The sequence below is a fragment of the Pseudonaja textilis genome, chromosome 1 (assembly GCF_049901715.1).
Source record: "Pseudonaja textilis isolate UNSWEBS1 chromosome 1, rPseTex1.2, whole genome shotgun sequence".
Lineage (NCBI taxonomy): Eukaryota > Metazoa > Chordata > Lepidosauria > Squamata > Elapidae > Pseudonaja > Pseudonaja textilis.
In genome coordinates this window covers 182,134,007-182,367,374 of record NC_141990.1, presented here as the reverse complement: position 1 = coordinate 182,367,374, position 233,368 = coordinate 182,134,007, and the positions used below count along the sequence as shown (strand labels likewise).

The window sequence follows — 233,368 nt, the reverse complement described above, 5'->3', positions numbered from 1 at the left end:
TGGGCAGTCATATAAATTTTATCAATGCACAAATGAATAAAATGAGGAGTTGACACCAACTTAACAGCACATTTGATGTGGTTAAGGTGCTAGCCTTGAAACCAGGAGACTGTGAGTTATGCATAGACCCACATTAGGCCCGAAAGCCAGATTGGTGACTTTGGACCAATTAGTCTCTCTCTCTCTCTCTCCCCAACTCGTTTTACAGTGTATAATAAAAGTGGGATGAAAACATAACAAATTAATTAATAAATCATTTAAATATGCACATACATGTGTCTATAGAATATGCATGTGCCTTATCTGCCATATTAGGCTTTTCTTTTTATTTGTAGGAACTTTCCATACAATTCTTTGAAATTTGTAAAAGAAAGCAGAGATGTGCATGAAAAGTACTGTAGATATAAGGCTACATATTTATGCTACAAATTTAAGGCAATTTTCTCATATTGTTCCCTCTTCCAGAGTCCTTAGATACTAATGAGAGCTGGGATGGAGTAAGCGGATGTAGAACCTTGATATTGTCCCAAATGTGCCTTTTCAAGAAACAGTTGAACTTTCTGGTTTTTCTTTGATGATATTTTGCTTCTCACCCAAGAAGCTTCTTCAGCTCTGAAGAAGCTGCTTGGATGAGAAGGGAAACATCTTCAAAGAAAAACCAGAAAGTCCAGTTGCCTCTTGAAAAAGCACATTTCGGACAACCATGACCTGGATGATTGAGAATCTCCATAGACATTTAGCTACGAACCCCAGATTGCTAATTTACATTCAAATGTCATCTTGATAAGAAATGAGAAATGGGAAGGCAGATACATTCAATCTTCCCTTTTTGGTGACTGAATTCTTTTCACTTTCTTTGCTAAGTCCAAGGAAAATATGGTAAGGTACTTCTTTTCTGTTTGCCAAGAACCATATATGTGACATTTAGTCAGTCTTGATTCCAAGCAACTACTGTATATAGACAAGTCCAAGTAGTTACTGGGACAGAAATGAGTTTGATCTTAGATTGTGTTTACCATCTGCAGTGAAAATAAAAGAAGAAAATCTGAAATAGCTAAATTAGGCAACTGGAATATTTAACTTGTTTCTGCAACTTACTTTATTCTGGTTTTTATTTGTTTTATTTATGCCTACAGAACTGGAAATCTTCAGTGTCTGAAGATTTTGCTTTTGCTTTCATTAAGTTTGTCTTAAATATTTCAGATGTGCATGGAGAACAACGTATTTACCTCATCACAAATCTAGAAGAAGCGGCTGCCAAAAACAATCAATTTCCATTGCCAGTTGGGCTAGATCTTCAGAAATGATTGTAACATACTCCAACCTCCTCTGTTCTCCATACTTCCAAACATGTGTGTGCTTGTGTTCTTGCAATCTGGTGAGCAGTCAGATGAGGAGACCCAAAGAGAATGGTAGCCTCACATTGCAATGAATAAGGACATACGTTCAATTTCTTAGTTACTAAAATTGTTGGCTGAACAAATACAAAAATAGCCAGGAAAATGGTTGAAGCCTGGGAAACAGGCCCCTTATCAGGAGTGCTAATTTATCACCAGCTTGTCAAGTATTTAGGAACTAAGAACTTGGCAACATAAGGAAATAACAGCCAACAACTGAATAACTGGCCATCAACTTCCCAATCAGCAATGGAATAGCCCAAAGCACACATTCTGGTGAGAGAGAAGTTCCCTGAGGAGGGGCTCCAGCATGAGTCTGAAAGCTTGGAAGACACAACCTCTGGTCCCCATGACCGACCCAGATTGGATCCTGCAACATTATCCTGGGACGTATATACTTGTCTTCATTTGTAATAATGACTTTACCATTTTATCAAATTTGCCTTCTGTATATTATTACTGCTCTTTTCTCATGTTTTCACTCATGTAATACTGTACTAAAATAATGAGTTTGATTCAAAGCTCCCATAAGTCATAATCTCAGGTGAGGAACTATGATCTTGCTTTGGCATTCATTAATTATAATCCTATGTTCCATCAGTAGCTAAAACAAATGTACAAGATATAGAACAACTAGAAATGAAGTACAACATCGATGGCACCATCAACCTGCTGTCAATGTGCATTTTTATTGTATACCAATCAAAGTCACTTATGTAAGATGGGCAGCTATATAAATGTGATGAATAAACAATTAAAGGTTGATGCCTCCACATTCACTGTGCATAAAAGGCTCCAAGCAACATGCAGTAATAATAGGAATAAAACAGCAGCAAATTTCTAGAACAGAGTATTTGGGGAAGAGCAAGTTGAATGGTTTAAAATAAAATTTTTAGATCTTAACTAAGGATGACATAGACTTGCCCACCAGATGTATAGGCTAAACATAAAGAATAGATGCCAGACCCAATTCAACATACCACAAATAGGCAACCCAGGACATTATTAGAACCATTTGCTACACTGGTGGGAGTAGTGTTTAAATGGAGGAAAAAATACCACATTTAGTTGGCTTTCCTTATGCACTATCCATCCCATTTAAATCACAGTTCTTTTTTCCCATCATTATCCTTGCTCACTCCTGTAATTTGCATAGCATATGTTGTTTGTGTTCACACTAGGTGCTTAACCAGTTCAAATAAAGATTTAGCAGATAAAATGATGCAGTTTAATGATACAGTCCTTTGTGGGCTAAGCATATTGTGCAAACTCAACCCATTTGGTCGTTTTAAAGTTCAATGGATTGTCCAAACCCAGAAGATGGGCTTATTCATTAACCAGGTTGTGTGGAAACAGAGAACACACAATATAAAAAGTAGACATGTAATTTAAGATCAAGTAGACCTTGCCTGTTCATCTGGAAGAGAAAAATGTGATGTTTTCTCAAATAGATGCTTATGTTTTTGGGGGGACCTTTGCTGGTCCTGCAAAACAACAACAACAACTAGACAATACAATACAATCAGCTTTGAAGTGGGAAGAATGGCTATATTTGTATAGAAAACAACAAAAGGGTATGTGGAATTCACAAACCACACAGTGCTTTGCTATCAAATCCCAGCAATATTCATGATTATTATGAAATGGTTTCTCAGAAGAAAGCTTAAAATGGACATAGACACAATAAGTCTACACAATAGTGTTCATAAGTATGCAGATGATGTGTATGCATGTGTAAGCACAGCAAACTAGCATTTTATAATAAAAATTAAAAAGAAGGTTACGGATAACAAGCACGGAAGGCATCATATGGTAGGTTTTTTTAAGGAAACTCACTACATAGAGTCTGGAGGTTTGAACTACTGTTGAAAGATGGAAGTGAGTGTGGCTTCCATAAGTGGAACCCAGCCTTTTATGTAGTTTCTTGATAATAACAGTAATCTGTGATTGCACAGTTTTATTATGCCAGCTGATGCAAGGAGACATTTCTTCAGTTCTAGTCTGCCTTAGTGATTGAAACATGGATACAAGAAGCCTATAAATTACTTTGTGCAAGTCAATATACTTTTATAACAACTTTCCATTTACAATTTGAGGATACTTAAATTTGATGAAGTCAATATGGCTTGAATTTTTGGAAGATAATGATAGGTCACATTATTTGTCTGTCTAACTCAATATACAGTCTAATATAGAGAGAGTCTTCGTGGGTTATCAATGTTATTTGGATTCTTTTCAACTGGAGCTATAACAGGGAGCTCCTTCATGAAAATTATGTGGTCTACAAAGATTCCCATCCCTTCCCTTCATTGGGATAATGAAATTATTCTCTAATTAATATTTAGAGACATCAGTGCTATCAATGTCCCATGGGCATCACTTTATCTAATTTAAATCCCTGAAAGTCAGAAAAAATTAAAAGCTCTTGATTTGTAAAGTCCTATTCAAGCACAGATTTATGAATGAGACCCAACTAGTTTTGTCCTCTTGATGTTGTCCAGTGCAATAATATTACTCTCAAGCTAATACATTTGACTGGGATACACATCCCTCTATTGTAATGCCTACTTTTGAGAAACCATCTCTTCACTCACATACTATTTTGCAAGCATTATTGATATGCATGTCATCATCAAAGAGAAGAAATTAATTCCAAACATCTTTGTAGAGGATTATTCATATTAGTGTATTCCAAGTGATACCCACTTGGTTTGGAGAAAATGGAACTAGTGTTGAAACTGAGTGAAGAACATGTTAGTTCCAGAACACCTGGGAAGTCATACTTTACTCAGATCTGTACTTTTTAAAATCTTATTCTTATTTTCCTATAATTTTTTTTCAGTTGGAAAGATCTTCACTTTGGTATCAATAATTATTTTACACCCAGTGTTGCAAGAAACGTCTATTAATCATTATTTCTGCACATAAGTTGGAGCAACAGCCCTATGACTTCTTGTCAATGTATCTGTACAATGTTGATGTCATTTACAAGAGTGGAACTGAACATTATCTGTTCCAGAGAGGAGGGTTAACCAACCCTTACTTCAGTTTAGTTTGAGATGCATGAGAGTATCCTTTTAAGCCTTGTGAAGTCATTCATAACAATTGCTAAGAAGATAAACCTTTTCCTTACCCTTTAATTTTTAACTCCTCTTCATTTTGCTTTGGGGTCATGAAGAATGCTTCCAAGACATTTTCAGCTTCAACTACAATGGGCATCTCCATAATTTGATCACTGAAGATTCATCCCTTGTTGCTTGAATGTACACTGAGAACTTATGCGCTGGAGACTAATTCCTTATGTGTCCAATCATAAATAATAAAGGATTATGTTTTGTTCTGTTCTATATTATTCACCAATTTGTCTTCTCACCCTACTACTGCCTGTATATTGCATTTTATTACTGGAGAGCTGTCAACTATGCAGGCCCTGAGATGATTCAGCAGCCTGCCTTTTTCATACTTTACTAGAATGGAGCTGAAAACATGTTTCTGCTGAAGCCTCCATTTCGGATAGTCTTTTTGTAGTTTTGTAGCTTCTGCTGATTTACTGGATCGCACCTCAGGATTTTTTTTCAAACCTCATTTTATTGTACAAATATTGAATGTTGCATCTTTTAATAACTATTACAATAATCCCATAGGAATTGTGGGAGGGGAAGGGAATGGAGCAAGGGACTTAGGGGGAAATGCAACATTTGACCAATGGCTCTTCACTACTTCATCACCCAGGTTTTTTTTTTTTTAACATTCCAAATGTGCATTACGCTGTCACATACAGGATTACAAACAAAATTACAGTACAGGTTGATTTCGGATGAACCAGCATTACACTTCAGACAGCACTTATTCTGGGTTGCATTATGCATGCATTACTATCTTGTTCTAATTACAAAGTCAAATGGTTTGCATTGGTTTGAAAACTGCTAACTACAATTGGCATATAATATAACCCAACGATCATAAACCTTCTTACTTTTTTCCACCTGGACAGAAATAAAAAAAATATATAACAATGTATTTTTAAAAATCATGCATTTAACGTTGCATGGAAACAATATTTCTTTATCTGTGGTTTCTTCAAAATCTGAAAGAAATTAGGGTGGACTCCAAAGAGCTTTAAAAAAACATTGCAGGTTGAATGTGATCCTAAAGCAGTTGCTTTTTGTGGATAAGTGCAGGATATTTGCTTATGAGAACATCAGTTCATGCACGCTCTCATGCATGTATGCACACACACACACACGCACACACGCACAATTTTTCAGAACTTTTGGAATAATAATAATAATATAATTAATGGGAAATAAATATTTTCCTTCTATTCATTCAAGCATTTTCATAAATGAAGATCACATACAGGTTTTCTTACATCACACACACAACTAAAATTTTTTGTAGGGGTGTGTGTGTGTGCGTGTGTGTGTGTGTGTGTGAAGATTTAGAAGGAAATTGGGGGAGATGCTAAGGCAACAAGCAGCTTTTTTCTCCCTTGTTCTTCTAAGTATTTTTCTGCTGGTTTAAATTACTTAAATTATTCTATATAAATTAGATATTATTCTACTTTGTTTCTGATAGGTATAAAAATTGATGAAGCCGCATGGTTCAAAATAGTTTATCAAAAGTTCTTAAAAATTCTGTACAAAAAAATCACAACAAAATAAGCCAACACGGGAAAGGTAACAAGTAGGAAAAAAATGTTGATTGAAAAATATAAATTTTATATATACTTTCAATTTCTTTCATTTCTTTCTTCTTCTTTTTGTAACTGACCGATTTAGTGTTCGTTTTCTTTCTTTCTTTCTTTCTTTCTTTCTTTCTTTCTTTCTTTCTTTCTTTCTTTCTTTCTTTCTTTTTTTAAAAAATTGCATAGATCCTAATTATTGCTTGCGATTCGTTGTGCCGATCAAACCAACTTCATCTGATCAACACAACCAGGATTCGGAGTGACGGGAGGAAGGGGCGAGAGAAAGACCGGCGGGCCCAAGAGATCGCGTGCCTCTCTCCGTTGCTTCTGAAGGCGAGGACCCTAAGGCGGGTCCAAAGTGTCTCTGAAGCCAGGAAGGGGGTTCCTTTTTTTTTCTTTTCTTTCCCTCCGCTCCTTCCCTCTTTGCGCCCTTCCTTGCGCGGCACGTCTTGAGTAAGCCCTGGAGTCCCGTGGCCGCCGCGAGCCTCCCGCGGTTCCACCTAAAGCGGCTTGGAAGATCTTTCAGTCGTGAAAGATGGCGTTGAGCTGGGCGCTCAGGACCCGCTCGTGGTGGACCTGGCTCTCGTAGGGCAGGAGGCTGTCGAGGGGGAGATCGCAGCGCGAAGCCGAGCAGGCGAAGATGGAGCCGTGGGCCGGAGCTCCGGCCAGGCCGGCGGTCGGGTAGTGCATGGCGAAGGCGTAGTTCTTCTCGAACTCGTTGGACGGTTCGTGCTTGAAGGCGAAGTTCCCGTTGACGCTGAGCGGCGGACTGAGGGGCCCGTCGAAAGCCGGGCTCTCGCCTTCGGCCAGGGCGCTCTCGAAGAAGGGCTCCAGCGCCGCCGCGTAGGCGGGCGGTGCCTTGAGGTGGAAGAGATGAGAGCTGTCCGCGGTGCCGTAGGGCGGGCTCGGAAGGCCGGGCGACTGGTAAGGGAAGGGATGGCCCGGGAAGGAAGCGCCGGGAGGCTGGATGTGGGTCAGCAGCTCCGGGCTCTGCTCAGGCAGGAAGGTCCGCGGGTTGAGCTGGAGGCAGCCGGCCACCAGGTTGGTGGTGGGCTGAGATAAGCCTTTGCAAAGACTCTGCACGAAAGACACCAAGTCGGGGCTCTTGCCCGAACGCAAGATCTCGGAGAGGGCCCCGATATAGTTTTTGGCCAGGCGCAGCGTCTCGATCTTGGACAGCTTCTGCGTTTTGGAGTAGCAGGGCACGACTTTCCGCAGGTTGTCCAGCGCGGCGTTGAGACCGTGCATGCGATTCCGCTCGCGGGCGTTGGCCTTCATCCGCCGCAGCTTGAATCTCTCCAGCCGCGCTTTGGTCATCTTCTTCTTCTTGGGGCCACGTCTCTTGGGTTTTTGGTCGTCCTCGTCGCCTTCTTCCTCCTCCTCCTCCGCCTCCTCCTCGTCTTCCTCCGCCTCCTCCTCCTCCTCTAGGTCATCCTCTTCTTCATCCTCCTCTTCTTCCCCGTTTCTCAGAGATTCGACATCAGCCTCTGCCTGAAAGGTTTCCAAGTCCTCCTCTTTCTTGTCCATTTCATGGTCGTCGTCCTGGGAGCTGAGGCAGTCGTCAGTCCAGCTGGGGGGGCCGTGAGGCTGAGGCTCTCTCATCAGTGGGTGCTCACTGTATGATTTAGTCATCCTGAATATCCTAGGCCAAGAAGAATTAAACACATTTCAAAATATGGACGCTGCATATGTGGACACATAATAGTCTGTAAGCAAGCCTGCTTACTGGAAAGTAAGTATTACTGGACTTCCTGAAATGACTTTTTGTGGGTGACCCTCAAAGATTGTACTCTTTTATTCAGGGAGCATTGTCTAAGAAACTGTCTTTGGCTTCAATTGGATCTCATTACAGCTCCCGTTACATCTGCAACTTCAGGGATACCGTGATGGTTCAATTAAAAAAAAAAATCTAAACTAACTGTGGGACAACTTCCCAGAAATAAAACTTACTTACTTTTGATGCCTTTCCCCAACAAACTTTTAAATCTCGTAGTTCTCTTCCGGATGACGCCTCTTGTCTCAAAGACCGTTATGTAATGGTTTATAGGGATTTATAGGCGAGGGCTCTAACCAAGGAGGGGGGTCGAATTGCATTTTAAACCCACCCACGCTGTGGATCCAGTGAGTAAATTGCCAATAATAATTTATCCAGGGCAGCAGGAGGAGGATTTATTCTTTTATTTGGCTCGCCTTTTCATTGCTTTCGCCTGTCCACAATAGCAGCCGATGCCATCCTGCACAAAAGCTTTACAGACTTCCCAACTGTTCAGAGTCGAGGAAAACCCTGCCACCGAGACGGGGATCAGGTGCACTGACCGCCTAATAATTCCCCCTGTCCCCCCCTTTTTTTTTGTCTGAGGAACCTCAATGTTCTGGGGAAACGTTTGCTAATGAGGAAATGGAGAGAACGGTGCGGGGGGGGCCGGGGGGGCAGGCGAGGACGGGCGGGTATGGAATGAAACCTACCAGTCAGGGCAAAGCATCAAAATGCAACAGTTGAGCCCGTTGACTTTGTTGAAGCTCTTTGCTCATCCAGATTGTCAGTCGAGCCCTGTCCCAAACGCATTGATTGGCAGGAGAACTTACGAAATCTATTCGCTCTAGCCCTCTCTATTCTAAACTGCGTCATATCATCATCATCATCATCATCACCCCCAATCTCGATTTAAATGACAACAGTACTATTAATACTTTAATTCCCTCCTCCCTCCCTCATTCTCCCCACCTGGCTCATCCCATCACCTTCAAAACGCGGAGCCTGTCTTTGGAATGAGCAGCCCTTTCCGTCCAGCCTGAGGGGGATCCATCTGCTTCGTTTCGCACCCCCAAATCGGTGTCAGCCAGCTTCTGAGTCACAGAGCAGATGCTATGGGGCCGTATCTATTTAACCTCCCCCCCGCCCCCCCACTTTCAAGGCTTACTTCGGTAATCGGAAGGGACGGGGGGGGGGGACGAACGGGGGGGGGGGCAGAGGGAAAGGTTAAGTCTAGAAGCTTTTGCAACGTTTTCTAGGAAACGAGCCTCACTGGGCATCAGTGTAACTTCCACTCCGAAGTAAAACCTCTTGGAGCCGGCTGGAAGCTACCACGGAAAGCCAAGAGCCGATCAATGGTTCAATGGCTCATCTTCTTGGTTTAATGCATATTTGATCGAAATCCGGGCTCAAAAGGGCGAAGGGTCGCCTGCATCCGAGCTATCGCTTCTCCCACCTAAGCCGGACATCAAGGACAAACATTACCTCTCCTCTTTTTTGTGTGTTTGGTTTTTTTTCTTGCTTTCTTTTTCAGCGTGTCCTCCGCAGCGCCGGTTTCATCACCTTCTTGCTCCCGGGACGCTTTTTCTCGGGCGCCGGGGGGGATGGGTGACTTTTGATTTACTTCATCGATCCGGTACGACGACGGTGACTTTTTTCTTCGAAGCATAGCGGCTTCAAGAGACTCAAGGTTATATAGGCAGACTGGGCTGCTTGGGAAGGGGAGGGGCGGAGAACGGCCGGCCCCGCCTGGTCGCTCCCTCCCCGCCCACTTCTTCGGGAGACCGCGTCGGCCTTCCCCCGGCACGCGCCATCTGGTCCTCCCCCCGCCCCCCCCCAGCCCCCACGTCAGGCTCCGAAGCGGCGGGCGCGGGGGGGGGGCGGTAAGGGGGGGGGGAGAAGGTTTGGCGGTGTCACGTGAGCTGCCCATTTGTATGCCTCCCTGCTCTCCCCTCCATCCTTTTGTGGCCCGAAGAAAGTGGCCATCTGTCGCCAGCCGGAGACTCTACGGACCTGTTTGTACCCGCAGGAGAGATTAACCCGTTTCTCCTGCGCCGGGCTCCGGGTTGTTGGGGAGGGGAAGGGGAAGGGGGAGGGAAGGTAGGGGCTTTTGCCACTTGCACTTTGCCACTCTACGACAGACTGGCTTCTGTAGAGAGAATGGAAAGAGGAACAGATTTCTCTCCCCCCCGCCTTTGACCTCCCCCTTCCCCCCCCTCCCCAAATGCGAACACACCTCCGAATATCAATTTGTTTTGCCCCCGGGGAGGTGGGAAGCAAGGGGGAGAGGCAATTTGCCCAGGTGAGAGGCAAAGGTCCTTCTTCTTCTTCTTCTTCTTCTTCTTCTTCTTCTTCTTCTTCTTCTTCTTCTTCTTCTTCTTCTTCTTCTTCTTCTTCTTCTTCTTCTTCTTCTTCTTCTTCTTCTTCTTCTTCTTCTTCTTCTCCATCGCTCATCTCCCGAGAGGCGGTCCTGAGACGCCCCCTGCGCCCTCACCTCTACAGAACTCCAGAGGAACCAGGCCTCGGAGGCAACCCTCCTCCTTCGGTCCTCCAGTCGGATTATGGCTCAACTCCGAAAACAGACGGAAGGTTCCTTCCCGTGTCCCTTCTGTCTCGAAGATTATCCAACGCCAGCGGGGACTAATCTTTGGGGTCCGGCCCGCTTTCCCTCCCTCCCTCCCTCCCGCCGCCTTTCCTACCGCATTGCTTGGGTGTGGGGAAGCGTTGTCTCCCTCCGGAAAAGAAACCGAAATAAGCCATTTTTGCGATCGAGCAGTTCGACAGTCTTCACCCCCAAAGTTAAGCCCCAAAGAAGGAGCAAACCAGGAAACATAAGACGAAGCAAAATGTTTTTGAACAAGTAGGAGACATAAGATTTCCACTTCAGGAGATTTATTTAGGGGACAGTTTTGCAGAAAATGAGGGGGGGGGGGGTTTCAGAAAAACAAAATAACCTATTTTTAAAAGTACAATTAGTTTTATAACTATCAAGGGACAAAGTTGCGAAGTACAAAGTCCTTGTTCAATATGTTTTTGTTTTTAATAGAAAGACTGCTTCTTTTAAGAACAAAAACATACTGAACAAGAACATTAGTAAACTATATTCGGGATGCTTGTCGACGTTAGGAAAGAAGGAAGGAAGGAAGGAAGGAAGGAAGGAAGGAAGGAAGGAAGGAAGGAAGGAAGACCACTGGATTCTTCCATAGTGTGTACTTTCTCCAAAGAAAGGTTAATTAAGGGGGTTTGCTCCATTGTCCACTCAGCTACTCTGTGGTACTTTACAAGGCCAGAATGGCTGCTTTCCTGTGGCTGCAGGCAAACCAATGCCAGTCAGTCCAGGTCTTGCTGTGGGTCAGCCAATAAAACTACATAGACCCCATGAAAAGTGCCACTTTCGTATGTATGCAGGCGGAGATGCAAACGACCCCTCATTCCTCCGCCCTCCCTTAATGCTCTCACACCACACAGCCACCAGTTCCACTCTAACTGTGGCCAAGGTGGCCGTCCGAAGGTGGCCCTCTGAATACAGTCCTTCATGCCCACCCCGTCCCCCTGAGAAAGAGGGGAGATAGAGAAAATCGACGTCCACCAAATCCACTTCAGGACAAGGCAAGGAGTTGCTAAGGGAGCTTTTCCTGCCCTTTAGACAAAGGTTTCCAGCTTCCAGATGTTTTGTATTCCAACCCCTGACCTAGTCACAATTTGGCAGGGGGTGAACGTATAGGAAGCTCTACACATTCGCGCAGTCATCTCCGAGCCCCACCAGAGACTGACATCTGGATTCTTGCCTTTACTGTACATCAGGTTTCAGATCGTTTAATTCTGGGGGCTTTTTTTGGGGGGGGGGGGAACACTTCACTAACAGTCTTGCAAAAGATACGGACATCATTACTTAAAGGGGCTGTTTACAATCCGCACCTCACCCCACGCTGATACCGATAAGGAGAAGAAGCTGATGGGAGGGCTCTAATCCTCCCTTATTCTTCTGCCTTATTCATTCCCCAAATCACAAGAAAATCAACCCTAGTCCGTCGGTTTTTAATCCCATTTCCATTTGTATCTCTCGAGTATGTTTTGTAAAATAACACCAGATTGTACAGCAGCCCTCAACAACTTGCTGCCCACGTTTATATCATCGCGCTGAAGGTTAAATGACGCCAAGAATAGCCAGCGTGAAAATGCACTCCTGCAATCAGCTTTTCATTCACTAGCTTCAAATGGCTCTCCCCTCTCCCGAGCCTAGCTTTTAAACTCAAGATTTTCTTAGAAGAAAGTTTGGGGGAGGGGGGAGCTGTCAATCAATCAGCTTATTACAGTCATAGACCAGAGACGAGGGGGACGGGACGACCAGACTAATTTCTAAGTAAACTACCTGGAGGGCGGGCCAGGCACACCAGTATCCCGCAGCCCCTTTCCCTGGGAACCTTCTGTGCCTGCCTCCTCCCCCTCCCTCCTTCCCGAGACCATTCTTGCATATATAACAGGCACCCCAGACTTTTCCCGCAGCCATTCCCCCCTCCCTCCGCCCGTTTCCTTTCCAGGACGCGCGCCCACCGAGCGCCACGCGAGCTACACGCGTCCTCAACAAAAGCCTCTTTCACGGCTCACCGCCCCTTCTGCCGCGTCCCAAATCCGCTCTCCCTTCGACTGCCCGCTTGCAGCTCATCTGCCGCGTACAGCTCTTTGCCCCATGCGAGAAGCAACGGCCAGAGGGACGGGGGAAGCTTCGGGAGGCCGGGAGGGACTGGCAAAGCGAGTCCCTCCCGGCCTCAGGTAATTGCTAAAGCCTCGGGATCCCCACAGACAGACACGCGTTTGTTCCATTTTAGCAGAAGGGCGCTTCCTCATCCCTTCGCCCACCTGCTTTTCGGTGACTTTTAACCGCCTCCCTGAGGGCAAGTCCAACGCCTGTAGTAGTTCGAAGTCCGAATAGGAATCTGCGCGGAATAGTTAAAAGCTCGAGCGGCGCCTAATAAACGCTGTAGGTAAAAGGACGAAAGCAGAATTTGTATACGTATTTTCCTTTACAAATTCTGTCCGGCGGAAGGCAGCGGAGGCTAGCTGCGCGCGAAGCTTTGGTTTGCTCTTAAGGAACTGGGGATAGCTAAATATTTGGTGCCCGAACATCAAATCACTCCTTCGTAGGAATCAAGCAAAAAGGCGGGGCGGGAAGCGTTAGAGAGGCGATTAAAATGCCTTGCGGTTGTCCGGAGTGCAAAATCCATCCCAAGGAAATCTCTTGGGTTTGCGGCATTATCTTAATTAAGATAATTGATTCATATTGCACCTGCGAGAATGAACGAGCGAAAGGGGGAGAGAGAGAAAGAGAGAGAGAGAGAAGTGGGGATTCTCCTTCTCCTCTCCCTTCCTATAATAGCTTACAGCTATTGGAAAGAGGGAGTCTGTCTTATATCTAGTGATTTACGATCCGCAGCAGACAAGAAGAACCGTATCTCTCCAACCTTTTGTGAAAAGTTAATTTGGTTCGAAAAAAATAGGACATGCTCTCTTTTTTTCCAAACTAGGAAACAAATAAACAAAACTCTTTGACACAACACTATAATGTAATAGCAGTATAGGAAAATATACACAGAAGACTCATATTTTGCTCCAAAAAGTGCACGGTTCACTGAAAAGTGAGTCAAATGTATGGGCCTTGAGTGCCAAAGCGAGTTACGGAGGCAACCAGTTTGAAAGAAAAGTCTGGTGGTACCTGTTTGCCAAGCTGGAACCAGGTAACAGCCAAAAGCCCTGACGAACAAAGGTGATTTTATCGATTTGGCTGGGTTTAATCAGGCAGGCTAAATTGAGTAGGGTGGTGGGTGAGAAAATATCCTCTGGCGAAACCCACTTCGTGGATAAGCAACTGCCAATTAGTCATTTTCGAAAAAGGAAGAGAAAGCGGGAAATCAGGACCCTGGACAGCTCATGGGCTCAGCTTTGTCCAGCTGGCAAAGGGCGTATCCCCCAGAGTCCCAAAATCCAAGTTGGCCTCTATTAGCAGGAGTTCTTTAAAAGAAAAAGAAAGTACATGTTAGTTCCTGCCGATGTACATTTGTTTGAGAAAGCTAACAAATACATTAGAAGAGGTAATGGTCAAAATCTAAGCAATACCTACCTTAAATGGTTTTTCTGCCCTTTTAATTCCCCAAGGTTCTCTTGAATTTCCAATTCAACCCCAAAGGAACAAAACAAAAACACAGCAGTATGTTGCTTTTAGATACTCTTCCTATCTGGGGAAAGTTCTCGAAGGCGAATCAAAAGAATTGGATGAACCCTCAAGTGAGGATTTTATTTGAAATCGCACACATAGCATGCTAAAGTGAATTAGAAAGAATACCTGCTGTCTTTTTAATAAATCAGACTGATGTTCTGAAATTTGTTCAGATTCATATTTAGACTTTACTATTCTGAAATTATCAAATCGGGATAAGTTTTTTAAACAAGATTAATGTGTATGTTGTATGCACTGACCTACAGGAAGTACATTTCACATTTATCTATGAACGTTTAGATTTTATTATAGTTGCCCCTGTATTATGAAGTGGCAAAAATATTGAGTTCTGATCTGAAAAACAATTATCAGCAATTATGGATATGTCTTATTTAGGAAAAGAAACCATCATAGAAACTGATATGGCTGTTATAGACATGAGTCCATAACATGAGTCTTTCCTGAATTTACCATCATCCTATTTTAAACAACAGAAACAACAAAATTTTGTGAAGATTTCCCCTATGCCTGTAATTCTTTATTTTAATGGATAATTCCTCTCCCCCCCCTTGTTAAATTATATTGTTTAAAGGTTTTAATTATTGGTATGCTAAAGCAGCCCTTTAGTCACTGATGTACAATTACAAAATCGCAGCAGATTTTTAGAAAGCAACAACTTATATTTGATTTTAAAAGGGGATGATGATAAATCATCTCCTAAAATGGGAACTCTGATTACACACCCACACACCCACACACCCACATACATATACATATATATATATATATATATATATGAATATGTATGTATATGTATATATATGTGTGTGTGTGTGTATGTGTACATATGTGTGTGTGTGTGTGTGTGTGTGTATACATACATATGGATAGATAGATAGATAGATAGATAGATAGATAGATAGATAGATTCTTAAGTTTTCGTGGGTACTTTCATGTATGGTATTCAGCTTTGTTCGGGTATTTTCCCACGTCATTATAGTTGTGCTTTTAAAGTTGTAGCAACGTTTCAGCAGAATCTCATCTGCCATCATCAGGCTTCTGTATAGTGTTCATCTGTATATGTAGAGGTATAGGTATAAATAAATAAATAAAAGAATGTAAGGCAAACAATTGTCTTACCAGAACCAAACAGACCTCTTTTCTTCTATATCTTCCTACTGTTCTTTTGCTAGGTTTGTAATACCATCAGACAAGATTTATAGTTGGACCATGTCATTATTTTTGATACAGTTATTTACTTTACTTTCTTTAAATAAATAAAAGTATTGTGTAGGATGTGTCTCCCCCCTCAACCTTTCTGGCACTTCCTCTTTAATAAACTCATTGCCATTTGCATTAAATATTGATAATCTGACCTTTATATTTCTGTAACTAATGAAAAGAAGGATACTCCAAATGTGGCTAGGCCTCACTCTTGCCCTAGTGGGCTTTTCCGCTTGAATAGTTGCTGAGATTAAACAACCCAACTTCCTTCCTCCCCCCCTCCCACTGCACCTTCTCCTTGCGCTAATTGCTTCTGCAAAAATGCAGATTTGTATTAATTAATAACTCTGCTGATTAGTTCAGTGGTGGTTCCAAATAAATAAATCATTCTACAGGCATGCACGTTTTGGCAATTCACCAGAAATGCTCAGATGATGATGATACGTCTGTAAGACTCAACCACTTTTTACTGCAGGTAAAGCAACGTTCCACCTATTTTTAGTATGCTATGGATAGTTGCTGTCTGTCCTAGTTAGACTTTCTTTCCTAATCTTAAAATTCACAGCACCCGAGTCTGAATCATGCTGCAGAAAGCAAACAGTTATATTGGAAAGTGATGTTGATTTATCCTTTGACAAACTACCATGAAGAGAGAGAGAGAGAGACAGGGAGGGAGGGGGAGAGAGAGAGAATTGAAAGAATCCAAGAGGACAGGAAACTTTGAATTATATATAATAAGAATGTTATCATTCATTCATTCATTTATATATTTATATATCATACAATACATCTCTTTTACTATTTTGTATCTTAATTAACATATTAGAATTATTTTAATACAACTCCAGCCCTATTTGAAGCAATCATCTTACTGCTTCAGTAATTATTAAATGGCTTAGTCATCCAGCCCACTCCTGCCCCATTGTGACCCAAAGGATATTTTGCCAAGGTTATCTGTGAATAACTGCTCTTGTGAGTTCTTTTAAACCAATGCTCTCATTATAAGCGTGATGGTTTATCCACCTTGTCTTCTGCCAGCTTCATTTTCAATTTTTCAAGCATTAAGGGCTTCTCCAACAATTCTTGCCTATGCATAATATGTTCCAAATAAGCTTTAGCTTTATTATTAATACTTTCAGTGAGCCATCTGGTTTTTCTGCCTAGTCTTGAGTTCTTGTGTTCTAAAGCAGCGGCCCCCAGGAACCTTTTGGGCACCAGGGATCCAAAGAGAGTTTATTCCGTGGACCAGAGGGGGTGTGGTTTCGCATGCTACCTGCATCCTGTAGATAACAGATAATCAGAGTTGGAAGGGACCTTAGGGGCCGTGCTTGTTTGTGCGGCCTGGTTTCTGACATGCCACGGCCTGGTGCCAGTCCACAGACTGAGGGTTCGGGACCCCTGTTCTAAAGTGTCCAAAGTTTCCTCGACCATTTTGAGCAGTACCACAGTTCAAAGGAATTAATTATTCTTTATTCAACTTTTCTGAAGGCTAGTTTTCGTCGCCGTATGTAATAGGTAGGAAAATCATAGCTTTGACAATATCTGCCTTCTTTGTCAAAATGTTTCTGCACCAGACATCTTTTTACTCCATGACTACAGTCCTCCCCATGTATTTTTTGATCCAGAAAAATAGTCTTTTGCTACATTATTTCAATTTTTTGTCTGCCTATTTACGTTGGACGTACATGTACATTATATTGTTGGGGTTTACAGTATTTTCATATGTTGAGCAGGAAGTAGGACTTTGTCCTTTTTTCTGCTTTAAAAGGCATTTCTTTCTTGATCACTTTGCTATCAAATCATTATCTGAAGTTGTGGATACTTCTCTCAACAGATTTAATTCCAGTTTCTATTTCTTCTACCCCAACCTTTCTCATGTGATAGAAACGCTTTAAAATCTTCAGATAAATGCTCAGCTTCAGATGTAGGACTCATAAAATTATAAACATGTGAATATTTATGGTAATAACTTCATTTTAAGAAGTTTAGTTATAAACCTTGCTAAGACGTTTAATTACTGGAAATGGACTCTAGTACTATTGAGGGCATTCAGTTTTTTGTACTTAAACAGATACGGTTAATGTAAATTGTTTCTCTGCAAGCACGAAGAATACGTTTTTACTTTCTAAACAAAATCATTCACAGCTCTTTCCCCTATGGTTATCTGAAATATGGTTCGTCCAAGTAACCCAATTTTGTAGATTCATATGACACATTGAACCCTTAACTAACAACACAGGCAAAATACATTCAATATGCTGGGCTAAAATATGGTTGACTAGTTTGTCATTGTAGTGTGCTGTGCAAATAAAGTTGGTGAATAGAAACCCACAGGTATCATGGGAATGTTTCATACTTAAATTTCTTGAAGGGTGGGAGAAATCCCATGGGTTTCTGCGAAGCTAATGTGCACTATGAAGTTTGTAAATCTTCAATTTGTCTTTTCTGTTGGATTTTTGAATTTAATTGCTATGATTAGGGATCCCCCATAAGGTGAACAGTAGAGGAAGAAAGAGGGAGGCAGTCAGAGCAGGAAACAGATTGTGTGGTAAGCTTGTCAGGTCAGATTGGCATGTGCAAAAGAAAAGAGAAGTTCTAGTGAAGTCATGAGCGAAGAAGAGAGGCACATGTCTTTTATGAGGGCTGGAAGAATAAGAGAGGATATGCTCCTAAGGCACGCCAATTTTTTTCAACTTTCCATTTCTCAACCCCTTAGAGGGGCTCCAACGTTGTGACATGCCTTGGGGATTGTAAAGATACTTTGATTACTTTAATAAACTTAGTTTGTGTTTGGTAACACAATAACTACATAAATGTATAACTTTTTAACATTTTGTTTATTTCATTTAAGACAAGTATGTTACAGGTTCCATGAACTGAGTCTGAGATAAGACTACCATGTGACTAACTATCCCCATTTTGGCCATTCTACATTAGATCACTTTCTTTTTTGAAAGCTCCATTTACTGGCAAAATCTACTTGGATTACATTAGACTGCACACTAGATATACCCTGTTTCTCCAACAATATGGCCTCCCCCAATAGGAAGTCCCAGCTTGTTTTATAGGCATGAAAGGAAATTAAGCCCCTCCCCCAAATTAAGGCCTATATTAAAACATGCAAAATGGGGGGGGGAATGGTGGGGGGGGCTTGCCGTTAGGAAGTACTTTTGTTGCACACCCGGATATGGTGCTGCCTGCGTTGACCCCGATATGAAGTGCCCCACCAACGCCGAGGTCAACATCCAAGTTGTCGCCGCCCGCCCGCCCAAAGATGCAAGGGGGGGGGGAATTAAGTCACCCCTGAAAAGACGGCCTAGCCATTTTTTCAGGGCTCTAAAAAAAATAAGACCCGGCCTTATTATATGAGAAACACGGTATATCTGGATGCATGACCCTTTGAGGTAGGTCAGATTAGGAAACCAAAGTCATGCTGGCTAATACTACTTTTATTTGTAAGGTTACTAGAACAGAATCTCTATCAAATCTGAATGCCCTTTTCATCTCCCATCCTTTACCTGTGTGAGCACTAGGGAGGGTCTTTCCTGAGAGGGAATCTCAAGTTACAGTTCTGTCCTGCACTCAGATTTCTTTTACTTTGTCTTGATAGTGAATCTTCCTCTTCTTCCTCAAGGTCATTCCTTCTACCCATTACAATGTGTTGCAAAACAGGGCAGTGCATCCTTACACCACCACCACCACCATCAACATTCTAGCCAGTGTCTATCCACTGCAGGATGAAGGCCTCTTCCACATGTTTCCACCCGATATGGTCCTGAGCTTTTTTCCCCCAATTGGGCCCACAACATTTGCTGATGTCATCAATCGACTTGTTTTAGGTCTCTTTCGTGGATGCTTTTCATGAAATGGGATCCCTCCTATGACTGCCCTCAGCCATCAGTACTTCTTTCTATGTGACCAGCCCTTTTCCATTTCAATTCTTTTAATTTCTTGATGGTATCGTATACCGATCCAGATAGATCTTGACAGACTAGGACATTGGGCCAAATCTAACAAAATGAAATTCAATGTAGAGAAAAGTAAAGTCCTACACTTAGGCAAGAAAAACCAAAAGTACACATATAGACTGGGTGAAACCAGGCTCAATAGCAGTAACTGTGAGAGGGATCTTGGAGTCTTAGTGGACAACCAGCTAAATATGAGCCAGCAGTGTGCAGCAGCAGCCAAAAAAGCTAATGCAATCCTAAATTGTATTAACAGAGGGATACAGTCAAGATCAAGGGAAGTACTTAGTAAGACCACACCTAGAGTACTGCATCCACTTTTGTTCACCACATTATAAAAAAGATGTTGAGACTCTAGAAAAAGTACAGAGAAGAGCAAGCAGGATGATTAGGGGACTGGAGGCTAAAACATACAACGAACGGTTGCAGGAACTGGGCTTGGCTCGTCTAGTAAAGAGAAGGACCAAGGGAGACATGATAGCAGACTTCCAATATTTGAGGGGCTGCCACAGGGAGGAAGGGGTCAAGCTATTTTCTAAAGCACCTGTAGGCCAGACAAGGAATAATGGATAGAAACTGAACAAGGGGAGATTTAACCTGAAAATAAGGAGAAACTTTCCGACAGTGAGAACAATCAACCAATGGAACAGCTTGCCCTCAGAAGTTGTGGGAGCGCCATCACTTGAGACTTTCAAGAAGAGGTTGGACTGCCATTTGTCAGAAATGGTGTATGGTCTCCCGCTTGGGCGGGGGGTTGGGCTAGATGACCTACAAGGTCCCTTCCAACTCTGATTATCTGTTAACAGATCTGTTAACTGTTAACCTTTGTTTGTTCTCTAATCCTCGTGCAGAATTTTCTACCTTGTCTTGTGATGCTGAGCATGTATCTTCCCATGGCTTGTAGCAATTGTGAGGTCAGTATTCATGTTTCACCAGCATAAGTTAGAGCAGGTGGCACATGTTTGTAGCATTCCTACATCTCTGAATATATCTCTTTATGAGCTCTCTTCTCTGTTGCTGGGTTTTGTTTTTAAAAAGTACAGGATACACTTGGTCTAAGTGGTGCATTTCAGACCATTTTTAAAAAGGAAAGTGGAAGACCAGGACTGTCACCCCACCCCTAACTTTGATTTCAATCTGAATACATTTGAAATTCTTCTATGAGCTGTGTATATTTGATATAACTGTTCTACCTGTATTTACTATTTCCCCTTCTTCTATCATATTAAGCATTCCAGTTCAGCATCGTTTTTGGAGGGTGCTGGTGTTTCCCTTTCCTTTCAGTTGTTTCTATTCCTTCATCAGTAAGAAAATATTAAAGTGGGGTGCACAGACTGTGGCATCCAAGGGGAACCGCAGTCCGTGCACCCCACCTTAATATTTCCTTACTGATGAAGGAATAGAAACAACTGAAAGGAAAGGGCAACACCATCCCTTTGCAAATGTAAATACCAAACGTAGACAAGATCACACCAAGTCAAATATCTGTATAGTTCTCTACCGATCCAATGTGTAGGACCCATCCGCATCTGAAATCTTAAGATGAGCAGAAGAGAATCGTAGTCCATAGCTCTGGATTTCAGACCTTGCGTGGTTTAAATTCCTCCCTATGTCAACTAAAAAGATACTCCTTTGGTCTTATAGTTCTACTTTGGTCTTATAGTTATCTCATAAAGTATGAATGAATAAAATTATAGTCAAATGATTTTCTAATAGTGATACTAGGATATATAAGTTTGGATTGATAATATGAGTTATTGTGTAATGTAACTGTAATTGAGACTACGAAATGAATGCACAAAACTGATGAACCAACCGACACACTGTTTGTATATATGTATGGAAGAGAGCTGATGTTTTTATGTTTCGTTTGTTTCGTTTGTTTTTTAAAAAATCAATAAAATTGTTTTCAAAAAAATAAATAAAAAGATAGTCCTTTGGTCTTTTTAGCTGCCAGAAAAAGAGAGTGGGAGAAAACAGTGCATTCCTTAAGTACCTAGATAATTACCATGGCAGCCCAAAGTTGTCAGAGTGCAAGAATATTACTGGAGAGCGCATGTCAGCCTTCAAGATTTCTTTCCTTTGCTTTGCATCTTTTGGCTGCCATAGTAACGGGGGAGAGGAGGGGTAAAGAATTGTGGGAAATGAGCTGGAGGCTTTGAGAATAAACTGTATAACTTGAGGGGAGGGGAGTTTCTTGTTTATGCTTCTTTGCTGTGCTATGTGCAAGTGCAACTCTTTATCAAAATAGGCCAAGGTCAACAGACAGATGCCTGCTTCACCTCCTGAAGATGCCCACATGACGTTATATACAACTTTTTATTGGATGGACAGATCGAACTATTGTGGGCGGGATCATTACCATCACTTTGTAGATGTGATTTTCACGCTCATTTCCTCAGATTCAGAATTCCTTTGATGCTACCACTTGATTTCCAGTAAAAGGTATCTTTTCTCTAATTAATGGAGTCTAAGTGTTTCTTTCTTGGATTTTGAATGGAACACCAGCTGACAGCGTGATTGATGACTCTTGGGGATGGATGTGTCCCATTGGAGAATATACATCCAGTGGGTGGGGGGCAGACCAGGGTCAAGGAGGAAACGAATGGTGTATTTAGTATCGGCTGCATCCAGCTAACACCGACATGGCCACTTCTAATAAATCAATTATATTTTCTCTGAGAGATGCGGTTAGAGACTTATGATTTGAATGGGGGTGGATTTGTTGGAGTCCTCACACCTTATCTCACAACTCCGCTAGCAGAAGGCAAGTCACAACAACCTTTAAATTGTTTTGCACCACCAGTCAGGCCAAGGTTTGTTTAAACAGGAAGGTTACGTGACTATCTAAGTGATTATTATGAGCTGGAGTGAACCAAAGCAGCTTTCAAAGTTTGTTTCAAAGGCCAGCTTGCTTTTCTCTAGGGACTGGCGCTCTTCAAATAATCAGAATTTCACAAGGTAAAATGTCAGGTTGCCTTTCAATATCTCCATTTTCATCCAACACCATCACTGTTTAAAAGCTTAAGAGAAATCTTCCATTCAGAGGTAGGGCTCCCAGATTACCACTCAGTGACTAGACAAAATAAAGCTTCTCTGTTCTAAAGCCTACTATGAGACCTGCCCTTGGTGGTATCTGAAACACACACACACACACACACACACTTCCCAGAGAATGTCTTGATATAGCTTGGGAACTTTTCAGAAAACACATCCTTCTGATGGCTTTTTCTATCAGCAGCTTCCAGTGACATAAGTAGTCCTTGACTTACAACCATTTTTAAGCAACAGCTGCAAGTTACAACAGCACTGAAAAAAGGGACTCATGACCAGTCCTCACACTTATGACCATCATGGCATCCCACCCCACCCCACCCCGTCAGGCACTTGGCAATTGATATAGATTTATGATGGTTACAGGGCCCAAGGATCATGGAATCGTCACTTACAGCCTTCCCAGATGGCTTCCAACGAGCCAAGTCAATAGAAGAAGCTGGATTCGCTCAACAACCATGTGATTCACTGAACGACTGCAGTGATTCACTTAACAATTGGGTCAGAAGAGGTCATAAAACCAAGTGCAGAAAAGGTCATAAAACCAGGTGCAAAAAAAGGTTGTAAAATCAGGTGTGATTCACTTAACAGCTGCAAAGGAAATTCTGGTCACCACTGTGTTCCTAAGTTGAAGACTATTTGTATTACCTTTGGAAATTGATTGTTTCATTTTTCTAGGCTGCCTTGAGATTTAAATAAACAAGAAAAGATTTTTTTCCATACCTAATATTTACAATGATGTATATTTGGTTATAGCCCTTTATTGGCTGGGGACCACTGAAAACTTGATCTGCAGAGGGCAAGTAATCTCTGTTATGTCAATTGCTCATTGTTGGTTATTCCACCAAGCAACATGTTATGCACCAACCATTGTCCCCAAATTTCTCTTAGGCCAGGAGCCCTCAATCCCTGGTCCATGGCCCAATTCTGAGCCACAGAACCATTCAGAACTGGGCCTCGAAAGGGCTGGGTAAACGCATGCATGTGCATAGTGGTGTATTAACCATTATGCAGACTAAGCATGCGCTTAGGGCACCAGGCCCAAAGGGGTCGCCCCAAAGTTGAGAATATGGCTTCATTTGTTGTTCTGACCCAAACCCTTTTCCAATAAAACAAACATGAACCAAAGGGCACAGAAACCTTTTAATGATTCTTACGAATCCCCAGTGAAAAGGCTGCTGCAAACTAATTAACTTTGATAAGCACAAGCCTCACCAAAACTGTACGAGGTTGCCAAGAATAACAGATAAGGTTACCTAGAGTCTTCAAATACCAACTAAGATACTGCAATGTCCACGATGTCTTTGCTTCCTACAAAGAACGTCCGATTCACAGCTGGCTTTTATCTTCTTGAAGTGGGGGGGCATTACTTTGCAGACTTACTCCCAAGTTGCCCATGCTGCTGCAGCTTCTCTTTCCTGCAAGCAGCCCTGTGCGCACGCAGACTTGGCACAGGCTCCCTGGGAACCTCCTCATCGCTGCTGCCAGCCCCCACAATCTCTGAAGGCAGCAGTCCACTCCCTGATAGTCCTGGCCCCTCATCTGAGTCCTCACTCTCCTCAGACGTCTGCACCTGCTGCTGGCTAACCACAACATTTGTACAGTATGTACAAAGGAGAGTGGCACCAAGATTTGTCAGTGCTTAGGGCACCAGTGAGCCTTAATCCACTACTGTTGTACATGCACATGTAGCCGCACTTGTGAAAACAGCACATGTGTGAAACCATCCCCATCCCACCCCCACGCTGCTGCCATTGCTGCTTCTGCTCAACTGGAAAGGTTGGAGACCATTGCCTTAGATCAGAGTTCCCCAACCTTTCTGGTTTGGCAGCCAGGAGGGGAGCCGGGAGGGGGTGGGGAGAGGGAATGGTTTTGTTGGAGGGGCAGGCGTATGCATGTGAGCATGCTTGTGCACGAATGCTTGCTGCCTTAAGCGCCCATGACAACACTTGGGGGTCACAGCCTACAGGTTGGGGACCCCTGCCTTAGGTTATCTGTTTGCAAGCAAATTTGCAGTCTCTCTCTCTCCCCCCCCTCTCCCTCTCTCTTTCTCTCTGTGTGTCTCTGTCTCCGTCCCTCCTCCCTCTCTCTCTCTCTCCCCCTCTGTCTCTTTCTCTGTCTCTCTCTCTCCCCCTCCCTCCCTCTCCCCCCTCTCTTTCCCTCTACCTTTCTCTCTCCCTCTCTGACTCTTTCTCTCTGTGTTTCTCTGTCTCCGTCCCTCCCCTCCCTCTCCCCCCTCTCTCCCTCTCTGTCTCTTTCTCTCTCTGTTTCCCTCCCCTCCCTCTTTCATCCTCCCTCTCCCTCTCTCTCCTCTCCCTCTCTCTCCTCTGTCTCTTTCTCTCTGTGTGCGTCTGTCTCGGTCCCTCCCCTCCCTCTCCCTCTCAGTCTCTTTCTCTGTCTCCCTCCCCTCCCTCTCTCATTCTCCCTCTCCCTCTCTCCCCCCTCTCTCCCCTCTCTTTCTTTCTGTGTGTCTCTGTCTCCATCTCTCCCCTCCCTTTCTGTCTCTTTCTCTGTCTGTCTCCCTCCCCTCCCTCTCCCTCTCCCCTCTCTCTCCCTTTCTCTGTGTCTCTGCCTCCGTCCCTCCCCCCTCCCCTCTCTCTCTTTCTGTCTTGGTCTCCCTCCCTCTCTCCCCCTCTCTCCCTCTCCCTTTCTCTCTCCCCCTCTCTCTTTCTCTCTGTGTGTCTCTCTCCGTCCCCTCTCTCTCCTGTCTTTCTCTCTCTCTCTCTCTCTCCCTCCCTCTTTCAGCCTCCCTCCCCCTCTCCCTCTCTCTCCCCCCCTCTCTGTCTTTTTCTCTCTGTGTGTCTCTGTCTCGGTCCCTACTCCCTCTCCCTCTCTCTCCCTCTCTGTCTCTGTCTCCCTCTCTCTTTTTCTCTGTGTGTCTCTGTCTCCGTCCCTCCTGTCCCCCCCCTCTCTCTCCCTCTCTGTCTCTTTCTTTGTCTCTGTCTCCCCCTCATCCTCCCTCTACCTCTCTGTCTCCCTCTCTCCCCCTCCCTCTCTGTGTCTCTGTCTCCATCCCTCCCCTCCCTCTCCCTCTCTGTCTCTTTCTCTATGTCTCTGTCTCCCTCCCTCTCTCCCTCTCTTTCTCCCTCTCTCCTCTCCCCCTCTTTCTCCCCCTCTCTCTTTCTCTCTGTGTGTCTGTCTCCATCCCTCCCCTCCCTCTCCCTCTTTCTCTATCTCTCTCCCACCCCCTCTCTCCCTCCCCTCCCTCTCTCCCTCTCCCCCTCCTCTCCCCTCCTCTCTCTCTCTCCCTCTTTGTCTCTTTCTGTGTCTCTGTCTGTCTCCCTCCCCTCCCTCTTTCATCCTCCCTCTCCCTCTCCCTCTCTCCTCTGTCTCTTTCTCTCTGTGTGTGTCTGTCTCGGTCCCTCCCCTCCCCCCTCCCTATCTGTCTCTTTCTCTTTCTCTGTCTCCTTCCCCCTCCCTCTCTCATCCTCCCTCTCCCTCTCCCTCCCTCTCCCCCTCTCCCTTTCTCTCTGTGTCTTTCTGTCTCCATCCCTCCCCCCCCCTCTCTCTCTCTCCCCCCTCTCTCTTTCTCTCTCTGCCTCTGCCTCTGTCTCCCTCCCTCTCCCTCTCTCCCTCTCTCTCCCTCTGTCTCTTTCTCTCTGTGTGTCTCTGTCTCCATCCCTCCCCTCCCTCTGTCTCTTTCTCTCTGTCTCTCTCCCTCCCCCTCTCTCCCCCTCTCCCCCTCTTTCCCTCCCCCTCTCTCCCTGTCTCTTTCTCTCTGTGTGTCTCTATCTCTGTCCCTCCCCTCCCTCTCCCTCTCTCTCCCCTCCTCTCTCTCTCCCTCCCTCTTTCTCTCTGTGTCTCTGTCTCAGTCCCTCCCCCTCTCCCTCTTTCTCTCTGTCTTGGTCTCTCTCCCCCCTCTCCTCTCTCTCTCTCCCTCCTCTCTCTCTCCCCCTCTCTCCCTCTCTCCCTTTCTCTCTGTGTGTCTCTCTCTCCATTCCTCCCCTCCCCCTCTCTCCTTCTCTGTCTTTCTCTCTCTCTCCCTCTCTCCCTCTCTCTTTCTCTCTCTGTGTCTCCCTCCCTCCCTCTCTCTCCCCGCTCTCTCCCTCTCCCTTTCTCTCTGTGTCTTTCTGTCTCCATCCCTCCCCTCCCTCTCTCTCCCTCTCTGTCTCTTTCTCTCTCTGCCTCTGCCTCCCTCCCCCTCCCTCTCTCCCTCTCTCTCTCTGTTTGTCTCTGTCTCCATCCCTCCCCTCCCACTCCCTCTGTCTCTTTCTATCTGTCTCCCTCCCTCTCTCCCTCTCTTCCTCTGTCTCTTTCTCTCCGTGTGTCTATGTCTCTCTCCCTCCTCCTCCCTCTCTCCCTCTTCCCCTCTCTCTTTCCCTCTCCCTCTCTGTCTCTTTCTCTCTCTGACTCTGTCTCCGTCCCTCCCCTCCCTCCCCCCTCTCCCTCTGTCTCTTTCTCTGTCTCTGTCTCCCTCCCCTCTCATCCTCCTCCTCTCTCTCTCTCTCTCTCTCTCTCTCCCTTCCCTGCTCCTACTAGTGGCAGGATGTGCATATGGCAGTGTTGTGTTCTGGCTCCATTCTGAAAGGTTATTCAGAAGCCGGTCTATCCTCTGCTATTTTACACATTAACACTTGCTCTACATATATTACTCACTTTCACAATATTGAAAGCACAAGCCATACTGCTTGTACCTTTTCACTACTCCCCCCCGCCCCATTAAATACCACGAGTGAGGAGATCTTGAAATGTAGAATTGATTCAACAGCAGTAATGCTGGTGTTTTTCCAAATCTGATAAATCTCACTAATACCTAGGTTTTTACATGAAGTGGTACTTCTGTCTAAACTTCTTGTTTATATTAGCATCCAAAATGAGCAGAAAGTACATGTAGAAGATGTCCATCATCCCTTTGTTCACGTGGCCGTGGAAAGCTGTTTGTTTTTCATATGTGAAAAAAAATAAAGGAAAGCAAAAATGAAAGCAAAACCCATCCACAATTCTAAACAAGAACTCTCTTCATATACATGTGATGGAAATTATAATTTGGGTTGTTTGGTGTGCATGTGTATGTATTTCTTTCCATTATTTTAATATAATTACAGAGTAGCATAGTAGCCTAGAAGTGAAGACTCTTGCCTCTCACTCAGAAAGTTGAGAGTTCAACCCCAGGCAGCGGCAGATGTTTCTCTATCAGGGCAGAAAGAGAAAATAATTGCTGTGAACTCTGCGTAGGTGTGAGGAAGGGCACCTGGCCAGTAAATGCTCAGCTTCTTTCAATCACTCTGATTCCATCCCAAAACAAGGTCATAAAAATAAAAAAAAAGATTTCATATCATCACAATTGCATGTCTCTAGGTGGCTGTAGTTTACTCAATAAACCATTTTTAAGCTAATATATTTTACTGCAGTGTGCAAGCTTGGTTAACATGTGAGATAGCCTCACTGCAATCCACAGTTTCTCCTTCCATCTGCCCACCAGAATCAGCATTTTACTATTATTCAAATGATAATACACCTGCTGCCTCATACATTTTCACTAAAACTGAGTTACAATTCATATTGTGTGTATATATATATATATTCTTCCTTCCATCTAAAGTTTAATCATAATAAACAGGGAAAGAAATCATCTAGGATTTATTAAACCATTCACCAAGATTAGCGTTCAGATTAACATTTTTCATTATGTGGCCAAGTTAATAAGTTTGATTCTCAGCCAGTATTTACTACAAATCTTCTCGGAGCCCCATTAGTCAGGGCTTTTCCCAAATAATGAGGAATGAGGCCATAAAATAGCTAAGCAAGGAGCTCCACCTACAGGGTAGCTTTAAAAAAAAATCTCACTGAATTAATAAACTGATTTTCTAGGATTTATATCAAAATATCTCATCAGTTTGTGAAATATTTCTTTCTCTACTTTCTCAAGAGGACAAGATTTTTTTTTAAAAAAAATGATATCTCTTATAGGTCAAGAAATTGATCTTAGGCTTATTATTATTATCAAGAGTGTTCTCTAAAGCCACAAAGAAGCCAAGAACCTCAGTCTGTATTACAGGTTCCAAACCAACCTCATGATGCTAACAGAATGGGCCTTTCAATTTCAATTACCCAATCTTGTGTTTATATGATACGTTCACCCACAGTTAACACCATCAGGGTTTACTTATTAACCCAACTGATTAATCTAACATATTGAGCTACAAAGGAGTTAACCTATTGCCCTCAAGTAGTCTTTCTTACCTGGGGCTCCATGGCAGCACAAGGATGGTAAGGATTCCATAAGATATCTTGACTGGAAAAAAAAAATAAGCATCATTTTTTAAATGTTAGCACCACGCAATAATAGCACTTGCAATGATGGAATTTTTACTTCGTTTCCAGCCTGCTGCTTTGCTGTTGTAAAAATAAAATGTCGATTGTGTAGATTAGAAATGAATGGAAATTGTGAATGGGGTTTTTATTGTTATCGCTGTTGTTTTGCCATTTTTATGCAGGGTTTTCCCAAGAACAGAACATTATTTCAAAGATTTGCCTTCAAGGTAAAATGTTGAGATGAGAAAGCCTGCACTAAGGCCATGATATAGTCTGTTTATATTTGGCTTAATGTAAGGTGTAGATTAGTAATGTAAATCACTGGTTGAATTATGGTTTGCAACCAGGGCAGGGCAGTAATTATCTTATTGGATTGGACCTAGAAAGGCCATGCTTTAGGTTTGTCTTCAACTTGTAGTAATTTATTGGATGACTTGAGGTTGATTACTCTCAGCCTAGCCCACTTCATTGATTTTTAATTTTGGAGATAAATGAGTTTAAATTCCCATGTGAGTTTCCTGGACCTCCTGAAGAAAAGGGCCCAGTCAGAGGTGGGATTTGCCTGTTCTCCCAACTACTCAAAATTTCTGCTATTGGTTCTCCAGAACTGGTCAGAACCTGCTGAATAACATGTCTGCTGCCATCTGCGGCAACTTATAACATCAGAGGTATTACTTTTCCTCTAACCCTTGTATTCCTGATCAGATGCTTTATTTGCCTCTTGAAATTCTTAAAACAGAGCTGTCAGATGCGTCACGTGCTGGCCATGCTCATGTCTGGTTTAGCGAAGGGGAAAAAAGTCATAATACGTCATGTGACGATGCTGTGATGATTCAAGTTTGACACCCCTGCCTGCAAGGGAAATAAATCCGCAGTTTCATTTACTAAAAGCTTATAATAAGCAGTTTTGGTAACCCTTAAACCTTTTAACACACCTCCCTTTTTAAAGGGAAAAGGCAGGGGTTGTACCATGCTGGCCCTCTGTTCTCCCTTTCCATTTGACTGCTTGGGAACTATACTTACCTATGACAATGGGATAATGAAAAGTCCAGCCTCTGAACAGATGCTTGCCAGATATGTCAGCATCTGGATAAAGAACAGAACTCTCATCAAGATGGAAAATATAACAGGGGTCTAAGTGGAAGGAATGCTTTATAAAATGTAACTAACATAAATATTATAGTAAATTAATAACCTGGCGTTCTAAATTATAAATCCAAATGTCCAATTTTTCCTGGTCAAAAAATGTGCCTTGAAATCATCTCACCTTTGTCCCCAAACAGGCAATATACAGATTTGTGAAAGGAAATTAAATATCTCTTATTAATTTTTCAGCCTCCCTCCCTATTTGCATGTTCTTCTTATGTCCTCAGATGATGCTTTTAACTACTCAGATTAGCATCATTTTGTTTTGGTTGACAAAAGCCTCAAAGAAAATGATAGAATGCCAGAATATCAATGTCACCATCTTAACCTTGACTGTTAAAAATAAAATCAAATGAAAATGTTTATTTGCAAAATAAAATGTTGCAAATTGAGAAGACAATTTTTATTTTTAAAAAAATTCAAACTTGGGTTAGGGCAGTGGTAACTAACCTTTTTGGGCTCCTGTGCCAAAAATGGTGTGCGCGTTTGCACGCTCGTGCTCACATGCCAGCACCCAGAAGGTAATGCGTGTGCCCCCATGCCCCCTACGCATGCGCGTGCAATCCCCCCCACCATCACCCTGCACTGCACTGCGCCTCACAGCTGATTTTCAGCTGGTTTGAGGCCCTTTTTTGGCCTCCCAAAAGCTTGAGGAAGGCTTCTTCAGGCTTCTGCAAGCTTTGTAGGCCAAAAACTAGCCCTGTTTCGTCACTTCTTGTTTTTCCGTAATAAATGATAAATACACAAATGAAATAAATAAATACATCCGATTCATTTTAAAATGAATATACTTCATTGATGCTTCAATAACCCAGCTGAGTGAAATCCTGTCTTTTAAAAAAGAATTATTCAGCTGAACATGCTTCTATTCTCTCTTTTCCAACTTGTTTCCAACATCTGCACATGATGTTTTAAAATGCAGTCACTTGGTGGTGCTGTAATAAATATGTTTGTGTTTGACCTTAGTATTTTTTTCCCTTCCTTTTTCTTATCTGTTGGTCACCGCTAATCTAAAATGGTTCATGTCTCCTTATTTCATGTTTAAAGTAGAGGCACATGGGAATGGTTTTGGATGTTCTTGATACTATCTCAACAACTTTTCATTAAACAAACATTCAAAAGAATGATCACTTGGGAATATTGTCAGTTTAGCAGATTGGATTAATGTTGGGGACTTTCTTGCTAGCCACAAAGAAGGCATCTTTGATAAGCATTTATTACAATACGCAAAATTCAAAACTCAAACCCATGTAAAAAAACATTTGCCAAGGACAATTGCTTGCAATTGCAAAGCAAGATTAATAGCTTCTAATAGATTTTGATTTTCCTTTTTGGGAAGGAGGATATATTCCTATTACAGCTGAATTAGAACATGTATTTATGAAAACAATTGCACAATCTAATTTCTGAATATTTTTGTTTCCTAACATAAACCTGACATGCCTTACCAGAGTACTCATGACATACCAGTTGACCTTGACTTACGACAATTTGTTTAGTGACCATTTGAAGTTAGAACAGCGCAGAAAGAAGTGACTTATGACAATTTTTTACACTTACGACCATTGCAGCATCCCCATGGTCACGAGATCAAAATTCAGATGCTTGGCAACTGACTCATATTTATGACGGTTCAGTGTCCCAAAGACATGAGATTCAGTGTCCCAAAGACATGAGATTCCCTTTTGTGACCTTCTGATAAAGTCAATGGACTTTCAATGCAGGAATTTTTTTTCTCTTTGTTGTGACACAACAATCATTTATTTTCTAGAAAACACAGAAAATAAGCTTGGAATTGAAGTGCATTTCTCAGCAGCAGAACGCTATAGCGGTTAGCAAACCAGACCTCCACCAGGTTTTAAGCTAGTTGGAACCTATTTGATACAGGACATCAGCTCCTTAAAAAGTGTTATTGAGTAGTCTATGCTGATTTATATGAACTAGAGCTGTGATGGAAAACCTATGGCATGTGTGCCACAGGTGGCACGCAGAGCCATTTGTGCGGGCATGCGAGCCCCAGCCAAACTTACCTGTACTGCGCATGCACACACCTCCCAGCTGATTTTTGCCCCATTTGACGCCTTTTTCACCCTCCCGGAGGCTCGAGGGAAACCTCTGTGGCCTTGGGAGGCTGAAAAACAAGCCTTCTGGAAATACTGGAAGTGCTGAAATGAGCCTGTTTTTCGGCCTCCCAAGGCTGCAGAGGCTTCCCTCGAGCCTCTGGGAGGGTGAAAATGCTTCAAAGGGGCTCCAGAGGCCCACTGGAGGCTGAAAAAGGGCACTTCCGGTATTTCTGGAAGGCCCATTTTTCAGCCTCCCAAAGCTGCAGAGGCTTCCCTTGAGCCTCCGGGAGGGCAAAAACGGCCTCAAATGACCCGAAAATCAGCTGCGCAGGTAAGGGTGTGGGCAGGGGTGTTGCATGTGCATGCACAGAGTGGGGCAGGGCATATTGCATTGTGGGTGCCAGCACATGTCTGCGCTATCGCAGGCCCACACACTTTCGGCACACCACAACAAAAAGGTTCGCCCTCACTGAACTAGAGCAATTTTTTAAAAAACTTGTGCAGCTAATTATTTATAGATGTTTTGGGTTTTCATTGTTTGCAATTTACCTCATTTCCTGGCCAGCTGTTACCAAATCTAAATGTTTCTAAGCTTTATCTCTTATTCCTTAGAAAAACCCCTGGAGAGGATATGATACCTCTTGAGGAGAGATTGCAGTTGGATTCCTATCTTGACCAGACCTTTCTTGGAAATAGTTAAAATATGTGTTATACCTACTTATGAGATAGAAAGTATTGTATACCCAATCTTTAGAAAGGGCAATAAGACTGCTAATTACTTCCCAATTCGAATTCTAGTTATTTAGTAGAGTAAAGCAAAGAATGAAGTTGTGGAACCTGACAGACACCTAGAAAGCTAAAGTAGGTAATATCTGTATTTCAAATGGATTTCTCCTCAGGAATATTTTCATTGGATACCATGTTCTTGATAATTATATTTATTAGAATGATACAATATTTTCATTTATATTTCCTACTTCTTAACTGCTCATCTCCCTCAGAGTACATTTTTCATGAACTGTGTACTTTGGGCCTAGCATGAGGTTGCTATTAAAGTACTATAGTAAGGATGCCTTTTTCTTCTTTTTCTATATTGCATACTGTGAACATGTGAATGATGAAGACAAGGACTATTAGAGATTAAAGTGTAACTGATAGCTACATGTTGCCAGCTGTTCCCACAGCAATGTTGAAAGATCTAAATTGATCTCTGTGATTTATCTCCTCCCATTCATCGCAAAGCATGTTGTTTGCTAGCCAGTAGTGCCATGTGGTAAAAGCCTCTGCCATATGGTCCAATAATTTTTGTTTGGAGATGTGAGCTCTTAATGCTGTTGGATGTTTGATCTTCGCATTTCCCTGGCCTCAGTGGATGCAGGGATCCATTTGCAACCTTTCAGTCATTCAAAGTTTTGATTTTAGTTTTAGTTTTAAAAAGCCCTAATCTTTCAGCTTCTGTTTCACACTATATGTAGTCCTCAGTTAATGCCAGTCAAAGTTATGGCAATGCTAAACAAATGGATTTAGAGAAGTGTGTGCAGTTTGAAGAAAGGCAAGCACTATCATTTCATGAGCTTTCGGAAGGCTTCAGGAACCTTTCACGAAAGGGCTACATGTAATTTGGAGAATGGCAGGCATTCTTGGGAAGAAAATCCGGCCCAGCTTAACACGCTCCCCTAGAGTCAGGCTAGGTGTGCCTTATCAGCAGAAGAAAAAGAACATGGCAAAGGTCAGCTTGAAGCAGCAGGGCACAAAAAGAACAGGCAATGTCTAGGGCTTTGCTCTATGGTGCTGAGGAAGTTGATTGGGGTGCAGGAGAAGCAGCACTAGCCAGCTGAGATCACTGAAGGCCACAGGCCACTAATTCAGCCCCAGCGCTACTGGCACCGCCACCTCCACTTGGGAGAGCCGTTGTACAGGGCAGCCAAAAAGGTAGAGAAGCAGGGTGGGGGGAGAGATAAGCAGATGGGGGAGTCAAACAGGAGACAGTCTCTCATCTTACCTCTTCACTTTCAATTGTTATTTTTTGACATTTCAATTCCTTGCAGCAATCATGAGCTTGATCTTTTTAAGGTTTCCTAAGAGGCCAAATTTCTCACTTTCTTCTTTAATCCTTGAAGAGGCCAAATTTGTAAAACCTTCTTTTGTAATCCTTTTGATCAGATGTTTCAGGCCTTCTTTGATTTCCGAGAAGAGAGTTAGTTGTGTCATCTGCATATTGAAGATTGTTGACGTTTCTTCCTCCATTCTTTACTATGAACTTTGATTCTTCAAATTCCAGCTTCCTCCTTCAGCATACAGCTTGAACAGGAAAGATGAAAGAATGTTCCACACTCCTTTCTCTTCTTGAACCCATCAGTGTCTCCATACCATGTACACACAGCGGCTTCCAGTACAGTGGCTGCAGCAACTTTACCAGATATGTTGGCACCCCAGGTCTTCTAGGCCTATCTACATCTTGTCATGATCAACACAATCAAAGGCTTTCTTACAATCAATAAAGCAGATGTGGATATTTTTTTGATATTCTAAGATAATTTTTTCATGATCCTGTATAGATTTGCAATATGAGTTCAATGCCTCTGAATATCTGATAATTCCTGATGGTAAGTTATAAATATGTTTAACATAGCAACAGAGTGAATATCTATGCAAACACTGTTATAAATTAAAGTTTTACCCATCAGTTCATCTTCCATCAAATTTCAACATTTTCTTTCACAGAGATGGGGGAAAACATGCTCAGGATTTCAAAATTTCCAGGAACTTTACATCTCTTACCCCCTCTTACATATTCCAATACTGGTATGTGACCAAAAAGAGACAAATAAACTGAACAGCTGAGCTCTAGAATCTATAGGACAGGAGGACCAATTTCAAATGAATATGTCCCCAGGTTCATAGTTTGTGAGGTCTTGGTGAAGATAATTTACCTTATACTCATCTTTATGAATGTCATGGTGCTATTATGAGAGGGAGAGTCTCATGAAGTCCAGGATTTCTATCTCCAAACACCAGCCTTAGAAGACAGCTTGTGTCTTGAATCTGAATGAAGTCTCCCAATGCCAAGATATTTCCTTAACTTTTTTACGCCTGCACTGCCAATGTACCAGACTGGAGACCCATATAAAAATTAGTTAGGACATTTGTCTTCTTTCAATTGATTAGCTAGTAGAGGGTGCTGTGGTGGCTCATGTGGTTAGGATGCTGAGTCAAAAGACCATTGAGAGGTCGACTGCTCAGCAGTTCAAACCTGAGAATGAGCTATGTGACGGAATGAGCTCCCATCAATTTGCCTTAGTTTCTGCCTACTTACTAGTTCAAAAGCATGTAGATGCAAGTAGATTAATAGGTATCACTTTTGTGGGAATGTAACAGGGACATGAATCCTCCTCAGGCATTTCCTGGGCAATAGTGATATCACCGGGTAATCCTTTCAACCTGGAAGCCTCTTGGTAGGTGTTTCTGGCACGAATGTAGTAGTAGTAGCCGGTAGAGATCTCGAACAATTAAGAGATCCCTTTATAATTTTTACTGGAGCAGAAAATGAACCACACTTGGAGGGTATGATCAGCAGATGATCAGCCCATGAGGCAGTCATAATCTTTCCAACACCTGTCAGAAAAAAAGGATATTTATAGTGCATTGAGGAAAATAATTAATGGAGGAAATGTGGAAGAAGGCTTCTCTCTACCTAAGCTTTGAAATAGTAATTTTGATATTTTATTTGTCAACATTTTTATAGCAAAAATACGGCTGAATTCCCCAATTTATATTGCTTATAGGACCTAGACTAGCGGTCCCCAACCTGTGGGCCGTGGCTTACTACCAAGCCGTGGCCTATTCACAAGGGGCGGGTGCCGGTGCTTGCAGACCCACTCACGGGAGCAGTGGGCATCAGCACTCACAGCCCTGCTCACACAAATGAAGCTGTATGCAACCGCACACACGTGCACATGCCCCTTGCACAAAACCATGCCCTCTTCCTCCAATCCCACCCACGACAGATCACAAACCCAGAAAGTTTGGGGAACGCTTGCTTAGACTATAAAAGACTGTTTGTTTCTAGTGCCTGAATTTAATTGTGCAGAGTTAAATACTCTACTACCAATCAAAAATATTCTTGATCCTGTTTTCTTCTCCTTTCAAGAGAAAACTTATGCAATTAATCCTAAATAATACTTAAATAAATGTATTAGTTGCAATCAACCATTGAAATGGTAGCATTAATTTAAAGTAAAGGCATTTAAATGTATAGTACTGTACGTTAACATTGCTTTGAAAGTTGTTAGCAAAAAGGGTGTATTTTTGTGTTTATGAAGAAACCCAAAATGCAACAATTCCAATAATTAATGTTTTAAATGAAATTTATGTTCTGTTTTTCTTTTTTAAAAGCAACCCCACGATGGGTTAGAACTACAATTTTTTTTTAGTTAAGTAAGTGGGTAGATCTGGGATGTCAAACTCAAGGCCCTCAGGGTACTTAGATCTAGCCCATGGGGCCGCCCTGGAAACAGTGAAGGACAAGTCTGCGGTGTTTCTGCCAGCAAAAACAGGCTCCCAAGCTCCGTTTTCAGCTGCCACAGCCTCCTGCAACCCTCTGTCAATGAAAACGGCATGCAGCCCTCCCACCCACGGCCCTCCTGAGTTCAGTTGTCATTGGCAGAGGGTTGCAAGGAGGCTGTGGCAGCCAAAACAGATCTCAGGAGCCCATTTTCTCTGGCAGAGCACTTGGCCACAACAGGCGCCCCCGACATGAGTGACATTGAGCTGTCAATGCCCCCCTGCCCCCTTTCCCCCCTGAGGTCAAACACAACCCTGATGTGGCCCTTAATGAAATCGAGTTTGATATCCCTGGGGTAGATTTTAAAAATGATAAAATGGTTACTTGTGAGTGTATTTATTCAGTTGTTAGAAATGTCTTTGAAATATAGAAGTTTGTAATAAATTAATAAAATCACAGTACACTAAAATAACTCTCAGAATAATAACAGTATTTATTTGTTTGTTCATTATATGCATGTGGTACCCATCTCATCCCTGCAAAAAGACCCTGGACTTTGAAGAATTATACTTTTATAACCTCCAGCTTCATTAAATTTCATCTCACATATTAATCAATCAAAACCTCAACTGTTCAATCTAACTATGTGAGCTTATCACCCTTAATTCAGCCTTTCTAAGACTGACTGTGATAATTGGGGAATTAAAACAATTAAAATCTCACTTCTCTGAAGAGCCCCTCATTGAAAACATGTGCCCTTACTGTAATCCTTATTATTCCACCTATCAAATGAACCTAAAACTTTAGTTGATTAATCTACCAATTAAATAAATTACAATGTGTCCCCCTAGTTCTTATATAATGGGAACATCAATTCTGACAATTTAATTGCAAGGTTTGATCCTTACCTTATTAACCTGATAAACCCCATTCTCATCACAAGGCAGAACGATTCTGGGAATATTCTTGTAATATTTCCCTTGAGGCCCACCTTCTTTTATTGGAATAACCATAGCTGTACTTTTCTGCAATTCTGCCTCATATTTACCCCCGGGGAAAAACTCAAGTACCCATACATGAGTTATATAGAGAACCATATCCCTGTCCACTACCCTTGTACTTTGAAATGGATACCATTGGCAAATCTGTGCAATTGTTTTTCCTAAGTTTTTTTTTAATGAAATACAAAAACAAAAATGAATGCAAAATAAATATAAAGGGGAAACAGCTAAAAAAGAAACAAATATACCAAATGTGCATTTACAGGCATACATGTATCAGTTAATTGAAGCCATGATACATTACTAACATCTATAAGGGATCTTTATATTTAAGCATTTTTAAAAGACATTGTAGTTTATTTTGATGTTCAAGGCACAGACTCTAATTTTTTTTTTTAAAAAAAGAGGCCAGTGGATGGCCATTCAATCTCACAAATGAATAGGAGGAAAAGGTGGTGTACAAAGAATATCCTGTCTCAATATCTCTAGCAGCTTTGCCACACCAGACTCTGGGTTGTACATAAGCAAACATCATAGAATGATTTCAGATTAGTTCTCCAGCCAAACATGTTTGAATCCATAAACTGATATTTATTCTTCAGCTGCCGGAAGAGTATTGAAACAAAGCACAAGGGTGAATGATGACGTATCTTAATACAGCAAACATATTTAGGGTTAGGCCTGAATCTTATTTCCTGCCATGATTTTAAGGGCTTTTAATCTCTGTTTTTACACTTAGATGTGCTCTTTGTCCAGCCTGATTTCTTTCCCTCCTACAAACATGATACAGTTCAGGTCTGTATCATGGATTTCTGCCCTCATCATGTTGTTACTAGGAGTTCTAGGACAAATATGTAACCTGCATTTTCGGAAGGTGAAATGCAGTATTTTTTTAAAAAAAAAAGTTTTATTGATTTTAACAACAAACAAAAGCACATAAAACATAAAAACGTCATCCTCCTTCATGAATTTACAGACAGTGTATCGGTTGGTTTACCACTTTTTTTTGTGCATCCATTTCATAGTCTCCATTGTAGTTATATTACATAATAGCTCATATTATCAATCAACGATTATATAGCCTGATATCATTATTAAACAATCATTTGACTATAATTTTATTAATGAAATGCAGTATTGTTGGGGGCAATATGCTGACTCTGTAAACCGCTTAGAGAGGGCTGTAAAGTGGTACATAAGTCTAAGTGCTATTGCTATTATAATTAGCATTGTCATAATTAAGAGGAAGATACATGAACTTAATGCTGTGAGAGCAAACAGCTAACAAAAAGAACAATTTTGTCCCTCAGAAAACTACCTAGCTTTTCTCCACTTCCCAACTTGCAGCTGCCACATAGATTATGCACCTGTGCAACTTTACCCAGTTATATTTTAGGACTTTGGAAAATGGTAATAGTACAGCATAATCCCTTAACAGAAAACCAGGAACCTCTTTTCCTTTTTTTAAAAAAATAAATTTTATTAAGTTTACAAATTTTAAAAACATAAAATAAAACTTTATACATTATCAATATCATAGAAATAAAAAGAAGATAAAATGGCAATTAGGGAAAGAATGAGGGAATATGTAAATATCCCATGGAGAAGATTGATGTGTAAGGATAAACTATATTGATTTATAGCAAGAGTAAGATGTAATGGTAAAGGAATAAGTAAATACATATACTGAAAAAGGTAAGGAGATGCAAAAAATGTCTTGATGTTGATAATAGGAACCTCTTTTCCTATTGTGGGCCATGTTCCCACAAGAGTGAAATGGGCGGCAAACAAGTGCAATAAATAAATACCAGTAAATATCACTCATAATGTGGTGTAATGCAGGGTGGGATTCAAAATTTTTAACAACTGGTTCTGTGGGCGTGACTTAGGTGGTGGGTGTGGCTTGGTAGTCATGTGATTGGGTGGACATGGCTTCGTGGTCATGTTATTGGCTGGTTGTGGCCAACTCAATATCACTCACATTGAGGCACGCATCTCCTCCCCTGGGCTCTCATGACTATGGGGATGCTGCAACAGTTGTAAGTGTGAAAAATGGTCATAAGTCACTTTTTTCAGTGCTATTGTAACTTTGAATGGTCATTCCACACAAGCAAAGTACCAGCAAAGGAGGGGGGAAAAACTCCAGAGACGTTCCTGAGATAGGAAGTCTAGTCCTGCCAAGAATTTAATAAGAGTTAACGGAGAGGCAGTTTCTGTAAGCAACACCAGAATGTTTCCTTCCTGCCTTCCTTACAGAATTAGGCCAGTAATTTCTTCTAACAACCGGTTCTCTGAACTGCTTAGAATGTTAACAACCAGTTCTAGCGAATAGGTGTGAAGTGGTAGAATCCCACCCCTGGTGTAATGGTATGTGTGAAGGACGTTGGGACACAGGAGGAAGAGTTGCAAACTAGACAACTGTCATGCAAAGAATATCTCAGCCCACAGAAGGAAGAGTGGTGTGGGAAGCAACTCAGAAGAGAGCCTCCCTAGAGTTAACATCTCTTTAAGTATCTTCACATAATACTTTGATACCATTCTCGGACTAGTGCCAATCCTGTATGTTCTCATATTGACATTGTGCATGGGTAGATGAACTGACTGAGAGATGATACAACACACAGCAATTCCAGTTTGACTGCATGCGGATTTGCATAAGAAGACATGTGCCCACATAATCTGTTTTATATAACTTCCCACTGGTATAAAACATCAGATTTTCAAATCCAAGCATTGGTTTGGAAGGCTAAATATAAAATCTCTCCAGAAGTACTTAATATCCACAGCTGGATTTCTTTTTAAAAGAAGTGATCGACATTTAAACCAAACATGCTTTCATAATTCTGTTGAGGTTGTCTCTCACAGAACTTGGAAATAAAAGAAGAAAAACCTTAGGATAATACAAGCCTGAATTCACTTTGCTGGTTATTCTACCAATATAAAGTGTTCCTATCTTTCCCCACTTACAACTCCCCATGTTGAAAAAAAAAAAAAAGAACAGATGAAAAGAGCAGCAAAATGTAAAAATACTAGTAGAAGGAAATAAAGGACATGTATGATGGATATCCTTGATTAGATGCATAGAAGGTGTCTAAAATTGCTGGGCTATGGACTGACCTTGTGAACAATAGCTATGCCACCTATTTTTAGGAATGCCATCTACTTTACCAACCTTTCATACAAACTCATCTACCTGTTTGCTAACATCCAGCCTTCCTTTCTGTTCTTTCTCTTTCTTCCGTTTCTTACTCTGTTCTGTCTTTTAATTGCTGGCTGAATGACAGACAGACAGACAAACTTTGCAAAGGCTTCCATACGAAGTTTCTTTATTGGGTAACAAGGCATCCTCAAATATAACTCACGGTTATGTCGAGATTCATCACAGTGATCTTTCATCCCATAACAATGGAGTAAAGGGTAAGACACCAGCACGCTGCTAGGGTCCAAGCAGGAGGAAACTCCCCCAACCCAACCAAGGGTCAATTCAGTGACCAATCAGGATTACAGATGTGACCACATGACATGAACTATATTTCCTGTGATGCATTAACTACATTTACCATGAGGCATTCCCTTAAGGGGACAGCTCCCAATTCTAACTTAACTATCTCAATTCCCAATTACCTATATACCATCTGGACAGCACATACTCGCTTTCCCTTTTCTTCCCTTTTTCTCTCTTCCTTTCTTTTCCTCAATCTGTATCCCTCCTCATCTGTATCTGCATCCCTCCACACTTCTCTGCAGCATCAAGGCCTTGATTATTTGACAACTACCGATGTTAGACAATGCTGAACTAGATGCACCACTTGAAAGAGAATTGAGGGCTACAAAAATGGCTCTTGGAGTGACATATGACTGAGGATAGCTAACAGCTGGATACTTTCTTGAAAATGGCCAGATGAGATAAATGCTATACAATCGTAGATTTCCACATAAAAATATACCACCACCTCAAATTGGGGCCAATTTGCAGCAAATAACTTAGAATCTTCTTTGTGATCTGCTTCTCTACCTTGGAAGGAAAGAAGAGATACCATTTCTTGTCTCAATCTATGAATTAACTTACATATATTTCATGTTTTTCTCGGTGAAACACAAATTGAATAGGAGTTGTTCATAAAAACAGGGCTGTGCCAACTTGTTTAAGCCATTAATATAGGGCTCCAGATAAAGCAGAGCTTGTTAGTGTTTGGGGACAAACCCCCAAGCAGAGTGCACAGCACCAGTCAAGCCAGGCAGCCACGTGAGAGAGAGGCTGGGCCCAAGAGTATGCACACACTGGAGACAAAAACACTGTTTGTAGTTTTTAAATAGTAATTTAATTCATTCAGAGTTTAAGCAGTGTCATTCAGTCCATATGTCATTATCCAATATATCCATCCAGTAACCTAGTCCATTAACTAGTCAGTACAACGTCCGTATCTGCTTGTATATCTTCTCCTCCCGATACCTTTCTCTCGAAGACAACGCTGAGTATGCACAGGATATCAGCTCACCAAGTAAACAGTCCTTTTGTTCAGTAGAAACGGTATCCAGCACAGTAGCCAACAAGCATTAACAAGCAGACGTCTCAAACAGGAGTAAACAGCAGGCAGCAGACAGCAGAGAGACGGACCAGACCAGGGACCAGTAGCCAGGGACCAGTAGCCAGCAGATCAGTGACCAGTAACCAGGAGGTGTTACGTTTCTCTTATTGCCTTATATTGCTGCTTGCAACCGCACCCTTAATTATCTAATTACATTGCAGTTTGGTGCTTAAAGCTACAAACACTTAAACCTAGGTTTATATATTTAGTCACCCAAACCTAGTTGGTGTATCAATATACCCAACATTCTCCCCTTTTGGGTGATATAAATATATAATACCCTTACAATTTAAACCCATACTTTACACAACTCTCTTGGTGCTTAATGGCACCTTGGGCTTTAGTAAAATTATCAGCTATATTGTCCTCCGACATGCAGTACTCCAGCTGTATCATTTTACTCTGTACAGATTGTCTAACGTTTAGATACCTTAAATCCGTATGCTTGCTCCTAGTTTTTACTGCAATATTTGTGGCCATTTGAATTGCTGCCTGATTATCTTCATGTACAATTATAGGATAATTTACAGTTATACCCATATCATTCAACATTTGTTTATACATAATTAACTCAGTACATAATAGCGATAAACAGGAGAATTCTGCCTCCATAGTAGACAAACTTATATGCTGTTGTCTAATTGACTTCCAACCTATTAATGTCTTACCCAGCATTATGGCTGTTCCTGAAGTCGACTTTCTTGTATCTCTTTCTGATGCAAAACTAGCATCTGCATAAGCACTCAGTATTAGATCACCTTTTGGTTCTAGATACAGTGCATGGTGTAATGTTCCTTTAAGATATCTTAAGATTCTTTTCAATGCATTCCAATGACATTGAAGCGGATCATTATTATGTCGTGCCAGTTGATTAATACTAAAAGCTATATCTGGCCTTGACCAATTGCTAATGTATGATAAGCTACCAATCAAAGATTGATATATTGCCTTATCAAACTTGGGACTTTGAGCATCCATTTTGCAAATATCCTGACTCATTGGAGTCTTTGCAGTCTTACAAAGTTCCATCTTATAATCTATTAGCAATTTAGATATCTTATCCTCCTGAGATATCTTAAAACCTTTCTGTGTTTTCAGTATATTCAAACCTAGATATCTCTTTATCTCCCCTAATTGCTTGATTTTTATTTTCTTACCTAATGATGCTATTATTTTATTTGCTTCATCATTAGTCTCAGTAATCAACGCAATATCATCAGTGAATAATAATAATAATGATATTTTCCCATTTGTCTCCCTCTTAAATAGACATGGATCGGCTAAACCAGCTTTAAACCCTATATTGTTCAGTTCCTTTACAATATACTGGTTCCATTCATAGCCCGATTGTTTAAGACCATAAAGGCTCTTTTTTAACAACCAACAATCATTATTATTTTCACCTTTCAATCCACTAGGCTTTTTCATATATACAGTATGTCTTAGTGGAGCGTGCAAGTAAGCAGTTTCCACATCTAAATGGTTAACTATATATTTCTTGCTTGCTGCCCACACTAAAGCTGCCCTTAACGTTGCTGCTTTAAGACTTGGTGCAAATACCTCATCATAGTCATTTGCACTTTGTCTAAAACCTTGGGCTACTAATCTCGCCTTATGGATTATATTTCCATCCTTGTTAGTTTTTATCTTAAAAATCCATTTGCAGCCAATGGGTTTTACATCTACAGGTAATCTCGTATTTTCATATACTTTCATATCCTTCAAGGATTTCAATTCCTTATTCATTGCTGCATACCAACTTTCCTTATCTTTAGAAGAATACATTTTAATTTCATCCACAGTATATGGAACTTTATTAACCTGGCACACTGTGTTAGCCTGGTATCTATCAGGCGGTCTAGATATTCGTGTAGTTCTTCTGGGAATTACAGGGCTTGTATGAGGACTTCTTTGAATTACTACCTGTTCATGTTCCTCAGCTTGCTCAGCTATTGGTTCTATTTCTTCTTCTATGGGCTCTATCTCTTCCTGTACTTCTCTCTTTACTCTATTCTTAAAGTTACAGGGATAATTAATGGGATTTCTATAGGATTCAATAATTACTTCTTTATTGTTATCCTGTTCTAACTTATCCCATCCTACGTGCTCTAGAAATTGGGCATTGGCACTACATAACACCTTAGATGTGCCTTTCTCCCAAAATCTATATGCCCTATGGTTAGCTTGGTAACCAACAAAGAAGAATTGTTTAGCTCTGTGTTGCCCTTTACGCCTGAGTTGTGTAGGGATATGCACCCATGCTGGTGCACCAAATGTGTGCAGGTAACTCAGATCAGGCTTCCTGCCATGCCACATGGTGAATGGTATTTCACCAGTAGTTGAGTTAACAACGTTGTTCAATATGTTATTGGCACACATTGCAGCCTCCCCCCACACAGAATCAGGTAATCCAGAATCAGTTAACATCGTTCTAACCATTGCCTGTAGTGTTTGGCCTCTTCTCTCTATAAATGCGTTGTGTTGTGGTCTGTATGGTGCAGATTTCTTGTGCTCTATTCTAGCTACCTTTAATCTATTCTGGAATTTGCTGTTTACAAATTCCGTACCATTATCTGTCACCAAGGTTATCAGTTTCCGTTTAGACTTTCTTTCTGCAAACTTTAACCAGTTGAAGAAATGTTGATATGTTTCAGTTTTGCTTTTCATTAGGTAGCAAAACCCATATCTAGAGTAATGGTCCATAATGCTCAGTATATATCGAGCATCCCCCATACTGGGTTTCTTTGGACCTATAATGTCTGCAAATACTACTTCTAAAGGTTCTTTAGTTTTGAAACCATTTAGCCTATTTGCAGGCAATATTTTACTCTTATCTTCACAGCAGACATTACAACGCAAATATTTATCACAGGGTTTTAACTTTATTCCATCAGATAACTCTACTGTACGTTTTAGCATTTTAAAATTTACATGCCCCAAACGCCTATGCAATAAATGGATACATTCATTATGAGGCTTTATATTGTTAAATACAGTCTGTGCCTCCCCTTTCTTACTATCATGTAAGACATACAATGCTCCATTTAAAACTGCAGTTACCCTTTTGTTATCTTTATCAAGTATGCACTTATTATCCTTAAATGTAACTACATAACCTAGTTTATCTAATTCTCTTACAGAAAGTAAGTTCATCTTTAACTGTGGTACATACAACATTTTTATATTCTGGTTTAAGCATGGACAATATGCAATACCTTCACCCTTGGCCTTGAGGTGCCAGCCATTCGCGAGTGATATATACTGAGAGCTTGAAGACATTTTTATAAATTTTGTCTTATCTCTCGTGATGCAGTGGGATGCACCACTGTCCACCACCCATAAATCATTCTTCACATCACAGTTGCTAAACGTGGCTAGTTCAAAGGATTTCTTTGGCTTTCTTACATTCTGGCTTTTTCCTTTTCTGCAGAATCTTGCCAAATGTCCTCTGCCTCCACAATTAAAACACTTTTTAATTGTGTATGCCGTCGAAGATAAATTCTCTTCTTCCGGGTGCTTTACTTTACTAAGTTGGTTTCTTTCAAGCTTTGAAGATAATTTCTCTTCTTTATTAGGCTTATCTTCTCTCAGCTGGTCACGCTCAAACCTTCTTCTGGCTTCTTCTAATAGCCTGCCGGTAATCTCAGTTACTGATAAACTTTCCTTTGGCAATACCTCTAAAGCCGTCACAAAATCATCATAGGTTCGATCCAATGAAGACAGTATAATGTATACTTGTTGTAACTCATTAAATATAAGCTCTTTTTCTTGTAATTCCTGAAAAATGCTTTTCATACAGTTTAAATGAGTTAACATGTCTCCATTCTTCTCAAGATGTGTTCTAAACAGCTTCCGTGTAAGATTGATATGAGCTCCTACACTGTCTCGAACATAAATCTTTCTGAGATTCTCCCAGCAGTTAGCAGCATTTTCCTCTCCACGGATATGAATGAGTTGCTGGTCTGAGAGAGTCAGACCTATGATGCATAAAGCCTGCTCATTCTTTCGTTCATAGTCTTGTATCTTTTTGGCATCCTCTTCAACATTAGGATCTAAGTTAGATACATCTGGTGGGTTTGTTATTATGTCCCACAAACCTTCTCTTCGTAGAAGTAAACTACATTTCATTGACCATGAAACATAGTTTGTTCCATCTAGTCTGGATATCATGGACAGACTTGGCAAATTTACTTGTGCCATTGCTATTCAGATAAATAACTATTCAACAAACAGTTTGTTTTTACAGTAATGTGCAACTCACCCCAAACTCTCTCTGCTATAACCTGGTTAGTTAGACTGTGCTCACTGCTGGGCCCATAACCAATGTTAGTGTTTGGGGACAAACCCCCAAGCAGAGTGCACAGCACCAGTCAAGCCAGGCAGCCACGTGAGAGAGAGGCTGGGCCCAAGAGTATGCACACACTGGAGACAAAAACACTGTTTGTAGTTTTTAAATAGTAATTTAATTCATTCAGAGTTTAAGCAGTGTCATTCAGTCCATATGTCATTATCCAATATATCCATCCAGTAACCTAGTCCATTAACTAGTCAGTACAATGTCCTTATCTGCTTGTACATCTTCTCCTCCCGATACCTTTCTCTCGAAGACAACGCTGAGTATGCACAGGATATCAGCTCACCAAGTAAACAGTCCTTTTGTTCAGTAGAAACGGTATCCAGCACAGTAGCCAACAAGCATTAACAAGCAGACGTCTCAAACAGGAGTAAACAGCAGGCAGCAGACAGCAGAGAGACGGACCAGACCAGGGACCAGTAGCCAGGGACCAGTAGCCAGCAGATCAGTGACCAGTAACCAGGAGGTGTTACGTTTCTCTTATTGCCTTATATTGCTGCTTGCAACCGCACCCTTAATTATCTAATTACATTGCAGTTTGGTGCTTAAAGCTACAAACACTTAAACCTAGGTTTATATATTTAGTCACCCAAACCTAGTTGGTGTATCAATATACCCAACAGAGCTTATCAAAACAATTTGCACAATAAAACATGAACAAGCAGGAGGTAATTTCAGTTTTTACCAAGGCATATACTAGAAACACAAAAGCAGGGAAGAAATTGGTCTCTGTTTTCCAAAATTGCTGTGTTTTAAAACCATGTTAACAACTCCATAAATATCTCTTGAGAAGTATGAGTCAGCTAAAGAGGAAAGCATTCTGTGGTTTGGGAAGACATCTGGTTTAGTTAGGGAATGCTTTATACAAGCGTCTATCTTATTTAGGAAATCAGGGAAAAAAATCTGTCTCAGAAGCGTGGAAAGAACAAATGCATGAAATCCCACTAGTCTGCCCCAACAAGCATGTTTACTTATTTGAAACAGAAATGAGAATTCAGGAAAAAGCAAGGCAGATAGAAAGAGGTCCCAAATTAGGAAGTGGAGATCTGAAATGAATTGAAAAGAGGAATCTGATGACATGCTTTACTAAGATGGTCAGATCAATGGAAAGGTAGATGGAACCAGCGCTAGAACCGGAATTTTAAAAAGCATTCACCATTTTCAAGGAATAAAACTGTTTCTTTAAGAAACTGATAAGTTTGGAAGATGGGTGCTTGGCCATAAGCTGTCTTCTGGTGGATATAATCTTTTGCATAATTTGACTTCTGAATGGCTTTTTTGGAAGGATGTCCCAGAAGGTCCCAGCTAAATCATGAGGGATCTGCCAGAAGCTAACACCAAGAGGACATTAGTATGTTGGAGGAGCTACTGTGAGCAACTATCAGATTTTAATGCATTGATCTGGTTTAAGAAATTTGTTTGTGGGTGTCTGTATTAACTTTCTAATCTGTAATTAATAAACCATTCTGTTTTAAGAGTACTGCAATCTGTAAGAAAGGGAAAAATAAAAAAGTCTTTAATAAAACCTTTATTAAAAGATCAGTTCCTTTTTGTGAAAAATTAAGAGCTAGTTTTAACCTATTTCTTCTGTCAAATACCATAAATAAATAAATATGGAGATTTCTGCAGCACTTGATAGATATATACAGTCTTTTAAAAAAAACTTGCAGCTCACTGCTATAAAAATGAAGAATGAATACTTGGAATACTTATTGGAATACTTTATCAAATTCTTCATTTTCTACACCAGTAAATTTCAGGTTTTCCTGAAAGAATTTATGTGACATATACTCATGTACCAGAGAGATGCTGTAATATTTGAGAAAGTAGGAGATAAAAGTGATCAAACAGAGTACCATTTCTGTACTGCTTGAGAGTTTGTCACATAAATAGCAGCAGAGAAAGCTACATCTCCTCTATAAGATAGATCAGTGGTTCTTAAACTGGGGTCCGCATACCTCTGGGGGGCCGTGATGTTGTCCCAGGAGGTCCTTGAAGACTTGAAGAAATCTTATGATTTAAATCTTGAGTTAGTCTTGAGACTCCATGGCCAAGGTCTGTGGCCACAAAGGTATTTAAAGGGGGTCCATCCTGAAGAAAAGATTGAGAGCCACTGAGATAGTTCATTTTGCTGGTGTTGAGGTATAAAAGCAGGAGTTAAGTCACACTGAACTCAGGATTTGGTCTCAGGGGCCTACAAATATTCTATTCATCTCCTATCATCTATGAATCAGGTTAATCTGAAACATGCCAACAAAACATGCTTACACACAGTACATATCATAACCATAACTATGAATTCCAGTGGTTGGGAAAGAACCGTAGTTCAATGGTAAAGCACATACATTATAAGGAGAATGTCCCAGGTTCAATCTTGAACTTCTGAAATGAAAAAAAAAAAACACCTTAAATTAATCTGTAGTTTAAGTTTAGAGGGTGCAATGTTTCTATTCCTGAGAACTCCTCTTTAGAGTGTGGTTAACTTTATAGAGTTGGTGGTACCAAAACAAAGAAGTGGGAAGGATGAGGGCAAGCATTATATTTGTTTTAAATTCAGTTCAATTTAAATTAACTTTATTCCTCACATTTATATAGTCCCGTATCTCACAAATATGTCTCTGGGAGGTATACAATAAAAAAATTAGCTCATAAAAACCAATCTTTAAAAAGGTTTCATAATAAGAATATTAATATTATTTTAAAAGACTAGGGAAGAACATCTTCAGTGATACGGATAATGTAGCCTTTTCAACAAATCTGTTCCCTGAGATCCCCACACCTCTTAACATAAGCACATTTTGAGGGAATTCTGGAAGGGTCAGTCTCACTTCATGGAGAATTATGTTCCAGAGGACCTGTCTCTTGGGTCCTTCCAGTTGCAACTCCTTAATTAATCACACCACAGTTATGTAAAATGTTGACTATCATTCAGCACTATCAATGTAACTTAAAAGCTCTGGGGGCTGACAAGAGTTCTAGAATAATGCTCTGTGAAACCTTGAAAGATAGGAAGGCTCTTTTCCTCAGTCTCTGGAGAGTTTGGACTAAGACATAATTGTCAGACAGAAGACTGAATTATAGACTAGATAATTGACAGTAAAAGCTGCCTACCTTTCTCCCTGTACAAGATTAATTATTACATTAATCATTCTGGAATAAATATTTGGTTATGCAAAGTATTTGTTGCGTGGTTTTGTTTGTACACATAACATACCTGAGGGCAAAAACCCAACACATCTGAAAGGCATCCATTTGGATAATATAAATCTGCTCTTCAGCTGCTGTTGCTGCTTCTGTATCTAGATCAAACTTTAAGCTGCCAGAATGAAGCCACCTTCTTGGCTTTGTTGTTGGCCAAAAATAAGTCATTATTGGTACATGTTTCTAGTAGTAGCCAACATAACAACAGATGGGCAGGACTCTGTCTCTCCCCATTCACATGGTTTTCAGCTAAGCTGCATGAGTCAATTTTGTACTTTCACATTGTGTTATCATGCTTTGTTCTTTTGTTCTTGGTGTAATGTGTGACCCCAGCCATTGTGATTATGTTTGGGTGGTCTGTAGATTCAGCTAATTGTGCCTTAGTTAATAAAATATAATTAAACAAACAAATCACATATATTATTAATACATGTGAATGCTTCCCCTTTCTTTGGAATAAGCTCTATTAATTTATTTGTCAGGCTTATTTGCAACAGATAAATGTGGGGACTATTGAATACAGTACCTATTCAGGCATTTGGAAAGCAAAATCATTCTTAATTTTATTAACTGAGTTAAAAGTATCTCACTTATATAAATCTGCTCTTCAGCTGCTGTTGCTGCTTCTGTATCTAGATTCAAACTTTAAGCTGCCAGAATGAAGCCACCTTCTTGGCTTTGTTGTTGGCCAAAAATAAGTCATTATTGGTACATGTTTCTAGTAGTAGCCAACATAACAACAGATGGGCAGGACTCTGTCTCTCCCCATTCACATGGTTTTCAGCTAAGCTGCATGAGTCAATTTTGTACTTTCACATTGTGTTATCATGCTTTGTTCTTTTGTTCTTGGTGTAATGTGTGACCGCAGCCATTGTGATTATGTTTGGGTGGTCTGTAGATTCAGCTAATTGTGCCTTAGTTAATAAAATATAATTAAACAAACAAATCACATATATTATTAATACATGTGAATGCTTCCCCTTTCTTTGGAATAAGCTCTATTAATTTATTTGTCAGGCTTATTTGCAACAGATAAATGTGGGGACTATTGAATACAGTACCTATTCAGGCATTTGGAAAGCAAAATCATTCTTAATTTTATTAACTGAGTTAAAAGTATCTCAATTAGCCATGGTTTATTTAATCATTATTTGTGGACTCCATCAAAGCTGTTTGGTTTAAAGCTAAATGCTAGGCCAGAAACTATTATTTACAAAGCACATTATCTGGGCGTGTACAATGTACTAAGCAAAAAAGAAAATTATTAATTTTAATACTGTTATTATTACATTTTTACTTATGAAGATAGCATAGATTACATGCCATATATAGAATAAAGTAGAATTCTTTATTGGCCAAGTGCGATTGGACACACAAGGAATTTGTCTTCGGTGCATAAGCTCTCAGTATACATAAAAGATATAAGTGATAAATCATGGTCATAGTAATCATAAATACATTCATCATGAATCATAAGATACATCACTTAGTGATAGTCATAGGATACTAAATAAGCAATCCAATTCATACTGGGAAACTAAATAAAACAATATAAACCGTAAAGATACAAGCAACAAGATTATAATCATAAGTAGAAGGAGATAGGTAGGATGAGAAGAATAATAGTAATATAGTCTTAGTAAATAGTTTGGCAGTGTTGTGGTAATTAGCTGTTTATCAGAATGATGGCACGTGGGGAAAAACTGTCCTTTTGTCTAGTTGTTCTGGTGTGCAATGCTCTATAACGAAGTTTTGAGGGTAGAAATTGAAACAATTTATGTCCAGGATGTAAGGGGTCTGTAGATTTTCACAGCCCTCTTTTTGACTCATGCAGTATACAGGCAGGTTGGTAGCAATTTTTTTCTATAGTTCTAATTATCCGTTGATGTCTGTGTCCGTCTTGTTTAGTTGCAAAGCCAAACCAGATAGCAATAGAGGTGCAAAGGCCCTCAAATATTGGCTTCATTGCTTCTAGGTAGTTTATGGAGAGAAAGAACATTTAGTGCTCCAGTTCCTAAATTACCACTTGGACAGTGCTATATATTTAAGAAATATATGCCACTGTGTTAGAAACAAGGAACTACACTGGAAAGTTTTATAACTAGTATCAAAAAAGCTATAAACAGAAGCAGTTAATAGAATAGCTTGACAACCCCTTGCAAATAAAACAAAAAACAAAATGTTGACCATGCTTACAATTTCTGATATCTTCCTATTTAATCCTGCATCTTGAAATATCTTAAAATATTCCACATGAAAAAGCTGGATTGAAATCCTATAAAATAATTTTGGGGTTTTCTTTAATGGAGCTCTATTTACTTGATGCAGACTTTGGCTTTTGATGTTGCTTTGCCTATTGGATATTGTCCAGCTCTGCTTCAGTGGACAAGTAGCCATATCAGAAAAAGACACAAATTCTATTAATTCACCGTAAGTGCTAAAGTAAGAAAAAGGAATGCTATGCACAATTTTCATGGCATAAGCACATCTGAATATAGGGGAGTCCTTCTGAGTAAAGATGCATAAATTTGTCCAAATTATTGCAGTCATCTACATGTCTATAGACAAACTATCAGGGACATGACTTGTTCAACTCAGTCAACATAACTCTGACTAATGAATGAACAGGTATCTGCAATAATATGGTAAGAATTTTAATCCATCACACAGGATATTCTAAAGTAGTGAGAGGAGCAATGTTGTATTTGGGGACTGCACTTTTTATACAAAATGTTTTTTCTCCTTATCAACGTGGTAGAAAAAGTGGCAATACCCACGAGAGGAGTTTCTTTTTCAAATTATTCGATGGTTTAATCATTTTTAGAACAGTCTATATTTACACTTGTCAGATTTAATATGCCTGATAGGTTTTTTTAATGAGAAGAGGAGGAGGAGGAAGATTGTACATAAAATACGACAAAAGTGCAACAGATCCAAAAGGTGATGTAGGTCTCATCGTGATGTGTCGCAATTAAATGAATTATTAATGGCAAGGTTATTTGTCTGAAATAAGACTTTTTAGGTATCCAAATCTATATATCCACGATAACAAAAGCTATGTAATAAATTGATTGCATTCAGTAAAAAAAGCAAGATGGTATCAGGTGGTTTTATTTTGCTGCGTTAAACTCAAAGCAGATGGAACCATCCACTCCATTACCTAATCGCCAGTTTGCCTTGTGTTTGCTGAGTTTTCCCATCATGAAATTGGACTCAGCCACCTTCTTGCTGAATTTGCATAGACTGCATTTGCCAGAAATGAAATAACTTTTAACACTAAAAAAAGAGACAAACCATTATGCCATTGACACTGGCCACAACATGTTTGTTCACTGGTGTGTGAGAGAGATCTCTGCCTTTCTTTTTCTTGGGGCCACAGAGCCAATCAGATTAACCACTAAGTAGAACCATCCTTTTTGTTAGATTTTAGTCAAGACATCCAGATCCAAGTTTGATTTCAAGATAAAGAGAAGTACACAAATAGGACTCGTAACATCACCCATCTGCAGAGAGCATCTGAACAACAGATTGAGCAAGCAATCTGACTGCTCCCTGGTCTTACTACTCTGATGAGATGCATTTTAAAATTCTTTTAGTAACTCACATTTGCATTTATACATATCAAACAGCATATGCTAACTGTATCCAAATTTCTGCCCTCTTGGGGAAAAGACATAACTGTCCTTAGAGTTCAAATTGAACACAGCCAGTTTGGAAATTATTGGTGTATTGAATTCACATCGCTGTGTGAAATTATAAAGAGGCTCTTTCCTTCTACTTGGCAAAATCTGAAGAAGATGCATTTGGCTTAAATCTCATTCCAGTGTTATCCCTGATGATAACAACATAAAGATGTATCTGAAACCTTTTCATAGATCCATGTTAAGTTCTAGTTTTTAATGCATTTCTCTTTTCAGGATAGTAGTATGTCAAAAGTTAATAGTGCCAGAGACAAAATCAGCTTGAATAATTGCCCAGTCCTTCTGAGGGAATGGTTTATGTGTTTGTGTTTGTGTGTGTATACACACTCGCTGTTGTCTTGACAGCTCATCATAAATCACTTGGAAAAATGTTTGGATTGCTAAAGAACCCTAGCCTGTGAAATTTAGATACATATTTGTATTTTAAAACAAACTTCAGAGATTTGCAAGTTATTGTTACTATGGTCAGTTCTAGAAAATGGGCTATTGTAATCTGCTGTCTGGGGTAAAGAAATTACTGGCTGAAACAGAATTAATAATAAGGTCATAATTACTGTTTTTCTTTCTCCACTTCCTTGCCCTATCAAAATAAGGAAATATTTTTATGCCTAATCTTTGTTGTACTTAAGTGTTTTTCCTAAAAACCTATATATTGCTTGAAACAGTTCTAGGACAAAACAAGATGAGAATGGCACGTTTTATTTTCATTATAATTGTTCTTGAGATTATCAATACATGCATACACATAGTCTTTAAACAATTAAAAAAAATGTTTTGGTCTTTATGGCCCAAAACAACAACCATAAAAATCCACAGGGGCTTCTTTCAAACATAACATTTACAAATTGATGTGGGTGTTCCTGTTAAAACAAAAACTTCCCATCAAAATGCAACTGACCTGCCATTTTGTATCTCCTTCCATGCATATTGCTCTGTAGTCTTCCAACCTGCGATTTTCACAGCCCATGTGATACACCAACATTGAGAAGGCAGTCTGGGAAAGTTGGGGAATCCGCAGAATTTCACCTATTAAGATTGAGTTGGCTGCTTTGAAAGGAAGAGGAACAGTGAGTTGTGAAAACTCACTGTTACACTAGAGGTCATACTTTGTTTATTTGCTTGGGGGAGGCAAGAGAATATTAGTCATATATTGATGTCATCTATATGGTGGCTAGGACTCAAAATAAACTTGATTGCATAATCAATCAATCCGTTGACATCAGGACTGGGAGAAAAGGGTACACTTCTTTTGGCCTGTTTGAAATGGTGGGGAAGTTTAATAACCTATTTGATGCTTATTTATTTCATTCTTTAAAATCGATTAAGCAAATTACAGCTAAAATGACAATTTATCCTTCAACTATAGCAGCACAATCTTGGTGGGGCTGCAACAATGGAAGCCTGTGCAACCCTGCATCCCATTGTCATGGCTGTAACACTGGGAGCATTCCTTTATTAAAGTTTTCTTATTATGCTTTTCTTCTCTCCCAATTCTTCCCTCTTTGGTTATGTCCATTTCTGGATTTTAGTAAAGTTTTATTATTTTGAGGGACGCGATTTTATCATGGAAGCTATGACTAGAGAAGGCCTAAAGGCCGAGGCCTAAAATATGGCCTAGACAGCAGTTCTCAACCTTGAAGTTGTATGGATTTCAAGACTGGTTGGGGAATTCTGGGAGTTGAAGTCAACACATTTTCAAGCTGCAAAGGCTGAAAAACCCTGGCCTAGAATGTAAGCGCATGGAAATACAGGTGGCAATATTGTTCTTCTGCCCACCCATTAAAGGCTTAAGAGGACAATGGTAAGAATCATTGCCAAGGAAGGCCAACAGGAGCTATATATTCTTCCCATTTAGGATTCATCTGATGTGGGCTACACAAATCTAGAGCACTGCTAAATGGCAGCAAGAAACTATGGGTTTTCTGTATCTCTTTGCTGCTATCTACTGGTTGTTCAGCTCTAGTAACTCGATTGTCATTATCCTGGACTTCTTCTGACACTCTTTAAAAAATGTACCTGGTTCCAATGATGCAGGGAAAAAAAAGTTTGTGTTGGCTGAGCTACCCTGGTTTCCTGGGATTTGAGAAATTTTAGCAGAATGTATGAGCCTGTGGTTGCTGATTAACCTTAGGGTGATATGTTTGTTAGAGCTGACTCATAAACAGCCCACACTGAACTTGTAACAACGCAGGTGACTCATATTCAAACCAAAAGAGGTTTGTAGCTACAAATCCTCCTCTGCAGCTTCCCCCACCCCTCTTTAAATACTCATTGAATTTTCCTTAACACTGAAATATTTACCAAATAATCAGCTTCTGGTCAAATTTGATTTCAATACTTTATATTTAATAGTTGGAATCTGCCCATAGTTCCATGTAATGCAAAATGCTGTTTACAGTATGTTACGTGATAGACAGTGGCATTACATTCTAACAAATATATTACCTCAATACTTGTGAGTTTTCGTACTTGACTTGTTTATAGCAGAAACCAATGTGATATAATGATTGCAATGCCTAATCAGAAATCGCCCTCTTAAAAGTTTACAAATTCATAAATGTTCATATGATCTTAACCCAACTATCTCCTGTGGACTGATGTATCTTGCAGATTAATTTTGTTATCTGGATAAAATTTACCATATAAACTTATACAGACACCAATCTCACAAATGTAGTGCATGTATGGTTAAAAGCCAAACAACAGACATAAAATTGAAGCAATATGTAATTAAGGATACTCGGAGGAAGCTTAGGAAATGGAGATAATTAAATTAAGTGGAGATGAACATCCATGGCATTTCAAACCCAACAAATCATAATCTACTTATTTCAAAATTGCTTGAAAGCAAAACAGCACATATCTGAAAATCTGCATTTTGAGGGTACGCACATGCGTTTTGGGCATTCAGTGCCAAAAAGGTTCGCCATCACTGACCTAAACCAACCTTGGGCAATTCTAAAAAAGCTAAACAGGATCTGATCTATTTAGCATTTTTACGGGAGACCACTAAACTCCCTTGGATGTAGGCTAGACAGGGAAGTAGAAAAGACAGAAGGCAAAACCCACCAAATTCATAGTTTCCCAACTGTTAGCCTGATACCGTTAACGTTACATCAACCCAGCTCTTATCTCCACATCTGGACAGTTCAGAAGGTAACCTCTGTACAGGTAGCCTGTAAAGAGATCATTTCTTCTGCTTTTATGTACAAGCCAAAACAAGCAATGAAGCTCTGTTGGCATTTTTGCCTCCTAGTGCTTTTCATAGAGCTCTAACCCTGGTTATTATTCTAACTGCAAGAGCATTACTGTTGGGAGGGACCTCAACATGTTTCAGCTATTTTTAGGTCCTTGCAATTCTTTTTAGTGGTTGAAAGAAATGGAGGCAAACCCCACAAGAGGTCTGTCCACTCCACTCCCCTCTGCAGTGGATCAACAGCTATAAAGCTCCAAGATGTTACTTCTGGGAAGAGCCTTCTGAACTGAAAGGCTTTCTAAGGGGAGAATATCCTTGCCTCAAATTCAGGACTCTGAATTCCTTCCAGTAAGGCAACCAAACTGCCCAGAAGATCAGTGTTTGAATATACAGGTAGTCCTTAACTTACAACAGTTTGCTTAGTGACCATTCAAAGCTACAACAGCACTGAAAGAAGTGACTTATGATCATTATTCAGTTACAACCATTGCAGCATCCCCATCATCCTGTGATTTACATTCAGATGCTTGACAACTGACTCACATTTATGACCGTTGCTGTGTTCTGGGGTCCTGTGATCCCCTTTTGTGCCCTTCTGACAAGCAAAGTCAATGGGGAAACCAGGTTCCCTTAACCACCATGTTACTCACTTAACAGCTGCAGGCATTCACTTAACAAACGTGGCAAGAAAAGTTGTAAATGGGGCAAAACTCACTCAACAAATATCTCACCTAGCAACATAAATTTTGGGCTCAATTGTGGTGGTAAATAGAGGACTACCTCTATTTTAAAATAAAAAGCTAATTTTGCTACATTTTTCATCACACCACAACTAGGCTGGAAATGAATCAACCAGAGTTGATTTAAAGTTAGCCTTGTGACCACAGAGGTCCAAGAACAGCTTCCAAAACTAGGTTGATTCCTCTGATGCATTCATTCCCTTCCCTTAAAATATTTCTAGCAGCATAGCAAAAGTAACATTTATCCCTCTCTCCCTGCCCCCTGTATTGTCAAAGCTACCAAGCCTAAGACACACCCCTCAAGGCCTGACTTTGGACCCTCCCCTCTTCTGGCTCTAGACCAGGGGTAGTCAACCTTTTTATATCTACCGCCCACTTTTGTATCTGTTAGTAGTAAAATTTTCTCTAACCGCCCACCGTTTCCACAGTAATGGTGATTTATAAAGTAGGGGACAAAACCCCCACCGGCCACCATGAAAGCTGGAACACCCACTAGTGGGCGGTAGGGACCAGGTTGACTGCCACTGCTCTAGAGTCTAGACCATCACAGACTGCAGAGAGCGGGAGGACACAGACCGAGGATCTCCAAGGAAGATGCATCTAAATCAGGGGAGGAGTGGAAGGGACTGGCAGAGGGAGGAAATGCAATGTATTATACACCCTGATTTTGATTTATCATTGGGCCCTCAGAAGCGTAGGGAAGGGAGAGACGCAGAGCCAGTCAAGAAAATAAACCGAGCCACCGGGAAATGCATAAAAAAAACCCCAACGGCCTCCTGTATGTTTCCAAAGACCAACGCGGGGCTTCCAAACCAAAGTATGTCGTCTCTCTCTTGCCCCCTGGTTCGGCGCCTGACGTCTCTTGCTTTGCTTCGTACCGTCGTTTTCGACGTAACGGACTGCACAAGACCAGAAATCACTGGTAATATCCCCGGGCGTACGCTCCCAAAGCCCTCCCGCCCTGCCACTCAATCAGCCCGTTGAGAGGCGTCGCTTTCTTCGAGGGAGTCTGCTGACGGCTCCCATTGTTTAGCGCGGTGCCGGCCGCTGCAATGTTTGATAGCTTCGTGGGCGATTAGGGAATGGTGGTGCCTCCTCCCCAAACCGGTGGGGTACAGAACGCTCCCTCGGGCGGGAACGGAAACTTTACAAAGGCGGGGAAAAAAGGCTTCGATTCGGGGACTTATCTGGGCTTTTGAAAATGGCCAGGGAGGCAAGTACGATCGAGGAGTTCTGGGACAGCGGCTCTTGAGTGGCAGGAGAGAAGATTTGTACCTCAGGATTGAACAGTGGGCTCTTTGGTGCTCTTTCTGAGCTTGGGTGGTTTTCTTGCAGACATTTTATTACCGTACTGTTCGGTTGGGTAAGGAAACATCGGCAGGAAAAGCAGTAGAGCACCAAAGATCCCACAGAAGTGAAGAAGCGCCGTAATGCCCCCCCTCTTCCCCCTCCCCCCGTCCGCGCGCGCGCGAAAGATATACACCCAGGGACAAATGGGGTTCAGACCCACTCAAATCTGCTTGATATATTTCTGAATAGATGAAAATAAAAGCTTAAGCAGTGTTTTGATCCATCCCTAAGTTTACGCTGAACAATAAATCAAAATTATTTCAGGGCTTGCTTACGGTGCTTCAGATACACATCCCTACTCTTGGTCTGTCTGTCTGTCTGTCTGTCTATCTATCTATCTATCTACACACACACACATCCCTACCTACCTATAATAAATACAATATATACTACACGCACGCACACACAGAGAGAGAGAGAGAGAGAGATTGCTTCCCGCATACTGCTGCGCACATAAGAGAGGAAGTAGAAGTGATGATCACCTCTTGGCAGTTGCCATATTTTTAAGGCAACTTGTCAGTCTGGGGCATTTTAGGAGATCTAAATCCTCCATTAATTCAAGAGAATTTTGAAAGGCTATTCTCTATTCTTTAAGACTAAAGGGAGGGGAACCGAATTAGTTGTTTTGTTATGATCATTAATATGTATATTGCAATACAGTGTTCATGGAACTTCACAATAACAGGAATATATATATATATCATCATATATATATTCAATATAGTATTTTTTTAGTATTTTTTATTTTTTACACTATATTGAAAAAATAGTCTAAATTTCACCTTGTACAAGGCAAAGGGAGGCAAATTCTTAAATGTGGCATCTGGATTTATACCTTATGCTAAGCCATGATCTAGTTTACCATTGTTTGTTAAGTAAGCTGTTATTAGCAGGTTCACATGTGGCTCCAAACAAAAACCAAACAAGCACATTGTAGCCTAATGTATTAATTCAAAATTACTTCTGAAGATCTGTAATTCTTTGCCAAATATTGTTCATTTTGCAGGGGAGAGGGATGAAAGAAGGAAGCATATCCAAGGTGTGATGGTAATGCAGTACTCGAAATGATGATCAAGAGAATTATAAAAGAAATATATGTACAAAAAGTATAAAAGTATGAAACTTTTGACACACATTCTGAATCATTTGATTCAGAGTAGTGGTAGAAGTGTCACATTTACTGTAAACATGGGGCTCTCAGATGAATGTCTGGAAGCATCCTAAAGGGATGTCAGCTTCATGCCCCCAAAATTCTGGTATACCAAAAAGTAGAGCCATGTAAAAGCCTGTAGCTCAGGATAAAAAATTTTTTTCTTCTTCTCTTTGTGCTACAAGTGTGCTTTGTTCCACTGAGGTACTTTGCCTCAATATTCAAAGAGGTTCTGTTATATTGAAGCAACAAAGCAAGGTTAATCTTAGTTGCTGTTCCATCTTAGATCCAGCTGATGTAAAGAACATGGCCCTTCTGTTCCAATGTTTGAAAGTCCTAAACCATTTTCTTTGTTGAAATGCTTTGAAGGGATACTTTGATTTAAACTATATTGAGATGAAATGTGCCTCTGAAACTTCTCATATTTCATTTGTGTGAATAAGACTCTGTTTCATTCTTCACATTTTTGTAAAAAAAATGCACAAAAGGTTAACAAAAAGTCATTTCCCTGATATGCTAGAACGGATGGAGAATGATAGTGTTTTATGACTTGTGGACTTCAAATAGCAGAATTCCTGTGCTTACTCAGGAATTCTGGGAGTTGGGAGTCCACAAGTGATAAAAGGGCTATCATTCCCCACCTCTGCCTTAGAAGGTCACCAACAGTTAGGAGTCAACACGCTTCAAACAATACAACTCATAATGGCTAGATTCTTGAAGTCAGAAGCAAAAGAACCACGTTGTAGCTTTTCTATGACATGTGAACCATGTCATTGACTTGGTATGTTAGGTTCCTAATATGTATTTTATTTTGATGAATCTCAGCCAGATATATTTGGGTTAAATCTCTGGAACCCACAGCCGTCGTTTAAGGGCTGAACAAAAACAAAAACAGATCATAAGGACATAATTAGGCCTATCACACCATCTTCAACTTCTACAGGAACTATTCTGTCACCAACCTGGACTTGATCTCATTGTTCTATTGTATGGTGGCTAACAGACTGTGTTCTTCTGGCATTATACAAAAGGCCAAGTCCCTTTCTTGTCAGAGCCAGTGAATAGATTGCTTTAAGTTTGCTTGGTATACATATGACCCACTTCAGCATGCTTTTTCTCTCCCTGCCCTTCCCCAATGACTTCACCATTCATTCCACACCCGAGATGTGACAACTGATACAGGGAGGCCCACAGCCTTGTTCTTTCCTTTTCATGAGTCATCTTAAGTATGAGTCAGTAAGTCATTATGTGTTAGGGAACTTGGGAGCTTTTGAAAAGCACTGTTGGTTTAGGCCTAATGATTTTCTTCCTGCTAAGGGTGTAGTTTTTCATGGCATTTTTATTCTCAAGTGTTCCCACTCCCCATTAAATAAATAGAGGAAGTAACACTCTTTTCCTCTTTAATTGTCCTTGCTTTTACTTCTACTACTTAAGTCAATCTTAAATTAACAACTGAATGATATGTTCTGCAACAACAACAACAACAACAACAACAATAATAATGAACTTCCAATAAGCTGAGGTGGAAGCCTCACACTTATCTGTCACTTATTTGTCCTTCCGTAGAAAGACTTCACTTGGAAAGACGTATTCCTGACTTTGGATAAGGTTACATTCTGACTAATAAGCGCCATCTGTCTCCTCCTTTCCTACTGTGAGACGAGATCTGCATTCTTACCTCCTCAGGGTAAAATCTGTTAGAAAGTGTTCAGTCAACTCTGGCACTCTAGGAGAAAAACTGTAAGTGCCAGATGACCATTTGGACTATAGCAGCCATTTATGCATCACCGGAGAAAAGGAAAAGTGCCATTCAAAAATAGGACAAAAGAGGAGACAGACAGAGGTAAAATGGAAAATATAATGGACATCAACCTCACCAGTGGTGGGATTCAAAATTTTTTACTACTGGTTCTGTGGGTATGGCTTGGTGGGCGTGGCAGAGGAAGGATACTGTAAAATCTCCAGTCAGAGGTGGTGTTTGCCCGTTCTCTGAACTACTCAAAATTTCTACTACCAACTTTCCAGAACTGGTCAGAACTTGCTGAATACCATGTCTGAACCTCACAAAATGTGACCCTTGTCATCCTGCTCCATCACTCTGTTGCTGAAGTAAGAAGTGAACCTTTCCATGCTATTTTGGAGGTGGGGGCAGAGTATGTCAGCTTCCTTCAGTTCTTGCTTTTTCTTCTTTAATAGGCCTTTAATTGGGATGAAGATGAAAACTGGCCACCTAGAGCACTTTTATATTTATATTCTTGCCTTAATTATTTCTGAGTGTAATTGTTTGTACGGAATTCCAGATCTGAAAGTTGGAGTGGTATATAAATATTGTAAGATAAATAAATTAAAACATTTACTTCACCATTGTGAGTTTTCATTTTCTTTTTGTAATTATGTTTATTTAGGCACAACCTTTCGCTGGGCCTTTAAAATTCTACCTTCTCCTTCCATGGGTAGTTAGATAAATACCTTTGCTTCATCCAACTTCATTAGCATTTTAATTATTTTCTCATCCCTGGATGTCTCCTTCTTGACTCATTTTTCTCTCAATCGCAGAAAGAACATTCCTGGAATATCTTTTGCATGGCTGCTATTGTTAGAATGAAGAATTTATATAATGCAAAAATAGTCACAAAATATTACATTCTGGACATAGTTATATTAGATTTAAAATTTCAAAATGAATTTGGTGCATTTTGCAATATAATCTCTCCTATCTTTCAAACAATGGCTTTCAGAAGAAGAATCTGTTGATTTTGGCAACAAGCAATACTTTCTTTCTATAGGTGTGGTCTTATAAACCTTCTCTTTTCTCTCAGGCATAGCCTGCTATGGTTAGAGAAGGAGAGGGGATTTCTCAAATATTAAGCTATTGATGGTGAAAACAGTCTATCATTAAAACTTTGAATGTGTTTCCCACAGACAGCAGTGTGTATGATATGCTTGTTCTCAGTTTCCTTTCTGAATTTTTTTAATGGATTAATGAAAATATGTACACATATGACCACCGAAGGTAGAGTGGTGCTGAAAAAGGAGATTAATGACTGGTCCTCAAAGTTGCATCCATTGCAATTTCCCTGCTGTCACATCATCCCAATTCAGGCATTTTGCAACTGGCTCACCTCTGCAACAGTTGCAGCATCCTGCTATCATGTGATTGCCACCTACAAACTTCACAACAGCTTCTGACAATCAAAGTCAATGGGGAAGCCAGCAAATCTCATTCAAGTGACATACTTAACTACGAATGATTCCTTAATGACTGCAGCTGGAACTGATGCTGTTTTATGACTGCATCACTTAATGATGGAATTGTCAATCCCAATTGTAATTGTTCCAGGAGGACTACCCATATTCACATAATCAGCATAAAAAACAGCCTTCAGAACGCCCTTTTACACATCTCATTTTACAAGCGTTTTTTCAATATTACATTGATGTCTATTATTTCAGGGAACAGTTTCCCAAGTCAAATATCAGCATGCCGTTATTGCTGGCATATACATTGGGTTCCCCTTTTATTTTTTTTTAATTATTAGTTTTTCTTAAAATCATTTTTAGACAGTAGAAACAATATGAAAATATGTGTAAAGAAAAGGGATAAGTGTCTAAGAAATAAAATTAAAAAGAAATGGCTTCTGATCTTTACAGCAGTTATAAATACTGTTATCCTTGCTCTCTTATTTGCATATTCTATCCCAGGGGTGTCAAATTTGATTTCACTCAGGGCCGCATTAGGATTGTGTTTGACCTCGGTGGAGCAGGGGGGGCATGGTCATGGTGCGCATGGCACAGGATTTAGGGCCTCCCGAGCTCTGTTTTTAACTGGCCAAGGGCTGCAGGAGGCCATTGTGGCTGAAAATGGGACATGAGGGGAGCACACCTAGGCCCCCTGAGCTCTGTTTTTGCTAGCAGAGGCACCATGGGCCAGTCCTTTGATGGTTCCAGATCTAAGCACCCTGGGGGCCAGATTTGGCCCATGGACCTTGAATTTGACACCCCTGTTCTATTCTTTCTAATCCATAAAACATGCTCATTTCCCCCGTTTTCAGCAAAAAGTCCACAAAGGATTTCCAGTCACTGACAAATGTTGTCTTTTTGCTACTCAAGCAAGTCGGTTTTATCATCTCTACAAATTTTCTCATCTTTACCAACTGTTCCTCCATGGTGTGTATTTCAAGGTCTTTTCATCCTTGAACGTATAATAACCTTGCTACAGTTATGTACAGAAATTGCACATAAGTCTTTACTAGTTGTCTATACATTAATCCTAGCAAGAAAAGTTCCAGCTTCAGCGGAACATTAATCTTTAACATTCTTTGTATCACTGTGTATATTTTAATCCAAAAATGTACAAGTCTACCAAGCATGATAAAATGACCCTTCATGCTTTCCACACTTCTTATAGAGATTTGAAGTATCTTTATGCATGGAAGAAAAAATTTTCAGACGTCATATGCAACAGTACATCGTTTTATAAAAAATATTTTAAAAATTATAACATTAGTCTTTTCAGTCACATATTTTCCCATTGATCCATCTGTAATAGCTAAAGTTCTTAGTTTGGTTTTTCTTTTTTCTTTTTCACTCTATACTCAGCCTTTCTATATCAGCTTAGCTATAGTGATTAAAACAGCAGATGAGATTAATATGGGGGTCAGAGAAAGGGTTTAATGAAAAATAATGCCTACAATGCTGTAAGTCACCAATAGATGGCAGTACTTTGAGATAGTCTTTGTCCTTTCATTTCAGCTGGCAGGAAGTTACTGTGATAAAAATGTCTTGCTACTTTTTTGTGAAGTTGAATTCTGCAGTAAGTCCTCATCAGTTCTATTTGAAATTGTAATTCAATTCCAATTGAAATTCACTGTTGTATACAGATAGTCTATGATTATTACTGTGTTGATGCAAATTCTGTGTTTTGCTGGGCCAAAAAAGGATAAAGAGGTAAGATGGGCAGCTAATAAATTTGATAAACAAACAAACTTTATTGGGAAGAACCCATTTCAGTGATCAAGAATTAACTAGGCAATTTGGGACCTCAACCAGCTTTTCAGTAAAGAAATGTTGAAGAACCAATTAAGGATAATCAATGGAGTATTCAAAGAAATTGTTGTCAAACTTGGCATTTCACAGGAATGTTAGGGTCACATAACGAACGTCTTTCAGTATTAAATAGTTTGTGCAAAATCAGCTCCTTTTATGTAAACAGCAGAAATTAAAGAAATGTTATTAGACTACAGGAATAGAAATGGGGAAATTGTTCATAGCATCAAATAAGTTGATCATTATGACCCAGAATGGTACAATCAGTGTATGGAATATCATCACAAAGTTTCACTTGTTGTGGGAGGGAGATTCAAAACTCACTTTGGCAGAAAAAAATTATTACAGATAACCCTTGGTTTACCACCACAACTGAGATCAAAGTTTCCATTTTTAAGCAAGGTGGTTTTTCTTAAGTGAGTTACATCTGGTTGTTAAATGAATCATGTGGTTGTTAAGCAAACCTGACTTCCCCCATTGACTTTTCTTGTCAGAAGCTGTCTGGGAAGTTTGGAAATGGCAATCAGAGGGCCCCAAGGTACTGCAATTGTTGTAAATACATGCCAATTGCCAAGTGCCATGTGACCCATGTGACGGCCATAAGTGTGTTTTAATGCAATGCACAGTATATAAAACATATTTATATATATATTGGGTTAGAAGAAGGCTTAGTGGGTTTGTTTTCCTTTTTCACATCTGCAAGTAACTTGTTTCCTGGCAGGGAAGCAAAAAAGAGGAATGAAAGATGATTAATTTAGTGTCACTCCCAGGAGGAAAACCATTTTTCTTTATTAGTTCAATAGAATCATAGCTGTTGGCACAGAACTTCAAAGTATTAACTTTGGGGTGTGGGAGAGCCGAAAGAATGTTGGCAACTAATCTGATTTATTTAATTATACTATCAGCCTTTATCAGTTATGTCTAGATGCGCACGTGTATGCATGCATATGAAGCGATTTTTAGAAAAATGAATGTCCCTTTGCTTGTTTTTCTTTTTAAATTATCCTGAAAGTTTTCAGTAAGAATGATGAAAAGCAGGCCCAGTTTATTTCCTGCATAAAGAATAAAACCTGGATTTGAAGAGATCATGTTTAAAGATGGAACAGTTTGAGAACATCTATAGAGTAAATGATTCAGACAAGAACAAACTTGCATGTAAGACAACTGGTTTGCTTATAGAAAGGAATTTGGCTGCTCTTTTTTATGAAGGAAGTGAATGTGGTTGACTGACCCAATTTGTTTGATCTTTTACTAGTTATATGCTCTGGAAGAAAAATCCGATCCAGTCCCAAGCCTGGAGAAAGACTCTGGAATGGAGGCAGGCTGCAGGAAAGGAAGTCTATTTGGTAGCCAGAAACTAGTGAAAGCAGCATGTTTCTGGGGTGGCTGACAAAAGGGGGTTGAGGGTAGGTGGGCTTTTATACACTTTTTGGGGCTTTGTAATTGAGATGCCTGTTCATGTGCAAAAATATTTCCTTCAATATTTTAATGGCTGTTGCCAGATTCCTATGGGGTCATGTAGGGGTCATGGCTGGCTCTACAGGCAAGAAGGAAAATGGAAATCCTAGGTGTTTGTCTGAGCTGATCTTGTCAGTTTTGGCTTGTCTATTGTGTTGCTTATTTGGGAGTCTCTTTGCTTATGAATAGGTTGGCCCAGTCTTTCTGAATGGGTATAAAATCTCTATTCCTAAAGACCAGCATTTTCAAGCTTCTGCTTGAGGCTGTTTTCCTATGGCAGGAAGACTGTGTCTGCTTTCTGCCTTTGTTAAGATTGTTCTCCATTTCTCCTTTCGAGGAACTGTTCTATCCTGCCTCTTTTTCATGTTAAGAATAAAGAATATTTTAATCCGGAGGGGGGCCCTTCCTAGAAGGAAAATGAAAAATTATATGATCCAAACAAACTCACGTAGGCACCATATAGAAATGGGTGTTGATTCCTATTTACAATAAGGTCAAAAAAGCAAAGTAGGCCTTGTGAAATCATGCCACAAATTCCATCATGTCATTGTGAGGTTTTACCCAAGTACAAAAGAGGCAGAGTTTGTGGCCTGACACACTCATCACTTTCTCCTCCACAGATGCCTATGGACACTTATATTGTATCAAACAATGGCAATGAACATTTTATTTATTGAAAGATTAATGAGACTGTACCAGGTTTTTTAGTACTGAAAACTTTATTGGGAACAAATATGGGTTAGAATTGATCAAAAAACAGTATAGTTGTACTTTATGGATGTTCTTAATGTAAATATACAAATAATAGCTAATGCAGCACTTTAAGAAAACCAAAGGCGTCTTTAAGTATTACAAAATTCCAAATCATAAATCACCAATCTGGTAGTTACACCGGTTGGATCTCACCCCTGCCTATGTTCCAGACAAAAAGTGTTGCCAGGGATGGGCTTCAAAAATTTTAGCAAAGGGTTCTGTGCCTGGTTGCTGGGTGGGCATGGCCATGGTGGGCGTGGCCTAGTTGGCCTCCTGCACCATGCCCAAGGGGAGCTTTTTGCCCCTCCCCAGGCTCTGGAAGCTTTTCTTGAGTCTCCGGGAGGGTGAAAACAGCTTCCCCGGGCTCCAGAGGCTTTCTGGAAGCCAGAAATGGGCCCATTTCCAGCCTTCCTGAACTTCTAGGAGACCCATTTTTCGCCCTCCCTGAGCTTCTGTGTGCACCCTGCACTTACCTGCATCCAAAACAGGTCATGTGGGGACTTCTGGGCAGGGTGGGTGGAGCCAGCCAGGAGTGGGATTTGGGAGTCTCTGAACTGCACCGAATTTTAGCTAGGGGCTCTCTCCAACCCCTGAGAACCACCAGCAACCCACCCCTGAGTGTTGCTAAGGAGATTGACTCATATGTTATGGATCAAAAACCATTGTAGATCTTTTCCATTTTCTCCTTAATAGGTTTTTAATAGGAGGAATATTGAATATAGAGAGCCAGTTTGGTCTAGTTGTTAAGGCACCAGCCAGAAAACAAGAGATCATGAGTTCAAGCCCTGCCTTAGCAATAAAAGCCATCTGAGTAACCTTCTATCAGTCACATTCTCTCCACCTGACTCATCTTACGGGGTTGTTGTTTGTGGAAAAAATAGGTGGGGGAAGGTGTGTTGGATATGTGCACCACCTTCAGTTATTTATAACTGAAGGATGTATATAAATAAATAAATTGAAGAAATGATAGGAAAACATAAAACAATTAAATATAAAAAATGATATTCTCTAGCTCCCACATATTCCTGCAGAATTATATGGACAAGGCGTGGCAATTTTACAACAGTAACCTCATTTCAAAGGATCTACTAATGTCCTTTCATTTAGAAATCAACACTGATCTCATGTAATTTGTGATTACTGTAATACTATTTACATAGAGCTGCCCTTAAAGGCCACCTAAAGCTTCAGCTGGTCCAGAATATAGTAGAACAAGCATTAATGGGTATGACTCAATATGGCCATGCAACATCACTGTTTTGAGAGCTGCACTGGCTGCCAATTTGCCACCAAGTGCAATTCAAGATGCTGGTTGTTACATATAAAGCCGTACAAGTTATAGTACCTGGTTCTATAACTGTGATGGCAAACCTATGGCACATGTGCCACAGGTGGCACGCAGAGCCATTTGTGCAGACACGTTTGTCCAGCCAAACTTACCTGCACTGCACATGCATGCACCTCCCAGCTTATTTTTGGCCCTTTGAGGCCGTTTTTGCCCTCCCGGAGTCTCGAGGGAAGTCTCTGCAGCTTTGGAAGGCTGAAAAACGGGCCCATTTCATCACTTCTGGTATTTCCAGAGGTTCTGAAGAAGTTATAAGGCCCAGTCACTTGAGGGACTGCCTGTTTCTCCTAATATCTCCCCGACCAATATGATTCTGAAGGCTTGCCACACTCCAGGTTCCTTCAAGTAAACAATGTTATTTTCCAGGACCTTGGAAATGTACCTTCTCTATTGGAGTCCCTGAAATCCGGATGGTTCCCATTCTATTGTTGCTTAGAAGAGCCACGAAGACCTGGCTTTTCATCCAGATTTTGGGTGAGGGAAAGGGAGACTCCTCGCTTCATCATACTTGCCATGTTTTTATCTTTATTTTTTATATTATTGATTTTATTGTAACTACTCGTATTGTTGTGAGCCACCCGTAATCGTTAAGGATCAGGCGGCATACTAATTCATTGCTGCTGTTTTTTTCATACATGCATTCTGGTCATTGTGACTTATCACCATTTTCATTTCACTGTGTACACACGAACAGGAGAAATTGCAAAGAGGAGAATGCTCATGGATCTTGACAAATGTTATATAAAGTCCCTTTCCGTCAATACAGCTTCTCTTATTATTGTATTAGACATTTTAGCAAGTGTTGCCCTAGAAATAACAAGTTTTTGTTTTAAATCTTTAAGGAGAATATACCAGAGAGAGATAATTTAGCTGCGGAAAACAAGAAAGGATGCCATATCCACCTTTTCCATATTTGTGACTTGATTCAGAAACCCCACAGATTTTTGCACAAATGCTCCTTTAAGTCACTGAAGTAAAATGAGTAGACATACAATAACTTCCTTGTTCTTTTAGGAATGGGAGCTCTAAACTGCAGTTTAAAAAAAAAACCAAAGGAATAAAGCAAAAGAATGTGAAGACTTCATTTCAGGACTATTCAGCAAAGTCCAACTACAGTACTGTATGATGAACCTCTGATACAATATTCTGAATGTATAGCTCTGGATTCTTTTAGACTAGATTAGGATAGGGTAGGGAAGGATAGGGTAGGATAGGATAGGATAGGTTGGAAGGGACCTTGGAGATCTTCTACTCCAACTGGACAATTGGTCCCCTTTTTTTAGCAGAGGCCTTTTCTACCAATGCAAAAATTGTGACTTGATTGAGTTTTGCAATAGTGTCTCACCTACTGTATATGTTTACCGATCACCATTTTAATAGTAATGTAAACCAAAACATTGGCACATTTTGCAGATTTGAAAATATAAATCACCAAAAGAAAGAAATTGTTGTTCTTTCGTTAGTACATCAGCCCTACCACATATAAATATTTTCTACATCTTTGGTGGGAAGGCAAGGTCGCAAAGGGGACAGAAAAATTGGAAGGTGCTTTCCAATCATACCAGGTTGTGTTTTTGGAATCTGAGGGCAAAATGCCAGAAACAGTTTAGAAGACAGGTGTAGGACCTGTAGCTCAACAAAGTGAAGAGACTTAATATATTGGGTCAGCTCCAGTGATGCTAACATCCCCCAAACTTCTAATTTTTTTAATTCCTCCTCCTTCACTGACAAGCTGAAATAGTATATCTGACTGCATCATATGACCAGCGAGATATGATTCAACTTCTTCTGTATTTCACAACTGGTTTCTTTATATAACTACTCCAACCTCTGTTATGACCTTTCTTCATGTAATGTAGCTTAAGGATTAAAAAAAACCCTTTCTTCTACTGTTCTTCCTAATTAATATTATACAAGAGAAAGGATAGTCACATGACAACAACCCTTCAATTTTATCCCCTTTTTGGGGAGTTTTTTGAGGTGGAGGTTGGGGATTGTTTTTGCTATAATTAGTATATAATATATGGTCTACTATTGAAGACTAACCAAAGTACTGAGTTGCACTGGCTTTTAAAAGAAGAACATCACTCAACTGAATTTGGGCAGTTTGTTGCCAAATTTCCATAGTATCACTTGATGGGCCCTGGGGGCTCCATGGAGCCTACAGCCAGGAGTGCCCATCCCAGTGACTATCTGAACTGTTGCCATCTTACTTAGGGGGCATTTCTTTATCAGAAGGGTTGATTACATATGACCTTAACCAAACAAGTCAGCTATGCAGAAGGATTTGATGAGTATTAAATCAAACATATTACTCATCCTGTTGTGATCAAAGAATGGGAGAGGAAAAGTCTTGTGATCATATGAATGTTTGCTCGAGAATTGGAAGCATCTTCCCCTTTTCATCTGTGAACTATTGGAAATCTGAATGTATTATTCCAGAGAAAAAGTTAGACTAGACTCCCTATATCTTTAAGGTGGGGGAAGTGAGATGCAATCATTGCTTCTTGCCATGGAACCACAAAGCACTACCTTTCTGTATTGCATGCTATTGTAGTAGTATTAAGGGAATAAATCCTCTGTGCTTAACTGTTCAGACAGACTTTATTCTATGCAGCAGAAATTTCTGAAGGGTGGAGAAACTAGGTAGGCCTATTTTAAATTTCTCCATGCTTGGTAACTTTTCAGTTCACTTCAAAAATCCAGAAAACTCTTTCCTCCTCCTCCTCCTCCTCTTCCTCCTCCTCCTCCTCTTCTTCTTCAACATCATCATCATCATTATACTTCCTTTATTGAAGTAAATAGAGAACAGCCTTCTCTCTTATAAAGTAGGAAATCCTTATAAAGTAGAAAAACTTAGCTTACTTCTAAAGTAGACATTGTGCTGTGAATGTGATTTCTTTAAGCTTCGTCTGCTGAAAATAGTCTATTATTTTCAACTTCCCCTTTGGCCATAGTACACAATGTTAAATGTTAAGGGTGTCATGTACAACTAACATTTATTCCAGGAAGTTTTCCATTTTCAATCTTTCTCAGCTTTCTTTTTTCTCCCCTTCTCCCTTAATTTGCAAGTAAAACAAAGTACAGCATCACTGGGCTTCATCCTGAACATGGTTTGTTTATTTATGAGGCTTTAATTTGATAGTTACTATTTTGATAATTGGAAATAGGTTCCAGTTTCTATTAGCAGAATTTTAATTACAGTCTACAATAAAAGAGAAATTATAATCATATTAAAATAAATAGCTCCCTGAAAGGAAGATGGAAAAAGAACACTGCCAGCTACTCTAGACATATTCACATGGAAATCATTATGTGCAATGGCAAAACACAATTTCTCCTAACTATGTGGCAGGTTATAGTCTAGATCAGTCTTTCTTAATTTTGAAAAATATTAAACCCTATTTTGGGGGAATTTGAATTCAACAGGAGCTCTTGTTTTAGGATGTGCTGCTCTTAAACATAAGCCAAATGCTAAAACAATACTGAATTATTAAGTCATAGAGCTCTCAATTGGAGGGAAAAAGACTGATACTCATTTTATAATTGTCTTATAGAGTTTGGGCTTAGCTCAGCTATTAATGAATACTAACACCTTCATTATATGTGAAGTAAAAGTGAGATACATTGGAAAATATGTGATATTTATGCGATATACAGAAGCCTCAATTTCAACTGCATTTTGAGGAAAGCACCTGACAGCAAAGATAAAATTCCCTTCGTTTTTAAATATAGAGATTCATTTCAGGCCAGGTGAAAAACTGACCCAAGAATAACAAAATCCCTTCCTATCATCTGTATCTTGCTGTTTTCCCTAGTGGTCACAGAAACCTTACTGGTCGAAAGAGGTGATGCAACCTATCATGGTTCCTGCATCACGAAGTTGCAATTAAAATACTGAACAACAAAGTTCATTAAACCACATTAGTAGATAAACCAGACTTCTCATAATGATAGACAAGATTGGAAAATTTACCCATAAGATAAAAGCTTCGGTGATAGCCACGTTTTTCTCACATTTCATAGCAAGGTAGGTTTTATTTGCCAGATAAGGACCGGGTAACCTATGAAGAAATATGTGTAACCCACCTGGGACGGCATGGAGCAGAGATGAAGAGAGCTGTGGATTATTAGATGAAAGCCAAAAGAGAAACATGACCTGATCCGTTCCTTCTATTTCCCAATAGCTGCTATGAGTGAGAGCAATCTGACCTGCCAGAAATATGAACTGATACAGGGCTTTAGAAATTAGGTGGAGATTCACAGGGGATTCAAACTAGGAATCAACCAACTTGGGCACTTCCTTGCTCTGACATGCAATGCAAAGACAGCTGTTTGCTGATTGTGAATGTCACAAACCGAAGTGCCCACATAAGAGGTAAAACAATTCAAGATGGTGGGCTCAACCACACAAATTTAAGTCCTGCCTCTTTTTTACATGTGTCATGTTCATGAAAAAGGCAGGGTTTCATACACAGTCACAGGCACCATCTTAATCTCGAAACAGTGGTGGGATTCAAAAATTTTTACTACCGGTTCTGTGGGCATGGCTTGGTGGGCGTGGTGTGACTTGGTGGGCATGGCTTGGTGGGTGTGGCAGGGGAAGGATAAGGTAAAATCTCCATTCCTTCCCACTCCAGAGGAAGGTTACTGCAAAATCCCATTCCCTCCCCATCCCACTAACCTGCTTTCCAGCTCCGTTCTCCTGTGCAAAGCAACAAAAGAAGACCCAACCAATCAGCTGGGACTTGGGAGGCAGAGAATAAATGGGGGCGAGCCAGTCAGAGGTGGTATTTGCCAGTTCTCCAAACTACTCAAAATTTCCGCTACTGGTTCTCCAGAACTGGTCAGAACCTTATGAATGCCACCTCTGCTTGACCCCCACTAAATATCCTTGATTACAATAGTTATTTTTAACAATAAGACCCAATCTTTCAAGCTGGCCTTCTTCTTGGTAGCTTTGAAGGCTACTTATTTTTAGGTCCTTCCTTCTCTTTTACTATTCCTGGCAATACTCTCTGTTAAGGCCCATTAAAGAAACATGAAAAGTTCAATATTAAATAATTTTATTTAAATCTTGTATTAAACTCAACCACTCATCTTTCCATCACCCATATTTTTATTCTCACCATTATGCTCCTTAAAAAAAAAAATTATCGCGTACAATAGATATGCATTCAGGAGTCTGAGTTAATTAGGGAAATACAATATGTTTTACATATAAGCTCAAGAATCTTCCAAAACCTTGTGGAATAAAAATCTGACATGATTTATAAACATTTTATATTACAGTAATGTCTTTGTTTAAAAATAAATTAACTATTTGGCATCCACCTCTGGTAGAAGTAATGTTCTTCATAGGGAAATGTGGAAAATATGCACTTCAGTTTCCCTCCTTCCTTCCTTCCTTCACTCTGATGAGAACATTTTTTTAAAAAAGAAAAAGCTTACATTTTTAAATACCAAATTGGAATTTGTCTTCTCATTACTGCTGTATCATGCAAGCTACACCTTCCAGTTACACTATCCAGAGTCTTTTCTGTTTAGGTTACAGCATTTTCTTAATACCCGCTATCATAATTTCCATGATTTGGCAAGCTTTTAAACAAACTCTATTTCTAAAAATTCTGCTCATTTCAGTGCTTCGTTCCTTTAATAATCTTGTTTGTCATTAATAGATTTCAAATACATCAAACTGATAGTTGTGTAATAAACACAGCCTCGGGAGAAAGGGGAGACAGGAAAAGGAAGTTTTTCAAGTCATTAAAATATCTGAACTGCATATTTATAGCACTAGTCCAGTTTTAGCATCAGGGTAACTGATAAGACAGAAGTCATGGCATATAAAACTGACCAAATACAAAATTTTCCACCTGCCATTTGCCTTTGGGTAAATGAACTCATCACTTCATCTTCCTCATTTAGGTTTGTTACTCAGGTTAGCAAAATTGAGAAATAGATGAGGCTTTAAAAAAAAATCTATGAACATTTGTAGACAGATATATGCAAGCTTCTGAATTGGGAAACAACTGGGAAACAGTTTTCTGATGAAGTTTCATAATCTTGATTATTTCATAATCAAGATTGACCACTAGTAGACATACATACATAGTCATATTATTATTTTTTGTTTCTGCGCACACACACACACACACAAACATTCCTGTCCTAGAAGAGGATGGTACTTATTCTCTAGGTGGTTTGCAACATTCACAGTTGATATAAAGAGAAATGTAATCCTCTCCCCTTCCTGCTGCTTAAGATCATTAGAAGCCATCTCTATCTAAACTTAATGCCTGTCACATAAGTAGCATCACAATTTGCATGTTGCTCCACTGCCAGGGTTCTTGTCTTATGGGAAGACACCCAGATGCTTTCCGATTTTCCATCTACCATTCAACCGCATTGTGGTTTAAAAGAAAGAGCCACAAAGACGCCTGAGGCGGAAGAAGCTTTTAGGGGAAAAAAAAAACTTGAGTTTGTCAATCTTTGCAAAGAATGGAGAAGAAATGGGTAAAAACATTTCCGTATCCAGGGCAGGTGCTGAAAGGCAAATCCTGACAATTTGTGCTTTTTGCAATCTGTCATAAAACAACAGGGTAACAATCCCACAGTTGTTATCAAGGGAGTACATCACATTCTGCCCACCACAATCCCCATTGTGAAAGAGATTAGAGAGCCACAAGGACATTGCAGGGACGGTTAAGCCTTTCTAGGACTGAACTCTCCCAACTCTCTGCTGTTGCCCTGAGGGGTCAACACAATGTTTCTGGTAACAATGACCCCACTGGCACTGTATGCTATAATCATGTTGTACTGTACAGCTTCAACAGTGCAGCTAAGGTTCACTCTCAGGCCCAAGGAATAGTTTTCCACAACCCAGAGGCTCTGCTGAATGACCGAACACCTGTAAATAATAACAAAGAGAGAAGCAACTTAGAACTAAGGAGAAATTTCCTGACTGTTAGAACAATTAATCAGTGGAACAACTTTCCTCCAGAAGTTGTAAATGCTCCATCACTGGAAGTTTTTAAGAAGAGATTGGATAACCATTTGTCTGAAGCAGTATAGGGTTTCCCGCCTAGACAGAGGGTTGGACTAGAAGAGCTCCAAGGTTCCTTCCAACACTATTGTTCTATTCTAAAGGTACCTGGACCAACATAAGGTGCAATGATCCTGATCATTTCAGCCTCTGCTCTGCTGTTATAATTGAACTCCATTTTCTGTGTGGTTCCACCATTCATGTTATTCATTTCTTTCTCTATTATTTCTCTCCCCCCCCGCAACATCACTGTGTTCATTTGCATCCACTGTGTCTTTTATTTATTTGTTTATTTGTCAAACACGTACAAGATAACAAGTACAAGTATGAACATAAACAGGAACAAAGGAAATAAATACAGATAAATGGGGACAGTAAGACAGGGAAGGTAGGCACGCTGGTGCGCTTATGCACACCCCCTTTAAGGACCTCTTAAGAATGGGGTGAGATCCATGGTAGACAGTTTGAGGTTGAAGCTGCGAGGGGTTGAGGCTGCACCAATGGAGTCTGGTAGGGCATTCTAGGCGTTGACCACTCTGTTGCTGAAGTCATATTTTCTGCAATGGAGTTTGGAGCGCTTTACTTTGAGTTTGTGTCGATTGTTTGCCCATGTACTATTGTGATTGAAACTGAAGTTGTTGTTGACAGGCAAGATGCTATAGCAGACAACTTTATGAACTCTTTCACAGCTGAGATAATATACAGTCCTATCTAGCAATCCTGATTTAGCCAGTTTTGTTTGATTGATGTTTACGACCGAGAGCTCACATTCTGCAGCTAAACCATGATTTCATTGTGGTGCGGTGAATAAAAGATGGCTTGCAGAAACCTAACCTGAAAGTTAGCCAGAAATCACGGTGTACAAGCCTGTCATGGTAGGTGACCAAGCCATGACCAGCTGCACCAAAATGAAGCCAACCGCAGCACAACTGTGGCTTAGAATGATGAGTGGGTAAAAAAGTTTCCAAGGGCTGAATGCCCACCCGTTTAAGCTTAGCTGAAGACTGCAAATACTTGAATATTTCTCACATAACTGCCCCGATTGCATTGGCAGGGCTTCTTCTTCTTCGTGCAGTCCTCGCTGCTTGAATGTTAGCAGGACAGGCCTGCTCTACTTTGCTTAGAGTGGTTGCGGCAGGTTTTCTCTTGCGAGCTTTAAAAGATGCTTGGACCTGTTTGGGAACGGCTTTGCGTGTAGCCAATGCATTTTTGCAGCTCCAGGGGAGAAAATCAAGGCCTGTCGATAGCAATTCAGATGTAGCAATTCTTTTCGTAAAAGCCTACAAGCCATGACCAGGGGAAGACATCATGGAATGTTTCCACCACTCTGCTGTTTCTCAGCTACTGTATCAGTTCCAGCGAGTTAATCATTAAAGGGCATTTGCATCACTACAGGAAGGAACAAGTGAGGCTATTGCTTCTATGGAACACCTCTCATTCTTTAATGAAAATGAATTTTGATTTGCATGCCATTCTTATTTCCTTTCGCTATTAAGGCAGAGATAAAAACTCTCAATCTGATTTCATTGGTGAATGAATAGAAATATATGTATAATGCAGCCACCGTATAGATGCCATCACCAGAAATCATACCGGACTTGAAGCCTTCTTTACATGCAGTTTTCTTGGCATAATTTATAGAAATGGTGGGACCATTGCTGCCTTCTGGTATTTCCCCCCCCCCCCCCCCCGCTCACAAACTAGGTTACAGCTCTGGAACCTGAGGCAATTGTCGCATCCAAATTCTAACCAGGGCTGATCCTGCTTAGCTTCCAAAGTCAGCCACAGTTAGCTAGATGCTGCTACCTACTAAAGCTCAGACCCTCTTTAATCCTATCAAGGAACCCTTTTTTTTTTTCTGTACTAGGTCACTAGAGCATTGCACTACCTCTCAGCTGCAAATTCAGTTTCATAATTAAGCTATATATAGTGGTTTGAAATGCTTCCTTTTAACAAGCAGGAACATATACCGGCATTTCTAGGGATTGAACGATCAAAAGCATTGGACAAGGCTGTTAGTTCTATCACTCATTTGTGTAAACACAGGCTGAGGAAATAGGGATTTCCCACAGATGGTGAAAGCGCACCTTAATCTTCCTTAGAGAAAAGCATGCATTAGGGCTTAAGTCCAGGAAACCTTTATACTGGAATGTCTGCCCTTGAACGTGGCATTTGAAACCATTACACACTACTGCATCGAGATGTTTTAGCATTAGTCCCTCTCTAAAAGATGACTCTAAAAGATGACTTTTAAAGATAGAGGTTGTAACCAGCAGAATCATTTCTGTCTAGAGGGTAAACAGAAGAGTCTTGCTCTTGACACAAACGCTTCACGTGGCCTTGGGAAAAGTCACCAAATCTCACTCCTTGTCGTCTTTGTCTTCTTCTGGAGAAAAAACACTGGCTTTGCAGGAACGTGGACTTTGATGAAATCAGTGAAGGAGCATCGTGTTGCTGTTGTGTTGCGCACCAGCACTTCAGACTATCAAGAGTTAGGATATGATAATTTGGCCTAATGGAAGGATTGGGGTAAAAAAAGGGAGATGAATCAAGATGGGGATTGGGTGGGACGTCAGGCTGGAAATAATGAGAAGTTAATCTTTATTTGAGCTCAAAGCAGGTTTGTTTGTGTCTGTTTCGTAGTAGCTGCATTGTGTTTATTCAGCATAACAGGGCTATATGTATATGTTCCCCATTTAGGAGGGGGAAAGCTTAGCCTGAAACATTGGGGTTTTTCTCTTCCATCTCTAATAACAACAAAAAGCTTTTATGCACTCAATATCTATTCTTGTGAAATAGATGAGAGTGTTCCATCTAAGTACAATAGCTTCCCCTTTGAGTACTAATGGATCCTTCCTTCCTTCCTTCCTTCCTTCCTTCCTCCCTCCCTCCCTCCCTTCCTTCCTTCCTTCCTTTCTTTCCGCCTGCCTTTCCTCCCTCTTTCTCATATATTAAAAAACAGATAGAGTGCCTAAAATGAACAAAAAATAACCACAGCAATAAATACAGTGGAGGAGTAAAGACAAACCTGATATTACCCACCAAGTGAATATATCTCAACCTATCACAGAATTTTGAGAAACTAGCATATTTTCAGAGATTGTGGGGATGGACCTCCAAGGAGATATTCATCCAACGAGCAGGCCCTGCAATGGAGAAGGGCTACTTCCTATATCCCGTCAGATGACATTGCTTAAAGGGTGGGACATGAAGTGCAACAACTCTGTCAAACTGCATGGGGTGGGCAGAACTGATGGGTGAGAGACAATAACCCTCAAAGCTAGGCCTTATGCCACGAAAGGGATTTATAGGCAATAACCAGCTACAGCAGATTGGTTCTCCAGCAAGTTCAGTCACATTGTGGTCTTGGGCTGAAAACAGAATGACAAAATGGGAAGGACCTTGGAGGTTTTCTAGTCCAACTTCTGCACAAACAGGACACCCTATGCCATTCCAAATAGTCCTGTCTCTTCTTAAAAACCTCCAGTGATGAAGCACCCACAACTTCTGAAGGCAAGCCGTTCTGCTGGTTAATTGCCCTTACTGTTAAGAAATTTCTCCTTAATTCTAGGTAGCTTCTCTCCTTGATTAATTTCCATGCATTGTTTCTTATCTTGGTGCTTTGGAAACCTCTTCTCTGTGGCAGCCTGCTGAGTAGACGAGGTAGTAGGATTGGGTCAGAGGTGGTATTCAGCAAGTTCTGATAAGTTTTGGGGAACCGGTAGCAGAAATTTTGGGTAGTTTGGAGAACTGGCAAATACCACCTCTGACTGGTTCCGCCCCCATCTAAGGTGATGGGTTGATCTTCCTTTGATGCCCTGCACAGGAGAACAGAGCTGGAAAGCAGGTTAGTGGGGTGGGGAGGGAATGGGATTTTGCAGTAACCTTCTCCCAGGAGTGGGGATTTTGCAAAATCCTTCCCCTGCCACGCCCACCAAGCTACACCATGCCCACCAAGCCACGCCCACAGAAGAGGTAGTATTTTTTTTTAATTCCACCACCGGATTGGATTCAGATTGGAGAGTGCTCAACTTTCCCCAGCCCTGCAGTCTAGGAGGAGCCTAGGTTTCCTATGCATATAACATAGTTTCTTCCCACTGCCATCATTTTGGAGGACCATATTTTATTGGTCATTTACCTGCTGAACTGCTTTGGAGAGTGCTGACAGGATTGTTTAATGAAGTATGAAGCTCTTGGACTTGCTTTGCATTGGGGATTTCAATACATAAAGTAGTTTTGTCCTTGCTGATAATCCCATTGCTACAGGGATCTAGCAAAGTTGTGGCTAGGCACAACCTGACTTTGTGATATATAACATATAGTAAAGTGTACATCTAAAGGAAGCTCGTCCCACGTGCAGTTCTTCAGACTAAATCAACCCTACCAAGATTAGATGAGTTCACAGGTTGCACTAAGCTAAAAGGCTATGTTTTTTGCCTTTATTTCAATTTAGGAATAGACTATTCCATCTGAATATATGGCAATTTATAATGTGTCAGAAGGGAAAAATTACTACGTGCATAATTAGAGAATTATGTTCCAAAGAAGTGGTGATGGCAAATGGGAAGCACAGAGAAGTGATGGAAAATTTGAGGTCCTGGTATATCCCAATGGGTAAATGGCATTGGGATAATACATTAAGTACAAATGAAAAGTCCTGGTCCACCCACTACTTTTTAATCTAGTTGTAGATATTGAAAGTGTGGTCTTAGACCACCTAAAAGTTGTGCTTGGGAAGAAACATGCAGTAAGGAGTATTTATTACAAAGAAAAACTATTGTAATAATTGCTCGTAACACAAAGTGCTACTCTGAAAGATTAGGGAGCCTATTTTTTTCTCTCTCTCTCTCTTCCCCATTCTACTTAGAAATACAGTCTAACGAATGCAAGTGAGACTCTTTCAGAAATAAGTGGCTAAAGCTTTCCAGCCTGAGAAACGTCGAGCGTGCATTCTTGTTTGTAAATTTAGAATTAGTCTGTGGAGCATGAGAATTGTAGGTTTTATTTTGTTTAAAATAGAACATATGACTAAATCAGTCTTCCTCTGTTCTGGGTAATTGCTATGCATGGTCTTCTAAAGAAAATGGATTTAATGGGAATAGGAATACAATCATAGTAACTGCCTTCAGCATTTGCTCTTTGTTCAAGGGATTTGCTAAAAAATACCTTCATGGGTTTTGCTGAGGTAGTTTTGTAATATTTGTCTAAGACCTAGATTTACAATGGGCAGCCTGTGAGTCATGTATGACTCGCTGGAATTTTTATGCTGTTTTCAACATGCACAGCTACATTCTCCTAGTTCCAGCAGCATCCACCCCTTGGCCCACACAGAGCCACTCATTCTCCACGGTTCTCTGGGCCTCCCTCTTGCCACCCACCATGTTTTGGGGTCTTCTTCCCCATCGCAGCCCTTCTGACCAGGCTCTCGTCTTTTTCCCTCCTAAGCCGCCATTGTCTCTCCCCGTCATCCTGCCATTCTCTCCTTCCATCTCAAGTGGCATCATAACATTAGTCCTTGACGTATGACCACAATTGAGCCCAGAAGTCACGTTGCGAACTGAGAAATTTGTTAAGTGGGCTCAGCCCCATGTTACAACTGTTCGTGCCACAGTTGTTAAGTGAATCGCTGCAGTTGTTAAATTAGTTACATGGTTGTTAAGCGAATCTGGCTTCCCCATTGACTTTTGCTGGTCAGGTCACAAAAGGTGATCACATGACCCTGGGACACTGAAACCGTTATAAATACATGCCCGTTGTCAAGCATCTGAATGTAAATCACTTGACCATGCGGATGGGGTAATGGTCAGTGGTGGGATTCAAATATTTTTACTACCGGTTCTGTGGGCATGGCTTAGTAGGTGTGGTGTTGCTTGGTGGGCATGGCAGGGGAAGGATACTGTAAAATCTCCATTCCCACCTCACTCCAGGGAAAAGATACTATAAAATCCCCATTCCCTACCCACTCCTGGGGAAGGTTACTGCAAAATCCCATTGACTTCCCACCCTACTAACCTGCATTCCAGCTCCGTTCTCCTGTGCAGGACAACAGAAGAAGACCCAGCCGATCAACTGGGACTCGGGAGGCAGAGAATAGATGGGGGCAGGGCCAGTCAGAGGTTGTATTTGCCAGTTCTCTGAACTACTCAACATTTCCTCTACCGGTTTTCCAGAACCGGTCAAAACCTGCTGAATTCCACCTCTGGTAATGGTCACAAGTGTGAAAAAAGTCATTTTTTTCAGTGACATTGTAACTTCAGCGACTAAAGGAACTGTTGTAAGTCGAGGACTATCTATATTTAATAATTTAATGTAATGTTTGCCCTGGGCCTTACTTTTTAATAATTTCAAATGTGGTCCCTCCCCTTCTGAGTGTGGCTCCTGGCATACTTTTCTAACGTTGGGTGCCTCTTGGCTGATCAAAAGCTGTGCATCACAATTTGGAGGCCCGAAAGCCCTTGTTCCTTTCTACACAATGACCACTATTGCGCACAGAGATGGTGCAACATTTTCCCATTGTTAATGCTTCCTCAACCATGCGGAGAGAGCCAGAGAAGTGGTCTTGAAGCAAATAGTCAGAAACTGATATGTAAGCAAAAAGAACAGAAACATGCCTTAAGTTCTTGGAATGGAGATTGTGTTAGGAAGAGACTTAAGTTGTTCCCTCCCTCACTGGGGTATTAAGGGGCGTGGGGGAGGAAAAGCACCATTAGGCATGTACAATTCGATGATTAAAAAATCTTTACATTAAACAATAAGGTATAATTCTAATCTTCCTGTGGGGCTGATTTTTGATCTGGTTTTACCTCATGGAGATGACACTGCGTGCACATATAGCACTGGGCCAGAGGTGGTATTCAGCAGGTTCTGACCAGTTCTGGAGAACCAGTAGCAGAAATTTTGGGCAGTTTGGAGAACCGGCAAATACCACCTCTGACTGGCCCCGCTCCTATTCTCTGCCTCCCAAGTCCCAGCTGATTGGCTGGGTCTTCTTTTGTTGCCCTGCACAGGAGAACGGAGCTGGAGTCCAGGCAGGGGTGGGATTCAAATTTTTTAATAACCGGTTCTGTGAGCGTGTCTAGGTGGGCGTGTCTAGGTGGGTGTGGCTTTTTTCCAGCAACCGCCCCCCTAGTTTTTTTTTTTTTAGCCTCCTGGGCCTTAGAGAAGCCTTTTGGTGGGGTGCTTTTGCTCCCAGAAGGTTTCCCTGGGGCCCAGGAGGGTAAAAAATGGAGCTCAAGGGGCGTATGCAGCACCCGCCCCCCTACACTCCATTTTTGGGCCTCCTGGGCCTCAGGGAAGCCTCCTGGGGGGGGACGTTTTTGCTCTCAGAAGGCTTCCTTGGGGCCTATGAAGGATGAGATGCTTTGGTTTAGGGGGTAGATGTTTGCTTTTTATCTGCAGTCTTTTTTTTTTTTAAGGTTTGCTTGTGTATTGTTACGGTTTAATTTCATAAAGTGCCCTGGGAATGGTGGCCTAAAACCCTTTAGCTAATGAGTGAGTTTAATCCAATGCTTTCAGATTTCTTGCTTATTATGTGTATAAGGCCATTTCAGAGCAGGTTCACATGTTGCTTCACGTGTGCGCATTCGTCAATGCATGAGCTGGAGAAAGTGAAAAGCTCTTTGCTGACCTTCTGCTTGCCCTGCCTATTGACACAGGAAATGCTTGACACATGTAAAATAAGCTCTATAATTCTGAAGAAGAAAAAAAGGCAACTTTCACAATTCATCACCACTCCCACCACTACATTATTAAAAAATACTGTATACCAGTGGTGGGATTCAATTTTTCTTACTACCGGCTCTGTGGGCGTGGCTTGGTGGGTGTGGCAGAGGAAGGATACTGTAAAATCTCCAGTCAGAAGTGGTATTTGCTTGTTTTCTAACTACTCAAAATTTCCACAACTGGTTCTCCAGAACTGGTCAGAACCTGATGAATGCCACCTCTGCTGTATACCCCAGAGATTTTCATACTCTGCATCTTCTCCACCATGGCTGTCACCATGACTACACCATGACTCCTCCCTTCCATTACTCCCCCCTCCCCCGGACATAATGTGTTGGGTTTCCATCTACTAAGAGATGACCACTTCTTGACATAATCCATCTGTACACCAAGAGGGATAGAAAATTCTCCCTTCAGCTCATCAGAAACAGAATTAAGGGGGAGCATATTCCTTCTGTCAATGCAGCCCTTTCTTTGATAAACCATCTTTTCTGGTTTCATGGCAAAGGAACGGGAAGGGAACACCTTATATTTTTAATGGCTTCAAAAAGACCTTGCGAAAGTATTTAATTAAGTTTCCAAGCAATGTTTCCAAATCACGGTTTGGCCAAGTCAGAAAGGTGCTGTATATTGTATCATTATTAAACGGATTTTATAACCACATTAATGCAAATAATTAGCGCAAGACATGTTGAATTAAGAGATCTTTCCTTTCAGGCTATGTGCTTAATCTTAAAAAGCACAGCCTTAAAACCATAGATTAAACAGATGCTGTTTAGTTTAGTGTATCTTTTGACAGAGCTGGGAGTAGTTTGACAAGGAGGTTTAAGAGATCTGCTTAAAGAAGAAAATCTGCTGTTATTTCTGTTATATTGTTTATTATTGTGCCTTTACTCCAGAGACTCAGAATCACTTAAGTTGGAATCTCCCTTCATTTTCATAGTAGCTATCTAGAGAAATAGGCTGGACTGAGAGAGTGATTGGCCCTAAATCCTCAAATGAGTTTCCATTAATGGACTGAAACTTGGATCTCCCTAATCCTATTCCAACCTCTTCAGTGTGATTGATTTGTTGATTATCTGCCTTAAGTCAATATCCTAGTGACCCACACAGATTGATTTTCTCCAGGCTCACCTGTCCCTAATCTGTTCCTTCAGTTCTTCCATTGAGACAACCCATCACTGCTATAATGGAAACCATCCACCTTGTTGCTGATTGGCCTCTTCTTCTATTTCCTTGAATCTTTCTCAGCAATATAGATTTCTCTAGACAGCACAGTCTTTACATTATGTGTCCAAAGTATGATAATTTGAGCTGGGTCAAATTCAAGTGAGAACTCTGGCTTGGTTTATTTGATGATCCATTTTTTTTCCTGGCTATGTAGCCTTATAAAATACCTTATCTTTTGTCGGAAGGAAACTTCAATATCTTCAAGTATCATTCAGAAAGAAAGCGAAAAACATTTAATGTCTAATAGTGGGTCCAAATCCAATATCAATAGAATGATTGCAGCTGGTAATCTAAGATAATCTTCCCCATACTGCTGCTGTCCAGCTGTAACACTCATCAATTCCAGAAGCCCCCAGCCAACACTCATCCTGTTTCTGAGCATGTTAGCAGAAGTCTGATATACTTAGAGAGCACACATTCAGGAAATGATCTGATCTCAGCTACATTGCTGCTAATCGTATGATCTCACAGAAGAATCTTTCACATAATATACAAATATGGTACTTAGCCGTTGTCCACTTGTTCTTTGCAAAACTGATGGTCTGGATTAATTGATTGTGACCTCCCTCTGAATAGTAACAACTTGTTTATTTAGTTCCTCATTACATGCAATATTTATCACTTAAATTAGAAGGAGATAAATAAAGGATGAGAGACAAATTCTCATGTCCATAATCTCATGCAAGGGCAATCATTTCTAATTCATTCACATAATCCCATCAACTCTCCTGAATTCTCCTAGAGAAGAGCTATCAGTAAATAATAATAGCAACAGCGACAGTACTTAGACTTATATACCGCTCCATAGTGCTTTACGGCACTCTCTAAGCAGTTTACAGAGTCATCACATTGCCCCCCAACAATCTGGGTCTTCTATTTACCAACCTCGGAAGGATGGAAGGCTGAGTCAACCTTGAGCCAGTCATGGTTGAACTCCTGGCTGTGGGCAGTGTTAGTCTGCAATACTGCATTCTAACCACTGCGCCACCATGGCTCAACAGATACATTTCTTCATATGCCTGGAGTGGGCTGACAATGGATACTAAAAATAAAGGATTTGGATAGGTCCAGCAGCTCTTATCTTCCTTGGAAGGTCAACAAAGGGGAATTTAACCAAAGCCACAAATCCTACAAATAAATAAATTACAGGAATTTGAGTGCATCTGTCTCAATAACTTTTAGAAGACCGGCAAAGTATATTTGTTCATGCAAGTTAAATAATAAACGGTGTGGTTTTGCTGATAATTTAAAAACAATTGAGAATCAATCATGTTTGTTGCAGTTTAATCTTGTTTCGCCAACTTCAAAGCCAATTTTAAAGTATACTGTAAGATGTCTAACAATATAATAAACAGATGTATCCATTTGGGTCATAACAAAATAATATAAAACTATATAAAATGATGGGACTATCTCCTAGTTAATATCTTGCAATTACAAAATATTGTAAGGAATTATAGCCTAATACTTTTTAACACACCAAATGTAGCCCTACTCAAAGGAGGATAACAATACATTCTCTCCATGGGAGATTTCTTATTGCTGTTGTTGTTCTTCTGCCATTTAAAAGCAATTGAAACTGTGGATTGACTGCTACTGTACTGAAAATTTTATGATGGAATTCATTTGTCTCTTGTATTTAACTCCATTTCTAAGTCAGTTCTTGAGATGCTGATTATGTGCCATCACGTCAGTGTTGGCTCCCAGCAACCACATTTTTTTCCTGGAAGATAAACCAAATAAATTCTACACTTTTACACAATGCCATCTTTGAAGTTGTTCAGTTCTGTTTCAGAGCATATAATATTTTTGAAAACGGTAGTGAAACATGACAATTATTCAGTTTGATTGGAAAGAAATGTTATTTACTTTTTAGTGCTATTTTATTTTATATTGCTCTGTTCGGTAACTAAAAAGATATATGTTTGTTTACTTACATCTTTTGCAAATTGCTTCTATTCTTAATCATTTCATTTTACGTATTTAACTTTTTAGCCCTCTGGTTATTTGCAGGGTCTTTTGCTACAATTATTTTTTTTCTAATTAGTTTTTTATGCATATCCATTTCAGTTCTGTAAAACATATTATAAAATGGTATATGGTCCTGACAATGACTATAATAGAGATGTTCTACTAAAAGGTCTTCATGCATGTGATGAAGTGAGCTGTAGTTCATAAAACCTTCTGCCTTTTAATAAAATTGGCTAGAGTGAAGAGGTGCTACTAGATTCCTTCAGATTTTTTACCAGCCAGGGTGAATAATTCATGAGGAAATTACTTCAAGATTGAAGGTTCTCACCAGTGCCACAATTTTCTCCTTTGCTTGTACAAGGCACTCCTTGAACTTCTGAAAAGACTCAAAACAGCTTTTCCCTTGAAAAAGACTCAAGACAGCTTTTCCCTTGAAAAAGACTCGAGACAGCTTTTCCCTTGAAAAAGACTCAAGACAGCTTTTCCCTTGAAACATCCCATGTTCCAGATGGTTGAGAAATGAGGGGAATGTAATTCATTTTTGCATTTTACCTCCTCCCCCCCCTCAATTTGTTTCTAAGAGTTGCTAAAAGAATGTGCGTGTGAAGACTGAAACGGAGATATTTGGTGAAATTCCTCAAAGGAAGAGAATAGTTTCACACCCACAGCTATGTACTGCATTTCCTAGTGCCCCATGGTTAAAGTCAAAGCAAGCCTGTTCACTTCAAACTGCTGGCTGATTCATAACACAGACAGTGAGTCAGAACTTTCTGGGTTTAAGAGAGCAGCATCCGAAATCTAAGGCCGTGATGAGGGAAGTGGAGGAAAGGAGAGGTTAGGGAGGAGTGATGGCCCCAGTTCGTGGCTGTTAGAAAATTAGCAGCAGAGACATTTGCTCTCAGTAGTTGCTGCACATTGCCTGTGGTTTTATGCAAACATGGCATGGCTTTGTGTACAAAAGCATGTTGTCTGCGAATAGTAACCAGGTGTTGGCTTCAGCTTTGGATTCCATAGTGATTGTGTATATTCTCATATATTCTCTTTCCTTAGGAGCAGAGCTGCATGACCAGAGGACCCCAGGTGTACACAGCAATAGCAATAGCACTTAGACTTATATACCGCTTTATAGTGCTTTACAGTCCTCTCTAAGCAGTTTACAGAGTCAGCATATTGCCCCCAACAATCTGTCCTCATTTTACCCACCTCGGAAAGATGGAAGGCTGAGTCAACCTTGAGCCTGGTGAGATTCGAACTGCCAAACAGCTGGTGATCAGCAGAAGTAGCCTGCAGTACTGCATTCTAACCACTGCGCCACCAAAGCTCAAAGGAAGCTTTTGGAAACTGTTCTAAAAAGTAGAATCTTATGGAAGCGTTTCTGACCTGTTCTGCCCACCATAATTTTTATTTATTTGTTAGATTTATATTGGGTGATAGTGACTCATTCTCTCCCCTCTAATATGGGCTACCACAATGCACCCTACTTGGAGTCATCTTTGAAGGCTACGTGGAAACTGCAGTTTGTATAAAATGCATCAGCTTCCTGCCAGTGGATGACTACTGCTAGAACCACATAATACTGATGGGTGGGCACTGCATTGGTTGTCTGTAGACTTCTCTGTACAGTTCAAAAGGCTGCTCATTACCTATCAAGCTCTGCATGGCTTGGCATCTATGTATGTACAGAATTATCTACCTGTTTACTGCATATGTCCTATCTAGGATTGTTGAGTATCATAGCCTTCCCTATAAATTTGCGAACAGAGAGCTAAGAAACAATGTTTTTCAATGTATGCTCCATCCCTATGGATCAACCTAGCACTGAAGATTTGGAAAATACTCTCCTGGGTAGGCTTTAGTGTATTTAACATTGCTAGGGGAACGCTTATGATTGTCAGAGTTTTAATTAGTTTTGGTTTTATTGTTTTATAGATGCACATAAATTGTTATGTTGGGAGTTGTTGGGAAATGCCAGTGAGGCAGGGAGGAGGATTCAAACAAGGGATTAGCCTTGAAATATTGTGCAGCCACAAGGGATCCAGAACTGTACATCTCCCACAAAGTTTCATAGAACTTTATCTGTTCTCTAAAGGAGGCAGGCAGTCTTGGGAGATTCCTGTATAACAGGCAGAATATAATAAAATAGTTAGCTTGAATTCTTTGTATATGGATCTGATTACTTGTGCCTGACAGGAACTACTGAAGTACAAAACAAAGCAATTCCCCATTTCCTCCATAAGCTCAAAACGGCCCATATGCTTTGTTTTCACTTTTATTACTCCAGTGCAGAGGAAAGATGGTTGAATTTGCAATTCTTCCCCCTAGCAGTCACTTAAGAGTTTCCTGGGAAATGAATGCATGCATGTCCTTCACCTGTACTGAAAATATGGAAGCAGGGAGACTAGCAATTTATTAACTCTTTATGTGGAGCAGCACGTGAGTTTATTACTGCTGATTTTTAAAATAATAGAATAGGAAGATAGGCACTTCGGTACACGGAAAGAGGTAAGTTAGTACATGGAGAGGCAGATGGATTGGCAGATTTTAACCATATGTAAATGGTTACATACCATTTCTAGAAAAAGTAGAAAAATCTAGTGATCAGGAGGAAAAATTCATTGATTTCATATGCGGATATTAATTAAAATTAAGCATATTGTAGCTGGTGCAATTCATTTTCAGTCCCATATTTAATCATTTCCCACTTTTGAGATATGAAAAATGACAACCTGTCAAGAATCTTTTAAGGTACCTAAAAGTCTACAGCTAAGGATCTTATATATACACCTTGCTTTTATACAAGTCAATGGTCAATAAGAAGGTGCTGACAAAATGCCCTCGATTTCCTTATTTCCTTGGCTAGGAAGACAAGTTCTGCCTTTGGATAATGTCCTCTTTATGCAAGAAAACCTGCACAGAGGGGCCCTTCATGGGAAACCTCAATGGGCTTCTTTCAAATGCTGATGAGAGCAGTCTGCATAAAACAGGAGCCTGTAAAAAGCTACAGGTGGATTAGATCCAACTTTAGCTAAAGCAACAACAATAAAAGGGGACATTTGCGTCATTTGTCTTTGTAACTTAATCTATAAACAATTACTGGCAAGTGAAAAAACAGGACAGCAGTATTTGGATTCATAATGCCAAGTTGGTGATTGTTGGCATATATTGTTGACAAGTATATTGCTGACACCTGCCATTTAAAATTTTTTTTAATGATTAGCAAATGTCAAAAGTAGAATCAATTCTTACCGCTATAATAAACAACAGCTTCTAAAATGGAAAATATTTGTTGCAGTATGATTTGCACAGGGTATTTAAATGTGTTGGTGTGTGTACATGTGTGTATCAATTAAATACCATAGAATATTAGCATCTATAAAGAATGAAAAAAGGTATTTATAGACCAATGAACTAATAGTCCAATATATTAAAATCTAATATTTTAACCAAGAGCCATACTGAAAATCATTCTATACCTCTATTGTTATCTCTATTTGCCCTCATATATGTTTTTTTCTCTCTCACACACAGGGGTAATTACTTTTTCCTGAACATAAATCATATAATGAAGAATGATATAAAACATATAAAAAACACATTTGATGAAGAGCCGTGGTGGTGCAGTGGTTAGAATGCAGTACTGCAGGCTACTTCTGCTGATGCTGGCTGTAGTTCAAATCTCACCAGGCTCAAGGTTGACTCAGCCTTATATCCATCCAAGGTCAGTAAAATGAGGACCCAGATTGTTGGGGGCAATATACTGACTCTGTAAACTACTCAGAGAGGGCTGTAAAAGAACTGTGAAGCTGTATATAAGTCTAAGTGCTATTGCTATTTACTGATGTGTCAACATTTGGTACCTCAATATCAATCCTTCCTTTCCAACTGAAACAGCCCCATTCAGATAACCTTAACTCAAAATAGGCATCCTTTTTACAATCAAGAATTATATGCCACTGGAGGTGGTTCTCTGGCTATATCAGGGCATGTTTAACATTGGTGGATCCAGACTTTCATTAACCCATTTAGAGAACTAGCACTAGCATTTAGACTTATATACCACTTCACAGTGTTTTACAGCCCTCTAGTGAGTATATTGCCCCCAAGAACATTTTACTAACCTTGGAAGGATGGAAAACTGAGTCAACCTTGAGCTGGTGAGAATCAAACTGCTGGCAGTTGGCAGAATTAACCTGCAATACTGCATTCTTGTGTGTTTTATATCATTCTTCATTATATGATTTATGTTCAGGGAAAAGGTGCACATTCCCCCTTCTATTCATCCATTCATATCTTCTATCAATTCTCTTCATATCTCTTATACATATATCACCAAAAATTATTCCCTTGGAACCATTCTAAAGGCAGAATTGCTGAATCCATCCTTTCAGGCACTTAGCCCGGGCAGGGATTACTCCTTATATACCAATGACTGTATCTCAAACGATCCATCTGTTAAAATACTGAAGTTTGCTGATGACACAACATTGATTGGTCTCATTCGAGACAACAATGAATCTGCATACAGACAGGAGGTTATACAACTTGCCTTGTGGTATAACTGGAACAATCTGGAACTGAACACATTTAAAACCGTAGAAATGGTGGTAGACTTTAGAAGAAACCCTCCCATACTACCACCTCTTACAATACTAGACAACACAGTATCAACAGTAGAGACCTTCAAATTTCTAGGTTCTACTATATCACATGACCTAAAATGGACACCTAACATAAAAAAACATCATCAAAAAAGCACAACAAAGAATGTTCTTTCTGCGCCAACTGAGAAAGCTCAAACTGCCCAAGGAATTGCTGAATCAATTCTACAGAGGTATTATTGAGTCTATCATCTGCACCTCTATAACTGTCTGGTTTGGTTCTGCAACCCAACAGGAAAGACACAGATTTCAGAGGATAATTAGGACTGCAGAAAAAACAATTACTACCCACCTGCCTTCAATTGAGGACCTGTATACTGCATGAGTCAAAAAGAGGGCTGTGAAAATATTTACAGACCCCTCACATCCCAGACATAAAGTGTTTCAACTCCTTCCCTCAAAACGACGCTATAGAGCACTGCACACCAAAACAACTAGACACAAGGACAGTTTTCCCCCCGAAAGCCATCACTCTGCTAAATAAATAATTCCCTCAACACTGTTCAACTATTACAAAGTCTGCACTACTATTACTATTAACCTTCTCATCACTCCTTTTCATCCATCCCCTCCCACTTGTGATTGTAGGACTGTAACTTTGTTGCTTGTATCCTTACGATTTATATTGACTGTTTCCTCGTATGATTTGATTGTTGATTGTACCCTATGACTATCATTAAGTGTTGTATGTTATGATTCTTGATTCTTAATGAATGTATCTTTTCTTTATGTATACTGAGTGTATTTACACCAAGACAAATTCATTGTGTGTCCAAACACACTTGACCAATAAAGGTATTCTATTCTATCTATTCTATTCTTAGAAGCCTGATAAATCTGATGGTGCCCAGATTTTCATAAGGTTGTTCTCATTGTGGCATGGTGCCCACAAGATGGATCTTTGTCCTGGTACACTTCCTGGCAACTCTGCCTTAGGGCATGTTTTCAGATTCTAAGAAACAGATAGCTAAGGGGACAAATAGTTTATTTATTTGCTATGGGCTCTTTTAGAAGGAGAAAAATCAGTAAGTAGATATATAAAATAGCATAGATTTCCCTGGGCAACATACAGTAGTTTTTACTCTATAAACTATAATAGTGAATCAAATTCAGAAAGACTGAGTAAGATATATTTGTTAGAAAAATTGGTCTTGCTTCAACTGAGCTCGTCCTATTTTCTATGCAGGCATATATAAGAGGTAGGATGAGGAAGGTTGATAAGCTAGCAAATATGAAGTGTTGGTTCTGCAGAAGGGTATTAAGGATTATGATTATGAAGTACTGATGATAGAAGGAATCAAAGCCATTTATTGCAATGCCTTTAGAAGTAACAAAACCAGTTCTTGTCTCTGATGATGGCGGAGTGCAGTATTTCAGCTCAGTAAAGCAGTTTGTCACTGAAGCTTCTCAAATCTGGCTCATCCTTTTTTGTAACTGTAGGATGTAATTTTCTTGTAATGCGAGGGCAGTTTATGCAAGACCCTGTGATTATCTCATGAAACAAAATCTACTTTCCCAACCTATGTGAGTCTCTGAGAAGGCCAGCAGGCTGACGTTGAAAGTGAAAGCTCCTTTCTCCAACACTTGTCTCCATCAAATATAAATCAGATCTGTTGTCTATATAATTATATTATATACTACATATTCCATATGTGACATTCAATATGTAATATGTAACAAACATAGCAATAGTGTTGTATGCAGCAATTCTGCCTTCTAGCAAAGTCTAAATAAAATATTTAGAACTTTTATCAATCAAATTTTATAGAATTTTGACAGCTTATTTGTGGTGTTTTGTTTTTTTTTAAATTGCAAAAGGCTTGCTTTTATGGCTATAATTTATAACTCATCATGTTCTGCTCATGTTAAGTAACGTTTACTTGTAAATGTGTATATGCTTCTTGGTTTGAGCATAGTTATGGCACCAAATGACTTCGTGACTTTGTTATTTTAAATGGCACTGAACTTGTATAGGAATATAGAGATTAGCTTGGAGAAAAAGGGCAAGTGACCATTAGTAAAACATGAACTTAGGTGAGAAAAAAAGGAACATGTGAAAAAAAAAACTCCTCAGGATTACTCCACAGTCACTCTTTTTTGGGATACGGTGAGAGGAAGGAAAGGGGAAACACTGCCCCGCATTCAAGATTCTGTCATAGCCTACAGCAGGGGTCCCTATACTATGCTGGCTGGAGAATTCTGGGAGTTGAAGTCCACAAGTCTTAAAGTTGCCAAGTTTGGAGACCTCTGGCCTACATATAAACAGAGTTCCTATATTTTGTGTGGTGTATGTGACCTGACCTGGCCTAGCCTACCTTGAAGGGCTGACAGAAATTTAGATCACTTCATATATTTTTTCTCATTAAATAACTTCTGTCTTGGAGAGGCGCTTATTTTACCTACAATCTTTAGCAGGAGAGAAATATAACTGTTTAGATTGTGGGGCTACATAATTCATATTGTACAACTCAGATTGTACCAATGAGTATTAGTCCAAAACTTTAATATCATTTTTTTTTCCTTCTCTTTCGCTGGTCTCTTCTGTTCCCCTCTCATAATTCACACTCTTTTTTAAACAGACTAGATGCCAATTATGTTCTGGTGAGCTAGCCACTGCAACTATTTTCTGTTTACATGGCTTCATCACAATTCTGATAACCTTTTTCAGAATAACATTTAATGTCTAAAACTGGGCTTGTTGATCAAACCATAGAAGTGAAAACAGGGGAGCCAAACAACATATTATAGCGTTCTGTTATTCCACTGAAATATGATAGATAATTCTGGAGACTTATTCACATTGGGCCAATTTTCTAAAATATCATTCTGTAAAGGACTATAATATGAACAATCAATTACTGAAAGTATACACCCTTCCAGATGCATGGAAGGCTCTTTCCCCAAGCATTGGCATTGAGTGAGCCAAAGTGATTGTTGGTGGGGAGTGCTGCTTTAGGGTCATGGGAACTGTTTTCTGGAGGGTTTAAATGGTTTCTTGTTTTTATTGCCGCTATGAGCTGCTCAAAGTTATATTATATAAGATGGGTAGCCATATAAATCACCTAAATAAATAAACCAAATAAGTAGGAAAAATGTCATGAAGCTGGTTTTGGCTATATGTTTATACTACTAGAGGAAAGGTAACAAGTGTTAGACTTCTATTTCAGCTGCAGATCTTTATGCCACAATGAAACAAAACAGTCTGGACCTGAGAGGGGAATCCACAAGATTTTTATTATATTTTGCTGATGGCCACAGACTCTTGGATGGTACTTTGCAGAGCTGAACAGATTTAGTAATGAAAGATTGCTTTCATTCATGAACAAATTTGGAACAAGATGGTGGAACTATTATGTTCATAGGCAAGGTTCTTTGAGAGAAATATGTTTTGGCTCTTACTCAGTTTTTACAGTACAGGAGCTGTTTTATGGAACTGTGAGGCTGAGAAGGATGCAGAGCAGACCAAACCAGAGAGAGTACTCATAAGAACGGTGGCTAAAAAAATAGAAAGCAATGGATAAGGTGAAGAAGAAAGAAAGTGGCAACAAATGGAGGGAATGAAAGAGTTGGGATGAGTCTGGAGAAGCTCAGTGAGCCCGTCTCTCTCAGTCCAACCTTGAAGTTTTCCTCATTGTTGCTATGAGGAAAAATTGAAGGAGAAAGTACTATTATGCTGTCTTGAGCTCCTAGAGGTGGGATGCAAAATAAAGAAACCAATAAAATAGTCTACAATGAGAGCAAAATTCAAGAGGGCCAAAGATTGTACAGAAACACGCGCGCGCGCGCACACACACGCATGCACGGTATTTATATAGTATGTATGTGTATGTATACACCATCCATCCAGCTTCTGCTTTCAGTGCATCACTGTAACATTGGCTATACTATAGGAGCCTTCCCCTGCCTAGTCTTCCAGATATGATAGTCAACATGCCATATTGCTTCAGCCTTTTCTAAATGCAGATGGAATGATAGACATTTTGAAGAATCAGTGATACTGCTTCGTTCTTTTTTCCCCTCAAGCAATCTACGTTCTAGTTTTCCAATAGAGCAGGGGTATCAAACTCAAGGCCTACGGGCCAGATCTGGCCCACCGGGTACTTAGATCTGGCCCATGGAGCCACCCTGGAAACAGTGAGGGACTGCCCCGCAGGGCCTCTGCCAATGAAAACAGAGCTGCCCTCCCAAGCTCCATTTTTGGCTGCGATGGCCTCCTGCAGCCCTCTGCTAGTGAACTCCCCACCCCCGGCTCTGTTTTTGCTGGCAGAGCGCTTAGGCCACCTCAGGCACCCTGACATGAGTGACATCAAGCTGGCCACACCCACCCTGGCCCCCGAGATCAAACACAACCCTGATGCATCCCTCGATGAAACTGAGTTTGACACCCCTGCAATGGAAGATTCGTTTCAGGCTGCTTCCTATGAAGAAAAATAAATGGTTAATCCAATGTTCATAATGTCCCTTTGTCTTAGTAGGTTTGTGCTATGCCCTTGCAACAGCCAACTGGTGAATTTGATTCAACAGCTTGAATCAATCACAAGAGCAGAATTAAGAACTTGAAATGTTATTGGTGTGGTACTCGCAATGTTTCAGTCTCATGAGAGTTGAGCTGAAACTCTTTGAACACACATGCTGATTAAATGATCTGACAAACTAGACCACAGCTTCTGGGGATATATTGGTCAGCTGGCTACTATTTTATCCTGTGTCCTTTATTTAAACTTCAGTATTTGGCTTATGCAAATAATTGCTTAAAAGCCATTGCTTGGCCAAAGGGAACTTGTTGTTTCTTTTCAGAAAAAGAATTATTTGAACTTCAATTAGCAAAACACACTGAATTCATTGACTATGCTGGCCCCAATCCAGTGAAGTATACACATACCAGATCCAGTGTTGAACTAAGATCTTTAGTTTTTGTTTTCTTTTTAAACCATGGTGATTCCCAATCTTCCACATATTCTATGTTACAAGCTTTATTTAAAAACCAGACAGTTTAAGTCAACATATTACGTGACAAGAAATGCATGAGCTAATACCAAGATCCTTTGGTTATGTATGCGGCTGCTGTTTAAAGAGATTTTATGAAAATGACTTAGTAAGATACATATATAATATGCCAGGAAATGTTTTGTTTATGAACTAGTAAAATTAGTAAATGGAAGTAAATAAAGCATGGTATTGAAACTAATGTGTCTAAATATTATTTATGTGTAAACAAGGATGCACTGTTCATGGTTTCTTGGCTTATTCCAAGTGTGTTTTTATGTTCTGCCCATGCTTATGAATCACTACACTGAGGAGTAAAGCAGATTGATAAAAAGCAGGGAAAAATGAAACCAGGAATTGGTTTTAAAAACCGATTAATATTCTTGCTCAACTATATTTAAGTTTCATATGTTTTGCATATGTTGTTTTTATTGTAAAACAAATTTTATTTATTTTATTCTTTTATTTGTAAAATATTTTGTGATAGCCAGCATCCATGGAAGCAGATACTTTATGAGTACTCATTCCTGTGACAGCCATTCTTTGATGCCAAGATTTCAAAATTCACTCAGCTCAAAGACAGTAGCTCTCATCATACCATGCCATGCCATACTGATTTTTAGCTTGACTTTTTATTACTAAAAACTGACCAATAGTTATAAAGCACTGTAAAACCTGTGCAGTATATTAAGGATTGGGACAGTCGGACAATCAGTATCTCTTGGTTCAACCTAACTTTTATTGTGAGGAATAATAGGAAGAGAGTAAATGAATCTGACAAATCATATTAATCTCACAACAGGATTTAATGAATACTGAATGATACACTCAATGTTCTCTACATCCTGCTTCCACTTCATTGCTACAGTTCTAACCTAGCTCCCTACGCTCCAATTTCAGGAGACATGGAAGCAACAAACAATAGCATGGTTTGAAAAATATGATTATTTATTTTATTTGTCAATTGTTTACGAGATAATAAATAAAAGTGTATACATAATTATGGATACATGAAATGAGTACATATAAGAAAAATGAAAGAAAAATAAAAGAAACAATAGGACAGGGACGGTAGGCACGTTGGTGCGCTTATGCACGCCCCCTACAGACCTCTTAGGAAAGGGGTGAGGTCAATAGTAGACAGTCTAAGGTTAAAGTTTTTGGGGTTTGGGGAAGAAACTACAGAGTCGGGTAGAGTATTCCAGAAATTGACCACTCTGTTGCTGAAGTCGTATTTCCTGCAATCAAGCTTGGTGCGGTTAACCTTGAGTTTGTATCTGTTGTGTGCTCTTGTGTTGTTATGGTTGAAGCTGAAGTATTCATTAACAGGTAGGACATTGCAATGTATGATTTTATATACCATGCTTAAATCAGACCGAAGACGGCGTAATTCAAGGTTTTCTAGTTCTAGAATTTCAAGTCTGGTGGCATAAGGTATTCTACAACGAGTAGAGGAGTGGAGAACTCTTCTTGTGAAATATTTCTGGACTTTCTCAATTGCGCTAATATCAGATACGTAATGTGGGTTCCAGACTGATGAGCTGTATTCGAGTATTGGTCTAGCAAATGTTTTGTATGCTCTAGTTAGTAGTGTGATATTACCAGAGAAAAAGCTATGTAAGATTAGGTTAACAACTCTTAATGCCTTTTTGGCTATGTAGTTGCAGTGGGCACTAGCACTTAGATCATTAGAGGTGAGTATTCCAAGGTTCTTTACAGAGCTTGGATCATCAACAAGATCTTGACTATTCAGCTTGTATTTTATTTTCGGATTTTTTTTGCCAATATGTAAGACAGAGCATTTATTTGTTGAGATTTGAAGTTGCCATTTGTTTGACCATTCTGATACACAGTCAAGATCTTTTTGAAGGGTAGCAGTATTGTCTGTGGTATTGAACAGCTTTACATCATCAGCGAAAAGAACGCAGTTGCTCTTAATATGATCACAGAGGTCATTTATGTAGAGTATGAAGAGAGTTGGTCCTAGAACACTGCCTTGGGGGACACCACTATTGACAGGTACAGAATTTGATAGGACACTCCCAATTTTGACCATTTGTTGTCTGTTTGACAGGAATGCTTCTATCCAGTTATGCAGGTGTCCAGAGATACCATAAGATTTTAGTTTTAGGAGTAGTTTGTCGTGTACCACTGAATCAAAGCTTTACAGAAGTCTATGTAGATTGCGTCTCTTGCTTTGCCCTGATCGAGTTGTGTAGTCCATATGTTTTTGCAGTGTAAGAGTTGCAGATTACAGGATAGTTTTTTTCTGAAACCAAATTGTTTATTGGAGAGTAGGTTGTTTGTCTCTAAGTGGAGGATGATGGATTGGTTAATAATTGATTCCATGACTTTACAGGTGACGCAGCATAAGGAGATTGGTCTGTAATTTTCAACTAGGCAAGGGTCTCCCTTTTTGAAGATGGGGATGACTGTGGCTTGTGACCATAGGTTAGGCAAGGAACTGGTCCTGAAAGATTTTTCAAAGATTATGCTTAGAGGTTTGGCTATGGCAGTGGATAACTTTTTTAAGAAATAGGCACATATTCCATCCGGTCCAATAGATAGGGATGGTTTTAGATTGCGTAGTGCTTTTTCAACATTGTCTTCTGTAAAATCGATATGTATTAGATCACTGTAGTTATCTGTGGTTCGGCTAGGAAATGCTGGGCATGATCCATTGCTGTTTACAAATACTGAGCCAAAAAAGGTGTTAAAGATGTTGGCTTTAATGGTGTCGTCGTTGCAGTCTTTACCATTAGGTCCTATCAGGGGTGGGATGGACCTTGAATCTTTTAGTTTGTTGTTTACAAAATTGTAAAAAGCACTGGTGGAATTGGTGCTTAGAAGGTTTTCCTCTTGTTTAATGTGATAATTGGTGCATTCGGTCTTTATTTGGTGGCATAAATTTTTGTATCGGCTTTTGAAATTGGCAACGTGACCAGATTTGTTTTTCCGCCAGAGTGATCTCTTTTTGGATTGAAGTTTCCTTATTGTTATGGGCAATCTGTTTTTTTGTTTTGTTTTGGGAGTAGTTGTTGGTACATATAGTTTGATGACTCTTTTGACTTCAAGTAAAAATATGTTGTAATGGTCTTCAACAGTATTGCATCCAGTGAATAGAGATTGCCAATCAAGGGATGAGAGATCGTTGTTTATAAGATCATAGTTGCCTTTTCTGAAATTATAATTGGGGATCACATCATTGTGGTGGTTTTTGTGTGAACGTATGTTGAGACAAAAGTCAATCATATTGTGGTCACTGCTGGAAAAGGGTTCTTTAGTTTGTATTCCGTAAATTAAATTCAAACTATTGCACAAGATGAGATCGAGGCAGTTGTTTAGTCTAGTGTTGTTGGATACTAGTTGTTCCAGTCCCAGATTTGTAACAGCATTGTAAAAGGTTGCATGTATGGTTTCAGTTGTACATTCATTTAGGGTCCAGTCAATATGAGGCAGATTGAAATCACCAAGAAAGATAAAGGGTATGGGCAGGATGCTGCCCATGTTAGTAGTGTATTTAGCTTGTTTACATGTTCGATGTCATAATCAGGTGCTCTGTAACATAGTAAGAATCGAATTGTGATATTTAAGGATAGTTCACAGATAATGGTCTCAGGAAGAGCAAGCTCCTGGGTAACTTGGATATTTTTTAGATGTAAGGACTTTTTGTAGAAGATAGCAATACCACCTCCTCTACGAATTTCACGATCTGATCGGTAAACATGATAGTCTCTTACTGTGGTAATGGAGTCGGGGAGAGATGCATTGAGCCATGTTTCACAGACAAATATAATGTCGAATTTAGCCATATTTAGTAGGAGGAAAAATTCAGGTATTTTATTTACAAGGCTTCTTGCATTGAGTAGCTTGCATTTAAGGCCAGCAGTAGTTGGAATTGAGGTAGTTAGGGGCGTGCGTGCCTAGTCTTGGGTGATGGTGGATTGGTTGAGGTAGGGTTGTGGTTGAAGGTTAAAGCTGAGTTGCGGGATGTATGACTTACTTTTGATACAGTCAGCATGGTAGTCAATGTACAGGTCCTTCTCTCCATTGTCGAGACGTTTTTTGAGTTCAGTGCGGAGTACACGGGAGCGGGCACGTTGCTGTATGGTTAGGTCAGGGCGACAACGGAGGTTCTTATGGTTGGTGTTGGTTTTGGCGAGTGAATTTATAGTGTAAATGAATTTGCGTTTGCTTGATTCATTTTTGCAAATGACCCTGCAGAAGCGTGGGGTCACAGAGCCGTCACTGTTTTTGAGCTCTCGGCCAATGCGGAAATGTCAAGTATTTCATCAGGGGAGATGGTTGATGCTTGATAATCACTGATGATGTTTCGGACAGTTGTGATGTCATCATTATCACTGATGCCCTCTAGACCAAATAAGATGGCGTTTGGACGTTTCCGTTCACACTCAACAGCCTCTCTGATGAGGATTGGGATATCAATATTTGTCTGGGTTATGTTTTTTTGTGGATTGGGTTGTGGATTGGGTTGTGGTTGTTGAGTAGAGATGTGGTTTGTAGCTATTGGATGTTCAGGTTTTTGCGTTGTGTCTTTTTTTTCGAGGTTGGATAATCTTTCTTTTAAGGCGTCCAGGGATGCTACTTTGGTGTCAAGGGATGTTAATCGTGTTTCAAGGGTATCGACTCTTTCCAACAGATCCAGTTTGGGTCTGCATGAGTTGCAGAGAAATGGAAACTCATTGGATGATTCTAGGTATTGAATCAATTGCTTGGGTAATCCCAAGCAGTCATGATGAGCGTATTTGTTACACAGAGAACATTTGGTGGAGTTTTCATTATCCTTTAGAGTTTTGTAGCATTTAAGGCATGTGCAGGAGTCTTGTGGTTCATTGTTGGGGATTAAATTCTCTTTAGGTTGTGGTTTGGCATTGGATCTTTTTCTTGGCATGGTAGGTTTGTTAAGATAGTACGTTGATTGAATTAATTAATGGAACAATTTTGGGTAATCAATATAGCCAATATCACACCAATCAATAATCGATTGTCTTAGAATTTTCTGTTTTAGATATCACTGATAAGCTAATTATTTACTTCCAGTTGCTTCTACTTTCCCTCATCTAATTTTCATATTAACTTCTTGGACAGTTGAGAATCTTGGAAGATTAGTTGAAAAGGAAGGAAGGAAGCAAGGAAGGAAGGAAGGAGGGACATACATCACTCATAAGTGTTAAATGGATGCACCAAGACATGTCCATCACTGCTTGTACCTCTGCATTGTGGTCCAGTTGAAACTTCCAGGCAGTCTTCAAGATAGAGTCAAGTCATGAAGTAATCAGAGCATGAATGACTGAAATGGAAGGAACCACTATTTGGCAGAGGGGTTTTTCCATCCAGTAGCAGGAAAGGGTGTTGATTTAGAAAGAGCAGGAAGAGGAGGATGGTGGGACAAATGACTGATGAGGAATCCCCTGGCTGCCATATGACTCTTGTTCATGCTCCTATATTATACTCAATTTGACCTTAGTCACTGTTACCTTTGGGGGTGGGATGGAAACAATAACACTGTGTTACAATACTGTGGGCTGGGATTTTAAAATCTGGTTGCTGTAAATCCCCAATGATGAGTGTAAAGATTTTTTGTTTACAAAATGATGGTGACATTAGTATCTTTTAAGTTAACCTGGAACCTTCTTATGAAAAATCAGGATCTAGATATTCAGAATAGTGTGTTAATTGTAAATGTGTTACAGTGGCTAAGATGTTTCCCTAGGCCTGGACCAGAGTTTAAACCCATCCTCAGCTGGTGCAACTAACTGGGTGACTCTGGGTCATTTTTTTCTCTGTCACTGTCACTTGTGCTCACATGACTTTGACACAAGGGTTTCTCACAGTTAGTTAAAACCAGGGGTGGGATTCAAATTTTTTAACAACTGGTTCTGTGGGCGTGGCTTAGTTGGTGGGCATGGCTTGGGGGTCATGTTATTGGCTGGGCATGGCCAACTCAATATCACTCACATCGAGGCACACATCTCCTCACCTGGCCTCTCATGACTGTGGGGATGCTGCAACAGTCTTAAGTATGAAAAATGGTCATAAGTCACTTTTTTCAGTGCCATTATAACTTTGAATGGTCATTCCACACAAGCAAAGTGACAGCAAAGGAGGGGAAAAAAACTCCAGAGAAGTTCCTGAGACAGGAAGTCTAGTCCTGCCAAAAATGTAATAAGGGTTAACGGAGAGGCAGTTTCTGTAAGCAACACCAGAATGTTTCCTTCCTGCCTTCCTTACAGGATTAGGCCAGTAATTTCTTCTAACAACTGGTTCTCTGAACTGCTTAGAATGTTAACAACTGGTTCTAGCAAATAGGTGCAAACTGGTAGAATCCCACTCCTGGTTAAAACTCAAAAGGGGTGGATTCTGGCTCCTTTGTTTTTCAATTTTTACATCAATGGTATGGTGAGATATGAAGTTTCAGTGTTCAGGTTTCTATCTCCCCCAGCTAAGGGATCACAACATTGCTCTGCTGCTTTATCCGAATGATGCTGTACAGGTAGTCTTCACTTAACAATCTTAATTGGCAATTCCATTACTAACATTAAGCACAATATAATGTGGCTACTCCACTTAATGAAGGCAGTTCTGGCAATCTCAGTTGGTTTCATTAGGCGAGGACCCACCTGTACACAAGCCATTCTTGAAAGAAAATAAGGGACTGTCTCCATTCTAACTTCTCCCACCCACCTATCGCTGCCCTTTGGGCTACCCTTGCCACCACTACTATACCGCACGAATCTTTTGCGTGCCTTCTTTTACACTGGAGCACTGAGGTATGTGTGAAAGAAGGCCCCAGTAGCGGTGGGCAATGTAGAAGGTGCAGCAGCAATGGGCAGGGGTGGGGGCAAGAACAGCTGGCAGCAAAAGCTACCAAAAGCTGGCTGTAAATGTGGATAGGTCTGAATTTTGTTCATGTGACCACAGGGGCAATACAACAACTGGAATTTCAAAAACCAGGGATAAGTCCCTTTGTTCAGGTCCATTGTAACTTTGGTTTTCTGAACGTAAACCATTACTATATGAAGTTAAAACTTCAGGACCAGAGAGAGGCAAACAGGCTGCACGAAACAAGGCCAGAAAGGGGCTCTCGATTTCTCCTCCCACCCACCTTTCCCGTTATTCGTCCCTCGCCCCAATCCCCTCTCAGCAGAGCACCGAGCTGAAATTCTTGAGGCAGTCCATCGCAGGCTCAAGGTTGACTCGGACTTCCATCCTTCCGAGGTCGGTAAAACGAGGACCCAGATTGTTGCGGGGGGGTAATTATGCTGACTCTGTAAAAAAATAATAAAAAAAAACCCGCTTAGGGAAGGCCGTAAAGCAGTGTGAGGCAGTATATCAGTGTAACCGCTATTCTCCGACTGCCGGCTAACCGGACCCCCGACCCCTTCTCCGAGGCACGACCAGGCTAGCCCGGGTTGCCTCTGCTCCCCGTCACGTGAGCAGGAGCCGCCGCGGCCGTCGCAATGCTTGCCTCCCGCCAGACGCAGTATGAGGAAGTCGGCGAGAGGCACCCTCGCCCCGTTGCCGAGCGCGCTGCACAGGCCAAGGGAAGCGAGTGTCGTACGTGAGTTTCAAAGCCTGTCAGAGGATTCCTTCGCCCGGGATTGAAGGGTGGGTGTCGGTAGAGGCAGGCGGGCCGGGCGGGCGCATTCGCCTCCTGCAGCAGAAGCCGTATCAAAACTCGGGTCACTCAAAAGGCGGGCGGGGAAAGGCGGGGGAAGAAGATTGATTGGAAATTAATGAGGGTCCGCGCCCCCTGCCTCGTACGGGGCTTGAGCCTGGTTTGGCCGGGAGTATGTTTTAAGTTTTTGTCCGAGCGCTTTCGCTTCGCCCCCCCCACCCCTTCGGCTATAAGCAGGAAAGCTTGTCCTGCAAGCCCTGGAAGGAGGGGGAAGAAAAAGGGACCTGGACGGGGGGAGGAAACGTTGGGTTTTCGGCATTGCAAGGCGGAAAAAGAGGCTGCGTCTATTGCTCGGCCGGGATGCTTTCTTGCCAGCTGTGCTTTTAGGGCAGATGTTGGGGCGGCGGCCCAACCCTCCTTTCGGCTTGCTTCCCCGGTCGCCTCGGCAACTCCGGAAAGGATCGGCCTTTTTTTTTTCTTTCCCCCCTTTTTTTTCTTTTTTCTTTTGCGCGCGCGCAGGAGCTGCGGAGGAATTGAAGCCGAGCCCGCTTGCTTCCTCGCAGCCCGGCTCGATTGAGCGCCCGCGAGAGACACCCGCCTCCGGATCTGCTTTATTTATTTATTTTCCATGCAGGTTGGAGGCGTTTTGGCAGCAGCAGCAGCAGCAGCAGGAGGAGGAACGGCGGCCCGCCCGCCCGAGCCGGGTCGCTTGCGTGAGGAGGAGGAGGTGGCGAGGAGCCCCGCGGTGTCGGGAGGCCAAGCGAGCGGTAACTTAAGAAGGAGCCCCCAATGGAGGAAGAGGAGAAGATGGTAACCGCCGCTGGCGAGGAATGGCAAGGTGTGGCGCAAAAGAGAAAAGCCTGGGCTAAAAGCAGGGACTCCTGGCAAGCGTCTGAGGCCGAGCGCCTATCTCCAGAACCGGCGGATCTGGCCGCGGAGGAGGAAGAAGAAGAGGAGGAGGAGGAGGAGGAGGAGCTGTGCGGCGCCAAGTTGCCCTTGACTGCGGAAGGAGGTCAGTCTCTTCAGGCGGCTGGTCGCTCGATCCTCTCCCCGCGGCTGGCGAGGTGCACAAACTAAAAGAGTCTCGGGGACACCTGAAAGGCTGAAGCGCAGATTTATACTCGGCGCTTCCCGCATTCTGATGCGCGAGGCGAGGATGGCGCTTCTGGCGGGCGTTCGATGACGTCCGTTGAAGTTTATAGCTCAGGAAATCGGATTTAGCCTTTCACATGCCAGACCCAAGAGTTTGCCTGCTCCTGTCGGGACAAATCCGGAACAGCAGGGTGGGAAGGACTTCTAGGTCCCGCTTCAGTCGAAACTACCCTCTAGGACTTTTTTTTACCTTTTGGAGAAAGTAAGCTGTGCTGACCTTGAGGAGAAGGTTGCTTCCCCTCAAAACTCTGTCCTGGTTAGGCCGGCTTTTATATAATTTAGGCTGGCTTTTATATAATTTTATATATATATATATATATATATATATATATATATATATATATATATATATATATAGACTAAGAATGCTCTTAACGTGCTGACTGCACTGTATTGATCAAGTATAGTTATACTGCATTGCATTGAATTGAATTAAAGGGGTCTCACTCCCTGAGGGTATTTATATACGATTACACATCTGATGCTGAATTGTACATCCCTGCCATTTTTCTTGTTCCTAAATGATGTGGGAATGAAGAGATTATGATCGCTCCCTTTGTTCCCAAATGATGTGCATGGATTAATTTGCACTGCAGGTAACTTAGTTTAAGATTCTGTGTAGGCATTTTTTAAAAAAATTAACCTGGTTCATCAACTAACTCTTTTCCCCTTGGATTTGTTTTACTCTGCTGCCCTCCCTCTGTCTTGCAGGCGCTATTCCCAATGAAAAGATTGCAATATGGCTTAAAGATTGTAGGTAAGCATTTCTTGTGAAGTATTGTGCAATGATTAAATGTGTTTTTTTCCCCCTTCAGCATTAAGCACAGACTGGTTTTGATTCCCAGCAAGTACATGGGTAGAATATAATACTTCATTGTGATTAGAATGCTGCAGAAGCAGCTTTGCTTTTTGTGACTGTGTGTGTATGAGAGAGAAAATGAAAACTGCTTTGGCAGTTCTGTTGGAACTATATTGTTCAGTAAATAGCAGCTGTTTTCCAAGGTTTAAAGGTCTTGTGTTTGTAAGGTTTCTAGCTCATTGTAAATTTTCTTGAAATATAATAGGAACAAAGGAAATATTTTTGGTTGCTGTTTTGCTTTTTCAGCTGGATTTTAAATTTGTAGAACTGCAGACTTAAATACTTCTATCAGGAAGGAAGTTCTATTGCAACCACTCGGGTTTTCATCTATGTTTGTGAGCAGGTTTTAAGTTAAGAGAACCTGTGTTTGTTCACTTCTAAGTAAACATATATCAGATGACATAATCTGTTTTTTTTGTGTGTCAGGTGTTCAAAGGATTTAATTCATATTCGGAACAAAGTTTATTAGAATAATGATTGCAATACTATGAAGTTGGAGCAAACTTTAACACAGTTGGTACTGGATTTAAAATAGAAAGCTTCACATTAATCTTTCTGCAAACTAGTTAATCTTGGTTCTCAACTTAGCTTACAGAATTATCAAAAAAAGATAAAAGGAGAAAGGCAGATATGCTGCCTGATCAGGGTCATTATTGAAAACGTAAGTGTTTTTCTGCTATTTAAATTACACATTTTAGAAAGCCATGTCTTTTTTTAAGTAAACTTTTCATTTTTTTTAATTATAGGGATAACTTTACAAACAAATGTTAGCAAATAAAGAAAATGAATTTTGGTTGAAATCATTGTATTTTTGTAGGTTGGGGTTATTTTTTATGGCATCTAAACATGCTAAATACTTCTGATAGTCTTTCTCCATCCTCATTCTGCAATAACTTTTATACATAGATGTAGAAAAGAATTTACTGTGCAAAATAGAATTCTGCTTGAAAAACTAGCATAGAAAAATAGCACTTTCCTCCCTGTTAAGTTATGCACTCAATAGTTCTTGACTGGGGATGGAGATTGCTGCAGAGCAGCCATGCAAAATGGTTAGGGCTAAGAGTAGAGCTAAATGCTGCAACTATTTTTTTTTCTGGGTTTGGGGGCAGTTTGTGAGGTTTTTTTAAAAAAAAGCTCTTCAACTTATTTTTGTACCTTTGTGATAGTTTTGTTGCATAACTCAAAGTATATGCCATTGTTTTTTAGCCATTATGATCAGAGAGGATACTGCCCCCTTTTTTATAAGTAAATTAATTGAAGTACATACAAAATATATGTTATTATCAGCCAAAGAAGAGTACAACTAATTGTGCATTCCTATTCAGAAAGCACTTTTCCATTTCAATATTGAAACAAAAGGATTTTTAAAGTATTGTTGGTAGTAGCTGTTGTGATTTATTGCTCATGGAAAATTATTCTAACATTCTAAACCTTTTTGAATGAACCTTAAGTAGTTTTGTAGGTAGTGGTTATTATGATTATTTTTCAATCTTTTAACCTGATGTCACCTTCTGTTGGAAGGGCAGAAGTTTACCTGGTAAGCATGACAGCAGTGCAGGGAATAGCCAACAGAGATAAGATAGCAACAATCTGTAGTTTAAGGCAATCCTTAATTCTGAAAAATTAATCCCAGGTTTTTTGGCTAAAATATGAATAAGGGATTTGAGGGCACGTGTGTAGCAGCAACATAGTGTTTTTCACAGGGTTTTTTTGTGGATTGAAAACAAAACAACAACTGTATTTCCAACAGTCCCTGATGTTTTATTTAATACAAATGCACCCACCTCTCTATTGTGACCATATTTGGACTCTCTGTTGAATGTAGCATGAAAGTTATTGCTTCCTTTGTCCCAAAATGTCTTCTTGTGTAATAAAAGCAGCCTTATCTTTTTTGTTAAAAAGGATATAGTCTGCTATGGCCACTGAAAAAAGAGAGCTGTGTTTTTTGTTTTGTTTTTCTTTCTGGAGGAAACTATTTCCCTAATATTAACTGAGACAAGAGTGCTGTGTTGTCAGATTCAATAAAAACATAATGAAACTCCTAAAGTCTTTGCTGAGAAATAATCTAGAAATTTTGAAAAACTTGAAAATCAACTGCTTTTATTTTATTTTGTTCAATTTCAGGACTGGATAATCTTGTTTTTGCAGAATTCTTGTATTCTTGTTAGCACTGATATGATCAATCTTTCAGTTTTGTTTTATCTAGAACTTTTACACATGTGTTATAATCCTTATAGTATATTTTGTCCCTTTTGATGTCTTACTATTGTATTTATACAATATGAATATGATTATTCATATGAGTGACTGAAATAATCATATATAATATAATTATTTCAGTTACTTATGGATCATATACAGTCTACAAGTAGGAAATTTAGCACTTCCTCATTCAAATCCCAGTATGAAAATTTCCAATTTGCTTGAAAGGAAGGCTTCTGATTTAATTTCAGCAATGCTGTGGGCAAACCTTTGAGATGAAAAATTATCCTGCAAAATTAGCGATATTAACAGTGAGCTAATATGAATGATCTGTTAGGAGATGATACAGCCTTGATGAAGCTTCCAAGAGTTGGACAAGATTCAGTTTCTTAAATATATGGCCACTAGGAATCCCATTTGAGATTGAGCATTAACTGTCATTCATAAGTTTTTAAAAGCTTTCTTAGTAAATGGAAACTAAAACTACTTTTTCTGATTCTAATGTGGTATAAACCACCTCAGAAAACCAAATCTTGATAGGTTACAGACACATTTGTAGAATAATCAGTTAATGAATAATCAGGACGTGTTAACAGTTACTTTGATAAAGATCTTATCTTTTTCTTTTAGGATGCTATTTAACTGTCAATAGTCTCAAACATCTTATGATTCATACTGAGGAATCTGGAATTAAAAAGGCTTAATATTTGTGTTGGACTGACAGCTTGAAATTTAAATCTGGAACATCTCACCAATTGTAAACTGTAGTAACATCCAGAATGTAAATGAGAAAGAGAAGGTGGAACATTGCATTTTACTTTCTGATGACTTGCTGGCTCATTTGAATGATCATTCACTTTTTATTTATACAGAGCAAAAGATTTGTCAGATGAGTAGACTCATCTTCTGTATGGTCATGTTATGTAAATGATAAGTTTTTTCTAGAGAGAATTTGTTCTTGTTTTCCAGGCATTTTGCTTATCCACCTACTTTTTTGAACAGAATCTCCTTTGGGTTTTTTTTTTTAAGGATTTCCTGGGGCATCTTTAAATTAACAAGGTGAATAGAAAGAGGCACAGTTTCAAAGGCCAGTTCTCAAAAGTAGCATTTTTTATGCGCTAGATCAAGTACTTGGTAGATCACTTCTGAATCTGTCAATCTAATTGCAGTATGGAATAGCTTTCCTTTGCCAGTCTTTCCCAGCTTGGTTTTCTCCAGAGACCTTGTGTGACGGGGTAAGCATTACTTGGTTGAGGATGATGGAGATTGTAGTGTCATACAGTTGGGGAAAAGCCCTTGCTTAAATGGAAGTTCTAAACACATGAGATTCCAATAGCATAAGGGAGCATTATGCTTTGGGAAATTGGTCTATAAAAAAACTTGGTTAAAATGACTAATTGGAATAGCATAAGACATTTGAATATTGGTGCTGAGGAAGATTGTGTAGAAGATGAAAGTTTTGGTTTCATGTGCCTGGTTGGCAACCAGATGAGTGATCTTGGGCCAGTCCCTCTCTATCAACTTAACCCTCCTCATAGGATGGTGGTTATGGGAAAAATAGGAGAAGGAAGTGTGCATGTGTGTGCATGCACACGTGCAAACCACACACACACACTTTAATAAAGGCTGGATAAGAAAAATCTAAAATAATGTTTAGATGTTGTTTCACTTTGATGCATTCCATACATAGTAGTTTTTTTTTCAACAAGGAAATCCAAAGAGTTTTGTGGCACTTAAAAATCTAATGGATTTATAATATAATCCTGTGCATTTTTCCTGTGTTGTAAATCTTACTCTACCAGTGTATTAACCCCTTGCTATATATATATTAGCACCATGTCTCTAAACAGTCTGTGAGTCTGCATCTGTTGATGAGACTTCAACTAAAATGTGTGCTGTAGTCCATGTTTTGTGATGCTTCAGATGGACAACAGCCATCACTGTTCATCAAAAAGCACAATCAGATACTTTGTTTTGTCTTCCTTCCTTTTGGGTGGAAAGAAAAAAAGATGGAGGATTTGATCAAAGAACACAGGACAATTAGAAATCCAAGTCTAGGTGCTCTATAAAATCCTGACTTGGGGGCGGGGGGAGCATGCTGAGAATATTTTTTTTTCTTTGAAGTGGATTTTGTTTTGCTTATGTTTCATTTTGTAATTGCATGTCTTTTTTGCCATTGATTTACTTGTGTGCAGCAGTCTTGTTGGAGATGGGTGGTTTTAGAACTAAATTAAAAATATTCATATTTAATTCTGTGAATCATGTATAGGATTCCATTCTGATGAATGTATGAAAATGTACGCATTTATTGTCAATCTGTGTGCGTGAGAGAGAAAGAGAGAGGCATACAGTTTTATATTAGAATGTATGTAGATGCTATAAAATGTCAGTGTGGTCTGAGGCCGAAGCCACCAAAGACAGCAGCCAAACATTTGGCTGGTTAGTCATGTTTTTTAAAATGCAGTGTGGTTGTGTTCCACCCTTTCTCTAAGGAGCTTCAAATGGAGCATATGAGAGGACTGTCTCATCTTATTATCTGTTTTAAAATGTCCAATGGGGTCAATCATATTATTATTTCCCTAGCCTCCAGTTCTATGGTTTGCTTGCCCTATTAGTTATCCAAACTCCCTAAACTCTGATTTTTATCATTTCCTAATAGTAGCAGACAGTGTTTCTCTGTATTCATATGTCATGTTTTTACAGATTGCTAAATTTTAACCCTCCTTTCCTCTGAGAGCTAAAGATGGTACACAGGTAATACATACTTAGTACTGTTTCCTCCAGTTTTTCTCATACAATAGCAACTCAGTGATTTGCCCTGATTCACTCCATTTTTCCCCTCTGGTTTTGGGTTCCTATATGGTCCCTATATACAGGCAGTCCTCAACTTTTAACTATCCATTTAATGACCATTTGAAGTTACAGTGACACTGAAACAAGTGATTGATGACTGTTTTTTATGCTTACAAGCATCCCCATGGTCTCGTGATCAAAATTTGGATGCTTGGCAACTGGCATGTATTTATGGCTGTTTCAGTGTCCCAGGGTCATGTGCTCACTTTTTGAGATCTTCTGACAAGCAAAGTCAATTGGGGAAGCCAGATTCACTTAATAACTATGTTGCTAGCTTAATAATTGCAGCGATTTACCTAACAACAGTGGCAAGAAAGGTCATAAAATGGGGCAACATTCACTTAACCGTCTTGCTTAGCAGTGGAAATTTGGGCTTCATTTTGGTTGCAAACTGAGGTCTACTTGTAGTTTCCTCCATTTTTTCACCGGCTTAGCATGTACCCATTTGCCCAGCCTGTGCTCTCCAGAGATGCAACTCCTATAACCTTCAGCCACAATAGAAGTGCTTAACAGGGTTAATAGGAATTGTACCCTAACACACATCGAAAGTGCCAGGGTGAGGCATGTTACACTATACTGAATGGCAGAAACTTTGAGATTACAAAATGGGGCCTTTTCATCAGCAGGTAGGAGAGGCTAAATTATCTGAGACATTTTGCATATTGTGGGTTTTTTTATTTTATTTGTGTTGGTGTAGTAATTAAGGTGTGGCTTAAAACCAGGATTCTCACCTTAGGTGTATAAGCCAGCTGGGTGACTAGGCCAGTCACTTTCTTAGCCCAATCTACCTCACAGGGTTGTTGTGGAAGAAATAGAAATAGGTACCTTGTGTTGAGAAGTTTATATGTTTTATATTAACCTGATGTGTGTGTGTGTGTGTGTGTGTGTGTGTGTGTACACACACGCATATACATACACGGTGAGATTCAAATTTTTTTACTACCAGTTCTGTAGGCGTGGCTTGGTGGGCGTGGTGTGGTTTGGTGGGCGTGGTAGGGGAAGGATACTGTAAAATTTCCATTCCCACCGCATTCCAGGGGAAGGATACTGCAAAATCCCATTCTCCCCTCACCCCACTAACCTGATTTCCAGCTCCGTTCTCCTGTGCAGGGCAACGAAAGATCAGCTAGGACTCGGAAGGCAGAAAATAGATAGGGGTGGGACCAGTCAAAGGTGGTAATTGCCAGTTGTGTGTGCGCACACACAAACACGCACACACAATTCTAATAGCCATGAATGTTGGCGTACTAGATTAGATTAAGATGTTTTGTCAGTCAGCAAGAAAATGCAAGAAAATGCAGTGAGGTTGCATGCTTTTTAAACACATCATACCCACTACATAATATTCACAAGTTTTGTGGACTTCTTTCTTGAATAGCATGTATGGCAGACTGATACCCTCAACCTGTTTGTTTTGCTCAGCATATGTATGTCAAGAGAAAATGAAATATTGCTATTATTAAAGGGAAGATAGAAAATTGACACTCTTGCAGATTTCAGATGTTTAAACCTCCTCAAGACTGATTTTGAAAAACTCTTAATCTAAATATTTTGCTCAACTGCATATTATTGAGAATGACAAAAACACTATACATGGGTAGAGTTGTATCTGTGTTGTATATTGTCATGGATTCTCCATAAGCACTCATTGACAGGGATGTTGTAGGGGGACTTAAAATTTTGTCATCAATTGTTAATTTTTAGGTGGAGATGTGGAGCTTCTCTGCAGAACCAAAGTATCTCCTAATAGAGCAGAATAATACAACACAATTAAGAATTCAAAATACTCAAAAGTTCTGAACAGATATTCTTCTCCTTATAGTAGCAACTAGTACTAGAACTTTGAAGGAAGCTGAATGATGCAGAGGTGGTATTCAGCAGATTCTGACCAGCGGAAATTTTGAGTAGTTTGGAGAACTGGCAAATAGCACCTCTGACTAGAGATTTGAAAGTATCTTTCCCCTGTCACGCCCACCAAACCATGCCCACAGAACCGGTAGTTAAAATTTTTGAATCCCACCACTGGAGTGATGTCATTATTTTAGGCACATGTCACAGGACTGAAATTGTTTCAGCTAGATTTAGTTGTATTTGTCTGCAGGGTACAAAAGCAAAAGAAATCCACTGACTATTAACATGCTTTGGTCCTGGAAATTGGCAAATTTAAATAAATAAATAATCCTGACAATACACTGTATTCAAAATGTTCATGAATAAAAAATATACATTAAAAAAAAGAAAATAAAAGATTTCCTTGGGCTAAACTGACATCTTAATCAGTGTTAACTATGTCCGATTCTGCTTAGCTTTTTCAGTCTGAGCCAGGGTCAGCTAGATAATGTTACCTGCTATGACAAAACATGTTTAAGCCTCGTTTCCATGTTTTCTTATTTGAAAATGAATCTCTGTGGGACTTCCTCCTGACTGAGTAAATATGCAAAGAGTATAAGCCATCTAGTATCTTAAAATTAAGTTGTATCCATACCAAAAAAAATGATAAAAAATCTTGGTTTGATATGCTTCTTCATATGTGCTGATATAAGAAAATATCGGAGCAAGTACAGTTTTCTTTTAAAATAAATAATTGCTATCTTTATAGAGTTATAACATAAAGATGTCTTCAGCACTTACAGTTCTCCTAGATCCAATTTTTTAAAAAGTATGTTTGGGTGTACTTTTACCCTGAAAATTATTGTTGCTGATATTATTATTTAATACTATACTGCTGATAAATAATCATTGGTCAGTAAAACAGGAAGACTGTAATATAAATATATATGTATCAGGACATTAATTCATTAAAGACCATTCAGAAGTTACACTGGTACAAAATGCGAAAGTGCAGGCACTTCACAGTAGGCCGATGTGTCCCTATTACTACATGAGCTGCATTGGTTGTCAGTTAGCTTCTAGGTGTAATCTGAGGTGCTGGTCAAAACCTTTCATGGAATAGGATCTAGAAGACGGCCTATCTCCAATTGCATCTGCCTTCCCCAAACATTTGGGCAGACTGGATGTGCTTCAGGTCCTTCCAGTTCAATGCTGCCATCCTATGGGGCTAAGAAACCATCTCAATCACAGGCCCTATCCTCTGGAACAGCATCTATCCCCCAAATATGTATGGTGCATACTCCTGGCATTCCAGAAAGCTCTTATAACCTGCTTCTGTTCCCAAGCTGAGATTAATAATTAGTTATCTGTTGGTGGGCTCCCTCTCATTTTGTACTGTTTGTGCTATTTGACAGTCTGGACTACCTATTGGTGTGGGTTTAACAGCTAACCATTCATTTTATCCCAGTTCTAAAATACTCTTCTCTTTAGCATTCAGCTATTCTGAGCAAAGTGTCTTAGTGAAAGCTAGCAGATGTGATAATAATGATAGTCAGTGATAGTGCTGAACTATAACTCCCAACATCCTTTTTTTCTCACTGAACTGAGTGGGAGTGCTAGGATTTATGGTTCAGAAACATTTGAGAGTCGCAGAATCTCCACTAATCCAGTAAGTGTTCAGTTTTGGTAAGAATGGATCTTTTCTATTTCCAATCCATCATCAATTTGGGAGGAGGAACTGCCATTTTGTCTGTGTGAATTTATGATTATTTTGGCCCCATATTTGGTGCTTTTCATCTGAATTTATAATGCATTTCCTTGCAGTGATATCAAGGCCGGGCAGAATTTCCTCTCTTGTCCTTGTGTTCTAAATTTGTGTAGCTGTTGTAGAAAACAAGCAGTTTCGCTGGAACTTGAATGAGTTATTTCCTGATAATAAGTTGAGATGGGGGTTGGGGGGGTAAGATTTTTTATAAATAACTTTTTTACTGGAATATTGTATGAAAAATTATTGCTAAAGCCTTTGGAATCCAGCAGGACATTTATTAGTAAATAAGTTTTAAAAAAGCATTCAAATACTTGCTTAAATTAATACAGCAAATTGTATATGCTTCTTATAAGCCTTGATGAACTTTAAAAGTACTTGCTTGCCAATTTCCTTTCTTTTTTAAACTAACCATATCCTTAGATTTTTTTTTTAACCCACATTGAAATATAAACAAGGAAGTCCTCCACCTTAAATGTGGAGTGATTTTTATTATCTGAACTTGAGAACCTCTTAGGGGGTAGGGTGGGAGAGCCTTCATTGCCATGGCAGAGGAGAAAAAAAAGGGGGGAAACATATTTTAATTGGAAAGTACATAGGAAATGTATAAATGTTTCCAGAAATGGGCAGTTTGTAAACTGTCTGCAACAGAACAAATTGGATGTCTTAATTATAGTCTGGAAGCAAAGTAACACTTTAGTCAATGTGAAAAGTTGATATCTTTTAAATCCCTAGTGAGAAGGATAAGGAAGACTGAATGTATTGGTTACTTTTCATTTATAGGCACTGTAACATAAACAAGAGTAGGTTGATATGTTGTTTCATACAGTTTATTTTAAAGGATGAGAAACATTTAAATAATAATAGCTCAGTGGTAGAACATATGTTTCGATATAGACCAGGGGTGTCAAACTGGATTTCATTGAGGGCCACATCAGGGTTGTGTTTGACCTTAGGGGGCTGGGGTGGGTGTGGCCAGCTCAATGTCACTTGTGTTGGGAGCACCTGTGGTGGCCCGAGTGCTCTGCCAGTGAAAACGGGCTCCTGGCTTCCGTTTTTGGCTGTGATGGCCTTCTACAACCCTCTGCCAGCAAAAATGTAGCTCAGGAGGCCTGTCCACGGCCCTCCTGAGCTCTGTATTTGCTGGCAGAAACACTGCAGACTGGTCCTTCGCTGTTTCCAGGGCAGCCCTGTGGGCCAGATCCAGCCTTCGGGCCTTGAGTTTGACACCCCTGATGTAGACAGCCTCAGGTTCAGTCCCTGCTATCTCTAAAACAGCTGGACTTGGGTTTAAAAGTCTGGTGATCACTGCCAGGCTGAGTATGATACAGTATTCAATAAACCTCTTTTTATACATTGAAAAGGAAGATGAAAACTAATACGAAGTAAGAAAAAAAATTGAAAACAAAACTTTAAGTGCAAGACAGGGAAAAAAGAAAGCAAAAGGATGCAAGATGTGGCTTTGGATCTTCTTTGTAACAGCTAGACAACTAATGATCCTTTGGGTCACCATTTCAGAGAGATTTTCTTATCTAATCAGAGAAACAAAATGACCAAGGGCAAATCTGCCTGTTTTGATCATATTCCCAGACACAAATCATAAACACTAATGTGTATTTGTCAACTAGAGTTTTTAAATTTTTGGCCATAGAACTTGTTTTTTTTTTTTTTTAAGAAACCCACAATCCTTGATCAAGAAGAAACCCTGCTATGAATGAAAATTGGCTGTATTTGAAGGTGTTTTTTTTTTAACCTTTAATATCCGGCTAGTAAATCTGGCTTTACTATCTCATAGAACCCCATGAAATTCTTACAAAATGTTAAGGGGTCCATGGAATTTGAAAAATCCAGGATTAATACATTTGTGGGTTCTCTTGGAACTGCTATCATTGATCTTGGAAACATATGGATTTAAGAAGTACTCTCCTGGCTGCCTTAGACAGGTATTTGGCTGCAAACAGGCCAAACTGGACTTTTCTTGCATCGCAGAGCTTTGGTTTTCTTTGCAGGCCAATTAAAATAAAGCAGTTGTTGTGTAACTGTTCTAATATACAGCAGATTGGACAGGGTTTTTTTGTTTATTTGTTTTCCATTAAAGAGTGCCTTTGCTACAAATACAAAGTGGAACTTTGCTGCCATTCATGTTTGGTTACTTTGAAAAAAAAAGATCAAATGCCCCATAGCCCCATAGTTATTGGATACAGTATCCTATTAGCACTGATTCACAATATCACTGTGTCATACACAGCAACCTTTTCCATTTTTGCTGGCAGAGGCGCTGTGGGCCAGTCCTTCACTCTTTCCAGGGCAGCTCTGTGGGCCAGATCCACACCCTGGGCCCTGAGTTTGATACTCCTGTGCTAGAGCATTACAATCAAACATGAAATGGGTTCTGCAGCTATGTGAAGACATTTTAGTTTCCCAGTTCAGTCTGTGCTTCCAGTTTTAAAATAATCATCTTTCTCTATTCTGCCTTCCACTTCTGAGTGTCTGCTTAACAAGATGCAAAGGAAAGATCTCCCATCCTCCTCCCCATCTGTAGAACAAGTTATTTTAACCAAGTGCAAAATAACCAAGATTTTTTCTCCTCCAGAACTGGCCTTCCTTTTCAGCCAAATAATTCACTGCAAAGGGGCTCAGCTGACTCAAGTAACTGCTGTGAAGTAATTTTTAAATATTCCACTTGTCCAGCTGGACCCTCTGAAGGCTTTTTATGCACATAAATTGCCTGTGTTCAAAAACACATTCTTTCTCTCTCTCTCTCTCACTGCTTTCATTGTAGTGGGATAAATTACAGGGCCCCCCTGTGTATAGGAAATACACGGAGGCTGTTTGACAGAGTGGTTTTGCTGGTAGCTGTTAATCGGCTCTAGAGGTGAAAGGTTTGCTTCTGGGAGAGAATGTCAACTTCACATACCATTTTGCTACCAGCCAACACCATGTATCATTGGCAACTGCCTAGGAAGGATCTGGAGAAACTCTGGAGTGACCATTAAGGAAAGAGAATCGGAAGAATTTTAAAAGAACCATTAACAGCCAATGGTGTAAACAGTGAGTGCCTTTGTTTAAATTCTGGGTTGGAAAGGCTGTTGCTTAAAAACCTTTTAATAAAAATCCTTTCTTTTTTTTCCCTCCACTGAGTCTTCTTTCATTGACATACAAAAGCTCAAGAGTTTCATTGGATAGCAATTTTCAGGGTTTGGACACTCTAGCTAAAGTGCCTTGGTGGTTTGATATTCTCTGTCCACATTCAAAAGGAGGGGATGGGTTTAAAACACTATTGCAGTTGCTTTAGTGATTGCAGTCGATGTCCCCTTGAAGAGTGAGACAACTCTGTTCTGTTCTGGAGATACAAATAAGGCAACTGACACCAAGTTTTGTAATGGCATTTGGCTTTGGAAATGGGATGAGCAAAAAGATTCAGGAAAGACTACAAAGATACAGTAGACTAGCTATTTTCTTACTAAATAGGTTACTAAAATACCTAGTAGCTGAATTCGTTGCATTGAAATACCACTGATTTCACAGGAACCTAACTTCATGAATAACTTAATCCCAGTCAGCAAATTCTTCTTGTTCTGCTTCTCAGGTTTTAATCTAATTTAGAACATAAATGTTTTCACACCTGAGTGGAGAGTAGACAACTGGTGGTCTTGCAACCACAATTTTCACATGCCAAATTATTGGCTGTGCTGATTGAAGATATTGGAACAGGTTCAATAATATTGCAGAGGCAGTAGATTGCGTAACCCTGTGCGATGCAGTGAATGAACAACGGCAAAAAGTACAACAGCTTCCTATCCTAATTGAGAGGAGAAACAAACTTTGGGTAATCCTTTTCATATTGCATGCCTTCCCTGTATGACTAGTAGTATAATATTGACTTGTGCTGCTTTGTTACTATTCTAACTTCACTCAGCCCAGTAATTAGTATGGGATGATAGCATCTTTAAGGACTCTGAGGACATGACAGCTGGCAGAAAGCCTACAGAGGTTACCCAAATACAGTAAGAGATTCTGCTCAGGGTCTTACTTTTAAATATGAACTCTGAGTTTTTAAATTTATGCTAAAGTTAACATGAGTTTTAATTTTCTCGTGTCTTAAGAAAAGTTCTCATTTATTGCAACTTTGATACTGTTCATCAATACTTAGAGCCCCTAATCTGCAGACATGGGACCTACTGGCTTCTAAATGTTGCTGGATCTCAACTCCCATCTGTGAGGCCATTAGCCAGAGGTGATAAAAATTGTAGGCCAAAGTTCTCCTGCACTTTTAGAAGAATATTAGACAAACTGGAAGTCAGGTCAAAATTTCAGCTGTAATGGACAGCTGACACATGATTGTTTTATTTCTGGAGAATGCTACTATTCTGAAATAATATTCTCTTTGATTGGTATGCTATGTAGATCAATAAAGCATTGAAACAGAGGGCAATAAAAGATTTGTTGTAAAATTCCATTTATAGAAAGGTTCTGCCCTTGTGAAGATAGTAATATTGAAACATGAATTAATATTCTATTATATTGCAATTTCACATATACAAAGAACTCTGAACTCTTCTAACTCCATTTCTGGGATAGATTGAACAATATATAAAATGTATTAATAACTCTTGCAGTTGCAAAGTTTGTTTTGCAGCTTGTAAAACGTGCATTTTACTGATAGCAAAATAGTGCAAGCATTTTTGTGTATTTTTTTATCTTGTATGCTCTATTTTGTACTTCTACTCTCTTGGTTTTATTTATTTTTACTTAGTCTGGATCACTGGCCTCCAGTAAGGGATTTGATTTGATTTGATTTGTCAGTGACCATTTTACTTCAGCTACAAGTAAAGGTTATGTATGAATCAGAAATAAGCTGAAAACAAAGAGCAGTCTGAAAACCAAAATTGTCCATGTTGGGCCTGAAGAAGACAACAAATCTTTAGCACATGATTTTGAAGTATGTGATGCAGAGTAGCAAGAAACTTTTCAATTCACAAAACCCAGCAAGCTGAATATTATGCAGAGCAGTGAATAAGGGATGGATGAGAGACATTTTAAAAAAGCATTGGATTGCTTAGCCATAAGGCTACCTTTAAGTAATAATTGAAACTAGAAACCTTTGGCATTAAGTTAGGCATAGAATTAAACATCCAGTCGCTTCTTAAAAGAAAGATCACAGTGACATGCATTCCTCTTACTTTAGTGAAATACATATAAAGAATAAAAATAACGACCTATTGTACATACATGTATCAACAAATGTATTACTTTTTTAAAAACAAGTTTTATTCAGTTTTCGTATTTTAACATCTCTTTTTAGTGAACAGCATGATTACAGGTTTCACATATACATACAAATAGGACCATAGTTGCATATTCAATTTTTGTATTCAATTTCTTATCTTAACAATGCTTTTATACATTTTCTATTTTATTATGATTCCAAATGCTTATCTCATTATTTAATTCACTTATGTTAGCTTCATAATTATTATACTTTACTACTTTTAACTATTACATTTGTATATTTCATCTTAAATTCTGATTAAAAACACTTCTTCTATAAATTGGTTTTCCCCTAAAATATTAGTTTAAGTGCGCCACGTCTAAGTTACCTATTCATTAATTATCTCCCCTTTTAAATCCCATTAAACGCTTGACATTTTATTACCTAAAACATTAAAATTAATAATCCCTTTAAAACTACATAGCCTATATAAATCAGATTCTGCATGTTTTTTCCCCTTTTTAATTTCATAAGATTTATTTGCAATTTCAAAAAAGGACATATTAATCTACTCATTTAATCCTAAACCCTGATGTTAATTCCATTTCAGCTCTCCTCCTATATCGTTTCATTTATTTCAATATATTTAATACACGTATTCCATTAATTATTCCATTCATATTTAGACAAAAAAGCCTGCATTCCACTCCTAGAAATATTTCAATATATTTGATAAACATATTCCGTCATTTGTTACAATTATCTCTATCCATAAAGGAAAAGAGTATTAGATTCCATTATCAAGAAATAGCAGTTGTGTTTTCCATCTTATCAATCTATATGTCTCTATTTCATAACTATAAATTTATTTATACCCACAGCACCTTGCAGAATCCTCTCTCTAAATATTAATCAACCATTATCTCTATGTCTAATTTAAAAAAAAATCCCATTTTTTTTTACAATTCCCATGTTTCTTTGTTCCCAAATCCTGTTTCTTATCCTTCTTTCCCCTTGTATTTTCCCCTTTATTCTTTCACTCCAATTTTTATCTCTTCTCTATTTATAGCTTCCTTCCACCCTTCAGATTTCTGCTGATTCTTTTTCCCTTTTTTAATTTTCTGGATATTCCCCTCTTTATTTAACTTCTTAAAACTCCTATATTTATTTCCAACTCTTTTCCTCTTTCTATCCGGAATTCTTTGTTCTCGATGATAATTAAAGTTGGCCCATTCTATGATTTGCTCCACCTCCTCTTCTGTCTTTTGTCTTTGTTGTTCATACTCTGCAATCACATGTTCCATAAATTTTAAAGCAAAGCCCAATTATTCACCTCGCTCTTGTAATATTTCTTCCATGCTTCTAAGTTCCATTTTTAATGCCAGAAGCGATATCGCCATTTTACAACTTTCTAGTTAGCAATTTAATCCAAATAGTGTCTTTGAAATTAATTTCCAACAGTCAGCTTTTATTTTCTTCCTCTCAAGTTTTAGTCCTCCGCTAATCCAATGCCAAATCCATGCCAGAATCAACAATCACTCCAAGAGCAGAATCTTCCTGTTTCTTTCTTTGTTTCAATGTTTCAATTTTTCAAAGTTCTTGTTTTATTGTATCAATTTTCCTTACAGTTTTTAAGAAACAGTCTTTTTAAAGAAGAACAAGTTAGGTTTAAATTAGATGGCATTCTTTGTTATAACAGATCTTCACCCCTACTTTCCCCCCCCAATTATTCAGGGCTTTTTAAACCACAGTCTTCCAAACAAAAAGATCAAATCCAATTGGTATTAAATTTTCTTTTTAACAATCTATAGTTCAGCTTTATTAGTGTCTATATAGAATCAGAATATACTTATCCAAATTGATTAGATGATTCCTTCTTCCAGCTTCTACCTTTCTCGGTTCAAAGCCCCATCGCTATCAAAAGCAATTCACACCTTTTTTTCTCTCTTTCTCTTCGCTGCTTTAAATCCTTTCTTAAAAATTCTTTGAAATGTTAATCCTGGGGGTCCCTTCCATTTAATTATATCATCCCGTTCCTCCTCCTGTTTGTTTCTTTCTCTTTCCTGCGTAATCTTATTCCAGCTTAATCTTCCCCTTCAGGGTGGCCATTTTAGACCACCACTTCAGGTGTCTTCGGGAGGGAGTAATTGCCAAGCGGGGTGTGTGTGTGTGTGAGACTCCCCTCTACCCAGCTGACGGTCTCCCCTTCCTCTGCCGCCCCTATGAGGCGGCTTCTGCCCCAAATCTGGATCGATCGGGGCTCTCCGACACCAAAGCCTGGACTAAAGCCGCGTATCGTCACAGTCAGCGGTCCGTCTTCGGGGAAGTTCAAAACCGGAAGCCTAACAAATGTATTACTTTTTTATGATCACTATATCTATTATATCCGACACTTGGCAAAACTCAAAATGAGTGCAGTTGAAATCTGGGAAGCTGTTTCCATGCCACACCATTTTTATTTGTAACAGTTAATGAAGCAACATTAGGAAAGCAATTTATGGTTTCTCCCCCATGCTTCTCTTTTCCTGAATGACTTTTGCAAGGAAAGTCAACTGTCAACTGCCTGACCAATTTAGTTGTATGACCTTAGAAATAATTGCACAAAATGGCTGTTATGATTTTTGGATAAAATAAGCAAGCAGCTCTATGGTGGCAGTTTTATGTGCTTATTCAAGGGTTTCCTTCTAGATAAACGTGTAAAATTGCAGTCTAAATAATCTACTAAAGTGTATAGTAAATTGTGCAATTTAATTACCATGGTAATTAAAGATTATTTTACTTCAATTTTTTTTATCTATATGATGCGCTATACCAAAGGATTTAGTATGTATGCATGTAAAAACAAATCCAAGATGATTCTGTGGGTCCTTCTTTTTAATTGGAGAGCTGAATTGCCAACTGATTCTTGTCTTTATCCAGTTTAGTGTGCAGGTGGTGAGGGCTGGCCTTGTTTGCCTGTGTTCTGTGAACACTTTCACTTGATTTCTCCATACCAGCAGGTGAAACTTTTCACAGCACAGAGGTAAACAGACCCACCTGCTAAATTCTGTGCAGCAGGCATCTGTTGATGGGATTAGAGCGGGCCTGGCTAAGCTGGTTTTCTGTTTTCCTTAGCTGGCAATGCTGTTGAAGTCCTAGAGTTATCAATTGTTGACCTGGAAATAAGGCCTCTTCTTTAAAAGCTGCCACAAGAGAACAAATGGCACACAGCTGTTGTATTTGTTCCTGCCAATATACATTGTTTTGTAACACAAAAACCAACATATGGATAGAGTTTTTGGGGCATTATGAATTTTCAGTTGGGTCTTCCAGTGGTATAAGAGCTCAGGTCCTGGGCTCCTATCTCCATTCTGCAACACGAGGGGGGCAGAGAGAAGGAAGAAGGATGGGTGCTTCTTCCCTTTTACAGAAGTGGGCCCAAGGCTCTATAAGGGACTTTGATCATCTGGAGTCACTGGGAAAATATGCCTTCCCTGGCTAATGAAAAGAAGAGTGGGCTGGCAGCAACGGTGCCACTATGATAGATTTGGGAGTAGCAATAAAGGGGGAAGATGTGAAATAGCATCGGCATCTTTCCTTCCAACTGCTTCCTCGTTAAAGCTTCTGCTGGGGCTCTTTGTGACTTGGTTCACTGTTGTTGTAAATATTGAAGGCATGGGAGAAGGGAGAACCCATGATTCTCTAGGCCAATGGGCTCCAACGTTTCCTCCCCTGCTTTCATTGTTTGGCAAGATAAAGTCCATTTGCCTCCGTTTGGGGCAGAAGGTAAACAGACAAGCAGATTATCATACCTTCAGGGTTCACATCGGTGTTACTGCTTTAGTGACTTTCAAAAACTCCATGCTCTTAGTTTTGGCTGTTGGCAAGCCTACAAAGGGTTCATTAATACAACATTATGATCCATTTGGTATGTTTCTAGAAATAAGCTCCACTGGATGCTTGTTTACTACAGTGGTTTATCGTTGTAGTCTAAATTGAACGGCAGAATATAATAAAATGATAAATCTTGGCCACGTAGGGCTATGTGGGTGAGTGGGTCCATTTTACATCTAAAGTGTGCTTATTTTGTCCACTCTTTCCAAACTGGATATAGGAACACGGCAGAAAAACTCTAAAATATGAAAGAATTTTCAATTAATGTATTTTATCTCTGAATCATTAGGGCATTTAAAACATGACTAATTCTTCACATTTATGTTGCTGTGCTAGCCTACACTTGAGAGCTTGTGCAATCTTGCTCATACTTATTTAGAAATGAGATCCAACAGAGTACACTTCTTGTAGTTACGACTTAATTGGCTTTTGCAACGAGTATCTCTATAGAGACTCAGTTTTCTCAGAGTGGACTTTGTAAGTTGTATGTGCGCGTGCACGCACAATTTCAGGAAGAGGAGTTGGCGGATGTGAAAAAGTCAGCTTTTTAAGGAAGGATATGAAGAAGCAAGTTTTAAAGGAGTCATGCATATTTTAATCTCTTGTGGTTTTAGAACACCATTGGGAGCTTCCTTGGATGAGCAGAGCAACCCAGCATTAAAAGGTAAATATTTGGCACTTTCTGACTTCTCTGTTTTCTTGCTCATTAGACAGAAAGTACAAGAATAATAACTCTCCCAAATGCAGTTTGGATTGAAAGATGTTTGGATGCTGTGAAGAGAATCTTGGGTCCCTGCTCTCCCAGCACTGTTTCTAAACAGGAATGGGATGTACTTAAGTACTTACAGTATTCATGTCTCCCTCATGCTAAAGCTAAGTGAGACTCTTGTGTAGATATGCTTGTTGGAAGGATATTGTGAAGTAGGTCAGCCTTTCAATACACTCTTTCTTGACTGGCTCTGACTGAACTCACCACACCTGAAAAGTTACCACCTGCACAAACCAGAATACAAAAGTTCAAAGTACGACAAGAATCTGCAGGTAGTGACAGAGCTGAGAAGAAGCCTTTGCAATAGCTGGAGTTCTTTCATTTCATTTTCCAGGGATGAAAGGGAATGTTTGTTCCCAGATATTTAGGCTTGAAACTTTTGGTAAGTAGTTTCAAAACATTAAAGCTTTGTGCCATGTTTCATGTGAATCAGAAGTACTAAGTTATGTGACATTTGTAGATAGGAAATTGCTCTTTTTCCCCTTCTTTTTAGCTCGACAATATCTCTGGAGATTTTCTTTACGTCTTATAAAATTTGTCATTTTTGTTCAAAACTGCCACTGCTAACAGTTTGGGCCTTGATTGCAAAAAACCTGTAAACGTCATTACAATTTTGTACAATATGCGAGTATATGTGGTGGTTAAAGTTTGGGATTAGAACAAGGACCATCTTTAAGCCCATTTTCAACCATGGAATCTTAATATAATTTAGGTAAGTCAGTATTTCACAGGGCTATTGTGACAAGGAAAGAAAAGTGGAGAAAGGAACGCTATAAAGGAAAGATGAGATGCAAATAAATAGACATACCTATATATGTTTAGTGTTTAATTTACAATTGACAGTATTCCTGGAAAATAACTACAAAAATAGATTTTGATTTTGCCAACCTGATACCTCTTTTAGGCATGCTGGTGAGGAATGGAGGAAGTTTTGAAGATGATTTGTCTCTGGGAGCAGAAGGTGGGTGTGCCATAAAGCATATGTTTTTAAAAAATAAATAAAACTACTCTGCTTTTCTAAATCTGAACAATGTATTTTTCTTCTGATTGAATCACGTGAGCTTACTTGTTACTATAAAAATGTAGGAAGAGATCTTTGAGAAAAATGTCAGAAATCTTTCAGTAAAATATCTGCAAATCTTTTTCAGTTTTCTAAATGAGACAAGTATACTTATGACAAATTATGTTTCAGTGAGACATTACAACTTTCTTGAAATTTCACCCCTCTGTTTTATATTAGCCAGAATTTTATGCAGATTGTTCTCGGAGTTGGGTATATTGCTGTAAAAATAATTATTTTGTTTTCAGATCAGTTATCTTATTAAAATATGTGGGCTTGCTCTTCATCAGCTGAGGGATTTGTTTGTTTTAAACCACAAACCTTCAAGATTCAGGATATTGAATCATTTATTCCCCATGCTTCATTTGGGTTTCTATGACCTGATTTTATGTAATAATAAGTTATAGGATATAACTTAGCTAAACATTTTGTCCAGTTATCCTCATTATTAGTTTCTGTGCAACAGCCCATTATTGCAGATAGGATAGATACTTCTTACTATAGAAGAATAAAACATTACTTGGAGAGACTGAGTTGCTCGATATTACAAGCCTGAACAACAAAAGCCAACCACACATTGCTATTTCAAAGCCTAACAGCTCCTAACTCCATTCACCAATCTAGTCTCATTCTGACTTCCTTGCCAGCACAGAGGGAAGCATGAGAAAGCATGATTGTGAGAAAACAACATTGTTTTTACTTTTCTCTCCAAGACAACTTCCATGGTTGCATGAGGCTTTTAATTTTAATAGCTGTTAACCAATAATATAAGTCCCCTACAATGCAGTGAGCAAAATAGATGGTGTCTTGTTTTCTGTCCTTCAGTGGCAAGAGTGGACAGGAAGTTTCTGGCTAGCTGACTTGCATTAGCGGTTGGATCAGGTATTTGTGTGGTCCAGAACAGCCTTCCACGTGCATTGGGACTGAAAATTCCTCAGCCATAATATTTGGAACTAGAAAAATAGGATGGGGAATTCTGCGAGTTGGAATCTCAGCATATCAAAGTGGGATTAATTTGGGAAAGGCTGCTTTGGAATATTACACGTTGAAGAGACTCATCTCAGCCTGCTAGTTTATCTGAAATATTTAAGAATGGTTCTATTTTGGGTCTGTCTGGTATTAATTTGAATTCACACCATCACAGTAATGGGATCAGATTCTGGCAAAAAGAATTTTGAAGATGTTAACATTTACTGAATTGTTTAAAAAACATTTTATGGAATTTATAAACACCAAATCAGAGTATATTGGCATTAGGTTTCTCGCAACAAACTTGGATTAAGGTTCATTGTTTGAGTTTACTTGATTTCTGTTCATGATTAATCATGTGGAACGCAGAGGAAGATTTCAAGAATTAGATGCCAGGATATGATTAAATGTTTACGGCTTTTCAGACACTGGAAAGTGGAATAATTGGTACTAGTAGAGACTTTTCAGTTTCACTACTATCATTGGCAAACACTTTTTTGTGTGTTTGCAGTATTTTTAAAATCAAATTATATCTATGATAAATCTAAATGTTTCTAGGTATGCCACTTTTCTTGCATCTCTCCTTGACTTAAAATAAGTGTTTTAATTATTCAGCTTTTGCTTATAAACAAATCTTTTTAGTACCAAAAGGATGCTCCTAGTTTTGATTGTAGAGTCCTGATGAAATTAAGGTAATATATTTTAAATATAGGCCAAGATCATCAAGCTATGATTGTGTTAATCATAAAACAGAAATCTTGTACCTCAATTCTCTTATTTTTAACCCAACAGAATGTTGGGAGGTAGAGAGGCTTGGAACTCTCCATCAGCAGAGAAACTCTGACAACTCAACAGAATGGGGCCAGATTTGGTCTTTGGAAAGAAGACAGCAAAGGAAAGAGAGTTGACAAATGGGCTGGATCAAGTGGGGAATGTACAGCGAAAAAAAAGAGATCCCACTGAATCTCTTTGGGCAGCAGCCTAGAAAGATGCTATGGCTGTTCCATTATAATGCTCTCCTTCTCTTCCCCTCCTCCAAATGCCATGATCCAGAACTGAGTGTATCCATTCTGCCGTGGGCTTCCAATAGCATATATAAACATAAATATTGGGAGATGCAACTTAATCAAGAACAACCGCACACATAAAGAGGTATACTTTCATTTGACAGAGAAAAATATAGATGTGTCCTATGGACACGTGGTGAAAAGAATGAAGAGAATTCTCTTGTGCCAAATAAATATTTATGCAAGAGACTTTCTAGAAATTCTATTAGTGGATCATTTTCTCAGGCTCAGAATGAAAGAGGGTCGGTCACCTCTTGTTCACATACAGTATTTATCCACAATTACATGGTGATTTGTAAACCATGGTCTATGACTCAACATATTGCATGAATCCAGCCAATTGAGATTTCTCCAACAGTTCATTGTAAAAAACAATTTGCCAGCACATGCCTGTAAAATACTATTTATAAAATAAAAGTGATTGAATTGCTTGTTATTTCTGTTAATGATTATACCAAGCTGGCAGTTTTTAGTAACGATTCCAAAGCTTTTTGTTTCTATAATTTGTAATGTACAGATTTATATTCATTCTCTCTTTTCCTCTCCCTTTTTCCAGCTAATCAACTGCATCAAAGCATTGAACAAATGGAAATCTGGTAAAAAAAATCATACTTTTTTTGTTTTGGAATAATGTCTGACATGAAGTTGGTCTTTCTATATGAGCATAATTCATTTCAATTGTCATCAAGGCTATAAGCTGATGAGACACAGATGTGAAGAGCTTTTTTTTCTTTTTTTCTCATCAGCTACATTGTTAGCCTTGAATTCTGAGTGAGATGGTCTACTTTTTACCCCCATAACCACAATGCAGATCCCAAACTGATAAATGGAACTTCTACTGCCTATTGTGACACCTTTGTAAAACTTCTCTCCAGGATCTGGTGAATGGTGATGGAGTCTAGTAACTGCATCACCATTGCATTACTGTCATTACAGAAGGTTTCAATACAAACTCCTTGTAGTTCCAACCATTGAGAAGAGGCAAGAGAAAAGGCGTGTTTCCAAATTATACAGAAATATGAAAAGCCCATTTGATTTGGATAAAGCACACTTACCTGTCATTCTGATTATAACTCAGTACACAATTTACTTATCAGCCAAAGATGAGTAACTTATAGTCTTGAAACCTTTGGGGTTGACCCTCAAATTCCCCAAATTGTACATCTAAATGCAGTGTCCCATGTTTTGAAAAGAAGCTGTAGTGTTGGTTTAAAATCAGCTTGATGGAATTAAAGGGGGAGGATGGTTTTCCTCACCTGAACCCTCTTCCTTGCCCAAAAATGGAAAATTCTGGCTCTGCTTACATATCTGAACCCCACCATACCTTCCATTGGGGTTTTGTTTTTTTTGCCTTCTATAACGCTGCTCTTCATCGAGCCAATAACGTGTGACTAATCAGGTCCACAAACATTTCCCATTGTTGTGCTTTAGCAAGCAGCAGTCCAAAACATCTGGAAGGAAAAAGCTGTACTCTTCAGCTGAAGAAATAAGCGACACTGTTAAATTGCTTGTATATTCAATTTCTTTCAAACTAAAATTCTGTGCTGAGCTAAAAAAGCAGAACTTCCATGCAGTTCTCTGGATGTGGTAAATAGAACTAGGTGGGGTGCTCTTAGCAAAAGAAACAGTTGTGGGGTTTGGAGGGGATCATGAAGTCACAGTGAAAAGCTGCTGTTCTGCATTGCAACCAAAGTGAATTTAAGAAAAAACGGAGCAGTAGAATGTGGGATATTGGGGATATTCTTGAATGAAGAGGCAAGCTCTCTACCCTTGTAATTACGAATTCCCTTTGTGTTGTCAGCAGCAATATATTGGCAAAGGACAAGAGGCTTCAATTTCATCAGAGGGGGAGAAGTATGAATTCCACTGGCTCAGGAAAAAGCAGTGCAACTGTTTCTAGGTAAGTAAAGGATTATTAAGGTGGATTGAAGAACCAGGGGCATTTTTTAAATCCCACCTCTGCTTTTCTTTTGGAAAAAAAAGAAATCACATTTTATACATTTTTGTCACAGTTCCACGTTTCTGCAGCTTGATGACATCTCTTTTTGAAATACATTAAATAGGGTCACCATTGGAATTTCATAATCTTTCAGCACACTGCATGTTATGGCAGTATGCATGTTCCTATGTCTTATTTGTATATGCTTTGCATTTAAATTTAATAGGATCGACAAATGATAAGAGTTCAATCTCTTGAATTCTGGTGATAGAAATGCAGTTTATCCAGTCCAGAATAAATATACCATGGCAGTTATGTGGGTTATGAAAACTGTGAGAGACACAGACTCCTTTCCTCAGGGGTGGGATTCAACCGGTGTTACTATTGGTTCGGTGACTACGTTTTGCTGTGCGCGCATGTAAAAAACCTTAAGCTGTGCCGCCTGAACAGCTGAAAAGCACTGCGCACAGGTACACAGCATTTGAAAAGCCTCTATTTTCCTGCTTTTTCAACCTCAGCTGTGCCGTGCAAAGCAGCTGAGGTTGAAAAAGCAGAAAATAAAGGACAGGTAAGAGCCCAGGTGGGCAGCTGGGCCAAACAGCAGCAGACACAGAACCGGTTCTGCTCTTCAGAGCTACTGGTTCTATAGAGTTGGGCAGAACTGGTAGCATCCCACCCCTGCCTTTCCTAAAGATTGACTACTTCCTGAAACTTACATATAGACTTCTATATTTGCGTGAGTTTTAAAATTCTTTTGCTGCCAGTGAAATTTAAGGGGGGAGGGGACGACACTCCATAGAAAGTAAAGGAGATCCATAGGAATAGTTCCATATTGTGTTCTTCAAATTTCTCCTTTGAGTTGAGCTTGATTCCAGGTGATGTCATAGACATATCTATAGTTTTCTTGGCAACATTTTAAAGTGGTTTACCATTGCTACTTTGGGGTGGTGTTTCTTTAATTTCCCAGTCTAATCTGCAAATCTTGCATTCTCTGAACAATTCGTGGAGTTTAGTTCTCAGATGTTTTAGTATCCATTAATTTCCCTGTTGAATTCGTTTTCTATAGGCTCATGGCAAAGCAGAGGAGCTAAACTTCTCCTCCTTGATTTCTGTCTTCCTTTCTTGCCAGGATGGCAGGCTGGACTAGAAACTGCTGACAGTTGTAACTTTTGATGTTCGGTTTTTTAATCTATGAAAATTTTCATAGATCATTGGTGTAATTTTGTACTATGATTATAGTACTATAGATGAAATGTATTTGGAAGCAATTCCACTTGAAGAAATTCTTATTGCAGCTGATGGTAGCACCTGGTTAATCTTAGCTGACCTCAGAAAGCTAGAAAGCATAAGGTTCATATTTGGAAGAGAGACTACTAGAAAATTGAAAATAATAAAGGAGAATTTTTGTAGCTCGGGGTTGAAATGAGGAGTCCTTGGTGCTCTCTGAGTTTAATTGTTTCCCTGCAGACATTTCATTAGCCAAACTAGGTAACATCATCAGTGCTAGTTCTAGCACTGCATTGATGAAGCTACCTAGTTTGATTAATGAAACGCCTGCAAGAAAACAACCAAACTCAGAGGCCCAAGGAGTCCTCAAATTGAAAACATTTTGAAAATGACAATGAAAACCACTCCTATTACCAAAATAACTCAACGCTGATGTGTTCATGCAGACGACCTCATCTTCTGTAAGGGAGAGAGCAGGTCTGTGTGGTTCATTCTGCATTTTTCTGGCTGCCCATGCTTAGGAAGGCACAGATTTTGAGCAGATTACCTACTATATCTCCAGGCACGATTTGGGAGCAAATCAAGTGGAGTTTAAAGTACATTATATTACACACCATTTTTCATATTGTTATTACAACAATGCTGGATTAAGGTTAGTGTGCAGGAAGCTAGGAGCGTAATCCACGCCCTATATTCTTTTAAAAGAGAAAAGCTCCTTATTGAGGCTCTGCAGGCTCTTTTTACAAAATAAACCAGCATGAGCCCAGGTCAGTCAGTGTTAAGTATTTTAAAAAGAGATTGGTAGTGTATCTCCAACTTGTAGACAGACCTAACCTAGTTCAGGCTATCATTGCCTTGTATTTAAGAAATAAAGAACTGGAAAGGACAAGGTGCCACACGTTTTGCAAAACATTTCGGTTGATTGGTTGGTTGCCCCTTCCTTAGAATCCAGATCTTGCAGGATGCAGTGAGTTTGCTGTCGAAGTACAGAACACATCTTACTGTTTTCTAACAATGCAGTTATAAAAGCGAAGACTGGATGAACAAGCAAAGTCTTCTCAGAGCTATATAATATGAGTAGGGCTTTGCTTTCAAGGATTGAACTCAGTAAGAAGACAGCCTGCCCCTGTATATAATTTTTGATTGAAAACATAGATTTAAGCATCCTTCTGGGCAAATTCTGCTGCTCATTACTATCCAGACTAAATTAACAGTATAGCTCAGGAGTATCCAGTCTTGGTAACTTGACTTATAGACTTCATCTCCCAGAATTCCCCAGCCAACCCAGTGAATCTTATTGTAGGTGTGCTGAGAAGTCGTGTTGAGATTAATATAATTATGGGAGAGTGCACAGTAAATATTTCAACATTTATAAATATATTTTAAGTAAGATCACAGAATCATAATGTCATCTCCTTTCATCTCCTTTAAGATCTAAACATTGCAGCCTTAATCTTTTAATCCAGGTATTCAGTTTAACAGCCTTACAGATTTCACCTCTATACTTAACCAGACAAGCAGACTATATAGTGGAATTATTGTGTTATTGTTTTAATCTAGTGTGTCTGAACTACTGGAACTCTATGAGGAAGATCCTGAAGAGGTTCTCTATAATCTTGGATTCGGACGTGATGAACCAGATATTGCTTCTAAAATTCCATCAAGGTTTTTTAATTCATCATCTTTTGCAAGGGGAATAGATATCAAAGTGTTTCTGAGTGCACAACTGCAACGGATGGAAGTGGAAAACCCTAATTTTGCTTTGACAAGTATGTTTTTCTTATTGGGCAATATACACATTCAGTAAACATAAATGCATAAAAAAAATGGAATGTTCCTAATTAATTTCAAAAGTTGGCTAGGGAAAATATGATATTACTTGATTAATCTTGTTTTTTCAGATCGGTAAACTAGAAATAAATAGATCTAATGTAAAGCCCTTCTAATTTTAAACCATCTGAACCTAGTCACTTGGAGAAGAATGTTGTCAAGGCAGCTAACTATCCCTTTATAATTTCATTCTGCAATGTGAAAAATCAGCCTCTCAAATGATAGTGAGTATGCAGATAACTGTAGCAAAACATTAGGAGCAATTGACCAGCCTTTTCCAGCCTGGGTTGCTTGGAAAAGTTTCACCCCAAACCTTAGCTTCTCTTTCTAGAGAATGATGGAATCAATTCTAAACCTTTGGTACCATCCTACTCACAATTGTCCGTGGACAGCAGAATGAAGTGGGAGTAACATGTAGCCTCTGGAACTGGAATGTGAGAAAAAGTTCAGAGATGGAGTGGAGCACATTTCAAAGACAGTTCAGTAAGGAGACAGGTGCTTTTATTTGGTAGAAAAGTGATGGAAGGAATCTCACGATTTTCTCTGCTTCTCCCTCTGAACAGTTTCTCAATGATGCAACTCGCTGTGCATTAATTACTTGGGTTTATATACTACAGAGGTGATACAGAGTAACTCTCTATTGAACATTAAAACAATAAAAGCAAAACAATATATTTTCCTTTGACTGATTCAAAAGGCAGATGTGTTTTTAAGACTGATCCCATGACAAAACAATTCAAGACCATCTATTTTTCCTCAGGGAATACTACAAGTAACATTTTGGAAGTCAGAAGTCGAGCTTGGCTTTGGTGCTGATGTGTTTTTGTTTTTAACTTTGCAAGTTTCAAGTTCATTTGTTGTTTCAATATTGCACTTTTACAGTGCTGCCCTTTGTTCTTTTTATCATTTGGTTTTGTCTTTTTTGCCAGGTCGCTTTCGTCAAATCGAAGTGCTTACTACTGTGGCTAATGCATTCTCTTCCTTGTACTCTCAAGTTTCTGGCACTCCCTTGCAGAAAATTGGGAGCATGAATTCAGCATCTTCCAGCAAAGAGGCATCCAGCCCACCTCCTCTGACACGAAGTAACACAGCGAATCGTTTGATGAAGACCCTGTCTAAACTCAACCTCTACGGGAACCCTCAAGCAGGGGATAGTGGCAGTAGTATATCCACTGAGAAGGGCAAATCTGAAAATGGGAGTGAAGAACCAGAAGTGAAAAATGAAGTCAAAACTCCAAAACACTTCAAAGCATCTTTGTTGGCAACAGTAAAAGAAGAAGCACCTTGCAACCAGTCCGGCCTCTTAGGAGCTCTGGATTCTTCAGAACTTTGCCCTAGCGTTCCACAGGAAACTCAAGGTTATTCTATTTCTGATGAAGATCAGCAAAAAAATAACTCTTTTGGACATACTGGTGGATTTCATGAAAAGATTGCTGCTATGAACTCTTCTAATCTCACGGGTGATACTCTGGAATCAATCAGTTCTGAAGATAAAGATGCCAGGGCAATTCAAATGGCTGATAAAGAGGCCCCTGTTCCGCCAACCATTCCATTGATTGCTAGCCTCATGCTGCAGCAGAAGGACTCCTTTGAGATGGAGGAGGTATGTGGAAAGAGATAAGGATTATTGTTGCTTTGATGTTGTAGTTCCTCAAGTGTTGATGTCCCTTCATATTCTGCACAGGCTTTCTCTAGTCCAATATCTAGTAGATGTTGGTAGAACTGTGTAGAGAATTTAGGAGAGTTGTCATCCCTGTAGACCACACCAAGGTTGGATACAGAGTTTTGATAAGCTGCTAAAATGGTTCTTTGGATCCAGTACAGAAGATCTCAAACTACAACTTTTAAACCTTTACAGTTTCAACCCTGATCCATTTTAGTGAGTATTTCAGCTAAAGGTATGCTTATAAAAAGGGATTGGAATTGTGAAGGAAGATTATATTCTTCTGAAATATGTGTGAAGGAAGATTATACTTTTCTGAGATACTCCTGTTTAAATTGTGGGTAAAAGCCAGCCAGAGAAACAGTGTGTTTGTTATTGTTAGTTACTGTTAGAGATAGGCAGCCTGTGGCCACTTAGTTTTATTTGTTTAGGTTCTTTAGAATTCCATATGATCACAAAAACTGACAGCATGATTTGTCTCCATTTTAGGTGGGAATTACATAAGAACCATATTTTAAATTCTGAAACAGGCCTGTCAACCTGTTGAAATTTAATTAAAGTTCCTATTCCAGTATGGGTAATACTGAGTTAGATAGACAAGTGGATGAATTTAAAGCCTTATCCTTTTATTAGGTCAGGAACAAGCAACCTGGTGCTCTCCAGATAGTCGGGACTGCAATTTGCACCATTACTTTCTGTTCTTTATGCCAGCTGTAACAACTGGAAGTTGGTCATAACCTTTTAGAGAGCTCCAAGTTATATATCATTATTCGAGGTGTATTTCAAGTTACTAGATTTCATTTCTACAGCTGCTAATGCTCGGATACCGTTTGTGTTTCTATCCTGACTAGCTAATAACTTTACCCATGTGACAAGTCTGAGCAATTCTAATTTTGATGAAAGCACTAAAGTGGTTTTATTTGCCTCTCAGCTGCACAGCTTTTTATTTTTTATCCAACCCTAGATCAGGGGTCCCCAACCCCTGGTCTAAGGACTTGCACCTGGCCGCAGCATGCCAGAAAACGGGTCGCTCAAACAAGCACAGCCCCATCCGCAGGCTGTAGGCAGCAAGGGAAACCGTACCTCCTCTGGTCTGTGGAAAAACCTTTCTCCATGGAACCAGTCCCTGGTGCCCAAAAGGTTGTGAGCCACTTCCCTAGATCTCTTCTGGAACTGTAAAATATTTGCTCCCTATAATGTTTCCATAACCATACTAACATAAGAGGATTTATTTGTTTACAAATTTAAGAATTTAGAAATACACCTGAAATAATGTGACTAAGTTATGTTTATTGTTTTACGATTAGTTTACAGAACTGGGGAGTCTAACTATTAATGGCAAAAATAAGGAGGACACTTCCACTTTCTTCTTTTTTTCTTTTTTTCTAATTGTCTTGTGCACAGAAAAAACACTATGAGACAGAGCGGGGAGTGCCCTAAAGGCCTGTTTTTCTTCTTTCCAAGTTTGCCCTTGGAATGTTTTCTTTGCACATATCATGGCCGAGATATCCAGGGCACAGTTTTCCAAGCTGTCCCAGAGCCCTTGTGGCTGGGGCTTCTGTCGGAAGTCTGCTGCTGTCAAGATAGCCAGCGTGGGAGAGTGAGTCAAGGCACAGCTTTCCCAGGAGTTCTGGCCTCTGCATTCTCAGCCAATCGGATGCATTTGTGCTGGCATCCTTATTGATATTGGCGAAGGAGACGTGGAAGGGTGGAGGGAACAGGGCAAAGATTGCAAATAAAATTCAGGCAGGGTTCTGACCCAGCAACCCACAGAGAGGCGGGGGAAGGGAAGGGATCAGCCCCCTTATCCCACCCACCCTAACTGCCTAATCCCCCAGTGGGAAAGGGAGGACAAGAAACTCCAGCACAGCCCTAGGAGCAAATGAAGTCATGGAGCCGCCTTTGCAAACTGAGACCTAGCAAATGGCTTGTAAGATGGATGTTTATATGCATTGATAAGAGTAGTAATTTTGCCTTGCAGAGACATCTGTGTGCTTTTGCCTTTGGGTTTGTTTTGTTTAAGGAGTATTAAAAGAGCTGCTGTTGATGTTTCAGTTGTGTGATGTATATAGTTTTAGAGATTGCAGGACAGGTATATTTGAAGCTAGCAACTTGCTAATGAGTACATATCCTGGCTTCCCCACATTTTAGGGTTGGTCTGCCTTTCAATTGTCATATCGTTACAGAAATCTGCTTTAAAAGGAGATATTTGCTATGGATGCCCCATTAAGGAGAAGTGTATATTCTATGTACGGAATATATTATAATAGAATGTTCTATGTCTTTGCTGCTGTTTAATTCTGCTATGCAACCCGCCTGATTTTTGCTCTAATCTTGCACTGATTTTTTACCAATGGCATCCGTATTCCAGTATTTGTCTTTTTTCTTTCCTATGGAAGAACTGGTTCAAATGCATAGAGCCCATTTCTGATTCTGTGTAGATTTGAGTATCACTAACTTCAGTTCTGAATCAGATGGGAAGAGAAAAGTAAGTGGCATAATCTGAGTTTGATTCTGAACATTTCAGCAAAATTGCGGTTCTGGTGATCTGGCATGCAGGAAGTTGGGTGTTTCTCTGTGGATAAATGATTAAAAAGGAACAAAGGGAAACCCCTGAAGACTCATTTATGAAGCAGTTTAAGAGCGTGCAGGCTTAGCTTTGTGGGATCTAATTTTGCTTTATAAGGTCCCTGTCTTAACCCTGAAATTCAGTTGAAAAGAAACAGCTTCAGATTAGAAAATAAACTTTATTGTTAAAATATTTACTATGTCTCTGACTCAGTGTCTCAAGTCAGAAGCTTATTTTCTGTACTCAAAATGAGATCAGAGTTGAGTTGCACAAAACCGTGCCCAAAAATTTCTTTCATCTCTACAGTCTACTTAGAAAACAAAAACGTTTAGCAATCAAATGGAAATCAACCAAAAATATACCAGTAGATCCTCCAATTCTGTTGTTCAGGAATAGCTAAGAAGTAGTACAGGTAATCCTCAGTTTACGACCACAATTGAGTCCAAAATTATTTGTTAAGTTAGTTTTGCCTTGTTTTATGACTTTTCTTGCTACATTTGATGTGAATCACTGCAGTTGTTAAATTAACAACATGGTTGTTAAGTGACTCTGGATTCCTCATTGGCTTTGATAGTCAGAAGGTCGCCAAAGGTGATCACATGACCCTGGGACAGTGCAACCATCATAAACGTGAGTCAGTTGTCAAGCACCCAAACGTAAATCACGTGACCATGGGGATGCTGTAATGACCGTAAGTTTAAAAAATGGTCATGTCACTTTTTTCAGTGCCATTGTAACTTTGAACGGTCACTAAATGAACTATTATAAGTCGAGGACTACCTGTATGCCATAAGAGAGCTGTTAGAGCACAAATAGAAAAACAGAAAACTTGATCTAGGTCCAAAATCTTCTTTCCAGAGATTGCCTACTGCTGCACTTTAGGGTATAGCCTTGCTCAACTTTCAGCAGAGACATTAAATAAATACTGTCTTATTGCCAATGTCTCTCCTGGTAGCAAGGTATTTACTTACCTCTGTGTATTCCACGTGATCAAATTTGCCAGTTGTTCCTCATGCAAAACTTTAGTAAAATTATCTGTTCTCAAAAGTGATTGGCTTAGTATACCTCTTCATCAGCTTCTTTTCCAAGAAGTGGCTTGCACAGACACAAATGGGCAACTGTTATGCTTTTAAGAAAATACAATGCCTGGGCACTCATATATGAATGCTTAATTTTGGGGGTATGAATTGACTTGGGCTGCGCAAAATCATTTGGAGGATTGCAAATAAATGTAATTTGTGGAAGCATCTGTTGAATCATGATACCAAATCAAAAAACTATTTGCAGTCCAAGATGTCGTGATCTTTTATGTATGAGTGCTTGATCAACAACGCATACACAAAATGAGTAGTATTTGAGTTGTAATATTGTAATGCACTTTTCATTATTTAATGCTTTGCTTCTTCTTCTCCCAAGTACCTGCACATGGTAGTGTTTGCATGCATATGCAAGATCAGACAGTGGGGAAACTTTCATAGCAGAAGTGAGGAGCTCTGAAGATATGGCAGGCCTTCGTATTGTTGAGCAAGTTCGAATTGTTACTGTTACTGACCTATCTGTCAGAATGGCTTTATACATAGGATTTTATTTATATTCAGAGTTAAATTTCCTCTTCTGAATATTTCTGAATCTGTTCAGATGTGATAATTGGCTGCTGTCCCTATGGCTGATCCAGGATGAGCAGAAATAGATCTCCCCCCCAATCTATCTAAGACAGTGATGGCGAACCTTTTTGTTGTGGTGTGCTGAAAGCGTGCATGTGCCAGCACCCACAATGCAATGTGCCCCGCCCCACCTGTGCATGTGCACACAACCCCCCCCCCCTTACCTGCACTGTGCATGCGCGTGCCTCCCAACTAATTTTTGGCCTGTTTGAGGCCATTTTCACCCTCCTGGGGCTCAAGGGAAGCCTCTGCAGCCTTTGGAGGTCAAAAAACAGGCCCATTTTGGCACTTCCGGTTTTAGCACTTCCAGTATTTCCATAGGTGTGCCATAGGATCGCCATCATGGATCTAGGACATTTAAAGGCCCTCAGGTTTGTTGTTTGTGGAAGAGAGATACAGAGGGACTGGAAACAAACACTTAGGTCATGGCTATACCGCCTTTCAGGGGAGTATATTAATGATGTTCAATCTATTTTGGGTTAGGAGTTGGAACTTCTGTTCTGAAAATATTACTGCAAATTGCACACTGAAATATCCCTATTTTGTTTCCTTGAATCAAGCTCAAGATATTTTCATTTCAATAGTATTTATTCTGTTCATTTTAAATAGTGATAACAAGAACACAATGCTAGGCTTGTTTCCTAAAAGGAAGTCGTTTGATTTTGGATTTTCTATTTTAATAAAGCAGTATTGTCTAAATGTATTGTATGAAAAAGATTAACTAGGCGATTTTATCACCAAAAACAACTTAGAGCTAAGAAAATGCCTGAAAATGGAGTAGTTACGAAATAAGGAGGCCAGGTCTCTTAAGAAAGCAGTGCAGACTTTGGAGTCTTAACCAATCTGGAAACTCCTAATAACAGAATTTTAAAAGGTTATCTTTCTTTTTGGTTTTATATCAGAAAAGTCATATTTTTCTTTTCTTTTTTGGTTTCACCTCTTGTGATTTTTTTTATGTTTTTATACTCTTATCTTGGAATGCTTCTAACACTATTCCTGCATGACTCTTATTAAACAGGTACATAAAACTGAATACATTGCAATCTTTTTTAACTAAAGTTTCCAGTCCAACCAGTATGGCCATTGGGCAGAAACAGTGGAGGTTGTAGTCCAAAATATTTGGACAGGGACCTCAAAACTCCAACTCCTGCCTTATCAACATTAAGGATGCCAATAGGTTGTTGTGTATGATCAAGGGCAGAGTTTCCTGTCTTATACAGGAAGTATGTGTGAATAGTTGCTTACAAGTAGGAATTCTGTATAGGGTTCCCCCCTCCAGGTGGCACCCTCTGGATGTGTTCCGTAATATGTCAGGGTGAAAGACTAACTATGGGAGCTTGGCCTTCTTGGAGGATGCAGGTTGAGTAAGCCTGACATGGATAGTGTAGAAGAAGTAATAGTAATACATACGTATATTCAAAAAGTCTGAGCAACTATGTGGTTCCCTTCTTACTGGTATTCAGAATTAAGTCAAAATCCACTTGCTGCAATATTGTGGCTGACAGTGAGGCTGTTGTTTTGGTATGTGTTTCATACTGTAATTTAATCATTCTGCCTCAATAGCAGTATGTATAAAGACGACTAAATGGGAATATTTCCAAATCAGCTTTGCAGGTAAGTCCATCATACCTGCTAGGATCTGGCCTGTGTGGTGCTTAAAGCTGGTGCATGGGGCCACCCTGAAAACAGTGAAGGGTCGGCCCGCAGTGTCTATGCTAGTAAAAATGGAGCCCGGGGCTGCACGCACTCCCCTCCATTTTTGTTGGCAGAGGGCTGCAGGAGGCCATCGCAGCTGAAAATGGGGCTCGGGGGAAGACAGGAAAGGAGAAAGAAAAAGAGGATAGAAAAAGAAAAAGAAAGGAAGATAGGAAGAGAGCAAGGAAGGGGAAAAAAGGAAAGAGGGGAAGGAAGAAGAAAGAATGAAGAGGGAAGGAAAAAGGAAGGAAGGAAGGATTCCCCTCCCCCACTCCTGCCTGGGCCACCACAGGTGCCCCTGACATGAGTGATATCACGCCACCCCATTATCCCCCCCCAGATCAAACATAACCCTGATGCGTTTGACACCCCTGTGCTAGGAACTTCCCATGTTGGTATGGAGAGCTATTTCTCTATGCTGGGCGAACAAGCATGTCAGATGCATCCAGTCCAATCATGCAGTAGAAATTCATACATTTCCCCACCTGCAATTCCTGACTGATAATAGAGATCTGGTGAGTGTTTAATCTTCCTTTTAGGGAGTGACAAATATTAATTTATTCTGAGAATCCAAAGAACCTTTTAAAAGAAATAGAAACAGCCTAGAAATAGCAAATTTGACGGATTTCTTAGCTATTCCAACTTGACAATAAAGTTGCATTAGGTTACATTTTGGAGCACACAATTCTAACTCATGAAAATTGGAGTTCATGAGCCTACAATGTAATCGGCAATCATACATACTGGCTAAAGCTTCTGAAGACAAAAGTTCATGGAAGGACTCCAATATATCCCCATATATAGTGTAGCTCTTTTCCCCAAAGATAAAACATCAGTGTGGCAAAGGCGTGTTAAATACATATTAACTCCAGTGTCAACATGAAGCTAAAGTGAAGTAAAATTCATCTCTCAGGTCAAGCTGAACTTCTACTTCATAATTTTTTTGTAGTTCTTTGGAATTTATAGAATTATATTCTTAATAGGAGAAGGAAAAGACAACAGAAAATTAAGCTATTCCAGATTGCTTTCATTTTTTAGTTTAGCTGTGCATCTTTTTACTGTTTCAGAATATGGCAGATTCATCCTCCAGTGATTATTTGAAATTTGTAATACAATGTCTTAAAGTGGGAAATATTGCAAGCTTCAGTTTGCATGTCCCCCGAGGAAACGGCAAAAGGAAACTAGGCAGGAAGCTTTCGTTTAAAGAGAAAAACAAAAACAAATGGTGTCCATACAAGACAACTGATAGCAGCTCTCTGGGCTAACTTGTTCTTCATGAAAAAATCCGATTAACATTAAAACTTTAGCATATTTTGGATTGTCTGATCCAAAGCTACCAAACCAAGGAAGTATAGCTATGTTTAACAGCAATTGAGAGCTAGGAAATTATGAACGCACTGAAGTTCTACGCCGAAAACTCACATTTTCTCTCCTTTTAATAAACAAATGAACAATACTATGAAGCCACATGCTACAAACAATACACCCGACAGGAACATAAGATGACAAGCTGATAGGAGCATAAGATGTTGGCTGAAGTCCCATTTATATATAAAGGGACTACATCATACATAATCCATTTAGTCTCTGTGTTTTGTCTTTGGGAAAGAAAAGCAACTGATTCACCAGGTAGCCCTCCTGCAGCATGGTGTTGTCCCAGAAACAGGTGCCATTTTGGGATTGGCAGGGGCCACTTCAAGCCATCCTGGAGCAGGACCATCCTGGGAGTGGCTGCAATTCTCCCAATCCGAGAATTGCACCCGCTTCCAAAATGGTGCCCACTTCTGAGAAGGAACTACACTGCCTCCATATAGGAAAGTCACATGGTGGATCAGGTGCTTCGCCTTCCCAAAAGCAATCTTTGGAAGTAGTATGATGGTTCAAGGCATTGGAGGGTAGATGGGACCCAGATGAATGGGAAGCAGAATGGGGTGCCTCAGCATTAGGGAAGCATGGGGAAGGCACATGTGAGCTTTGGAGGTGCTGAAGTGCAGGCCTCCTAGCGCTTCCTCCATTCCCTAAGTGGAACCCCGTGTTCCACTTAACAACTGCAAAGGGGAGAGCAGGGATTGTGTTCATTAAAGCCCTTTGCTTAATGACCATGACATGACCATATTTCTGAGCTCAGTTATGGTCACAAGTCAAGGACCACCTATACTGTTTTCACTTTCAGTTCCACTTGCCCAAGTATCTACTTTCCCGAGGTCCTGGATTCTTCTTCAAAAACTGTAGTCTTTTTCAATCATTTTTATTTTGAACAATTTTACTGTTCTTCATTTTATCTTCAGAATCTTTTCCCAGGCACTGAAATGTACTAGTTCACCTTTGAAGCTTTAAAATAAAACAGAAGTGATCTAAATAGAATTTAAATAATTCACGCAGTGTCTTAAATAAAGCACAGAATCTATTTGATTCCATTGGCTTTTAGGTACATTTCCTTGATATTTGTCCTCTCATCATTATAGACATAGGAAACATGTCTTCACTTTTTTAAACACCCTCTGAAATCTAGTAACACATGGAACTATAAATAGACCTTTTAATTACAGAGAAGGTTATATTCAAAATGTGTAGACAAACTGCAAGGACAAATTCTTTCCACCCTTTTCTTTAACCTAGAGGTAGTAATTAACATAAACTTGAAACTCTAGGGTATTTAATTCTAAAATTCCAATTTCAATCTGGGGAATTTCAAGGCATTTTAATATGAGTGATTATTATTATTCGGGTTTTCCAAAAGTTCCAAGGGACAGTAAAAAAGAATATTAATCAAGCCTCACACATTTTGCCTAAACACCTTGTTTCAAGGGAACTGTAGAAGAAAAACATGAAAACATTAAACATTACATTTGTTATACGATGTAACTAACAGGTCAGAACACTTGCTTTTTAAATTAAAAATATAAACATTGTATTATTATATAATTGTTACATCACAGAAACACCTAGGTATACCTAAACACTGAATCTAAGACACATGATTTCGTAGTTGGCACATATTCATGCTGTTAAGAAAAAGATTTTTATAAATATAAACCTGGGCCACTATTTTTTTAAAACCAAATTTAAAAAAAAAAAGACTTGTAAAGTTAAAGAACTTCTGAAGCGAATTTTTTAAAAACTGGCTATCTCCTGAATAAAAAAATAAGGTGGTATTTTTATAAATACATGTAACCAATAATTACAGTAAGACAAATAATTTTAAGATGCTTTGTTTTTGACAGCATGACTAAATACTGGCTGAACCTGTTGATGACATCAGAAGGATTGATGGTGGGATCTGTAAAATATGTCCCCTTGATGATCTGAGACCATGAGGAGATCTGGGCAGAGAGTAGGCCTTTATAATCAAGGCACCAGACTTGAAGCTCGGTAATCATGAGTTCTAGTCCTACTTTAGGCATGAAGCCAGGTAGATGACCTTGGCCAGTTGCTCTCTCTCAGCCCTAGGAAAGGAGGCAAGGGCAAACAACTTTTTGGAAAGAAAATTGCAGGAACTTGTCCAGGTAGTAGCCAAAAGCAGTACAAATTGACACTATCTAAATTCTAAAAGAATAACAGGGCTCAGCAAATCCCTAGTAATATTTAAAATAAGAGAAGGAAAATGAAGATCAACTGCATTAAAAATCCATTTTAATAGTTACCACACCAAAAATGTTGGAATGCTTATTTTCAGAAGTCTTATTTAGGTTTGAAGGTTTGTGGAGCACTGAGAAAGAAAGTTAGAAAGTTTATTTAGGAGCTCGAATAGAAACGTTATCTTGAATATAGTTTTCTCCTTTCCTCTCTTCTTGCTATCCACATAGCCCTTGAACAAGACATTTGTGAAATGTACAAACTAGCTATTATGTTTTTCTGAGTTTCAGTCAGCCTTACAGCTTTCTTCCCCGCCTCCCCCCCTCCAACAGCTTTCTGTGTTTGTTTGCCTAAAAGTTTTCCCAAAGGAAACCTCATATGGGATGTGCTGCTGAAGTTTTTTTTTTTTGCTCTGCATCATTGTTCTTAAAAAAAGCCTTTTATCCTAAATTACTGATGTCATGGCTTTTCACATTTTATTGTTCCTGTGTGTTCCAACTTCAACATTATCATTCCAGGGAGCCTGAAAAAGATACACCATAATAATAAACAGCAATAATTGGCTTTCCAGAGTTATTATATTTGAGATTGTTAATTACTAAATAGCGAATTATGCAAGATATAAATTCCATGCATATTCACTAGAAAGCTTATTGCCTGCAAGCATAGGTTTAAAAATGCACTGATTTTCTTCTGCAGATTCAAAGTACAGAGGGAGAGATTCCACATGCTCCTAACACAAGTCAGCGGGCTTTAAACAGAACAAAAAAAGGTGAGTAAATTTATTTTTCCTTGTTCCTCTTGAAACATCCCAACCACTAAATGTCAACCCAAGTACTTTAAGCTTTTTAAGTAGTGGCCCACCCATAAGCTCCTAATCTGTCCTTTAATTAGATTTCAGATCATAGCGTTGTCTTCTTGTGAAATGGCATCCTAAATGACAGAGGCTGGATCAGACTTGTAACCTTAATTGAAGGTTTGGCGTTTCTGACCCTTCACCAATTACAGGGTGGAGAAACTGAAGTGGTGCAATATATTTATATGAGTGAAAAGTGCCCTGTTATTTAAAACGACTGTTTTGAACTTTAAAATGACATACCCCAAACCAAAAAGCTTTTTATCATTCTGCTAGTGCTGATGATGCAAAAGTCTTCTGTGTTTGGCCATTGAGATAATGTAACAGAGGAGCCCGAAGCATTACCATAAGACACAAGAGTTAAGCCTCAAGTGTGTTCAGTGAGGTTTCCTCCATAGTAAGACTGTTCTAGGACTGTACTTTCTATTTCCAGATCAGAATATGCGGTGACTGATTATAGCAATGCTCATGTAGTTTTTCCCTTTTATTGACTATCCACATTAATTGAATCCCTCTGCTGTTCACTATAGGAGAACAAACTGGAATGGAAAAAAAAAAGGTCCCATGTCTGGAGTAATAAATGATATAAACTACAGTAGCAAAGAGAATAGCTGTCCACTCCTTGATCAGGAAATTGATCAACAAAAATCATATTTTTCTTGACCATAGAATGAAACATAGCTCTAATTTTGCTTCAGAATATGAGTTGTTAGCAGGTTGAGAATGCAGTATGTATATTTTCATCCTGGCTCACATATATCTGACTAAATTACACTTAGTTAGAAGTGTATTTAATAAGCAGTTACTACTAAGCTGTGACTTTGAGCTTTTCAGGCTTGGTTTTAAACCCTGTGTGAAAATCCTTGGCATTTGTTTGGATAGTATCTCACTCAATCTGTTAATTATCTTTCAATCTGTTTCCACTGCTTGTTTCATAAGTCTATTCACAACAGATATATTGTTTTTATCTGTTTGCTTATGACTTGCCTCCAAAGCTGCTACTTTGATTTTGTTTTCTTCTTCAATATATTTTTCATAGCTTTGTTCATTCAAGATCAGACTGCAGCTGCTATCAGCAACTTATTTAATAGGGTTGCAGTAAAATATGCATTATCTCATTGCTTTGCTTCCTTGTTTAAAAAAGACTAGGCATAAAAATAAAAATGTTAGCATTTTTATATTAAATTCATAGAATTTTAAATTCCATTTATTTGTATTAACAGCAGGCTTTTTAATTTACATTGTCTATTTTATGAATAGTGTTTCTTTCTTAATATAAGTGTTCATCATAATCAGCTTAACTTAGTAACGCATTGCTCAGGGAGGAAAAGCTCAGTTCTCCAGTATAGTTAATATGATGTTCCTTTTAGATAATGAATTTTAATTAGAGGAAAACAAGTTTATCTTTTGTGTGTTGAGCATTGGTATTTGTCATTACATAGCCCAAGTAGAGGTATGTTTTTCTCACAAGGTTTCCTTTGGTGAAGGACAGACTGGAACAAAAAGTCTCATTTGCTATGTACTATAATATGAAGTGTTGCTATGCATAATATTCAATATTGTTAAAGAAATGTTGATTCAGGAAATCATTGCTATTTTTATTCATGAATGGCCTAATGGGTATATCTTATACAGGCCATGATATTTGCCTTACTGGCATTTGCCAAAATTCAAATACACATTTAAAAATAAATGATCTAACTGTGCAAGGAAAAAATGAACATTCAAATATCTTAACAGTTTAGAATAGAAACATACTTTTGTCAATCTGCTTTATAGTGAGTGGATTTGTTTGATTATCAGGGACATAATATCTTCTATATTGGCTAGTGGCAATTCTTAAAGATTTAGCTTCCTAAAATCCTTTAATTTGGAAGAACCCTGAACCAAAGCTGACCTTTTCCTAGATGCAAAGTATATACTCTTTAGGATGAATCCGTGGGACTATACACTGAAATTTAGGATTAATTCAAGCTAGCATTTTGTTTGAGCTAAATTAGAAATTATGGCCTTGATCATTATTTTCTTGTCACTTCCTTCTAAAAAGCTCAGGTCTGAATATGTAGATGTCTTCTTTTCCATGTTTTATTTTTGCATGTTTCATCCAACCATATACCCCACAGCCCTTCTTTTATTAACATAACTTCTTTATTCCTAGTCTAACATCTTCCCTATTCTACTGTTGATCCTACCAAATAGTAAACACACATACAGTGATTTTTCACACGTTCCAGTCTTCAGCTTTTGCTGTTTCTTATAAAAGTTGCACAGGCTATTGGTTGGCCTGACGTGACAGAAGAGGGAAGCCAAATGATCAAAGGGCTCAATCATGGTTAAAATGTTTGAGACAGTTTAAAATCTGGGATTTATTTTTATTATTTATTATTATAATGATTCAGATACATATAACATCATGCACGGATGTGGAGAAGAAGATGAGAATTTCTCCCTCTCTTAAAAGAGTAAAACTAAAGGCTATTCAGGATAAGTGTCCGGAAGGAAATCTAAAACAGACAGAAGTTCTCACAGCTCATAATTAAACTGTGGAATTCGTTATCACAGGATGTGGCAATGGCCATTAACTTGGATGGTTTTAAAAGGGGAGGGGATAATTAAGGGCTAATAGTCTTGAACATTCAATGTTACCTAGGGATATAGGACAGCCTACCGCCAAATACTAGTTGCAGAGGAACAATGGCTAGAGAAGAGTAAGTCTACATTCTGCTTTTGTAAGGCGGATCTCAGAAAGAAACAAAAATATGTGTATTGGTCCCATCTGGCAAGGCTATTATAGCTGAGGAAGATTGCAATCTGACATATTCAAAGAGAGCAGATTGGAGAAAGCTTTATTATTGATCAGATGCAGTGAACATAGTGGGACATTTCAATGAACTTTTTAGGATGCTTTTTGGGTGGAAATCTTCAGATCATAACATATTCATATCAGAACTACAAAGGCATGCTTTAGCACAGAGTGGAATGAGATTGGTTATTGATTCCTTCCCCTTATATTTACTTAATTATTTCTATTATTGAAAAGACATCTGCATGGCACATTCTATTTATATACGTAGCACATTCTATTTATATATACTTCTGTTTGTGGGCATGCATGCCTAGACAGATACAAGTATAAACACAAGCAGGCTTCATTTGTGGAATGCTGCTTGTTCAACAGAGTGTGTCCACTAGTGGAAAAGTCTGAAGCAACTTTCATGAAATTCTCCTCAGCCCACTTCTTAAACCCTAAACATCTGCTGTTCTGGGTAAAATTGCCTCTTCAGCTCTCCCTTTTTGCTGCCAGTAGTAAATTCCATTTGTGGCATGCTGCCAAAGGCAGAAAGAAAGGCTAGATTCAGCCCATTGTATCCTGAGCTCTTCAAACCTTAAAAGCCCAGTTAGGACCCTTTAAGGGCTTGTATTGTGTGAAGAATGGCTGCCGTTTCAACAGCTCTTCAGTGTAAACCATCCATGACCATTGTTTCTGGAGCATTATCATTGTGACAATGCAGTGCTCTGTGTTTGGATATTCTTCTTCTGAGCACTCTTCTTCTTTATAATAGAATCCCAAGCATATCATCTTTGCAATATGAAAATCCATTGAGGGTGTGGAGGGGAAGAGGGAGGGAGGAAGGGAGGGAGTCATGCAAACTGAGCATCAAAAGTAACGAAGGGCCTTGCTGTGTTTTATTTATTTTGATTACAAGAGTGCCATCTGTGTTACATTTTAAAACCACACAAAATAAGGCCAACGTTCTTCTAATAAGAGAGAGGAAAATTTCCCTCCAAACTAACTGCTGTTCATCTTTCAGCTATGTATTGGTGTAAATAATCAGATTATTTATACTTAGAAGCAACATAATAATGTCTGAGATTGTGTTTTCAATACATAAACATTGACTTTAATTTGCCCTTCTCTAGTCTGGAAGATTATAGAGCACTTGGAATTCTCCTTCATTTGTTCTGATTTTTTTAAAGCTGTTTTTGATCTTAAGGATGTAAAACACTTGACGTTTCTAGTAGTTTAGAATTGTCTACAATCCACTTATCACTCTATTCTTTATAAACTGTGCAGTTTTTGCAAGTAATGTAGTCTAGGAGCCCAAAAAGAGGATTGCAGTTGGGCCATCAAAAGCTGTACATTTTAAATGTGCCTACACAAGTCCTTTGTTGAAAATCACCACTCTGTGGCTTTTTTTTTTGTTAATACGCTGGACCTGTGGGAATGTTTTAAAGTCTGCCCCACACAGAACATGGGCTATTTTCCAAAATGCTCTTGCAAGTTGTGGGTGAAGATGCAGCATGCAGCATGCTGAACCATGCCTGGTTTGGCTTGAAGGGGATATAGATTCTGCCCAGTTCTAAGCCTAGCCTGCTTCAACCCTAGATGAACAATTGAATCTGTGTCTTTTCTTTGGTTGGGGCTCTGTACAGGATAAGAGGTGGGTCACTTTCGTTTACCCTCAGAAAAGCACATGACTTAAATGGCTCTTTAAACAAAAATTCAAAATAGAGATCTACTTTTTCTAAGTAAAAAAATACTGAAAAGTTCAAAAATACTGAAAACATTGAGAATGCAGTATCATTCATATGTATGTATGTATGTACAATATCTAAATTTATATCCCTATGCTGCACATGGAGACAGTATCCTTTTAAGCAAAAATTAAAAATAATTAAAAATACATTGTGTGCAGTTGATATTCAATTATTAATACATTTATAAGCTCACATCTCATATACATGACTGGATAGCTCTCAGTTAAAACAAAATTAAAAGAAATTAAAAAAACTCCTTTGTTAAAATAACAAAGATGTAGGAGATGACCAGGTTGAGCCTGAAGGAGGTGTCAAAGTGTCATAAGTTTTGAGTCGCTTCCCGCCTACAAGAAGTCCATCCCACCTTGAATTACATTGACTGTTATCTACCACAAATTTGCTTTTACTGTTAGTAGTTCAGATTCTTCTATAGCATGCAATAACCTATAGTCATTTGAACTGCTTTGCTTCTGATTTCTTGTACCTGACCCCCCCACCCCCAAATTGATATAAAAGCAGATAAGAATACTTATAAATAAATACTCAACCTAGTCATGAAAAGGCTCCCCCATGGTATCAACATCCTAGATTTCATGGCAAAGCCAGGGTTTTAGTACCCTGCAAAAAGTCAGCAGGCTTGGAGCAAGTCTAGTTTCTTGGGTGTGTGTGTGTGTGATGTTTCATTAATTAATATGCTGATTGGGAATTGAGAGAACTGGGTTCAAAGTCCAGTTGTAACCAGAGAATTTCATTAGCTCTTTTTAGGCCCTAACACTCAGTACTGTTCACTCCAGAAGTTTGTCTTGAGAATAAAATGAGGGGTGGCCCCAGCACCTTAGAATAAAGTGCCATCATAAAATGTAAAGAAACAAATTAACCATCTAAAGGCCCAATTAAGGGCTAAACAGAGCCAGAGAAACAATCAGGCTTTGTCTGAAAGCTGAGAATGAGAGCCAGCTTTTTGGTTGGTAGGTCAGAGCTCTCTCAGCTGAATGAACAAATGCGCGTATCCTCTTGCCAGCTAAATGGAGAATTGTGTACATGTTGGAAAATCTGCTGAGCCTTTAACATTTGTCTCCCTTCCTGTTCCTCTCATCCTCACCAATAGATCAGCTCTTACGATCAGCAAGTCAGCATTCTGACAGCAGCGGCTTTGCAGAAGATTCTTCCACCGACTACTTCTTGCTCAATCAACTGCAGGTAAATTTTTTGGATTGCTTCATTTCTACTTTTCCCATGCTTAGCAGTCTGTAGTGTGAGCAAGGATACCCTTTGGCATTCCTAGAGGAAATGTGAGAAAGATCTTGTTTTCTAGGATTCTAATTTAGTAGCAGGACATTTCCTTTGTATCTGGATGGTTGGATTGAACTGCAGCAGAACCTTCTAGCTACAAGACCTGATATTTCTTTTTTTCCACCATGATTGCAAGATGTAATCATCACGTTCCAGGTTCAATACCATCAGCAGCATAAAAATGCAGTACCTACAACCACATATATCACTGAATAGGAAAGAGTCTTTAAAAGTTTAACATAATCAGCCAAATATTTCTGGAAATGCCAGCTTATTTTTTTTGACCCTAAAAGTATATGTCATGGCTTCGTAAACTTCTTTGGGAAAGAACACTGAGTGACATTGAAGCTGATACCAAGAAGGCTATGTTACTGTTGAATACCTGCCGCCTAAATCAAGAGTCAACAACATATTGCTTTCTACCCTCTTTCCGTTTTCCTGTGTTTTATTTAGTGAAATACTGAACAGAAGCATTATGACCTGCAATTCTTGGGAGATGACTCACTTTATGACCCATTAAGTTTGGAGATGGCTCCGGCAGAAACCCATTTTATATCAGTCAAACTGAAGCAAGCAGATACATCACCTTAGAGCCAGGGCTGTGTATAAAATACATACTAGTAAGCCTGATGATGGCAGATGAGATTCTGCCAAAACGTTGCTACAACTTTAAAAGCACAACTATAATGACGTGGGAAAATACCCCAACAAAGCTGAATACCATACATACTAGTAAATGTATATAAATAACAGACTTTATTTATTTTTAAAATATTTTTCATTACCTTGTGGGGCTGTGTTATTAACTGTCCAGGGCTGCATGTGGCCAGCAGCCTGGACACATCTGCTTTAGAACAGCGATGCCAAGGGAGTGTATGGACCTGCTTCTCAACCTGTGCATAAGCCATCCTTTGAGCCCAAATATCTCTGCTACATAGCAGACCTCCCTTTGCTCAGGATAAACAAAAGGGAACCAAAGTCGTTTAGGGTAAATTGAAAGGAAGGGTGAAAATTATGATTAAGACCCACGGTTGCAAAGTTTTCTATACCCTGTTTTTCTGCTTTAGAGAAGGAATTCGTTGGAGTAGTGAGGAAAGCCAGAAGGAATTTTCTTGAGAATCCATACTTTTCGCAAGGGTAGACTGGTAAAGACAGATTTCTAAACAGGCTATGCGACCGAAAAATAGATTTATTAAAAGGATCTGAGTAATTTTTTAAAAAAGAAATATATAGTATAGTTATTAATGTGTTTACTCAGACATAAGACCTGTTAAATTCACTACTTGGGAAGGATTTGATATTGCTGACAAATTAGAAACACAATCAAAAATAGGAAGTCTAGTTGTTGTTTTTAAAATTGTGGATTTATTTCTCTTGCTTTTGGCTTGTTCTCTTGACTACCTATATTGAGAGGGAACTTCTCATTCCACTGTAGTCATGCAAGATTGAACACACATTCACACACACACACACACACAAACAGGGAGGGAGAGAGAGAGAGAGAGACCACAATCTCTTTGGATTATGTTTCTTTTTGATTCCCTCCCATTCCATAGTTGTATTTAGGGCTGCAGGGTCTCTGTGTCCTACTTCCTGACTGTTACTTCTTTGTCTTAACTCTGCTTGGTTTCCTGCTTCCCTGGAGTAAATGGCATAAATAATGGCTCTGCCTGATGCCTAATAAAGAAACCAGGAGGACAACAAACAAAGTGTGTGGGCAAAAAAACCCAGCCTCCTGAACTTCGGGACTTCATGTACCCAGTTCTTCTTTGGAATGGGAGATTGTGTATATAACTCATGTGCAGTGCCAAGGACACAACGGGAAAGGGTGGACCTCTGTATTCAAAGACAAATCACTCCTGTCTGCCAGATTTTATTGGTAAAGGCAGAAAGAAGAAAGGCTCAGAAGGAGGGGAACCTAAGTTAGCAGAAGGGCAAGAGGGCTGTCCTTCTGTTTCCAGTCTCCTTGGGACTTGAAAAGGCAAAGTGGATAAATAAATAATGAGTCTGGAAACAGGAGATAAGCAGGGTTGGGGGAATAAGTGCATTATATGGTGAGCTTCTCTAGAATTTCCCAACCACCTTTAGATAATGTCAAGACTTCTCAAGTGAAAAGTAGATGTATTTTGTTCGTTTATATAAGCCTTGATAAGAGTTTTCAAAGTTAGGCCAATGATTTCCAGATTTTCATAGCTTACAGCCACCAATATCTTTTACAATCAAAACTGGGAATGGTTTTTAAGTTGTTTTTTTTAAAAAAAACATTATTAGTGAAATTTAACAAAGAGAAATAAAAACAATATATAGGTAGTCCTCGACTTATGACCACAATTCAGCCCCAAATTTCTGCTGTTAAAGTGAGATATATGTTAAGTCAGTTTTGCTCCATTTTACGACATTTCTTGCCTCAATTGTTAAGCGAAGCCTCACAATTACTAAGTTAGTAACATGGTTGTTATGTGAATCTGGCTTCCCCATTGACTTTGCTTGTCAGAAGATCACAAAAAATGATCACAAGACCCCGGGACGCTGCAAGCGTCATAAATCTGAGTCAGTTGTCAAGCGAATGTAAATCACGTGACCATGGGGATGCTGCAATGGTCATAAATCTAAAAAACTGCCAGAAGTCACTTTTTTCAGTGCCGTTGTAACTTTGAACAGCTTCTAAGTGAACTGTTGTATGTCGAGGACTACCTGTATATATTTTATATGCGGCCTACTGACGGCCACACTGCAAATGCAATTGCAAAACACTGAATTGTCCAGGAAAAAATGGACCCTATTGTGCCTGTCAGAAAAAAAAATGCCCCGAGATGGAGAAAAAACTTGTCTGGAGTAATGAAAACTTGGTCCATGGAGGTTTAAAGAACGGCCTTCCTTGAGTCTCTGTAAAATTGTCAGAGCCAGCCAAGTGTGTAAGCAGCTGCCTGGAAAAAGTAAAGAAAATGAACCCCAGTGAACAATTTATCTTGAAATTGAATTGCATTGTTTAACAATGTATGTTGTGGATTTTGTAGAATCACCTTTTTCATGGTGATGAAAAGAGACGAGTGCTCTTGTTTTATATTATAATGTCATCAATCCTTCTTTCCCTCACACCGCCATTTCTCCATGTGTTCTCTCCTCAGGGGCACGACTCGCTGCAGGCCATGGGAAGCAGCGCTGATAGCTGTGACAGTGAGAACACTGTGACATCCTACCGTGAAGAGCTCAAGACGCCAGTGGCTGAAGCAGAGTGCTGTTTCAATGAGCTTGATGAGGAGAATTTCCTCCTCTTGGAAATGAAGCAGCAGGAGAAAGAGGAAGTATCTGAGGTGGATGTAGGAGGAGGCCAGGACAAGTTAGAATGCCAAGACGGACTTTCTTCAAGGGGCAAAAAGGAAGAGTTTGACGGAGGAGGCTTAGAAAAGAGAAATGAAGCTGCTTCAATCCGTGAAGCAGAATCGGAAGCAATGGATGGAAGCAGCGAAGAGAGTGATATGGATAAGAGCAGCGAATGCGAGTTCCCTCCGTATAAAACTCACCATGTTCTCAAATCAGTGTCATCTCTAGAAAGTAGCTGTTCCTCTCCTTCTTCTGTGGAGCGGGTTAATATTGCTTTACAAAGAGCCCAGAGAAAGGACAGCGCGTCTTCTAGTCCCAGAACAGATCGCCCGCTGATAAAATCAAAGGACCTTCTTTTTAAGAAGAGGCATCAGGTCTCAGAACTGGGTTATCCTCTGAGACGCTCCCAGTCCCTCCCAACCACTCTTCTCAACCCAGTGCGAGTTGTCTCCTCGGTGAATCTCCAGCTGAACCCAGGCAAGCAAATGCTATGTGGCCCTCCTTCTTTCACATATATGTATGACACAGAGGATGATCCTGGGAAGGAAAATACCCCAGAAGAAACATCCTTTGGAGACACTGGCAAGAGCTCTACTCCTTTATGTAAATCCACCCTCCACATTGCTCCGTCACCCCTGAGGAAGGAACCTTCCCAGCCTGTTGAAAACAAGGGGCCGGATGAGTTCATTCGTAGCAGAATCCAGAGCTGCCCTTTGCACCTCCCGCCGTGCATGTCTCAGTCTTCGTGTTCTCTGCATTCTCTCCACTCTGACCTTCTGGACCGGCACTTCCAGGGCCAAACAAGGACATTTAGTACACACAGCATCCCAAGCACCCCTGGCTCTTCCTGTGGGGGATTGCCCTCCCCTTTTGGCTGTCCTCATATGTTGAGGCACGTTGGACACCCCCACCGGTTTCCTTCCACAAACCCTCCCTCCACTGTTGAAATGCAACTGAGACGAGTCTTGCATGAAATCAGGAACTCCTTGCAAAACCTCTCACAGGTAAGGGAAAGTGGAATAGGTTGCTAGAATCCAGCCCTTCTCTGTTCTTGAACCAGTCATATATGCTGGATTGCAATGCCCACCTCCCCCCCCCAATATAGAGTGGATCATTGTGGATGACTGGAAAGATTGCCCAATATAACAGAACAGTTGGATTCTATAGCTTAGAAGGTAGAATAGGGTAAAGCCTATTAATAGCTTAGAGCTGACAGGGGGGTGTTACATGCTGCCATTATTTTCTTCCTTAGATGCATAATCTTTGAGATCAAAGGGATGTTAAGCAGATATTTCATATGTCAATGATTGTGATACTAAGACGAGAAGTTTTTGGCTCAAGAACAACCACTAAACTAAGATTTGAGCATCCAGATCCAGATAAAATGCCTTTTTCCAATGGCTTACGCTGCGTCTTAACATATAAAAATTAAAGTTGAAATAAGTTTATATATAAATTATCTTTTTATTTTTTTTCTCCTTGGACAAAAAGCATGCATCAAATACATCAAAGAGGATGAAACACAGCCTAGGGCAATTTATGCCAAGCAAATTTCTAAACAGCATTCATAAAACTGAAGAAAGGGGCCCATGTGGGAATTCTGGGATTGTGGCCCATGTTTTGTCATGAAGACAACTAACCTGAACATTTTGAATATTGTATTTACTTCTCTGACTAATACATTATCATTTAGTTACAACAGTCTTCCTTTTAGCAATCTCCTTCCACAAAGCATGTCAACACTTTTTCTCTATTTGTACTTCATATCTCTCTCACATAATTTTTCTGTCACATGGCAGGATGGTTGCCAAAGGCTTGTGTTTGGGAGGGAAGTGTTGAAGAGATTGAACCTTTTTGAACATAACTTTCAAATATAAAATTTCTCATTTAGCATATAAAAGAACTGAAGTGGCATAATTATTTTTCCTATGGGTTATGAAACAGAAAGTGAATAGAGTTAATCAGCTGTATTGTGAAATCCATTGATTGAATGTAAAATTGCTTTTGCATTCTGTTTACGGAGTGTAATGTTTTCCTTGGCATCTTTAGTTCATAAAGCTCCAGGGTATACTGGCCTAGCCACATTTAAACAACTCTAGGGGAGCGTCTACGTGTGTAACTTATTTCACAGATAAGTAACTCCCTGGGTGGTGTTTGTTGCTATTTAGGGAAGGATGGAAAGGGTGGAGAAGGATTTTCAATCTAGAACTATTCCTTTGCTTTGTTGAAGAATCCCGCAGCTGTCTGTATAATTGCATCGGCTTGTGTGAGGGATTACTATTTGCCTATATTTTCAAGTGCTAGAGCAATAGCAATAGCACTTAGACTTATCTACTGCTGCACAGCCCCCTCTAAGCGGTTTACAGAGTCAGCCTATGGCCGCCACCAATCTAGGTCTTCATTTTACCGGTCTCAAAAGAATAGAAGACTGAGTCCACCTTGAGCCTGATGAGATTTGAACTGGCAAACTTCAGTCAGTGGCAGTCAGCAGAAGTAGCCTGCAGTACTGCATTCTAACCACTGTGCCACCGTAGCTCATAGAACTTCCTTGCACATGTCAACACATGCAGAAGTCTGTGATTCTGCAACAAAGGCAGAGGCAGTTTGAAGGGATGGAGGGAACTTTGCTCATTTTGAGGGAGGGGTTTAGATTGGGGGCTGAGGATCAAAAATCTGTTCCTCATTTCACCACTTACACATCAGTGGAATTCACCAAGCAAGTTGGGTTCTAGAAAAGTGGAAGGTGCAAGGCCCAGCGCTCCTTTTGTAAGTCCATGACTCATTCTCACATTGTTTGCTGTGTCAGGGCTTGACTCTCATTGCCTCTGGGGATTAAAATTATCTGACAGGTGTATGTTTGTTTTTCTTCTCCCTAGAACACTATGATGAGAACTCATGACTTCACTGGAGCCTCTTATGGCACTCAGAGATCATCCATTCTACCTCTCTATGAAGTAAATGGCACTTTTCTTCCTTTCATCTATAATAGACAAGCTTAGGAAAGAGATGTAAAGATGTCCATGTTATCTGTATGTATATAGCATGAAGATATATATCAATGAAGTCTTTTTGTGATGAATTTTAGCTGGCTGTTGCCTTCCTTCTCAAAAAGGAAAAAAAATGGATTGATAACATATATTGGTCATACTTTTACCATATGAATAGTCCCTGATTAAGGACTACTTATTCAGTGACCATTTGAAGTTGCAGTGGTGCTGAACACTGAGAGCATATGCACCAAGACAAATTCCTTGTGTGTCTAATCACACTTGGCCAATAAAGAATTCATTCATTCAACAAATGGTACTGATCCTTGAAGTTCCAGCCATCACAGCATTCTTATCAGAGGTCTCCAAACTTGGCAACTGTAAGACTTGTGGACTTCAACTCCCAGAATTGTTGGGAGTTGGAAGTCCGCAAGTCTTAAAGTTGCCAAGTTTGGGGATCCCTGATCCTTACGGTCACATGATTTGGGCACTTGGCAGTTGGCTCTCATGTCAGATACAGTGTCTTGTGGTCATGCGATTTCCCTTTGTGACCTTCCGTGCCAGCTTCCCACAGCCAAAGTCAACGGGGAAGCTGGTAGGGAAGATAAAAAGTCTCTCTGGTAAGTTACTCAAGCCATTTTCTATCCCAAAGAGCCCTCTTTAAAGATCTCATTCACCACAGCACGTAAGCCCCCTTGCCCACGTTCCATATTGTAGCCATCCATGCTTGCATGGTGCCACAGCACCCCCTGCTCAATCACACGCCACTACGCTCACCACCCATTCACCTGCTTGCAAGCCGCCATGGACTTGCGATTTCCTGCTGGCTTCCCCAGCAATAAGTCGCAAGTTGCAGTCAATGTGAGATCCTGGCATACGGATGGCAGTGGAGACTGCTAAGGTTTCCATGCCTAAGTGATGCAGTAACATGACATCACACTCTACAACTCCATTGCTTAGTGACCCATACTCTGATCCTAATTACCATTGTTGAGTCAGGAATACTGTGTTGAGACTATTTTCATCTTCCTCTTTCTGAGGTTTTTTTTTTTTTTCCTGGAATGAAGAATTCTGTAGTAGGTGCTAGAGGGAAAGAATGTCAGCCTACAAAGCAGGATTTTCAGTTTTTCTGACACACACATACACATCCCAAGTCCTTATTATGTCCAGGAGAATATATTGCCAGGATATTGTCTTTCAAACTGGTGTTCAAGTGTGTGTTTGGGTCTGTTTTTCTAGAACACATTCCAAGATCTTCAAGTGGTGAGAAGGAACCTAAACCTTTTTAGGACTCAAATGATGGATTTAGAATTAGCCATGTTGCGCCAGCAGACAGCTGTTTATCAACACATGACCGAAGAAGAGAGGTAATTGTGGCAATAAAGAATTCTCTTTACTCTCTTTTACTAAAATCCTCCCATACATTACTTTCTCTGAGCACTTCCTTTTCCCTTCCAGGTATGCAATCTTGAATTAACCTTAAACATGGTTCACCTTCTTATTGTCCATCTAAACAAAGTAAAAATCTCACTGCTCGTCCTCCGCTCATACAGTGTTCTGCTTCTGTTGCTAAAACAACTTTTTGTGATCACAACTGATGTTAAATTGCTGCAACTATTCTCACACTGCATTTTCTTTTCCTGCCATCTTTCTCCTGTTCATTCTGCTCCAAATACTTCTGACTGGATCAATTTTGTGTCTTTTGCTATGATCTCTCTCGGTAAGTTTCTTTATCATTGGTTATTTATTCATTAGTTCAAATTCCTAGTTCTTTGGATTTGGGATGTTTCCAACAAGAAGGATCCCAATCCTGTGAGAAACTTCTTTTTATATCCATACTGTGTTGGATAGTATGTATAGTATTTGTACAAAGATATTTTAAAACATATTTATAGTCAATCTTGACTGGAAAAATGAAGAAGATTTCATTATCACGTAATTCCACATAGATTCCTGGCTGTAAATTAGGCCAAAAAATGTAATTAAAAAAGACTTGTAGAAAAAAAGGCAATGACCAATCATCTTCATTTTGTTATCAAGAAAACTGCCTGGACAGATTTAAGAAATCACCAAGAGTTGAGCTCAGTTTAAGGGAAACTGTTGTACGTTTTTAAAAGATTCTTCCAAGTTCTCATACATAACATTATATTATATCTGTGAAGTAATCTGGGAAACTGTGAGTGATCTGAAGGCTATCTACTTGGGGGGCTAGTTATTAATTTAACCTGAATCACTCCTTTTTATTCACAAAATGTTCTAGGAAGAAAACATAGCAATATATTAAAAATGTTTTATTTCTAATTGAACATCCCTTTCTAATTTAGCCCTTTTTAATTTAGTTTTGTTGAGATATACTAAGTTGGCTCCATTATGCATTGAAACCCTTCAAAATAGTATCAAATCCGATTTATTTCTCCAGACGTCCTCTGAAGGGTCAAAAATGTTGCCTGGATTATGTGCCAAAATACATCTGTGCAATTGCTTAATCCAGCACATTCTCTCACCACACAATTTATGGTCAACTCTCTTTCTTGTATCTGTCATGTACTATACTTGGTACTTGAATTACATTCACCTCAAATGCTTTCTGAAAATTATGTTCTTTAAGTTCCTTTAGCCTTGCATTAATATCAGTTCTGGTAGATTGTTTGACTACTGTGATAAATATCATGGCTGTGGAAGGTAAAAGTCCTTTTATGTAGCTCCTGAATTCTGTTGTACAAATCCTGAATCCGCCTCTGACATAATAACTGAAAATTGGCGACATGCCTTCTACAAGTAATCCCCAGGTTACGAGGGTTCCCTTAGCGCACGTTCAAAGATAGGTGAAAAGTGCACCCTAGCGTTCGTGAACATGGCCTGAAACTACAAATCTTGTAGCACCACGGAAGTTGTTTGCCCCTATGAACAACCGCAGAGGCTCTGCAACATTCATCCTGCACGTTGCCAACTGAAATGGAGCTTCTCGGGCGGATCCGCCCCTCAGAAGCTCCGGGCGTCCAGTGGCCTCGCCTGTTGCCAGCTGAAATAGAGCTTCTCGGGGTGGATCCTCCCTTCCAAAGCCTCGTTTGGGCATCCAGAGTCCTTGCCTGGCACATTGCTAGCCAAAATGGAGTTTCTGAGGGGCAGATCCACCCCTCAGAAATCGCGTTCAGGCATCCAGAGGCCTCGCCCAGCCTGTTGCAGGCCAAAAGAGCCAGATGCTGCTCTCCAACACTCTGTTCGGTGCTCTGCGGGCCTCTCCCAGGCTGTTTCAGTAACTCAAGGACTATCTGTATACAGATGTAGCATAAGTTCTAAATGTAAGCTCTTAATAAGCCTCCCTCCGCCCAAATTCTTCTAAAAAACAATCCATGAAATGAAAACAGTCTTGGACATTACCTCTGTGTCCTTGATGGGGCCTCATCCACTTTGCACCATCATTTCCTCTTATCAGCATTTCATCCTTTTTTCAGTGCAGTCATCTGGGGTAGAGAGAAATGCTGGTGATGTTCTGAAACATACTTCTAATTTAAGATTTTTGGAAGGTCATGATTATCAATGTACCTTTACCTTGGACAGTGCATTATAAAAATAATTCTAGATCACTCTGCTCTGTAGAAAATGATGTCTTTGTACATACTGTAGGCAAATACAGTACTGAACATTAAATATTTAGCTTTTTTAAACAAATTTAAAAGTTCAGGTCTGTTATAATTAGGTAGGTTGGACCCATTTGAAAGAATAGGACCAACTCCTGTTCTTTCACTGATCTCTTCCTGTGAATGTCTATAATCGGCACGTTCCGTGAGTTAAGGCTCCTCAACTGTTTTAGATGATTATCAGTATTTCTCTTCATGATGGTCCATACAATGAGAAAACTCTTTTGATTTAGATATGAAGCTGACCAGCTCCAAACTCTGAGGAAATCAGTTCGAATGGAGCTTCAGGAGTTAGAAATGCAGTTAGAGGAACGTCTGCTTGCTCTCGAAGAGCAGCTTAGGAGCATGCATGAGTCACCTCCTTACAGACAACAAACCTTCATGGTGGGTATTGTGTTTGGTCATTGTCTCAAGCATCTTGTGTCTATCAAAAATGTATAGTTGCTCAGTACAAAGCAAGGACATGATATTAGCCTGTTTGTTTCTACCCAAAGAGGTACAAATTTCCTGCTGCCTGACAAGAAGAAGCCCTGTCTCAATCCGATCTCATTAAAGACGCAATTTCTATCCAACTAAAGAATACTTTCAGGGTAACTTCTCCATAGGAAAAGTAAAGCTGCAGTGTAGGTGGGAAGTAAGGTTTATGCTCCTACCTCCAGTTTTTATTATGCCTCCAGTCTGTGCAGCTGATGAAGTGAGCAATTTGTTTTGGGATACAGAGAGTGAGCAGGTGGATCTGCGTTTCATAGCTTAATAGAATTTAATATTGGGAACATTGGCTGGAGGCATAATACGAAATAATATTAGGAATGTTGGGCAACCCGCACAGATGAGGAAGACGTGCAGATTCACGTATAAATCTTGAGGGATTTGGAAGACTGGAAGTCTAACTCATCCTACGGTTGTTTTTCTCTCGGTATAGGCTGAAGAATCTGGTAAAATGCTGGCCCAGTTCCTGCAGATATGCGGCTTTCTTGTTAAAATAATGAAATCCCGATGTAGACATAATCTAAATTTGTTAAGATCATTAATGGTTCGATTTTATTATCAGTTATGTGTTACTGTATTAGAATTGCCTCTCATTCTGTTACTCAATAACTAATTTGTGGGCTAGTCTAGTTCTCTTAAGTTCGCTGGATCCTTAATGTGGGAAAAATGGAGCAAAGAAAGTTTTATGTAGGGAACCAGAAGAAATTAAAGAAAATACGATTCATTGATGGACAACTTAAACTGTTATAGATAGCATAAATCTGTGGAGTGCACATTTATCAAATGTTACCTTCAATACAGCCAGGTTTTTTTTCCTCCCTAGAAGAGAAACAGTCAAATATGAGACAGATGAAAGAACTTGGTGGGGTGGGATTGGGGGTAGTGGTGATTGGGATGAGTGGGTGACAGTTTAATTGCTCATGATGTATTAAATAGTTTCCTGTCTTACTATCTTTATAAAATTACCTTTTAATTTCTAAAACAGGCTGCACTTTTTCATTACAGGTAGTCCTCAACTTATAATTGTTTGTTTAGTGACTATTCAAATTTACAGCACTAAAAAAGTGACATCATTTTTTCACACTTAAAACCGTTGAGCATCCCCATGGTCACATGATCAAACACATGGCAACTGGCATGTAATTTATGATGGTTGCATTGTCCCAGGGTCATGTGATTGCCTGTGCGACCTTCTGACAAGCAAAATCCATGGGGAAGCCAGATTTAACAACCATGTTATTAACTTAACAAGTGCAGTGTTTCACTTAACTGTGGCAAATGTCTTGTTTGATAATGGAAATTTTGAAAGTTGTGATTGGAAGGCAAGGATTACCCATATAATGCTTTTTTGATCGTCCTTATCTCAAAATGCATGGGCAATTAAACAATGTTTAATCTTCCTCTCCTTTCTCTTCCCTTCCAGGGCATGTATGGAAGCAGAAGCATTGATAATTTGTCATGTCCTTCTCCGTTGAATGTGATGGAGCCAGTAAGTAATCTTGTATAACCAAAGCAGGAATGTGCAGAATTAGTAATCAGAGTTGATTCTGGGGTGGGGATTGCTATAAGTAGGACTATGCATAATGTCATGGGTGTGTACATGCAGCTCAGAATATGGGAGCAAGCTGTTCGATTTGATTTCAGTTTTAATTTAAGCAGGTAAATAAATAATGAAGATAAGTATTGATGGAAATGGGTATCTGATGATTTAGAGCAGGCCTGTCAAACTGGCGGGCCCATGAGCTGGATACGGCCCACACAGACTATGGCCACCCCAGCTCCGCAAAGGCAAAAAACATCTCGATACATCACAATATGGCCTGATACATCATGATACGGCTCGTGATGCGATTGGGTTTGACACCCTTGATTTAGAGGCTGAAATCCTTCAAGGATTTCCCTTGAAGGAATAGGGACATGTGATTTTTGCTTGTTGAGTTTAATCTCCTTCCCTTCCCCAACAAAGTTGGGAAATCCTCCATAACAAAATAGGATGTTCATTCTTGTTTAAATTAACTTTACAGAAAATCCTGGATCATTTTAGAAACACTATAAAATATTTGTAAAATAATGAAGATAAAAGATAAAACGAAAATATTTTTTTGAAAAAATCATCAGAATTGAAATGCAGAGTTAGTGGTTGACGCTTGTAAATATAAAAAGATGCTTCAGGCTTCTTATGGGACCCCATTCTTAAGACCAAGTGCTATCTTGGAGTTGACTAGTTCCTTGTCATTAGGAAAGTAGTTTCTGGAAATTTTCAGAAAGCAGGATTTTCCTAGGTACCTAAGTACCCAGAAGCCAATCTCCACTCCCGGGGCAAGATTTTCATAGAAATCACTCAGAAAAGGCTCTCCCCCTAGACTCTGCCAGTCAAAATCCTGCAGCTGATGGGGTCCATACCACACTCTTTGTGCCAGACTAGATGAGACAGATGAGTGTAAATTTAGATGAGGCATTTTCTCAGGTAGTCTGGGCCCATGCCAGTTACTATTTTTATTAGTGTTGTTACTCTTCATGAAAGTTTTAGGGTGCAAGGTTGTTACAGGTAATTTATGACCCCCAAATAAGATACTATGTTTATGCTCTTGCTATGGCGACTGTGTGATTCTTTCCACTCCCTGAATCCCCAGGTTTCTGAACTTATTCGAGAGCAGTCATCTCTGAAATCAGAATTGGGGTTGGGACTGGGCGAACCCGGCATGCGCACTCCTCCACCTGAAGGCTCAGAATCTACATTTGAACACTGCGCACATTCTGATTCCTCTTCAGTATGTTCTAGTCAAGCCAGCCGAAAAGCCCATGGGCAGTCATCTGAAAAGTGCAGGCCACCTAGCCAAAAAGTCTACCGGGCAAGTGTAGCCTTGATGCCCTCTCCCCCGGCAAGAGCAGGAATCGGGCAGGAGGAGCCCTGGACATCCAAGTCCACTGCGGAGCAGAAACTTGAAAAGTTGCCCTCTAGGCCTACAACTGAGGAAGTGCCCAAGAGTGTGGAGAACGAGGAACTGCAGCAAGTCATTCGAGAGGTGAGGACAGAGATTTGCTACACGGAAGATTGTGTGTGCTTGCTTTTATATATGCTTATGCCATCTCTCCCTTTAAGTCAGAGGTTTTACCTAAGTCTGAGCTGAAAATTAGTAGCAACAGCACTTAGACTTATATACCGATTCACAGTACTTTACGGCCCTCTCTAAGTGGTTTACAGTGTTAGCATATTGCCCCTAATAATCCTCATTTTATCGACCACAGAACAGTGGAAGGATTAGTCAACCTTGGGTTGGTGAGGATCGAACTGCTGTCAGTCAGCAGAATTAGCCTGCAATATTGCATTCTAATGACTGCACCACAACGGTAACTAAAAATGGGCAAAAAGGAATAAAATCGGACAAATGGATTTTGATGAAAGGGTCAGAACATCTTCGGAAAAAAATATATTGACCAGCTAGTCAGTTACAACTGGCTAATTGAATATTGTTTTAAATGTAACAGTTAACTAAGCTATTGTTGTTTATCCACTAAGAGATGCTAAGTGGATACAAGTCTCCCGCCCCCTTTAGTAGCAGCCCAGAGTTTCTGTGGGAAAAACTGTGCAGAAAGAAGGAAAGCTGAATTTAACAGCAAAAGGAATGAAAGAGGTCCTCTAGTGGAAACTTCTATGAATCAAGAGTTGCAAGGATATCCTAATAAGTCAATAAATATGACTGAAAATGCTGTATTTTCTATTCTACAATCTAATTGCATTGTTTCTGTACTTAGCACCTTATTAACTAAAAGCAGAGAAAGAATATTTCTTAGCCATTAACTCAACCCAGTATGGAGCTACCCAATTTTATTGTTTGGATGGAGAATAAAAGCCAAAAGTCTTTGAAGTACAAGAATCAGTTTAAATAAAATTAAAGGAAGACTTTTATATTCTTAGTTTCAGAATATATTCACATAATTGGAAACCAGCAGTGTTGAAGTAATCCAGCCATGATCTATGTTCTCCTATGGCTGCTTCTGGGATGTTAGGCCATTTTTGGTCAGTTGTGATCATTAGATTTCCAAGGATTTGCAGAATTGGATAAGCAGCAAATTCTCAGATCTTTGAAACAGGTTATGCTGTACCAGAGTATTAGTCCATCAGGCAATGAAGTAGGTTTACTCCACCTGATGCTGAGAGAATGATCCAGAGAATGCATACAACCACAGCTGCATACAACCACATGCTTTGTCGTTGCCCTTACCATTATATAAGTAATATTTCATTGTACTTAAAAATAGGATTGGTCACTACAAGGACCTTCAAACTAAGAAATTTTGGTAACTAGTTGAGTATATTTCAGTCTCACAGAGTAGACTTTAATCAATGGTTCATGTCATTTTGATTGAGGATAGCAGGAAAGGCCTGGTTGAAGGGTGCATTGTCCCAAATATAGTTTCAGTCTTAGCTGACAGGGTTGGCTGTCTGTTCAGTATGAGCGGCAGGGAGCTTTGTGTTGTACCCCTTACCTTTGTGTAAGATAAATGATTGGAGCAGATTGTTTCAGGTTGTTCATGCAGATTGTGTACAGGCTGATTCCTACACAGTTAGAAGACAGTCAAACTATCCTAAAGACATGAATTAAATGAATTACATTTTGATTGGTATTATGGAGCTTAATTCCCAATGGCCATGCTTAGAGATTGATCATTCTCACTTTGAGACAAGTGATACACATTATCACTGATTAACAGCATTCTGACTGTGCTTTGTTCGGTTACTCCTGTCAGGCCAGGCTCAAATAAAACCTAACACAACCTGCCTCGCATATAATTTCTTCTCAGGGATGGCTAAGCCCTTCTTTAAATCTGGACATTATTATATAATTAAGTTATACTGTATGAAAAATGGCTGTTTTGAAAGGTGTCACATGAGGTTGCCAAAACGTCATGGCATTTAAGGGGCAAGTGCTTTAAGGCATCAAGTTGGATCCATACAAGGGGTGCCTACTAGTGGAGATGTGGTGGTGGACTGTCTGGGTTTCAAACAGCTTTAACTGCACCATGTTATACATTTCTGTACAGAAGTCCTATTGAGCTCTTTTGGTTGCTCTCCAGGTAAGTGGGTGGAAGGGTGCAGCTCCTGTCTCGCAAATTCCAGAGTTGGTCAGCTTGCTGAATGTCGTATGTGTTGCCAGAAGAGGGGGTGTTGGGTGCCATGTATGTCACTGTATACTTGAGTGTCTCATAAATATCCAAAGCTTTAGCCAGGCTATGTTTGCTTTCAAAACAGAACGGCTCTCTTGCAAGAAGGCTTATAAATATGCATTCTTGATATTTCTTCACAATGTTAAGCTTACAACATACTGATGATTTGTCTCCTTATGTGTGTTTGAATTACTTTGTTTGTAGTGGGGCACGGTGGAGGCCATACAAAAAAAACAGTGTTTCAGAGCATTTTTGAGTGGCCTGTAATGCGTTTGAGCTTTTGACCTCTCTTTACTAGAATGAGGAAAAAAAAGTCTTCTGACCCTTCAAAATACATGAGTACATTCCTCCTACAGAAAAACATTATGAAATAAAGAAGTCGAGATATGTTCTGTCTGTACATTTGAAAAACTTACATTCTGACTTTTTATTTATGGAATGGAACAAACCACAACAAAAAAGGAGTAAAGTCTTTTATAAGTCGATGGATGCTGAGGTAAAAGGAAGGACTGCGATTTTTAATAGTGTCTGTGAAGCTTTTTTCAACATTCTGGTGCACTGTTGCAAATGGTAATGGAGGTTTTATTAGAGAAAAATAATGTCAATGTGCTGAAACATCTCCATTTTCTATAAGCTTTTTCCAGAAGCAGAAAGGGTTTATTTCATGCAAACAGATTATCCTTTGTTATGCAGAGTATTGGTTTTCAGAAAATACGGGAAAGTGATCCTCTTCTTCTCTGCCTTCCCCCTCTCTTTTAGTGTCCTTTTAATATATTCAGCTATAGTTTCTGGCCCAAGGCTTGTTCTTTAGGATTACTTTCCAGTAGAAAAGTTGTATGCCTTATATCTCACAGTGCAGACCTATCTCTCAACCAGCCAGCAAACTTCAAGGCTGAGGGCTTACAGCTTCCTGCCAAGGTCACACAGGAAGTCTGGCTGTAGAACAAACTTGCCTCTTGTCAGAAAGATTCCTCTCTTCCTTGAGTCTTCCTTGAGTCACCCACTGTGCTAATTCAGAAAGCCTTTCCAATGATAATTCCAGAATGTACTGTTGATTTCCATTAAGTGTATTCATAGTCTTGTTACTCTGCTACTCTAGAGGAGCCTCTGGAATCAGTGAGGCTAGAACTAAGAGCCTTGGATTCTGTAAAGGCAATTGAGCACTTTATGAAGGCAGAAAAGCACAGAGCTGTGTGTCAGATGGGTCTTGTTTGATGGGTAAAATGATATGGAAAGGGTAGCCTTGAGATCTCTTCCTCTTGACTATTTGGAAAGGGATAAGCAAACTGGTGCCATTCCCTTGCATTTGTTTGCAGTTCCCAGGGGTCCCCAATCAGGATCTTTCATGTCCAGAGCAACCAGCTTTGCTTTTCTGCCTCAAAGGAAGGATATTCCTACGGTAACTAGAAGAGAAAGGGAACCAGTTGAAAATGGAATGTGTTAATTTAGTCACTGACATTATATTTGCACATGGTGCTATGCTAGGCTTTGCACACAGCATACAAAAAGCTTAATCATGATTTGAAGACCATAGCAGTTGGGATTGTACAATACACTAAGGCAATTAAAACACACAGTGATTTACCCTCTTACATAAACCTAGTTGGTGGTGTAACTGGATTACTCTGTAGCTATCAGCATGCAATATTTTTGTAGCAAAAACAGCATCAAACATTTTGGGGATGCAAGGCCACATCACTTGGGGGGTGTCTTTGTTTTTTAACTGTGAGATGGCTGTTTTAGGGCTTATAAACTACCCTCTACCTCAGAGGGCTAGGAAACAACTGTTAGTTTTCAGTGGCCTTGGTCCAAGGAGCTCAGAGTGCTGGAGAAAAAAAAAGGGACTTGAAGACTACAGGTTGCCTACTGCCAGTAGAAAAGTGTTTACTGATTTGGCTCAAGAAATGATGTGCTCTATTTGGTCCTACGTGGAAAACCTAGCCATTTTGTTCACTATGGAACTGCTGTTTTTTGGGTGAGCCTTTGCGTTAACCCTTCGTCCAAATTTTGAAACCACTGAGACGGGTGAAGGTGGAATGAGCAGGAATTAAAAGATTCCCACCTCTTCCACTTCACTCCAAAGTAGGGAATAAAATTGAGGAAAAAAGGATTTCCCAGTCAGAACCTATGAGGCTGGGGAGCTATAGGTCTGTAAAAACAAAGTATTATCTGTAGAGACAATAACTTCTGATTTTATTTTTTAGATCAAGGAGTCCATTGTTGGTGAAATCAGACGGGAAATTGTAAGTGGGCTGTTAGCAGCTGTTTCTGCCCCAGGCCTGTCGTCTAATTCTAAACAAGAAACCCAGCCATGAATCGGTACTACAGGTAAGATCTTCAGTTGGTTGCCCATCAGTTGGCCTGTTCGATAAAATGGTGAAGGTTTATACATAATCCATAGGAGATTTCTAACATTTCAACTGTTTATGCTCTGTCTTTGTGAATCCTGCCAAGTCAGCATTGCTTTTAAATGGCCACTTTTAAAATCCTCTTTGAGTGGGGAGAACTGTACTAAACTAATGTCAGATTGAAATTACCAGAAATTGGATTTACCCTGTATAAAACAAGCCTTTCCTTTGTGATGCGGTTCTTCCTATGTATTTCTGCATACTTACACACCTGGGAATATTATAGAATGGAGACATAGTCTACTGGAAAACATGTTGTCTGTAACACATGCTGTCTCTTATCTTTCCTTTGTTTCTCAGTAAGGACTGCAGTTAATAGAATGTGTTTTTTTAAATAACTTTACCGAACATGTCTGAGCTGCTTTAAAGTAATTTTCTCTACCCATCAAAAGAAACATATCCATCATTATTTATCTTGACTCTGGAAAAATCCATTTTTAATTTTCTAGACATATCAGAATTCCCCAGAACAAAATTAGCAAATGTAAGAAGAGTAGTAGAAACCTCCCATTTAAAATTAAGTCACAAAGCGTCCTGTTCTCTGATTAAGTTTCCAAAGGAACCTGTCTGCAACTACTCTTGAATCCAAGTATAGATTTTTAGAATGTTTAATGTATATCCCACTAGTGCTTTAAATAACTAAGCATGTGTCTTCCTGACTTCACATAATGTGTTTGTTTCTTTTCCCAAGGGTTTAGCATGTGATCCAGAGGACCTTATGGATGTCTCCTTTTGGGATACGTAGACGGATGCATCTGCCTGCTCTCCTGATGCCAGAGGAGGCTGCTGTTGTATGCAGCATTGACTTGAGTGCTGCATGTCCTCCCATTTCAGGTCTATGTACTAAGATCAAGGCACTTTTCATCTTACTGATGTGCGTGAATGATCAAGAGAATTGTGATTACCTTGCAGGCCTTAATATTTATTTGTGTGTTCCTCTTAAGACTTGAAGATTTCTGGGCCTTCCCTGGTTATAAATAGCCTAGGATTGTTAATAGTTTCAAACAACAACAACAACAACAAAATCCCCGCTGACCTCTGTGAGGTATTTAACTGTGCAATAACTGTTTCACTTTGAGAGCTTGGAATAATAGTTTCCACTGCTGTGGAAATCAAGTGCCACTTAAAAAGAAAAGAAGAAGCTGTTGTACAAAGGAATGCTTGGGAGAAGCTGTCATTTGCAGAGAGTTTAGAAAAAAAACACATGAATTTACTTAAAACTACTACAGATGCTTACACTGAAAGGCTGATCTTTGTATAATAGATAACTTTTTTAAAGGAAAACAAAAGATTTATATATTTTTCTGCTTTCTTTATCCTTCCCGTTTTTCTTGGGACGTTTTTTGTTTTTGTTTTACTTAATGTATGAACTACTCTGCAATTATATTGAGAAGTGGTTTTTAGCCATTTCCTCTGCCGATTAAAAGAAGTCTGGAAAAAACACTAGTTTAAAAGGCAAAACAAGTGGCATGTAACAACATGGGCTTAGCATTAGACTGCTGTTATGGGGAAACTTTTTCACTCTTTTTTTCTACGTCCTAAAGAAAACTACATTCACCACAGCCAATAAAAATAGAAGCAGGTGTTATTCTTAACATACAGTTTAATACAGTAATGCTCAAAAGTTGGAATATAGCCATGTCTTAAATGCTAATCAGCTACCGTACATGTTTTTTAAAAAAAATGTTTTCAGCTAACAAAATTAAGATTCTGTTAAATAATCAGTGACTCATTAAAATGTAACAATATTGGGAGAAGTATGTCAGAAAACTGCATTGGGAATATATACCCAAGGGCTAAATCCTTTTTAAAAAGGCTATTGTGCCAATAAAAATATTTATTTTGCCTATAGATGTAATGATGTGTCTTCTTACATTTTGATTCTGGAGATCCAAATATTTTAAAAAAATTGGGAGTCCTAATTTCATCCATAACTTAGATGCCATTTCTAGTTATTCAGGAGCTGTGGTGGTACAACGGTTAGAATGCAGTACTGCAGTCTAACTGCCCACTGCCATGTTGACTTAGCCTACCATCCTTCTGAGATTGTTAAAATGAGGACCCAGATTGTTGGGGCAATTATGCTGATATTATAGACTGCTTAGAGAGTGCTGTAAAGCACTATGGAGCAGTGTATAAGTCTGAGTGCTATTGCTGTTGCTACTCAAGTTTTCTTTATTGAAGTAACTTTAAAAAGTGTCTCCTACAAATTTATTTGACCTTCCATAGACTCTGTCACCATGAGTGTGACTGCATGGATACTTAATAAAACCCAAGCCAAAGGGATAGTAACTTGTCTTGGATAGAGTTACCCAACCTCATGAAGCAGGTAATTATGATTGAATCACACATATCTCAGTAAGGAGAACCTGCTATCGTCCAGAATTTACTGAACCCACAACTCCTTACAGCTCCACTTAGAATGGCCAATGATCAAGAACTCTTCAACAATAATTCAACAAACTCTGGAGGAGCTGGATGTTCTCCATCCTCACTGTTTTTTAAAGAATGACCACATTGAAGGCAGTGACAAATTGCAGGAGCATGCTGCTCATTCACTAAAGAATTAGAAAAAATGCTTTATGTCTACATCCATCCAGGTTGATGTTATTATAGTATCAGTTATTGGATTTTCTGTTCAAGCCTCAACACATCCCTAATATTTCCCAAATTCCAAGTTTTCTACACTATGTGTCAAATTATTTTTGAATTTATGAAAGACTGTCTCTGAAAACAGAAGAAGCCATAAGAAAGTTGCTGTGAGTGGGAGGAGGAGGAAGAGGAAGAGGAGGAGGAGGAGGAGGAGGAGGAGGAGAAGAAGAAGAAGAAGAAGAAGAAGAAGAAGAAGAAGAAGAAGAAGAAGAAGAAGAAGAAGAAGAAGAAGAAGAAGAAGAAGAAGAAGAAGAAGAAGAAGAAGAAGAAGAAGAAGAAGAAGAAGAAGAAGAAGAAGAAGAAGAATTATTCAAATATGCACAAGTTACCTTTTTAATAAAATGAAACTATTTAGAAACATAGTTTAGGATTTGTGGCTATTTAATTGGTTGTTTCTTTGAGTTGAGAAACACTAGTTCACTGTTTTAACTATTTTGAGGGGAATAAGCTATGTTCCCTTGAATCTATAAAAAATATTGCTGTTCAAATACTAGGTTTTATCATTTCCATACTTGGTAAATGTTCTAGCCCACTTTAGTAGATACGAAAAATGATAAATTTTAATTTGATTGAAATCTGATATTCCTCAAAATACAGTGTATCAGCTTCAGAAACTTTAGGTTTTCATTTCCACATGTCCAAAGCAATTGACTAAACTGTTACAAAATGGAAAATAAGTATTTTTTTCCCCTTCTGCAAGCTTGGTTAGAAACGAAATAAAGATTACAAAAGAATCTGTGATAGCAGTTCTAATTCACACTTTTACAACACAGTGCTTTCTAGTATTGGACTAGAATGTCAATCAATCTCAGCCAACAGGATGGGACTTGACCATCTTAAGATGGCATGCAGGACATGTCCTGTGGTAGGTATTGCTAAGTATAGAGCAAGATTCCTGGCTGAACCAAGTATTTGCCAGCACATCCGATTCAAAAGCAAAAAGTGTTTTTCCTAGTTGGTAGGGTGCTAAAAGGAGCCCTTTCAATAAAAGAACCTTTGTTTTAAGAAGTTGCTCTGAGATAACGTTTTGCCTTCAAAGCCCTGGACTGCCCCACTTTCCATGCTTTATTAACTCCTTTTACAGACTGAGCATATTTACGTGAGATTTTTGCATCAGAGAATCAGCTCCATACTTGTGTGCGTGCAAAGGTCAGCTAATTCTTATTTCTGGCTTGGCATCAGTTTATTTAAGATCAGAGCTAATCTGAGAGGTGTTTTTTTTTCCCTCTGTTAGCTCTTGTCGGCAGTTAGTTTTTCCATTGGCAGGAATTTTTGCCTCACCCTGCTTTTAGGTCCTGGACATGAGATAAGCACCATCTTGGTAACTCTGCTACTGCTTGCCTACCTTCTTCTGCTGTCATCATCCTCATATCCATCTGCTTGACACACTTGGATTTTTCAGAATTTTGCTTTTTGTACTTGGATCAATGACCATCCACAGTCCTGTATTTGCCAGATCATTGCCTCAGATTTACAAGTCAATGATAATAAAACTTGTATTATCTACTCTATTAAAACTGTGTTTTTTATTTTCTTGTCTGCTTTCTTTTAAAATACACACACACACAGACATATCTATTTGGACAAGGTATACTTCAAAAATAACTAAGGATGCAGTTGCATTAATGATTTGACTCATTAAAATTATTGTTAAAAGACTGACATTTTTTAAAGGCTAGCATATCACAAATATGTTGTACTTATGCTAGGTCCAAAACACTTCTTCCAAATTGTTTCTCATGCATGCAGAACCATAAAATACACTTGACTTTCCTATAGAAGTTTAAGGTAATATAAGTAGTTACCTCTCCATCACAACAACCCTGGGATTAGGATAGGCTAATGATCAGTCCAAACAGATTTAGTGAATTTTATAAATAATTCGGGATTTTAAACCTTTTAACTCCAGAATTATAGTCCAAAGAACTAAATCACTTCAGTGCATACATAAAAGTAATCCAAATGTGGTTTGTTTCCGATAAGCGCAATTTCTGAATCTGGATACCAGCTCTGAGTTATTAAGGTATACAATGGTAAAAAAGAGACATGGCCAAAATACATGTTAGCTTAATGCTTTAAAGGTGTAGTGGTTATTACAGTCTTAAATTCTACAGTAAACATTTGAAGCTCTCTTGATCATATTGGAACAATGGTTATGCTTTAACCTTTACAGCAAAGCTAAAACTGTTTAGCTGCTTACTGTTTCCCTTGGCAATTACAGACATTGTACTATTGGGGCATAGTGAAACTCATCAGGAATCGAACCTGCAGTTTGGGAATATTCATACATAGAATGGTGCCTCCTACAGATGACCATACAGAAGCTGTTAGGCTTTCTCGCTGACTGGTTTGAATGAATTCTATAAGCAAATAAGATTTTAAATGATCCAAAGCCTATGTATCTTAGAGAATAGAATGCCTTTGCCCTCAATAGTTTCTACCCATCCTACCTGGACAATTAAAAAGCTGAGGACTCCCATGTGCCAGGAGATAGTGTGTGAGGGAAGATGATATCACAGGAGACAAGCATTTAATTCTTAATTTCTTTTTTTATATATTATACATAATTTTTATTAAAGATTTTTAAAAAGATGGAAACATACAAACTGATAAAAAGGGAGAAGCGGGGGGGAGGATGGCAATTTGATACAAAGTCCTGTCCCTGCTTTCACCAGAGATTGAGATAAACTGGAAATCATTTTTACCTTTTATGATAGGATGGTCTTCTGCCTGATATTTGTAAGCTGCCTGTCCCATCAGCGTTACTAATATGTAACTTCCAACTTTTAATTTGCATTTGTTGGTTTTTTAAATAAAAAGAGGAACCTCACATTGGGATAATTAAAGAAAAAAACTTACAAAGCTTACAATGTCAACATATCTGAATTATAAATTCTCATTTATTGGAGGAAAACATTATTCCTGAATTGAAAAAGCGGTTTATTTTATCTTCTGCTATAAATCCAACATACAATGTGAAGAGAAAAATGTTATTTTCATTGTAGCTTTATACCCGATTTAGGTATTCCTTTAAAATTAAAACTACTGTATATGAGGTAAATTTGCTTTGCCTCAGTGAGGTGTTTTGAACTGATCATCAATGGGACCAAAAGGCCACCCAATTGTTCTTCATTTTGCCCCAAAGTCTGAAACCAAGAAGATCATGCTACTGCTTTGCCCTGAGCTCCCCTTACCTTGGTCTTAGAAGAGAGAAAGCAATTATGGTTTGTAAAGCAAATGGAAGAGAATGGGACATTCAGATCTTTTAAACATATAATTAAAGTACTGCACAGGAGACAGCAAAGTAGTGATGTTCTTCCAAATCTTTTTAATGCAAATTCTTCACATCTGATTCCAAGAATCTGAACTGATTTTCAGTCATGGCACTATCTCTAAATACTACATTGCCATAGTGCCCAATTAAATACGTTGCATCAGTCTTTTTATCTAAATTCCATGCCAGCAGAATATTATAAATTAAACTGGCATGGTTTCACCATAAGATTGGATCTATTTAATCTCATATTTCTATAAATCAATTTTGCAATTTCTATAAAATAGTTTGGGTAAAAGTATCAAGGCAGGCCAGTTATAAATAGATGATGTTAGAAGAATACCTTCATTTTTCCAAAAATAGGCACAGTACTGTACATAAATGGTGCCTGGCCTTCATGAAATCAGATATTCTATCTCAAGATCTTGTTTTTTTAATCCAGAGCTGATAAGACATGGCAGGCTTTGCTGTCTTCTTCTTGGCCAGGAGACAGATGCACTTTAAGCATCCATTATTGAGGCCATTTTTATGTCAGTATTTAGCCTAAATGCTGACAGTAATTTTGAGGTCTGAAATGTGATGAGTCCAAGGATACGATTTGCAAAATAACAAGGAGGAATACACAAGGCAAGGCGAAAGGTACCAAAATAGAAAGGAGCCTAACACCATTGATTAATCAAATAAATACAGCTCAACTAACCAACTCATGAATATGGGTAACTGATGCTCTTGCTAGTGGGTAGCTGATGCTCTTGAGAGCTAGTCCCATCTTCCTTATAATTTTTTAAAATCAAATGTATGTGTCTGCTCAACTTACCTCTTCCAACTCACAGTTATGGAGAGGATACATAGGCTCTTGGTAGCCATTCTGTGCCCAATGAAGCCAATTGGAGTCACCACTGTCTTTAGGTTGATTAGACTTGGGTGAATAGAACAGGCAAATGCCTCTGGCTTAACCATTTTGTCACTGCAGGCTTGCAGATTAAATATGAGATATTGCTTGGGACTGATCTAACGTGCTTTCTCTCCCTCAACACACACTTCACAGTCAAATGTCCAAGCTAAACACTTGCAAAAGCTAAAGCCTGAGATGGGAAAAGTCATAATAAGAATTGTCAGAACATTCTGCTAGTGAGCCCTTTTGCACCCAGAGTTTTGGTGCAAATTTAGGGCCAGCTTCTTATAATGTGAATCATAAAGGATATGTCCTGAACTGAAAATACCACCCTGCATGTAACAGTTGATTTAATGGGATCTAGAGATGGAATGATCAATTTCCTAATTATACCAAATTCTTGGATGCTCTGCCCAAAAAAGATTATAAATTTTCACATACAGAAAAGTGTGTGTGGACAATTTAAGAATATACAGACAAGCCCTAAGAGTCCTATTTGTTCCAATAGTCCTCAATTCATCATATAGCCAAGAATCTTTAAACCAGATTGTACCATTCAGATATGTTGTACCATTCAGATATGAAGTCTTTCTGGAAGGCATCAAATTGTGGAAGACTTTCGATGAATCATCACCAGTTTCTGATTTCACAGAGGTTGATGCCATAAGATGACTGGCACGATTTCCCCACTCCATCACAGTCAGAAATGTCACTTCTCAGTCAATTAGAAAGACTGCGTCAGTAGAGAACTGTTTGATTGTTGTCCTCACCTACTTCCAATGCCATCTCCACATATCAGCTTTGCAAGTTTCCTAATCACAGGCCTATCAATAATTCAGAGCCCATCAGCCATACTCCAAAGGGTGGGCTCTTACCCTGCACTTTGGGGCTGTCAGCAAATAATGTGCAGTACAGAGATTCTCCATTTCAAATCCCAGGGCAGCAAGCCAAGTCGAGGCTAGTATTGTATTTTCAATTAGCTTCTGAGTGAATGCTTGGCATCTGCAGAAGGGGATCTGCACACAATTAGCTTCTTGTTCCTTTCAGCTTGGTGCTGAGTGGATCATCTGGAGAACTGGAGGAGGAAGAACAGCATCTCTGAGTAGGGACGTTGCTGTGGATGTAGAAGGAAGAAGGGGACTTTGCAGCTCAAGTAGTTTCTGCTCTCTCTTCCTCAGAAATTATTGTGATTGTTAAGGGAGCGCTGGGCTTCAAGGAGTTTGCCAAGGAGATAAGAAGAGAAGGAACTTTCTTGTCTCTCCTTGTGGCAGGCCAGATCTTCCCCTCCCCCTACTTCTGCTCTTCCTAAATACTGCCATGGAACCAAACAGTCCTAAAAAGATACAGTTCGCTGTACCATTATTTCAAAGTCAAATAGATTCTGAAGCAGCTGAACAGGTAAGCTAATTTTGTCTTCACTGCCTATGAAAGAAGATAAAGATTGTTAAGGGGACCGTGTTTCTAAATGGGGAAAGCAGAGTGCAACTTTGTAGAAGTTCTGTGGTTTTGTAAGAATTCTCTATCATTGAAAGAAGAGAAGGAAAGAGAGAGAAAGAAGAGAAGAGAAGGGAAGAGGTTTGTCTTTAGGATAGAGTAGGTGAGCATTTTTTTTTTTCTGAGCAAACCTTTTTCTCAAAAAAGAGAAGCATTCCAATAGTGAGCTTGGGACTTTTGTATATACAAATTGTTGATGGTATTTAATGTTAGCGGACTGATTGATAGGTAAAGAGATAGTTCAGTTGGAAGGCTATAAATGACAGATGGATGAAAGGATTTCCTGCATCTTCAAATGGATAAAAAACATCAAGAAAAGGGTATTGTTTCTAGATATTCAATACTTCCAAGGCAATTTCTGAGCAGTCACGTTAATAGCCTAAATTTATGTTATTATATTTTCAAAATGATACAATGCTATCAGCATCACAGAACAAACATTAATATAGGTTGAAGTCATCTTCTCTTTGGCTGGCTTGAAATGGTATGTTCCCCCCACTGACAGTGTATGGTTATACCTGCAGATCAAGATGTTTCTCAGAATTGCTTCTCAGACTTAACAGTTCAGCTTTTTGATATCCAGAATGGACAAATACTAGTTGGAGTTGTGCACCTTTAAGTCTACTGAGTCCCATTGAGCTGAATCAAATTTCTATCTGAGAAGGTATATGTGGGGTTCCACTGTTCATGTTCTAGCTGAGATGTCTACTATGAAAAGAACCATCATTAGAAGAAAGGGTCATTGATGACAGCCCTAGAAAACAGACAGAGCCTGAGCAGAATGAGTATTCTTATGCAGAAAACATTTTAGATGCTATTCTCCTACTCAAGATGAGCTTCACATCTCATCCCTCTCCAATAGATAAATATACTTTCTGAATGATAAATGGGTGGCTTTGAAGATTCCAATATCTTTTTAGTCATATTTCTGTATGTAGACATAGAAATTCCTAGAATTAAGGTCATATGCTATTTATTTGACTTAGTATGTAGAGCTATAAAGGGTTATAACTCTCCAAATAATCAGCCAGTAAGAGGTTTTTTTTTAGAAATGTTGGGAGCTGAAGTCATGTTAGATCTGGGGGTACTATGTTGAGAAAGGCTGTATTTTCTTCCATTTAATGTTGTTTATAAGACATCCATATCATTCTATGGTTTCCATATAATGGATGATTCTTGGCCAACAGCATACATGCTAAAAATCAAAGTATTTGGATTTTGTGCAAATATAACATTATGCTTCTTGGCTATTAAGAGGACATGAGAATGACTTGCAAACCAGCCAGTGATTTACAATAGATTAATGCAGTTGTGATTTCTTTTTCCTGCTTTCAACCATTGATGTCTGTAGTCTAAACCAAATGGCTTTTAAAATGATGTTCCATTACTAAATGCAATTTGTGGTATGCTACAAGGAGCAAATGCATATCCCTGCACTATCTCCTGATATCAGAAAAATAATTCGGGCCCACATCTGACTGATCATGGAAGAGCTAGGAAGCCAATCAGTATGACACAATGAAATTTAGCTTTTTGGAAAACCAGGTCTCCAGTATTTTCAGTCAGAGTTGGCATTGGTGGGGTGGGTAGTATTACAGTGAGAATAAGTAAAGGTTGCATAGTTGTGAGACAGGCCATGTGGTCACCTTAGACAAGAGAGTCTAACTGGAATTTAAAAGCTCACTGCTCCATTGGAATGGGAAAGCTCTGGGATGGGAAAGCTCTGGGATATAACTAAAGTGCCATTTGGGATGGAAACCATACAAAGATCCAGGGTTTTACACTCCTTCCACAACACTTGATCATTTCTTTCTTTCTTTTTCTTTTTTAGTTTGCCATATTGTGCTGGAATTCAAATTCAGTAAGACCTCAAAGGTCAAGAATAATGAAGTCTTGATTATTCCTGGCCTTTGAGGTCTTACTGAATTTAAAATCCAGCACAATACGGCAAACTAAAAAAAAAAAACCATAAAGAAAAAAAATGATATACTAGTGATACTGATGATGATGAAGGTGATGATGAAGATGATGATGATGATATGCATTCAGCCATGTCCGATTCTTGGCAATTCTTTGTGCCACATCTCTGCACATCTTCTGATCTTGCACTACTTCCTTGAGTTTTTCTATGCTCCGGCTAGTGTCGGCTTTGATGGTGTTAGTAATACTAACAGAACAAATTCATGATAACCTGCTGCGTTTTGTTCTTGAAATAGAAAGCGGCATCAGCTTGTTCTGATTTTGATGGTGATTAAAAGAAGTCAATGATTTGAATACTTAGCTCTATTTGTATCACTAACTTCTCATTACCTTTTAGCTCTGGCTTAGCTGTATTTGCTTAGTAACTTCTCATAATTGGTGAATTTAGAGACATAGCTGCTTGCATTTATATTTGATCCATCTGCCTTTATTTATGATTTCTGCAGATCAGGAAAAGAAGGCCCACCCCAGCATCCTTAGTAATTATGAATGATTCGTCTCCTGGTAAGTTCATGCTATGGCTTTCTAAAGTCAGAGATCGCCAACCTTTTGGACCTCAGGGACCACCAAACTCATAATTTGAAATCCACTAATATGGATTTTGACTGACAGTGGCTGGCTGATGTTGGTGGGAGAGGAAGAGATCGATCTGATCTAACCTCAGAGGCTGGTAGTGATTCTCTCTCTCTCTCTCTCTCTCTCTCTCTCTCTCTCTCTCACACACACACACACACACAGGTCCCTTACCACCCCTCCAAGGCAGCCACATTCCTTCACTAACCTGCTTTTCAGCTCCGTTCTCAGGGAGAGAGAGAGAGAGAGAGACCTTTTGGTTTCATGCAAGGAAAGCAGCAGAAGCAGCAGAAGTCTTTCTCTCCCCCAAACTCCGCCAAAAATGAGTATTTACCGGCACAGCCTCTTGGAGCAGGATACCTTGCAGGCTCCCAAAGACTCATTTCTGGTGGAGTTTTGAGGAGAGAAAGAAAGACTTTTGCTGCTTTCCTTGTGTGCAGCCAAAAGCAGAAGAAGAAAGAAGTGGAAAGAAGCAGCCCAGTGGCCAGGCGAGGTGCGTGGGGTGCATGGGGCAAGTCCCTCCCTGCAAGCCACACAAGCCTTGTGTTCCCACAGGCCACATGGGCGGCTCAGCCTTGTGTTCCCATGCAGCCTGGATTAATTGCTTTGGGGGTGCTTTGGGGGTGACATTTCTCTGTGGACCACCAAAATTTTCTTATGGACCACCAGTGGTCCCTGGCCCACCAGTTGGCAACCACTGTTCTGAGTGTTTGATGAGATTTAAAAAAAAAATATTATAGGGAAAGAACTAGAAATAGATGTAAAATGATAGAATCATGGCTAAAAAAAATGAAACATCTACATCATATTGTGATTGTCCACCTTGTGGACATCAGAAGGAAACAATTTCTGCTCCTAACCACACAGATGCTTTTACACTAAGCAGTAATTAAGGTGCTAGACTAGGAGTAGAGAGACCCAGATTTCAAGTCTATCTTAAGCAGGGAAGCCAGCTGGGTGATTTTGGGCCAATCACTCTCTCTCAATTGTATGAAGAAGTCAATTACACAAACTATTCTTGAAATATTGTCAGGAAAACTGAGGGAATCCCATCTGTGTACTATAGTTGAAGGAATCAGGACTGATTTGAAGGCACCAAATAAAAACCAAATCCCACTGATTTGTCAGACTGGATTAAAAGTATCCATAAAACCAAGCCTGATCCTTAAGGGTTAGAAGGTTTTATTTTTCATTATTTTGTTTAAATCATGACTTTATTCCATTCTATAAGAATGTTATAAAAATTCTATTACAATGTTCATAATGTTTACACACACACATGCGCACACACACATGCGCACACACACATCAATAAGAAAGAAAGGAGGAAAAGAAAGTGAGACCAACTAAGGATAATAATACAATATAAAAGGATGCAGCAAAAGTTAGGCCCCATAGGCTTTACACAATATATTTTTTCAGAGAAGATGTTACTAAGGAAAATTCAAAGACCATATGCCAAACAAGTAAAGAAGAATTTAGAGGAAAATGGCAACCAATTTGAACATTTAATGTTATTATTTGCTTAATAAATTATCTGCAGGGTCTGACTTTTGGTATACTCTGTGTATAAAAAGATCTTATAACATAAACATCAATGAATAATGAAAAACCAATGGAAGACCATGATGTTTCCTTGGGACATCTTTCAATAAATTTCTGGGTAGCGACCTTGGGAAAAAAAAGAAATTACAAAGAGCAAAACAATTGAATGAGAATTCATTGGAGGAGTTCAGATTTTCTTCCTACATTCCAGTCAAACTACATGTGTTAACTAATTTATCAGTAATTAAACTGTGGTTAATTACTGCTTTTCTAATAGTCATAATCTAGAGATAATTTTGCTTCTCACCTTTCCTTTCACCACTCAACCATTTTCCATTTCTAATTTTCCACTCTCACACTTATCCCAACCTACTTTCTCTAAAAATCCTAACCTTTTCTTAGCACTTTACCAACTGTATCTAATGAAATGGACTGGAATCCACAAAACCATTTGCCAGAAATTAGCAAACATTTCAGCCTTCAGACACTATTCTATAATTTTTCACATGAAGCAGATGCACAAAAATAAATGAAAATAAGACATTTTTAAAAAGCATTTGACATCCCTTGAGACTGCCAATTGGCACATGCCTATATGACAGCTGAAATCTTGCAAATGGAGCACTGAACTCTCACAAGACTGAATAATTTTCCTTGACTGGATGTTAAGCAAGCAATGTAGTCATTTACTCTGTGCTTTCAGGACATGAAGTAAAGCTTAATAGCAATAGCACTTAGACTTCTCTATGGTTTCACAGTGCTTTACAGCCCTCTCTAAGTGGTTTAAAGAGTCAGCATCTTGCCCCCAACAATCTGCGTAACAATCTGGGTCCTCATTTTACTGACCTTGGAAGGATGGAAGGCTGAGTCAACCTTGAGCCTGGTGGGATTTGAACAGCTGATAGTCAGCAGAAGTGACATGCAGTACAGTACGCTGACCACTGTGCCACAGAGGCTCTTGGTTAATGCCGTGCCTTCTCAATTACCGTTCCAAATCTTCCCTTTGATGAGGATGGCAGAGTTTCTTTGCCACGCTTTCAGAGAGAATCTACGCCTTGTATCCAATCTTTGGCTAAACTACCCTGTTTTTCTGAATTTGTTAACTCTCTAATGTCTGCACCATTATCTATACCAGGATAGTGCCTCCCTATTGTCTGTGATAATCTATAAATCCATATGTGCATTCCCTGGCACTCTTCTTGATCAAACTTGGCAAAATTTAGCAAAATAATGCCAAGGACAAAAATACAGTTTCTCTTGGGTATCTGCGAGGGCTGGGAGTGATGTAACACAGTGCAATATAATCTCTGCAGCTTTTACACTTGCATTGTGATATCAAGATGCATGTTTCATCCTTTTCACAAACACTCTGTTTGCTATTGTTGTTCCTGCAGTATTCCACTTTAAGAAGATTTTTATATTCCCAATCTTTAAACAGCTTTAAATTATAAACATTTCCTTTCATTAATAATTATGTGCCTTCAACTCAGTACTGACTCCTGGTAATTGCCTAGATAAACCCCTACAGTTTTCTTGGCAAGATTTCCCCAACTGGGTTGCCCTGGTCTTCTTATGGCTAAGGGAGGGGGAAAGGACTGTCTGAAGGATATACACCTGGCCTCCTTCCTAAGGCAGGTTCTCAATGTTTCCTAAAATGGTTCTCAATGTTTCCTTCAATCACCCCAAAATATTTAAGAAAGATGGAAAAATAAATAGCAGTTTCTTTCTACTAATCTATGAAAAGCAAAGCTATGTACATAAACAAACTGCACAATTGCTCTAGCAAGATGTTTATGGAAAAATGTGTGCAACTATATGTACAACTCAGAGATATCTTAAGAAGAGTGCTGTACACAACAATTTTCCAAAACTGTCATGCACAGTGTTTTCCTCAATTTCAGATAAACCTGAGTCAAATAATGGTTAATATTTGCATTGATGGTTGGTATTGGCTTCAAGGTGACATGTTGTTTCAGCTGATGCCCTGAAAATACAGTTAGAACACATATATTAAACTAAAGTATTACATATCTACCAATACAATATATAACCTAAAGCAACATTTGTCTTTGAGATTTCTGGCATTTCTCTGTAGGTGTTTGATGTCTGAAACTGCTGACAACTCTGCCTGGAAGTGTGATACAAAGGAGCTTTCAGTATATTTATGTCAATGCAATAAATATGCTTTTTTCCATCTGGGATATACAGCAGTTCAGGAGCCAGCTAAAATCCACTCCATATACCATACCCTCAAAGTCATGTTGCTGACAGATTTGCTCATCAATGTTTACCAATGTCCATTTAAAAGCTATTTGCAAAGCAATCTTGTTTCTCTCTTACTGATATTTATTTCTATAAAAGCTTTGCAGTATTTCATACCCATTAAGCCTTACTAGACTACTGGGTCCCAACTCTGGCAAATTGGCCCAGCTTGGACACTAGAGGGAGGTCAGGTAACAAGAGGCCACTCTTTCCTCTCAAACAAATTATCTACTTTCCAAGAGGGGCAGCATTAGAAAATGACCATGAAAGTTTTTAAAACTATAGTAGAGCATCACACAAGAATGCAACAAGATTGTTGTTGCTGCCATTTTCTGCTCCTGCATCCACTGAAGGAATATATAATTTAAACTTAACCAAAACTTTATGGAAGCTATTTAGAAAAAACATTATGAGTGAGTGTGAATCAGGGATGGCAATCAGTAACTTTTAGTTGTTAGTATACAGCTCCGGTAATTTCCAATGGAAGTGAGGCTGATATTTAGAAGAATTTGGTTCTTAATCTAAATGAGAGGATACTTTGGGGTCCAGAAATGATACAAGCCAATTTTTCTGCCCAGTAAAGATTCCTGGTATGCCAGCAGAAGCAACATACGAAACAGGAGATTGGGAGAAGTTGGATGTCTTTTATTAGGAATATGAGTCACCTAACAGCTATTTGGGTTAGAAATATATAAACCAGGGTAAACATTTTAAAACTGTAACTTTAAGAAAATGCAAAACTGTAATTAGGTGTGGTTTCTCAAATGGCCATAAGATGGAGCCAGAAACCTGGTTTGTTTTAGTCTGAGTCTCAGAAGAGAGTGTGAGTGTATCTGTTTCCTTCTGTTGGAAAGTATTGCCGTTGCTCCATTTCTTCTAATTGACTGATATTACTGGATTTAATGTAAGTCTGATACTGAACTGTTTTTTGACACTGGACTTTGATATTTGGATTATCCCTGGATTGAAAAACTGACTGATTTACCTGTGAATGACTTTTGGACTGCTTATCTTGAACTTTGCTTAAACTGCCTGGAAGTAAAAACCTACATTTACGGTACAGTGTATCTGTGTACTGTGTGTGTATTATTCAAACACTACTCTCAAATATGTCTCCCTGTATGCACTCATTCTCCTAACGGGGAATTACCTCAACATCTTTAAACCCAATCTGGCAGGCTCTTCCAATGTACATATTGGCTCAGGAGCCTGAGACATGAAGTAACTGAGCAAGTTGTGGCAAACCCAACTTAAGAATGTCTTTGGGCAATCAAGGGGAAGGAAAGAAGATATATCTTCTAGCCATGTGCTTAGAGATAGAGATGGAAATCTCTTGGCCACCTCAAAGACTTCTGGAAAGCCACATAGCCTCATGGCTGACTCAAGGAAAGATTCTACTGAGAGAAAGTGTTTGAGCCTTCATCCCAAGAAAAAGGAAACACTTGTGAAAGCCAAGCACTGGATTACCTGGACCAAGATCCTTTGTCTACAGCAGAAGCTTCAAACTTCCAAAGTGGACACAAAGTATTCTGCTTCAGACAGCAACAAAAGTTACTAACCACGGCACTCAGAGATGATCATGTTATTTCCACTCCTGTGCAGGCAAATCATTAAAAACCGCACTAAATTGTTTAAAGCTTGGCAAGACATTTGGCTTCAAGGAATGGGCTTATGGAACATGAAGAGAATTGACCGGAAATGATTCCTTTGCATGCTTTAACTTGCTGAATGATTGTTTTAAAGAGCCCACTTATTTTTTATGGACATGTGTCATGTTCTCAGAAATAGCAGGACTTTCTAAGGAGTCAACTTCATGCCTGTCTAACCTATAGCACAAAGATGCTTGTGACATTGGCTTTATCTCCTCTTCAGCCTATAGTGGAAAGATCTTAAAATAATCTATTCTATTTTTAAAGTTGCTTTGCCATGGACTTGAGCCATTATATTTGATTGGCGTTATGGTTGATAATATGGCCAGGAACTGGGATGTGCCAGATTCAGATTACTGAGGTGCACCCTTCCCTTGTAGGCACTCCAGCTACCACCCCAGGTCACTTTGAACTTTCCTTTTTGAGAGATCTGGCTTTTGCAGAGACACTTGACTGTGAAAACTCCAATTTGCATTTCCCAAGGTACTTCTCAGGTCTTACACTTCATAGCTCATGAATATAGCAGTAGCAATAGCACTTATTATATTCTATTCATAGTGCTTTCTTGCACACTCTAAGCAGTTTGCAGAATGAGCATATTGACCCCAACATTCTGGGTCCTGACCTTGGAAGAATGGAAGATTGAATCAACCTTGAGCGGGAGAGGATCGAAGTCCTGGCAGTGAGCAGAATTAGCCTGCAATACTGCATCCTAAACACTGCACCAACATGGCCCACTTGCTGTCTGTTGGTGGGTCTGTTAGCAATCATTATAATATAGGTTATCTATGGCTCTACTATTTATACCACTTTTATTATTTCTGGGGAATAACTCATGAGTACTACAACTGAATGGTCTACATCAGTGGCCCCCAACCTTTTTTGTGCCACGGCCCAGTACCAGCATCACAAAATGATCCGCGGCCCGGTACCGGCATCAGCACACATGACAAGGCAAGGTGAGCTGAGCGACCGGCCAGCCAGCCGTCCCCCGCTTCTCCTCGCCACCTTCAACTCCTCCTTTGTACCTTCGTCGATGGGCTTTGCTTCGGGACGGCTTCAGGACAGTCGCTCGGCTCGCCTTGCCTTGGGTGCTGAAAGAATCATCGCGCCTTAGTTTCATTCGAAGCCCCCCCTTCGATGAAACTAAGGCGCGAGGATTCCTTCAGGACCCAAACGCCGCTTTCCAACTGGAAAAGCTCACCCGGAAGCACTTTCTCGTCAAACAAGATGGCGGCACCCAGTAAACTGGCAGCCCGGTAGGAAATGTTCCATGGACCGCTACTGGTCCGCGGCCCGGTGGTTGGGGACCCCTGGTCTACATCATTGGCGTATCATGCAGCTTCTGTGTTCGTAGCATTTTGCTGCTACTTATGATGCCCTCAACCCTGTTGGGGATGGGAATGGGTGGGGGGAAAAGGAAAACCAGTTTTCCTCTATCTTTCGTGGCACCAGTGTTAAGGGATCAGTTATTGTTCTTACATATGGAACCATCCCAATTGCATTCATAGGATACTTCCAAGTACTTTTCACCACAGATTCACAGCTGAATTTCTTGGTGACCACTATTTCTATACAACATGAATACAAGGATGCATCTAACTTGCTTTATCTTGCTCAATATTGACGACTACTTCATACCTAGGCTAATTCTGTCTCCATAATCTTGCCAGGAACTCATCTCACCAAATGCCAAAAGGGGAGATATATGGAATAGAAGAAGATTCAGACAGTTGTGGTGCAGGGAATTTTGCAGATCAAAGCATTTGTGAAGCCTCAGGCAATCACTTCAATCTTTGAGAGAATCGCAGGGGTATTACATAGCCATGGGTATTATTGCTCAATAACAGAATGTCAGATGAAAATAGAGAAAGGACACATTGCAAAACCCAGAAATATCCTTGCAGAAATGTTTTTCAAATGTTCTTGCTCCATAAAGTCCCTTCTCTGCACTTCCAGTTTGGAAGTGGTTTGCCTGGGCTACATTCTGAAGAATGCTAGACCTTCGGTCCATAAACATTCTGAATGACAGGTGCACAGAGTGAAGTGTCTCTGCCACACCCATCATCTCTTAATTAGGCTATTTTTGAACACTGTTTTAAAATGGTTCTACTATTCAGAAATAGCTTGAATGATCAAAGGCACCTAGGACATCTGCATATGTGATTTGTCATTCAGGCAACGTGCCTAATCTTACTCTACTACATGTTAAGGAGAACAATTGCATTTTTTTGCCCTGCTAGCTGGAAGGGAAATGAAAGCACGGACACCACCAATTGTTTTCTTTAACTAGTCCTGCATTAAATCTCTACAAACACCATCACTGGATCTTTGTGTTCCGGTAGCAGAATGGGATTCATCTGGTATTGCAGCAAAATATATGCTGACATTTTTTTTTTCCTGGTTCAATAACTGGAGGATGCCATGTTAATGAGGCCTTGAGGAACAGCCTGGGAAGGAATATATTATAGACATAAAGAAAGTAGCAAGAAAAATACTACCATCTGCTATAGAACCCACCTCCTTAGAATTTCATGAGGGAGATTTTACTATTGCAATAAAAGTCCTTACTAGAACTGATGGGAGAATACTATGAGCTATTTTATTGCGACCTGTTGAAATTCTGACTATAAAAGTTTATTTACTGAATAAAATCACAGTTGGTTTACACAGTTTGCACAACATTTTAGTCCATAAGTCATGGTTTGCAACTATCATGACTGAATGTACCCAAATTGCTAAACCCAAGTCAAATAATCTGCAGTGCAAGGTGTGAGCCAATCTACTGAGTCCATCAGCTCCAAGCTAGCTAAAAATGCTTGAGGATTTCATCTGTCTAAAGAAATCAGCCTGATCATATTTCCTTGACAAATAAATTTTGTGAGGTAAGCAACCTTGTCTCCTATAGAGATTTTGGATCATGATTCCCATAATCTTTGAGCAGTGGCAAAGCTGGGGCTATGAGAGTCAGCATCTAAGCAGTAGTGTCTGCAGGGAGGCAGAGGGAAGGAGCAGTGTGTTGCAAGCTCTGTTCTACCATTGTGACTCTTTTCTATGAGTTTTGAAACATCACTCTCTCACACACACCCTGCACAAAAAGGCAGAGCTTGCAGTGTGATGTTGCTTTTGTCATTCTGAAGCCTTTGGACACCACTGTCCAAAGAAAACATAGAAAACATAGATATTTACATTTCCCAGTGAAAGAAACTTTCATGTTACATTTTTGTACTTCTCTGAAATTTGCAATTCAGTTCTCAAGTAAAACAACTTCCTAGACATGAAGGATTGTTGGGCTGATGACAAGGAATGCTTGAGAAGTCTGGACCAACCAGTGTGTCACTGCTCCCAGTCAGACTCGAATCATACATAGAGGAAATTTTAATCACATGGGAACAGTTTGCATCACATGAAGGAAGTTAAATTACATACAGAAAATAATCCCGAATCCAGGAAGTAATCCTATATATGAAATTTGTTTTTCTTTTAACAACCCTGTCATCCCTTGCACCAGGGTGGAGTCAGGTCAACTTAATGGAGCTGAGCGTTTACTGGCTGGATGCCCTTCCTGATGCCTATGTGGAGTTCACAGCAGATATTTTCTCTTTGTGCCCAGAAAGAGAAATATCTGCCACTACCTCATAGCCTCCTGATTGTGAGGCAAGAGCTCCACCATGCTGCCCAATCCTGTATATGAGAAATATGTGATTGTTTTTTGCATAGTAATTGGTGGTGAAATACCACTTCTAACTACATTCGATTCTAGCAGAGGACATTGTTTAATGAAAGATGTCATAATTTGGCTCAAACTTGCTCTGTTTTTATGAGACAAAGCTTAATAAAATTAGCAGTTGCCCCAAACATTAACAGAGAAGCAGCAGAAGGTAGTCAGGGAGCATATGACTTTCGCTGAGCCCCAAAAGAAAATTTGGAGAAACTAAATATTTTTGTCCTGAAAAGGATTGAAATAGAATTTTCCAAATATTTCAGGCCATTCTAAGAAACCACAAAGTTAAACTTGTAGAATGGCAGCAGGTGATTTTCCTTGTTTTTCCTAAAATATTTTTTTCCACTGTCCAGAAGGCTTTCTCTGCTGCAGCAAAGTAGATGAAGAACAGATGTTGGATAATCATTGCAACACTCTGTGCAGAAGATTGATGACTAATGTCCATGTGTTGTCACTTTTGAACAACTTGGCTTTTAGTAGGAAAATCTTTAAAAAATGAATCAAGACAAAATGCCAGCAAGACCGCAATATTTTTATCCAGAAATGTTCAAGCTGATTAATGAATTGCAATGCATCATACAACCTGCAGATGGGAAAATTCAGACCACTGAACCTGTTTGTAGAAAACAGTGGGAACCCAAAGTCCAACGGAGCAGAAAGCAGCAGGAAGTTCTGGCCACAGAGATGCTCATTTGGGAAGTAACTCTTTTCTGAAATGGATGCAGGTCAGCCACAACAATGGAGAATATTTCTGGGTTGTGCTATGAAATTGAATGATAACTCGTGCCCTAAAATCATGGTCCCCCACTGATTTAAAGTATAATTTAGCTTTGTTGATAATAACTTCCTTAACCTGGTGTCATCCGGATGTGTGGGTCTACCACTGTTGTGGGTATCAATGCTAGCAGTTCAAGACCTCAAGAGGGCCAGGCTCTTGGCTGAAGCTTTCCCCAAACTCCATATAGCAGGATTAGGAAGCAATCTTGATTGCAGCTGGGAATGAAGTTGCCCATATCAGTTCAGTGCCTTCTTTTAGTTAAGACTGCAGACGACATTTATGCTCCTCAGCTGAAAATATGTGGCTTTTCTCCTTCATTTTCAATGGAGACTCTGGTCTGCAACACTTAATGGAAACCTTGTTTTATGTTGGGGCCATATGACTCTTGGCAATTGGCATTTCCACCATTCCTGACTAGAAAATTCTAGCTCTCAAAAGAGAGTACAATCTCAGATTTGGAAAAACCACTAGATCCGGGAGGGAAGGGTTTCCAACCGGGGCTGGGATTCAAAAATCCCAGTAACTGGTTCTCTGCCTGGTTGCTGGGTGGGCGTGGCCATGGTGGGCATGGCCTACTGGAACTCCTGGGGAGACCATTTTTCACCTTCTCCAGAGTCCAGAGGTTTCCCTCAAGCCTCTGGAAGGGCAAAAATAGCTTCCCCGGGCTCCAAAGACCCCCCAAAAGCTGGAAACAGGCTTGTTTCCAGACTTCCAGAACTTCTGTGAGGATTGTTTTTTTCCCTCCCAGAGCCTCCATGCAGGCCCTGCACTTACCTGCAATGAAACAGGTTGCGTGGAGTCTCCTGGGAGGGGGTGGGGTGGGCAGGGCCAGCCAGTCAGTTCAACTACTGGTTCAGCAAACAAGATGTAAATTTAACAACCGGTTCACCCAAACCAGCCCGAACCGGCTGAATCCCACCCTTGTGCAACTTTGTGCAACATTAAGGCTTGTGGGCTTCAATTCTCAGAATTCCTCAGCAAGTCTATACATCTTGAAGTTGTCGAGGTTGAGAAACACTGCTTGCTTTGAGTGCATTTCTAACAGGCTGCTCGACTTTCAGCACATTTCTGAGGAAGAGTTAGGGAGGAGAAGATGTTTCCTATAACAACATTATTTTCAACTGCACAGACTTCTCTAGGTAGCATCTTTTGGCCCAAGCATCTGGAATCTAGCAGAACTAACACCAGCTGCTTTCAATATTGTGCATAATGGTTAATCATAAAGTCTTCCGACAAAGCAATATATCAACAAAAACAGTCTTTAAGAACTACTGATTTTACATGTTCTTTTGTTTTTCTCTCTGTGTGACAGCAATACAATGGAGCAAAATGCTCTTTGTATTAATTTAATTAGAAAATTGGTGGCTGGAGATTTTAGCAGCTACTAAGAGCAGAAATGGAGAGATGAGGGAGACCAGGCATTTTTAATTTTAATTAATGAGATTAATTTGAACTTTATAAAATGTCCTTACCAGTCTAATTTGTTGAAGAAAACAATCAATGAAGAAAACACAGTAACAATTGTGACTCAACTTTAGACAGTAAAGGGCAGAGAAATATGCAAATAAAAATAATATCCACATTGTAAATATTCAGACCACCAACAACTTCAACAACAAAATTAAGCATTATCAAGTCAATCATCTGATCTTTTGAAACAAGGGGATTCTCATTGTTCTCAGTCTGGGACAGCTGTGTTGGCTGGGAATGATAACCTTTTTTTTTAACATTTGCAGAAGATCTCTCAGGCTGTTCATGACTTCACAATCTCCATCAGAAAGGCCGTTAAAAGTAGACAGATGGCTTTTCCTTTCCAAGATCCATATGAACACATTCCATTGTGGTAAAAATTCAAAGAAGGGCCTTTTTTGGTTCCTTTTTCTTTCATTTATACATGCTATTCTTCTCCAAGGATGAGCCATGTTCTGTATATAAGGGAAATATATGTGTAATAAGATTGTGCCCCATTGCTAAGTTGTGCCCCGTTCTTCACAACTCCATGGACCACAGCATGTGCACTGCAACAATGGCACCATTAAAGCCAACATCTTTAACACATTCTTCGGCTCAGTATTTGTAAACAGCAATGGATCATGCCCAGTATTTCCTAGCTGAACCACAGACAACTACAATGATCTAATACATATCGATTTTACAGAAGACAATGTTGAAAAAGCACTACGCAATCTAAAACTATCTCTATCTATTGGACCGGATGGAATATGTGCCTACTTCTTAAAAAAGCTATCCACTGCCATAGCCAAACCTCTAAGCATAATCTTTGAAAAATCTTTCAGGACCAGCTCCTTGCCAAAACTATGGTCACAAGCCACAGTCATCCCCATCTTCAAAAAGGGAGACCCCAGCCTAGTTGAAAATTACAGACCAATCTCCTTATGCTGCGTCACCTGTAAAGTCATGGAATAAATTATTAACCAATCCATTATCCTCCACTTAGAGACAAACAACCTACTATCCAATAAACAATTTGGTTTCAGGAAAAAACTATCCTGTAATCTACAACTCTTACACTGCAAAAACATATGGACTACACAACTCGATCAGGGCAAAGCAAGAGACGCAATCTACATAGACTTCTGTAAAGCTTTTGATTCAGTGGTACACGACAAACTACTCCTAAAACTAAAATCTTATGGTATCTCTGGACACCTGCATAACTGGATAGAAGCATTCCTGTCAAACAGACAACAAATGGTCAAAATTGGGAGCATCCTATCAAATTCTGTACCTGTCAATAGTGGTGTCCCCCAAGGTAGTGTTCTAGGACCAACTCTCTTCATACTCTACATAAATGACATCTGTGATCATATTAAGAGCAACTGCGTTCTTTTTGCTGATGATGTAAAGCTGTTCAATACCACAGACAATACTGCTACCCTTCAAAAAGATCTTGACTATGTATCAGAATGGTCAAACAAATGGCAACTTCAAATCTCAACAAATAAATGCTCTGTCTTACATATTGGCAAAAAAAAAAAAATCAGAAAATAAAATACAGGCTGAATAGTCAAGATCTTGTTGATGATCCAAGCTCTGTAAAGGACCTTGGAATACTCATCTCTAAAGATCTAAGTGCTAGAGTCCACTGTAACTACATAGCCAAAAAGACATTAAGAGTTGTTAACCTAATCCTAGGTAGCTTTTTCTCTGGTAATATCACACTACTAACTAGAGCATACAAAACATTTGCTAGACCAATACTTGAATACAGCTCATCATTCTGGAACCCACATTACATATCTGATATTAGCATAGTTGAGAAAGTCCAGAAATATTTCACAAGAAGAGTTCTCCACTCCTCTACTCATTGCAGAATACCTTATGCCACCAGACTTGAAATTCTAGACCTAGAAATCCTTGAATTGCGCCGCCTTCGGTCTGATCTAAGTATGGTATATAAAATCATACATTGCAATGTCCTACCTGTCAATGAATACTTCAGCTTCAACCATAACAACAACTAGAGCAAATAATAGATACAAACTCAAGGTTAATAACACCAAACTTGATTGCAGGAAATACGACTTCAGCAACAGAGTTGTCAATGTCTGGAATACTCTACCTGACTCTGTGGTTTCTTCCCCAAACCCCAAAAACTTTAACCTTAGACTGTCTACTATTGACCTCACCCCTTTCCTAAGAGGTCTGTAAGGGGCGTGCATAAGTGCACCAAGGTGCCTACCGTCCCTGTCCTATTGTTTCTTTTATTTTTCTTATATGTACCTGTTTCATGTATTCATAACTATGTATATACTTATACCTCTTATCTTGTAAGCGATTGACAAATAAAATAAAAAATAAAATAAATGTCAAGCTCCCCTATCTTCCCCTGTCTCTTGAGTTTACCCAGTTTCATGTTTATTGTGTAGATGACACTATTTAACCATCTCATCCTCCACCATCCCCTCCTCCTTTTGCCTTTAATCTTTCCCAACGTTAATGAGTCCTCTTTTCTCATTAGCTGGCCAAACTATTTGAGCTTCAGCTTCAGTATCTGTCCTGCCAAAGAACAATCGGGATTGATTTCCTTGTGTAATGATAGAAGAGTTCAGAGTTGTTGTATGTAGTATGTGAGTGAATGTGTGTGCATGTTCATGTGTGTGCATATAATTTAATTATATTTTTCTAAACCATGCATCACAGGTTGGTGGACCAAAAATTCAGAGGTTTTTGCTAAGCATGCAACATTTTTCAATTTTAAAAATAAAAATATACAATGGAAGTGATAGTATCGTATATTATTTCATCTACAGTTTCTAACTGAGTATCTTTATAGATCAGTTTGGTGTTCAACTGCTCCCATGTGATGTATAGTTGGGATTTGGGTTTCCCTAAAGTGCAAAGAGAGACCCCCTAAGAGAGACGCCTAAGATATCCTACGAATGAAGCTTTCAAGCAATACTCAGGAGCCTGTTACTTCACCAAAATGGTGGGTGGGCACATATTATCAGTTTATGGCGGGATAAGACCTAATATTTCACCATTTCTGTGGTTTCCCCAGCACATGCCATCAGAAAGCAATACTGATCAGCAAATGCTGGAAGTGGATAAAGGACATGGAAAGATTTGCACTCCAAGGTTTTAAAATGGTGGGCATTTTATCTCACTCAAACTCTGCGTGGTTCTTTTGTCTTCTCTTCCCAATTCATCTGACTGTTTTTTGAGTACTGCTGTACCTCTGTGAATGCTACTATTCAAATATTTGTGCCTCATAATAAATCAAAGGATGCCTGTTTGTATTTTCTTTGCATAGAATTGGCTTACAATAATTTCACACATATTTTTAATTCTGATGATTCCAAGCTTTCTTAATTCTAGCAACCTCATTTTAGGAAATATAATAGGAAGGAAAAACAATTTTCTTTCGCTTGGTGAGAAATGACTAAGAATCAGAAACTCTTCCTAACGTACTGCAGTTCTATCTTCTGTCCAATCGGAACAGAAAATCATATACTATAGTTATGTCCTAGAGAAAAATATTTTTCTTCTTTCCTTGAAATTGCAGAAAGACTAGATTTAATTTGTCAAAGGAGGTCATTCTAAAGCTCTTATTTGCTTTCTACTGAAGGTAGAAAGGATGGAATGCCTGTGGCAATTTTGGAGACAGTTCATTCCATGAAAGGGAAATTATTGTTCTAACATCTCAACAGAACTTAAAATCTCCACATTCATTCTTCTCTCCCTCCACTTTGCTGGCTTTGTTAAATTTAATTAGCCGGGGGCTGATTTATTAATCCTCCAAGCAGAACAACTTCTATTTGTCATTTTATAATTGACATAATTTTCTTTATCTTTACAAGCCTTTGCAAGAGTTAATAGCCATTAAGTGATGTTATTCCCAGATGCCTTCACCACTGAAAACTAAAACAACAGAGATCCATATCAGGAACATAAATACTTACCCACTTGTTCATTTATGTTTCTGTTTAACTGTGGTTCCCCCACCTCCCCATTTTTTGATACCACCCCTTGGAGTCAGTTAACTTCCTCTGAAAAATGTTTGATGAAGAATGTTGCATTGAACCCAGGATAAAACTGTTGCAACCTATTAGTTGCTATGGAGAGAAAATACTTTGAAGCTGCTTTTCAGATGGGTTGAGGACAAGTTGAAAATAGAGTCAGGGGACATAGCATAAAAAAAGATGCTGCCAAAGGATATCCATGCTGTGGTTAGATGCAAGGATGGGAAGGCTCTCTATCTTAGTTCATGGATAATTCAACAGGTTCAGTGGTGGCCAAGGTTGAAAGTTGGCATATGTGTTATTTATCAAGGTTAGGCTGTGTGTTTTGGAAGTCACAAACATAGGTAGAAAATTAAAATAACAGAGTTGGAAGGGACCTTGGAGGTCTTCTAGTCCAACCCCCTACTTAGGCAGGAAACCCTATATCATTTCAGACAAATGGCTATCCAATCTCCTCTTTAAAACTTCCAGTGTTGGAGCATTTACAACTTCTGGAGCCCAGTTGTTCCACTGATTATTTATTCTAACTCTCATGAGATTTCTCCTTAGTTCTGGGTTGCTTTTCTCCTTGATTAAACCAAAATAAGATTCCTTTTCCTTTTAACCATAATTGATCCCTTACATTTTCCAACTTAACATTATTTTAGAAATATCTTTTTGACAACCAATTTGATCCAATGATTAAAGGCACCAGGGTAGAAACTAAGAGACCCTGAATCCTAGTCCCACGTTAGGCACTGAGCTGGCTGGGTGACCTTGGGCCAGTCACTCTCTTTTAGCCATAGGAAGGAGGCATTGGCCAACCAATTCTGAAAATACTGCCAAGAAAACTGAAGTCACCAGGAATCAACACTGATTCAAAGGCTCCAAAACAAAACAATTTAACTGAAAAACAGTTTATGCATTAAGGGTTTGGTAATATATGAACTACCAGGGACAATAAAAGATGAATGAGGAGGTAGGACAATTCCCCCTGCAAATGTGAAAAAACAAAATCACTGAGCAATTCAAGGCCCTTCTGGCTCTTATTGAAACAGGGGAAGTTGAAAAGGAGAGGCGGAGAGATTTTTCTTTCCTCTGACTGATTTTCTTTCCAAATATTCTCATTCACTGCAAGATATGAAAAGTGAAATATTGGAAGAGACTGAACTGAGGCAATTTGGAACTGGAAATCGAGATCCAAGAGCTGGAATCAGAAATATTTAAAATCCTATGGCTCCATAGTTATCTACCACCCACCCATCACACACCCTTCACCCTTCTGTCCTACCAATTGGTAAAAAAAAAATCAGTACACCAAATACAAACTAGGTGGATATGGCCTCGTTGATGATCCTCACTCTGTCAAAGACCTTGGAGTACTCATATCAAATGACCTAAGCACCAGAGCTCACTGTAACAGCATTCCAAAAAGGCATTAAGAGTTGTAAATCGAGTCTCAAGTGAGAGGACAGGAGATCGGAGGTGAAGAAGTCTGGTGCAGGCTTCGAACACCTTTTCTGGCGTCAGGAGCGATCCCCAGGGATACACGAACCCCGGAGAGGTTCGTGTCAACGTGAGATCCTCGAGCTGCAGAGGGGAAGGCAACTCCCCAACAGCGAAGAGGGAAGCTCCGAGCTCGGCGCTAAAGAGTAAGCTGTCATTTTATGGCGGCTTCCAATCCGTCTGCCACTTGAGTGAATAAGCAAAGCAGTGACAGCCTGCGAGATCCAGTAACAGAACAGAGAAACGGTTTATATCTTGGATTCTTTGAAGTCTGAAGGGAGTAGAATGACAGAAGAATGATAGCATAAATTCTTCTCTCCTGGTTGTGATAAGCACCTCTTGGAAGTCGGGCGGAGAGCGCCAGAAAAGCAATTGGGGAAGCTTTGGGGAAAGAGAGAGATTGCTAAAACCTGGAGATTGGAGATCCGGAACTGGTCTGAGCACAACATGACTATTACATCTACTTAATATTGGGGAGAAGATAAATTGAGCATTATATTGGACTTTGGAAGATTTGTATGTGGATTTAAAAGTTGGAAAGCAAAGAAAGAAGCAGCAGCAAGAGGAAGAAGCCAGAGGCGAACAGAACGCTGGGAAAGACGGTTTTGGGACTGCAGATTAGTCAGCACTTTTCACCATTTGCTGATTGGAAGGCTGAAAAGAAACCTCTAGCTGGAAGATGGAACTTTAGCTCACCCAATTTGCTCTCTTTATTACGTGGTACTACTTAAGTTTACTAAGTTGGCACTATTTTCTCTTTAAGATGACTTCCTTGTGGTTGTTTGTTTGTTGATTTTCTGAAGCTGTGGTAATCTCTCTTCTACCCCCTTCTCTTATTATCTTGCCCCTTGCCTCCCTATTGTATCTCCTAAACACTTTACATAATTATACTTACTGGGGGAGCGGGGGGAGGATACACTATTATCAAAGAGTTAAGAGTTTACTGTTGTAAGTATTAATAGTAAAAAAGGGATAAACTTTGTTGATATAATCTATTTATAAATTATTTAGACTACTTACGACATTTAAGATTAATTCCTTAAAGAGTTAATTGATGTACTATTGTTGACCAATTTTCTTATTACATTGACTAGAATATTGTTGCAGATCTCTATTTATGATATAGGGGAAAAGACTGTGGAGTGAGATATAAAATTGAAATACGTGAATAGTCTTTCAAGTACAGAACCCAAATACTGAATGGTGATTTGGGATAATATATTTAATATTGTGCATCAACAAAAACAAATACTTAGAGAGATGACATCCACAACAACTATGGCCTTAAAAACAGGAAAGAAGGCTATCCCGACCCTATCGACTACGTTGACAGCCACCCCACCAACATCTCAAAAAACTATCGAGGAGTCTTTAATAGGGGAAAAGCAGCCCAATGTCCCCAATATTAATATACAAACTTCCATATTAGCCTTGCAGGAAGCTATATCTAAAATGCAAGAAATGATGATTAATAATCACAAGGAAACTAGAGCAGATATAAGCGAATTGAAAGATGAGATGGGGAAAATGAAGGCTGAAATGAAAGCGGATATAGCGAAGGTGGAGGGTAAGATAGGGTCTTTACAGCAGGCCATGGAGAGAAACGAAGTGAAAATAAAAGATATAGAGAGTAGAACAACACGCATGGAGTCTAACTTTGAAAGGATGGATGAGGAATTTAAAAATGTACTTAGAGAAATGGAAGACTCTCTGATCCACCTCGAGATGGACAAAGCAATGGCGTATTTAAGATTCCAGAATGTGGCGGAAGCCAAAAATGAAGAATTGGAACATTTGATGGCAGAAATATTGGCTGAATGGCTAGGAAAGGAAAAAGATGATCTAATTAAAGAGTTTGATGAGGTATATAGGGTTAGCACAAGCTACGCCAGGCGTAACAACTGTCCAAGAGAAATTCATATCCGCTTCTCTAGGAGATGTCTGAGGGATTTAATTTTGAAAATGTCTAGGAGGAAACAATATCATATAAGGGCAGAGAAATTAGGATTTTAAAACAAATTCCAAAGAGAGTGAGGATGATAAGACAAGATTATAAATTTTTAGCTAATGATTTAAATAAAGAAGGAATCCATTTTAAATGGTTAATCCCGGAAGGGATGTTAATTACATGGAAAGAGAGGAAAATCAAAATAGAATCGATAGAACAGGCCCAAGTTTTTCATCAACAGCTCACAGATAAGAATAGTCAACCCACCAAAGAAGAACCTAAAACAAGACCACAGGAGGTCCGATATTATCACAGAACCCAAAAGGAACGACTTTTCTCCAATTTCAAGAAGTGATAATCCACAACATGGGAGAGAAGAGCAAATCCCACAACAACAACAACAAGAGAACCGAATCATTACTAGGCAAAAATCTAAGCAGAAGTAGATAAATGGTGGAGGGGAAGAAGTTGCTCTCCATCAATATAAACGGATTAAATTCATTATTAAAAAGAAAAGGATATTCTCAAAACTTATTCAACATAACGCAGATATAATATGTCTTCAAGAGACACATATTTCAAGAATGACGAAAGACATCTAATTTGTCCAAAATTAGGTAAACTTTTTACAGCACCGCCGACCAACACAAGAAAAAGGAATTGCAATTTATGTAAAACAAGATGTAAAGGCAGAACTAATCTGGTCGGATCCCAAGGAAGAACTCTGGTTATACAAGTTTGGATAAACCACATCACATTTTTACTTGTAGCAATCTATGCCCCAAATGATGACCAGGGAAATTTTTTAAACACCTTCACCAAAAAATAGTAGGCTTTGAAAAAGAAACATTTGCTTGATTGGCGATTTTAACTCCATTGCAGACTACCAGAAAGACCATAGTAATATGGGGAAAAACAAGAAGGGGAAAAGGAACTCTCTGCAGCATGTAAGGAAATGTTGAGAGAGTTAAATTTAAAAGATCTATGGAGGGAACGGAATCTTGAAGGAAAACAATTTACATATTATTCTAACCCACATAAGACTTGGACCAGAATAGATATGGCTTGGATGGATTTGGACTTGGCTAATGAAATAAAAGAAATCAAAATTCTACCGAATGAATGGGCTGATCATAACCCAATACAGCTAATTTGGAGGGATAGGAGACGAATAAAAAAAGATGGACACTAAATAACCAAATTGTAAACGAAGAAGAGTATATTAATAAACTGAAAGAGGAGCTAAATTATTTTCTAAAAGATAATAATAATGAAACAACTTCAAAACAGAACATTTGGGATACTATGAAAGCAATTATAAGAGGCACAACAATTTCCTATAATGCTATGAGAAACAAGAGAATTTATGCCCAACAAAAAACGCATACAACAACAAATCCAAGACTTAGAAACACAATTACAAAAACCCCTAAGACCCAAGGACTACAAAATCAGTTAATACTAGCCAAACATAAGCTGAATTTAATTGAACAAGATAAAATAGAAGTTAGCTTGAGAAGGTCCAAACAAAATTATTTTGAACACGCCAATAAACCAGGAAGATGGCTATCTTATAAACTTAAAAAGAAAAAGAAAAGAGATTGATACACCAATTAATAGATGAGAAAGGCATCCCACAACATGAGATTGAGAAGAAAAAGGATATTATATTAAACTATTTCCAAAGATTATATAAAAAAGAAGAAATCAATGAGGATAAAATAAGAACTTATCTGGAGAATACGAATGATAAAACAATAGGGGAAGGAGACAAAGAATTACTAAATAAGGATATTACATGGTCTGAGTTAAAATCTGCAATGGAAAATCAATGTAATAATAAATCCCTGGTCCAGATGGGATTCCAGTAGAATTATATAAAGCCACATTAGATTTAGTAGGGCCTCTGATGCTGGAAGTGTTTAACGAAGTACTTTCGGCTGCCAAAATGCCAGACTCATGGAGGGAGGCGTTGATTGCGTTAATTCGAAGGAGGATGTGGATGCCAGATATATCAACAATTATAGACCAATCTCACTTTTAAATGCCGATTATAAATTATTTACCTCAATTATTGCGAATAGAGTAAAACAAGTTTTAAATTTATACATTCATGAAGACCAAAATGGTTTCCTTCCATTCCGCCAAATTAAAAACAATTTAAGAACCGTTATTGACGTCTTAGAATATTATGAAGCTCATCCAGAGAAACAATTTACACTCTTGTTTCTAGATGCGGAGAAAGCATTCGATAACCTACATTGGCACTTCTTAATACAAAAAATCTATAACATGAATCTGGGCACTAAATTCGAGAATATTATCACAACAATTTACAATACCCAACAAGCCAATATACTAATTAATGGTGAACAAACAGGCCCACTAAGCATTGAAAAGGGCGTTAGACAGGGTTGCCCTCTCTCACCCCTCTTATTTATATTTGCTTTAGAATCATTGTTAACGCGGATAAGACAAAATCCTGAAATTCAAGGGGTTAGGGTCAAGGCAGAGGAATATAAATTACAGGCGTTTGCAGACGATATGGTTTTCTTCCTAGAGGATCCCATGGAGAAAGGACATAATCTAATAAAAGAACTAGAACAATATGGTTCAGTAGCAGGACTAAAGATCAACAGAAATAAGACGAAATTACTGACTAAAAATCTAACAGAGAACCAGAGGAAAGAATTAGAAAAAACCATGGGGATACAGGCAACAAAAAGGTCAAATATTTAGGCATATGGTTAACACCACATAGTAAATCACTCAAAGAGAATAATTATGATAAACTGTTACAGCAAATTAAGAAAGATCTAGAATCCTGGAATAAGTTGCAGCTTTCTTTACTGGGCAGGATTGCCACAATCAAAATGAACATTTTACAAAACTCCTTTACTTATTCCAGACAATCCCAATAAAATTACCAAAAAAATTTTTGATGATATAAATAAGGTAACTCTTAAATTTATTTGGCAAGGGAAAAAAGCTAGAATCAGTATTAAGGCCTTACAAGATGCAAAAAGTAGAGGTGGGCTAGCGTTCCAAACTGGGAATTATATTATTGGGCAGCCAACTTACTATGGTTAAAAGACTGGGTCAATTTACGGAATAAAAGAACTCTAGCCTTGGAAGGGCACGACCTTCAGAGAGGATGGCACGCATTTCTATGGGATGTGGGGAAAACTAAACAAGGCGTACTTTCATAGACATCTTATTAGAGATTCACTATTAACTAATTGGAAAAAAATATGTAAAAACATTATTTAAAAATTCGATTTGGCTTTCAACAATGGAGGCAATGGTTCATCCCAACAATTTGGATATAACAAAAATGACTAAATATAAAGATTTATTAGATCCTTTAGGGAAACTAAGAACTCGACAGGACTTACAGGAACAGGGATTTAAAATTGATCAGTGGTTATATATACAAATCCATAGTAGATACAAACAAGATATCAAAGAGTTTGGAATTTATAGCAAATTACAACACTTAGATAAAATCTTATTAGGATCAAATAAAAAGAATATTTCTAAATTTTATAAATATTTATTGGAGGTAGAATTAGAGCAAGAGATAGTGAAAGGGAACATGATAATGTGGAGTAGGAATATTGGAAGAAGCATTACATTAACAGAATGGGAAAAGATCTGGAATAGAATCATTAAGATTACGAAATCTGCGGCGTACAAAGAAAATATGTATAAAATGTTATATAGATGGCACTTACCCCTTCGAGGTTAGCGAAAATGAACCCAAACTCTAGTCCAAAATGTTGGAAATGTAAAAACATAGAGGGAACCTACTTTCATATGTGGTGGACCTGTAAAGAAGCCCAGAAATACTGGCAAAAAATTAGAAAATGGCTGGAGGAGATAACCAAAGATCAAATTGAATACAAACCAGAGTTCTTCCTACTAGGGATCTCTGATAAACATTTTCCTAAAAAGACGAAATACATAATAATTCATATTCTAACTGCGCCAGATTAGCATTTGCCCAGTGCTGGAAATCATCCCGTTTACCTACAGATCAATTGGTCATTCAGAAAATATGTGACTGCGCAGAAATGGACAATTTAACCATAGCTCTTAAAAATAAAGAGTCTTCAGCATTTGATAATAATTGGAATGCATGGTATAATTGGTTATATCAGAGATAAACTGTTCAATGAGCATAAATAAGCATAAATATCCATAAATAGCGATAAGATGTGTATATTTAAAGTAAGGTAGGAGAATTGGATCTTGTAGACTGTCAAAAAGAATATTTGTCTGGTTTTAACGTATTTTCTTTTTTCTTCCGTCTCTTTGTTTTTTTTTTTTTTTTTCTCTCTTTTATACTTCTTCTTCTCCTTTTTCGGTCCATAAGACCGAGCGCTTTTTTTTCTTTTTCCTCTCTCTTTCTCTTTCTTTCTTTCTTCTTTTCTCTCTCTGTTTCTTATGTAATGTTGTTATGTTATTTTTTTAATTGTAAATTCAATAAAATTTATATGAAAAAAAAAAAAAAAAAAGAGTTGTAAATCAAATCTTACGAAGCTTCTCCTCTGGAAATATTGCATTGCTAACTAGAGCATACAAAACTTTTGCTAGTACCAATACTCAAATATAGCTCATCAATCTGGAATCTGCACTATATGTCAGACATTAATACAATTGAGCAAGTCCAGAAGTATTTCATGAGAAGCATACTATACTCCTCCGTTCACAACAGAACATCCTATATCACCAGGCTTGAGATTTTTGGCTTAGACAACCTTGAACTACGCCACCTATGATTGGACTTCAGTATAGCACACAAAATTATCTGCTACAATGTCCTTCCAGTCAATGACTACTTCAGCTTCAACCACAACAATACAAGAGCACACAACAGATACAAACTCAATATAAACCACTCCGAACTTGATAGCAGAAAGTACAACTTCAGCAAAAGAGTGGTGAATGCTTGGAAAGCACTACCTGACTCCGTTGTTACATCCTCAAACCTCCACTCCTTTAACCTCAAACTATCCACTATTGACCTCACCCCATTCCTAAGAGGTCTGTAAAGGCCGTGCATAAGTGCACCATCGTGCTTACCGGCCCTGTCCTATTGTCCCCATTTATTTGTACCTATTTCCTGCATTCTCACTCATGTTTATACTTATACCTATTATCTTGTAAGCGATTGACAAATAAATAAGAATCATGGCATCAGAGATTTTAAGATCTCTCTTTCTCTGCCATAGCAGAGGAGATTCAGTCTATCCCTGAATGTCTGAAATGCCTTCTCAAGGCACACACTACAGGTTGTCCTTGACTTACAACAGTTCTCTCAGTGACTGTTCAAAGTTAAAATGAAAAAAGTGACTTATATGACCATTTTTCACACTTATCATCCCCTGTGGTCTCATGATTTATATTCGGATGCTTGACAACTGACTCACATTTATGACAGTTGCAGTGTCCCAGGGTCACATGATCATTTTTTGCAACCTTCAGACAAGCAAACTCAATGGGGAAACCAGATTCATTTAACAACCATGTTGCTAATTTAACAACCACAAGGATTCACTTAACAATGGTGGCAAGAAAAGTCGTAAAACAGGGCAAAACTCACTTAACAAATTTCTCACTTAGCAATATAAATGTTGGGCTCAATTGTTATAAGTTGAGGACTACTTGAATTTCACTTTAAATAACTTGCTAGTTTTACGCCATTTTTTTTTTAAAAAATAGCAAAACCAGTTCAGTTTCATAAGTAATAATAATTAATCTCACACTCATCTCTTATGTAAACATTAGCATAAATTGGAACATCTATTTGAAATCTTTATTCACACTCCAAAAATGGAGGGTTATTTTCATGAACCATAATGAATTATTTCTGTGCCTTGAACTACACACCGTTTGTTTGTTTGTTTTGAAAAATAAAGCATCATGAGTTTTTGTGGTGGAAGGTGTTTGACACACTGAAGAAACATGTAAATAAAATAAAAATAAAAATTCTGAATCACTTTACAGTTTCTCACAGTAAAATATGCCTTGTGGAAAAAAACAGTTAAGCAGAGTCAAAATGCTTGATGAGATACTGAGCGGGAGATGCCTCATAAGTCAAATGATGAATTAACGAACAAGATCTTGCTAAAAACAGACATAGGCTTATGGAATTAATGGAATCAAAATGGGATTGGAAGTCAAGATAGATTTTTAAGTTATACCTACTTGAGTTGAATGGCTTCTATTCCTTAAACGGGTACAGAATATAAATTTTAGAGTGAAACACGTGTGTGTGTGTGTGTGTGTGTGTGTGAGAGAGTGAATTGTATTGTGTTGGTCTCTGTTCAGCTTTTCTACAGTGAAAAGAAAATCTTCATAGACCTGGATTCTTGCAATGCCCTTTCATGATAGAGAGTCTAGCAGTGTTTTTACCAAATGAAGCATGGTTTTCCTAATAATAGAAGAAGAAAGGGGCAAAAACCGCTTGCAGAATGTTTGATGAAAACATTATGAACTCCAATTTATATTGGGGTTCATAATCAGAATATAAATTACCACAAAAGTTTACACCAGAACTTAATCTTTTCCCCCTTTGTATCGAGCCCTGACAATAATTGTACGCTCCACCCCATCATAAGTATTGCAGTATAATAAGGAAGTCAATTTAATGTAGCCTGACAACATAATATTTTCTAAGAAAAAGCACAGGGATTACTTCCAAGAAAGTGACAAAGTGACACTTGACAAAGTGACAAAATTAGTTGACCAGAGAAATACTGTCAATATAATTTACTTGGACTTCAGTAAGGCATTTGATAAAGTAGACCATAACCTACTACTAGATAAAGCAGAAAAGGTGGGTTTGACAGCATAACCACCACATGGATTCATAATTGGCTGACCACACTCAATGTATAGTTTTCAATGGAACTGCATCTATATGGAGGGAAATATGCAGTGGAATACCCCAAGGCTCTGTTTTAGGCCCAGTACTCTTCAACATCTTCGTAAATGACTTGGGCAAGGGGATAGATGGGGAACTCATCAAATGTGCAGATGACACCAAGCTGGAAAGAATAGCGAACACTCCAGAAGATAGGCTTAAGATACAGAAGGATCTTAACTGACTTGAACATTGGGCGCTCTCTAACAAAATGAAATTCAATGGTGAAAAAAGTAAAGTTTTACATTTAGGCAAGAAAAATCAAATTCATAGGTACAATATGTGTAGTACCTTGCTCAATAGTAGTAACTGTGAGAAGGATCAACAACCATTTAAATATGAGCCAGCAGTGTGCAGCAGCTGCCCAAAAAGCCAACATGCAGTGATGGGATTCAAATTTTTTACTACTGGTTCTTTGGGCGTGGCTTGGTGGGCGTGGCAGGGGAAGAATACTGTAAAATCTCCAGTCCAAAGTGATATTTGCCGGTTCTCTGAACTACTCAAAATTTCCGCTACCGGTTCTCCAGAACTGGTCAGAACCTGCTGAATACCACATCTGCCAACATGGTTCTAGGCTGCATAAACAGAGGGATAGAATCAAGATCATGTGAAGTGTTAATACCACTTTATAATGCCTTGGTAAGGCCACACTTGGAATACTGCATTCAGTTTTGGTTGCCACGATGTAAAAAAGATGCTGAGACTCTAGAAAGAGTGCAGAGAAGAGCAACAAAGATGATTAGGGGACTGGAGGTTAAAACATATGAAGAACGGTTGCAGGAATTGGGTATGTCTAGTTTAATGAAAAGAAGGACTGGGTGTTCCAATATCTCAGGGGCTGCCACAAAGAAGAGGGAGTCAAGCTATTCCCCAAAGCACCTGAGGGCAGGACAAGAAGCAAGGGGTAGAAACTAATCAAGGTGAGAAGCAACTTAGAACTAAGAAGAAATTTCCTGATAGTTAGAACAATTAATCAGTGGAACAACTTGCCTCCAGAAGTTGTGAATGCTCCCACACTGGAAGTTTTTAAAAAGATGTTGAATAACCATTTGCCTGAAGTGGTGTAGGGTTTCCTGCCTAGACAGGGGGTTGGACTAGAAGATCTCCAAGGTCCCTTCCAACTTTGTTATTATATTCTAAAGCATGGATAGAACAGTATATCACAGTTGCTTAGATTGGACTTTCAGCTGCATTACTTGAATTGTGCTTCTGCACCTATTTTCCTGAAAGTAAAATTTATTGGATTCACCAGAGACTGACTTTAGAGTAGATTTATGTTGTCTTGATGTTACTATATAATTCTTCTTCTAATTGTGTTTTTGTATCCTGCAGAAATAGATGAGAAGAGAATGAACAACAACTCCCAAGATGAAGTAAGTTAATTGCAATTTAAAACATAAATTACAGTTGCATTGTCTGGCAAACATTCAGAAATGTCTTAATTCTTTGCTTCTTGTACCGCAGCAGAGATATTCTTAAATTGTCTGTTGGGAAAAACAGGCGGTAGAAGACACAATCAGCTCAATGACATTTATTAAATCACTTATTTATTATTAATAAATGTCATTTTGAGAGTTAGGCCCACAATATAAATAAAAATAAAAGGATTTAGTACACATGATACATACACTGCTCAAAAAAATAAAGGGAACACTTAAACAACACAATGTAACTCCAAGTCAATCACACTTCTGTGAAATCAAACTGTCCACTTAGGTAGCCACACTGATTGATAATCAATTTCACATGCTGTTGTGCAAATGGAATAGACAACAGGTGGAAAGCATAGGCAGTTAGCAAGACATCCCCAATAAAGGAGTGGTTCTGCAGGTGGTGACCACAGACCAATTCCCAGTTCCTATGCTTTCTGGCTGATGGTTTGGTCACTTTTGAATGCTGGTGGTGCTTTCACTCAGGTGGTAGCATGAGACGGAGTCTACAACCCACACAAGTGGCTCAGGTAGTGAAGCTCATCCAGGATGGCACATCAATGTGAGCTGTGGCAAGAAGGTTTGCTGTGTCTGTCAGCGTAGTGTCCAGAGCATGGAGGCACTACCAGGAGACAGGGCAGTATATCAGGATATGTGGAGGAGGCTGTAGGAGGGCAACAACCCAGCATCAGGACCGCTACCTCCGCCTTTGTGCAAGGAGGGACAGGAGGAGCACCGCCAGAGCCCTGCAAAATGACCTCCAGCGGGCCACAAATGTGTATGTGGCTGCTCAAACGGTCAGAAACAGACTCCATGAGGGTGGTATGAGGGGCCGACATCCACAGGTGGGGATTGTGCTTACAGCCCAACACCATGCAGGATGTTTGGCATTTGCCAGAGAACACCAAGATTGGCAAATTCACCACTGGCGCCCTGTGCTCTTCACAGATGAAAGCAGGTTCACACTGAGCACATGTGACAGACGTGACAGGGTCTGGAGATGCCATGGAGAATGTTCTGCTGCCTGCAACATCCTCCAGCATGACTGGTTTGGAAGTGGGTCAGTAATGGGTGGGGTGGCATTTCTTTAGGGGGCCTCACAGCCCTCCATGTGCTTGCCAGAGGTAGCCTGACTGCCATTAGGTACCAAGATGAGATCCTCAGACCCCTTGTGAGACCATATGCTGGTGCGGTTGGTCCTGGGTTCCTCCTTATGCAAGACAATGCTAGACCTCATGTGGCTGGAGTGTGTCAGCAGTTCTTGCAAGACGAAGGCATTGATGCTATGGACTGGCCCGCCCGTTCCCCAGACCTGAATCCAATTGAGCACATCTGGGACATCATGTCTCGCTCCATCCACCAATGCCACATTGCACCACAGACTGTCCAGGAGTTGGGGGATGTTTTAGTCCAGGTGTGGGAGGAGATCACTCAGGAGACCATCCACCACCTCATCAGGAGCATGCCCAGGCATTGTAGGGAGGTCATACAGGCACGTGGAGGCCACATACACTACTGAGCCTCATTTTGACTTGTTTTAAGGACATCAAAGTTGGATAAGCCTGTGGTGTTTTTTTCCACTTTAATTTTGAATGTAACTCCAAATCCAGACCTCCATGGGTTGCTAAATTTGATTTCCATTGATAATTTTTGTTGTCAGCCCATTCAACTATGTATGAACAAAGTATTTAATAGGAATATTTCATTCATTCAGATCTAGGATGTCTTATTTTTGTGTTCCCTTTATTTTTTTGAGCAGTGTATTTGCTGAAAATTAAATCATAAATTATTATTGCTGTTATTGAAACTGATTGAATTGAAATTGAATATTATTATGTAAAAAGATGGAGGCTGCAAAAATGTTGCTCGTCATCTTGCCCTCTTTCCAAGATATTTCATTCTATTCCTCTATTTTCTCCTTCCTCCATCATCAGTACTATATGTGCAATCCTCATTGGAAAGTTTGTATAACATCCATCTTTGTTTAATGTTCTTAATTTACAAATCTTCCACCAAGATTATTGACATCTTCCTTTTGCATATCATTAATGCTGTTTTAATTATGCAAGGATTCATGCTTGCCTGTGAATTCTGAATTTTTTTTTCCAAAAGAAAGAAAATAGAGGAAAGAAAAATAATTATCCAGACAATATAATGTCAATCCTGAAGTGTGTTTTTCCCATCTTTCTGTCCTCTATACAGTATGTTCCAAACCAATTTAATTTTTTTCTGAAAATTTAAATAGGCCAGTGTTACTTTTAATAGCAAGAAACATTATCGATTTTTTTTCCAAATTTAGGTACAAACATTTAAAAGCATTAAATGATGATGATCAACATCCCATCACACAATGAATATGGTTAGCATTCTCTATCTGCATCCAATAATTTATTCATACGAAGTATCTTTCCATCCATTAACATAAAATATTATGAACCACTTTATATTTCACAGAGCAGCTTATAGAGCTGCTGAATCTTCCTTGATTTGAAGGATATGCTTAAAATATACACAACAACAACCCCTACACAACTCTTTGGAAATGGAATATGGTGTTTTAGGTTGAGATTCTTTAAAGAAGTAATATGAGAATTTATTATTTCACATTGCCAAAATGCCATTAGCTGAAGCCAACAGTGTTTCTTTCTTTCTTTGTTTATTATTGTAGTTTGGATGCTTAGTTGAGCAACTCCAGGAAGCTTTAAAAATCTGATACTAATTTCCAGGTTTTGGGGAACAAAGCCAAAAAAGGAGCAATACATCCAGTTGGTAGACACCATTGGAGGAGGGACCTGTTAATACATAGTAGCATTTGATGAAATGTGAATTGTAGCTCATGAAAGCCTTTTAATAAAATTGGTTAGTTGGAAAAGATGCCACCAGTTTCCATCTGATTTTTTTTTTTTTTACAATCTGATTGTGTACCCCACCCCCAAAAGGGGTGGAATAAAGAACGTGGCCTTCTCCTAAAATATTGGTATTAATTTTTCTGAAATTTCTCAAAGACAAATAAGGAATGGATTATGAGCCACGGTGGTGCAGTGATTAGAGTGCAGGACTGCAGGCTACTTCTGCTGCCTACTGGCTGCCTGCAATTTGGCAGTTTGAATCTCATCAGGCTCAAGGTTGACTCAGCCTTCCATCCTTCTGAGGACCCAAATTGTTGGAGGCAACATGCTAGCTCTGTAAACCGCTAGGAGAAGGCTGTAAAGCACTGTGAAGCAGTATATAAGTCTAAGTGCTGTTGCTATGTTGCTTCAAGCTACAAGGCAGAAAATATTGCAGTGCAACTACTGCAGGAGATCAGATCAAGAAGATGCTTCAAAGGTAGAACAAAGAGGCCTCCTCAGTGTAATGATACAGGAAAGACCTTCAGGCAAAAATAATGCAAAAGAATGTTCAGAGAGTATAACCCACAGCTGTATAATGGGTGGAAAAAGAGGCTCATGGGGGGCCTTGCCTAGCTTCTCAGACTGTAGATGGCAGAACATTTATACTTTCAGGATTTGGTTAATCTTGTCTTACAATAAAGTAGAATTAGATCACCTGGAGATGTTTCCTCTTACCATCTTACCATCTGCCTACCATCCTTGTCCTATTGTTTCTTTTATTTTTCTTAGATGTATTCATGTATTCATAACTATGTTTTTACTTATACCTATTATCTTGTGACAAACCAAATAAAATAAATTGACAAACCAAATAAAATAAATAAATAAAAAGCTGACAGGTTTAAAAATACCATCTCCTTCATAGTCTGAGAAGCTAGAGAAGGCCCTCATGAACTTCTTTTTCTACTGATTATAAAGCTTTGGGTCTGTGTTCTCTTTTATCTGATCATTCCCTAGGCAGCAATTCTTTGATCTACCCCTCAAGGTCTTTCTCTTATACTGTTACACTCAGTATAGACCTGTGTTGAGAAGAGGGGTCTATAGAAGCTCCCTCCCTGTAGACTGGCATATGATATCTTCTTTAGCTCCTGATTGCACTAAAAGATCATTCTTTTTATTGACAGTCACAGAATGTCTCCCCTAAACAGAGGAAGCAGAGTGTCTACACTGCGCCTGCCATGAAAGGTACTGTTCAGGTACTGTTTCTTCTTATGCAAACACCTCTTGGGTCTGGCTGTCACCATCTTCCTACTGTTCTGTCATTACTGGAGAACTTAATGATCACATGAAGGGAATAGAAGCCTCTGTCTCTGATGATGTTTTTTTGAAGATGGATTGAAAGGAAGTCTATGGAGATTCTCAATCATCCAGGTCATGTTTGTCCAAAAAGTGCTTTTCAAAATGCAACTGGACTTTCTTGGGTCCCACCTTGTAAACATTCCACTTCTCATCTAAGAAACTTCTTCAGTCCCGGCTGAATGGTCGGAAATGGAAGGATTTATATTTGGAATGTAATATTTATATTCCTTAATGGCCTTGTTGAGGCCAATTGGGGGTTTATTTATAGTCTCAGCTGGTCTCCACTGGTTTAAAAGAGGGGTCAAAGAGGCTGTCTATATTAGAATTCAACAGTCCTGTCTCAACAGAGTGGGAGTGATATGACACCACTTATCCTCTGTCTACACAACACAGTCTTTTCAGCGGTCCCAAGAAGGTTCCACACCTATTTGCACTCTGATTCAGGTGACCCTGAGAGTATAACCAACCCCCCCCAAGTTACCTCAAAGACTCTCAGGGAACCAGCAACCAACTTTCAGAGTGATTAGATGACTGCCAAGGAATGCCTTATGCCACCAGACTTGAAACTGTAGACCTAGAAAACCTAGAACTATGCTGCCTTCTGTCCGATCTAAATATAGTATATAAAATCATACATTGCAATGCCCTACCTGTCAATGAATACTTCAGCTTCAATCATAACAATATAAGAGCAAACAATAGATACAAACTCAAGGTTAACTGCACCAAACTTGATTGCAGGACATGACTTCAGCAACAGAGTGGTCAATGTCTGGAATACTCTACCTGACTCTGTGGTTTTTTTCCTCAAACCCCAAAAACTTTAACCTTAGACTGTCTACTATTGACCTCACCCCCTTCCTAAGAGGCCTGTAGGGGGCGTGCATAAGCGCACCAATCGTGCTTACCATCTCTATCCTATTGTTTCTTTTTATTTTTCTTATAAGTGTTCATCTCATGTATTCAAAACTATGTTTATTCTTATACCTATATCTTGTAAGCGATTGACAAATCAAATAAATAAAAAATAATAATTCTATTCCCCAACATTCAGCCAGAACTGAAGAAGTTTCTTGGATGAGAAGCAAAATGTTTTCAAGAGAAAAAAATCCCGAAGAAATCCAGTTTCCTTTTGAAAAAAGCATCTTTGGGATTGAAAGGAAGGGGATTCAGAAAGGCTGGAACCTCAAACCCATGTCAATCCTTTCCCTGGTACTGTACAGGTGAAGGATGGGCTCCTCCCTAATTCATTTCCAAGCAATTATCTTATCTCTTTATTTATTTATTCAACTTTTAGGGCAGATCACTAGCCATGAAACTCTGGGTGGCTAACAATCCATTTAACAACAATCATAAATACTTTTTAAAAATTAAAACCACAGATAACATCCATGATGTTATTGTCAGGGTTCCGGCAGTTACTCCAATTAAATCATGAGCCTTGAGCCACACTCTCAAAACTAAAGAGGATTTATTTGAAGGTAACATTCTACATCTGGCACTAATCTGGGCGTAGCCAACTCTGAGATACGTAATCCACTGTCACCCTTGATCCTGTTTCCCCCACCCCACCCCTCTGAGTGTATCATCCAATGAAAAAACGTCCATAGCCAGAAATCAGACATCACCAAAGATGGGCTCTGCAGTCATCCTGACCTATTGCAGGGGTTGGTGGGGGGTGGACAACCAGGTATTCAATGCCTTATGAAAGCCTAACAGAGTCAGGGCATCTGATTCAGGGTGGAGTTGAATCCTATTAGATGGAATTGTTTGATAGAAGAGATCAGAATTTTACTGATCAGTTTTCAAGGAACACACATAGCTTTAAAAAAATGCTAATAAAATAACTATGACCTATCTCATAATGATAGATACCACTTTTTTTCAAAGGTGGACAATGATACTCCTGCATAAGTCTCTCTTGATGTCTGTCATGTTCCTTATTCCTTAGGATTTAAATATTTCCTTAAATTGAAAATATGGGTAGCTAGCATGGCTCAAGTCGAAACATTAGCCTTTAGCTTTACAGGGGTTTGCTATATTCTATTACTCCCAAATAGCCATTGAAATTAGTGGTTTTTAATTGTGCTGAATTTCTATCAGGAAGTCTCTTTAACTATAGACTCTGATCCATTTTATTTCCAGTATAATCAACACATCACTAAATGATCAGATGACTCTTTATCCCTCATAGGAAGTTTGAAACATGAATGCCTCCAATCCTTTAGAAATTGCCCATCACAGATATAAAGAAACAACTTTAATTCATGTATTTGAACTGACCAGAAGAAAAATATCTTGTTGCTGTACTATATGAGAATGGCAACCAAGAGTTCTAATGTTCCTTGTACACATAACTTACTACACTTTTTATATTTCATAATATTTTTCAACTTTAAGCACATTTAAAAAGGAGCAGTCCATCATGCTCATTTTCATTTCCATCATGCTCATTTTATTTTATTTTATTTATTTTTATGTTCTTAGATTTCATCTATACCCAGAGCTCTTTTAGAAAATAAGCATGATTGGCTTCAGCTTCCATTTATGCCTGGCTGCCCATCCAGAAAAAAAAAAGAGAGACCCAAGAAAAACTAGGAAGTTGACTATGAGCTTCTGGGGATGGTGGTGTTGCAAGATTGATGGACAGGAATCTCACTAGTTTGTTTTTTGGCTTTGTGGTCAGCCATGACCATGGTGGTAGCCATGGTGTAAACTACGAGAATTCTTAGTAGCACTTTCTTAAGAACCCACCAAATTCTTAAAATGTCAATATATCCATTTGCTCTATCAATCACACATTATATGTATTGTAATTTGGTATGTTATCTGCAGAAAAGGTCAGGAGCTTCAATCTGTACTTGAATAACTTGTTCTCACTTGACCCTTTGAGTGAATGACTCTCAGCTGAATTCTGATAGAGTTATAATAACTATCTTGCACCACCTAAGCTAAGGCATCCTCCCTTTTTGAGAATTTGAATTCAGCCCTTGGGGCAGGCTGGCCTTGATCAGCAAGTTTTGATCTATGCACCAAAACTAACTAATGCATTCAAATAAACTTTGCTGCATGATAGACAGAATGCCCAAGCAAGGCCAATGAATGTTCAATATCTTCATAAACGATTTAGATGAGGGGATAGAAGGAGAACTCATCAAATTTGCACCATGGGGGTGGGGAATAGGAATAGTCAACACATTAGAAGATAGGGCCCTACCCAACAAAATGCAATTCCGTGATGAAAAAGTAAGGTTTTACACTTAGACAAGAAAAACCAAATGCATAGGTATAGAATAGCTGGTATATAGCTCAACAGCAGTAACTGTGAGAGGGTTTTAGGATTCCTAGTGGACAACAGGATTCCACAGCTGACAAAAAAGACAATGGAGTCCTGGGTTGCATCAACAGAGGGTCACATGCAATGTTGGTGCCATTTTATACTGCTTTGGTAAGACCACAACTTGGAATACTGCATCCAGTTTTGGTTACTACAATAAAAAAAGATGTTGAGACACTAGAAAGAGTGCAGATAAGAGCAACAAAGGTTATTAGAAGTCTGGAAGCTAAAACATATGACGAACAGTTGCAGAATTGAGTATGTCTAATCTGATGTAGGCAAGGATTAGGGGTGACATGATAGCCTGTTAAGTACTGGAAGGCTGCTGTAACAGAGAAGAGGTAAGTCAACTAGTCTCCAAAGTATCTGAGGGAAGGCCAAGAAGAAACAGGCGGAGACTTATCAAGAAGAGATCCAACTTAGAATTAAGGGGAAATTTCCTGACAGTAAGAATAATTATAGAATGACTTGTGTCCAGAAGTTGTGGTTGGTCCATCAATGGAGGCTTTTAAGGAGAAATTGAACAGCCATTTGTCCTGAGTGATATAGGATCTCCTGCTTGAGGTAGTTAGTGAACTAGCTATCCAAGGTCCCTTCCAACTCTGTTATTCTATATTATGTAATGTTTGAATTGAACCTAATACAAAATATTAAATCAACGTTAGCATACTGTACACACATTCTTATCTCATTCATAGCCATAAAAAAGATTGTTTTAAGCAGAAAGAACAAATGGTGCCATATTGTCTGGCCTAGGAAGCTCTTATGAGAAACTTAGCATATGTTTCAATCTGTCAAACAATTGATGAAACAACATAGCTGGTCTCTCTATATAAGGCATAGGAATGTTTTTTTTTTTTAGTTATCTATGGCTGATTGATTGATTGATTGCCTAATAGATGCGATTTGTCCAAAATTATAGATCGCTCTTTCCTGTATTGGAAATTGCAATAAGGCATGAATAACATGCCAAAGTATCTCACAAATTCACCATTTCTCTCCTTCTCTCATGTCCTTTTGATGTATTTTGCTTTCCTATGCATTTTTTGCCTGGTATCAGCAAATAGGCCTTTAAGTGGCAAATGGCTTACTCTTTTATGCACGTGTGCATTTTACTGGAATACAGCCCCTGGAAAAATCAATGTGAGTGCTATTGATCGCAGAATGAGGTGGACAGCAGCCTACAGAGCTATCCAGGGCAGGATATTTGAGCAGATTGTATTTCTACGCTTAATGGATGTTGGGAGACACCTTCACTGTTCAAAAGGCCTCTTCCTGATAGTGCTGATTGTCTCCTTCCAAAATGAGGTTAGCAGGGATATCTGACTGGCTTTCTGTTTTTATCAGATTTTTTTTCCATGTCCTGGCCAAATAATTAACCTCTCGATACAAACATACAATCTTCCTCTCAGCCACCTATACAGTATTGATGTACTGATGCTAAGTTGTGGGGGGAGAGTTCTACAAGCATTTGCTGATCATCTCGGCAGGCTCACTGAATTTAGTACAGGAAACCATTTTAATTTGTCATAATTTGTCTGAGTATAGCAAACACAGAAGAACTCTGCTCTCCACTGATTCTTGTGACTAGTTTCAGTTCTTGGGTGGAAGGTCTTTTCTTCTCTCATCAAGAACCACATGAAAATTAGACATCAAAGAAAAATAAAAAAGAGAACTCTTCTTTTTCATAATGTGAGGCACCTCTAATCATTTCTCAACGTTCAGGCCACTTCCCGCCCTCTGTTTATATGTGCATGTATGTGTGTGATTTGGCATTATACGGTGTGGCTTGTTGGAGAAAAGTATCAAAACACCTTACCAGATTATAGAATCTCCTTAGATATCATCCAATCAACAGATGCCTATATGTAATATAAGTTTTATATCTATGTCAAACCCAATACGTATTATTTCCATGAATTCCAAACTCAGAAGGAGGACAACACATAATCAGTTTCACCCTAATTCCCATAACCCGTAAAAAAATGAAAAGAAAACAACTTCCTGGCTATATTTTCAATTATCTACTTCATAGTATTGTTGCTATGAGGAAACATTGGAAAAGGGAGTGCTATATATGTTTTCTTGAACTCTTGAACGAAGGGCAAATCTAATAAACGAATTTGTTAGAGAAGAAGTAGAATAAAAATAGATTTATTTCTTTGAAAGACATATTCAGGTAGTCTTCACTTAACAACCACAACTGGACTGGCAACTCCATCACTAAGTGACACAGTCATTAAGTGAAATATCACATGACTGCACCAGATTTCCAATATCAGTTAAGCAAATCACCTGCAGTTGTTAGGTGCAAGGTCATGTGATCGCCGTTTCCAATCTCCTCCTGCCTTCTCTGTTGACTTTGCTTGTTAGTAGCTGGCAGTGAAGATTGCAAATGGTGAGCTTGTGACCAAGGGATGCTATGATTCCCCAAATTGCAATCCTGAGACAGCTGTAAGTGATTCTGTGGCAGTTGTAAATTCAAGGTCTGGTTGAAAAATGACTTTTTCAGTGCTATCAAAAGTTCAAACAGTCACTAAACAGGGCAGTTATTAATAGGACAGAACAGTTATAAATAACACCTTTATAGTCATTGATCTTATGTGCCAAAGTACAGGTCACAGAAGAACAATAATACTATAAGTAAGGTAAAGGTTCCCCTAGATGTTTCCTGCTCTAGGGGGCAGTACTCAACTCCATTACAAAGCCGAAGAGCCAGCACTGTCCGAAGACATCTCTGTGGTCATGTGGCTGGCATGACTAAATGCCAAAGGTGCACGGAACGCTGTTACCTTCCCACCAAAGGGGTCCCTATTTTTCTAATTGGATTTTTACATGCTTTCGAACTGCTAGGTTGGCAGAAGCTGGAACTAGTAAAGGGAGTTCACTCCGTTACAAGGTGCTAGGGATTCGATCCACTGAACTGCTGACCTTTCTGATCGACAAGCTCAGCTTCTTAGCCACTGAGCCATTGCGTCCATATAATAAGACTATAAAAACCTCTAAAAACCATGACAGAAACTCTTGAGGTCTCAAAGACAACGTTTTCCCATATGTCCACTTCAATGTACTAGGCTGCAGCATCACTCTACTCAAGACATTTTCAGGAAAAGCAAGGGATGCTTGGAGACTGGAGGAAAGTTGATGAAATCCAAAGATAGCCTCTTGTGAAGGAGACATACCACTACCTCCTTCAAGGCAGGTTGAATTGGGCTTCTCAATGAGGGATTACTCCTCACTTGAACCCAACTATCTCCTGGAAGACCTTAATCAGCCAATGATGGAGGGGCACAGGTCCAGAATATAGGTGGAAGAAATTTACAGTCTTGGAGAACTGCCTACTCTCTTGGGAGCAAACCAAGTACCAACGTGCCTTGGTCATTTCCTTAAGACCTGCCCAGGTGGTGTCCAATTGTGAACAAATTCAAGCAACTTTATCCAACAAATGCCAAGAATATTCTAAGATGTCCTCTCAGAAATAGAGTAAGTATAAAAATAGTACCTTCTATACCTAGATCAAGGTAGTAGGAGAAAATATTTTAAAATTCCCCATTGTTATTTCTTCCTCATATTTCCACAAGGACATGTTCCATTATGATTAGACACCTGTTTTAAGTTCCCATATATAACTGCTGATACTTACAGAAAAATTAGCCAAGGGGATGATTTTTCAAAGGTGTAATAGGTTGTGAAGTTAGACTTTGATGGTTTGCTATGTTAAACTTTAAAAAAAATCATGTATTTATTTATTTGATTTGTCAATCGCTTACAAGATAATAGGTATAAGTATAAACATAGTTATGAATACATGGATACATAAGAGAAAAATAAAAAAACAATAGGACAGGGACGGTAGGCACGTTGGTGCGCTTATGCATGCCCCCTACTGACCTCTTAGGAAAGGGGTGAGGTCAATTGTAGACAGTCTAAGGTTAAAATTTTGGGGGTTGGGGGAAGAAACCACAGAGTCAGGTAAGGTATTCCAGACATTGACCACTCTGTTGTTGAAGTTGTATTTTCTGCAATCAAGTTTGGTGCGGTTTAACCTTGAGTTTGTATCTATTGTGTGCTCTTGTATTATGGTTGAAGCTGAAGTATTCATTACAGGTAGGACATTGCAATGTATGATTTTATATACTATACTCAGAATCCCCTTCTTCATTTTTTCTGTGCATTTAGATAGATGTTATTTAGCAAGTACTAACATCACACCTATTTGTGTAGCCTTAGAGCTAGAAAAAAGGAACAAGATCTTTCAGTTTCCCAATTGTGCATTTTACAATAATTCAAGATAATGCTTTGGAATATGGGTTTTTTGTTTCAGGTTTGAAATACTCAAATTGGCCATTTCAAACATGGAAAGTTTTGCCCAATGTTAGCTACACAATTTGAAGCAACTTCTGCTTGTACATGAGCTGGCAAACCACATGAGCAAAACAAAAACAAAAAACCCTGCTGGAGCATTTAGAACAATTGAAGTTCAGAAGTTCTATGCATACAGATTCTCTTTTAAACAGGAAAAGAGGAATCTTTGCTGTTTCGAATAGCTCTTGTTATAATACTGAAAAAAGCAAAGCTGACTCTAGAAGTCTCTGAAAATAGGGTGAAAAGGTGAAGTTTGTCCTCCTCACGCCTTTAGGAATTCTTTTATTACCCCAAAAATCTACACTGTAGCTCAGTTTAATGTGTGCTCAGTTTAATGTGTGCTCAGTTTAATGTGTGCTTCTGTCTCTCTCTGTGTGACCTCACACAGCAAAGCAGAAAGAACATAAATTACCTATAAAGGAATCAAAGCCAATTCTGAGGCTATTGTGGAGATAGCACAGCTGAGAGTTTGGACAGCAACTGAAATTTCCTCTCCACAAATAGAATAAACCTTTCCAAAACTAGGATGAAATCTTTGGATCCAGTTGATTATGCTGGAATACATATTGCAGTCGATAAAGTAAAACAGGATGTGAAATACGTGTTTGAGACAATGAAACCAAAGACCGGGGTATTGGAAGGATTCCTTATAAAACCAATCATATCAAGAGAAAGAAACAATCTTTGGATAGGGAATAAGAAACAAACTGTAGAGTCACTAGAAATTTTGCCAAACATTACCGCATATCACAGACTAAAATTGCTTCCGTTTGTAGGATGATATAAACAAAAAGTCTGCTGAGGGACTATTCATAAGGGATAGAAAGTAGACACAGACACTTAACATTTGTACATATATTCACATGTGCTTGCTATATCAGTTCTAATTTCTGTCTGGCTTCCCTCTCAGTGAACAGGAATGTTTGGTTAAATAGAGACTTTTGGGCAGGAACATGTCAAAGCAATGACTTTCTATGGCTATCAGAGTGGCCACTGTTAAAATGCCCCCCCTTATGTTTAACTGAAAAATGGCTTGCTTTTTAGGGACAAAGCGCCCTCTAGTGCTTCAGAGAGCTTGCTGCACTTGCAGTCCTGCACATGGACCCCCCCCCCCCACCAGTCACAGAGGGTTAAATTCTCATTGTTCATAGTGGGAACAGTGGTTTTTCAGACTGAATCTAGAGACTCGATTGAGTTTAAAGAGAATTAGCTTCACTCGTGTGGACAGCCACAAGCAGGCCTACTTCTGGATGTGTCAAACGTGATATCAATGATCTCTGGACTCCTGCAGGTGACTAGCAAAGGGAGTTAAGCTACCTGAAGGCCTCGACAATCGGGGAGGATTGATTGATTGATTGATTGATTTACTTACTTACTTACTTACTTTATAGGCTGCCCAACTTCATTGCAACCTGAATAGTGAAAAATATAAAATACAATAATCCCAAAAACAACATGTGATAAGTTTTCATAGCTTGTGTCAGGGTTCCAAGCAGTGGTGGGATTCAAAAATTTTTGCTACCAGTTCTGTGGGCGTGGTTTAATGGGCATGGCAGGGGAAGGATACTGTAAAATCTCCAGTCAGAGGTGGTATTTGGCGGTTCTTCAAACTACTCAAAATGTACGCTTCTGGTTCTCCAGAACTGGTCAGAACCTGCTGAATATCACCTGTGGTTCCAATAACACTCCCATCTAAGTAAGACTCCAAGGCTGGCATTTCCTCAAAGTTCCATTTTATTAGAGATGTCATGTTGGCACATCTGGGAAAACCCAAATCTGAGAGTTCCGGGTTCTCCCTACCCAAAATAAAGTCAAAGTTCCTTCCCCTGCACCCACATGTCCATCACATGGTCCAATCAACCCACCGTCCCAACTGGAGATGACTCCGAGCCATGCCTATCCAACTGCAGGCTGAACATCCTTGACTCCCAGAGAAAAGAATGTTGTTATGGCTATATATCTCACTCCAACTCCATCCAACCGCCCTCCCATTTTCCCACAGCATACCTATCCGCTAAGGGTGGCAGCTCTGAAGATCCAAAGTAAAAGACGGCCTCCAGGGCTGACAGCTTGTTTAAATGAGGTCAGGTTGAGGGCCAAATCGATCTCTGGGAAAATGCTAGGACGAGGCCACTTCCTGGGCCCCATCAGGTGAGCATGGCTTAATCAATGGGACTCAGAACATGCTGATTATGCTGGATGGGCAAAAACTATAGAAGACTGACAGTCCTTCAGATAAAAAGCCAATGACTTGCTCACCTCAAGATAAGACAATAATGGATTAGTGGGCAGGGCTCTTTTGGGCCTCCTCAAATTCTCAAATGCCCCAGGATAAGTAGTGCTTCAACAGAACAGACCATGATACACCAAAGGATGCCTTTTCATTCCATGACTGCACTGTGCTTATATATTAGCTTGTGATAAATATTTTACATCTAGCTCTGAAAAGTGACAGATTTGAATTGGGCTTGCATTGGATTCAAACCTCACATTCTGCAGTCTCCATAAGCAATAGGCCAACTGGCTTAAAGCAGCCTTTACAGCACCAAAAACCACTCCTTATTGGGGACATGCAGAGGAATCCCTGCATGAGATAGATTGCTGCTTCATATACATACCAGTAAGTCTTTGACTTACAACCATTCATTTAGTGACTGTTTGAAGCACACTGAAAAAAAAAGTGTCTCAGGACTCTTTTGTCATCCATAAGACTGTGGCAACATTCCCTACGGTCACATGATCAAAATTTGGATGCTTGGCACCTGGAAAGTATTTATGATGCTTGCAGTATCCTGGGATCATGTGATCATCTTTTGTGATCTTCTGACAAGCAAAGTCAATGGGGAAGCCAGATTCACTTAACAAACAAGTTACTAACTGAACAACTGCAGCTATTCCCTTAATAACTGTGAAAAGAAAGGCCATAAAATGGGGCCACTTAACAACTGTCTTGCTGAGCAATGGAAATTTCAGGCTCAATTGTGGTTGTAAATTGAGGATTACCTGTACAATGTTTAACCAAAAGATCCATCATACACTCACTTAGTTTAACACATTGGTATAAATGTGGGACTACCTGTAATAGTGCTAAGCTAGCAACTAGAAGATGATGCGTTCCAACCATAAGTCATTGTATTTGATTTAGTGCACCCAAATTGAGCCATCCCATGATGGCTTAGCATTTTGTGTACTTCAGGACACAATGCACAGCTATATGTGAGCCAGAGGTGGTATTCAGCAGGTTCTGACCAGTTCTGAGAACCGGTAGCGGAAATGTTGAGTAGTTCAGAGAACCAGCAAATACCACCTCTGAGTGGCCCCACCCCCATCTATTCTCTGCCTCCTGAATCCCAGCTGATTGGCTGGGTCTTCTTTTGTTGCTCTGCACAGGGAGAACGGAGCTGGAAAGCAGGTTAGTGGGGTGGGGAGGGAATGAGATTTTGCAGTATCCTTCCCCCTGGAGTGGGGTGGGAATGGAGATTTTACAGTATCCTTCCCCTGCCATGCCCACCAAGCCACACCCACCAAGTCATGCCATGCCCACCAAGCCACGCCCACAGAACTGGTAGTAAAAAAATTTGTATTCCACCAGCCATGTTGGAAATTAGAGTAGAATGGAATAGAATTCTTTATTGGTCAAATGAGGTACCCATGTCTCCGATGCATAAGCTCATATGTAAACAGCAAGTCATAGGTCATAAATCATAGTTACAATCATTAGTCATAAGTTACAAACAACCATTGATAAATCTTAAGAAACCAATAGGAGAAGATAGTAGGAAAGATGAGAAGATGAGAAAAAAATGAGAAATGAGACAGTGCTGTGGGAATTAAGTTTTCAGCAGAGTGATGGCACAGGGGTGAGGGAACTATATTTATGTCTGGATTTTTGGCATGTGATGCTTTATAGCGGGGTCCTAAGGGGAGAAATTAAAATAGATTATGCCCAGGATATATGGGGTCTGTGGATATTTTCTCAGCCCTCTTTCTGGTTCATACAGTATACAGGTCCTGAATGGAAGGCAGGCTGGTTGTGATTATTTTCTCTGCAATCCTAACTATCCGTTGAAGTCTATACCTGTCCTGTTTGATTGCCGTGCCAAACCAGACAGTTATTGAGGTACAAATGACAGGCTCAATGATTCCTCTGTAGAACTGTATCAGCAGCAATTTGGGAAGCTTTTTGAGGTGACAGATAAAGTAGCAAAGGACTTTGATGTGAGGTTAGTTGTGCTCGTGCAGTTTTAATGTGAAAACCAAAACTCCTGCTCTGTATCTCTTGATCAGAAGATCGCACAGAATATGGTATTTTCCAATAATCACACCTACATCCTTAAGATGTTTTTCTGTAAACTACTGGGTTCAATTTACTCAATAAAATCTGAGCTAATAAGCACACTTAAAGAGAGAAAATTGGGTTCAACACTATTTCTGTGTAGAAGGAAAGAGGGACCCCTGGATTCATAGTCCAAATCAAGGGTATCTGTTGATATTCATCAAGATGCTTTTCTACCATAGAATCACAAATACACATCAACATTTCTTGATATTTCATCCCTTGTTCCTCATTTACTGAAGACATGCATGGTTTAAGCTAATACCCCATAGTAAGCATGGGAAGGTGCACCTAATTAGTTAAATTCTCCTCCTGTGAGTGTATTTTTTTTTTAACATGCTAATGATAACTTTTACCTCCAGATCTTTGCATGGACATTTTTCACCACAGTTTAAGCAAAATGCCCTGTTACTTTTCCTTATTCTTTCCTTATTCGTTAGCCTGGTTATGTGCAGTGGTTAGACTGCAATATTGCAGGCTACTTCTGCTGACTGCCAGCTGTCAGCAGTTTGAGTCTCATCTGGCTGGTTGACTCAGCCTTCCATTCTTCTAAGATCAATAAAATAAAGACTCAGATTGTTGGGGGCAATATGCTGACTCTGTAAACAGAGAGGGCTGCAAAGCACTATGAAGTGATAGATAAATCTAAGTGCTATTGCTATTTGTGGTCAGCCTCTTTAGTTTTTTCCTATAAATGTCAAGGCAGATGTTAGCTAACAGCTGATTCTAATAATGTCTATATATAGACAAAGTGATTAAAATAATGTAGATGTGACTAAAGCAGGTTTATTACTTATAAAAGCTCTTAACAGTTTGTTAGTAGACTAATAGCCTTAAGGCCTCAAATAAATTATAGAAAGGAATAGCTGAATTAATTCTGGCCCTGAGGTACATTTTGCTAAATTCTCAGCACTGCAATTTACAGAACATGAGAGTTAAAACCACTGCTTGTACTACCCACCTTTTATGATAGTCAGATTCTTCCCATGAGGCACTGGGGCCAATTTCTTAGTTCTGCTTCCATTGGCGCACATGGGAATGGGTCCAAGCACTGGGTGTTCCCATATTGTCTTCAAGACAAATGTGACAAATTCCCAGACCTATATTTAAAATGAATATAGATTTTTAAAAAGTTTATCTTCCAAAAATGCACAAAAATGTGCATTTCCCCTCTTCTTTCCATCTCTCCAATCTAGCACCTCAACTATATACAAACACGTCTTTAGCTAAATATAAATGCTAACTGCTTTAACCCCAAAGACATGGAATTATTCTCATTTTATTTGTTCTCATTTACACAGTTAGTTTGATGCCTTTGTTTATTGCCAGTGCTGTGCAGATCTTTATTTAAGTGGACCAGGGTTGAGGGGGGGAGAGCTATAAAAACAAAAGCAAAACAACAACAACCAAAGACTGTTATTCTTTTTGGACAAATTTGCATAAACGTCAGAGTGCTGCTTTACTACATAGAAATACTGTACAATGTTTTTCCTCATGTATTATTTTAGTCCATAGGTGCCTTGTAACAAGAAAAACTGATCCTGAGAAATGTATACAAAATAAATATTGTTATTTGGGAAATTTTTGTTCCCCAACTCAAGTTGTTTGCAAATGTTACTTATTTCTTTATTAGTAGCCATCACGCCTTGTTAGACTCATTCAGAATAGAGTAGAGTAGAGTAGAGTAGAGTAGAGTAGAATAGAATAACAGAGTTGAAAGGGACCTTGGAGGTCTTCTAGTCCAACCCCTTGCCTAGGCAGGAAACCCTACACCACTTCAGACAAATGGCAATCCAACATCAGCACAGAAGAGAATTTCATCGGATCCTGCTAGTCACCCAACAATGGACACCCATCAGTGGAACAAATTCTTGCTGTGTAATTTTCTGCAATTGATTTGAAGAACAGGGAGGAAAAAAGAGGAACCCTGACTGCATATGTGGAACTGAATTTATGCATAAATAGCTACCTGCATCTTGTACCATCTTGTGTCTATTGTTCCTTCCATACCTCAGTCTGAAATAAGGAAATAGAGGCTACATCCTAATGGTCAGTGGTACATCAATCACTATTGTAACTGAGTCTATCCACTTGTTGCTGGTTGACTTCTAACTTTCCCAACATTTATGGACATCTCAAGGGAGCAGGTTTTCATATAATAGTTGACAAATTAAGGCTGGTTATTTGTGCCTTGAGTCAGAATTCTGGATCAATGATTCTATCATCCATTTATTTGTTTTCTTGGATATCTTCTTCTTCTTCTTCTTTTTCTTCAGCGTTTGTCTCGCGCTCGGGCGAGGTCCGCTAATGTCCTTGAGTACTGCTTCCACACCTCTCTGTCTGCCACGTGTGTCGGGTCTGCCTTCGCGATCTCTAGATCGGCCTTGATCGTGTCTATCCAGCGTTGTTTAGGTCTACCACGCGGTCTCGCTCCTCCGACAGTCACCTTCATTACAGATTTGATGATGGATTCTTCCTTGGCGCGGCTCACGTGGCCGAACCATCGTAGCCTCATGACCGTGGGGATGGGCACGACGTTGAACCGTCTACGCACTTCTTCGTTCCTGGCGCGATCGAGTAGGGTGAGGCCTACCGACCATCGGAGCATTCGCATCTCCATTATCTGGAGTCTGCTTTCGCTTCTTTGGTCGTCGGCCAGCACTCTGCGCCGTATATGGCCACGGGCGCACCACAGAGTTATAGATTTTCGCCTTCAGGCGCATCGGCATCTTCTTGTCACAGAGGACGCCCGTGACGGACTTCCATTTGCCCCACGCTGCATTGATCCTGGCTGCCACCTCAGTTTGTAGTAGGCCTTCTTCCCCAAGAGTAGTTCCCAGGTACTTGAAGGTGGAGCGCGCGGTAGCTCCTGCCCGTTCACGTGGATGGAGCCTGTCATTTCATTATCAGTGGTCAGGTATTCGGACTTCTTTAGGTTCAGCCGGGCCCGAACTGCTCGAGGCGGTCGTGCCACTGTTGGACTCGGTGCTCGAGTTCAGCCTTGCACAGGTTGGCCAGGAACACATCATCGGCGTAGAGCAGCGTCCATGGGGCGGGCGTGTACAGGTCGTGTGTAATTGTGTCCATCACCAGAATGAACAGCAGTGGTGAGAGAGCAGAGCCCTGGTGTGCGCTGACGGTAATATTAAACTCCTCTGATATCCCAGCTGCCGCTTTTACACGGCTTTTGTGACATCTGTATAGGAGTTGGACCCATTGTACGAGCAGCTCAGGCACGCCGTGATCTCGCAGTGCGTACCAGATGAGATCGTGCGGGACTCGGTGAAGGCCTTTCCAAGTCTAGGAAGGCGGTGTGGAGCGGGATTTTCTTCTCTCTGTGAGCCTCCATCAGCATCCGCACACACGAAGATGGCGTCGGTGGTGCCGCAGTTCTTGATGAATCCAGCCTGGTTGACGCTGATGTCGGCGATGTCCCGAATGCGCTTATCAAGGGCGTTCAAAGATCTTCATAGTGTGTGACAGTAACCTGACCGGTCTGTAGTTGGAGCAGTCCGCTGGGCTGCCCTTTCCCTTCCAGATCGGAACAGTGGTGCTGCGGTACCAGTCGTGTGGCACTTTTCCCGTGGAGAGACGATGTTGTTGAACAGCTCGCACAGCCACAATGCCGAGCCGGTAGTGCCTTTTTCCAGAAGTCGGCAGGGATGTCGTCTGGTCCTGTTGCCTTACCGTTTTCATGGCCTTGATGGCGTCGGCGACCTCGCTGGCATAAATGCCTGAGACTGGGCCTTCAACTGGGTCACCTCGCGGGGTTCGTGGGTGTGGGAACTCCTCGGTGGAGATCTTCTCAAGTATTGCCGCCACCTCTCCGCAGCGTCTCTGGGGTTGACGATCAAATTTCCCCTTTAAATGCGTTGATCCCATGAAACTGGTCAATGTCCAGGGTCTTCCTGTGTCTGTGTTTGGCTAGGCGGTAGATCTCATTCTCGCCTTCTCGCGTGTTCAGCTTCTCGTAGATGTCATCGTAGTGGGAGCTTCTGGCTGTCGCTACTGCTTTCTTGGCTGCCTTTTTGGCCGCCTTGTGACCATAAGAGCTTCTCGCTGGTCTTGTCCTGAAGAAAGGCCTTGTAGAGCCGTTTCTTCAGGTGTATGGCATCTTGTACTTCCGGTGTCCAGAGCCATGTATCTCGCTCGATGCGTCTCCGTCCTGGCTTGGTGCAACCAAGCTGTTGGCAGCCGGCAGTGTGAACAGTGCTCTTCAGCATGGACCATGCTTCCTGTGGCCCGTCGACCATCTGCGGGAACTGCTCCGGTTTGATGAGGGGTCCCGCCATCTTCTTCTGGTTCCACCACTTGATTCGTGGCTGGTCTGCATTCCTTTTGTCAATCCTGGACCGCTCGTCCCCCTTTTCTTGGATATCTATCCATGGGATTTTCAGGAATATTCTCCATACCAAATTTCAAAAGCATCACTACTATTCTGCTTCTTCAAAATCCAACAATTCATTCCATAGCGCAACAGAGAATCAATTAATGCTTTAATGCCTCTCTTAGCCCTTTCTATATATATGGAGAGGGAACAAGGAATTGAACCCATTTAGCTTGAAAGAGTAGAATGGGACCAGTGAGTTATTGAGTATTCTTCTAATGATCAAGCTGAAACAGAGAAAATGGTGGTCACTTTCATAGAACAGGAAAAGGTTAGAACCAGTGGTGGGATTCAATTTTTTTTTTTTACTACCGGTTCTGTGGGCATGGCTTGGTGGGCGTGGCAGGAGAAGGATACAGTAAAATCTCAAGTCAGAGGTGGTATTTGCTGGTTCTCCAAATTACTCAAAATTTCAACTACTGGTTCTCCAGAACTGGTCAGGACCTGCTGAATACCACCTCTGGTTAAAACAGAGGTTTCCAAACTTGGCAACTTTAAAACTTGTAGACTTCAAACTCCCAGAATTAAAGTCTTAAAGTTGCCAAGTTTGGGGACCCCTGGGTTAGAAGAACCCCGGGTCTTTCTCTTGGAAAGGGACCAGGTGAATTTGAAGCAGGCAGGGGAGATACAAACCACAAGTGTGGTGGGAAATAAATTCATTGGTATTCTTTTCTCTTTTGCTTTCACACGGAGGCTGAAAGTTGCTGACATGGACAGAATTGAGATAGGAGGATAGCTGTATTTCATCCTGAAGCTGGGACAGCTTCTGACTTGCCCTTCCCTCTCTCTATAGTAATTCCAAATTTTAGGATATAAATCATGGATCATTTGTTGATTTGCATTTATACCTTGCTTTCCCCACAAGAGTATAAGGCAATTTGCATGGATCTCCTTTCCCAGCCCTCCATTTTATCATCACAACCACTTTGGGAGGTAGGATACTTGGAAAGAGGGAGGGAGGGAGAGGTGATTAACTCAGTCATGCAGTACATTTGTAGCTTTGCAGTCCTCAATCAAGACTTAATCATTTCACAGTACACACACAAACACAAACTCATGTCCTTGGGATGGGAGTGGGGAAGTAGAATTCTACCCATTTCCTTAAAGAAATAAACACATCGTTTTTTAAAAGAAAAACAGAACAAAAATAAAGTTGTTCACACAGAAAGGCAGTTAAGAGCATGCAGGAAGAACAAAAATTTGAAATAGAAAAAACTCCTAGATTTTAACAAGGAACACTAAAAGTGGCAGTACCAACATTCTGTACTATCATTCATTATGAGTGAGTGGCAACAATGTTTTGTGTTTTGTTACCCCCCCCCTTAATTACAGCTGTCAGATATACAATAGCAGAAAGACTTTTTTTTTTTAAAAAAAAATAAGATTCTCATTATGTGGCAATTAAAGGGAAACGGAAGAAACTTCTTCCCCAATGGCCATATTTCCTAAGTTTTCTAGTACCAAAATACAGGTGTTTTTTTTGTCTTGCAAGCTCAGAATTTCAGTTGATTTAATTGCAAATTAAATTATATCCAGTAATAGAAATTATTTTGAACTATTATAGTCTTGTTTTCTTTCCTGTATCCCACCTTGTACCCCACCATAACAATGTAAAAAGTTTGGATTAAGTGCACATTTCTTCTTGGCTCAGTTCTCTTGAACTAGATCAGCATTCATGGAGATTTCTGGCAGAAACAGGTCCCCTAAGCATCCCTGCTTGTTTATGGAACTGTGGCTGCCTGTAGGAGGTCTTGGCTGAGCTAAAAAACCTAAGAAATTGGACCTGATGTGTATTTTTTTAAAAAAGACCACCAAGAAATACGAACTAGGAAATTGAGAAAACACCCTGAAGAAGGTAGTGGCTACTTCTGCATTAAGACTTGTCCTTTAAGCCTGTGGCCCCCAACCTTCTGGGCACCAAAGACTGGTTCCATGGAGAGAAGTTTTTCTGTAGACCAAAGGGGGCATCATTTTGTGCGCTGCCTCCATCCCGCAGATAGGGCTTCACTTGTTTGGGCGGCCTGGTTTCTGGCATGCCATGTGGCCTGGTGCCAGGCCACAGACCAGGAGTTGGGGATCCCTGATTTAAGCAGCAAGGAGTCAAACTTAACTCGAATTTAGCTTTGCTAAATTTAATGCAAGGGGACTATTCCCACCAATTAGCTTGAGACCATGGGCCTTCTGAAGAGCCTCCGTCTGAAAGATCCCTCTACTCAACACGCTGTTTGCCGAAGAACCTAGGTATCCCACTCAGAAGCAAAGGGGATAATTTTACACGATAAATCCAGAAAAAGAAACAAACAGCTAAAGAACCCATTCAAAGTCTCTTGTGACCCCCAACTGCCTAAACTATTTCAGGGCAAAGTTGAATATAGTCAGATTAATCCCTGAAGTATTTTATCAAAGGAGATTTTATTAAACAGGGTCAAAGACCAAGTCATGTTTTTCCATTGTTTGTACAAATGTAGGTATATTTTCACTGTGAACAACAGCTAGTGAAGCTCTTTACATAGAAAAGGAAAATTAATCCAATCTTTGCATGGTTATACTGAACGACTGTAAATAGACTGGCCTTCTCTAAGGACATTGCTTTCCAGGAATAGAATGGTGGGCATCTCAAAGGTGGTTTTTTTTTTTCCTTTCAAAAGGCAACTGGACTGTTTTTGTTTTGTTTTCCTTGAGGAAGAAGCAGATGTTTTGCTTCTCATCCAAGAAGCTTCATCGGTTCTGGTAGGATGGTGGGGGCCAGAGGTGGTATTCAGCAGGTTCCGGACCAGTTCTGGAGAACCGGTAGTGGAAATTTTGAGTAGTTTGGACAACCAGCAAATACCGCCTCTCACTGGAGATTTTACAGTATCCTTCCCCTGCCACACCCACCAAGCCACGCCCACAGAACCGGTAGTAAAAATTTTTGAATCCCACCACTGGTGGGGGTGATGGAAATATTAGTTCTGACTGGGTCGGTCTGACTGGATCTGGATGACTCAGAATCTCCACAGACAAAATGGTGGGTGAAGTGGTTGTCTGCTAGCTGGACTGAATATGTTGCTTAAGAGTGTTAGTCCAGACTAGATTTTCTTAAACTGGTTTAAACTTAAATCACAAGGGCATATAGGTCAGGAGCAGCTGAAATGGCTAAGTGAAGATATTCCCTCAATCTCCCATACTGTATATTCCCTTCATTTCAGCTGAGTAGCTGAAAATAGATGGTGGGGGGGCGGGGAGAACACCCTAAAAAGAAAAAGACTGATTACTGATGACTGTGGAGATTCTCAGTCATCCAGGTCATAGTTGTCTCAAAGGTGCTTTTTCAAAAGGCAACAATCCAATTGAAGGCAATCCAATGAAAAAGCATCTTTGAGATGACTGATTATTGTTTACTGGCCTTGAGGCCAAGTTAGGCAGGAAACTAGGTTGTACATTGTGTTGCTGATTTTTTTAATGAAAAAAAAAATCTACTGCAATGAGCAAAGACAGTGTTGGAGAGGACAGAGAGTGCCCCTTCAGCAATCCTCATGGAACTGGATCTCATAAATCCTCTTGCAGATCTGTTTTGGAACAATAATAACTAAATGAGACTTCAGCAGTTGTGTGCTGAAGATCACTTTGTTAAAAAAAACAACACATGCTAAATCTAAGAAAGAAATTAAGTTTATTTTGTCCTGATGCCCCAAATTATTATTGTTGTACATCTATAGAGAAGAGTCATAACTCAGGGTGATTTCTATGCTCTCTGTGGATGCTTTCTGGATATTATCTAACTCATACCTTTTGATGGAGGGAATTGATCCACATTGAAATATAATGCCAATAGAGAACTCCTTCCTCCACTAAAAGGAATGGTATGTATCTGTTAAGTGGGATCGCTCCAATGGGTCTGTTGAAATTTGGCACTTATTGGTAACCATGGAATCAATTCATCCACAGGTAGTGAAGTTTATTTTATTTATTTTTATTTATCAAAGTTATATGCCACTATTCTGAGTGGCCTTGAGTTTCCCTCTCTTGATTTGAGTAACATGTGCATTATTTTAAGCCTGAGGAATCTATAGTAAAGTTGAAGTATTAAAAAAAATAAAAGGCTTAGTCAATGTCAATTTGTTTTACTTTGGCTGAATGAACTAAACCAGATGTCAAGTTTTCAGGCTCCCTGTTGGAGACATTGTAATCTGGCTGCAAAAATGCAGGAAGTTGCCTCATTTGCACAGTTAATTTATCCCGAATATGGAAAAGAAGCTTTGGGGGAGCGACTTAATCTAACATGCATCAGCAGTACAAAGTGTTATTCATGTGCACTCTTTGTGCACAATGGCTGGCAATCTAGCTCCCCTTCATTAACATCTACTGGATTAATTAAATGATCTACAGTGAAATCAAAGTCCTCAAGGAAAAGGGAGGAGGGGGTGTTAGATATGAAGCAAAATAAGTCTCAAAAATTGAGTTTTTCTTTCTTGTGTTTCTAACCTGGGGAGAAAGCTAGGCAGAATAATTTTGAAGGAATAAACCTAAGGGTGCAAGTAAATTGTGAGAGAATGGAAAAGAAAGATAGATCCAGGGAAATCATAGCATTATTGTGGGCCTTGCCAGAAGACAGATGGCAAGAAGTGAAAAATATCCCAAAACAAAAGCAAAATTCTGAGCAATGAGGGCAGAGGACAAAAGGGGTAGCAGAGCATGAGAAGAGACCTGCCATAGCAGGCTCAGGACATTATCAGATCTCAACAATCTCTGGGTCACAATACGCTGCAGCAGAGAAGTACAGGGCATGGTGGAAACAAATAAGGAGAGAACTGATAGCATTTTAAATTACTTGGGGTTTTTAGCAGTCATTTTCAAATATTAAATGCACGTAACACAGGACTACTACATCTAGATCAGGGGTGTCAAACTCACATCGTCATGTCGCCATCACATGACATATTGAGACTTCCCCCCCTTCACTAAACCAGGCATGGGCGTGGCCAGTGCATGACGCATCTGGCCCATGGACTGGGAGTTTCACAGCTCTGATCTAGATCAGAGGTCACCAACCTTTCGGACCTCAGGGACCACTAAATTCATAATTTTAAATCCCGCAGAGCACTAATATGAATCTAATGCACCACTCGCTGAAGTGTCTGGACTCCCAGTGATGGGATGTGGTCCTTCAGGCACTTAGCTTGGCCGCCTGTTTCTGCAACCTTAAACACTCAAAGGTCCATTTGGACCCATTTCCCATAGAAAACAAAACACCGGGATCTCTCTCTCTCTCTCTCTCTCTCTCTCTCTCTCTCCCTCCCTCCCTCCCTCCCTCTGCCTCTGCCTCCCTCCCTCTCCCTCCCCACCTCTCTCACCCCCCTCTCTCTCTTGCTATTGGATAGGGGAAATACTATATTCATCCAATCAATAGCCCCAGTATCTCAGCCAGTTATGAACTAGGGCCAACCCTATTTAGTTCCTGAAATCAGCTAAGGTGCCTAGCATTACAAAAACAAGAACTATGTCCTCTTTCACTATATTCAGAACCAATTCCGATTTCCTCTCTATTATTGCTTTTTCTGTTGTTGCTTTTCTTGTTATTACTATGGCAAAAGTAGAGAGGAGGAGGGAAAGGGGGAGGGGAGAGAAAGAGAGAGTGGAGAGAGAGAGAAAAAAAAGAAAGAGAAGAAGGAAAGAGAGAGAAAAAGAGAGAGAGAATAGTGAGAGAGAGAATGAGGTTACAAAAAGCACCCATGTCTTTCTGACATCAAACTCAATTTTACCTTTGTAATGAACTATAAAGGGAACATCACCATTTTCATATGTCACAATCCTTTTGCCCTTTTGCTGCTACTATTGTTCTTAGCATGCTGGGCAGACTGCACATCTTGAGTGCAAAAATGATGTCTTAACTCTAGTCTTTGTATTTACAGGAATTAAGCATCTAAAAACCCAGAAGGAATTGGCATTTCCAGAGGAAGATGAAGGAGTCTGTGAAAGGGATGAGGAATAGAACCCTTAACGGCACCAAACCTCTCACGAAAGAGTCTTGATGGTCAAACATGAAACTGCTCAACTTTCAGTACTTACTGTGGAACTTTATGGCTTATGTTCCTGACCCAAAACAGTCTTCATCCTAGTACCTAAGAAAAGGAAGGTTTTGCAGAGGAATTCATCATTTGCAGAACTGACCTAAGGTACCTCCTTGGTGAAGAGAGCCATTTCTTTTCTCGCCATTTCCTTTTCTTTGTAATAACTCAGCTTATATGCCATATATGCAAATATATGGTTTCCAAAGGTGTTGGCTCTACTGTCTTAAATTCCAAATGTGAGCTGCAGCCTAAAATCAGTTGTAAATAGTGCAGATTTAAATGCTACAAAATAAATACAATGTACGTTTAGATTAAATGGTACTTTGTAGAGTCTTTCTTGCAGCAAAAAGCCAGATTGATGAGATTCCTTACAGATGCTCTATAAAGATTGGGAAGAATCTGTGGCCTCTTCTGATCCTCCAACCCTGGCTAAAGAAAGAATAAGGTAAAGGTTCCCCTCACACATATGTGCTAGTAGTTTCAGCCAAATCCCCTTCTTCGTTCTCCAAATGCAGAACAATTTTTTCCCCTCTGCATTCTCCAGGTGTTTCTTTTTACAATATCAGATTCAGCATGGCTTCTCATTTTAGCTATAAAAAATGGCAAAACTTTTGCTCCGTGCAATCCTTTAGTGTGTACATGTAAGAGTTAACAGGAAATTTGAGACTACCCAGAAACTGCGCTCCAATATTCCAAGTGTGTTGTTGAGAAAGTGCTTGTTAAGAAGAC

The 233,368-nt window shown here is 39.6% G+C and overlaps 4 protein-coding genes across 23 annotated transcripts; 2 read left to right on the top strand and 2 right to left on the bottom strand.

Moving 5' to 3' along the window:
* Positions 1-5,800: 5,800 nt before the first annotated feature.
* NEUROD1 (neuronal differentiation 1) lies at positions 5,801-12,469 on the bottom strand. 5 transcript variants are annotated; one of them, XM_087919872.1, is made up of 2 exons: positions 12,446-12,469; positions 5,801-7,726 (listed from the first exon to the last, which is right to left on the bottom strand). In XM_087919872.1, the coding sequence occupies exon 2, from the start codon at positions 7,714-7,716 to the stop codon at positions 6,607-6,609; it is 1,110 nt and encodes a 369-aa protein (XP_087775998.1). In that variant the 5' UTR covers positions 7,717-7,726; positions 12,446-12,469; the 3' UTR covers positions 5,801-6,606. The 5 variants fall into 5 exon arrangements, with proteins under 5 accessions (XP_087775998.1, XP_087775994.1, XP_026552508.1 ...); XM_087919868.1 differs by lacking the exon at positions 12,446-12,469 and adding an exon at positions 9,318-9,614; XM_026696723.2 differs by lacking the exon at positions 12,446-12,469 and adding an exon at positions 9,323-9,614.
* Positions 12,470-13,413: 944 nt separating this feature from the next.
* Positions 13,414-54,179, bottom strand: LOC113433893 (uncharacterized). 7 transcript variants are annotated; one of them, XR_015740728.1, is made up of 6 exons: positions 54,007-54,179; positions 48,552-48,588; positions 48,165-48,297; positions 29,573-29,635; positions 28,478-28,529; positions 26,882-27,519 (listed from the first exon to the last, which is right to left on the bottom strand). XR_015740728.1 is itself a non-coding variant. In XM_087919873.1 (5 exons), exons 1-5 carry the CDS (start codon positions 54,088-54,090, stop codon positions 13,747-13,749), a joined length of 432 nt encoding a protein of 143 aa, XP_087775999.1. In that variant the 5' UTR covers positions 54,091-54,179; the 3' UTR covers positions 13,414-13,746. The 7 variants fall into 7 exon arrangements, 3 of the variants coding, with proteins under 3 accessions (XP_087775999.1, XP_087776001.1, XP_087776000.1); XM_087919873.1 differs by lacking the exons at positions 26,882-27,519; positions 48,552-48,588 and adding an exon at positions 13,414-13,846; XM_087919875.1 differs by lacking the exon at positions 48,552-48,588.
* Positions 54,180-103,222: 49,043 nt separating this feature from the next.
* On the top strand, positions 103,223-169,723 carry ITPRID2 (ITPR interacting domain containing 2). 9 transcript variants are annotated; one of them, XM_026696955.2, is made up of 19 exons: positions 103,223-103,337; positions 104,029-104,406; positions 105,258-105,303; positions 123,755-123,804; positions 124,814-124,870; positions 127,562-127,601; positions 128,810-128,905; positions 131,732-131,940; positions 132,931-133,604; positions 143,868-143,940; positions 149,672-149,763; positions 152,985-154,184; positions 156,057-156,134; positions 157,407-157,534; positions 160,042-160,192; positions 161,721-161,786; positions 162,931-163,323; positions 167,671-167,794; positions 168,566-169,723. In XM_026696955.2, the coding sequence occupies exons 2-18, from the start codon at positions 104,184-104,186 to the stop codon at positions 167,779-167,781; spliced, it is 3,687 nt and encodes a 1,228-aa protein (XP_026552740.2). In that variant the 5' UTR covers positions 103,223-103,337; positions 104,029-104,183; the 3' UTR covers positions 167,782-167,794; positions 168,566-169,723. The 9 variants fall into 9 exon arrangements, with proteins under 9 accessions (XP_026552740.2, XP_026552738.2, XP_087775989.1 ...); XM_026696953.2 differs by having other exon boundaries at positions 128,807-128,905; XM_087919857.1 differs by lacking the exon at positions 103,223-103,337 and having other exon boundaries at positions 103,914-104,406.
* Positions 169,724-175,715: 5,992 nt separating this feature from the next.
* PPP1R1C (protein phosphatase 1 regulatory inhibitor subunit 1C) lies at positions 175,716-233,149 on the top strand. 2 transcript variants are annotated; one of them, XM_026696722.2, is made up of 5 exons: positions 175,716-176,093; positions 178,616-178,673; positions 205,877-205,917; positions 209,990-210,061; positions 232,481-233,149. In XM_026696722.2, exons 1-5 carry the CDS (start codon positions 176,013-176,015, stop codon positions 232,493-232,495), a joined length of 267 nt encoding a protein of 88 aa, XP_026552507.1. In that variant the 5' UTR covers positions 175,716-176,012; the 3' UTR covers positions 232,496-233,149. The 2 variants fall into 2 exon arrangements, with proteins under 2 accessions (XP_026552507.1, XP_026552506.1); XM_026696721.2 differs by having other exon boundaries at positions 175,723-176,093; positions 209,990-210,050; positions 232,481-233,135.
* The last annotated feature ends 219 nt before the right edge of the window (positions 233,150-233,368 follow it).

Excerpts from the sequence above, each read along its gene's own strand:
- PPP1R1C (XM_026696721.2), top strand. The coding sequence starts at position 176,013 with ATGGAACCAAACAGTCCTAAAAAGATACAGTTCGCTGTACCATTATTT. Across the intron at positions 176,094-178,615 it reads ATTCTGAAGCAGCTGAACAG|ATCAGGAAAAGAAGGCCCAC; the intron begins GTAAGCTAATTT and ends TGATTTCTGCAG. Across the intron at positions 210,051-232,480 it reads CACTGCGCCTGCCATGAAAG|GAATTAAGCATCTAAAAACC; the intron begins GTACTGTTCAGG and ends TTGTATTTACAG.
- ITPRID2 (XM_026696953.2), top strand. The coding sequence starts at position 104,184 with ATGGAGGAAGAGGAGAAGATGGTAACCGCCGCTGGCGAGGAATGGCAA. Across the intron at positions 104,407-105,257 it reads GCCCTTGACTGCGGAAGGAG|GCGCTATTCCCAATGAAAAG; the intron begins GTCAGTCTCTTC and ends TCTGTCTTGCAG. Across the intron at positions 124,871-127,561 it reads TTTGTCTCTGGGAGCAGAAG|CTAATCAACTGCATCAAAGC; the intron begins GTGGGTGTGCCA and ends CCCTTTTTCCAG.
- LOC113433893 (XM_087919873.1), bottom strand. The coding sequence starts at position 54,090 with ATGTTGGTGTATCACATGGGCTGTGAAAATCGCAGGTTGGAAGACTAC. Across the intron at positions 48,298-54,006 it reads AAGGAGATACAAAATGGCAG|GATGGACCCCCTTTAAATAC; the intron begins GTCAGTTGCATT and ends TCTTTTCTTCAG. Across the intron at positions 29,636-48,164 it reads AACATCACGGCCCCCCAGAG|ATGCTGACATATCTGGCAAG; the intron begins GTATGCGGACCC and ends TTCTTTATCCAG.